The sequence below is a fragment of the Molossus molossus genome, unplaced genomic scaffold (genome assembly GCF_014108415.1).
Source record: "Molossus molossus isolate mMolMol1 unplaced genomic scaffold, mMolMol1.p scaffold_m16_p_7, whole genome shotgun sequence".
Taxonomy (NCBI): domain Eukaryota; kingdom Metazoa; phylum Chordata; class Mammalia; order Chiroptera; family Molossidae; genus Molossus; species Molossus molossus.
Genome location: NW_023425401.1, coordinates 13,648,443 through 13,936,800, shown reverse-complemented (window position 1 = coordinate 13,936,800; position 288,358 = coordinate 13,648,443). Strand labels below are relative to the sequence as shown.

Genomic DNA, 288,358 nt, shown 5'->3' with positions numbered 1-288,358 from the left:
TGTGCGTATGTTTTTCTGAAGTTCCTAAATCTATTTAATTTCTATGCTGACAGAGATATTAGACAGCTGTTTGAAAATCTGTCTCTCTTTCCTGAGCTATGCAAAAGAAATCTTTATGTTAAACCACGAAATGTCAGTGAGAGCTCTTCAGTGTACTAATCAGCCCGCGAAGGGATGTGCGCGGCTGGCGGCAATAACCTTCACTTGCGTTCTCAACAGTCACCACGGCTCTGCGTGCACCCCCTTCAGATACGGCTGATGAAGGCGACAGCTCCCGAGCGCTGCTGTGCAAGCCGGCGCTGGCCATTCGAGTCAGACGAGCTAGGAGACCATGTGTTCTCCGCAAATGGTTTCAGCAGTGACTCACTGTGCACCCCAGGGGGGTGTTCCTCTGCCTCTATTACCCTCTTACCCATCTCAGTCCCATCCACCCCTTTCAAATGGGCACCGGGTACAAGAAAAAAGAGAGCTAACTTCATTCCTAGAGTCATTTAAGGGCAGGCTGGTGAACTTAGTAATTGACATCATTTAGCATCCCTTAGCTTTTTTTGGAAAAATTTCCAAAGCTCAAACAAAGGGAAAGCAACAACAACCTTTATACAGAATTTTTTCTTTATAGTGTGATTTATAAAAATAGGGAAAAGGATTAAGTCTAGATGTCACAGAATAGGAAAATGGTTATGTAAACTATGCTAAAGTCATACAATGGATTATAACAGACCCATTAAAAATGAAGTTTACCCAAATCAGAAGTTCAACAAAAGGAAAGGTCTATATTGGTGAATTTTTCACAGTCTAAGCTTGGCCTTTTTCTCTTAAGATAAGAAACCTGATTTTGCCTTCACGTGGAGAGGGGAACTATTTCTCAGGAATGGACACGTTAACCACTTTTGTGAGATGGTTGCCCTAAGGCAGAATGCCAATGTCGCATTTTATATTCAGAAACCTGTTACGTGCTCTGGAATATTTAGATGGGCATAATCAGCATATTCTGTTCCTACAAATAAACTACATGGGAAGCAATCTCCTATTCACCACATCCATTTACCTGCTACGTTTTATTGTTGATGGTATGCCAGGTGCTATACAAGATTTACCAACATCTCCTTTACTGAAATCATGTTTGCAAAGCACCAGCACGTGCCTACCCCACAGTGAATGCTCCATATGTGTTAGCTGGCATTATTTCTAATACCACGTATCCTCCTCAACTCGTCACCCCCTTTCTGCAAACAAGAAAATGAAGACAGGGAACCTCCGTAACTGCCCAAGCCATTTGGTAAGTGGCAGAGTGACAATGAGAAATAAGATTGTCAGGAGAACCAGATACTCTGTCCCCCTCACCAAAGTGTTCTCTCGCTTGGCAGAGCCCGGGGAAGGTTGCTTTGTGAGTAGGGAATCACAACAAAGGGACTTAGAGGAATTAAGTTCTCAACAGCATCAGGCCCAAACAACCTGGCTTGTTCATCTCCTGGTAGGAGGGTCTTGCATTTGAGACCCATTGGCTAAGACTCCTTCTCCCCTAATAATAAAGGAAAGCTAACATTTACCAAGAATTTGTGTGATAAGTTCTCATTTAGTCTTCATGAAAACATCATGAAGTAGGTAGTTAAGGAACATTTCCCAACATGCCACAGTTAATAAGTAGAGTCTGGATTCAAACTCTAGACAGTCCAACTCCAAAGCCCTGTCTTTAACCTTGGAGCTCAGCCACCTCCCAACGACAGAGACGTAGGTGTGGTGTCCACATTTCAGAGATGACGAAATGGACAGACAAGTTAAATAACACGCCCCAAGACACTCAGTGACTAAACGACAGGGAAGAAATCCTAAGTTTATTTTAGTACACATTGCATTGTGTTAGTCATTTGTCAGCTTGGGCTCCATAATGAAGTGCCACAGGCTGGGTGGCTTCAACAACAACATTTATTTTCTCACAGTCTGGAGGCCGGAAGTCCTAGATCAAGGTGTTGGCAGGTTTGGCTTCTCCTGAGGTCTCTCTCTTTGGCTTGCAGATGGCAACCTCTTGCTGTGTCTTCACATGGTCACCCCTCAGCTTGTGCCTCTCTTTGTGTGCCTAGTGTCTCTCTGTGTGTACAAACTTCCTCTTTTTATAAAGACACCATTCATATTGGACTAGGACCAACCCTAGCGACCTCGTTTTAACTTAATTACCTCTTATGAGACCTTATCTCTAAATATGGTCACATACCATTGGTACTAGGGGTTAAGACTTCAACATATGAATTTTGGGGGCGACACAGTTCTGCCCATAGCATATATCTTCTTAACCAGTAAATAATATTGCTGCACATAAAATATATTGTTTTGTATTTTTATAATTTTTTTAAAAAATTATTTTTAGGCCATAGAGAGTCATGCTGAAAGGTATTTTCTTACTATAAGCTAGAGGATGACTTACTTACTTACTGATAGCTCCTTTGTTCATTCACTAATTTTAAATTCAAATACCAACTGGCAAAGGGAAATAATTAAGTAGAATCCAAGGAATTTCAAAATGGTTCACCTAATCCTCTTGTTTTGGGCACTCAATAAAATGTATTTTGTTATCCAACCAGAGCTTAAATCAAATAGAAATTTACTGAAATCAAATTAGTATGAAGAATATTCAGAAGTATAAACCCCTTCAAGGAACTTTAAATTTAGTTGAGGAGACAAAGGCATAAATTCATGAAACATTAATAACAATGCATGACAGTAATACAAGAAATGGCACAAGACAGAATAGGATGAATTGCCGAATGTGGAAGCCAGAAAGTAGATGCTGTGAGTTCAGAGAAAGGCCAGTGGCTGGGAAAGGTGATCCAGGAAGGCTTCCTGGAAGAGGAATAAGTTATCATGTTGAGTAATAGGGAAGAGAATTCCCTTAGAAGCATCTCTTGGGGATAGAAACACTGTCTTTCCCCATCTCACAGGTGTTATGAAATCCAGGACATGTTCAATGAAGGCATGTATAAGGGGAGGAACTGGTGGGTTGGATAAAAACCCCAGGAGCGAAAGAATGAGTGGGGAAGTGTTGGGCTAAACTTGAAGTGGGTGGAAACACAGAAAAGAAGTTTCTAGAATAACAGTAGTGACCAGAATGAATCTGGATGTGGCGCGGTGGCACTCCGGGCAAGTCAGCTGGAAAGGGAAGCAAGACAGAGCTGAAGTCTCAGGCAGTGGTCGAGGGAGATGCACCAGGAAGCCAAGGACAGGAAGGGCTGGGACCGGCTGCCTGCTGTCTCTCATTTCCAGAAGAGAGGACCGAAAACATCCCTGAGGCTTCTGTGAGGTTAAGGAGAATAAGAGGGATGATGTATGTTAAGAAGGCTCCTTACCCAAGAGGCAACCCTCCAATTAGGTGTTAGTTGGCATAAAACCAAGGATGTTCGCTGTCATTCATTCCCTGAACCTCATCAGCAGAGAAATTGGCTTTGTTTTCGAGGCCATCACAAGGAGAAAGAAATGTGTCAGGAAAGCTGCAAGACCTTCATCACTATTCCACTTAGCAGGCCAAGGCCAGTACTCTATTCGTTCCCTTCAAGAAGGAAGTAGTGGACACAGGTGACCCTGTGACAGGGAGGAGGTCAGGTGGTGATGCATCCAGGGGGCCAGCCGGTGGGTAGCGTCCATGTGTTCTGGAGTCAGGCTGCCTGGGTTCAAACCCGTTTTCACTGCCCAGCTGTTGACTTTGAGCAAGTTACCTTATCTTCTTGTGCCTCCGTTTCCTCATCTGTAAAATGGGTTTAACAATTTAAACTATTCCCAGGGTTATTTTAAGGATTAATTGGGACAACATCTGTCTGATATTTAGGTGACACTCAACAAATGTTGGCAAGAATGTTAGTATCAGTGAGAGGGGCAGGTCGTTTTGGGGAGTGTGCACGAGGTGTGTGGGGTGCGTGGGAGCTGAGGCCATGACTTTAAAGAGAGCAACATACTATGGCGGAGAGGATGGGGCTGAGGCTGCATTTCACCTGTGCTTGAAGGCACGGCAGTGCATGCCAAACCTGTAGGGCCTGTCCCCGGGACGGGAGGTGGCGGGCCTGGCAGCCTCCAGAGCCCGAGAGGCACGGCCGTGTGTCTGCAGCTCCGGGGACGCGGGCGAAGGAGAGGGTCAAGTCATAACCGGAGGCGAAGCTTCGAGGAAGCCGCGGGGACGCAGGGAAAGCGGCGCAGAGATGCAGCAGGTGAGGGCACAGCAGCCGGAGGGGCCCGCGGAGGGCGCACCAGGCGTTGGCAGGAGGCCCGCGCCGCTGGGAGGAGCTGGACTGGCCTCGGAAGACACAGTAGCTTGGTTCGAGGTCCATGGCACGTCACCTGAACTCGTCTACAAAGTGGGGGCCAGGGCTGTCCCAACACCTCACAGCCCTGCTGTGTACAGTAAGTAGCTGCACGTGGACACCTTTTTGTCAAGGTCACGCCACAACACGTAGGTAATGCCGAGGAATCTCTCTAGTAATAAGACCTCCTCCCAACAAACGCCCCCTTTCCCTTGTAAAATGTCAGAGACGTTGAGGCAACCCCCATGGTTATTTAATTATTGGACAGTACACTGGTGACAGAAACTAATTTCACAGGCCCTGGGAACACCCTGCTTTGTTAATGACAACACCCAACAACGCAGAGAGCGTGTGAGCGTGAGCCGCGTGGTGACTGTCACCACAACAGCAGCCGTTGAGCCCCAAAGCTTCCTCCACGAGGGTCTGTAATTAGCTTATGTCACAAAGGGGCCATAAACAGAAGCTCCTGTACATCACAGGGGCCATGAGGTAACAAGGTAAACAGAGGGCGGTGACTTCATTCCTCTCGCCCAAGAGATAAATAGGGTTCTGAGTGCTCTAATATCATCTATGCAGCCCGGTTGTCACCAAGGATGGCAGCGCTCAGAGCCTGCTGCTGTGGTTGTGCCTCGTTTGATGTGACCCCCAGGGTGTGACCGCGGAGTCTCCCCGATGCCTCCGTCCAGGACACTGGAAACAGGTGGCTTGGGGTTGGGATTAGGGTTGCAAAGGAGCCTGGGCTGAAGTTCATCATGTTTAACCTCAGAGAAGGATTTCAGTTTTTAAGAGGGTCTAGTTTAGCCTCCTTTCACATTTAAAACAAAAATCTGGGAAGAAAGGAAGAATCACAGAGCAAGGGATTATGCAGAGACCGGAAGCCTACCGTTCGCAGGAGGCCACCCAGCCTCACTGTGCAGGTCTGGTCTGGGCAGTCCTCATTCTCCCGAGCTTGCTTCGCTGTGCTCATGCCAGGCAGGCCACCTCCGTCCCCGAGGTGCTGGGCATGCCCCTCAGCATCAGCACCAGACGACCGTCGGCAGAGGAGTGCATAAACAAAATGTGGCAAGTATGTACAAGGGAATACTTTTCAGCTTTAAAAAGGGAGAAAATTCTGATACACGCTACAACATAAATGAACCTTGAAAACATTACGCTAAGTGAAATAAGCCAGTCACAAGAGAACAAATATTGTATGACTTCACATACACGAGGTACCTAGCGTAGTCAGTCATCGTGACAGAGTACACCAGAAGTTGTAAAGACTGTGGGGAGGGGATAATGGGAGTTGGGGTTTAACGGGTGCAGGGTTAATTTGGGAAGATGAAAAAGTTCTGAAGGTGGATGGATGATGGTGATGTTACACAACAGTGTGAATGGACTTCATGTTGCTGACTTGTACACTTGGAAATGACTAAAATGATACAGTTTAGGTTATGTATATTTCACTACAATTTTTAAAAAAAGTGTTTACAAAACAGGAAAAAAAAAAAAAAAAAACACCAACAAAAGTCAGAGAAGCATCCACATGTCCTAAGAAACTTACTCTGACGAGCCTGACATACAAATATCTCATGGACATGTTGTTCTGTGATACTTCAATTTATATCTCCTTTCCAAAATGTGAGATTTGTCACAAATTCTTTAGATATGAGATGGTTGAAACGAGGCAAGAATAAGTGTTTTGGGATGGGTTGTGCTTCTGTGTTTGAACCTATAAAAGCATTTTTTTTTTTTTTTGTAGAGTTTGATTGACTCTTCCAATGTTTTAAGCCATTTATAGGTAGTGTTAAATACTTGGTTAGAATCTTTCTAATGAGTCTGGTAATCATTTTAGCTGTTAAAGCATAATGTGAGTTCAGATATACAGTTACACTATAATCTCTCCCGCTTGCCTACCTCTCACTCAGATTACGGAGGGAAAGTGTTACAGACAATAAAATCTAAGGGGAAGAGAAACTGCCGTCCTGTTCCAGGGCTGCCATTAAACCCAACAATGGTGGCCATTGCTGCACAAACGGAAAAACAACAAGTTTACAGTTCCTCATTTCCCATGGTAAACAGATTGCTTATTTTAATTTTGACAATAAAGCGATGGAGGCTATGTAGGTCTGTAAATAAGAGTGTGCATCTCAATTTTCTGCAAATGCTTAAGTGGTTTACATCTGTTTCCTCCCAGTTGTATTTCTCAAACATGAATTTCCATTTTAAAAAGAGTCGTAAAATCACTACTGTTTCTCTGTGGATCTATTAGCAATAAAATAGCCTACAGAGGTTTGCACAGCCATGGAAAATGTACAGTGATAATGGGCTGTCCTGCTGTTACATGGCTTATGCAAACTTCACATTTATCACGGCAGAACCATCTATCCGCAGGGTTGTAGCACAGCAAACAACGGAATAAAAGAGACCAAGGGAAGGAAGATGAGACCGAAATCTCTGTGTACACATCATTAATCAGACAAGATGAATTCTCAAACTCGGAAGTGTGTTTCCTCAAAGCCACCTGGGAGAAGGGGCAGGAGGGAGACACTGTGTCAGGATGGTCACAGTCTGCGGTGAACAACTTGCCGTAAAAATGATCGCCCACAAACAAAGCATTTGCTCCTTTTTAAAAAATGGAAATTTCCTGGGGTACAGTGTACAGAATTTTCTCCTCTCGTTGGCACGTTGTGTGCTTTACTCTTCTTGTATTTTTTTTTAAGAACTAAAGTTTTCATTTGTTGAAAACTTTGAGTCCAGAGTAACGCAGTTATTCTTTTATTCCTTTAAGTAAAATGGCTCAAAATAGCCCACTGCTTTCTCACACATGGGTGGGCCTTCCTAGTCCTCTGCTCGCCCTGTCCTGGAAGCAGGTGGGTTCACAGAGCTCCTAAAAGTCTGTATCATAAATGGAACTGAGTGTTCACACTCTTCCAACCCCACTTTGCATCCCAGTGAAATTCTTCCATATACAGAGAAGGGGTTTTTGGGGGTGTTTCTTTCCCCCTCCTAAATCTAAATTCATTAAAGGTGTGGAATGATGGCGAGGAACGGGTTCCAAAATGGCCTCCTACCAGAACAGGACTCACGCACGCATGAGGGGCGCCCCATCCCATGTGTTTCTCAGGCTTCTGAGTTGTACTGTTTCCCTAAAATGCAATCAATAAAATATACTGATGGAATTTAAATTGCTTGGCATCTCACAGTCTGTTCTATTCAGTGGGGTAATTTTTATTGTTATTTTTAATTGACTTTTAGAGAGAGAGGAAGGGAGAGGGAGAGAGAGAGAAACATCGATCAGCTGCCTCCTGCACGTCCCCTACCAGGATGAAGCTGGAAACCCAGCATGTGTCCCAACCAGGAATCCAATCGGCGATCTTTCGGTGAACAGGACACTGCCCAGCCAACTGAGCCACACTGGCCAGGGCAGGTGGGGTATTTTTTGACTTTTTAAAAAGTGTTTTTTGTTTTGTTTGATTAATTCAACAGAGAAAAAAGTTTAAGAAATAATTCTTGAACTTTTAAGAGGGAAGATGGGAAAGATACATTTCGATTCATGCTCCAGTGAGTGACAACCTACCATACTCAGGCCTGGAAATTTTACCACGCCGAGAATAAACCAAGACAGGGATGGTTAAAAGGAAAACAGTAAGTGAGGGAAACAGATGAGGGGTTCAGTTTTCATAGCCAACAGCCCAGTAGTTTCTGCCACTCAAATACCATGGATATTATTCGGGGCGAAACTGTTCTTCTGAGTTAATTCATATTACTCCATTCCTTGGAGGGGGTGGGGATGTTTTTAAATACGTGTCCCTAACTCATCAGACCACTTCAAACAATTAGGTGGAAAACAACTACCAACCTCAACCAGATCCACCTCAACTGGATCAGGCAACGAACTACTGGGACAAGGCGATTTGAAATCTTGGTTTGAAAGCATGTACGCATCACCCAGTGTGTCACTGGGGGAGTGTTTGTTTGCATTTTAGACTGGATTTTCTCATTTTGTGTTGCCGTGTGATCTCCCAGGAGGCAGTGAAGCATCTCCTGACCGTCGGAACTGAAACAACTCTGAATCCAAACTCCAGGAGCACTGACTCTCCAGTCATTCCTCACGTTGCCTGTCCTCTTTCTCCGATGCTTGTCTTACCGCCTCTGTCATTAGTTCTGTGGCAGCACCAACAGGGATACTTCCTATCATAGACTCCTCTGGGCCAGCGAGGCCTGTGTAGTGACTGTAAACCACAGAGGTCACCCCAGCTGGTGAGGTGTGCGTGTTGAAGCTGAGATGGGAGGTGAAGTCTGGGCGAAGACCAGCCAACCCCACCTCTGCTCCTGGCGCCTTGGGGAGAAACCAAGTGCACAGTGTGCAGCCTGATTTCCAGAATCCTCTGCGGAGTCCCTGATGGGGAGACTGATGTGGGTTACTGATCTTATCTTCATTGACCAAGCATAACGGCTGCTCTTCTAGAAACACGCACCCAGAGTTCATTAGCAAGACAGCCACCTCTCAACACTATTTGTAAGTTGAATTGAGACCTCCCCTGCACTCAGTGGGGGTCCTGGGAAATTCAGGGAGGCATCCATTTGACCCCTGTTGGAGGTTCCCTGCAGGCTGTGGGTTCCCATTTCTCCTGGATCTCTTTGGTGAGCCCTCCCAGGAAACCTCGACTCTGTTAGAAAACAACGCTTTAGAGTGTGTCCTGACTTCTTTTGCAAATCGCTGATAACTAATAATAGCAGCAGTCATGGCAGTAATAATTGCTACAACCACTCAGAGCTTCTTATGTGCCGAGCACCACACGCCAAGGCCCAGACAGGCTCATCAGCTCAGCCAAAGCACACAGTTGTAAGTGCCGGAGTTGGGATTTAAATCCAGGCCCGTGCGAGCATCTTCATGGCGTCTTATGGTTGCTGAGTGGAAAGAAATACTCTCTTGTTTCCGGTCATGAGGTGTGTTGGGGGAGACCCCGCGCATGGGCGCCCAGTCCCAGCCACTCTTCACACATTTCATTCATGTTCTTCCCGCAGTCTCCACGTGTCTCCTCCTTCCCATCCAACATACATCTTCTACACAGCAGGGCAGGGTAATTCTCTGCATGCCAGGCAGTAACCACATAGTAATAACAATAATTCTTGGTACTTAGAGCTCCTCATCCGAGGACGGCACCCAAGCTTACAGAAGCTTAAGTATGTTCTGTTCACAGCCGCGTGGTGGGGGTGGTCGGGGTCTCCCTGTCAGGCCTGGAGAGAGACGTAAAGGAAGGAAACACCCGGCCTTCCCGACAAGACCCTCCTCACCAGACGGGGAACGAAGAAAGGGAACCGGCCAGGGGAAGGGCCGGGCCCAGGCAGGGCCTCCCATTTCTCTGACGTCCCTTTGCATCTGAAGCTTGGCAGGTCGGCCCCCTGCGGAAGTCCTGACGCTTCAGAGCCTTGATGAGAAAGGGCTGTTCTCAGCTGAGTCTCTGTGATGAAGTTAGCCCAGTGCCCTGGCATCCTCTCCTGGAGCTGTGCCCACGGTGAGAACTCTAGACTGTTCCCTGCCCTCTCTGCCTAGACCCTCAGCGATCCCCATTCCCTCTGCCCTGTGGGGTGGCCTCTCTCTCTGTGACAAGAGTGAATTCACACGCTGGCTTATCCCCCACCTCCCCGTAGTCCAACTGGGGGCCCAGGCAGCCTTGCCCCAGGGCAGTGAAGGTGAGGCGGGGGCCCTCTAGCTGAGGGGCACATCCCAGACCTTCCTTTTCTGCTCTGGCTCTTGGGCTGCTCCTTCCTCACCAGGTGAGCCTCTGGCCCTTTTGACCAAACCGACATGTCAACATCGGCACCCCATGTGACACACTGGAGAGGTGGAGCCACTTAAAGGGAAACACAGCTTGGGAGTTAAGTTCATCAGCTGGGGAGACGCTGTCGTCTCCTCGGGTTGAGAGCAAGTCACCGCTCTGATTCTCAGACCTGCCAAAGCGGGGCACCCAGCACAGGGCTGGTTCCCTGGAGACCACACCACTGGCAGAATAACAGCAACCCGCCTGGTGGCGACCCCTTCCCGGCAAATCAACCTTCTGGAGGTGGAAAGACTCGTAGAGAAGTGACAGACATTGTCCTTACTCTCCAGGAGCGCAGAGTCTTAGAGGGAAGACACAGAAACACACTCAAACACAAACACACTAACACTGTGGCATCTTGATTTTCAAGTATGCGCCAAATTCTTATTCCAATCATGTACCAGACTCTGGGACCGAAAGGTGGTTCCTATCTCAGATTCGGTCACAGTGAGAAACCCAGAAGAAAAAGATCAATTTAGCCCAGGTAGATGAGACACATTTCCCCCGTAAAATCACTCGAGCTTTTCCTTCTGACTCAAAGCAAACACATTTGTCAAACACACCATAAATATACATTTGCACTATTTATTACCTCTGCCTATAAAAGAAAATTGTATTAGGTGATTGTGCTGAAAATGTGTCAAAAATATAATTTGCATCTCTTTTATGTGGGTGTTTTTGTGGGTATTTGCTATATTTCAATTTGCTAATATACATATATATCTCTGCAGAGACATATATAAATGCTGTTTAGTTCTTCTGATCTTTGTTTTTATTTTCTTGGTATAAAAATTTCAATATAATTTGTGATTCTAAAAATATTGCTTTTGAAAAATACGGTATGGATCCTTTGTTCCCTTAATTCCCATAATCCAATACAATAAAACATTTACTAAAAATATATTAAAGAGAATGTCCTGACGGATTTGCTTGTCTTTGACAAACTGTCACTGGAGGATTGTGCAGACTGTTTTCGGTGTTGTCCTGAATTTCACAGAATCCATCTCTCTTCGGTTAGGCGGAGTCCCCACGCTTCCCCTCACCCCTGGATGGGGGACTCGTCTTCCCTCTCAGATCCTCGAAACCACAGGGAACAGCACTCCTGCTTTTGTCTGCTGATGTCGTGGGTTTTAAAAGGAGGCATTTCTTCGCATTATTTGTATTTACAGCACCTAAAAGCATCTTCATGTTTGCAAAATGGACTTTTACAATGATGTCTTCTGCTGGTTCCCCTCAACCCCCTCAGGAAGCAGGTAGTTAGCCCCCCTGTATGAGGGAAGAAGAGTATGTCACTTTAGGATCACAGAAAAAAATCATTAAAAGATTAAAACTCAGGCCTCTCAAATCTCAGGTGTTCCCCTTTGCTGTTAGAAATGCCATTAGCTTCTTTTTCTCATCTACAAGCCACACACATATCATTTTTCCTGAACCAGGTAACATTTAGGGACGAGAGAGGCCACTGTCCCTTCTACGCGGTTTTGAACTCTGGAAAGAGATCCCCTCTCAGAGTTGCCCTGGAACTTGGCCTCAGTGTGGCCGGGCACAGAGAGCAGGTGTAGATTGAATTGTACCCACCTCTCACCCCAGTTCACATGCTGAACCCTTAAATTTGCATGCGACTGCATTTTCAGGCTGATTTTAGGAGGTAATGAAGGTTAACTGAGGTAGTAAGGGCGGGGTCCTCATCTGATAGGATTGGTGACCTTCAAAGAAGGAAGAGAGAAAGTGGAGAGAGAGATAGAAGAGGGAGGGAGGGAGGGAGGGAGGGAGGGAGGGAGGGAGGGAGAGATCTCCACGTGCACACAGGGAGAAGGCCAACCAGGAAGCACATTCTCACCAGCAACCTTGATCTGGGACTTGCATCCTCCACAGCTGGGAGAAATATATGTCTGCTGTTTAAACCACCCAATGTATGGTATTATGTCATGTCAAGCACACTAAGACAGAGATCTTAAAGTTTGGCTTTCAAGCCATCTCTTGGGGTCCATGTGGCACAGGCAGGACCTAGAGGCTGCCCAGAGTCTGGCTGGGCAAAGCTTGCCAGAGGGGATCCCCGGGGATGAGGTGGCCCTCTAGCAAAGGCTGCAGAGTGGACCCCTGAGTCAGGGCCAGAGTCCTCCCCAAGCAGACTGGGAGTTCCACCAGCTTCAGACCCCAGCTGCCATTGCCCACAGGGCAGGCAGGTCCCAGGTGAACACAGGGCATCACCCAGGAGACCAGGAGGCCAAGGATCATGCCCCCGGATCTCCACTCTACCATGCTCAGTGTGACCTTGCTGGTCCCCCTCCCTCCACATATCTGAATACCCGCAGAGGGGAAGAAGGTGATGTTGGAGGGGTGTCTCTGAGATGTGGAACATTTTTATCTAAAAGAGTCTTGACACCACTTAAAGGACTTCTGAGTCATCTGGACCAGTGCGTCATTGGACAGTGCGTCATGTCCCTCCTCCTGGAGGAAGGACAGTTCAGTCACAGGCAAATAAAGGTGTAATCTTTTCTCTGCCCACACAAGCTGTTATTTAAATGGAATCTGTGACCAGCGACAGAGAAAAATGTGAGACGTGTGCCTCTCCCCTGAGAGAGGAGACATTGGGGGCCAGGCCCTCCACTTCCATGTTCTGTGAAAACAAGCTTCCTGGGGGTTTGCGTAAGTTACGTCTGCCCCGCTCTACCCTTTGTTCCACTTGCCACGTACTGACTACGTGTAGACTGTGCCGAGTGATTTAATACCATGGATGATGTTTGCATTAATTCACATGTATTTTTATCTTCCCAGCTACATCACAGATTCCTATTTAGCAGAAATCCAAACGGGTGCCAAGCACAGAGCTCTGACCGTTCACAGCTAAGTGCCGTTGCTGCCCTGCCCAGGAGGCACTGGACTGGGTCTGGACTTTGCAGCACGTTCCAAAGTCCTCGCTGAGGACTCCTGGGGTGGGTACCAAGCCTGACGTTAGCCGGGAAGCTTGCACATGTCAGTTCCGTCTTAGCACCCTAGCTGTTCCTCTCTGTAGAACAAAAGAGTTGAACTAAGGGTCCATTAAGAGTCCCTCTGAGACCAGTAGGTTGGCTTTGGGGAGATGGGAACTCGTATTTCCTTTGTTTGGAAACCTCCAAAGAGGTGCCTACAGCCAAGGCCCCCACTCAGCAGGCTCTTTTCCCCCACAAAAGACTGTCTTCTAAGTTGGTCATCTCACAAACATGTATTGAATGTCTGCCATTTGCCAGGCTGCCTTGGGTTTGGACAGGGATCTAAAGTGAGGGCCATTAAAAGGGGTGGGAGCAGGGGCGGTCGGAAAAAAGTGGGTTTCCAAGATGTTTTTTAGGGACTTGTATTCAAATTTATCATGCTCATTCCAGGAAACCTCATTGTATCTTCTGGAACGCTGCAGGAATTCTCCATGGGGCTATCGGCTGGGTCCCACCCAGCCTTAAATGGGCCCTTTCTACCCTGTGGTTTATACTCTTCCTAATGTCTAACTGCTTATTTGGCTTTTGCAGAGATGGCAGAGAAGTGGGAATAAATTGTCCTAGCAATGGATTTGCTTGTAATCCGCTTTAATTCCCTGCTGTGAAAAACTGTGCATTTATTCTTTTGAGCATGTGACTTTTTACATGAAACGGTAATTCCTTAAACAGCTGATGGGAGCTGAGCAGGCGGCAATGTCCTCTACTGAGGAAAGGACAGTGACAGTTACTTTTCCAAACAACACCATGGGCACACAGGAGAAGATCCCAACGAACTAGCACGTTTCAGCAGGCTGACCCTCCCCGGGAAGATAAAAATACATGTGAATTAATGCAAACCTGAATTAATGCAGCACCAGAGGGCAGACTGTCCTGCGTCTCAGATGGGCCCACTCTGCTGGGTCCCCCAGGACACCAAGGAGCTGCCCAGGTCACTGCGGAAAGTGTGTGGGTGGTGTTGCAGACGCTGCTGAGGTTTCTCCAACCAGGGTTGAGCGAGCAGACCCTTCTTACCCAGGTGCACCCACCCTTCCCCACCAGACATGCATGTGGCTGGGCCAGTGGCCACCGGTCCTGTAAAGACCTAGGGCATGAGGTACACTGGGGTCCGGAACGTGCTCTCGGCGGCTTCCTGTGCCCAGGGCCGAGGGCCAGCACAAGGGGCAGAGCAGCGAGCTGCGGGCGGGTGCATGCAGACCCCGTGACCCCTAACGTGTGCTGAGTCCACACCCGGAGAGAGCTGCTCAGAACCCCAGGAGGGTGTGGCCTCTTCTCAATCACAACAATATGTGGCGGGTTGGATAGAAAAGGCCAAAAATCACAGAGAGGACCTCTATGGAAACTGAAGTTTACTCAGCGCAGTGTGGTCTAGCAAGACCACCGAGACGCCTCAGATGGGACGCAGTGGGGGAAGGATGGTGTCCAGAGCACGAGAGGTTTGCACACACACACCCCTCCTCCCCCCAGGCCTTGAGCACTAGCTAGGGGGCGGGCCGGACTCGGAAAGGGAGGTGGTCTGCTCCGCCAGGGTTCCTTGGCAGGGCTCCAGTGGGAACATCAGTCTGGAAGACATCTGGACTTCGTGATTTCCTTAAAGCTGGCCGTGGCGGTGGCCTGGAGCCAGCAGCCCACCCACCCTCTCTCTGGAAGGAGGCCACTTTGTCTGCCTGGTGCTGCGCCAGCCGCCCCAGCCCGTGGCCTGCCGGGGAGGGCCCCAGCGGAGCTGCCCTGGGGAGCAGTCGCCTCTGCAGAAAACTGGCATCGGTGTGACTCTAGGACAAGCAAGCATGCTCCACTCGTCTACAGAGCTGTGCCTTTTCCTTCTAGAACATGGCTGCAGGTAGAGAAAGAGAGAGAAAAAAAGCAAGACACCAAGTGCAGAATAATGTCAAAGCATGTGAGCCCCCCCCCCCCTCCATTTTTCACTTTGTTCTCTCTTTCCAATAGCTCCTGGGTGCCAGAGAGGAAAGGCGCAACTTTAAAAAACAATTAGTGAGACATGTGGTGTTCATTCTTGGCTGGAACTATGCAGCCTCATCTGCCGGCAAATACTCTGCAGTCTTTCATGAAAAATGTTTTAGAACTAATGAGCTATATTTGCATTCCCCGTAGAATGGCTTCGGAATTTTTCATCTACGCCGCACCATGAAAAATGAATGTGTTTGGCATAGAAGTCATTTGAACATAAAGCCCAGCCTCAGTGGAAAGACAACCTTCAGAAAAACTTTTCGAGTAACTTAGCTCATTGCCATTTGCTTCCACTGAGGAAGGTCAGGCTCGTGTGAAAGATGGAAATTTCCTGCACAAACCTAGATGCTGATGAGATTTGTTTTTGTAGATAATCTGCAGCAGTGAAATTTTTCATAATGTCACTGCAAAATAAATTAAAATGTTCATCTTCATATGGCTGGTTCCATTGCATTAAAATAAATGTTGCAAGCTCATTTAATTAGTATAGTTAGGAATGTCTCTTCCCTGCTTCACTGACTCTCCAAATCACAAGTTAATTTGTCAAAATCAGACCATTGTTTTTCCTTCATTCTTCATTACTAGAGACAGCCCCATTTAAATAAATGTTTATGCTACAGAGAGCAGAGCAGTGAACAACCCCAAATATTTTCATAAGCCAGTGCTGGAAAGTTTAAAACACAAGAAGTGAAGATGTGTCTTTCCCCTCCCTTTGTAGTTATTGGATATTTGACTAGCTGGAAAGGGACGAAATTGAGTGGTCCGCGGTAACTGATGAGGCTGAGACCGCCACTGCTCACGTCGGGGGGCTGCATCCTTTGAAAGCCGTTTTCTTCCGTGTTCTCAAAGACAAATGATGACAAAAGATACCATCTCAATAAATTACTGTCATCAAGTCATTCTCTTCAAGAACTCTTGTTTAATCAATTAGTCAGTGTTAAGGGGAGGGCTCTGGTTTTCACAACCATTTGCTCACCATTACGGGCTGTGAGCAGCCAGGCATTCCTGCTGGAAGGTAAGAGATGACCAAACTCCACTTCTTCTTTTCTCCCTTACTTCCTGACCCTCCCAAACCTCCGAGAAAAATCAGAAGTAGAGTTCCTGGCAATAGAAGTAAGTGTGTTGGGGTTAATGGCCAAGATCAGGGGAAGGGGGTTCACGTAATTGGCTGAGGTGTTAGTCTGTGGAGGTCTTCTGAAGGCATCCATCAGTAATGAATGAAAGAACTTAGCAGACCATCACCAGCATCCCATACTAATGAGACGTAGCATCCCTGCATGGGAGAGACTCCGCACCGCTCAGCTCCAGATTCAGCCCCAATCAGGGGAAGGTCAACTTTCCTTCCTGAAGCTTTGTCTGTCACCATGATGGGGTGACCTGGCCCCCATCCTCCATGAAGAAACTAAAAGACAGGTTAGCCGTTTTCTTCTTACTGGAAAGAGTTTTCTTGTCTTGTCACCCATTTTCCTCTGCCTCTCTTGCTTTGTATGATTTTTCCCTAAGAGCCTACAGGCAAGCAAATGTGGGTTCGGATTGCTCACTACATGGTGAGTGTAAAGGCTTTCTAAGTTACCCTTGGTCTGACTCCTTTTTTCTTTTTATTGCACAAATAATTGGGACCAACTTTGGTTCGTTAGTAAATTATTTAATGAAAAGAAGATTCAATTACTATGTATTGTACAAATGTGCCTTCTTGACTTTCAAAAATCAGAACTCTTGTGAGTTGCCAAGACTCAGGCAGGAAGCAGCCTGATCTCATTGAGACTGGGGAGTTCTCTAAAGTAGCAGCAGAACATGATACTGAGCATTCATTCATTCATTTGTTCATTCACTCATTCATCTGATAAACGTGTGCTGGTGGCACTGAGTGTGGAGAACCAATCTTCTTTTCTTATATAAAAGAAGTGAGCCTTCTGCATAGAGCAGGGCCAATATGCCGTTAGCCCACTGTCTGCCCCCTGAACCGGGCCATCTTCTCCATGATGGTACAGTGTATTGAAACAACAGTTGTGTCTCTGGTTGGCCCTGGAGCAGCCTTGGTGAAACTGAGGAGCCAGCCACGCACATAAAATGTGAGTGAACTTACCTAGGGGCAGGTCAAGCTGTTGGCCTTGGTGCTAAAGGAAGCACGATTGTCACTTGGAGTCCCTTCTCCTGGGCTCAGCTCACTCTGCAGTGTGTTTCTCGGTGAGTGTGAGAAGGACTGATGCACCTGTGGGTGTAGCAAAGGCCAGAAGCAGAGGAATCCCGACAGGGAAGGAGCTAACTGGAGACCAGAGGAACAGTTTTCTTAGTGAAAAAACAAGCTGCCTTATAATGCCAGCCTGGTTCTCTGTCCCCAGATCAAAAGTGAGGCTGGAAGCATGGGGCCAGATTCAACACCCCAGGCAAATGGAGCAAGCAGACTGGAGACACACCTGGCTTAGCTCTGGGAGGCTTCTGCCACTGGGAGAGGGAGACCTCAGGTCGCATCCCAGACTGCACTCACCAGTTGTGACCTGGGCCAAATGATGCCTCCTGAGAGGCCTTTTCTCACACATAAAATGCTCATCATCATGATAATATACCGTTTGCATGGAGTTTGTGAAAATTAAATGAGACACTGTGTAGAGGTGACCTAGCACATATTAAGTGTTCGACATGTTAGTTCTCTTCCGGGTCTTTTAGAAGGAATAAGGTAGCAGAGGAGAGGAAAGGGTGATGGATCAGAATGACCATAGGTAAAAAAGGTGCCTCTTGAGAAAAGTCAGTCTTTTAAAGGAACTGACTTGTAGTTAAGTCTGGCTCTAAATGCTCTTGAGTGGGACACTAAGACCGAACCACACACATCTCTGGTTTATGCGGGTTGTAAAATGCATATCTTTGTACCTGGAATGAACTTAGTGATCATCTGGTCAAAACTCATTTATAATTTGCAGAAAGATTAGATGCCATCCAAGGCCATAGGCAAGTTAGTAGCTCCACTCTATGCTAACTCTCACCTCCCTTCAGATGAGAAAACTGCAGAGCACTCTGACCAGTAATGCTCAGACTGTCCAACCATTCCTTGAATGAGGAGGTTTCCCCATAATTTATCATCATTTCACCCTTCTTTACCCCATTCTAGTTTTACTATGTTACTTTTTCAATGTGATGCTCAAAACCAAGTCAAATATGCTAAATGCTTCTGACTACGGTAGGAAAAAAAAAAAAAGGAACCGTGACCTCTTTTGTTCTGGACAAGTCTATTATTTAAAGCAGTCTGCTGGCAGCCACACCATGTCACCTCTATAGCCAACTGCAGTCTCTAGGACCTTTTACACCTGAAGAAGTGCTAGTCAGCTTCTCTTGTCCTGTGGGTGTGTCATTAGTTATTTATCCTGATAATAGAACCTCATGTTTATCACCGTGAAATTCAGTGAGTTTGGGGCTACCACTTCAGACTGTCCGAATCTTTTTGTGTCATAATTTTGTCATCTGGTGGGTTAGCTTTACTTCTCAGTTCAGTGCCAGGTTGTTACTCTGCCAGTTGCACGCTTCTCTGTCTGGGCCTCAAGAATAATGTGATACAAGAATACACTCAAAATGGATAAAAGACTTAAATATGACCCGTGAATCCATAAAAATCCTAGAAGAAAATGTAGGCAACAAAATTTCGGACATCGTACTCAGCAGAATTTTCATGGACACATCACCTAAGGCAACAGAAACAAAAGAAAAAATGAACACAATGGACTACATCAAACTAAAAAGCTTCTGCACAGCAAAAGAAACAACCACCAAAATGGAAAGGCAACCTACTCTATGGGAGAGCATAATTATCAATGATATATCAGATAAGGAGTTAATTTCCAAAATATATAGAGTACTCATACAACTCAACAAAAGGAAGACAACCCAATTAAAAAAAATGGGCAGAGGAGCTAAATAGACACCTCTCCAAACAGGACATACAAATGGCCAAGAGACATATGAAGACATGCTCAACATCACTAATCATCAAAGAGATGCAAATTAAAACAACAATGAGTATCACCTCACACCTGTCAGAATGGCCACCATCAACAAATCATCAAACAAGTGTTGGTGAGGTTGTGGAGAAAAGGGAACTCTAGTACACTGCTGGTGGGAATGCAGACTGGTGCAGCCACTATGGAAAACAATATGGTATTACTTCAAAAAATTGAAAATTGAATTGCCATTTGACCCAGTGATCCCACTTCTAAGAATATACCCTAAGAAGCCTGAAACACCAATCAGAAAGAATATATGTACCCTCATTTTTATAGCAACACTATTTACAATAGCTAAGATCTGGAAACAGCCCAAGTGTCCATCAGTAGACAAATGGATAAAAAAGCAGTGGTACATATACACAATGGAGTACTATGCAGCTGTAAGAAAGAAAGATCTCTTATCCTTTGAGACAACATGGAGGGACCTGGAGAATATTATCCTAAGCGAAACAAGCCAAACAGAGAAAGACAAATATCACATGGTCTCACTTATTTGTGGGATGTAATGAACATAACAGTCTGAGGAACTGGGTAGTCCCAGAGACATGGAAGTAGGGTACAGACTGACAACCCTCAGAAAAGAGGGTGGTGGGGGAAGGAAAGAGATAAACCACAGAACTTATATGCATGCATGTATAACCGATGGACACGGACAACAAAGCTGGGGATGGAGTGGGGGGGATGGGGAGGAGGGTATCAATGGGGAACAAAAGAATAACTATCTGTAACAAAATAAATTAATAAAAAATTATATTAAAAAAAGAATAATGTGATAGACTTCATCAAAAGGTTTGCTGAATTCAGAATCCTCATTTCTCTGAGCTCCCAGTTCTCATGATACCCTGGCTCACAGCCACAGAATCTCAAATTGCAGCGTCTCCTGAGCATTTAAGACCTTTCAAATATTGAGAAATCCAGGTGAAAATGGTCAGCAATTGTGATTGGACATGTCCATTGTCAGTTAACATTATAGATAAAAGATGAGAACTAGAACTAGGGAAGAATCTCCTGAAGACTCAATGCTTGTGTTCCCTCCAAAATTCAATGTTGAAACCTAATCCCCAATGTGATGGTATTGGGAAGTGGGGCCTTTGGGAGGTGATTATGTCATGAGCGTGGAGACTTCATGGATTGATTAGTGTCCTTATAAAATAGAACTTAGAAAGCTCCCTTGTCCCTGTACCATGTGAGGACCCAGTGGGAAGACCATCATTTGTCTATGAACTAGAAAGCAAACCCTCACTAGACACCAAATCTGTTGGCTTTTAGATCTTGGACTTCCTGCCTCCAGAACTGTGAGAACTAAGTGTGTTCAGTGTGTGGCCATCCAGTCTATGAAACTTTGGTTATAGTAGCCCAAACAGACTAAGACAAGGTCCTTGAGAAAAACAAAAAAGATAAAGGAAGAAAAATCCAAGGTAGAAGGAGGTAGATAAACGTTGCCTACTTCACACTTTCTGTGCTTGGATATTAAGCAATATAAGGAATAATCATTAAAATGTAAGAAAGCATGACAGAATTATTTCTTAATTCATTGTGCTCAGATGAAATGGGGGTTGCATCTCTGTCCTTTACATTATTTCAGTCTTTGCTGCTTAGGATCTAAAGATGGTATGTCATGCATATCCTTATTATAAGACTGAAAAGTGTGCTTTCATTCTTATTTTGAAAATGTCATGAGTATAAAAGGAATATCCATTTATGTAAAGTTCAAAATCACCTGTGGTCAGAATAGTGGCTGCCATTGGAGAAAAAGGTGGGATATTGACCATGAGAACTCAAGAGGGATCTGGGGGCCTGGTTGATCGTGGTTTTTGTTCTGGCTGGCACACAGGTGTACTTACTTTGTGACTACCCATCAAACAATGCAATGTGAATTCTGTGTTTCTCTATATGTAAAGGAAGTCAGGATGCCTTTTATAAAAGTCTCTTGTTTTTTTCTTACTGAGCACAAAGAGAAGAAGAGAATATAATTTAATTCATTCATCTAACGTTTGTTTGCTGAGTGAACTCTAGGTAAAGGCATTGTGTTGGGACTCTAGAGATAAGGATGAAGCAGATGCTGCCTATGCCCACAAAGAGTCTACAGCCCAGGGAAGGATAAACTCATACTGGATATGGCTGTGCTCCAAGGGGACATGTCTGGGTCCGAGGAGGGGTCAGATGACTGGTCTTCATGGAAAGCCCTTTGAACAGCATTTCATATAGTCAATGTAATCTTTAAATTGGCATTTATATTTTGTGAATGACATCATTAAGGTCTTTAAGAAATTTATACAAAATCAGTAAGAGATATGTGATTGTTATCATTGAAGACGTTAAAATAACATACTTTATAGCATTTTTTCCAAAGATCTACCTTTTAAAAATATTCCAAACAGGAGAAATGCATGGGGAATGAATGGCATGGCAACTTTCAAACATATAGATAAAAAATTTTTAATGTTTTTATTGATTTAATTTTTAGAGAGAGAGATAGAAACATCGATGTGAGAGAGAAACATCAATTGGCTGCCTCCTGCACGCCCCCTACTGGGGATTGAGCCCAAAACACGGGCATTTGCCCTGACTGGGAATCAACCCGGGACCTCTTAGTCCATGGGACAATGTTCATTCCATGGTGCCACATTGCCAGGCTAGATGAAATTTTTTAAATGAAAAATCTATCCATCGGATAAACAAAATGTGGTGCATCCATATAATGGGATATTATTCAGCCACAAAATGGATGAAGCTTAGAAACATGCTAAATAAAAGAAGTCATATACAAAAGGCCACATATTGCATGATTCCAATTATATTAAGTGTCCAGAACAGGCAAATCCACAGAGACAGAGGGTGGATTAGTGGTTGCCAGGGGCTGGGGAAAGGAGGAATAGTAAGTGGTTGTTACCAGATACTGGAAGTTTCTTTTTGGGGTGATGAAAATGTTCTGATATAAGATAGTGGTGATGGTTGCACAACCTTATGAATATACTAAAAACCACTTAACTGTCCACTTTAAAATGGCAAATTTTACAGTATGTAAATGATATCTCAATAAAAAACATATAAAGCAATTTTCAAACATATAAATAAAAATGTTTAAATAAAAAACTTTTTTTTTGTTTTGTTCAGATAGAGTGGGAGGGAGAGAGAAAGAGAAACATCGACGTGAAAGGGACACATCGAGTGGCTGCCACCCACACGACCCAACCTGGGCCGGGGACAAACTGCAACCGAGGTACGTGCCCTTAGCGGGAACCGAACCCGGGTCTCTCTGTACCGCAGGCCGACGCTCTAACCGCTGAGCCAAACCGGCCAGGGCTAAATAAAAAACTTTTTAACTGAGAAATTCTCAGTGCAATTTTGCAATACCTCTAATAAATGAGTACCAAAAAACATATACATAGAGTTGGAAAATTATAAAGATCACAATGGGGAAACGGGCTCTGCCTTTGTGAAAATACATCAGGGTCTGAAGCAAGCCTCCCACGCAGGGCTACGGGGGTCAGGCCAGGACGGCTGTGCCTCTGGCTCTCCTGCTCATTCCAGAACGGAGTTCCTTCGGACTGAGTCACCCCCAACAAAACGCCCGTGGTTGACTTCTCTGATAAGCAGCCCTTTCTCTGATCCCATTGGTGGAAATTAGAGAACAATTTGTGCAAATCAGCGTTCACAGGTGAGATGAGTTTTCCATGAGGGAGAAGAACAGGATTCACAGCAGCCAAGCAAAGGGATCCGTGTCGGAACCCAGGTAGCCCCCAGTAATAAATACATTTATTGCTTGGACAGTAAAAAGTACTGGAGAGTTTAAAATAAATTCAGAGTTATTTAAACTTAATTTATGACCAGGAAAATAAACCCTCTCTTCCACCATTAATGTTTTTTATCTGGCCCATCAAATGTCACAGGCTGCTGATTTTGGATGTAAGGTCACCGGAAACAACATATCAGAGGTGTCAGCACCACAAATCAAGCGAAATTCCCTTAAAAATAAAAATGTCAGGAGTAAAATAATAGGCAATAGTTATTTCATGCTATGAAAGACTTGCAATATATCAAAGGGTTCACCTTTCTCTACCTTTATGATGTATCGCTTTGAACACGAAATATACTCTGCTTAACAGATAAAGAAAATGGGCACCAGAATGCTGATGATAATAAGAGTGATGACATACAATCAAACTACTGGAGGCGCATAAACATGAGAAGGCCGACTGCTGCATAGATCAAGGCAAACATTGACCCTGCATGTCTGGAGGTCTGCTGTCTAGCCGGTCAGTTATTTTCAGGGGTCATCGTAAAGGTGCCCTCAAATCGTATCTTTGAAATCAGAAGACCAAATTATATTGGATTTTGGTAAGAAGAAAAAAAAAGAATGTCTTAGGGCTTGCAAAGCTAATGTGGTTTTACACAGAAGTCCGAATTCTGAAGCAATCCTCTGGTCTTTATCCAAGGACCGCAAAGACCAGAAGCCAGCGCCAGTGGGCGGGGAGGAGCTGACAGGTAAAGGTGACTCAGGGCAGACGGGTTCTTTCCAACCCTGATGTGCAGCGACTGACAGGCAGTGGCGTTGGCGACCATGCGGTGTTGTCAACGCATTAACTCCGGGCAGAGGAAATCCACCCCGGATTATACTTTATGCAAAGGCATCTGACTAAAGGGTTATCAAAGCCTCGGTGAAAATGACTTTGTTTCATCCTTGTGACAGATCTTACAGCAATTTCTAGGACGCGGAAGGTAAAATCTCGCTTCCTGATTCAAGAACTCATAATCCGGTGGATGAAATGGCTCCAGGGAAGGATAAACGAATATGGAGCCATTCAAGTAGAAGCACAAATTTCGCCCAAGATGGCAGTGAGCAGTTAGAGAAAAGCCATAATACTTCAGTTTAAGCCTCCCAAAGTCCTTATATCATTGGCGGGGGCTGGGGGCGTTGGGGGTGGTGGAGAGGAGGTCAGGCTGGCCCATTGGCAGGTAATCAGGGCTGGGATGCAGGACCAGTGTCTCACACGTTCATCTGTCCAGCAGGGTCACACTGCAGCCCTGCACCCCAGAAAGGTGATGCGTGGTTGACTCCACAGTGGAGCATCCTTGGCTGTGGTGGCTATAGAACTTTAGTGATACAATTGAACTCGAAAGACTTGATACTGTATCTTTCTTCATATGACATAAAAGGAAACTGGGGCCCAAGCCCAGGAGAGAAGCGCATGGGGATAGAGCCAAGATGGGAGCCTCCACTGTGGTCCCTGGGCTCCAGCTGGGCCACCGTGTGAACGTCACGCTCAAGCTCCACGTGTTCCAGTTGGCAGAGAGGCTCCTTGAAACAACCTCCAATCTGCCCTTGACTTAATATGTTTTTGATCCTAGTAAGTCACTGAATTCTCTGCACCTCAGTTTCCCCAGGAGGCTATTTGATAGTTATGCCCATCAACTTTTCAGAGTACCTCTACCATGCTGGGTACCTCAGGGGAAGATCCATGTGCCTGTATAGTCTAGCAGTTAAAAAACCAGATGTCCACATTGAAGTCTGCCTCTGCCATGGGTTAGCAGTGGGACAGGGCGTGAGATGCTAATTCTTCCTGAATCCTCATGTCTTTGTCTGCGGAATGGGGATAGTGATAATAAAACTCACCGGGGCCGGTGTTGTGGGGATGAAATGGAAAACTCAGGACCACAAAGTGTGTGTTTAAACAACAGGGAAGAGGAGTCCCTTGAAGTAGAAAGCTCCTGGCCTCAGGGGTCCCAGCCCCCCACTGTCCTTTGACTTGGCACACTAGTCCTCGCCTGTAGACAGCGGACCTGAATTTACCGTGAGAGTGGGACTGAATGACGTGATTTGGAGGGTGGGATGCAAACCCCATAACAGCCCAGGGCATCCCTACTCCGGGCTGCTGCTATGCACGGAGCAATCTGCTCAAAGGATGGATGGTTCCTCTGGTCAAGATGGGTTTTGATTCCAAGTCACATCGTGAGAAACAAGAACCTCAGTGCCAGCCAGCACCCTATTTATTTGTGGATTTGGCTTATCAAAGACAAATGATGCGCAGGCAGTTCTACAAGCAGCAAATGAATTATTTATACATTCGATTAAATTGTTTTATTGGAGAATTCAAACCGGTTTAATTCTTGAGTCTTCAGCCTGGTATGGAGGAATTCTATTGAGTACTTTCTAATCACTTTCCAAATTTTACTGTGGGGTGCCACCCTGAAAATTCATGGGCATTAGGACTACACAGCAAAGAGATGTCCATACTTAAGGCTTAAAAAAAAAAAATCAAAACCAAACTTAGATTTGCGAAAACCATCAGTTTCTACAAAATGTTTATTGGAGAATCTGTTTTTGAACTGATTAGAACTTGGAAAAATCTAGAATGAAAGAGCCCCGGTCAGTGTGGCTCAGTGGTTGAGTGTGGACCCACGCACCAATAGGTCGCCGGTTCGATTCCTGGTCAGGGCACATGCCCTGGTTGTGGGCCCGATCCCCAGTGGGGGTCATGCAGGAGGTGGCCAATCGATGTCCTCTCTCATCAATGTTTCTATCTCTCCCTTCCTCTCTCTCTAAAATCAATAAAGAAAAAAATATTTTTAAAAAATGATTTAAAAAAGAAAATCTAGAGCAAAAGATATTTAGAATCAAATGTAGTGATACAGCACTTTTATCTACTTTTCCTAACTTTAAAGAGAGATTTCTCTTCCTTCAGGCACGCAATTTCACTCAAAAGTAATTGCTAGCTCTGCTTCATTCTATTACTTGTGAATTCAATATAATTAGAGACATATTCAGTTCATTACCAGCTCGAAGTTTTGCCCAGCTCTTTTTTTTCAGCCGATTGCCTTTTCAAAACACTTTATTAAAAACTTGTTTTAGTATCACATTCTTTAAAGGAAAATAATAACTCCCAAGTACATTTTATAGGAATCGCTCAAAAATACAGGTCTCAATGCCAGAAACTAATAAACTCAAATCACAGAACTTAAATCAGAAAGTCTGCCATAAACTGCTGCGGAGCGGCCTGGCCACGTCGGACCTGGAAATTGAAACCCGTGTGCTCTCTAATACACAGTTTCAGTGCGAAACTGTCCCCGGGTCTTGCAATTTAAAAACCGTGTTCTTACTCCATTGACTGCAATGCAATTTAGCCCCTAGATATCCTTTTTTCTCTGAAGAACTCCAAACACTTTTCCATTGTATTACCGGGAGTGTCAGCCTCGTGGGCCGGCATGTTCTAGGCCTGGTTCATGGCGTGAGATGCTTCGATGGGCAATGGTTTTAGGCCAGACCCTTGGGACGAGGGCTTTTGACCTTGCTGCTTCAAGGACGTGCTTTCGTCCTGGGGAGAGGGAATTTCAGGGGTGAACGCCACACCTAAAACCCAGAGGTGAGTCATCCGGTGTCACGCCCATGTGTTCGATGGCTGAAGGTTGAAAGCTTGAGCAAATGAGCCTGTGGATACACACGGAACACAGCGCTGGTGATCGTCAAGGCCAACTCCTCAGACAGCACTGCAAAGAAGAGCCAGTGGAGGGAGGCTGGCCTCATGGAGAAGGGGTGCTGATGGAAAAGACAGAGATGCCACCTTTTTACCTGGTGAGCTGTGTACCCGCCAGGGGGAGAAGCAGAGTTGACATCACAGCCTAGACAGGGCCATTCCTGGGGACTCATTTCTTAAGTCTGTTATTGCAAATGCTACATCTGGAGGGGAGTGGTTTAAGTAGTTCATTTTTGAAAACCCACCCATAATGAATCAAGGCATGAACACTGCCTGCTGAAATCTGGAAGGTGTTTCTTTGATTGTTGTTTCACTTGTCTGGTCTACAGTATGGGGACTGGGGGTCTTAGCACATTGGCTCTTGCTAGGTCCAAAGCATTTAAGGTGACTCTTCAGCAGAGAAACTGAAGCTAAGATGTGTGGCTGGACACTTTCTTAATTTCCAATTAAAATAGCTGGCCATTATCATAATTTCAAATAAAATACAGAAATTCGAGCCTCACAAACCAGTTTCCTGTTGTAAGATCCAAGGCTTCTTCCTGGCCAGGAAGGGAAGGGTCTATCACAAAGAGACAAGCATTTCTTATTGTTCTGAATTTTATCAGCGAAAGGTCTGGGATCCAGTACCCAGTGAAATATTCTGATCTGAATAGTGCATTTTATTTTTGATAATAAATTAAAATTCTAATTCAACTTCTATTCAATTTTATGGACCTCTGATCTCATGAACATGCAAATAATCAAAAGTAGAATGTAGTTGATAATTATGCTATATGAACAGAATCATTAGGTATAAATAAGAAAAACTGACAACTTGAGTGTATTTCCACTTCTCCAAACCACTTTGACTTAATTTGTAAAACTAGTAGAAGAATCAGCCAAGTTGTTTTAAAAAACAATAACTCAGTTCAACTTATTTTTTAAAACTGATTTGGTTCACATAAGCACCAAAAAATGAACTACTTAGGTATAAGTCTAACAAAATATGTATATAATATACACGAAGAAAACTACAAAACTCTGATGAAAGAAGTAAAAGGAAGTCTAGGTGAATGGAGACGTATTCTGTGTTCATAGGTAGAAAGACTCTATGTGGTCGAGGTCTGAGTTAGTTTCAACTTGATGTATAGATCAAACTCAATTCCAATCTAAATCTCAACAAGTCACTTTGTAGATAGTAACAAACTGACTGCAAAGTTTCGATGGAAAGGCAAAGGGCCCCAAATAGCCAACGCAATATTGAAGACAAACGAAGTCGGAGGACTGACACTTCCTCAAGACTTTCTATAAAGTTACAGTAATCAAGACGGTAGGTATTGGCAAAAATAAATAAATAGACAAATGGGTCAATATAACAGAGTACAGAACCCAGAAATATAGTCAGCAATATAGTACACAAATATAGGCAACTCATCTTTGACAAAGAAGCAAAGGCAATTAAATAGAGAAAGAATAATCTTTCCAACCAACAATAACAAAAAAATCTAAGAACTGACCTTACATCCTTCACAAAAATTAACTTAAATGGATCATAGACCTAAGTATAAAATGCAAAACTATAAAACTTTTAGAAGATAACCTGGGGGCGGGATAGAAATCTAGGCGATCGTGTGTTTGGCTTGGAGCTTTTAGATTAAAAAAAATCAAGCGTGATCCATGAAAAAAAAAAACTTGATAAATTAAACTTCATTAAAGTTTAAAATTTCTGCTTGTAAAAGACACAGTAATGAGAACGAAAAGACAAGCCACCGACTGGGAGAAAAAAATCTTTGCAAAACACATACCTGTTAAAAGACTAGTATCCAAAATATCTGAAGAACTCCTCAAGTGCAACAGTAGAGACTTACTAGCCCAGTGGGTCTCAGACTTGTACTGGGCATCCCTGCTGCCATTCTTTGCCTGTCATCCTTCTCTGATATAGAAACTGGAGGTTCTGATGAGAATTCATTTTTATCCTCTACCTGGTGTTCTGTGTGGGGAAAGCACGACAGCCCATGTAAATTACTCTCAGGCCCGAAGATGCCAGTGGAGATGAGAGGGCAGGAGAGATTACACCGCTGGTTCAGTTCAGATCAGCTAACACGTGCCGAGTGACACCGCTGGGTGCTCAAGACCAGTGCTCAGCATCGCGCTGTCTGCAGTGGGTCTGTAGTATGTACGCGTGTGCATGTGTGTGTGTTGTGTTGTATGTGTGTGTGCATGTGTGTGCATGCACGCATGGGAAGAGGCAGGTAAATGTTTAAAAAGACAATGTTTCTGTCTCAAGGAGTTTACAATCTAATTGAGAGGCTAAGACAAGTAGCCAAAAAGTTTAACGTAGTTCAGACCATGAAACGTGAAAAGGCAGGAACAAATGAAGTGCAAGGAACATTCGATCCTGGTGGATAGTATTAAAGAAGGAGTCCTGGTGGAGGACATGCCTGAGACAGAACCTTAAATGGCAGGAAGGAGTATAACCTGTGCACACTAACTCATTCAAAAAATGAGTGAGCATCTACTATGTGTCAGGAATGTGCTGGGCCCTGGGGAGGCAATGCAAATAAAGACAGGCACGGTTCTTGGTGAGCGTGGAGAAGAACATTTGGGACAACGTAAATGAAAAGGACAAAGGTGCAAAGAACAAGAAAAGGCAAATCATCGCATGGCCGTGATGTCGGGGAGGAAGCAGCTGCTGGGAAGGCAGTTGGAGGCAAAGGTGGGAGGGTTCGAACATCAGACTGTAAGCTTGAACTTCCTTCAGGGGCCGTGTGGATACAGAGGGCTGTCTGTAGAGACTTGGGGAAGTCAAGAGAGGGTGCTGAGGGCAGAGCGGGGGCTGAACGAGCCTGATCTGGTAGCAGTGAGCAGAGAAAGGACCAGAGAGGGGTGACCGGAGGGGACAGAATTAGAGCAGCCCTGACCCAGTGCTCCTGGACCAGGTGACGCTGAGGGGGCCTCAACAAGGTACGTGATGAATGAGAAAGGAGCGGAAGCTGCTGGTTAAGAGGTGGGCTGCTGTCAGACACACCAGCCTGCCTTTCATGGGCTGTGTTGACCAGGCTGTCGCTTCACCTCTGGGCCTCTGTTTCTCCATCAGCAAAGCCAACACCACCAGTAGAGCTTTGAGAAGTAAAAATAAACTGCACAGAGTTCTAGGCACTGGATAAATAGCAATTACTGTGCAATACACTCATTTAACTTTTTTTTTTTTACTTATTTGCCTATGGAGGTACTGTACCAGGTCCTGCAGGCAGATAGGGAAGCTGGACCTCCGCCCGTGGTGGGTGGACATCGTGGCTGAGGGGTCAAACATGTCTTTATGGACAGTTTCAGTCGCAAGATGCAAAGTGCTGGAGGTGGATGTGGGTGATGATTGGCAATAGTTTGAATGTCTGTAACACTACTGCGCCGCACACGTCATGGTTGAGATGGTCACATTATGTTATAAATATATTTAATCACAATTAAAATTAAAATAAACAAATAAGAGCAAATTTAAGAGGAGAAACTATAGTTTTAAGTCTTTGTGAATCATCCAAAGAAATGGGACCATCTAGAGGATTCCACTGGGGGTGGATGGGGAGCTGAGTTGGTTGGGACACTGTGTTGAGGTGCCCTGCCACCAGGAGCTGGGAGAGAGGCGGTGGGGGCTGGGCGCTGGCACTGCGTGGGGTACTGGGCGCTGGCACTGCGTGGGGTGACATAGAGGAATGGACACTCAGCGAAGAGAGAGGGTGACAGGACAGGGGCTTTCTTGGTGACAAATAAGGGGGATACCCAGGAAAAAGCAAGCAGAACAGTGGTCACAGTAAAGCCAGTCCTCGTGGGGAAGGGGGTGACAAGGACAAGCAGAGGGCAGGGGAGGGGCGTGGCTCTGCGGAGTGCAGCGGGTCTCAGCTCTGTCACCCACGTGTCCCAGCTCGCACTATGTCTGCCTGTCTCCTCGCCTGGCTCTGACATTCTTTCGAGCCACCGATTTGTGGAACCACCGAAGTGGCAGTTGTTGAAGCTGATTGTGGAAGAAAGGAAATGTCTCCATGCATGTTTCACGGCAGATTCAACCAGGACGGGCCTTGGAGCCAAATGGGCCTGATTTCAGATCCAAACTCTGCAACTTTCTACCCCACGACCTTGGGCAAGATGACTTTCCCTGCCGAGTCTCAAGTCCCTCATTTATAAGGGAGGGAAAAGAACTCGTCTCCTTTGACTGTTGTGAGGATGACAGGAAGAAACACGACGGTGCCTGGCCCACGCACGATGCAAGGTGCTCGGTGAAAGTGGGCTCTCCGTCCCCTCCTGTTTTAAATCTGTTTCCATGCTGCGTGCAATTAAAAGTTTATGATGTTCTAAGACTGATTTTCCAATTTAGGAGCAATAAATTGTAAGCTGCTGCTATTTTCCTGAAATGACAGTCTTTAGATTGGAGTCTGTTAGATTTCTTTTCAATTGCATTCAATTCTATTTGCCGTGCTTCTAAGACCCCGCTGCATCCGGGCAGAGCAGGGCGGTGCTCCTGTTCGGGAGCTGCCTGCGGGAAGGGTCACACCCCGACCTCCAGCTCTCACTGTCCCCAAGCACTCAGATCGTCGACACCTTGGAGTCTAACACCACTGTGCTCACTGATGCCAGTACCCTGGTCTTGTAGAACCTCCCAGACACTGAAACTGGGCACGTTTGGGTTACATTGTGAGGGGGTGTGCTGACTGCTTTGTAGGATCCCCGCTTACCTGCCCCTCCCCCAAGGGGGAAGTGCCCTCTCTGGGCTCCTCTGTGATCAGCCGCCAGCCTCCTCCGCAAGCCAGGCGCCATCCCATTAACCCCAGGTCCCATCTGCAGACCCGGAGGGAGCAAGCAGGCTCGTGAACTTCAGGCGACGAAAAGGACTGTTTTCTCCAGACTGGGTTTGGAGCCCACCAGGTGAGGAAGAGCCCTGTCCAGGCCCTGACCCCTGAGACCTGGGATGATCCCAGCCCAGCCACATGTCCCACCTCTGAACACTGGCTGTCTGGCAGACTTTTCTGGACTGCATCCTTGTTCTCTGCTACAGCTTTGAGTCAGTGTAAAGCCAGTTGCTGCAGGGAAGGTAAATAATCCCCAAGCACCTGCTGAATTTAGATTCTTTTTCCATATACGCAAATTAAATCGGAGGAAGCCTGCATTTCACAACTGACTTCTTTGCATCACTTTCCTCAAACCCTTACTTGAAAGCCTCTATGTCCTCTGAAGGCCCTGGCATCCTGCCTTTGAAGGCCAGAAGGTGGCACAGGGCCCACCTTGGCCCTTTAATCTTGCGGGCACGAGAGAGAAGTAGGCACAAACAGGCATGAAGCAACCAAGTTGCTCAGCCAACCAAGCCGGACAGAGAAAGAGAAGCCTCGCTGAACAAACTGGAAATAAGCCCCCGGTTTGGCTCAGCAGTTAGAGCATCGGCCCGCAGAGCAGAGAGTCCTGGGTTCGGTTCCTGCTAAGGGCACATGCCTCGGTTGCAATTTGTCCCTGGCCCCAGTTGGGGTTGTGTGGGTGGCGGCCACTCAATGTGACACATCGATGTTCCTCTCTTTTTTTCTCTCTCTCTCCCTACCACTCTATCTGAAGATAGATGCGAAAATGTCCTCCGGTGAGGATTTAAAAAAAAAAATCTCACTTAGTATTTTTATATTTCTTTGGATAAATACTCAGAAGTGGAATCACTAGGTCATATGGTAGTTTTTTGGTTTTTTTTTTGAGGAAACTCCATACTGTTTTCCGCAGCAGCTGCACCAATTGGCATTCCCACCAACAGTGCACAAGGGTTCCCTTTTCCCCACATCCTCACCAGCACTTGTTTGTTGATTTATTGATGATAGTCATTCTGACAGGTGTGAGGTGATAGTTCATTGTGCTTTTAATTTGCATCTCTCTGATGATTGGTGACTTTGAGCATCTTTTGATGCGTCTGTTGGCCATCTGTATGTTCTCTTTGGAGAAGTGTCTATTCAGGCCCTCTGCTCATTTTTTTCAATCGGGTTGTTTGGGTTTCTTTTATTGAGAAAGATACATACACCCCCTATATTTGTTGCAGCATTATTTACAATAGCTAAGCTATGGAAGCAACCTAAGTGTCCATCACTAGACGAATGGATAAAGACGTGGGACCTATATACAATGGAATATTACGCATTATTTCTCACACAGAGAAAGACAAATACCATATGATTTCACTTATATGTGGAATATTAAAAGCAAAATAAATGAAAAAACAAAACGGAAACAAATTTATTGATATAGAGAACAAACTGATGGTCTCCAGATGGGAGAGGGGTTACGGGGATGGGTGAAAAAGATGAAAGAGATTAAGATGTACAAATTGGAAGTTATAAAAACAGTCACAGGGATGTAAGTATAGCCTAGGGAATATAGTCAATAATATTGTAATAACTGTGTATGGTGTCAGAAGGGTACTTGACTTATTGGAAGATCACTTCATAAGGTATTAAAAGTCTAATCATGTCCTGGCCAGTGTGGCTCAGTGCTTAGAATGTCAGCCCAAGCACCAAAGGGTCAAAGGTTTGATTCCCGGTCAAGGGCATGTGCCTGGGTTGCAGGTTCGATCTCCAGCCCTGGTTGGGGCGAGTTCAGGAGGCAACAGATCAACGCGTCTCTCTCACATGAATGTTTCTCCCCGACCCCTTTCCATTCACTCTACAAATCAAGGGGAAAAGTATCCTCAGGTGAGGATTAACAACAAAAAAAGGCTAATCACTGCATTGTACATCCGAAGCTAATATAATATTGTATGTCAACTGTACTGAAAATAAATTAATGTATATACATCAGGAAAACATGTCCATTTTGGAAAAGGCAGGTATGACAGAAACAGCACAGTTCGGCTCGCACAAGAGCAAAGTGGGTTCTCTGATGTCCTGTAGATTCCAGGGTCTCTGAACATTCCGCTGGGTGGGGCCCCATGAAGGGTAAATGCAGGGCATTCTCGAAGGGGCCCGGTGATTTTCACTGAATGGAGATGCCCTTTCTCAAGAGGGTGACAGGTGTCAAAGGGGACTTCAGACACGTTTCCTGCCCAGAGCAGAACCGACTCCAGGTGGCGGCAGCTTGGCTGGCGGTGGAAGTTTCTGGATGTCTGCCCACCTGGCCCTCACAGCATTCCCAACATGTGTGGACAGTTATGCAAAATTCTCCCTTTTTCTTGGCAAGAGCAAAGAAATACTAAGAGTAATTTCCTACGAGTAGAAAGGACTGTGCACCTGACCATTTTATTCAGAAACCAGGAGAATTTACCAACCACCGAACTTAGTGCACCACAGAGCAGGCTGGCTTAAGTCATGCGGTTGGATAGAAAGAACTGGGGTTCAGAGTCAGATTAGACTGGGATCAAACCTGATGTCGCCCAGGATGAGGGGTGAGCTTGGGCACCGTCCAACCTCTCTGGACCTCTGTGACCTCCCCTGCGCCAGGTAAGTAAGGTCTGAGCCGGCGGGAGATCACATCCACAATGCAAGGCCAAGGTAGAGCAAAACGGCTTTATTGCAAGCACCTGGGTGCAGGCGGGCTGAGCCGGAAAGGGTTCAGCCTTGAACAATGGTTGGGTTGTCAGTTATATACTCTACTTTTAGCTTCCAGCAGTTTCTACTGATGTGCTCTGCCTGGCCCATTGTCCACTCTGCAGTTGGACTGGTCTGGTATCTCACCCCGCCTCTGCTGGGTGATTCATTGCCTTGTGCATAATCCAGATAACCCTTATCCATACTCAACGGAAGGCTTAGCAGAGGTCATGAAAGCAACACAATTTTTCACAGTTTCCACCTTTTGCAAGCCTGTACTTTTACCCTATAAAACATTACTAACCCTTTTAAGTAGTAGCAGCTCTTACAATGAGAGCACCTGAGCAATGGCTCCGAACTTCTCTGCGCACCAGTCACAGCACCTGAGGTTCTTCAAGCCACCGAGGCCCAGACGTTCTGATTCTGCTGGTCTGTGGTCTGGCCCGAGCAGCGAGGATTTTAATGGCTCCCCAGGTGATTCGAATGTGCAGCAAAGTTTGGGAGCCATTAGCCTAGAAAGTAGTAAGCGTGTGCTTGACAAATGTTTGTTCTCTGCAGGATCAGCTACATAATTTGTGGGGTCCTTTATTGAAACATTTTTCAGAATTTCAAGATGATGACCTCAGAGCAATAAACCACGTTCAGGGCCCCTCTAAGCAGGACCGATCTTCACTTTCTCCCTTCCTCTCATGTCTGGTGGAACGATTCCCCGCAGGGAGTTATAAAGGAAAAGAAACCACGCCATGGGCAAAAGGACCAGAAATGAGGTGGCCCAAGGTCATCCCGGCGGGGTCTTACTGCTGGCTGGGTTTGCAGCAGCATTTTTATCTAAGAGTCTGGGACGCCTGCAGAAGAAAAACCTTGGGTTGTGAGGCTCCGAGGGTGGGTTCCCAGGGGCTTTGCACAAACCTCAGTGCAGAACTCATGCCCACCTCCCTCCCCTCCACATCAGCTCATGCGTGTGCCCATGTGGAAGTACGAGACACAGCACACGCCGCGCACCGCAGCAGGGTCCTCTGCAGGAAGAGCCCTACACGTGGGAGACGCTGCGATACCAACACTCAGGTCTTACAGGAAGGCAGTGCAGCGATGGAAAGAAATTCTGCCAAGGATGGAAAACCCTGCATCTCTAGACAGGAGCCAGGCAAAAATGATGACCTGGGAAATTCCATCCTTTGGTGCAGCCATCCATATGCCCTTTGGGGTGGCCTCTCATTTCAGGAGGGGTACAGGTGGGAGTGATGCTGTTTCCCTCCTCAACCTTCTCCATGGGGCCCAGGACTCCTTTAGGGACCCTCGATACTTTAATGATGCTTTGCTTGAACAGGGGGGAGGGAGGAGAGAGGGGAGGAGAAAAGGAAGGCTGCTGAGTGATCACTTCCGTAGACAGGAAGCCCCGGATCTCGGGGCTGTTGCTCCCCAAACCCTGAGCTGTGGTGATGCAGTGAGGAGGCTTTGGGCAACAAGTCACAGTGACCTTGCACAGAATTTACAGCTCTCTGGTCCCCACCCTACAGTCTGGTCCCCACACTTAGGCAGGTTCACACAAAGGGCTGGGGGCTTGAGCCTGGCCCTAGGCCGTCAATTCCAGAGTTGGGGGAAACCATGTGGGAAGAATTGGTTTAAAAAAGTCAGGGACGCTGAGAAGTCTGGGAATTCTTCCTCCTTTCAAAATGGGAAGAGGAACGTGCTTGGCTCTGAGGACGTTCTGTGGACATTTTATCTGCCACGGGAACCCAGCTTCAGCTCTGTGGATTCTGCCCTCAGGATCCAGCTTCTACCCCTAGTCTGGAACTTTTAGATTTGGCAGAGAACAAAGGGACGTTTTCCCCAGCCCTGGCCCGGGCCCCACGCACTGTGCAGCCCTCCCTGCGGTTAACCTCTGGTCGCCTTTGCCTTTGTAAAGGGGACAATCCGGGGTTGCAACAGGAACAAATGAGATGGTGGCTTGTCTCAGCCCATCCTCAGGGCACAGGGAGAGAGCTCAGTTAACATCAGTTCTTTAGGTATCTAAGGAGCATCCGCGCAGAAACACGAGGCCAGGACTATTATTCTTCCCATTGAAAAATTAGAAAAGTATGGCTTTCAAGGGGTTCAGTAACTTAGGTCAGTTAGTGGAACTTCTAAGATCAGGTTCCAGGTTCGTCCCAGCCTTGGGGTGCAGGTGTCTCCTCTCGCATGACACGTCCACTGGCTCTGATTTGCACCCGCGGCTGCCCCACCCAATCCCAAGGTTTCGTTATGTACTTGAAGGTGTAAGGACTCTGCAGGGCCGAGGGAGGAAGAGGAATAGAAAGGAAAGAAGAAGATACCTCACAGGGATCATCTTACTATTTGGAAAACCAAAACCATACAAAACAAAAAACCAGACAATTGTGCTATCTACAGGGCGATGGAGACCATGGGGACAGGTTGGCAGAGAGTGTGGCAGAGGAGTCATCACCTGTCAGCTTCCAGGGGGTGCTGGACTCCGAGGCCAGAGCTGGCCTGGCACAGCCTTTCCAGAGCTGATGAAGGCAGGCCCCAGATTCTGTCCTTGGCCTGGGGGCAGAAACACAGACCCCGGCAGAAAGGTCACGTGCAGGCGTCCAGCCGCCCAGGCCAGCGAAGGAGAGAGGAGCGACGTTTCACCTGCGGACACACGACACCCAGCTCATCACTCCAGCCAGGAAGGCGGCCCAGCACAGTGGCCCGGGAATGATGGAGTGGCCTTTAATTGTTTACAATCCGAAACCTGGGAAGTGTTGGCAACAAAACGGGATAGAGAGGCTGCTGGCAGCTGAATGACAAGCTGGAGAGAAAGCCTCCGCCCACCTAAACGGTTAAATGGCCAGTTTGCCAAGGCCACTGAGCAAAGTGTTACCTCGCTGCGGGGCAGATTAAAATATGCATTTTCTCCTAATTGAGCACAGTGAAATTAGCCGGTGGTCCTGTCACAAGAGCAGGAATGAATTGTCACAGCATGAAACACGCTACTCGACAGAGCATCTATTATTCAGGAGAAAAGAGCCACATAAACTTCCTGCACATTGGAATTTCCATGTATCTGCTGTCCAGGGGGCTTGGAGAAGGCCGAGTGACTTGGTCCCCCGGTCACCCCCGTTTCCTGAAAGGCCAGCTCATGCCCAATCATAGCATACTATGTGGCAAGGTCTGGTCTAGAAACCTGGCAAGAGAGCTATAAGCTTTTGTGTACCGATTGACCTTTGTTGTTTTGAAATGTTTTATATACTTATATGTTTAAATGTACATTAGGGCAGCCCTGGCCGGTTTGGCTCAGCGGTTAGAGCATCGGCCCATTGACCAATAAGTTGCGGGTTTGATTCTGGCCAAGGGCATGTACCTCAGTTGCAGTTCATACCTGGCCCTGGTTGGGGTCGTGTGGGAGTCAGTCAGTCGATGTGTCACTTTCACATCAATGTTTCTCTCTCTCTCCCCCCTCCCCAAATATATATTAGGGCAAATGTATGGAATGTTAATCCTATTTTTCATTTTTAAATGTAAAGAGTGTCCTTACAAGAAAATCCCACGGCAGAGTAGGTCATCCTATTCACAGACCTGCTGTAGACTGGGGAGCATCTAGGGCAAGGGCCTGGGCAAAGCCCTCCCCCGTACATAGATACCAGGGGTGCTGATGCTGCTCAGCGAGATGCTTCCATCGCTGCTCATTCCGGTTCCTTTCTCTCTGCCACCACCCGATGGCGCTAGTTCTGAGACATGTCATGCTAAGTTGACAGCAACGCTCTGGAACAGACAGAACCTGTATTCTTCATTTTTAACTTGACAGTCCTTGACATTTTGAAGACATCTATAGTACTTTGGGTCATTTCTTTTTCTGTTTAAATATTCCTCATTTCAGTTTACAGACACATCACCATCTTAATTCCCCTCAATTTCTCTCTTCAACAGAGACATCCATTTGAACTGAATGACAGGGTCCTTGTGGCCCAATACTGCCATTTGAAGGGAAGCAAACACCCATGTGGTTGGCACACTCTGAGCTCACACCAACGGAAACCCAAGGTCATTGTCTCGTGAACCACTGAGACCGCATCTGTGTGCAGGACTTTGCATACATTTTTTAGCTTCCTTGCTGTGGTTTCAGCTCACTGGGGACACTTTGAATCCTGATCGTGTCCCCTCTGAAGTAGCTGTTTCTCCACTGGTGTACCTAAACCTGATCAGCACTTGTTCTTTGTGTTTGACCGATCAATGACCACAGTATTCACTGAGCCCAGCAGGCCCTGTGAGGTCTTCTGGAAGCCTCTCTCTGTGCGCCAGGGTTCTCCTGAGTTACCCAGTCAGCTGTTCGCCAGAACCCCTTACCAAACCTTAGCGTCTTCGGGGCAGGGACTGTGGCCACCAAATAAATACTGGTGAATGAATGCAGAGGAAAATTTGAGTTCTGTTTATTCTTTTATTAAGAAGGACAACAAGCATGCGTTAGCGTAAATAAGACTGAGGCCTAATTACAGGTAACTGTGTAAGAAATCTTGTGTCTAGGACCCTGGTAAAATGCGCAACACAGAAAATGTAGCCCCGGGGACACAACGGGCTGTAATGACTGCTCGGGTTCCAAGAAATGATTGGAGATAGAAATAGAAGGCGGATTAGCTGTAATGAACACATTTGCTTATTACTTCTCCCTGCTGGTGGTATTAGCTTGTGCTCAGCATTTGGTAGAACACACACCTTGTCCTTGGAGTTTAAAGTCAAGGCCCCAAGAGCACATGTGGGTAAACAGCCCAACGTCTGCTGATCGGCTCGGGGTCCCTCTGCCATCGGGTTGTGAAGGGCTGGGGGCTGCTGGTCTGAGTCAGCAGAGGGGGAGGCAGCAGGGGGCCCTCAGCGGGGAGTCTTCTTCCAGCCACTGACTCCAATCCTAGCATATTGGATTTCCAGCCATTTCTTCCTTGTCCAGTCCTGTAGTTAAGCCGCAGTAAATACTGCTGTGGCGCTGGCAGGCTGGCTGCATAAATAATAACAATAGCGACAATTAATAACAGCTCACAGTTATCGGCTGTTTACAATGTGCGTACACATTATCTCGTCCAATCCTCCCAAGAGCCTGGAGGCCCTCCCTCTAGGGGAGGCTGTTACCATGCCCTCCGTGGGTGGGAACTGAAGCCTAGGGCGGGGGGTGGCAGGGAGGGAGGCACAGTGGGGGCCCCCAGGGCCCTGCTCGCTGCCGTCCCTGCCCCGCACCTGACACTGGAAGCGGGCCAATTACATTTAATTCCACTAGTGATTTCTGAGTTCCCATCACATGTAGCACTGTTAGATGTCACAGACGTCTCTCGTCAAAGGCAAAATTCCTAGCTGCGTGGAACTTAGAGCCCGCGGGACTAGGTTTTACTGTGGCAACAGCCTCAAAACCTCAATGACTTGAAATAGCCAGAGTTTATTTGTCACTCGTGCTACGTGTCCATTGCAGGTCAGCTGGGGTCTCTGCTCACCATGGCCACTCAAGGGCCCAGGCTGACAAAGCAGCCACCACCTTGGACATGGAAGGTCTCCCAGGAGCGGGGAGTGGGGAGACATGGAGGGCGGGCTCCCTCCAGCAGCAAATGCTCATCCCAGAAGGGGCGCACACCGCTTCCATTCCCTACACGTTGTCCATGGCAAGTCCGCGGCCCTACCCACCCAGGAAGGTCCTGGCAGTGTAATCCCGCTGGGAGGGCACCTCGTGGAGACAGCAAGACGACACCTCATGGTGCACCACAAGCTGAGCACGCAGGCGGACGTGGAGATCATGTCCCTCTGGGGGACCAGGAGAGGCTTGGTGGGGAAGGTGGGTTTTGAGGGATAAGTGAGACTGCAGAAGGCAAAGACCGGGGGTTGGGGGGATGAGAACCCAGGTTGAGAGAAGAGTAAGATAGTTGCTCAAAGTGGGGCGGGGTCACTGAGGGAGTAAATGACACGACCTGGAGCACAGAGTCCAGGTGGTGCTTGGGAGGGGCAAGAGGGAAGGCTGGACCGGGGCCACGTGGAGGCATCTCTGTCGATTCGGTGGCCATGGACGGCACTGGTAGGGGCAGCTGTGAAGTGTCAAAGCTGTGCTTTAGGAACTTCCTCTGGCAGCAGCACAGAGGGGCGGGAAGTGACAGCTTCAGGGGCAGGTGGGAGGCTGACGCGACACCTTAGGTGAGAGAGGAGGAGGACCTGGGCTGGGACCAATGAGGGTGGAAAGCAGAGGAAGGACTTGAGACACAATGTGGACATAGAACTCCAGAACCACAGAATCAGACATGCCAGCAGCCTAGATAATCAAGCGTGATCAGAGGAAGTAGGTGAGGAAGGAAATGCCCTGGTGCCAAGCGTGCATGAGGTTCTTGGATGACACTGATGGTCCATGGATGGTCTCTAACACGGGCACAAGGCAAGTCTTGCTTTTGGAGGAAACAGTATGCCCCTGGTCCCATAGACGTCTGACCGAGCAAACGTTTGCTGCTAGCCCTATAAAATATTTCTTCTCCTGGGAACACTTGAGTCAGTTCACTCTTTATTTACTGAGTGTGCTATAGAAATGGTGGGCTAATCTTACACAGTGACATTGACCAGGGGAAATTCTTTTACAGCATTTACTTGCTTAGGATAGTGTCCTGAAGCTGGTATGAAAACATGTCTCCTGTCTTCCTTGGACTTTGAAGCATGCATATTATATAAAAACATTTTTAGAGACATTAAGGAGTAGCAGTGTGACAATGAGTTTATTCTATATGCATGAATGGGAATTCAATTCAGAAAACCTGCTATGGGTCCTAGGGGTTTTACAGAGTCAATACTGTGTTACGTACACACTGATCGCTCTCATGAAGATATCCGAGGTAAATTAACCCTCCTTTGGTGGAAATAAAACCAAAATCCACTGAGGCTGAGGTGACTTTCGCTTCAACCCAGCCTCGCACACTTCAGAGAAGCTGGGCAAATCCCCTCACTAATCTTCCTTGTACGAAGGTTTGGGCTCTGCTTTTCAGGAAATGTAAGGTTTTTGTTTGACAATGAATCCAACGCACCAGTAAACATAGTTTAATGTTTTTATGTTGTTGTCTTATAATTAGATCTGAAATTAGACAGTTTGGTAAACAGAATGCAGAGCCTGGAATCTGTCAGCTTTTTCTTGGGGTTTTTTGCATGTCACAGTCAAGCATGTTGATTCCACATCAAAGGAACAGGTTCTTGGATCTTGAGTCACAGGTACCACATAAGGTTTTGTTGCTTGGAGCGTGGTCAGCAGTATTGGCAGGACCTGGTTGCTTGTTAGAAATTCGGAACCTCAGGCCCCACCTCAGAGCCACTGACCTGGGGTGGAGGTTGTACACCCTTAAGTCTGAGAAGCGCTGACACAAAGGACCCAACACAGAGAGTGGACTAAAGAAAGTTAAATGACACATGATCTACAACCCTCACCCTAACCCAACAGTCCTTGAATTTCCGTTCCATTGATTAAACACAGGAGACCACATATGTCTTTCACTTGCTTTTAGTAGGAAAAAATATTGCCTAGAAGAATCTCCTCCCTGGGACTTCGCTGGACAATGGAGGGAGGTGCACCCTCCCCAGGCTTCCAAAGCAATAGGGATCCAGAGGGAACATCGATCTTTTCTCCACAGAATCTTCTCTTCTATTCTGGAAGCTCCTGAGGGCTGGGATAAGAAGATGAGGAGGGGGCCCCCACCTCCACAGAGACGGGGGTACTCCAGGATTCTGTGCCTGTCCCATTAGACATGCTCCTTCCATTAGAGACCAGAGGATCTGACACCCACAGGCATGTGGCTAGATTGAGGGGGGGGGAGCTTGGACTGGGGTGGGGTCAGTGAAGACTGCACTGGGAGCACTGGTCCCCAGAAGCACCCCACTGTCCCAGCCCTGTGAAAGGCACGAAAACATTAACTGCCCGTAATTTTGACATGTCAGATATTTAATAAGGAACAAATTAGCACTTGGGTCTTTTTTTTTTTTTTTTCCCCTTGAGACAATCCAATTTCTATGCCAGGCACCAACTTCTATATTTCAAAATGCATTTTTGAAGGTTAATTAGAGAAGCAACGAAGACAACGTTTTCCAAGAGGGATTTTTCTGGTTCCTTCCAGGTCTATGGATGACAGAAAAAATAACTTTCAGACACTGTAAATTGAGTACGTGAAGCTGTGAGAATAACCCCGTCTCATTAGTCATCATGTCAATTACAGTATCTAAGGAACAATTTTGTAGCGATAGCATATTTATTTGATGTTGCCAAAGCTACCTGGACGCACTGTTAGGATGGTATTTGTTCTTAATGCTCAGAGTACCTCTTTAACAAAATGGCACTCCATAAAAATTTAGTGTGTTCCTACTGTAATTAAATGGCCCTAGTCATTTTTGCATTTATGATATAAACTATAATGGCTGTAAAATCCCGCAATTAACTTTCCTTGCGCCAACATTTCATACTTGAGAAATTCTCATTACAAATTTCATTACTGATTCACTTATCTGTAATTTGTCCTATGTAACCTAAAGAATATGAACAAATTTAGAGTCACTTTTGCTCTATTAAAAGCTAAATATAAAAGTCTTTTGCCTAGCAAGTCAGTCTTGATATTTCAGAGGGCCCCGCCCCGCAACGGGCAAGCGTGGTGGAGAGGGCGGGAAGGGGCATCGTTGGAGTGGAACAAAGGAGTGAGTGTCAGTGGGTGTCACTGAGCTCCCTGCCATCCCTGTGAGAGTCACAGTGCACTTGGCCACATCCAGGGGACAGGGGACAGCACTTGCGGGGAAGTGACGGAAGGTAAATGGACTGAGTCTCACATCGGGAGCCTGGGGCTTTTCTCCACTTTTGCTTCGGTTTCTTTTCTCTCTTGGGGGTCGGGCTGGCTGGAGGGACCCCCTCAGGGTTATACCTGGCTCTTCAGCTGCTTTTGTTTGGTAGAAAGTCCATCAAAGGACCTTTGCTGCTGCCAGTGACAGATGGAGGAGAGTTCAACAGCAGAAGGAAAGACGGCGAGAAGCGAGAAGGTCCCCACTGGAGGGACACTTGTCCGAGGCACCAATGGGCTCGTGATGAAATCTGGAGAAACTGCCTCCTCTAAACCCCGGGCCCCACCTTTTAAGGCAGACTCGAACGTCCGTGCACCTAAAGGGACGTGGAAATTGATTGGCCTGGTGTCAGAAGACCTGACTCTGCACCTTTCTGTCCCCGTTCTGGGGAAGGAAGGACCTGCACTGGAAGGACCGCCCGGATGCCCTCTGCTCCTCCCAGGAGAGAAACCGAGAGCTTTCCTCCCACGGCGGGTGCCGTGGGGGCCAAGAGCCCGCGAGCCACGGGTTTCTGTGACAATGATCGCTGAGTAAATATCTCCCCCCGAAACATCCTATCTCAGCATTCTGCCGCCTTCCATAACTGCCTTCATTTTATTCTAATTTGTAATTAACTTTTACAAAATTAAATTGGAGATAGAAAATTACTATCCCGACATAAATAATCCTGTTGCTGGATGTGGCCGTGTTAACACAATCAACAATACGATTCATAAATGAAAGAAATGTTGTCCTACTTATTACTTCTGCGCGCTCCATCTTTTATAGAATATTACGGTGTAAATTGAAATTTTATACGATTTAATAAACCTCAAAAAGATATTATGGCCAAGTAACCACATAACTGTGACAAATTGTCCTCCCCCCTCATTACGGAGCTTTCTCGGCGCCCGGGCTCAGCCTCATCATCAGAGCGGTGTCTCTGAACCCCGAGCCCCTTGAAAGCACCCTGAAGGAAGGGTACCCGCCACCATGGAGCTTCAAAACCCACCGGGGGCTGGAACCCTTGAGGTCGGCGCCATAAATGAGAGGATGGTTCCTTTCATTTCTCATCCCAGGAATCAGGCAACAAACGTGCCACGTGGCCCATAAGCCAGCCCTCCAGGCCCTGTGTGACCCAGGCCAAGCTCCTCACGGCCACAGACACCGCGTCAAGTCGCCGGAGCGGCAGCACAGGTGGGGTTTATTAGCCCTGCAAATCTTTAGCCGGTTTTATAGGGTCACTAGATGAGATTTAAAGTTTCTTTGTTTGCAGAGCGCCAGAGCTCCCATTTGTCACCGACTGCCATTTCTCAAAGGTTTCTGGCTCACCCAGGAATTCATTAGGGTGGTAGCAGAAACAGCGGATGATAGAACAGACCAGCAATGAAACCCACCCCCGTTTTTGTTGGTCTCTCATGCTGTGTCCTAGCCACAGCCATGCCCGTGTCCCGTGCGGGGCGGGCGGGCAGGAAGCCCCGCGCCCGTCGCACGCGCAGGACTTGTGGGGCCTGGCGTGTCTGCAGCTTCCAGCAACGTGTGGGACACACTTGCACCGGGGAATTTAATGACTTGTTTTACTGCTGCCTGCCATCAATATTTATCTATAGTAACTGAAGAAAGGCATTACTCCAAATGGCGTTTCACACCTCTGAGCATTATACAGTAATTCTCAAGTTGTAAGTGGTACCAAATTCTACGGGCAAACACAGAGATACGGTAGGAATGGAAATAACCCAACTCAAAGTTTTTAAACTTGAATCGTCTGCAACAATCTGGAAAAACCAAAGTAAAAATTATTGCGGTTGCTGTAGCTGCAAATGATGGAATGAAAAGCCATGGAAACCATCTTTTCTCTGCTTGGCTTTTCTTCAACTTACAGGAGCCCCTTGTAAGTATATGTCACAGAAAAGAAGCCCGGAGACAAGGTGATGAGACCACACAGGTGAGAGCCTTCATCCCCGCCCCTCCGGGCCACTGTTCTCACTCCCGGGTTTCCCCTGCCAGGGAGCCTTCCTGGTCCCTTTTTTTTTTTTTAATTAATTAATTTATTTTTGTTACAGATGTTTCTCCTTTTTCCCCCACTGACTCCCCCACCCTCTCCCTCCCCGCCCTGTCCCCAGCTTTGTTGTCCATGTCCACTGTTCATGCATACATGCATATAAGTTCTGTGGTTTATCTCTCCCCACCTCCTCTTCTGGGGATTGTCAGTCTGTACCCCACTTCCACGTCTCTGGGACTACCCCATTCTTCAGACTGTTATGTTCATTATATTCCACAAATGAGTGAGATCATATGATACTTGTCTTTCTCTGCTTGGCTTGTTTCGCTTAGGATAATACTTTCCATGTCCCTCCATGTCGTCTCAAAGGATAAGAGATCTTTCTTTCTTACAGCTGCGTAGTACTCCATTATGTATATGTACCACAGCTTTTTTATCCATTCGTCTACTGATGGACACTTGGGCTGTTTCCAGATCTTAGCTATTGTAAATAGTGCTGCTATAAACATGGGGGTACATATATTCTTCCTGATCAGTGTTTCAGGCTTCTTAGGGTATATTCCTGGTCCCATTCTTATCATGCACACATTTCCTGGTTTGCATCTCTCGATGCACTTTTCAAAGGACTAACTTACTTCTGTGGTGGCTCGTGCCCCTGCTTGCTTACTGCCTGCCTCCCAGCAGTGTGTAAGCTCCTCGAAGGGCAGAGAAAAGCCAGGACTCGCTCTTCCATCTCCAGCACAGAGCACAGGGCTTGGCACGTGGCGGGCCCGCTTTGCACTGGCAGCATGCATTATCCATCCTGGGCGATCGTGGCCACGAAGCACAGTGGGTATTTCTAGTACTGTACTGGACCACTTCATTTTAATCCCACAGCTTTAAAAGGATCATTTAAATATCTCACGCTTGGGTTTTCCTCAAAGACCAGCAAGGGTGAAAAGATGTGCGAGATCACTTGGGCCAATCCTTCCCCTGAGAGAGGAGAGACTTAGTCCCAGAGGGGGTGAGGGACTGGCCAGGTCCTTGGGCGCTGCAGGGCAGAAGTCGCCCAGAGCTGGGCTCCCGGCAGCCTGCTGGCTGTCTCCAAGGGCAAACTTTCTGGCCAACGGCTCCTAGAACAGCTTGACTTTCCCATTCTGGGCAGAAAATGTTCTCCCTGTAATTCTCCCACCGCTAGAGATGATGTTTATGGGACAGCTGGAGAGGAGACTTAGTCCTTAATTCATAATAGATAAGGTTTACGTTTTAAATGATGGAAAGAGAACGCCGGAGACCTTTACAAGGGCACCATCAGCCCACCGCTCCCAGGATTTCTGATGGTCCACGATGACTCACCCGGGGACTTGACACGCTCTGGAGGGAACACAGACCTGGAAATGGAGCTCGAACAGAAGGACAGATGCTCAGTGGGAGCCTGGGTCAGGCTTTCGGAAGCCAGGAGACCTGCTGTTACTGGGCGAATTCTGTGAAGCAGGACGGATGGATTGCACATTTTCTCTAAAAAAAAAAAAAATAACAAAGTGGAATTAATTTCTTTTCATGTTAAGGCTTGAGAGCGCTCCTTGAGCAAACCAGAGATGCCCTGGAGAATGAGCAGCGAGACTGAGAAAGATCACTGAAGTAAGACGCTGAAAACCAGGAGGTAAGACCTTGTGCATACCAATCCATATGCAGCAGGACTGTTAGTATGGCTTACAAAGTGAGTTCTGTCCCTAAGAAAGTAGACAGGCATAGATTCCAGACGGGTTGGGGGGAAAGTTATTCAGAAAACACTGCTGCAGCCTGGTGTTGACAGAGAACCAGGGAAGACCGAGGGCATTAGTGTTCCCGGTGAGCAACACTGTCTACTAAAATAGGTGTCTTGTCTCTAAATGCCATCTGCTTCTCTACAGTTCTGCATAAAGTTCATAGCAAAGGTAAAGAAAAGTGTAGTTCATAATATGGGGCAGAACTGTTGAAAAGGGGGAGATACATAAAGCTTTCTCTCAACATCAAATCAATATCCCATTTTCTTAGTGATTAATCCAAACGAGCATCCAGCTCTTAACGTGCTGATGGATGTATCATCTCAATGTTTTATTTACTCTCCATACTTGCACACCAGCATAATTTGCATGTCAGTTGATCATCTTATTAATATTCCCTATACTGGGTCAGTGGAACAGGCGAAAACAAAAACAAGACAGGATTAGGTATCTGGAAATCAGAGTCCAGAAATGTTTCCTTCCCTCCTTTGGGCTAACGAGCAGTGACAGGTATCCACAGCCTCACACTGTCAACACTGTGACCGCCGTCGTCTGCATCATAATCTGTTTCTTAGTAACACTTGGTCTGAGCGGCAGTAATAGAATTAATTATACTTCATTTTGCTGCCTTTAACAGTATTGACCAAATTTAAGAACAAATGAGAAGTGCTTATCAAGCTTGAAGAAAATAATCCATCAGTGGCACAATTTAAATTCTCTGCAGTTCTCTTATTAATCAAAGTAACACTTACTATCCTATCTCCACTTCCCATTAACAGTCATTAAGCCCTGCTGCTGATTGAAGCAATTTCTTTAGGGACCTCAACCTCATTTTTAAGAGAACCTTCTTTAGTGGAAAACAATATCATATAAGCGCGACGATTTAAAAGAGAGGAAGAGCTTCTTCAATCATGTTCTGACCTTGATATTTTTCAACAGTGTAAGTTCAGAAAAGTACACAACTGTGCGATTGGAGCCTTCGAGAGGGACGGGCTGCCCTGCCCTCCGCACCGGAAGGAGGCATGAGTCCTACAAGCCAGGCCGAGACTTGGGTCAAACACCTTAGCAGCCTCTCTGAACCACTGTGGCCCTCATAGTCGTTCAAGGACAACGTCAGGTGCATCTCAGAAACAGGGCACACACGGAGCTTTCCCAGGAACACCTGTGTCTGGGCTTGTGGTCCTGAGGAGGCGCCTGGTGGAGAGGTCGGAGAGAGAGTTGGTGTCTTAAGATCTGGGCTTGAGGTACCACTCCACACTCTAACCCATGACCTTGAGCAACTGGCTTAGTCTTTCTGGTCTCCATTTTCCTCTGAAATGGAACTAATAGTATCATCTGCCAGGCTTACCTCTTCAAATTGCCATGGAAAGCACAAGAGAAAATGTATGTGGAAGTCCCTTGAAATTGTCCAACACCACAGTACACGTGTTAACTATTCAAGCCCTGGAGGCCACAGACAGTGTTTCCTTCAACTCCATCCCCAGGTCCTTGCCTCATGTTGATGCACAGCAGGTGCCCAATAAGGGGTAATTTAATGCTAAAGAAGCCCTATTTCTAAAAATGAGAATGATTAAAATGGAATTATGGTCTTTTTGAAAACACCTGCAATGCCTGTGGAGCGGAAGGAGCCAAAGCATGATTCTAGGGCACTGAGAAAAAAAACCCCAAAATATTCCTACAATCGAGGGAATTGGGGGGGCAAGGTCTGGGGGGCTAAAGAGTTCTGTGATGAGGAAATGTGGATCTTATGAGGAATGGCCCAGAAAATGGCGATTGGCGAGGCAAAGCAACGCCACCTGCCAGTTTGGTCATGCCAGGAGAGGTGGGAGCACTGGTACGTTCCCTCGAGGGTTCCCACTCCTTCTGCCCCTGGGCACTCAATGCCAGTAGTCAAGTCACCACGTTGAAGGCAAAGCAAGTGCGATCAGGATGGGGGCGTGGACTTGGGAATGAGGCTGGGCCGTCTTCCCTGCATCACCTGTGTGTTGTCGAGGCATCCAACAATCTGGAGCCTCCCCTCATCTGCGCTAGTCCCTTGTTTCCTGTGTTATTGTCATTCACCCTAAGCCCAATATTTATAAAAGCCCAATACAACATAGCACTGGTTATAAAATTTCAAGATGGCAAAACACTCAATATTTATCCTGCTCCATCTCACGGATGAGAAAACAGGCTGAGAGAGGGCCAGTGGCTGCTGGGCGCACCCTGCTGGGCACAGCTGGACCTCCTCGGCTCGTTCAGAAGCCACCTCGCGCCTCTAAGCAGCCATCTGAGAGCCGCTGGGAAGTTCTCCTCCTCCCCCGGAGGTTGTCTACCCATGGAGGAGACCCGAAGAGCTTTTGCATGCTTGTCCCCTTGTTACTCCTATGCTTTCAACACGGAACCCGTTTGCTTTGGGTTTGGCTCAAAGATCAGGGTTTCACAGAGTGGACAGGTGAGAAAGATCCATTCTTTTCCTTTAATGGTCCCAGTCCCAGGAGAAATCAATCAAGACCTGGGTCTGAATTTGCTTGCCCAGCATAGACATGAAGACGCCTTTCAATAGGCTATTGGGCCTGATGCATAAAGACGATCATATAATCAATGAAGAGATGGAACTCCCTCAGATTCTGATGACCACGATGTTTCCAACTGCCAACCATACCCTGCTCCTGAGATGTTCCCAGAGGCCAGAAGAGAGCAGAGTTCAGTGGGGAGTGGATTTTCTTCCATTGAAGAGTTGAAGGGCACCACCCACCACTTAATTTCTGATAAGACATTAAATGTATGATTCTTGTCTGAGACATGAAACGCTGAGCTGAATTTTTGGATCAATGAAATACCTACGCCTGTTAAAGCACTTAAAAAGGAAAACATCTACAAAATGTCCCATTAGGCTGACAAATTTATAACACAGTGAAAAGTGTGCCAGTAGTTTCAAAGCCGAATAGAGCGCTGTGTTTCAAGAGTATGAATGGATTTGAGTTTGGCAATATGTCATCGACAGGAACAAGTTTAGCAATCACATCTCTTCCCAATATTTCCCACATTCACTTTTCACTAGGCATCTGAATGCCCCGAAAGAATGTGAACATCATCTTAAAAAATAGGTTGCAAAATGAATGATATCAAATGGACTTTCACAGCGGGAAGACACGGAAATACATTCTCATCTTGATGTGTGGGGCTGTACAGACATAAATGCCATTAACATTAATGGTGATTATGTGCGTAAATCCCCACGCTCAGGATAAGACTATGCCCCTTAGTTTGCAAGTACAATGACGGGCTCACTATTGAAACTAGAAACAGCTGAGATGTTTTTCGCCCTCTAACTGGGAGAGATCGACAGAGTGGCTTGGAGCATAAAATCTGATCACCGCGTTCAGAAAACATGCAATAGCAGCACTTTCCAACTCTTTTACCTCGGAAAAGATGAAGACGCAGGAAAAAGTCTCAGTGCGCTCCGAGTATTCCGGCAATGTATGCTTTATCATTCATAGTTCCCTGTCACCTGCTAGGGCGGTGACACTATCTGAGCCATGCACTCTCATAATGAACTCGTTTTATTATGGTCTGATAGCCAGCGAGAAGCATATTTTTCAGTCAACCCAGAAAGGGCTGTTTAGCTACAATGAAAATTTGCCGCAAGTAAGCAAATTTAGCATCCTGTTCGCCAAAGCCCATATATTCCAATCTCATTAAAACAGGCAGGCAGATGACAGTGCCAAGGAAAAGGTTCGTCTTCTCTTTTTAATTCTTAAATGAATAAGGCAGTGGACTCACGTGTTTGGTTAGGCCTCACCTTGCACAGTAGGGGGGGAAGGACTCTTTGCCCAAAAGTCAGACGGCATTGCCACGGAGGGCCGCCTGCTTTGTAACTTGACGAACACTTCATCAGGGTACAACGGGGCAGAGAGACACATGTAATTAAAATATACTAAAAAAAATCAAGCCACTGTGGCTTTCAATTACAATGGAACTAAGAAGCAACCATATTATTTCTACAAACTATTTTCACTTAGCACAGTTCAGATGGAATTATTGCCATGACCTTTTAAAAATGTGAAAGAGTGAATCAATACCCTTTCAGAGCAAGATTGCAGGAGCAGAATTGGCCGTGCTGTAATGGTGTGGATTTCTGCATCAGGAGGCAGTTGAAACCTAATTATCGTCAATCACATACAAGGTACCTCCACGTTCTGATGAGCCCGGGCAGGCAGTGGTGTGCACGCGAAGGTCCGTGCAAGTGGGTCTTTGAGAGGGAGGAGCAAGTGAGCTGAAGGGGCCAGGGACCTGGGAATCCCTGGGCCAGAGGAGTAAGGCTCACTGGTGAGTTATAGGGACTGTCACTCATTAACAATAACTAACACTGGCCTGTCAGAAATAGCCACCTGTAAATGATATATGAGTGGCTGGCAGCCTGCCACCCCCCAGTAGACCTTGCAGCCAAGAATCACATTTTATTGTCGAGGTCATAGGAATGCTTACTTGGATACATGCCAGATATTATTAAAAAATAACAAACAGCCAATCAGCAACATTTCTTAAGGCTCAAGGGCAAAACAGCCAGCCTGCTTTTAGAAAATAGGAAACAAGCATCCAAGATGCATTTAGCAGGTCATTTTTAATTGCTTGTCTCCTGATATGAAGAAGCACACGCTATGGCGGGGCCTGAGGTCGGTGATACAATGTCAGATGGAGAGATTACAGATGGATTTCCACTTTTCCCGAGCTGGTTCATCCATGGTGGCAGCAAAACAAAAAAGAGCAAACTTCTCTTCATCAGCGACGGTCCCAGTTGCTAGACCGTGTGCTGGCGGTTAGCTCCCAGGTTGTGAAAGCCACAGAAACCAGTTGGCAAGGCAAGGAAATCAAGGTCTCAGGTTTGATTTTTCCATTCAACGCCATCTTTTTAGAATTTGCCTGAACAAATTTACATGATTCTATGTACCGTGACCAATTTTGGGGAGTGCAATCCATCTTTTTATGTACAATCAGAAGGCCTTATCATGTTTTTAATTTTATTCATAAGCCTACATGTGGGTAGAATTTTCAACATTTCGACATAAGAAACACAACATTATCAAATGTTATGGATATTAAGCCATGAAGAAGAAATGTTTGCACAACCCCTTGAACCTCTTCTTCAAAACCAAACAATCTCTTGTATAACCATACAATGTCAGTGTGCCATGGAGCTTGGTGGGGACAATCATCTTGCACAGCCCTGTTCTACTTCACTCCCACAGAGATGAGGGTTCTGCAGGCTTGTTAGCATTGCATAGTAGTTGGACAACCTTTTGTTCAATGCTCTTAATGTGCCTAGAATAAAAACATAAAAAGTGCACTTAAAAAAATACAAGACTCATTACACACAAGCAATAGTTTTTAATTTAGAAAAAGAGTTAAATTGAAATTACATTTGTTATGCAGAGTCTACCAATAATTATTGTGGCTTTAAATATGCAAACACATAGATTCCTTTTGAATTGATGACTCTTTTCTGAAGTGGCTACTACTAGCTGAGTTCAGTGATCCAGGGACTGGTCTGGTAAAGCAGGTGGTCCCTGGGTGTACCAGATGGCCTTCCAGAGCTGCTAGAACGCATGCCAATTTAGCGACTGGAGGGTTCTGTGAGATTCCTGCCCTAGCAGTGAGTCACAGTGCTTGTCCCAGTCGTCCCACGGAGTTCTTTTGAATGAGGGAAATGCTCTCCCCACAAAGTGGTGACACACTGTCATTTTAGCCTCTAATCTCCTAACATCATCATGGAAATTGAGAGAACCAAGGGACATGACGAAACAAAAAAGGAAAGTTGTAATCCTGCCCTTGCTGTTAAGTCAGAGATTTTGAAAAGCAGACGACAATTGCTAAAAGCAGTGCCTTTCTGGTAAGGAGGGGCTCTTCCAGGATTCTATAAGTCACTTGTTGGGCTCAAAAATGGCACCAGGAGCCTCTCTCTTAAATAGCTCATGGCCAAAGACAATTTTAACACCTCTTCTGTATGATGTATCACATTATTGCAATTTATGTGACACCAGTATCTACTGTACTGTAACCACTCCAAGACCTCTTAACAAGAGGTTCGCAACATGCTGAATTCTGATGTCCCACGAGTGCTATAAAGTGACTGCTGTTGACCATTGTCTTGTTTTAATGTCCCCTAAATAATAATAAACTTTAATGCTTAAAAAAAAATCCATTCTCATTCAGGAATACATTTTGTCTAAACTACCATATGATGTAAAACAAATACATTTCCCTCTTGGTGACTTAATTTGTAGATAACGGAGGTTGTTTTTAGATCAGTGTCTTACATTGAATTTGGAATCTATGTGATTGTTTAATATCATTAAGGGAATATTGTCTTGGTTACAATGGCTCAATAAAGTAACTGGTTTCCATGTGGTTCTATCAATCTATTTCTGTAACACTGTACACTAGTTTTCCCCCTAGAGTCCTCCCTGTAATGCTGAGAAAGTGTCAGAAATAATGACTGTCTACCTATATCTGCAATAAAACGTAGAGCATGGATATTATAGTTGTAAGTATCAAAGATTTATTTCATGACTGCAGGTAATGATGAATCTTTTAGCACAACTAATGTCTGGAGGAAACCTCTCTTCTTCTCTGAGCTGTCACATGGAGACTATTTATAGGGCCCTTAGCACTGTGGGGTTTTAGCATAAAGAGGCAATGTGTCTACAGTGCCACTGGATGGAAATGTTAGCAAGGGCTTCCTCTCATTGAAGATCTTTTAGTAGATGGCATTAGATTCCCTCTTTGTGTGTTTACGTCCCCCCAAAGACAGGGGACAGATGTTTAACATCAGCCCATTAATCCCTTAGCCCAGGTTCCTGTGACAGCACAAACCCAACAGAATGAGCCCTTTGCCTTTGCTCGGTGTAAATGCCGCATTTACTGCTGATTTACAGAACGGGGTCAGGCCATTAGGAGCTTGGCAATCTTCAGTACAGCTGGAAAACAATATGCATGATAAGCTAAAATTCAATACCTCCTTGCACTAATTAAATGGGTTCCCACCAGGACAAAAACACAAATTACAATACAGGGCTTTTCTGCATCCCTCTGCATTTTCTACAGCTGTGACCAAGCTTTATTTGTCGACTTCTCCAGATAGTAGGTTTTAATTCACTTCCACGATTTTAAAGATTGTGCGCACACCATAGTCATTCTCCACATCATTCCACTTAATACTGCTTCCCAATTGGTTGATGACTCCTTTTCCCTTGGTGTAGGCAGACAGGTGTGTAAACAAAAACACCAGCGAAGTCCTAGAGCCGGACTCGAGATTCCCTCCCTGGCGTGAGCAGGTAGGTAACGGCTCGTCTCTTAGACCAAGAGACTCTTTAAAATAGTATAAAAACCCCAAAGAACGTGTTCTGGGCTCCAGACCATCCCTTTCACAGCAGCACACGGAGGGAAAGGCTCGGGCAACCGGATTGGGGACGGGCATTGCTTTCCCAGAGCGGAGCTCACAGAGATGCTCCACTCCAAGGGTTAACGCGCTGAAATAACTTATTTCCTATGGTTTCCCTGACGGAATGTTCCCCCAGCCCTGCTGGAAGGAGGTAAAAAAGAGCTCGCACAGAAGCAGGCACCTACATCCCCAGAAACATGGGTCTGCGGGCTGCCCGGCACTTTCCTGAGAAGTGAACAATATTTAGATCATCTGTGTGTTGCCTCCAGCTCACCCACTGCGAAGCCGACGCGAGATGCTGAACAGCTGGAGGTTTAAGTAAAAAACAAGAATAGCTATAGGCTTTATCCGAGCTCCAAACGGTATGAATAATAATAATAATCATAAAAAATACCTGGTAACTATAAATCTCATCAACCAATGTAAAAGAACATTCTAAATCTATTAATATTTTCAAAGACATTATCTCTCCGCCACCCCACTGCTCTGCGACTTGTTGTATCAGCTACATTATTTGCCTTAAAGCACCATCTAAGTGTTTTTCTTCCCCTGTGAGGGGAATCTTCCAGAACCTTGGCCAGACACAGCCCACTGCCCCCCTGCAGGAGGACCGGGTGTCATTAACAACCAAAGACACTTCAGGCACCAGCTGAAACTCCGGTGTTTCCAAACCTTCCTGCCTCCCATCAAAATTCACATCCTGTCACCGTCCTAGGAGCAGAAAGGCTTCTCATTATAGCGTCATCCCCTCTTGCAGAAGCACTGATTGCTGCACTGGTGGCTTTGGAAGGCAAAGATGTAATTTAGCAAAATAATGTACCATGCTGATTAATTTAATGTAGCCCATGACTAATTATGGTAATTCATTACATCTACAATTAGGCTAAGTAATTTATTGCACTGCAGTCTCATAAAGCCGAGGATTTATATCGAGTTTTGAATGTCACCCAAAGGACATTTCTGTACCTTGTCTTTACTGAAGCGGAATAAGGCTGCCAGCTGAGATGAGCCAAAAAAAAAAAAAAAAAGAAACCCTCCCTCTCAGGCGCTCACACTCGCGCACTGACACGCTCTTTGCCATTTGTGATGTTTGTATTTTGGAATTAAATTCAAGTGCAAGGAGAGTTTCCCGGTCATCTCCTCTCCCTCCTCCCCCGAGTGTGCCTTTGTGGCCACGTGGTGTGGTTTCCATGTGTGTTTTGATATGGGGTTCTGTTTTCTTCTCTGGACACCCCAGAGCCCTTGCACAGGGGAGCAGACAACGTACCCAGGCTGCGGGGTCTCCCCGAGTGCTCCCTGCGCGTTGGGTGGCGATCAGAGGACACAGGCCCTGGTGCTACCGAGTGCTGTTGCTTGCTCCGCACCTAACACCGCGGTCGACTTCAACAAAGACCTCGTCTTCCCTTTGCCGCATGAAAAGGGGACATCTCCCCTCACTTAGGGAAGACGCAAACATGGCATTATTTTGAAATACAGCCTCACTTGTACCCTGCAGCGGGTTTGCTCCAGCGCCGGGGTACTTCGGAGACCAATTTGTTTAGCTGATCACTGTCTCTTTGACGTGGCTGCAAATGTTACCTTTCTTTTTCAATCAAAAACACAGCAGGGGGTGCCATCTGTTTGGCACAGGCCCGCGCTCACTTCCCCAATGCCTTTTTGTGCAGATCATTTTACGTGGCAATTTGCTAAAATCTTTCATTCCTTGGTTTTGCTAAGTATAACTACCCAAAATGGGCTGTTTTCCCCGAGTATCAGCAAGACTCACAAATGGATGCAGTTTTCCTGAACAGCCAATATCAGATCAAATGGAGCATTTTTCAGATTTTTTTTTTTTAATGAACAAATCCCTCAGTGTCATCTCATTGTTTACTTAAAAGCGACATGTTTACCGAGGTTGGTAAAATCCCATCCACCCCACCGAATTGGCCCCCGTTTTCTTTGTTTGCCATCTACAGAGGTGTGCGGGCGCCAACGTAGCCCCACAGTTTTGAAGCTCCTCGAAGAGAACAGGTAAAGCCAATACATACACAGAGCAACCACATTAAATAGTCATTAGGAGACAACAGCTCGCAGGAAAGTGGTTAACTATCTTGCCCAGCTCAGATGCTGTTCGAAGCGGTGACTCCCCCCACCCCCTCCCCTCCCCCAGCAGGAACAGATGATCAGCACCACGCGCTGAAGCCACAGGGATGCGCGTGGATTTCTGAGCGCTTTGTAGAATACAAATGAACGATCCTCATTCTTTTCCTAGCGGAGCATATAGGCCAGACCTCATTAGAATTCAATATCATTCTGCTTTTCTAATGTTAATGTACCAGTTATATAAGAAATACGGGGTGTGGGGGTTATTCCACAATTATGTTCAACATGATATCATAATTCTGAAAACTGGATGTAATCTTTGTTAAAGGAAATGATTGCATTTGACCATTTTATCTTTTGCTTCTAATATAACTTAAAGTCCCATTCTAATGGTGGATTATAAGAGGCCTTAATTCTTTGTGTCCGTCTTAAAGCTGCAGCGACTACAATCCCGGCTTTACGGCTTTTTTTTAATGCCGTGACTAAAGATCAGACTGTGAAGGCTCCGAGGCCGACCCTCGGTGAAAGGAAACACTGCTAAACAACTGTGGGAGTTTTCCTCACCAGGAACAACTCTGGGCATTAAGGCCTGGGGTCTTTTGTCTGGAGTGCAGCAAGAAGTGTAATGAAAACAAAAACATCAACACATAAAAATACAATTTATGCTCTTTTATCAAGCCAGGAAAAAGTTGGTTAACGTTTGAAAAGGGAGCAGTAATGTAAATTTATTGACAATTTTATTGTAATAATTAGATGTTTACACAGTCTGGACATTGTGGCTAAATCACTTCTAGCGTGTTTATTTGCAGGGGCTGCTTGCTGGACTGCAGCAGGTTCATTAAGAAGACATACTGTATGCAAAGAAACAGCAGCTCTGTTCTCTCCTTCGGCGTTTTATATTTACAAAAACAAAGAGAAAACCAACCCTACAAATAATGAAGTCAAATACAGAATTCCCTTCATAAGAAAAACACCTTCCCTTGAGGCCCCAAAAAAGCTTGAGAAGAAATCTTATATTGAGTGTCTTAATACACAGCCTTAAAGAGACCACCTTTAATGACTAGAACTAGCTTTTAATACAGAGTGTGTAAATGGCGATCTGTTTTTGACTAACAATAAATTATAGCCCAGTATTAGGGAAGCTCTTGCTTTACCCTTTTCTTAAAAAAAGAAAAGTACTTATTTTAGATGAGAGGTTTCTCTTTTCAGTATATCTTGAAAGAGAAAAACCTCGTTTAGAGAGAAATATTTCTCTTAAGCAGTCTCAAACCCGATTGATGGATCAAAATTGCACACTTGAATAATTTGACTACATTTAAACTCTCTACATGGCTCTCTTCCATTAATTTTTTGTGCTTCTATACTAATCTTTAACGTGTTGCTCTGACATGGTTTTCATATTTCTAAACTGAGCTAAAATGGAAATGACAGATTTTCAGTTATGCAAAAACAGCCATGAAAAATATGTGAACAAAATAATCTTCAAAAAAAGATATGAAATGAGAATAATTTTATAGCATGATATGGGTCCAATCACAGAAGCTTATTTGGGGCGATTACATCAATTTTTAAAATTTAAAAACTGTTTAAAAATTAAGGCACTAAATGCTAAGCTATAATGAGTTCCCAGCTTTAGTATACTTCCATTAGAATGAAGTAGTAATCAATATAGAGTATTGCTATAAAACACAGCACCAGAGGAAGTCAAAATTCTCTACCGTAGTTGTTTAGAAAGAGAGAAGAAAGTTTTAGAAATGGACTGATTCTTACTTTAATCACATTTACCATGGGTAATTGTATTCCTAACTACGTTCCTTTACCAAAAGGGTATAGTAATGAAAATACATTATGAAAGTAATAATTTCCCCATAGAGCTTAAGATGGTAAGAGAAGCTTTTATATTATTTTAGAAAGCAAATAACAGGTACACGATATGACTATTTTAAAAAGTTAATCTAATTAATTAATGGCTCGACCTCAACCAAGAACCACATTACAGAGCACTAGTTTAAAGAGAAGTGTTCAAAGTGAACTCCATACGGTAATAATATTATCAGGCGTGTTACTGGAATTACATGTTGCATAACATTATAGATTATACTTGCTAGGCTAAAAAAAACGGAATCTTCAGTGATGCTGTATAATAACAAATACAGTTGATAATCTTAAATAAACTCAAACTTACTTCAATATCTGCACTTTTAAGTTATTCAAGACATGAGAAATGACTTTAAAAAAAGTCAGATCATGAAAGCCATTATTATTTGAAGGAATATGCTCAATTTTTTAGATAATTTAAATTATTTAAGAGTCCTCTGCATTTTTTATTAGCTTTGCCTAAAGTTATAACATTAAAGTGTTAAGGTTACATGTAATGATGTTCTGCTTTGCCCTTAATTTTAGTTCCACGTTTTTACAAACTACAACCTGAGATCAGTGCTGTGTTACAAGGCTAATTCGATCAAATAAAACTGTCCTAGTCCTAGACGTGATTCAGAAGAAAATGTTTAACTACAAAGTCTGTATTCACACGCAAATAACCACAGAAACCCTTTGGAAGAAACAGTTCACAGAGGGAGCAGACATTGGCCAAAGGGAGTCTGTACCACGTTTTTTCTTTGTATTTGTTCCAAAAAGAAATTCTCTGCTGAGTCCAACCAAGTACAACATACACCTAAAGTCTATTATTCAGACTGATGCATTTAAATATCAAAGGAAAAGTTCTTTTTGAAATTTTACAGATAGAAGTAACATCTGTTATTGAACTCTCCATGAACAGAATGACCACAGCTTGGAAACCAATGGCTTGATTCACAAATGCGTTTAAGATCATAGGAGAATTCCATCCCAAACTCCTCTAGGACAACTTGCATCAGTTCTCATGATAAAATATCGAAACCAACAGCTCACTGACATCATTCTAAGCAGTATCACAGCTAGTACTGAGTGTTAACATTGTTTTCCCTTGCTTGCTTCTGAGGTGAAGCAGAAATGTTCATTTTGGCGCATTGTGTCATTTCAGTTCTCATACCTTCCGATGCAGAAAAGCCAGACTTAACATTGTCACTGATTTTACAAGTCACCTCCACATGTAACCCCAACCACACCTGTAAGTGGAGCGAACAGGTCTGGTATTTTGCAGGGAAGGAAACTTTCTCGAGGTCAGGCACGACGCACTGGAGAGCTGAAATTAGACTTGTGATTGACTGCAGGTCCGGTGGAGTAGTGCTGGTGCGCCTCCGTTCCCAACTGAAGGAAAAGAGATCTAAAGGGGTAGGGGTCAGTCTCGGCTTCCAGAATTGTGCTTTACCATATTGGCAGCAACTCTGCAAAAGATGTTCACGTGTTATTCACACACACAGCAATTTGGTTCCCCTCACACTTAATTCAGATGCTACAAGCATTTCGGAAATTTTCCCCAAATCAATCCTTTCATCTGAACCAACACTGACCACCCCCCCCACCCTGTACATTCAAATGTATATAAGAAAGGATTGTTTCCAGACTAGTCTGCTAGGTTCAGATGTAACAAAATTGGAGAACCTTTCTGTCCTGTCTTAGCACATGCTCGTGATTAAACCTGCTAGGAACTGCACCAAGGCAAGCTACCTGGGGCTGCTCTCCTTCCCTGAGCTAATGTTCTGTCTGTTTTACTTAGACTGGAGTCTGCTTAGGAAAGACTGTGTCGAATTCTATGTTTGAGATGCCCCTAGCACACTGTTGGCACTTAAATGTAATTATTCAAAATGAAATCAATTAATTAGATAGGAAGAAAAATAGCAAGCCCTGAGACAATAATAAAGAATAACACAAATATGCCAACCGACTGGAGCAAAGCAACAGATAACAGCACACACTCACGGGACAGCCCTCTCCAACTCCGGATGCACGGAACAGGGTAAACACAGTGACACACCTCGCTTGTGCTGGGTTCCCAGAAAGCAGAGAGCAAGACTGATGTTGATAACTCGGTAGAGTAACAAGGATTTCATGTTTCGTGCTTCGTGCGACTGAGCTCCTCGGGAAAGCCCAAGGAAGAGGAGGGAAGTAGAGGAAGATGAAAGCTGGGAGTGATGGGCTCCATGGCCCACAAGGGCTTGAACCGGGAATTAGGAATGTGTTGTGTACCCATCTGGACGGGACAGTCATTGTACACCGAGATCTACTTGGTGGGCAGCGGGAGATCAGGACAATGCCAAGCCCCTGGCCCCCTGTCCTCCAGCAGCATGAGCTCCAGGCATGGAAACACGGCAGAGCACGCCAGGGCACGGGAGACGCCAGGACACGGGAGACGCCAGGGCACGGGAGACGCCAGGACACGGGAGACGCCAGGACACGGGAGACGCCAGGGCACGGGAGACACCAGGACACGGGAGACGCCAGGGCACGGGACACGCCCTGGAAACGGCTTCAGGACCCCGCTGCTTGGGGCTATAAGACAGCCAGCGCTTCAGGGCGCACTGCAGACCAGAGAGGGTTCGCTCTGCCCCTCCCCTGGCTACATTCCAGAGCCTCATACCGAATGTGAATTCCTAACCACCTCCTACCCCACCCGCCAGCCTCCAATCACTGATGAAAAAAAGATTCTTTTTAAAAGATTTGTTCAAAAAACACAACAAAAGTCTTGTTATGGAGCCCTGTACAAGACACCATGTAGGTTCCAAGGATAAGACCTTGTATTTAAATGCTTGATATTCCAATAAAAGTTATCCGTCATTGAATTCCTCTCTCAACAAGTAAGTCTAATGCCATCACTCAGTTACAAAATTATACAAGTTTTATAATGAAGTTTGCTCATTGATTGTAAGGCCTGATAACAACAACAACAACAACAATCTTTTAAACTGGTAAAGAAAGCAAAGAAAAACCATAAACCCCAATCAATTTAAACCCTACCCCCGCCCCCCAAAAGCAACTACGTAATTGAAAACTGTTTGAGACCCAGGCAGCCAGCTTTAACGCCCGCCCAAGCCTCCCCTGGTTGCTCTCTGGGTTTGACTTTTGAGGACGTGGGGAGGATAGGAAAAGGTGACTTGGAAAGGGTCCCTTTGGTCGTATCCTCTCTCGATTCTCTGCCGCCGTGACGGACGTCCCATTTTCAGCCGCACTGGAAGCTCACGGAGAGATATCTTCCTGCATTAGAAGTTTCTTCTCGCCCTGGCCAGTTTGGCTCAGCGGCTGGAGTGTCGGCCTGCAGACCAGAGAGTCCCGGGTTCGGTTCCCGCTGGGGGCACGTACCTCGGTTGCGGTGGTTCATCCCCGGCCCTGGTTGGGGTCATGTAGGTGGCAGCCACTCGATGTGTCCCTCTCACATCAGTGTTTCTCTCTCTGTCTTCCTCCCTTTCTCCCTCTCGCTCTATTTGAACATAAATGCAAAAATGTCCTCTGGTGACGATTAAAAAAAAGAAAGAAAGAAAAGTTTCTTCTCCACATGGACTATTCACTGCTTTGGATCTGACAGTCACATGGTGCACTTGAACTACCAACTGAGGCAAATTCAGCTGTCCGTCTGCCCATTCGTGAACTTTCTTTTCACATGCTCCCGACTATTTTATAAGAATGCTCAATAAGTAAGTGTTTACTGAGTGCTGACTATATGGAACGACCAGAATTCAGTCTTTGGTTTGAACTCGTCACACTACTGGGAAGCAGAATGGTGCTGAATTCAAGGGAGGGAGGCTGGGTAGCGGACCCCTCCTGGGCCTTGGGATAAGTTACTACCCCGCCCCATTTCCTAAACAAGAAAACGGGGAGAAACAGCGGAGCTTGCCTCGGCCGCTGGAGGGCTGGAAGGAGGCAGCACCGCCGGCGGTAACAGTGAACGTTAGTCGCTGCTGTTCTGCTGTTCTGCTGCTGAGTCTGATGTAAACTGTTATGGCCGTTTGACATGAGAGTTAGAGAACACAGCGTTTTCTGGACGGACTCCCCGGCGGGGAGGCTGAGTATGGGGATTTGCTTAGTCGTTGGAACTCGCTCATCCTCTGAAGCAGTCATTTTAATTGGCAGGTGCCGGTGTCCTTAATCTCCTCCTTGGAGAGTACCTGTGACCCTTTCCTCAAATAAGAGGCAAATTGCAGCTCCAGCTACCGATGGCACCTGCTTTTACTCTGGCAGCAGAGACATTCTTCTTACAAAGCCGAGGCCCAGAAACAGAAAACAGACACGTGCTGTTTGTTCTGTGTTACCTCTCTGAGTGATGGTGAATAGCAAAGGAAACCGTGGAAACAAAGAGAGAGACAGAGGGAGACGTTCCAAGGTTCCAACGTCAAGAAAAGCACTTAAGAGATGGGTGTTTGGGGCAACTCTGTACTCACAAGTCTGTGGGCCTTTTGGTGTGCTCGACCTCCTGCCCCTTTTCCAATGTGCCAGACCTGAGCTGAGCACTGGTGGGACAGGCTACTTTCCCCACATACGGTCCCTGCCATCTTGGGGACTCAAAGCACTCAAGTCATTATAAGCATACAATTGGAAAGAAATAGAGAGTAAAGGTTAAAAAAAGACAAAAGTTGGATTATGGTTGGATTTGCAACAACCGTGAAACTTCCCACTTTTGGACATTCTATTTTGACCCATCCGAGGTGACCGCTTCCAAGCTGGGAAACACCCGCTGGGCCAGGGGTGCGGGCCCGCAGTGACCAGGCATGCACTGGGAAGTGAAACCAGATGGCCCCCCAGGCTGCCTGCGTGGCCTGCGCCTTCTGTGACAGAGTGACAACACTCTCAGGAAAGGGAGGGAAGAGACGCCTAGAAACTAACTGCCACTTTGTCATTCACAATCCCACTCAGTTCAGTCACCAGCAATCCGATCTAATCCACTTGTTGATGGCATTATGGGGACAATGAAACTGCTTTTAAAGGCTCAGTAAAAAGGACTGGTTTTTTGATGAAGAGAATGTTGCCTGTCAGAAAGCCAGTGAGACAACTGATAAAGGCATTTGCCCTGTCAGGTATAGAAGTCAAGCTCTTCTTTAATCTCAGGTCCTGAGATACTGTGGTCGGGGAGACCAAGTCAGTTGATTAAAGAATATTCATTGGATACACCCCATATACTCTGAAGTACCATAATGGTAATAAATCATGTATCTGTGACCAAGTAATGATAGAGCACATTTTACTAGGGAAAACCAGAAAAAGCCCCTTCAACACAGTATTAGTAAAATGTCATTCTGTGTGATTGCGATCATATAATCTTTAACGGTCTTCAGAAGAATTCAGCCACAAGGCTGTGGAAGGTAAGGCTGGCTGAAGCTGAGGGTGCCCAAAATTCCTCGTTCCCGATGCAGATGATCAACTGGTTCACTTATTCGGGAGTGTAGGTCAAGTTTGTAGAAAGACACTTTAATAATATACTACTTATTTACTTCTCTGTATTTCAGAACACTCAGGATTTTACTAACAAACTAGGCTATTTTAGCAAATGGTCTTATGTTGTATATATTATGTTCCTACAACCTGGGTGAAGCTGTATTTTCTAAGGTTTAATCCTGTTGGTTAAAAAAAATTTTTTTCTTTATTGATTTTTAGAGAGAGAAGAAGGCAGAGGGAGAGAGAGATAGAAACATCAATGAGAGAGAACATCCATTGGGTTTAATCCCGTTTTGATCTTCACCACACCTCCTTCTTTACCATATGAATTGCTTTTCCATATTCTTGAATCTATGGAACTCAAGAGAAGTAAACATGGTCTCCATAGAGTTTGTATCTATTATTTCCATCCAACAACTGAGATACAGACAACTGACGTACCTGAAGTTTAGAAGTACTTTACTGGATTTAAAAACTCTCGCAATGCTTCACTCAGCCTCAGTGATGAAGTCCAAGCTGGTAAATAACACATGTGTTAAGGTCAGTGGCTGGACTGCTGACCTGGATCACTAATATATAACTGGGTTCTCGGTTCTGTTTTTAGTCATGACCCTGACGGTACCAGACTCTATGCAGTGAGGAGGAATAGATCAGACTGGAGAAAGCATAGAAAAGTAGAAATCATAAGAACTGTGAGCAAGCTTTGAATAGAAACACTTTAGAAACAACTGAATGAAATCTCTGCTCTTTCTGAAAGGCTACATTCAGTGAGTTTGTAAACTGCTAGCAAAACCCCCCACATATATAGATGTCACCTACAGATGGGTGAAAAGTGATTTTCTATGATCCTATAATACTTTATGTAATTAAATTAGTGCAAGGTAAAAATAATCAACTTAAAATAATATAAAGTACTGAAAACAATTGCTACGCTAAACAGCATTCTTTTTCATAAAAGAGAGTGTGGCAAAAACAGAAGGAGTGAGCTGTGGTTAAGTGTAAACCCTTATAGCAATGAAAGTCATTTGTATTATCCCTACTTCTCTGAATAAATTCAGATGACAGCCCTATTTCATTTCTTCATTCACTTTGGAGGCCAGATGGCATTAGAATCATTTACTTCACCTTGTTGTGCTTAATTACTACAATCAACACACTATTTTCCAAATTAATCATAACAAAGTAATTTCATTAGTAACACAGCAGGCTGTTGAATTATTAGCATCATAACAGTTTGCAAACAATTAAACTTTATTTGAACCTTAAAAATTTGCAGAGTGGAACATTATTGTAAGATCTAATGGCAATAGAGTACAAATTCAGTACAGAGCAAATAATCAAGCAAAATGCTATATAAAATATGACTTACAATCACCTTTGAAAAAAATTAGCTCTCTAACTGTTCATAGAAAAACAAATAAAAGCTAAGCAAACATAATGAGAACATAGCAATTAGCAGATTTTCTAACAAGCCATGTTGTTTAGATTCACATTAATTATATTATTATGATTTTGAAGAGTGTGTGATATATTGTCAAGGGTGTAAAGAAAACTTTCTCCCTGGTAGTAGACAAATGATTTCACCAAATGAATATCAAGTTGTCATGAATTGAAAGTGATGATTATTTTCCTGTCACTCCAATTTTAAATCTTTTTTTTTCTTTCCTATCTCCTGCCTGGATTCAAGTTTAAAAAGAACAAAGGCCAGAGGAGCTCGGGACAGAAGTAACACTTTATTTCTGTATTGCCACCATTCACGGAGAGACTATCTGGCTTGAAATAGTTGGTCATCAGTTGGCAAAGGACTCCCTCTCCTGGATTAACTGTAAAAGGAGGCAGAAAGGTTCTTAAATGCTTTACATTCTGCAGGAGTTTGGGTCTGAGAGGGGGAGGGGTTCCAAGTGGCTTGGTATGCAATGAAAAGCTGCTGCCACCTACTGGCCCAGAGCTAAAACCGTCGTGTAAGCCCTAAGCAAATCCACCTTTTCAATGGAAACCCACCATTGTTTTTGCTTTTCAACCTCTTCAGCTTTGAAAACCAGTCCACTAGTTTCATCTCCTTTGTCTTACTTTTTCCAAGATACTTCTGACCTACTGGAATGGCTCTTTGTTAGGACAAGATTAACGAGTGCACAAATTAATTTCTGACAGCTTTAGCTCAACAATGTCTAATTTACAGAAACCAGAGTTTACCCACAATCCCTAAAATTAATATTTTTTAACATTTGAAATAACATGATCATGGGATTGAGGAAATAATGGTAAATATATACTCAGAAATAGTGCTTGTAAAAAGTTTTATGTAAATAATGAAGGTTTTAAGATATTATCAGCTTGTTTGCAAGGTCAGAATCTTTATCTTCATAAAGCAGAGACCTGAAAAGTTCAACAAAGGTAATATGTACTAATCAATGATTCAATATGAGGACATTATATCTACTCTAAATAATCATCCATTCAGCAGTACCTTTTGATCTCTATGAAGACAGACTAGTACCTTGTAGGTATTTACATCGCTTTGATTTCAAATACACGTGAAAAGGAACTGATATAACTTTGCGAATCTTGCTCAGGTAGCAGAATACAACTCCCAGGTCAGACTGACACCTTCCACGTGCCCGCAGCGGCGCCCGCTCTGACCCTACACTCTCCTCCGAGCGGCCCTGTCTCTTCACTGCTCTGACGTGTGTAAAGGAGACTCACACCTGGAGTTGCACTGGTTTGGGTTTGTGGTGGGACCTAAACATCACAGCCATGATCAGGCAGGATAAGAGAGTGCTGGGTTACACCTTCTGACTTTTGGAGTATGTTGAGATTCTTTCTGCCATTGTATTAGCGGAGAATGGGGTTTCTTATGAATTTTTTATTTTATTAAATTTAAACAAAGCTATGGCAGAAAATATTGGCAAGCCCGTCATCCAACCAGGATATCTGTTACTGATCCAGGACTTTGCACGAACCATGGTGCCAGTCTGCGCGTGTTGTAGAAGGTGACCACACACTGCCATCTGCAATTTGATCCCTTTTTCTTTCTCGTGGCTCTACGTAACACAAAGTAAGTTGGCCAATTGGTAAAAATTCTTTCATAAAAGCATGTTACTATTGTGTGAAAAATAAATACTAACATAAATCATCTCCAAAGTTTCAATAAAACCTTATTCTTTAACTACCATTTCCCCAAAACTTGCATGATATATTCAATTTCAATTGCTGAAGCTACATATTAGTCTTAAAAAAATAACTGACATCCAATATTGAGAGAAGTTGCAACTCATCCCCGAAGCAGCAGCGCCTATATGGAGCACAGACAATGTGCTAAATGCTTCACACAAATCAAAGGAGGAAGTAAAAACTACAATTATTTTTTTGCAGACGAGCAACAGGTCTAACTTTACAGCTTGTGTCTAATCTGCACTAATCCCCTTCCCTGAGTTGCACATCAGAGGGACGGTCCGAAGCAGAAGGACGGGCAGAGGCCGCCAGGAGCCATCGCTCACGGAGTCCCAGGCGTTGGCAAAGCGGCGGGAGAGTCTTCCTTTTCTGCAGGCAGAAAGGGAGAGTTGCATTGTCATTTTTTTCTTCAATCAAAATGTTGGTTTTTCCTGCTTAGAAAAAAATTACATTTTTTTTTAGCCAAGGGAAAAAAAATGAATGTTTACTCAACCTTTTGTCAGTTCGGTTCCTCAGAAAGGCCATAAAAAGAGGTATTTTACTAAAGCGGAGGAGGTTTGGAAAAGCAGCTGGCAATTATCAAAGGGACCTTCTCTTAATAATGTTTCCAAAGTAAATTCTATGAAGTGATTTTTTAAATTGAACCAGATATTTTTTTTAAAAGAAGATAATGATTTGGGAGCACAGTCTCTGTGTTATCAGAAAACTACCAAGACTTTAAAAAAGGCAAAGACTCATAAGGCAGAGACCAAGAGAACATATGAGCTATTATAGAATATTGGATTAAAATGTACTTACCCAGGACTCTCAAATATCATACATCTCCATTATGTAGGCTTTCGGCACCAAGCCAATGGCTCCCTTCATTTCTCCTACCCACCAGCCATATCTATTGTATTCCTAATTGAAAACAATATGCAATATTAACCTTTAGACTGGAGGAAGTACAATGTCGTTTGTGTGCAACTTCTTAGAAATGTTATTTCTTTTTATAAAGTTACAAGAGCTTGAGCTGAAAATTGAAACATTTTAATCTTTTTGTTTGTTTGTTTCTGGACACTTTAAAAATGCTGTTAGGCAAAGATTTAAATGAACGTCTAAGGCAAAGCTTGTCTGTTACTGGATGCAGAACACAGAAACAGTCTCTAGCAAGTGCAACTCTCTCTCTCTCAGCCTGGACCCTTAAGATACTATTTTTTGCCTTCAAGAAGCTTATCATCCAGCAAGGATAGATTTTTTTTTTCACAATAAACTATTTCATTCCTACTTAAACTCAAGACTGAAAATGATTTAGAATATAGAGCTATGCCCCTTCTTAAGAAAATCTAGTATATGAGTACAGATATATTAAACAGATAAATTACAGAAAATAAGGAAACACTAATAATACCCCTAAAAAATTATTTATAAAACCATTCACAAAAGGGCTCTTTTATAAAAGCTTCCTTAAGGCATTTATTGTTCTTTTTACTTATCACAGACTACAACAGATAAGGAATGGGCAGAAGGAATGTAAAGGTGGTGTTCGCTTCACCCTTACAGAAGATCAATAGAAAATAAAAGTATACCAAGTTATAAAGGCAAAATGTTCACTCAGCTGTTAAAAAGAGTGACTGACGGGTGGCTTCTGCCTCCACTTCGCAATGTGAGAGAAACCTGTCCCTCCACTTGGCCCCTCTGCCTCCACCCACGGGCATGCCACTGCTCCAGGCATCAGGGACGCTGCAGCCGGTCTCATATGCCTGCCAGATTGACTAATGTATTTTTATCTCAAACTTATTTATGTTTAGTGAGAGACAAACAAAGTAAAATGAATTATAAGTTTCAAGAAGTAATACTCTACAAAAGCACTGGAGGATCCAAATTTAATTTTTCATATAGATAAATTTTTAAAATCAATCCCCAAAGTAATTCAATAGGCTATGACTTTCCGACGTCTGAGTCACAGATAAATGTGCACAGGTGCGTGAAGTTCCATGTGGGGAGGGAATGTTAACACAGGACAGGCTTAACACTGTATTGATCAGTATGCTATTGACAACGGAAAGGAAAATCATCCAGTTCCTCAATACGAATGTAGCAACATTAATGTGTGTATTGATATGTAGCCTATCAATAGAGAAATGATTGGGTTAAATCTACACGTGCTCTTTTTAACTGGGACATATCAGAATGAGGTTTCCTGGAAGAACGGGGTGGGAGGAAAGGGGACAAAGGCTAACCCTGCACTTCTGATGCTGACGAGGGCACATCTGGCTTATGAGGCAGTGGACTCAAGATTGTAAGTTTCCAAGTTCTCGGACAGTGTGAACTTAGTGGACAAAACTCTTAAGGAACAAAACTAGTCTGGTGCCCAGGGCTCAATGATGATGACTATAATGTATGTAGGATATATTTATCAGAAGAAAAAACCAACTTACTGAAAGCTAAGATTAGCAACCATTATATCCTAATAGGTACCTAATAAAACTGCCCTTTTCAATTTTTAAGGCAATGAATACAATTAGAGCCTAATGCTTAACAAAACAAACGTATTTAACCTTTCAGAGGCCACAGGCTTTCATTGTAAAATTTCTTTCTTTTTTTTTTATCCTCACCCAAGGACATTTTTCCATTTTTTGTTCAGATAGAGTGGGAGAGAGAGAGAGGAAGAGAGAGAGAGAGAAACATCGACGCGAAAGGGACACATAAAGCGGCTGCCACCAGCACGACCAACCAAGGCCGGGGACAAACTGCAACCGAGGTACGTGCCCTTAGCGGAACCAAACCCGGGTCTCTCTGGACCACAGGCCGATGCTCTAACCGCTGAGCCAAACTGGCCAGGGCTCATTGTAAAATTTCAAACTGGATAGTTAACAGGGTAAGTGTGAAGATGTGAGTGCTCTTTCCCAATAACGATCTAAGATTTTTCCAATTGATTATCTGGAAGGAGTAATGAAACGAAGGCCTCCAAGGGGCAGACGCAGAACACATTCAGTGAGAGGCATACTATGGTCCAAAGCCACTTTCAGAGAAGAGCCCATAATCTGGGTCTCAATGTTCAGCTTCCAATTAGAAAGCAGAAAGTTCCTATTACTCTATAATATTCTGCTGCAGTGATAACCTCTCGATTAAGGATATATTATTGTTCTCAAAAAGCTGACTCACATCCACACTTAAGAAATTGATTTCAACAAATCACTTCAACAAAGGTCCAATGACATACTTCACACGGGAGAGAATTCTGCCTGACAGTAACTGGGAAGATTCATTAAGTAGCAAACACTGTAATAAACAGCAGGGAGGAGCTTATCCAGCTGTAAACAAATCCCTTAAAAGTAACGTTCTAGGAAAAAGAATTAAAGTTTTAGACTGATATCATCTTAAATGCTTCACTTAATTAATTTAAAATAATTGAAAAGCATATGAAATACATACCTCATGAAAGTACTTTAAAAAATATCACAGGTTTAAATCAGAAAAGGGTACAAATAAAAAACCACAATGTTTATTACTTTACATCCGTAAAGGATTCCGTATAATACTCCTGTGTGGAATTAAGAGGCAAGATAAAATATAGTGAGGTAAAAGTCTAGTAGGCAAATTTACGGATTTACACCGCCGCCGCTAGGGTAGTCGACACGGCAAACACAGAGGCTGTTACTTTTATCATTACCATCCTCCGGATGAGCCTCCAGAGCAACATGAATCCCAATTAAACCATTTGCAGCCTATAAATTGGAATGTAGATGCTTCTTGGAGTATAGTATTCTAAACTTCAGCCTGAAGATTCAATATCATACCAGGTTGCCTTTGAAGAAGAAAATCTGCCTTTTTTTTTGCCTTCCCCCCAACAAATGTGATTACGAATGATAGATTACTTACACTGGAAAATAATACAATCCATACAATGTTGTCTTGCGGTCCACATACTGATTATAGTATTGTTCTAAAAGTCACAGGTGGGTCATTAAAAAACAACAACTCTCAAACCTGATCTTGTTAATAAACAAAAAATAAAAAGACAAAACCATAGCAGGCTGCCATCTAAATCTTTGAAAGGTTAGGAAGCATCATGTCATCTTTATGGCACACGCGCGCTCAGGTACAAGAAGATCTGCCATCTGGTATCCCTCACCCTATTCGGCTCTTAACATCAGCTGAAATGCTAACATAGGCAAGTGACTGCACTTCAGCAGGACTGATAAAATAATGAAGAGTCCTTTAATCTACAGGAAACCATTCTAGTCAATTTATAAGAAATATTGCATCCCTTTGTAGGACGTGTAATTATTTTCTATTAATCATGCACTATAAAGCTACATTATGCGGTTATTCTGTTATCACTAGAAAGAGGCCTGCAGTCAGCTTCTGACAATGTTAGGTAATTACTAACACAAAGCTTCTTTCTCTTCCTGTAGTAATGCTATCAAGATCCAGAGGTGTAGGGATGCTTATTGTATAAAAATAGTACTCAAACGGAATTCAATATCTGCAAAATGGATGGCTTCAAGGCAAAATGTGATGTGGCAGTCGAAGGAGAAAAAAACCAAACTTGCCCAATAAGCCAAGAAAATAATCATAAAGCAACACTGAACAGTTCTAATCTAACTCCTGTTTTCAATTTCTATACCATTAAAATCGCTTTTATTAGTTTTATTTTGTAGGTAAAATTTTAGGCCTCTATTAATAGGTATTAAGTAATAAATTAAAGTGATTGAGTAATAAGGCAGGAAAAAAGGACTAGTTTTGATAAAGTGAGATGGGCTTTATCCAACACGATAGTAAACATATGTCCATGTTTACTCACTAACTAAATCTCTCTCTGTGAGGTGTATTATTTTACGCTTAAATAAGGCCCCAACACTCACTACCTCAATCCTTTCGGCACCATGATTCTTGGTTTTCAAGTATGTTAATCCACTTTCTGCCAGCCATATGGTAAAAGAATGCTGCCCTAACAGAAACCTGAAACACTAATAAGATTTTGTGATGTGCTACCCCTTTCAGAAATTAGTTACCAATCTGTTTGAAAGCAACAGGTGTTAGAAAGGTCCTTTCTTCAAACATGTATCTTTTTTTCTGACTATTTACTGTGTGATACTTTCAATTTTTCAAATTATTCATTAACATTGTAATAGTAGAAAACTAGATAACTTTTAAATACAGAAATACTTTCTTTAAGGCTACCTCTTCAATCTCTTCCTTTTTAATATCTCCAATTAGAACCTTTATAAGAAGCCTTTCATTTCTCATACATCCATCATCTCAAAGGGTCTCTTAAAATGCACAACAGGCCCTGGCTGGTTTGGCTCAGCGGTTGGAGCGTCGGCCTGCGGTCCAGAGAGTCCTGGGTTCGGTTCCGCTAAGGGCATGTGCCTCGGTTGTGGTTTGTCCCCGGCCCAGGTATGTCATGGGGGTGGCAGCTGCTCGATGTGTCCCTTTCACATCGATGTTTCTCTCTCTCTCTCTCTCTCTTCCTCTCTCTCCCTCCCACTCTATCTGAACAAAAAATGGAAAAATGTCCTCGGGTGAGGATAAAAAAATAAAAAAAAAATGCACAACAGGAACTTGACAACCTCAGTGTTTTACTATGTCTATCTACACATTAACTGCTCAACTCAGTCCCCTAACCTGTCAAATGAGGAAACTGACACCAACAGTCTCTCTGACGTCCTCCGTGATGTCTGAGCATCGCCATTCACGCACCTGCTTGAAGACAGTCTCACGGCTTATGAAAACCAACCTTATTACTTTTTAATTTCTATGCAAGTGTGACTCTGAGTTACTCTAACTCAAAGAATTACTGTTTTTTTCTCCTGTGTAAGGACAAGTAAGCAAACTGATTGTAAGAATTTCATTCTTAAAACAGATTTTAATTTATATTCCAGAGTAAAGACACTTAATTCGAACATCTACCCAGTCAACATTTACAATGCTGTAAAGTAAAAACTGACGATTCAGACGGTGACTCGCACATACCGTTAGGCAAAGAAAGATGAAATCAGGTGCAGTGGAAGGTGGCCTCGGGGCTCAGCGATCCACCTGCCAACACGTGGCTCTGGGAGCCGCGGGCTCACCCAGTCCTCCCTTCCGGCGGCCACCGCACGGGCCCAGCCTCACCTGGCCCAGGCCTCACCTGGCCCAGGCCTCACCTGGCCCAGGCCTCACCAGGCCCAGGCCTCACCTGACCTAGGCCTCACCTGGCCCAGCCTCACCTGGCCCAGGCTCACCTGGCCCAGCCTCACCTGGCCTAGGCCTCACCTGGCCCGGCCTCACCTGGCCCAGCCTCACCTGGCCTAGGCCTCACCTGGCCCAGCCTCACCTGGCCTAGGCCTCACCTGGCCCGGCTTCACCTGGCCCGGCCTCACCTGGCCCAGGCCTCACCTGGCCCGGCCTCACCTGGCCCAGCCTCACCTGGCCCAGCCTCACCTGGCCTGGATTACTGCGCCGCCGGCCCCTCCGTTCATCCCGGGAACACCACCCGTTCACTCTGCTGCTTAAAAACTCGCGCTAGCTCCTCAAAGCATTTACTGTGAGCTCTTCGGCGTGGCTTTCCCCACCCGCAGCAACATTCCTCCCCCACTCTCTGGCCCTCCCATTCCAACCCTCCCCGCCACACTCATTCCTACCGCTGCACGTGGTGGTCCCTCGGCAGGGGAGCTCCCTCCCTCACCCAGATCCTGACCAGAGACTACCCATCTGTCACAAATATTCCTGTGAGCTATCTAATCCATACTCACATCTCTCATTTCAAGCGGAGCATTTATTCCTGAGCGGATTTTATGTACATTAGTTTTGTTTCTTCAACTAGAAGTACAGACTCAAAGGACTCAAGGTGGCGGCAGAGTAGGTGGGAGATACACTCACCCCCTCCCAGCCCAACTGGAATTACAACTAAAATATAGAGCAATCAACCTGAATAAGCAACTGGAGACTAGCTGCAGAGAAGTCTCATAGTCAAGGGTTAACAGGAGCAACACTGAGACTGGCAGGGAGGGCAGAGACATGGAAGGGCTGGCTCGGCCCCATGGGCACGGCTCAGGTCCCAGAGGCCCTCTCAGCTGCACAGGTCCCCCTGAGAGTGCGGGGTCCCAGCCCCAGGCTGGGCTGTCCAGCCAGAGCCAGGAAGAAGTGCTCATATAATACCTGGCTGCGCGAGCCCGACTGCACCCCCCCTCACGAGCTCCTCTCCCCGCTCTCTGGGTTCCTGGCAGCCCAACCCTCTTGACTTCTGGTGGCTCCGCCCTGATGAGGGGCAGACTGAACTGTGTCACTCTGGGGTGGGCACCATGCCCTCCACCTTCCCCCAAGCCTGACTGGCACCTCCCCTCATGGTAGATCCAGTAGCCCCATCCTCCCAACTCCCGGTGGCTCGACCCTGCTGAGATTGAGCTCCTGGCAGAAACTTGGACAGACTGAGTTTTGTGGCTCTAGGACGAGGACCATTTTTCCCTAGCATGGCTGACCGGTGCAAAGCCCTCTCCCTTCACACGGCCAAGTCTTGGTCTGTTGAGACCTGACGAACTCTGCTGGCCTCACCCTGATGAATCCTTGAGCCCCATCCCACGACAAAGGTGTACGAGCACCCAGCGGGTGGCAGCAAGACCCATATATATGCTATCTACAAGTGGCATATGTCAGAACAAAAGATACACATAGACTAAGCATAAAGGAATGGAAAAATATATTACACTCAAATGAAAATTTTAAAAAACACAAAAACCTGGGGTAGCAATACTTATATCAAACAAAATTGACCTCAAAACAAAGAGACCAAAAAGGACACCACATAATTATAAAGGAAGCAATCCTACAAGAGCATATAACCCTTGTAAACATTTATGCACCCAATGTAGGAGCACCTAAATATATAAAGCATATCTTGATGGCTATAAAGAGAGAGATCAACAATAATACAGTCATAGTAAAAGATTTTAACACCTTGTTGACATAGATCTTCCAGATAGAAAATTAACAAGGACACAGTAACCTTAAATGACACACTAGATCAGATAGATTTAATTTATAACCTCAGAGCATTTCATCCCAAAGCAACAGAATACACATTATTATCAAGTACACATGGAATATTTCCTAGGATGAATCACATGTTAGGACATAAAACAAGTATCAATTATTTAAGAAGACTGAAATCATATTAAGCATCTCCTCTGACTATAATGGTATGAAACTCTAAATGAATCACAAGAAAAATACATAAAGACATGGAGGCTAAATAACATGTTACTAAACAATGAGATCAAGAAAGAAATCAAAAGATACCTTGAAACAAATGAAAATGATGACACAACAATCCCAAATCTATGAGATACAGAGAAAGTAGTCCTAAGAGGGAAATTCATAGCATTATAGATAGACCTCAAGAAATAATAAAAATCTTAAATAAACAATCTAATTTTACACTTAAAAGAACTTGAAAAAGAACAACAAACAAAGCCCAAAGTGAGTGGAAGAAAGGAAATAATAAAGATCAGAGCAGAAATAAACAAAATAGAGTCTAAAAAATAATGTAAAAGATCAATGAAACAAAGAGTTGATTCTTTGAAAAGATGAACAAAATTGAAAAACCTTGAAGCAGACTCATCAAGAAAAAAAGAGAGAGGACCCAAATAAATAAATCAGAAATGAAAGAGGAGAAGTAACAACTGACACCAAAGAAATACAAAGGATTGTCAGAAAATATAATGAACAACTTTGTGCCAACAAATGGGACAATCTGGAAGAAATAAATAAATTCTTGAAAACATATCATCTTGCAAACTGAATCAGGAAGAGTCAGAGAATCTGAATAGACAGATTGCAACTAGTGAAATGTAAGCAATAATAAAAAAAACTCTCAACAAACAAAAGTCCTGGACTGGATGGCTTCACAGGTGAATTTTACCAAACATTCAAAAAAGAACTAACACCTGTCCTAAAACTGTTCCAAAAAATTAAGAGGAAGGAAGACTCCCAAGCTCATTTTACGAGACCAGCATTATCCTAATTCCAAAATCATATAAAGACACTTCAAAGAAAGAAAACTAACGGCCAATACTCTTGATGAACATAGATGCTAAAGTTCTCAGCAAAATATTAGCAAACTGGATCCAGCAATACATTAGAATATCCAAAATTTATAAAGAACTTATACAACTCAACACCAAACAAACAATCCCATTTAAAAATGGGCAAAGGACCTGAATTGACACATCTCCATAGAGGACATACTGACAGCCAATAGACAAATGAAAAGATACTCAACAGCACTAATCATCAGAGAAATGCAAATTAAAACCACAATGAGCTATCACCTCACACCTGTCAGAATGGCTATCATCAATAAATCAACAAACAACAAGTGCTGGTGAGGATGTGGAGGAAAGGGAACCCTTGTGCACTGTTGGTGGGAATGCAGATTGGTGCAATCACAGTGGAAAACAGTATGGATTTTCCTCAAAAAATTAAAAATGGAACTAACTGCCTTTGACTCAGTGATTCCACTTCTGAAAATATATCTGAAGAGAACCAAAACACTGATTTGAAAGAATATATGCACCCTTATGTTCATTGCAGGGTTATTTACAGTAACCAAGATTTGGAAGTAGCTCTACTGCTCATCCGTAGAATAGTGGATAAAAAGCTGTGGTACATTTACACAATGGAATACTAGTCGACTGTAAAAAAGAAGGAAATCTTACCTTTTGTGACAGCATGGATAGGCCTGAAGAGTATTGTGCTAAGTGAAATAAGCCAGTCAGCCCTGGCCTGTTTGGCTCAGCGGTTAGAGCATTAGCCCACGGACAAAAGAGTCATGGGTTCGATTCTGGTCAAGGGCATGTATCTCAGTTGTGGTTTGGTCCCAGGCCCTGGTTGGGGTATTGCAGGAGGCAATCAATTGATGTGTCTCTCTCACATCAATGTCTCTCTCTCTCTCTCTGATCCCCTCCCTCCCACTCTATCTACAGATAAATAAAAAAATATCCTCATGTGAGGATAAAAAAAAGAAAGAAAGAAGCCAGTCAGAGAAAGACAAGTATCATATGATTTCACCTGTATGTGGAATCTAATGAGCAAAATAAGCTAACAAAGAAAACAGAAGCATACTCATAGATACAGATTGCGACTGACAGCTCTCAAAGCGGAGGAGGGTTTGGGGGATGAAGAGATTAAGCAAACAAAACAAAACATAAACAAAAACAAACTCAGAGACACAGATAATATAGGATGATGACCAGAGGGAAAGGGGGTGGGGGGTAGAAGAGAGTAATGTGGGGATAAATGGGGGGAAAGAGACTTGACTTGCGGTGAACACATAACACAATATACAGATGATGTATTGTAGAACTGTACACCTGAAACCTCTATAATTTTATTAACCAATGTCACCCCAATAAATTCAATAAAAAAATTACAAATAAATTTTTTAAATGCTAAAAGTACAAACTCCCTGAGACCAGGGCAGTGTCTTACACTAAATCTGCATGGCCCACATGCGGTATGTATGAAAGGTGTTCAATAAATACAGACAGGATGACGAAACATGCTCTGTCTTCACTTTGATGATGCACTGGTTGACTATCCTAAATATTTTCTAAAGCAATGTAATTTCGAATAGAAGTATCCTTTTTTAGACATACTTGAATAATTGTAGTAGTGACGAAACATTTGTTCTGAAGTATGTTTAGCTTCGCAATACCAAGTGTGTCACTCCTACTGGTGGCTGGTTGTGGCCCACCACATGTTCCCATGCACTGGACACAACACCTTGTCTAAAGAGCTTCAATTCCACCAGCAGAAATAAAGATATCTGTCTCCTGCAAAGCTGGGACCAAATTATGCCAACTCCTTGAAGAAATGAGTTCAGCTGAATGTACTGGAAGTACTGAAGAAGTGAACACAGAACCCTTCAATGGGAGAAACAGAGTAGCAGGTAAAGGGACAATCTGCTGAGTTTTCAGCTCCTTCTTCTTATTTTTGTGATTATTTTTTCAGAAGACCCAGAGTCTCATCCCAGCTCTGCTGCTAGCTAGGTATGCAACCTTGGGCAAGCCCCAGTTCTTGAGGGATGATGTTTTGTTTTGTTTACCTCGCTCCTCAGGACTCCGCAATAATCCAGTGAGTGCTTCACGTAACTCAGTGAGCCCCATTGCAGCTCAGGGCTGAGTTGGAAGCTCAAGTGCAGAAACTCCGTTGTGTTTTAAGGTCTCTGCAAGGGTAGTTCTTTTTCCTTTAGCTTTTTATTTATTTCCCCCCATTACCTTGAGCTTTGAGGCTTCCTCCCCTCTATAGTGAAGAGCTAGCACCAAGGTTCTCCTAACTCTCTGATTCTAATTATTTTAATAAGCTCATTATTATTTCCTATTTTTAACAGTATGTTCATAACACATATTGAACATCTATCTGCCATAGTGTTAGGTATTGGAGATGCAAAAAACAAACAGGAAAACTTAAGACACACTGCTGATTTCAAGGAGCTGAGGGCTGAGAAAGAGAAAAGGATGTTCCTGGGCACAGCCCACTTAGGGAGCAAAGCAGAAAGAGAAAAGGCTTTAGGTTCAGATCTGCCTTGATTCCAGGAGAAGGGACTTGCTAGCTGGTATCCTCAGGTAATTTACATAATAACCTTACTGAGCATCAGTTTCCTCATCTGCAAAATTACAAAGCCGTGTCCTTCACAGGGTTAGCTCAGGAAACAGATGAGTGAAAGCATACTGCATACCTAGAACAGGATATTGTATGCAACAAATTTTCTTTTTCTTTTTCAAAATGTTCATTATTGATGGTATTAGAGATGTCCCCCATTTTCCTCCCCTTTGCCCCCTTCCACCCAACCCCTGCCCCACCCCAGGCTTCATCACACTACTGTCTGTGTCCATCGGCTATGCATATATGCATATATGTTCTTTGGTTAATCTCTTCCCGTCCCCCCACCCTCCTCCTCTCTGAGATCTGCAGGTCTGCTCCATGCTTCCATGTCTCTGGACTTATTTTGATGGTCAGTTTATTTTGTTCATTAGATTCCACATATAAATGAGATCATGTGATATCTGTCATTCTCTGACTGGCTTATTTCGCTTAGCATAATAGTCTCTCATTTCTCCCCTCTCCCTTCCTATTAATTGGCATAGCAAAATACCAGGGCAACAAAAAGGAGTATTTTGGAGTACAGTCCAAGGCAATGTGATTATTATGAGCAGCTCCCTACCCTGCTCAGCTGAAGGGAAGCTGACCTTGAAAGGGACGAGGAAGGGGACATCTCAGAGGAGTGGAGTGCCCTGTATACACTGAGGGAGCTCCTAATTTGGGGTGGGGGGAGGGGAGGGCATAAGAGATGGTGGATTTTACAATTTAGAATTTAAAAAAATGATCAGCATAGTGTTTTTCTTTAAGGTGCTTTTGTTGTTGTTGCTTTTTTGTTGTTTTTTGCTTCTGGCAAACGCCTGCTCGTTCTGTAGAATGCAATCACGCAGGCCCTGCGGCCAGTAGCTCACCAGGCCTCTCTGACACCACCTTCGGGTTTCTCCTCTGCCTCCCCGGCCACCGCAGGGGCTCAGCCTGCCACCAGCCTCCGCGAGCACCTTCCCCTCCTCCGTCGGCATTTTCCTGGACGCTCCCCCATTGTACGTAAGAGAAACAGGGGCACTCGGGCGCGTTCTTCACGAGTACACAAGAAGAGGAATCCCGTGAGTGGAAGCAGGACATCTGCCGTGGTGCTGTCTCCGTAAACTGCTGTCACTAATAGTGGGTCTGCCTGGTTCCTGCTCCCGCGGCCCAGGCCACAACACCTCCACACGGAGAGCACAGGAACTAAATGCCACCAGACCCCAACGAGCACAGTTACAAGTACAATTACTCCTAATGCTCCTTCTCCTTCCCAAAGGCTGGAAGATATGACAACATTTTGGGAACCAGCCGAGAGCCAACAATGTGTCCTGCACTGAGATGTCCTAGTTATTCCTCAGCAGTTGGTTTTCTATTTGTGGCACAATGGGTCAGATGGCCACAAAGGAAAAACTAAGAGCTAAAATGACTGTATTCTCCTCTGCCCAGAGAGCTCAGCAAGACTTTCACTTCGTTTTCTTTTTCTAGTAGGTTTGACGCCAAAAAAGGCTCTAGCAACCGAGTCTTTACATTTTCACAATGAGAAGCAAATGACTGGTGACAGTCACAATTCACAATCCCTGGAAAAAGTCACAAACAGAAAGAGTGTAAATGTTGGAATTCTAACCAATACACACTAAAAAAAAAAGCCCTTTACTGCATATTAGTGAACACTGTCAAATTATGTTTCCTGTTTCTGACTTAATAAAAAATATTTCTAAAGCTGTAAAGCTGAAGTCACATATGCCCTAGACTAGATGAAATATTCCAGGATTCTGAACTCTCTTACTTTTCTGTTAATACCAGACAGAGTAGCATGCCTCCTTCCTGCTGAAGCATAGCTCTTCTGTCAGGAAGTCTCTAAAAATAATTTATTGCTTTAAAAGTAAGAATAGGAATGTGGTTAGCAATTTACCGATGAGTAGAGATTGAAAGATAAACTAAGATAGGATGTAAATCCAGAACGGCAAGTAGAATGACATACCGAAGAGGTATGCGGGCCCACGGAACACGCCTATAGCTATGTAGCCTGGGTCCTGCTATTAAAATCATACAATTTCACAAACATAGTTCTAGGAAAATACTACTGATGATGATAAGCTGTCCATGTTTAAGGTGGTAATAAAATTGAAATGCAAACTAGTAAAAAATTTAACATGATTTTAAACAACCTGATTTCTAAATTAAAACGAAAAAAATTTTTTTCTTACCTCAAATATGATATTTTTCCCTATCAAATTAATCTGAAAACAGGCCTTGTGTTTCAGTTAATTTACTAATAACACAGTCGTCATGAAAATTACATATCCCAGTTTTATTCACCCCTGAAAATGCGATCCATTGTGGGGGTTGGGGGGTGGGCTTTCTAAATCCCACTGAACTACTAAAGTAAATAAAGTATTTAATTTTAACACACAAAAAAGCCACAACCCTATATGAAAAGAACTGTAAGCCAAACATCACTACTGGCTCGCCTTTTTAGCCAAGCAATATTTAGATTTATTATTAGTGAGGTTCAAAGGTTAAAACCAAGAAAAGGTGGGACACTTTGGAGGAGGGGCTACCTCAGCCCAGGGTCACGTGACAACTGCTAATTGGAAAATGTTAACAGACAAGAGGGAAGGGCAGGGTATCTGCCTACTCTTTTTTCTTTACTGCAACATTTGATTCTCACTAAAAATATTAAAAGAAGGGCTAAGATTTATATAACTCTCAAAAGAGGTCTCAAATAAATAAATCACACCAGGCTGACCCAGTGAGCACAGCTGACATCCCATCAAGGCTTCCTTGCAAAAATAGAAGAAGACTAGATTTAAAAATAAAAATATATTTCTATGACCACAGCCTAATCCTCAAACCAGTTAAATCTCTTGGTCACTACAATTACAAAATTAAAACACTCTTTATTATAACGTATGCCATATTATTTCATGATTTGTTTAAATGTTTATCTATACTGAAAGAATAGTACATCTTTTCTTAAACTATCTTCTGTTGCCTTTTTTTTTTTTTAAATTCTCACCAGAGGATATGTTTCCATTTATCTTCAGATATAGTGGGAGGGAAGAAGGGAGAGAGAGGGGGAGGGGGGGAGGGAGGGAGGGAGGGAGGGAGAGAGAGAGAGAGAAAGAGAGAGAGAGAGAGACATCAACGTGAGAGACACATTGATTGGTTGCCTCCCGCACGACCCTGGGGAGTGAACCACAACGTACGTGCCCTTGACCAGAATCGAAAGTGATACTCTTTGGTCTGAAAGCCGATGCTCTAACCGCTGAGCCAAACTGGCCAGGATGCCTTTTTTAAAAGAGTATTTTCAGAACTGACAGCCTCCTATAAGAAGGTAAGGCAGCCCAACCGGTGTGGCTCAGTGGTTGAGCATCGTCCCATGCACCCAGAGGTTGCTGGTTTGATTCCCGGTCAGGACACATGCCCGGGTTGTGGGCCTGATCCCCAGTGGGGGGCATGCAGGAGGCAGCCAATCAATGTTCTCTCTCATCAATGTTTCTATCTCTCTCTCTTTCTCCCTTCCTCTCTCTCTAAAATCAATAAAGAAAAATAATGTTGAAAAAAAAGGAAGGCAAGACAGTGAATATTGCAAGTTGTAGATAAGTTAATTATTAAAAGCAAGTCATAGTTCTTTAAAATCTTTTAAATGGTGTTATTAAAAAAGTTGTGGCATTACTTTCTTTACAAAATACACATTTTCTATGTCTCCATAAACATTGTTAGGCTCCTTAAAATGTATTCTTCCTTATGTACACAATTTTACATTTCATTCAAAATGATGAAAACATTTTTGTGATTAATGTTAATATTTTATTGACATGAGATAGGAAAGTAATAGCCCATAGCTGGATTTAAAGTTGGATTTATGACATCATTTTGATTCTGCACATTAGCTGCAATTACCTGCACCACTCATTCTGAGCCACTAGATGGTGTAACAAATAAATTAAAACTGGTACATTTTCATTCCATCACAACGCAGTCTAAATATAACTGAGAAAGATTAAACAAATTTCTAGGCATACAACAATGCTAGTGATTTCTATTCTAACTGTACTTAAAAAAATAATCTATCAACATAGAAGACCAACTCTACTTTGATCTACAAACAAGCCCTTTTGAGCAATTTTTCACTTTCTTCTACTAAGGGTCTTGAGTTCTGAATTTACCGTCATGCCAAGTATTCAAATTGCAGTCATCATTCATATATTAAGTGAACTTATGATATTAACTTATAGTCTATGTGTGCAGAATTTTTTATAAAAACTGGAAGGCCAACCCAAGTAAAAATTTTGTCTCCAGAGATTCCAATCTGAACTCCCGCAAAGCAAAGTGGAGAAGTCAGTCTTCACAAACATATACTAACCCCTAAAACAACCAACAGCCAAAACACCCATTAATGGCCCAGAATTAGTACAAATTCCATGGAGGGAGAGCTAGGTGTCCTTTATTTTCACCCTCACTGAGAGTTGCCTGGTTGATCCCGCTAGGTCCACAGGTGGGTAAATATTCAGCCAACGGTGATAATGTGTTTACAGCATTTAGCAATTTTAGCAATTTTAGCTGGTGGTATGCTCCTCCTCCAAGCTGGACCACCATGAACCCTGGCTCTGTGATCAGGCTTCACATACAAAGTTACAATTTCCACACACCAGTTTGGGGAGTCACAGAAGTGCCTCCCCTGGACTCCTAGAAGTATAATACACAGATATTTTGATTTCATGTTAACAGAAAATGATTTAGAAGGCAATGTAGGCGCAGGGCCTGCCTACGGGCGTGCCGCTCACTTCACAGTCTCTCCTGGAGGCTGGTACTCCCGGGCCTTCGGCAAGAAAGACGACGTGGCGCGGAAAGAAGGCTCTAAGAACAGACCCACCTGGGCTTCATGCGCTTCGTATTTACCACAGGGATACACTGGCGGTCTGCTGTTTATCCCTACAATCTGAAACTCCACGTGGAAGCCAATCCACCATTTAATTTTATACACAACCACAGCTACATTGGTGAAAGCAACTGTGAGGTAAGTAAATTTGAGGAATGATACTAAGGGAGTTTGTCAAGAACTGAAATTAATCAGTTTGGTTCCTATATTAAGTAATTAACTAAAGAAAAAAAACTGCTGTCTTAACCCAGGCAATTAAATGCTCAATAATAGGCTTAATGCAAGAGTTGTGATATGGCTATCTATAACTTCTAAGAACTAAAAGTGTCTTTCTAAAAAGAAAAAAATCCCACACTAATGAGCTGGGGACAGACATAAAAGACAAGCCTTTGCTTTGGGGACCTCAACTGGCAATGATCACGGTTGGCTATACGTATTTACTTACTAAACATTTCCCCCAATAATCTACAAGTGGTTATATCTTATTTCTTTTGCATTCCTGGTGCTTAGAATGGGAGTTGGCACATTATAAGTACTTTATGATGGTTTCGAATTAAACACTAGGAAGACAAGAAGAGAGAGAGAGAGGGACGGAGGAGAGAGGGAAAGAGAAGAAAGAACAGAAGCAGGAAAGAAGATACAAGCACAAGAAAGAAACAGAGCAGAAAGCCTTGGTTGAAGTTAAGATGCCTCGTTAAATATAGGCTCTGGCACTTTCTTGACCCATGTTTTCTTACCTGTAAAAACCATGAATAGATAGATGATCCCTAAGAGCCCTCACTCAATCCTATGATTCTCTGTTATGATTTTAAGCACTAGTCAATGAATGTTAAAATTCAGTAACTGACCTTATTTCCAAATTCTCTTTGTATCTAACAATCATATTATCTTTCTGAAAAGTCCAAAATATTTCTCTAATCAAGAAATCACACTAAATTCCTAGACTTATTATTTTTTTCATTTTTCTTTTTTTAAAATTGATTTTAGAGAGAGAGGAAGTGAAATGGAGAGAGAGAGAGAAACATCGAGGAGAGGGAACATCTATTGGCCGCCTCCCGCTTGTCCCCCACTGGGGATCAGGCCCACAACCTGGGCATGTGTCCTGGCCGGGAATCGAACTGGGGACCTCTTGGTGCACGGGTCAACGCTCAACCACTGAGCCACACCGGCCGGACTAGACTTATGATTTATGTAACATTGCCATGCTTTTAATAGTTTCCATATATCACTTGTTTCTAAAATAGCCTCATAAAGGAGACTAAAGAAGGTATTTTTTTTTTAATACCCATATTACAGTAGGGAAAGTATAAATGTGAAGAGTAAGGGAGCTCACACATCAGAAGTGTAATCACAAAAAGAAACTTTTAGATTAAAGGACAGAAAGATTTTGAAAAATCCAGTATCTTAAAGAGGCAGAAGCATGATTTTTTATATATAAAGATGAGTTCATAGCAACATACTTTGCTATTCTGTTTACAAATACAATTATGTTAAACATAAAAAAATTACCTAAACTTGTCTGAATAGAAAAGCATTGCTCTTAAATTGTCGGAACACCCAATGTATTTACATAAAGATGAAAAGCTTGTTCTATAAACACGGTGTTTCCAGTAGTGAATGGCAGACAAAATCAGAATAAGCACACAGAAGAATAAAAAGGAAGAGGAAAGAAACATAATAAATAACCTAATACCTTACAATGTTAACTTTCACATAAGTATATTGTTTCTGGAGAAGGCAGTGTGTGGATGGGAGCCAAAGGCTAAAGTGATAGGTAAACACACTGTTAAGTTGAATCCTGTTATCTGATTGTGTTTAAATTTTGATTATATTTCACTTGACAAAATAATTAATTATTTTGAACTCCCGATTGTTAACAAGGACTTAGAAGAATTCCAATTGGCATTTTCCCCAGTGTTGTAATCCAAATGCATAAAAATCTAGTTTTGTATTCACCCTTTACAGTAGTCATTTTGGGGTACCTTCTTACCTTGCTAAGAATGTAAATCACGTCACCTCTTTTAAATGACAGCTCATCAGAAACAGCACCTGTGCAGTCCCACAAACCCTGGTAGAAATTAGCATAATCAGTGCTTTTGTCGCCTAGAAAGAAGAAAGAGAAAACATGAATTACTCATGGAATAGACCCTCATTTTAAAATGAACCAAGAGAAAGTAAGGAGCCACCGAAAACCACCAAAATAGTCTTTAAAAATTCACTCCTAACTCAAAGAAAAATTTTATTACATCCTCACAAGAATCCTGTTTCTTACTATCATCTAATTAGGGACCATTTTCAAAAAGAACTGATTTCCAATGTCTGTTTTTTCTCTTTCTCTCTTTATTGTTCATCTAAAACCTGTAATTGCAGTGTTTTCTCATCAAACCAGCACCTAAAAGTTACTTCCCACTTGTTTTATATAGGAACCTAAGCCCATGGCAACGTGCTTTGAAGATGAGACCCACTCTGCACAGTGTGTGATAGCCAGAGATGTGATCAGCATACTGCGAAATAACCACCTTACAGAATTGGGGCACTTCATAAAAATGATCATAATAAAGGAGCTAAGGTACAAGTCTAACCCAAACTAGGGGAACCACTTTTTTTTATTTTATTTTTTTATTCTAAAACCTAAAGCTAGTTTAAGAAAGAGGATAAAGTGGAAATAATACAAAGGGTAATTCTAGCGCTTATCTTTGGGGATTTTTGTATCTGAAGCCTCTCAAAGTTATTTCAAAAATATTTTAACAACTTAGAAATTGTCAATGCTGAAGCTGCATTTTTTCCCAACATTTCTGTCAGCCCGAGTTTAGGACATTAGGCTCTGAATAAACATGCAACATACACTGGAGTTATCAGCTCATCCTTCTAACAGCATAAGCACAATGGATGTGATGTGCTCAAACTGCCATACAGACCATTAACTGATTGATTATTTAGCGCTCTCTGCTCTGTAATACCACAATAAACCGGGTAATAAATGCTTTGTCACTTATACAATGTGGCTCTCCTGAAACACAGCACAGAGTTAAATACACTGGATGCTTTTGTTACACTGAGAACTGTTTCCTGTTTTTAATTTCATGATAATTGAGTTTTGATGAGTTAATGCAAAAAGAATGCAAGTAGTATCAGTGAGATGTCCATGTATTCACTAACCAGGCAGAACATATATGCGCTGACAACTTCCATCATTGAATGTCATCTTTGAATTCTGAGGGGATAACGGTGGAGACACATGCTGGATCGGGGTTGTCATCTGAGTTTTGTTGTATGGCTCTCACACAGCAGGCTCGTTGGCAATTCCAACACAACCAGTCACATTAGCATGTCATTAGAATGTTCATCTTATTACACATGGTTTGTGATATGTACAAAGTGTTATGTTCATTAGAAATTTTAGAAATTCTCTTTAATGTTGGAAACATTTTTTAAAGTCAAAAAGAAAATCCCAATAATGGGGAGTCTGAATAATAGCAAGTAAGATGCTACTTATGTAGGACTAGAATACCACAATCTAGCAAAATCCTATTAATATTTTTTCTTTCATTTCTAAGAATTAAAACAAAGAGAGGGAGGGAATGAGGGAAATGGGAAGAGGGGGGAGGGACGGAGGAAGGGAGGGGCAGAGAGACAAACACCTTATTGACCTCTCCACTCTAGCATGTGAACACCCATCACTGACATCAGCAGGGATGTGCACGAGTCTGGGAATCCAACCAAGAACTAACAATGCCTGTGGCCGCCCTTCCGTACGTTTTTTCCCCCCAAAGCACATATTAAGTATATTCTATAAATGGACACTAGAGGGCACTCTGGCTGGACAGATCACTCCAAACATTGTCAAATTTTTTTTAGAAAAAAATTACTTAATAATAAAGTGACTGATTTCCTTTAAAAACCACTTATTTAGACAAATAGAGATTTAGAAGTTGAAACATCCTAGTCAGATTAAATCAACTGCTAAATGGGTCAAATGTTGAGCCCCATGTAGTCTGTCAGTGTCAGTTCGAAAGTCCAGGAATTAGAGCAGAGAGAGGATGACATCATTGCAGTGCACGGCCCTTCTCCACAGTCCCTGGCCAGGAGGTAAAAGAATCTCAGGAGTTGAGGCTCCTGTGTGCTCCCCATGCTGCTCAGCCTTAGGCTTGATTCAGAGAGGCTGAAGAAACAAAACTTGTGCCAGATACTAGAGAAGAAGTTGTGGCTTGGCCAGGGCATCCCAGCAGCTTATCCAGCTTCCAGCCTGCTGCCTGCTCTTCCCTTTTTCAGCCTCTCGCACGACGCTTTCTCAATCAATAGATTTTCAAAAGGTGGGGGGAAGGAAGGAAGGAAAAGAAAAGCATATGATGATTTCTAATGCATAATAATCCTTATCACTTTGGGGTCTCTCTTCCCTTCGATGCGCTTGGTGAAACTCCCATTAACACTAATGGGAGTTCCAGGAGCACGTGAGGGGCACAGAGACCCCCACCGCGAGCAAGATGCATCTCTCCCTGGATGTGCGTCATGAGCATTTCATTAAGTCTCACCGCCCTGAGAGGCAAGGGAGCTGGCGATGTGGCAGTACTGGGGAAAGATGCATTTCCACTGTGCCTTCTATAACCTTGATGGTGATGTAACCCAAAGACCAAGCTCATTGCTGGGTCCCATATGTGAGCTGTTAGAAATAGTCAGTGTGTGTGTCACGGGCCGCATGGACCTACAAGGCACTGCTGTCCATGTCAGCGTCCGTACTAGTTACGAGGCGCGATCACAGCTGGGGAGAAGGCCGGGCAGCAGACGTTTCCTAGCCTTAGTCTCCCCAGGAAGTGATGTTCAGGTTCTTGGAGAAAATCCTAGTCATAAAATTAGGGATTCTCCCGTTCCTTAGAGAGCAGCAAGCTCCTCTGGTTTACTTTTAAAAATTTTAATTGTGGCTGAGCAGACACCGAAAGCCTATGCCTAGATGTAGTCTCAAAAGCACAGTGGGTTCACAAAAGTTAACACTGTTCACCCACACACCGAAAAATAACTCATGCGAAGGGTGTTTTTTAAAAACAACAACAAAACGTGGGATGAAGCCTAATGCTATAAACCACAGAGAAGCATGCATTCTGAATACAAACGAAGACTGTTTAGTTGTCTGTTTAGAAGTCTCTTTACTGCAAGGGTTAACTTTTCCACTCTATCCACATCATTATCAATATTTTCAAAATTACAAATATAAAAAAAAAAATCATCTCATTATTTGTTTCTTGTCCTGAGAGGCATGGATGGTTAAAAAAGAAGGAAAAGAATTCTAAATTAGCCAGCCTGTGACAGATTTAAACAATATATACTTGCTCCTGCTTTTTCAAAAATACAAAAACAGATCATTGGGCAATAATAACAAAATTATTATAAAAGTATAAACTAAACATTGGGGGTACATTTGCATAAATGTAAAGGTTTTAAAAATGATGACAATGGATGAAAAATATGCTAATAAAATACTGGAGGTTTTCTCCTTGAGTAGTATTATATGTTTAAAAAATAAATTTGTTTTAGAGAGGTAAGCATATTGTACAATGTTAAAAAATCCAATGGAATCTTAATTATAAATATAATAAACATAAGCAAGAAATATAAGCTTGAACATGAAAGAACTTGTAAGGTAGCCAAGATTAATTTTGTTTTTGCTTACATATTTTACATTAGCCTTTTTTTTTTTTTTTTTAGTAATATCAGTCAATGTGAAAAATATATAACATTCTTGAGTAAGGTTAGAAGTTCACATCATGTGATGCTCAGCAAGATAGTAATGCCCTTGTCAACTCGCTGCCCTGCACAGCAAACAAACTTCTAGTGTTACATCTTCGACAGCCTCGGGAGAGCAAAGGTCACTGCTATGCAAAAGCATTAAAACTGTTGCTTGAAAAGAATTTCATGTCACGAAAGATAAGAATTATTGCAGTGCTAATTTATAGCTATTGCATGAAAAGCTAGATCTATTTAATGCATTCCTCTGAAGAAAACCTGATTTTTTTTCCTTCCCTCAAAGGCAAAAATTTGGGAGATAGTTACTATAAAAGGGTTTTTGAAAAATACAAGTGCTTTAAGCCAAAATACTTTTTTTGTGGGAAAAAATATCTCTATGTGTCTTCCTTCCACACCTGCACTGAAATTTTTAAAAAGCGACATGCTTTGGGCAGAAGCTTTATGACACATAATAAAACATATATACTTAAATTACTACTGAACATGGTCCTCAAGGTCTCACTCCGCCTCGTGTTTTATGGCTGCATTTTACAGGACCTGAGTGCTAACAGCTAATGACTTCGTCCTCACTTCCTTTCCGAAAAAAGCAAGCCCAAACCTCCTGCAGCAACCCGCTCCTGCTTTCCTGCCCAGGTCCGGAAACCAGGCCTCTGTTTCCTTTCCACATGTCACAGTAGGAAGGACCCTGGAAAGCTACTTCCTGAACACACACTTCTTGTCCACCCTGCCTCTGACAGCTCGGAAGAGTGATGTATGGACATATCAGAGAAGGGAAGGTGACCCCGGCTGCAGCTCTTTGCAGGACATGGGATGATAGGGCAGACCTCGCCCCAGCTGACATGTGGCGGCGAGAGGGTGACGTCCTGGTAAGAGGGCGGTCCTCCTCTTCTTTCCGCGTAAAATTGCTGCTGGTTTATCAAAACCCACCTCATGCCTGCACAACAGATACGGTTTATCTCCTGCTACTTGGAAATAACAACCAGCAAGGAAAGCTGCCCATGTCGTGTGATTCTGTACACAGCATGTGTAGTTATTGTTCCAGTCTCAGTCCTAATTAGTACGTGGGGCCATGTGGCAAGTGGAAATGGATAAGGGGACTCTCCTTCCTAGACTTCTAGGCCACAGTGTCCTTTTCCGTTTTCAAGCTGCTGTCACTGGACCCTGGCATTTCTTACCCAATTCATTTGCTTTCTGTGTTAATCATATGCAATGAAGATATGCATGGCCAACATTTAAACAGGCTGCAGATCAATTAGTGGTCTTAAGTTTATCTGATTTTTATCAAAGAAGACAGAGCTGTGGGTCGATTGTCAGAGCCTGTGTCAAGTTGACCTTTTCAGAGATGTCTACATTGCCAGTCCCCAGGGCAACTTGTTGTCCCCTGTTAGTCTCTGAATGGCAGAAGTCTGTTCTGCTCAAGCACAAAGTACACACAGATGTCTATATTACATTCTTATAGGTTTGACAGCGAATGCGTGTTGTATCTATAAACTGTCCTTTAGCAGTGACACTTCCTCAATGATGATAAGCTAATTTATGCAACTAAATCTCCTCTGTGCAGAAATGAAAGCTAATTGAGTCATTACAAAGTAATTCAGGAAGGAATACCTTGTATAAATTGGCTTACTTTATAAATCCTTCTCAAGTGGTTTTCATGCATCCTAAATGGGGCTAAGCAGCTTATCAGCCACGAGATAGCCGGGCTGAAGGAGCCAACTTTGGGGAGCTGTGTACATGTCTTTCGAGCAGCAAGAAAGTGAACAAACCAAAGTAATTTCCCAGGAAGCTACGCAGTTCCTTACCTGTGGTGTGATGACCACTGTCCTGACTCGTCCTCCTTTGTTCCTCCACTTTCCCGGGAGCGCCGTCCTCTTCCTCGTCTGTAAATAAACAACACAAATGGCACACTGAAGGGTTTCCTCGGGGTAACAATAGAGGACTCACCCCATCTTAAGAGCAAAACTAAAAGTTTATAACATAAAGATTCCTTTTCAAAGAAGGAAACCACTCGACATTCACATCCCTTTTTCAGTAATCTAAAGCTGAACAAATAATCCTCTAGCTATTTCCAAATAGCAATCTTACCAGTTGGCTTTAAGATACGTACTAGTGCTTCGCATGGGTCATGTTAAATACTTCTAGAAACTCATCTGGGACAATTTTAGACCCAGAAAAGCCCTAACATCTAGTAAAATGACACCCAGCACTACACAGATAGACCACATTATACTGTGGCAGGAGTACCCGGATAAAATCACGGACCCTAAAACATCAATGTAGCAAGGAGAAAATGTGTGCTATAAAATACAGTCATGTACTGAGTATCCGAGACTTCATAGGTTTTCTCACTTGATCTTCACAGGAGAATGTTAGAAGGATCCTTATCCTTCAAGGTACCCCCCCAATCATACTGAGAACCTACTATGTATGCATCATACACCATAGCAGCAGATGTAAAGATTTCTTAGATAAACAATTTTTAAATTCCCATTTACAGGCAAGTAAAATGAGACCCGAAACAGTAAATTGCTAACTTTTGTTATTCAAATGTAGGTTTGTGATGATAAAGTCCATGTTCTTTATCCTGCACATATTATGTGCCTTACCTATTTCCACTCTCCCATCACATTCCCTCTCCAAGTTACAGGAGGAAATGGTAAGATTCAATAAGAACAGTTTGTAACAGAGTCAACCAACTAATTCTTTTACATCCAAGAAACATTTATTACACTACCACTTTGCTCACCTAAGGACTTATGTACAACTTAGAACTATTTAAAGCAGGGCCTATGAATGAAATGGCATGCCAAAGAAAAAGTGGGTTCAAAAAGAATCGTAATTTCAAGAAAAATCTAAAACTTAAAAAAATGCAAAATACATCATGTCACTATTGACTATTAAATAATTCAACCAATAACTCTTCATTGAGTATTAATTATGTGCAAGAGAGAGAGTCCACCAGGGAGGCAAGGGCAGCAAGGAGCCCCTGCCTTCAGGCAGCTGACAAGCTGGAGGGACAAAAGGCAGAATCTGAGGAAAACTGGGATGGGACCTGAAACCGACCTGTGAGGTCCAGGCATGAGGGCGCAGAGAAACCACCGGGCGGGCATGCCGCGCGGGCTCTGAGAGCAGAGAGGAGTGAATACGGAGACATGGGGAGGAGAACCTTCCCAGACAGAGGAGACCATACACAAAGGAACAAGGCACCGCCGTGTTCATCTTAGCTACAGAACGTGGCACTCGGAGGGAAGGAGCGGGATGGAGGGTGATGCTGGTGGTTTGGGCCAATGGCTGAAGGGCCATGAACACCCTGCTGTGGACTGTAGACTTTGACTTGGTGGGCGATACGAACCCCAGAAGATTTTTAAGCAGAGAAAGGGCAGGAGTGAACTGATGACAGAGGAGTGGTCATCTGATCCCACGGTCAGATCCGGAGGAGGCTGGGGAGAGAGACAGGCAGATCTGGTACCGGGGAAGGAAGTCCTGCCTGAACGGGCAGAGGAAATGGGAAGGAGGTGGTCACGAGAGGTGAAGGAACTAGAACTGATAAACTTTGTGCCTGAATGGATGTGGAGGCCAGGGAGGGGGGAAAGAGCAACCAAGGATGGCTGAGCTTTGAGCTTAGTTAACTGAGAAATGGGAACATCATTCCTACAAAGGGAATAACCCAGATAAGCTCTCTGAGGAAACACAAGGAGAGATGGAAAGAGCAGTGGGCGACCCAGAGGGCATGGTCAGCGGGCACCTGGAGAGCTTGGGAGAGCCCAGCACTGCACAGGTACACTTAGAAGGCGCGTGCACATTTTAAAGTGGTGATCAGCAAACATCAACAATTAAATCAAGCTTGGGAGTTATTGTACTTGAACAAATACAGTTGTTTAGAATTTTTGTAACTCAAAAACAAAATAATGAAAGCTCCAACATAAGGATCAGCTGAAAATATTTAGTACTTTACACATATTAAGTTGAACCTAACATTGGCAATGTAATACAGTTCAAATAGTAATTAATATGTAAAAGACCTAATACATTGTCGGATACTAAATCCTGTCTCTGTTCTATTCAACAACAGTTACCTCACTTGTGCTGAGTGTCAAGGACTAGTTATGGGGTAACAGGGTGTTTTCATCAAACTTCAGAGGTATCAGGCACATTTACAGTCATTTACAGATAGTATTTTAGAAGATGAGGGAGTAAACAACCCTTACTGTTCACAGTTGCTCTTTCCCCAGCACTCTCTCTCTTACAATTTGGTCACAAATACAATCACGGGAACTAAATTCAAAAACAGGTAAGGGCACTGTCCTCAAGTCAAAAGCCATAACCCCATCAATATAAGAAGCAGTATTCTTGGTTCTTAAGAAGAGACTGTGGGATTTAGACTTACCACCCAAAGTCGGTGGCAAGATATCACAAAAACTAATTATAACAATTAAATGAAACAACCTGGCTCTTGGCAAAGTTAACAAATTAGAGTTTATTACTATATGCTTATTCTTATTTTATAAAATGTACATGCCTATAACATGCAGTGTATTCTTAAATTACCAGAATGATAGTAAAAATATTTACTTAAGTATAAGTATTTACTATAAGTATTCACATTGAAATCTGTGTGAGCTGCTTAATAAGCAGTATTTTAGAGGATGAGATGCTCATTAAAAACACTTCGTTTCTCCATTTCAAACCTAGTACTGATATTTTTAGGTCAAAGCCTTCTGAATTTCATACATCAACTTTTTCCCTAACAATACAAACAGCTTCCATATAAAAGACAACAAAATCAAATCTGGGGTGTGTGTGTGTGTGTGTGTGTGTGTGTGTGTGTGTGTGTTTTAATCTTAGGGATTAAAAAAAAACTCAGACTGAATCTTAGATAGAATATGATACAAGGGAGATATTCAATAAATACTGAGTGAACAAATAGATTCAAAAATCATAAAAATAAATTCTACTATATTCATTTATTAACAGAGCACACCTCTCCACACCACTGAAAAAATATATATAAGGACAAGTGACTAAAACTCTAGGTAATAACCACCTTCACAGTATATTAGACATAGAAACACATGTTGTATTATTTAGGTTTATTATTAAACATATTTTATTTTGGTGTTGAGGCACGATGTCATTTTACAATACTAATTAATACCTCAAATAGTCAACGTTTGTGGGTTAATATACTCCATTCAACATTTTAATAACAGTAAACAAAAACAGCTCAGCTATGCAGTAAAATCCATCAAACCACACAGATGGTTATAAGGTTTTCATTATGTGGTTTCCATAGCAATCATATTGCAAATCTGGAAGCTTCTTGCAAATAAGCAGCTTGTATTTACATGCCTCTCAGCTGCAGCACAAACTCTTCAATGTGTGAAGTTATTATTCCAATCACACATTGTTCGAGGGATCATCAGAAGATTTTTTTTTATCAGACAATATGAAAATAAGAGTAAGGTGAAATTGCAGGATATAATTCAAATATAGTTATATATTTATTCAACTAATCAATGAATATCAGAAATGTTCTAGGTAGTCACTGAAAGGTTTTAACATTAAACCCTGTCAAAAATATAAAATTTCCAGGATCAATCAGACCCAACAGAATCCAAAAGAATGAACTCCATCCTCTCTCGTCTTCTCAATACACATCGAGCCCTTCTTTCCAAGTTGAGTGAAGAGGGGAAGAATAGCCAAGACCCGAACCGTCCCAAATCTTTTTAGGATGACAACCATTTGAGAAAATGCTTACTGTGGGAAAAGTCAAAACCTTTTTTTCTCCTGCTAGATTAATCAATTTAATTTACAAATTGATCCAGTTCCATAACAGATGGATTATTACCCTAATAAAGATCACAAATATGTCTAGCTATGCAGGTTTTACAAAATGGCTATTTCTGGTTTATTACTGTGCTTTTTTTTTTTTTTTAAAGAATAAATAACAAAACAACAACAATAAAAAACTAAGTGAATTACACATGTACTGACATTGCTTAAAAAAGACTAAGGACAATTTGCTAAGACCAACCAGGGTATGTGATGAATTTATTGGGATGACATTGGTTAATAAAATTATATAGGGTTCAGGTGTTCAATTCCATAATACATCATCTGTATATTGTATTATGTGTTCACCAACCCAAATCAAGTCTTCTTCATCACCATTTATCCCCCTTTTACCCTCTACCTCCCCAAGACCCCTTTCCCTCTGGAAATCATCATACTATTGTCTGTGTCCATTACGTTTTTTTTTGTTGTTGTTATTTTTTTGCTTAATCCCTTCACTGTTTTTACCCAGCCTCCCAGCCCCCTCCCCTAGGACAGTGTCAGTCTGTTCTCTGTGTCTATGAGTCTGTTTCTATCTTATCATGTCTTCCAGGGAGAAGAGGAGACAACATAAGAAAGTCTCTGACACACACGATAACCACCTTTCTCACTAAATACCTTCAGAAAAGAGCTCTACTGAATTATAATGTATTTTAAAAGACATAAAACATAGAACCAAAGTTATGCTCTGAGATAAAGCTTGGGTTTAGATCTCAACCTGTGACCACAGAGCTGTCTCAAGAAGTTAATATTTATTGCTTAAATGTTCATACTAGATGCATTTGTATCCATTATGTAACTAAAGCCTCACAAGGATTCTATAAGGTAATAATAGGTACCTTTACCATCACTTTATGGATGCCAAAATGACATTTACAGAGCGTGGCTACCTTGTCCAGCTTCACATACCCAGGGAGACAGAGCTGGGACCTCAGGTTGAGCACATGCCTCTAAGCCCCAGCTCTAAGTCACGGTGCCCCTTCCTTGATTCCAGGAATATCGTCAGTATAGAGGGACTGTGTTCTAAAATTTCATTAGAATATTGACTATTTGTGAACTTGGGAAACATTTACACATAAGTGGATAAATTCTATCTCCCACGGCATTGTACTTGAAGTACATCTTCGGTTTCTTAGGTTAAGTGATTCTTTCAAGGATGAGTGAGAAACAGAATCTCAAGTTGGGACGCTCTGCATCCCTTCCTAGTCCAGCTCTCCCTTCCCGCCGCCAAGGCCGCGCAGGCGCCAATGCCCCTGAAGCCAGCACACAGCATTTGATGTTTTGTAAATGTCTCTGATGCAGACTCATAGTTGAAAATGGATTTATTTCTAGGCCAGCTAGCTTTGTTTTCTCACTTAATTTCAATATGGAAAACATGGTTAAATATACAGGGTAAAGTTTAGTCTTTCTACAAACAAAAATCTGAAGGAAGTTCACCTCCATTTCAGAACAACAGGCTACTGTGCACGTTTCATCAAGGGTTCAGGCCCAGGGTGTTGCACGCAAGGTGTCCCCGAGCGGGAGAAGATGGGACACATGGATGAGGAACCAAAGACACCTCTGGCCAGTCCTAGCAGGACAGTGTGAAAGAGAGAGAAATGCAGGAAGGATTTACACCAATGGTACCTCCCCCTCTTCTCTCTCAGGACCTGGGCCAAGCTGTGCAGCTGGTGGAGGGTTAGGAAAGGGGAAGAGTAGAGTCACAGGGGTACAACAAGGGAATTAAAAATCATGACAATGCAGAAAAGTGAGTTCCGAAGGGCCTATAAACCCTGCACTACTGGTCATTTCAAATACGACACTTCTGAAGATTTTTCCTATCTATTAATAGACTGACATATCATTTATAGCAATAATAAATAGACTTTTATAAAGTTAAAAGCATGTAACTTTTAGTATTATCAAAACGTCAGAATCAACAGAAAGATAAAGATGACTGAAATGGCAAAGTTAGAGTCATGTTTACTCTCCTGGAAATGAGGCAAACTGCGGCCTATTGTGAAGGTTCCAGTTTTGCATGTAACCTTGACACTGTTTCTAATTGTCAGTGTTATCTTTGTAAAGTGGAAAGAATGTCTATCCCATAGTACTTTGAACAGAATTTGGGGAGGAGCTAGGTGTTTTGCAACCATTTATTAATTTAGCAACCAAGAAAGTTAATGTGATATAAAAGGCAACAAAATAAGCAATAGTTATATAATCATACAATCTAATTTTCAACTTTAACAGTCATTCTTGTAGGGTTTACCATTGCATTTCAAAAGCAAAAAAGAATGCCATTAGATTATAGTACATTTCTGCACTATATTAAAATTAATAATTTGTACATAACTCTAGAAGAAGTACAAAAATAATGATTTTTTTTTTTACAGACAAACTTATTTACATCAAGCTAGGATGTTGGGAAAAATCTCAAATTAAAGCAAGGATCTCATTTGACAGAATTGGGGGGGGAAACTTAAAGGAAACCTTCGATACGATCACTTCTTTCATTGAAGGGGAACCGGACTGGGGTGCTGAGTGACCAGACCAAGGTCATGCAACTTGCAACCTGCTCTCCTGTCCCTGCACTGCCTTCCGTGCAACACGCTGCAGACGTTTCTGAGCAAGCCTGCCGCTGTTCTAGAGGGGCCTGTCTATTCAGGAGCAGTCTTACACAGACTCCATCACCCACACGCGACTACGACAGGCAAAGAAAGCACACAGGTTACAAGTAAGGTTTTCACAGGCCAGATTCCATCAGAAGCAACTGTGAGGCAGAAAATGATCCTCCTCCTACAGAGAACTGGACAAGGGACAGTTATGACACGTGGCTCCTTCTTGCCCAGTATATTCTATTCACTATCTGCTAGAATATAAAATTCTTCTAGCTATTCTTTAAAGCTCAAATTCTTAGCTTTTTAATTAAAATTTATAATAAATTTTGCATATTAAAATTCTTTTAACCCAAGGAAGTCCAAATTAAATTACTACTCAGTTATAAAGCTACTGGCTTTTTGGTACAATTATAGTTTGCCACGTGTAAAATCTCTTTCTAAAATTTAAATTAACCTTTTTCATACTATTCTTGTTATAAAAACAGTATCTGTTAATTGCTGAAAGTCAGAAAATAGAGATAAGCAAAACTAAACATTTTTCAAAATCATCCAAGACCTATCTATCCATTACCACAACGAACATCTTTCTAGACCCTTTATTCAGTTTCTGGGTTTTCTTTACACTCATTTTAAATAAGAATATCCCAAATGTATATGTATTTCATTATAAACTATGTTGAATCCCTTTTTAGAAAGTAAAATATTTCATCTCAACTTAGATTTTGGTTTGTTTTAAATTGTGATCTGTAAAAACATACCATGTAATGATAAATAGGTTGGTGTTAGGATCACCTCATTGTAACGTGGCTGCTTCGCGCGGACCTACGACTGTCTGCTAACCTTAGGGGAACGCGGGTCTACAGACGCAGAGCTCAGTTGTTTCAGGCTTTGGCTGTTTCCTCCATCTGCTTATGCAAACACACTCACCCCTTCACGGGCAGTGTGCCTTAACCTCATTTTCAACAACCCAGAAAGCAAAAACACAGACCCATGAGAGGAACCATCACCCACTACTGGTTCCTTATCCCTGGCACCAGCACTGGTTACTTTTGGGGGGAATGGAGGGTCTAGGAGGTCAAAACTATTTCCATAATAAAGTTAAGATATTTGCCTTTTTCATTGTGTTAACATTTGCTCTGATGCTGCAATGCAATGATGGGTAAACTGCTGACACCTCAGCATAAATCAACGCAGTGGCACCAAACTGTCACTGTGTTCTTCGCTGCCTTGCACTAGCACTAAAAACAAACAAACAAGCCAGTTTCACCTAAGAATGTCCTTGATAAAGTAGCAAAAATTATTTTAATTTAATAGCAACCTTGAGTCCATGCCTTTTAAATGTTCTGTGTGATAAAACAGGAGGAACGCATAAAACCTTTCTGCTGCATCTCCAGATGTGCAAGAGGATGAGCAGCGAGCTGAGCAGCGGCCTCTCCCACCGTTCTTCCTCCAAAGAATAACTGACACGCTACACTCGCTCAGACATGGGAATCTGGCAGATACTTCTCAAAAAATGAACTAAACGAGCTTCTTATTTCAAAGAAAACAACAGACAGTTTATGGCCAATGATCAAATTTGAGGTTTCAAGTAAAAATCAGAATTTTAAGAACTGACATCTGCCACTGAGAGCTTAACAGCTCCCCAGGGAGACAGAAACACCGATGAGGGAGAACACTGACTGACCACCTCTTGCACGCCCCCTACTGGAGATTTGGCCCACAACCTGGGCATGTGCCCTGACCGGGAATCGAACTGGTGACCTCTTGGTGCATGGGTCAACGCTCAACCACTGAGCGACATGAGCCGGGCAACAGCTCCCCAGTATGTAAAGACTTTTCTGATGAGATTGGTGAAGCTATTAATGAATGTGGTTTTTTAATTGTATCACAGTTGTGTCAATATTTGGAAGCTCTGTACAATGTAGTGAACCAATATTTTTCAACTGACCAATGATGTTACAAAAACACACAGGGTTACCCAAGTACAAGACAGGCCCAAGAATGTCAGTGTAACAGAGTATGAAAAATTCACTGATGCGGCTTTGGATTCAACATTGCAACTAATCTTGAACTACCCCTTGTCAAGTTTTGAGTACAGTATCAATGAAGAATATGCACAATTACCTGCAAAAACTATTTAAATACTTTCCTTTTCCTACTACACATCTGTGTGAGGCTGGATTTTTTTCATACGCTGACTGTACTTAAACTAAAGCAACATACCCCATCAGGGAGTATGTTTGCAGAAGCAAATACGAGAGTCTCGGTGTCTTCTGTAAGGTAGACATCCAAGAGATCTGCAAACACGGAAACCATGCCACTCTGCTTACTGACATTTTTAAAAAAATGTAGATCTTTTTCTTAAAGATACATTATTTATGTTCATATATAATGCATTTATCATTGTAATTTTAATTCATTCATAAACATTTTAAATATTTCTCAGTTTTAATTTCTAACAGTAAATACTGAGAGGTATAATCCACATAAACAAAAGCTTTTTGGGGTTCTCAGTAATTTTTAAGATTGTACAGGGCTTCTAAGAACACAAAGTTTGAGAATCATTGCCCTGTACTTTCTAGGGTAGTGTTGTTAAATATCTAAACATTGTTGATCCATGGCATGAAAAAACTGATACCCTGCTAACCCATAACACCGATAATTATCTTATATTCCCAAAGCACACAAACTCAGGAATGAATTACATTACATTGTTGACTCATATTGAGCTGTTGACCAAAATCCTTATGTGTTTTCCCATTTGCTGAGCCAAGTCTTTTCTTTCTTATACTTGTGCAACCAGATTTTTGGAGCAAGTGTGATATCCTATTATATTTCACCTTGTTAGATTCGATCCATGATTTAGGTCTACTGAGAGCATTGCCTGTGTATCTTCATCCAAGGCATTGATTAATATAATGATATGAGAATATTGCGAATTAAACCCTAAGGCATTCATAAAATCAATTAATCAACACTCTCAGGGCACAGTTGTATGATCAGTTATCCAATGTCTTTATATCTACAAAGCTTTTGTGAGAATCCTGGCCAAATGACTTACTAAAGTCCAATTACAGGTCATTTCTTTGAACCTGTGTTGGTTTCTGGTAATTATTATTTCTTACTCTAGGTTGCATAAAGGACTCCTTGACGTCTTATTTGGTAGCTTCTCTGGAGTCCACTTCAAAGTCCCCAAACTGTCTAGAAATTGCAGAATCCACCTGTAGTGGATAACGCAGGGCTCCTCCCAGGTGCCCGTTCAGGGCCAGCACGACCGTCCTCCACCTGCGGGAACTCAGATCGCTGCTGGCTCACAGCTGTGTCCCTCACAAGACCTTGCCCTTGGCTGTAGGAAATTGCCTCACTCAAGGTCACACCCTCCCAGAGGACAGCCTGGAGCCAATGACTAGCTGGCGTGGGGAAATGAAGACAGGCCCCTTTGCCTCAATTTGGCACAACTGCAGCCATCCAGCCCCATGGCTCCCTGAAGGAAGGTTCAGCCGAGGCCTAGGTCACAGCTGCATCGTGGGTCAGCTTCTCTAGTTCAGTCGGCCTCCCTCGCTTTCACACAAGGGTGTCTCCCAGGATCACTCACCAATAAATCTACAAACCACTGTCTCAGAGTCTGCTTCAGGGAACCCAACATAAGAAACGGAAACTTTCTATTCTTTCTAAAAAGTTTACAATTGAATTGCCAGACTCCATACTCCAACATCTTTTTCGGCCTCCGTGTTTCCCTCAAAATCAGTGACAGCAGTTCAATGACTTCATTCACAAGTTGTCCTATGATGCAGTCTTATCTGAGCCAGCGGACAAACGTAATTCCTATTCACCTTTAAGACACAGCTCAAGTGTCCCCCAGGGTAGGACGTTTCCCCAAAGCCCCCCAGACGGCTGAGCACTCCCGGCCTCCCGCCCTCGCACCCTGGCACAGGCCTCCCTCCTTCCTCACGAGCACTCTGAGCATCTGTCTACCAGTCAGGGCGCTTTCCCTCCGAGTGTGAGCTCCCCAAGGGCACATTTACATTACACAACACGTGGGGGAACAAAAGCGTGTTTTCCGTGAGTGTTTGTTGAGTGAAAAGTGGATGATTTTGGCATTCTATTAGAATCTCTTTGACCATCCGAGGCTTCTGTTACCTCTTACCAACCCAAACAGCTGAAGGATAATTCTTTTTTTTTTTTAATCCTCACCCGAGGACATTTTTCCATTTTTTGTTCAGGTAGAGTGGGAGGGAGAGAGAGGAACAGAGAGAGAGAAACATTGATGTGAAAGGGACACATCGAGTGGCTGCCACCCGCACGACTGACCAGAGCTGGGGACAAACTGCAACCGAGGTACGCGCCCTTAGCGGGAACCGAACCCGGGTCTCTCAGGACCGCAGGCCGATGCTTTAACCGCTGAGCCAAACCGGCCAGGGCTGAAGGATAATTCTTGACAGAAAAGGAGCAAATAAAGTAGAAACTGAATTGTTTTATTTGAATTATTGCCCCTCGTGAATTTCAAAAACAAGCAAAACCTCATAGCAATCATATACCTTTTGTACTCAGTATAATTTACAAATCTCAGCTATTTTCAAATGTTCTTTGGTTATCTGGCCATTTCAGTGGTTAACACATGTCTCTTTAAAGTTACACTCATTGGACAGATTCTAGCACAAAGGCATTGATATCTTTTAGTTTATCTCCCTTTTTTCCTCATTGGGATAACTTGGCATTAAATGGTATTTTTAAATACTTGCTTGTCTTTAATATCATACATTTGTGCCTATTCTTTCTCTGAATTTTCTGAAACGTGCCTTCCTAAAGCTCGGCAAATATGTCTGGGTGATGGCCAGTTTTTTCCTCACTGGCTATGATGAATTCTAAGATAACAACTGCTTTTGTCTAATGCTTTCCACAATTAAATCTGGATGTAGCAGCAGTTTCCCTATTTACTTCCTATATCCTTCGGCCTCACTCACTTTTTAATATGCTACTTCCACGTTTAAAGTGTATCTGAAGAAAGAAAACGATGCAATGGTAATGAGTGTTTATTGCTTTTTCTTTCTCCCTATATTCTTACGGTCAATTCCTCTTAGTTGAAGATTCTTAGTTGCTAACTACTAGAAAAGCTAACCACCCCGGCCCCCCGCTGTGTGTCCCAGCCATAGGAAGCTGAGGGTCAGGAGTGCCTCGCTGTGACTCAGTGTCTGTACTCGCTTGGCTGTGCCTGAAAGCAGTACTCTACCGCCTGCTTAGAAGCCCTCACTCCAAGGAATGGAAGGGACTGAGTACACAGTATTGAATATTGAATATTTATAGGGCAATTATCAAGTAACAGCCCCCCTTGTAGTTTTCTATTACCATCATCACATGCTTCCTCTGCGATATGTAACTTCCAGTTTGGGACTAGATATTATGAGCTGCATCAATATCCCGGGCATAACCCCATGACATGTTGTTTACCTAAAGTAGAGGTGTTTGGACATTAGTAGGCATCAGGATCACCTGGAGGGCTGGTTCAAGCCCAGACTGCTGGGCCCCACCCACAGAGTTCCTCAGTCAGTGGATTTAGGATGGGCACAAGAAGGTGCATTTCCAACAAGTTCCCACCCATGCTGCTGGTCCTGGGGCTACACCTGCAGAAGGACTGACCTAAAGCTATATCTTCTGAGGATTTCTTTTCCACAGGTTTTAAATGGTTTGTGTTCTATCACTGTTTGAATGTAAATTAATTAGAACATTGTATCTTCAAATGTCACTTGCCTTTGAAGTGTCAAAATATAGCTATACCTCCCTAAATAATACTAATGGAAATTTAATTATAATGAAATTAGTAAAGCAGAAATTAATCTCCTATAGAAATGTAAATAAAATCATACCCTCTTTTACTACCTGTACAAATACAGACAAGCCAATTAAACTCTCTGAATATCAATTTTCAATCTGGAAAACAGAAATACAAAATCTACTTTAGAGAATTATCGTGAGCATAAAATGAGGTGAAGTAGCCAATACAATGCCCGCTGCATTGAAGATTTATAGTAATAGTGATTATAATAATAATAATCTGAAGATTTATTCTGCAGTAAACACCATGCTAGCCACTATGCACATAAATCTCACTCCCTCCTCAAAACCCTGTGAGGAAGGTATTGCGGTTACTCCCATTTTGCAGATGAAGAAATGGAGGCACAGACACACTTCAGGAACCTGCTCAGCATAACACAGCTATGAGAAGTGGTGTCAGGGTTTGAAGCCAGGCACTCTGCCTCCAGAGCCCAAGTTCGACCCTGACAGCTTCTTCCATGAAAGACCTTGCACAGATCTCTTGCTCCTGTGTTTGTTAATTAATTAAACAGCACTTGAATCTACTGCCATAACACACACCTTATGAGAAAGTTAATACTCATGATGTCACACTGACATATATTCTGATTTTTAACAATCTTCAATGACAAAATAACTTAGCTAACTGTGACAGTGTAAAAAAAAAAAATAGCTCCCTTGAAAAACAGTGTACACGCACAAAAACGGGAGAGGCGTGTTCGTAATGGCCACAGAAGTGAAAAGCTTGGCACTTGCCCCTCCATTTTTCTTTCGGTTGGAAGGCAGCTTGCAAATGGAAAAATCATCTCCCGTCTCCTCCCTCTCGGAGAGTGAATATGATGAGAAAACAGAGGAAGGCCAGCCCCTGAAGCAAGCAGAGCCGAGAGCAGCTTCCGTCCGAGCCAGGAGCCCAAGAAGATTGATTAATCCTGAAGAAGACAGCTCTAGTTCCTCACCAGATCTGACTGCAGTGAGACATGAAAAATGCAGCAAATTAAAGCACTTATATGACACCGAAGAATGGCACTCTCAAAATACAAGTTTCCATGTACCTATGAGGGGCTGTGCACAGACTTTCAAAATTATGATTTTAAGACCTTTTCAGTTCTAAGGTGATATGCACTTTTTGACATGCAGGAAAATTTATGATAAAATATGTGATAGTTATAGAAAATGAGAGGTGAAAATGTGGTACAGAAAGGGAAAGATCTTGTAGAATGAGCATTTCTGTAGAAAGGACCTGAGTCTGCAGGGGCAAGGGGGGGCTAGACATCGAAGTGCGTGTGAGGGAGGTCTCGGGAGTCATTCCTGCAAAATAGCATTTGATGTTCTTCAAAGTACATCAGAATAAAAACCTGAGCTTAAAAAACAACACACTTGCTCAGTTTTGGCCCCCTAAAGGGATAGGCTGAACCCTCATTTGTAAAGTGTCTCTTACTTGGATTCTAGAAAGAAAGCCAACATAAACAAAATGTCTGCTCTTACGTGCAAGAGCCAGGGTATTTTCAGTGCACAGGGTGGGTAAGCAGGTCTTACTTTTTCAAGGTCTAACCCACAGTGTCCCAGGATAGCAGATGGAGTAATCGTATTTGTTCTGGAAAGACAAATCCCTGCCACCCTAGGGTCCTAGAGACTAGGCAGAGTCTATGCTCCAAGGCTAACCCCTAGCCTATTTTCCAGTGTGACAAAGTGTCCTTGTTTTCTGATCCCAAACTACAACTATTCAGATTTTTAAAAATTAAATATGGCATTTTATAAACTTTTTCTGGCATTTTTAGTTAACATAAATGTTACTCTATAATTGCATATATTAAAATGCAATTTAGGGTTTATTTCCATCTAATTAAATAATGCAATCACACATGTAAATTTGATGGCACACCCAACTATAGTACTTAATTAAAGGGTCATTCGGCGTTTATTGTCCTTCCTTAGACTAAATCATTGACTTAAAGAGAATACATGAAATGACATAAGAACTTTCTTGAACAGTCTAATTAGAAGAACGATGTTAATTATCTGAATGTAGTTTAATTGTATGACTTCTTTACACTTACTCTAGCTAAATAAAAGTAATTCTCAACCAGTTATTATAGAATTCAGGTAGTTAGAAACAATTTTACCAGATGATCCTCCCTAGCTTTGGAAAATAATTTCTGGATTAAAATAACTCAAGAAGAAAAATTATCTCAATATAGTTCACTTTAGTGAGGAAATATAATATACTACTTGGCATGTGTCCACAGGAAAAGTCTGGCTCCCAGATGCTTCTTGTCGGCCCACAGTGGATTCAACAATGTTTAAACAACTGACAATGTGCACTCACAGCACTGATGACATAGTGACCAGAAATTCAGCAGGAGCCCGCCTCGTGGGTATTGAAAAGTAATATCAAAACAAAACAAATCATAGACATACTTCCCAAACCCAAGAGATTCCACGCAATTCAGTTAGGCCTTTTTAAAGTAGTATCACCAAAGTTAGGTAAAAATTTACAAATAAGACTTGTTATACCACTGCAAGAAACACAAATAAAACAATGTTCTAGAAAATAAAAATTATAAACTCTAATTTGATTTCTATATCAAACATCCAACTATAGATTAACTGTTTCTGTAGTTCATTCATTATAATCATACAATTATATTAATATCCATGATTTCCTAAAGGCCATACTTGTTGCTAACAACTGTTTCTATTAGTTTGAACCAAGTGAAATTCCCAACATATTACCACTTTGACATCCAAAAACAGTAACTTTATAAGATTCAAGGGTAATGTGAAACTTCAACATTTTGACACCAAGGTGGCAGCCTAATATTCTTAGATACATAAGGTCTATGTTCTTCGTAACTAGCCTGCAAGTGTACCATTTAACTAGAATGCTACCCTTTCTAACCAGGAAGGTTCTGAGTAAAATCTACATCCTACTATAGCACATTCAAGCACAAACAAAAACTGTTAATATTTAATATAAAATCAGCTGTCACAAATGTAGCCAACAGTGAAAAAGTCATGATACAAATAAAATTACTTGGTGTGATTTTTCCTGTTTCCAGATGACAAGTTTCTTGGAGATGATATTCTCTCTTAATAACAAACAACTTCTGTCACATACTGTTTATGTCATGTAAGTTTTGCAAATCGATAGTGCAAAAACTGGTTTGACTTTCTGCGAGAGAAAATGACTGATTGGCATGGAGAATAAAATACATTATGTAAATGAGAAGAACTCCATTTGATTGGAATGTCAACCCTATTTTTAAGATATATTCTCATGTACCACATAGACCTCATTTGACATGACCTCAAATGCAAATATGTTTTATTCTTAGCTTAGAAAACCAAGGTACACATTTGGATCTGGATGGATCTCTACCTTGATATAACTTCTGAGTGATTCTTTGTATATACAAATGTCATTTCCCCCTAAATAGTAATAAGCAGCAATTTAGGACCATTTACTTCATAAATTCAGTATCCATAAGTTCAACAAAAATCTCTTCTTGTCAAGAAGTAATTCATGTTAAGAGTATAAAGCCCATCAACCCTCGAGACGAGATAGCAACCTAGCTCAGAGTCTCGCCTATAGTATATACCCAAATTTTTGTTTCATTTGAATTAAAGTTTATAAATCAAGCACTTATAATCAAGCTAAGTATTGTAGTGTTTTTGCAAATCATTTATTACTTATGGCCAGAAATTCAACCTCCAGCAATAGGGTCAACCAAGCTGAAAAAGAAATGTTTCTCCCCACTGACCATCTGTAGGGTGGGGTTGCGGCTGGAGTTTTAACATCTTCATGGATACAGGAGATGTGGCCTTGGGCCAATGAGAAGCAGAGAGTTAGAAATAAGACCCCAACCAGTCCATGGGATACATGAGAAAGCTTTCTGTCTTTCCAGGGCTCTGGACGATGGTGGCCAGAGGGGGAGGGAAAGGGTTTCCTGTGAGAAATCAAAACCTCAAGCCTGAACAATGTGAGATCCAAATTTATACTATCTTCAAGTGTGATATTCCCAAGCCAAGAAATTTAACATGAAAATTGTGAAACTCCTGGGGCTCTGGCAGGAGCAAATGCAAAACCATTGTGCAGAAGTATTTCCAGAACCCAGGGCACACAGCACTCCCACAGGGGCAGGGAGAAAACGTGCTAAGCTCACAATACTTGGAGCTAGCAGAAGAGACGCCCAAGTAAACAGGCAATTCCTGTGGCCAGCCCTACCAGAAGTCAGCACAGAATGCTGGAAGGGCACAGAGGAGAGCTGAGAAATTCAAGGAAAGTCCAAGGAAATGTACATTTTATTTTTATAGCGCTGCTAAGCTAGAGATTCAAAACACACACTGCACTAGTCTGGTCCCTTTGCTTCCACCCAGTGAAGGATTGATCCCGCGTGAATATTTTCTGGGGTTTGGGGCCATCTGGTTTTGAAGCCTCAAGCAATGGGGTTTCTTCTGCCACTTCCTCTGGAAGGTCTTTTTTACTGTTGTTTTTGGGGCAAAAAAATATAAAATAGGTTTAAATGTTGAGAGGACTTGGCAGTTGTCTTTTCCTTTCTGATTAGCTCTTAAGTCTCTTCATGAATATAAATTCCCTCTTTCCCTATGGCACGAATATGCTATAATCTGGCCTCTTCCAAATAGACCAATAGTTTGGTTTACCTAAACATTTCTTAAAGGATCTTCATCTAGTAAACTCCCTGACCTTAACCCTTTACTGTCATCTTCAGAACGCACTTCAGGTGGTGTTCAGGGCCACGTTTTGCTCATGGGATATGAGTAACATTGAAGGACTAGGTCCTTTCCGGCATTTCATCTACTGGCATAGACTTGGCTTAGATCTTTGTTTCTTGTCAGTCTCTGATAACTATTTAAAAACTATTTTTTATTAAGAATTTGTTCTATTTAAAAAAATTTTTTTCCTTTACTGATTTTAGAGAGAGAGATAAGTGAGAGGGAGAGAGAAATAGAAACACTGATGAGAGAAAACATCAACTGGCCGCCTCCTGCACACCCCCTACCGGGAATCGGGCCCACAACCTGGGCATGTGCCCTGACCGGGAATCCAACCAGCGACCTCCTGGTGCAGGGGTCGACGCTCACCCACTGAGCCACACCGGCCAAACAAGAATTTGTTATAGTTTATATTTCTATTTAACAAACTCTGAGTTATACTGGTCAACATTGCATCCCCCCGTGCCTAGCACAGTGCCTGACATGAATAATCGATACTAATTTGTTGCATGAATAATGAATCATTGAATTCCTTATATAAATGTAGGGCTTTTCTTTTTTCTTTTCTCATTTCATTCGTTTCATTTCCTTCACCCTTCCTTTTCAGTTTATGTGTTATAATATTAAATAATCTCTTCAGAATACCTCTCAATTCATGCTGGACTCTTAGAAAATATTAATAAACAACCAGGCTCAACACTCACCTATTCTAAAGTGTCTAGACATGTACTTACATACTTTGAGATCACTGTCTCTCACGGTTTTGTCTTAGGCAATACAGGGAGAGGCTGTATTTCATTATGGGTGCAACGACCTTTACTGTGGCCCCACAGCGGAGCTAGGTTTCCAGGGAGGACTGAGGTGTAAGGCAGCTTCTGAAAGGAAACAGGCTGAGCAGGGAGGAGATGAGGTGTGCAGAACAGGAGAGGGAAGTGAACTGTGCTGAGAACAGGAGCCTCCTTGCGGGGAAGGGTGCGGAGGGAGAAGGAAATAAAGGGCCTGCGGTAAGGCGTGCTGGCACAGGAGCGAGCAGACTGAATGCGGACCGCAGCCCTCCTGTTTCCTAGACCCCGCTGGCTCTGCACGCCCACCGGCTCAAAGTAGTGGCTGGAAAGATCATTTTTAAACCCTTTCCCCCAGCATCTATCTAATCATTGATTCTTAGCCTTTGTCTCACCACCCCGAGAGCTGCTTCTGCAACCTTCCATATCTGAGTTTACTTTGAAACATGAAGCTCGTTATTTTCTTCCTAGTTACATTAAGTGCTCTGATTTTGCAGATGTCAGCTTTTAAAAATCATAGTTATGATCCCGTGCTCTTTAAACCTACATTACCCGTGGTCTTTTATAAATGAGTGGAAGTGAAGGAGGATGTCATTTCCTGGAAAGTGTCTTGCTTGAGATGACTAACCTACCATAGGGAACCTACCCCAAGTCGCCCTGCTGTTCACAGTAGATGATCTATCCTTAACGGTACAAAAGATTGATGTATTAGAGCTTTTCATCACTCAATGTATTTCATTTCAAAAGTTTATTTATTTGAGACTATGCTGACGGGAATAGTAAAGTTAGATTTTAACAAGGTTTTGGGAGACCAACCATACTTCAATGTACCACTAATAGTACACATTTCAGTATCTCATTCTTTTAGGATTCTGCAACAATTGGTGCTATTAGGAAAAGAATCATTATAGAGAAAGGATTTCTCCTAATTTAACTAACAGGCCGCTCTAACTAAAGACTACATTTTTCAGGTATTATTTATTAACTTCTCATGAGGAAGTTACTGGTCTAAGTACTCTAGGGGAATGCCGAAAAATACAGGGTTTGGTTCCTGCAGGTATAATAAAGATAAGTTATAAAGATCCATCCATTTGCTTGTTTCCCAAATAATCACATGAAAAGTAAAACATTAATATACGATTTACAGGGCAGTAGATAACAACATAAAAATGTCACATAGTTGTGTGTGATTACTTCTCAAATGAACAGTGCCACAGAAGGTCAGAGAGGCAGAGGTCGCTTCTGCTGGTGTGGGGAGAAGATGCTTTTCTGGGGAGACAGGATTTGATCTGGGCCTAGAAAGCAGAGGATCTGGTTAGAATCTGAGCTGAGGAAACAGCGTTCCAGATGGGAGTGTGAGAACAAGAATGTGAGACTGGGAAAGAATGAGTGCCTGGGAGACGGAGAGGAGGGTAGTGCTTGAAACTGGAGGGCTGGTGCAGTGTGACCGGGATTGGACCTGGGTGTGAAGTTTCGATCCGCCTGGGGAAGACCTCTGAAGGCCCAGGTGAGGAGTATGGGCTTCATCGTCTGACCAGGGGAGAGCTAGCCAACATTTTGGAGCAATAAAAATATATGCCTTAAGAAATTCCTGACTTATGTTTTTCTTGAAAATATTTTCTCCGTTAAATGAAAAAGTATTAATCTGTTTATAAAGGAGGTTTTGAATTTTTCTTTTATCCTCACCTGAGGACATTTTTACATTTATCTTCAGAAAGAGCAGGAGAGAGGGAGGAGGAAAGAGAGAGAGAAACATCAATGTGAGAGAGACACATCAACTGGTTGCCACCTACACGACCCCAACCGGGGCTGGGGACAAACCGCAACCAAGGTATGTGCCCTTAGCGGGAACCCGGGACTCTGGTCTGCGTTCTGACGCTCTAACCACTGAGCCAGACCAGCCAGGGCTTGAACTTTTTTGTATATGTTGTCTCCTAGCATCAGATGAGACTTTTTGTTGTTGTTGTTGTTGCTGTTAATCCTCACTCGAGGATATTTTCCCATTGATATTTAGATAGAGTGGAAGGGAGAGAAGGAGCAAAAAAAAACAAAACACATCGATGTGAGAGAGACACATCCATTGGTTGTCTCCAGCACGACCAGGGCCAGGGATCAAACGTGCCCGGTACATTCCCTCGACTGGGAATCAAGCCTACAACCCTTTGGTCCATTGGCTGACACTCTAACCACTGCGCGTACCAGCCAGGGTGAGACATTCTTAATAAAAGGGTTATTGCCCAGAATGGTAGAGGATATATTATAATATTGTATTTAGTATTATGCCATAATACTACACTGTATTCAGTATAATACCATTTTATACTTTAAAAAAATACTATACAGTCCTGGCCAGTTTAGCTCAGTGGTTAGAGCGTCGGCCCACGGGCCAGAGAGATCTGGGTTCAGTTCGCACTAGGGGCACATGCCTCGGCTGCAGTTTGTACCCGGCTCCAGTTGGGGTTGTGTGGGTGGCAGCCACTCAATGTATCTCTCTCAATGTGTCTCTCTCACATCGATGTTTCTCTCTCTCTCTTCTTTCCTCTCTCCCTCCTGCTCTGTCTGAAAATGAATGTAAGAATGTCCTAGGATGAGGATTAAAAAAAAATACTGTACTATGCCCAATAAATATAAAATTTAATTGTTTCTAATCAAATGACCACAAAATTTCCACCTAAGTGGATTTAGAGAAAGTATCATATTTATACCAATAGTACACAATGGTGTAATAAATATACAGAATGGTATTTTCATTGTTTCTTACGGGTAACTATAAAGGTTCTTTATATATAAAGGGTGACTATAATAGGTATGGATAGGAAAAATATGGTCAAGGTGTAGAATAAAACTATCAGACTTTGGAATTGGTAAGAGTGTGATTTATTTATTTTATTTTATTTTATCCTCACCCGAGGATATTTTTCCATTTTTTTGTTCAGATAGAGTGGGAGGGGGGGAGAGAGAGAGAGAGAAACATCGACATTAAAGGGACACATTGAGTGCCTGCTACCCGCACGACCATCCAGGGCAGGGGACAAACTGCAACCGAGGTATGTGCCCTTGGCGGGAACCGAACCCGGGTCTCTCTGGACCACAGGCGACGCTCTAACCGCTGAGCCAAACCAGCCAGGGCAGTAAGAGTGTGATTTAGATAGATAGATAGATATTGATAGATATCTATATATGTCTAGTTTTATTGTTTTTTTCTTTTTCTTTTTTTTTTTTAATCCTCACCTGAGGACATTTTTCCATTTTTTGTTCAGATAGAGTGGGAGGGAGGGAGGGAGGGAGGGGGGAGAGAGAGAGAGAGAGAGGGAGAGAGAAAGAGAAACATTGACATGAAAGGGACACATCGAGTGGCTGCCACCCGCACGACCAACCAGGGCCGGGGACAAACTGCAACCAAGGTATGTGCCCTTAGCGGGAAGCGAACCCGGGTCTCTCTGGACCGCAGGCCAACGCTCTAACCGCTGAGCCAAACCGGCCAGGGCTATTGTTTTTTTCTATAGTTAGGTATTCCTATACTTATTTCTCTAAATAAATTATAGCATATTTGAGGACAGGGCTATTTATTCATTATCTTAGCATCCATTCTATATCTGGTACATAGTGAGATATATTAGAAAATATGATAGAGTTGATTGTGTAGTGTATAGATGGAAAAATGGAACCCTTAACCAACTAAAAGTTTTATCAATATTCTAGTTGAATAAATTTTGCCCTTTAACTATTTAATTAACTCAACATGTCGGCTTCGCACAAGGCCCCTAGTGCCGTGCAGGTGGTGATGGCACTGAGATGAAGCACAGGACAGGAATGAGCAGAGGTGACAAGTTCAGCCTGTCTGGGCTACAGGGGTCTAAGCAGCAGAATGGGGCTGGAAAGGCAGACGTGAGCCAGGTTGTGGAAGGGGTTCGGGCCTGGCCAGTGACTTCAAACTTGATTCACTAGGAACTTGGGACCTATAAAGTTTATTGAACAAGAGATTAATTTGACCATGTTATATTTTAGGGAGATCAGTTGTTGGCAGCATGTGGAACAGATTCTTAGCTTGGCTAGTGAAGAGACACACACCAGTGGCGTGAGCACTTAGGAGCACTTCTAATGATCCCGGTGAAAAACCACTGGAGCCTGAGTGATTGGAGAGCTGGGCACGGGTAACGCTTTAGAGGCAGAGTCAGCAGCGATAGGCGACCGATCGGACTGGGGGAGGGAATCAAGGAAGGAGTCAAGCATAGATCTGAGTCTTGTTTTATCTTTTTAAACAGAAAAGAAAGAAGAGCAGTATTAGCAAGAAGAATGATAAATTTGATCGTAGGTACCAGTTTGACATGATAGCCAAAAGTTACTTGAAATGTGAGGCCAAAGCTCAGAGGAGAGGCCTGATGTGGAAAATGTTGATGTATTATGCTATCTGGTGTCTTTTGTACATGTGTGCCACTAAATAGTACTTGATGGTTAAAGACAAAGTGATTCTTACACATTTGTGTTGAAGAGACAGTTATTGGCTAACAGCTTGGCCTCCCGAATCATAATGCCCAAGTTCAAATCCCAACTCCACCACTTTCTAGCTTGTGACTCTAAACAAGTTACTGCATCTTCCTTCGCCTTTGTTTCCTTACCTGTGAGATACAGAAAGTAATAGCACCTAATATGTAAGCGTATTAAATGAGAGAATACTTAGGAAAGTACCTACCTGGCACATGCTAAGTGTTAACCATTATTGTTATAATTACCATCCTATCATCTCTTACATTCTTCTGATGAACTATCTACTCAGTGAAGATGTCTTACTTTGTTACACCGCTTTAATCATATGCACGTACACGTAGTCATACTTGAAGGTATAAAGTTGCCCAGGGGGAGAGTAAAGCGAGAAAGAGCTCTTCAAATCCAATTTTTTCATCACATAGGACCATTAAACAGCATTTGATGTACTTGGGCAACCTCATGTAATTATACATGTCAGTCTCACTTTAGTAATTCAGCACAAATTTTTCAAGTGTCATTTATGCACATAAGAATGCATTAAAGATCAATTCTGTCCTATAAAGATCCTGCTTGACCTGGCTTTTACCTATCTCTCCAAGCTCATTCTAACCTCTCTCTGCATGGCTACCCGTGGTCCCCCTTCTGATTCCTGAAACCTCAGCATTCTCCAGCCTCAGGGCCTTTGCAACACGTAATGTCCCCTGTGCCTAGAAGGTACTTCATTTAGGTTGTTGGCATTTGCCAGTTTTACCCAAGAGGTTTCAGTTTAAATGTTACCTCATCCTTGACCATAAAATATAAAATAGTTACTCCTTTCACATCATCCTATTACCTTTGTAACACTTACTAAAATCTGTCATTATCTTGAGACCACCAGGTCTGCCTTTTTAATGCCTAAACCTCCAACAGGCATGTAAGGGACTCTCAATAAGCATTTGTTGAATCAATTAATTAAATGCATAATAATAAGAATCAATGATGAGAAGACAAGAAGAGACAAAGTAGAAACACAAAGCTTCACTATTAAAGAAATAAAGGATAAATAAGAAAACCATCTGAAACAATCAGCAAGCACCAGGCAATGAGGAAATCTAGAAGAGTGTCCTGTCTGGCCAGTGTGGCTCAGCTGGTTGGAGTGCCATCCTCTACTGAAAGGTTGCAGGATCGATTCCCGATCAAGGCGTGTATGGGCGGCAACTGATTGATGTTTCTCTCTCCTCCCTCCCTCTCTCTCTCTTTCCTGCTTTCCTCTCCCCCTGGGAACTTTATACCTTCAGGTATGACTACGTGTACGTGCATATGATTAAAGCAATGTGACAAAGTAAGACATCTTCCTCTCTGAACTCCATAAAAATAAATATAATTTAAAAAATAATAAAATAAAAGAGTGCCAAGTCTTTATTTATAAATATTATCTGTAACAAGAAAACAAAATGGGAAAGAAAGGCCAAAGGAGGAAACAGTTTCACAAAGAAAGGGGTGGCGAGTAAAATACAATTTCCCGAGATGAATTTGAGGACAGAGACTGATGACTGGGAGAGTAGTGGGGACGTGGAGGAAGCTGTTTCAGTTGCGGGATAAGTATGGAAAACTGAAGTGCTGGGGTGAAGGAGTGAGCAGGTGAAGGGACGCAATGGAGACAGGCACTGAACTGAGGTCCCCAAAACCTGAATGCTGAAGAGAAACAGAATTAGCTTGTAGGATTATGGAAAGAGGGCCAGGCAAGGATGCAGGAGATCTGGGATCTGGTTCCAAAGAGAGCTCAAAAATGTAACTGCATCTGAATCTCCTTGTTCACCTACAAGAAAACTGTTCTGCCGATCTCAGCTCCTGTAATAAGGGACAGAGGGGCTAACGGATAAGTCGACATTGGAGTTGCTATTTCTTAGTAAGAGTTCCAATGAAGTTCTGATGAGGAGGAACAAATCTGTAGAAGAATGTCTTATCTGAAAGAAAATCAAGGTACAATTTCACTTAAGCTTAATTAAGTTGGCCTGATTCCCCCCACCCAACTTTATTGAGGGCTTTGTACTTGCTCAGCTATAGCACTTGCTGAGGCCAGATATGAAGAGTGCTTATATTTATCACTGACATTTTGTTGAACTTGTCCATTCTTATTAATCACCGCTTTAAAGTAAGCAGCTGAGCACTCTTAGGAAGTTGATATTCCCAGCTGACCTCTCTGTGGAAACAGTGGAGCCTGATGCTCTCCTGCTGCATTCCGTCTCTGAAGATGTGTGCTCGTGGGTGTGTGTGTATGTGTGCGTGTGTGCGCACGCTGAAAGCTAAAGAAGAAAATATACTTTTGTGAAGCTACAACAAACTTGATCATATTCCATCTTCTGAAAGCATGGAGGAGTTGAAAACACAAGCAGTCTCTGATCTATTTATATTCTACATGAAAGGCAAATCATATCTGCGAAAGAAGACTCCAGTTAAAATGTCTGATACAAAGGTGATTAGAAGCGATGCCTTGAAACTAATTGTTGAGATTTCTGGTGCTTAGAGATAAAGTACTCAACTACATACAGATACAAAACCTACAGTGTGAATAACTGACCTCTGGCACAGTTTTAAAATTCTTCAGCTAAAGTTCACGGAAAAATCTTAATAGCCCGGCCCCATCAGTGTAATTTTTCTTCCTGCTTTATAAATGTTAGTATTTTGGTCTAATTAGAGTGGTTGACATTTGCTTACCTTTTGGTTCACAATTTTTAATATACATTCTAATGGTACCCTAGGTAATGTAAACATAAATATGTGAGTCCCAAAATTTAGAATTTGGTGGCTAAATAAACAATAATTTCTAGTGATTCTATTTGGTTCTTTAAAAAAAAAATCTGATATTTTTGCATCCAGTCCTTTTTTCTTGTTAAAGTTTCTATTTTTTTGTGTGTCTCTTTAATAATTTTAAACACACTTATTTTAGAGCTTTTTGTTTTGTTTTGTTTTCCAGATTGTTCCTTCATCTCCAGTTATTTAGGAATTAATTCTCTCATTTGTCTTATTCATCACCATATCCCTCAAAATATGGGTAAAGCACCAGGCCACAAGTTTTTATCTGTACTGTTTTCATTGTCTTTCAGAACTACATATATTGTAATTTCCACTTTAAACTCAAGAGTTCTTTTTTTTTCCTTTATTGATGTTTGAGGGAGAGAGAGGGAGAAAGAGAGGAAGTGAGAGGGAGAGAGAGATAGAAACAGTGATGAGAAACAACATCGACTGGCCGCCTCCTGCACGCCCTGCACTGGGGACCGGGCCCACAACCTGGGCTTGTGCCCTGACCAGGAATTGAACTGGCGACCTTTTGGTACATGGGTCGATGCTCAACCACTGAGCCACACCAGCCGGACTCAAGAGATCTTTAGAAGAATTTTTTTCAGCCTCCGAACGTAGGGGCTAGAGTATTTTTAACTATCTTTTTTAGTGTTGATTTCTAATTAAATTTCATTGTAGTTAAAGAATATATAGTCTGTATGATACAGATTCATTAAAATTTGTTGAGATTTCAATTGTGAACTTACATATCATCAATTTCCATGAATATTCTATGTGTACTGAAGAGAACACACATCTTTTTTATCTTTCTAGATAAATTAGATGTTTGTTCAATTTTTTTTGGTTCATATCTTCCATATCCTTACTAATTTTTTGCATCCTTGGTCTACCAGTTGCTAAAAGTGGTATGTTAAAATCTCCCACTATGATTGAAGATTTGTCCAATTTGTCTCATAAGTTTTTGCTTTATAAATTTCAAGGTTATGTGACCAGATGCATTTACTATTATTATATAATGTCATTCTGTAGCCCTATTATTGCCTTATGCCTTAAATTTATATTGTCTGATGATAATATAGTTGCTACACTTGCTTTTTTTGGATAAAATTGCCTAGTGTATTTATTTCCATTCCCTTACTTTGAAAATTTCTTTGTGGTTTTGTTTCAAGTACATCACCTCTAAGAAAAATGTTGCTAGATTAAAAAATATATATTCAATGTGATCATTTCTGTCTTTTTACAGATTGATTTAATCAACTTACACTTATTGTAACTACTTTTGTATTGAGGCTTATTTTTACCATATCTCCTCTTTGCTCCTTCTTCCTGCCTTCTTTTGGATTTAAATTTCTTTTATGTGTTCACCTTTTATTTCCCCTCTGCTGCTTTGGGAACCGCCATATATTTAGTACTTAACTTCAAAATTTTAACATGCATTTTGTAACAAAGACTAAAGTTACTCAGCATTTCTTTCCTCCCTCCTCCTGACCAAGACAACACTTAGCCTGCTTTCACTACCCCACATCTCCATCTTGCCCCAGCTAATCTTTTGTTAGATAAATTTAGTTTTATCTTTTTAAATTAAAAAAATTATTTAAAATAAGCTTTAGTTTACACCCTTCACCTTTTCTCCCCAGCCCCCACACCCCCCCCCCTTCTGACAGCTGTCAGTCTATTCTGTTTCTGTGAGTCTGTTTCTATTTTGTTTGTTAGTTTACTTTGTTCATTAGATTCTCTATATAAGTGAGATCACGTGATACTCGTCTTTCTCTGATTGGCTCATTTCATTTGGCATAATACTCTCCAGGTCCACCCATGCTCTTTCAAAAGGTAAGATTTCTTTCCTTCTTTTTACAGCTCAATAGTATTCCACTGTGCAAATGTACCACAGCTTTTTTATTCACTCATCTACTAAAGAGATTACACAAAAACAAACACAAAAACTCATGGACACAGACAACAGTATGGTGATTACCAGAGGGAAAGGGGGTGGGGGAGGTAGAAGAGGTAAAGAGGGGATAAATGGTGATGGAAGGAGACTTGACTTGGGGTGGTGAACACACAACACAATATACAGACGGCATATTATAGAATTTTACACCTGAAACCTATATAATTTTATTAACCAATGTCACCCCAATACATTCAATAAAAAATAAGCTTTAGTTAAAATAATCAATAAAGTTACTGGCATATTTTACCTATGCCCACTATTGTTTCTTGCATCCTTCACCTTTCCTCTGTGGTAAGGGGCGGGGCTGGGATTCAAAGCAACGTGTGCTTGCCTCCAAAGCCCTCGCTCTCAGCCTCTACAGTCTGCTGGTCACAGACACACAGGAAGGTATTCTATGTGTAGGGGCGGGGGCGGAGCCAGCAGATAAGAGGCAGAGGAGAGGAGGAGAGGTAGAGGATGGCCAGAGAGAAGGTGTCATTATAGTTGTCATGACAGCTTTGACACAAGGCTAGTTTTGACACTATGGGCTAGAAGACAGGGTTCCGATATCAGAAAAGCAAAACCAACTCATGACAAGAATACAGTAAAAATATATGACATAAATAAACATGGGGAGTAAGTGTGTAGAAGTAAGTCAAGGTTTGGGCCAGAAAGGGCAGAGGTCGCTGCACCTTCGAGGTCTGTGTAGAACAGCAGAGGGATTCATTCCTAGCATCTAGGTACAGTACTTGGCTCATAGTAGGTGCTCAAGAATATTTATGAAATGAAGGGTAAAAGTAAGAAAGAAAAAAAGAATGGGAAAGGAAAATTGGAGGGAGGAAAATAAAAGAATGAGAAATGGAGGCAGCTAATAAGAAAGTAGGACGAAAATGTAAGGAAATAAAAGAAAGGTCAGAAGACACTAAATAAAAAGAAAGGTCTCATTTAAAAGTTTTACATGCATTTGCTTATATGTAAATGAGAAAAAAAAAAAAAAGACAAAAAGAGCCCTAGCTGGTTTGACTCAGCAGTTAGAGCATTGGCCTGCGGTCCGGAGCGACCCGGGTTCGGTTTCCACTAAAGGCGTGCACCTCGGTTGCAGTTTGTCCCTGGCCCTGGATGGGTCGTGCAGGTGGCAGCCACTAGATACGTCCCTTTCATGTTGATGTTTCTCTCTCTCTCTCTTCCTCTCTCTCCCTCCCGCTCTATCTGAACAAAAAATGGAAAAATGTCCTTGGGTGAGGATTTCAAAAAAAGACAAAAAGCTTCATATCAAACTGTTAACAATGTTTACTCAGGGTAGGGAGTGGATGACTTCCATTTGTCTATTTTATGTACATTAACTATATTTAAAGTTTTTCCAGTGAGCATGTATTATTTGTAAATAAAGATTTAAAAATTAAGACTTAGCCCTCAGTGTTGTGGCTCAGTTGGCTGGAGTATCATCCTGTAAACTGATTCCTGGTCAGGGCACACACCTAGGTTGCGGGTTCAGACCCCGATTGGGGTACTTACAAGAGGCAACCGGTCAATGTTTCTCCCTCACTCTCTTAAGTGAGGGAAAAGACTTAGCAAGAGCAAGAAGGAAATGAATAGAGAATAATAAAGACCCACCAATGTGACTCGTTGGGACGTACACCCAGGTGAGGCCGTCTTCACTGAGCCCCTCTTGGGCTGCCTCAGTGACTCCCTGTCGACCTCCAGGGACAGAGAACATTTTCCCTGCCATCTGCCCTTAAGCTCTTCAAAATCCAGTCCCAGGAAGGGGCAGAAGTCCTGTAAGAGGGCTTCCTCCCCTCTGAAAGGTGCTTGTCGAATGGCAAGTGGCCCGAGCATTGCGGAGCCCACCTTCTCCCTGGGCTGACTCCTTTCACAGAAGAGCCAATCCCCGGGCACAGCTGTTCCAGTTCAGCCTCAGAAGGTCACTCTATCAGGATATTATAAACCAAGTATCTACATAAGAAAGACATATTTACAATATAAAAAAGACTCTTCCTTCACATATTGTGGCTCGTGAAAATAGAGGAAATACTTTCCTTCTTTTTTTGTCTGTCATGGTTTTCTCATTTGAAGATTAATATAACTTCAACCCCCTGAAGGAAACGGTGACAGACAGTCCACGTGGTCCCTTATGACCTAGAACCATTCTATGTAATCCTAGCTTTAGGGATATAAGAAAACCTATGTTGTGTCCATAAAAGTATACTTTTATACAGAGTGTAGGTTATGGGTTTTTATAACTCAATGAATACAGATAAAAAAAAGGTGATAAAGCCAAAGCTGTCCGGTATATCCCTGTGCCAGGGTTTCTCAATCTCAGTACTACTGACATTTTGGGCCATTCTTCATTATTGGGGGGGCTTTCCTGTGTATTATAGAATGTTTAGCAGCAGCATCCCTGGCCCCTACCCACTAGATGCCTGTAATACACACCACACCACACACACACACACACACACACACACCGATTGTGGCAACAAAAATGTCTACAGGCATTAAATCATTAAATGTACCCTGGGGGCCAAAATCTCCCTTGGTTGAAAACCACTGTTGTAGCTCCATGGTACAAAAATGGGTTAGTTTTATCTTTCTATCAACAAAAATCTGTTTTGCATGCACACAGGTATTTTGGGTTTTAATATATAAACCATCTCTTGCGGTGGAAATAATTCATTTCCAATGCCAATGGCAAAGTAGAGAAAAGCTACATGATAGGCAAAGCCTCAGGCCATATTATGAAAGAGGCATCTCTATAAAGAACACTGATACCACATTATACTCCACAAAGATAAAAATATAAACTATTTAGACATGTGTAGTGACCCTAATTTATGAATGGTTCCCTTGTATTCTATAACATCAGATAACCCTCTCAGTAGAGTTCAGAGCTAACACCATCCAAAAAATTGACTGTAATCTAGTTATCTACTTGGGGAAAAAATGTACCATACAATATTGTAGGACACAAGATCACTAGTACCATAGTTTAAGAAAAAAGAATGCCAACAGACTGCCTGGATTAACAATATTACAATAATGAATATATGTGGTTCTGTGAAAGTCAACTGGTATCTTTCCATTGCATTCTAAAGAAGGAATGAGAAAATTTCTTTGGTGAAAACAGAACTTACCATCACTGACAGACTCTAAAAACCCCTATTATCTTGATAATAACTTGGTAATATGAGTGATAATCATTCAGCAAGAAAATAAAGCTAAAATGTATTTTGGGTGATTGTAACCACTTACTGATGAAGTTAGCATTTGTATCCACTTGCTGGAGAACACTCGAAATTTAAATACCCAAACACTCTTCTTTTTTATATATACATAGTAAGTTCCCTGAAAAAAATATTAACAGCTGCATTTTGCTTCATATTTCATTTTCAATACAGATAGTAGGACTAAATAAATTTAAAATGAAATTGAATGAACAAAGGATAAAAACACCCTTTTCAGGCTCAAAATAGTTCAGTCTGTCATTAAATTTTTAAAAAGGAATAAATTAACACTTAAAAAAAACAGGTTAATAGAGTTGAGAATTTGTCTTCCTGTTTTATGTTGCCTTCTTTCCTCTAGCTCACTTGCCAAAAGAATTTCAAATACAATTTCCCTGAAAGGTGCAGATTTATTTATTTTTATTAATTTATTTTTGTTACAGATGTTTCTCTCTTTTTCAGCATTGACACCCTCCTCCCCAACCACACCCCTACCCCATCCCCAGCTTTGTTGTCCATCGGTTATGCGTACATGCATAGAAGTTCTGTGGTTTATCTCCCTGACCCCTTCTGAGGGTTATCAGTCTGTACCCTACTTCCACATCTCTGGTTCCACCCTGTTCCTCAGTTATATTCATTATATTCCACAAATAAGTGAGATCATATGATATTTGTCTTTCTCTGCTTGGCTTGTTTTGCTTAGGATGATACTCTCCAGATCCTTCCATGTCGTCTCAAAGGACAAGCAATCTTTCTTTCTTACAGCTGCATAGTACTCCATTGTGTATATGCACCACGGCTTTTTTATCCATTCGCCTATTGATGGACACTTGGGCTGTTTCTAGATCTTAGCTATTGTAAATAGTGCTGCTATGAACATGGGGGTACATATATTCTTTCTGATTGGTGTTTCAGGTTTCTTAGGGTATATTCCTAGGAGAGGGATTACTGGATCAAATGGAAGATCAATTTTTAATTTTTTGAGGTAACACCATATTGTTTTCCATAGTGGCTGCACCAGTCTGCATTCCCACCAGCAGTGTATTAGAGTCCCCTTTTCTCCATACCCATGCCAACACTTGTTGTTTGATGATTTGGTGATGGTGGCCATTCTGACAGGTGTGAGGTGATACCTCATTATTGCATTAATTTGCATCTCTCTGCTGATTAGTGATGTTGAGCATTTCTTCATATATCTTTTGGCCATATGTATGTCCTATTTGGAGAGGTGTCTATTTAGTTCCTCTACCCATTTTTTTAATTGAGTTGTCTTCCTTTTGTTGAGTTGTATGAGCACTCTATATATATTGGAAATTAACCCCTTATCTGATGTATCATTGGCAATGATGTTCTCCCATACAGTGGGTTCCCTTTCCATTTTGATGGTTGTTTCTTTTGCTGTAAAGCTTTTTAGTTTGAAGTAGTCCCATGTGTTCATTTTTTCCGTTGTTTCTGTTGCCTTAGGTGATGTATCAGTGAAAATTGTGCTGCATATGATGTCCGAAATTGTGTTGCCTACATTTTTTTCTAGGATTTTTATGAATTCATGAGTCACATTTAAGTCTTTTATCTATTTTGAGTTTATTCATGTGTACAGTGTAAGATGATGGTCTAGTTTCATTTTTTTGCATGTAGCTTTCCAATTTTCCCAAGACCATTTATTAAAAAGGCTGTCTTTACTCCATTGCATGCTCTTGCCACCTTTGTCAAATATTAATTGAGCATAATGTCTAGGGTCCATTTCTGAGTTCTCTATTCTGTTCCACTGGTCTATATGCCTGTTCTTGTGCCAGTACCAGGCTGTTTTTATTACAGTAGCTTTGTAGTATAACCTGATATCTGGTATTGTGATCCCACCTACTTTGTCCTTCTTTTTCAAGATTGCTGTGGCTATTCGGGGTCTTTTTTTATTCCATAAGAACTTTTGACATATTTGTTCCAGTTCTGTGAAATATGTCATTGGTATTTTGATGGGGATTGCACTGAATCTATAGATTGCTTTGGGTAATATGGACATTTTAATGATGTTAATTCTTCCAATCCATGAACAAGGTACGTGCTTCCACTTTTTATATCTTCTATTTCTTTTTTCAATGTCCTGTAGTTTTCCACAAATAGATCTTTTACTTCTTTGGTTAAGTTTATTCCTAGGTATCTTAATTTTTTTTGCCGCGATGGTAAATGAGACTGGTTTTTTTAGTTTCACTTTCTGTGAGTTCATTACTGATGTATAAGAATACCATCAATTTCTTGATGTTAATTTTGTATCCTGCTACCTTGCCAAATTCATTTATTAAGTCTAATAGATTTTTGATAGAGTGTTTAGGGTTTTCTATGTATAATATCATGTCATTTGTGAATAATGACAGTTTCACTTCCTCCTTTCCAATTTGGATCCCTTTTATTTTTTCTTCATATCTGATTGCTGTGTCTAAGACTTCCAGTACTATGTTAAATAAGAGTGGTGAAAGTGGGCATCCCTGTCTTGTTCCTGTTCTTAAGGAAAATGCTTTTAGTGTTTGCCCATTGAGATTGATGTTAGCTGTAGGTCTTTCATAGATGGTCTTTCTTATGTCGAGATATGATCCCTTCACAGTGCTGAGCATTTTAATCAGAAATGGGTACTGGCCCTGGCCGGTTTGGCTCAGCGGTTAGAGCGTCGGCCTGCGGTACAGAGAGACCCGGGTTTGGTTCCCGCTAAGGGCACGTACCTTGGCTGCAGTTTGTCCCCGGCCCTGGTCGGTTGTGCGGGTGGCAGCCACTCGATGTGTTCCTTTCACATCGATGTTTCTCTCTCTCTCTCTGTTCCTCTCTCTCCCTCCCACTCTACCTGAACAAAAAATGGAAAAATGTCCTCGGGTGAGGATAAAAAAAAAAAAAAAAAGAAATGGGTACTGGATTTTGTCGAATGCTTTTTCAGCATCTATTGATATGATCATGTGGTTTTTATCTTTCATTTTGTTTATGTGGTGTATCACATTTATTGATTTGTGAATATTGTACCAGCCTTGCATATCTGCGATGAATCCCACTTGGTCATGGTGAATAATTTATTGTTGGATCTGATTTGCTAGTATTTTGTTAAGGATTTTGGCATCTATGTTCAACAGGGATATTGGCCTGTAGTTTTCTTTCTTTGTAGTGTCTTTTTCTGGTTTGGGGATTAGAATTATGCTCGCCTCATAAAACAAGTTTGGAAATCTTCCTTCTTCTTGAATTATTTAAAATAGTTTAAGGTGAAGAATAGTTAGTTCTTCTTTGAATGTTCAGTAAAACTCCCCCGTGAAGCCGCCTGGGCCTGGGCTTTTGTTTGCTTGGAGATTCTTGATTACATCTTCAATTTCCTTAGTTGTTATTGGTCTGTTCAAGTTTTCTCTCTTCCTGGTTCAGTTTTGGGAGACTATGTGTTTTTAGAAATTTGTCCATTTCATATAGATTGTTGAATTTGTTGCCATATAATTGTTCATAGTATTTGTTAACAATCCTTTATATTTCTGTGGTGTCAGCTGTTACTTCTCCTCTTTCATTTCTGATTTTGTGTATTTGGGTTCTCCCTCTTTGTTTCTTGGTGAGTCTAGCTAAGGGTCCATCAATCTTGTTTATCTTTTCGAAGAACCAGCTCTTTGTTTTATTGATCCTTTGAATTGTTTTTTTGGTCTCCATGTCATTTATTTCTGCTCTGATCTTTACTTTGTTCTTCCTTCTACTTGCTCTGGGGTTTTCTTTTTGTTTGCTTTCTAGTTCTTTAAGTTGTGAGGTTAGTCTATTAGAAATTTTTCTTGTTTCTTGAGGTAGGCTTGTAGTTCTATGAACATCCCTCTTAGAACTGCTTTCGCTGCATCCCATAGATTTTGTGTCGTTGTGTGTTCATTTTCATTGGTTTCCAGGAAGTTTTTAATTTCTTCCTTGATCTCCTCAGTAACCCATTCACTGTTTAAAAACATGCTATTTAGCGTCCATGTGTTCCAATGTCTTTGCATGTTCTTGTTGCAACTGATTTCTAGTTTCATGCCATTGTGATCTGAGAAGATGCTTGATATGATTTCAATCTTCTTGAACTTGTAGAGGCTTAGTTTGTGTCCTAACATGTGGTCTTTGAGAATGTCCCATGTGCACTTGAAAATACTGTGAATTCTGTAGTTTTGGGGTGTAATTCTCTGTAGATATCTATTAAATCCATTTGGTCTAGTGCTTCATTTAGAGTGTCTGTTCCCTTGTTAATTTTTTGTCTAGAGGATCTACCCAGTGATGTCAGCAGGGTGTTGAAGTCCCCTACTATGATTGTATTGCTGTCAATTTCTCCTTTGAAGTCCTCCAGAAGATTTTTAATATATTTTGGTGCTTCTATATTGGGTGCATATATGTTTACCAAGGTTATATCTTCCTGTTGGATAGATCCTTTGAATATTATGTAGCAACCTTCTTTGTCTCTAGTTATGGCCTTCATTCTGAAATCTATTTGATCAGATATGAGTATTGCTACCCCAGCTTTTTTTTTTCCTTTCTATTTGCTTGGACGATTTTTTTCCATCCCTTCACTTTCAATCTATGTGAGTCTCTTGTTATGAGGTGGGTCTCTTGTAAACATCATATACATGAGTCATGCTTTCTTATCCAATCAGCTATTCTGTGTCTTTTTATCAGAGCATTCAATTCATTTGAATTGAAGGTGATTACTGATATGTACTTATTTATTGCCATTTTTGTGTAGTGTGTTATATTTTTCTTCCTATTTCTTCTACTAATTACAGTAGTCCTTTTAACATTTCTTGCACTGCTGGTTTGGTGCTAATGTACTCCCTTAGCCCCCTCCCCCCCCTTTTTTTTTTCCTGGGAAGGCCTTTATTTGACCTTCTATTTTGAATAATAGCCTTGCTGGATAGAGTAGCCTTGGATTCAGAGTCTTGTTTTTCATGACCTTGATTACTTCATGCCATTCCCTTCTGGCCTGCAGTGTTTCTGTTGAGAAGTCAGCTGATAGCCTTTTGGGGGTTCCTTTGTAAGTAACTTGTTGCTTATTTCTTGCTGCCTTTAGGATTCTCAATTTGTCTTTAATTTTTGGCATTTTAATTACTGTGTCTTGGTGTGGGCCTGTTTGGGTTCTTCTTACTTGGGGCTCTCTGTGCTTCTTGAACTTGAATGCCTTCTTCCTTCACCAAATTAAGAAAGTTTTCTGTCACTATTTCTTCAAATATATTCTCTAACCCTTGTTCATCATCTTCTTCTTCAGGAACTCCTATGAGTTACTATATTTCCAGTTGTCCCACGGTTCTCTTTAGCTGTCTTCCTGTTACTTAATTGTTGTTTCCTTTTGGTTTTCTGATTGGTTAATTTTTTCTACCCTGTCTTCTAATTCACTTATCCGGTCCTCAGCTTCCTCTAGTCTGCTGTTTAGTCCTTCCAATATGTTTTTATTTCTGCTATGTCATTCTTCATTTCTTCTTGGTGGTTTTTCATTTCCAATTGGTTGATTTTCAATGTTTCTATGTCTTTACTCATGGTGTTGATGTCCTTACTCATGCTGTTGAGCTTTCTCAAGATCATGGCTCTGAATTCTACCTCTGATAACTTGCTTAACTGTATTTCATTTATCTCATCTTCAGTAGAGGTATCTTGTTCACCATTTTGGCTATCTCAGTGGGTTTTGGAGCCTGCCAAATTTTCCCTGTGGGTGTTGGTATTCTGCTGTTTGTGGCTCCTTCTACTGGGTTTGGATGAGCGTGGGAGGACCCCCATTAAACATGACTGTCAAGTCTTACCTTCCCGGGTAGATTTGCAAACCCAGGAACAGTTCAGTTATCCTCTAGCTTTTTGCCTGAAGGCTATTAATTGTGGTTACTTGAAGAGCCTTGGGTTCTCAGTTGAATAAAAAACTCCCTCAGGTGTTCTGCATAAGAGGATTTCCCGAGGGTGGGGCAGATGCTGGTTGTTAATAAGCCTCAGTTTGCATTTCCATGGCCCACCTGGGTGGGGAGCCCTGGGCAGGAATAAGATGGCCACTGTCCTGCGTGGCCGAAACTCAGCAAAAGCTCTAGTGCCCTCCAAATCCCGAGTGTCCCCACACAGTTACAGTCCAGTCTGCTCTCCCTCTGCCAGAACCCAACGTGATTGGCTGTGGCTATTTTAGTGCTCTGTCCTGGCTCTGCACTGTGGAGTGGGCTTGGGAGTTTAACCCCAAGGGCACTGCTCACAGCTAAGACCACTGCTGTTTGTGGGCTCCCAGCCCCCATCTCACATCTCCGCCATCCTACAAGGATCAATTCAGTGTCCCCGGTTATATGGTCCTTGCAAGCTGCTTCTGTTGCTTTCCCCCCAATGATTTGTCTTTATTTTAGTTGTAATTCCAGTTTGGTCCTGGGAGATGGTCTGCGTAGCTTCCATTCACTCCACTGCCATTTTCGCAATCGAAACAGGCTAACGGGCTAATGGGTGGTTACCATTCTTGTTACTGGGCTAATTCTATTCAGTCTATATCTAGAAACATCATTTTGTTTCTGTTGCTTCTGCATAATTTCCTGACATTAAAAAAAATAATTAAAAAGCAAGTGGCATGGTAACTAGAAGAGATGAGCAAGTTGGGTCGATTTCTGTGGCAATTCCCCAAGTACTGTTGTTGTTGTTTTTTTCAAGATTCAAAATCAAATAAAAATGCTCCTCTGCATTTCTAATTTAAAAGTGAGCAATAACTTCTGAAATTTGTGCTAAGCCAAATGAACTCATTACTGTGTTATGAAACAGTTTAACGCACTTTGATCAATATGTTAGCTCTGCAAACACAAATATGCCATAGTAACATTATAATATAAGCAAACCTGACTTGCCCTGTGTTAATAGGTCCTAAGACATAAAAGGTGTCAAAGCATTAGGGTATTTGAAGAAAAGGCAAATACTTTTAATACTCCCCAGAAATAGTACTCTCTCAACTCTTCCGTACATTTGTATAAATCCCCTAAAAACAAAGAAATCTTACAAATTTATTCTTACTCTTTTATGAAGTTAGTTAAAAATTAATGAACAAAAAATTAAAGAGAAGCTGCTGTAATAAAGTTAGAATATTCTAACTGAAAAACAATTACAATGAAACTACTTATACTCCCATAGAATTGTAAATATTTTTCAAGGGATATTTTGCAATACAATTTTTTAAACAATGTTTTCTTCTTCTTACTCTTGAGACTTAAACACTGCAGGTTTACTTTACATTAACAAATACATTTATTAAAATAAGAGCTTTACTTTCTCAGAAGAACTCTGTGATTTAAAGTAACGCTGAATGCTTAGATTTTTCTTCAAACACATTTATACGCTTCATCTTTCAACTAAGAGGATTAGTTTTCAACTATATGTAATTGACAGAAAATTGTGTTGAAATTGCCGTATTTATTAATTCTGGGAATTTAACTGGTCAGATTTCTGAGAAATGCAGTTCTTTGTACAGAACTGGAAAACACCAACAGTTTGTAAGTAAGTGCACTGTTTTCACTTCCTCTCAGAATTATATTCTTATTTCACCAAAGTAAAAGCAGTTAGCTTCATTTTTATCCTGAAAGGGGGATCATTTTCTTTAAAAGGAAAAAAGTTACCTTTCTAGTTTTAGATGTTTAATCAAACAAAAGCTCTAACTCTAAGAGACAACTTTAGGGCTTGTATCAAGAAAAATCCCCTCTGTAGCAACTGGCTCAAACTTGACAAACTTGAACTGAGCAGATGTTGAAGGGGTCTTGGTTGAACTGGGGAGAAAGAAGAACTAGACATTCCACAGCTGCCTCACCAGCCTCCTTCCCAGGGGCACAGTTGCAGGCTCTATCAAGCTCAATCACTTTGTACAGCAACTGGGATCCCAGCAGGGGCCACGGAATCCCAGAGCAGCTTAGATTTCGTCCAGTACTGCAGCAAGAAATAAAACTACTTAAAGAGTAACCAGTTTTTTCCAACAGTCATATGGCTCCAGGCCAAGAAAAGGGAAGAAAACATCTGTAGTGAGAAAAAATAAAAGATGTTTCATATTTTTAAGATTTCAAGCTACTTACAGGAGATTTTCTTTGGGTCTTTATTATGAAAATAATATGAATATTTGATCTTTATTCTTTACCAATATTTTATTGGTGGGGCAGGGAAAGAATGATCAAGTTGAAGAAACACAGAACTTAATTAACAGTTAATTCAACAACTGTAACGTAATGCAATCACGGCAGGGTTTTAAAGGAATAAAATGTATATGGCAGTAATATGCTGAAGGGATTATGCTCTTGCATTTTACATCAGTCTACATTCTCACAAGCTCTTAAGAACATTTTAAAACTGAAATAACTGTATTAATGATATGGTGTGACTAAAAGCAAGCAGTAAGAGAATGTTCTTGAGGATAACTGATGCTATGGCTGATAGCCATTTCCTTAGGATACATCAAAAAGGAAGGAGTTATAAACATATTGCTCGTTAAAATAACAAAATGTACATACTAATATTCTCCACAAAATTATGCTTGTATACTAATCATCATCTTCTAGTGTAGTGAGAGGCAATATGTAGATGCATATTTTGAGAGGTTTTTATAATATCTTAAATGTATAAATACCATTAAAATCATTCATTCTTGTTCAGAAAATTATTATTATACCTTATATAAGCACTGGTAAGAATCTACCAGATACAATCATGAAAACAATAGCGATGTACAATTTATTGTGGACTTTCTGTGATTCGAGCATGGTGTTAAGAGCTTTCGATACATTAGTTCATATCCACTCCATGATATAGATGAAGAAACTGATTTTTAAAGTCACTGAACTAGATGGTACAAGCAGAATTTAAACTTTTGATTCTAAAGTCCATGTGCTAGTTATTATACTCTACTGACTTCATTGCAAATGATATTTGTACATTAATTTGGAACATTTTAAGTATTTTAAAAATCAAATTTAAGTTTTATACTATGTCATTAAATTGTGTAGTCAGAGAAAAGTAGCCTCTCTAGATGATGTTAGTTAAATCTCACTTACACTACTCATAATTCTTTTTATTGTCTGCAGATTTTTTAATAGCCAGAAAAAAGCTCATTTTAATCTAGAGTAATGCAACAACCCCATGAATGTTTTCATATTCTAAGCATCCTAAGTTCCACATGCCAATTTTTCCATTTTAAAACTACATGTGAAATAAGCTAATAATTAATTTTATGTTATGTAACAGGTACTGAGGCATAGAAATACTAAAGCATGCTTAAAAAGGTAGAATAAGAAAACATTCCTATCAATAAAATATCAAATAAGAAAAATCCAATAAAATAAATCCTTTGTTTATTCAACAATATTCCTCTAAGACAATGCCATACACTACAGCAAGGATGAATAGATGAGGCAGAAGTTGTTGACATATGGGGTGTGCATAGAACTTCTGGTTAATGGAACTTCCAAGATGTATAAATAAAAAATGATGTGTGAGTTGGTGGAAAAAACTGTAAGGCAAGTCAATTTTTTAATTAAAAAATTATGTAGCATAAACAATGCTAATGAGCCAAAAGTCTCATGAGATTAGGACTGTATCTGCTTCATTTTAACATTCCGTTCACTTTTCATAAGTGTACATCCACTCACTTGAAATATCTCAAGCAGAACCTCTTCGTAAAATAGAATTTTAAAGATTTTCTTTGTCCTTGTTCTTAATAGCTCACCATTTTCTATTTATATTGTCAACTTGATGACATTAAAAATTAAAAAATTAAAGTCCCCAAATCTTTAAATGAATCATCAGATAATAAATACCTGGAAGTTCTTCATAGATTTCATCATCAATTGGTTGCCTGCTGGCTGGTGAACTGCTGGTTGGTAGAGGATGATCAACATCATCATATAAGTCTCCTCCTTCATCCTCCTCCTCAGGAATAACATCAGATCCCATATCTATAAGACATGTTTGGGGAAGTAAACATCTTGACTGTATAATACCATTGAAATAATTAATTCTTACTTGTTCATGAATTTTTAAAAATGCAAAAGAGATTTTCAAAACCCTATTTTCTAAATTAACGCAAAGTCACAATATCATTATATGCTATTATCCTTAAATTAAAACATTAAAAAAATTGATTGTTGCACAAATATGTAAATTTCAAATTTGCCAATTGGACTTACAGAATACTTTTATAAATCTAAAGTCAATGGTCTGTATTAATACCAGTCACGTTCCCTTGGTCATTCTCACAGAAATTCAATAAGCTTTTGATACATGAAAATCTACATCATTCAGTTATTTAGTATTTAAAGGCTGTAATAGCTTGTTCAATGTATTGCTCTTACCTTGTAATACAAATTTCAGCTGCTGTACCCATTCTTCGGCATCTTTGGGAGAAGCTGCTGTGAACTAATAAAAAAACAAACAATAACAAGAAAAATCACCACAGTAGAAATAAAAGGTATGTCACATTCTTATCATTTCTTTAAGACCATTAGTAATTCTTTTCATGTCTAGTACTACTTTTCTTGCAAGGATGCTTCTTATAATGTACAGTTAATTTTGACAAATTTACGTAATTGAAGCAGAGGATGATGGATTTGAAACTCTGATCAGCAGCTGGCAGCTGTGCAGGAAAAAAAGCTGCTTCTCTTCATCAATGTCAAAGACAGAACTGATGAACAAAATTTGCCCTTGACAATTAGAAGACACCCGTGAATTTCTTTAGACTGCTGGGTACAGTTTTCTTAAAAATGTTCTTGTCAGATTCCAACACACTATCTGACAACTTAATTAACTGGCTTTCAACTGCAATCTCAGATATTTAAAACTTATTAAACACACATTCCATATTGATGCTCACTGATAGCTCTTGAATTGCAGAGCTGATAACGTGCCTTTACCTTCCTTTTCTCCCACAACCCTAAGCAATACAATACGCATTAACACGCTGATATTTTTCTTTTGATAATTTTACTCTTTCTGCTATGTGATTCTTTTAAAAAATCACACAGTTCTATTAAAATAGACATGAAATGCAACATATGAAGTAACTCATAAATTACATATTCACTTGTTCTCTTTCAAGAAGATATCACTTGAACTAATCTGAATTTTTTTTTTAAATGTATTACCTCTTATATGAATGTTCAATATATAAAAGCCAGTATTTTTTATTATTAACATGTCAGGGAGAGTTGTTTTAACAAAATGTTAATGTCTTTATAAATGAAATCAGAACATTTTATCAACTTAATTTCAAAACAACATTAAAAACTCCAACCTGATAAGCACGTTTATCAGGAGCAGAGATTTCAAAGCAGCAATCTTTCTTTCCATCCTTCCTAAGCGTGTTATTTATTCTGATGTTGTAGCCATCTATTGCAAATTCACCTTTCTGTTGTTTGTCTGTTGAAGATAAAATGAAAGTCAGAATTTCATTTTTTACAGTTGAGTACAAATGCCCAGTCAATTATCTTTTACGTATTTAGATTTTCTTTGTCAAGTCTTGGAAAGAGTCATTTTTAGTCATTCTGCTTTCATCATATAATGTTCAAATAATGCTTCTAGATATTGTTTTTAATTCTAAAAGTACAGAAGTGTTTGGGATGAGCTGGTTTACAAGAGATGTACTAGTGAACCCAAGGAACAGTCTGAAGACAGCGACCTTATTCAGAAGAAGTGTAAAAATAAGATACTTTCATGTGAAAAAATTCAAGAACTGGAACTCAGATCTTGCTGGACAAACCCTCCACAAATCTGTGGTTCTCTCAGATCTGGTAAGCCGGTGGGAACACCTGACTGGAGAAAACTGCTGGGCTTTATTCACCACTCTCTCTTCTCATCACCACCCTCCTACACACCACCCCCAAAGCCTCTAAAATGCAACTTTTCTATTAAAATATTCCAAAATTCATAGTAATTAAATTTAAAAAGCAAAGCAGAACAAAGCAAAATTAATCCTGAAAAGTCGTGAGGGAAGCATTTGCATGGAGAGGAGTGGCAAAGCAAGCAGAGAAGCATCAGCTACCAAACCAAACCGAAAGAGGGTGTTTCTTAACCAGCGAACAATGAAACTAGTAAAGCGCTTGAATCCCATATGTTGAAGTATCAAAAGAAAAGATGACTTGAGCGTTAGTCAGATATTAAAGAAAAATAATGCAGGAATACAAAAATGGATTTGATACTCTGAAACTGAAAATAAAATTAGCTTTCCTATTTCACCCAGTTATGCCATTTTGACAGAAAAGTTATACAGCTATAGGTTTATTTCCTAGATTAACACATAATATTAAATTAAGGACAGCTGTCGTTTTTACTGAGCTTAGGGGAAATACAGAAATGCTTTCATATCGTGGGGTGATGGACTCTCTCAGCTCAATGCATCAAATAATATTTATCTCCTTTTCTTAAATATACTAGTTTAATGCCTGAAGTAACGTACATTTTTAAAAGGTCATTGGGATCACATCTTGTTCAAAATATCAAATGAAAAAGAAATCTGAGTTAGCAATTCCTGACTTAAATCTGGACATTCTAATTATACTTAATCATAATTTACATCTCTTTGGATGATTGTATAAACAATTCAGATTCAAAAATTTGAAGTATGCTTTGTGGAAACAGTCTACAATGAGCTCTATGAGGTTCAGAAAAATTATAAAAATTAGCACAGCATTTCCTAAAGTGTGCTTTATGGGATACGAATAGGTTTCTATGATCAAATATGTTTGGGAAATTCTGAATTAAATAAAGTTAAACAGGTTTTGTTAGTGCAGGCCTTCTTGAGGCCCTTAATATATTTACATATTAATTGACTTTCTATGAGAAAGATTTAGTATGCAGTATTTCCCAAAATTACTTGTCCACAGAACCCTTTTTCACAGAACATCTTATGGAATGCACTGCCAGGAAATATTTGGCAAAATACCTAACTAGAACAATAATTTTGGGGAACAACTTAACAATAATAATAATAATAATAAATGGTTAAGCACAGTTGGTTCTTCTAAAATTCTCAAAGAAGACTAAGTCATTCATTCATTCAGTCAACAAATTTATACCAAGGACTTGAAACAAGTGAGGGAGCATCACAGGTATGGTGAGACAAAAGCTAGTAACACTTTACCAGACTTTTCCTAACTTCTCATTGAAACACACACACAACACAAATTTAAGTGCTCCTGAAACATCAGTCAATGATCCACTAGGGAGCAAAAGGACTGAATTTTCACTACAAGATATGGAAGTAGTCGGAAGCAACATAGCAAAGCCATACAGGACAATTTTGAGAGATTTCCTTAAATTCACTAGGAAATCGGGGTCACCAAGGACCAGATGGAGGAAGTGGCTCTCTTGCTGCACAAGTGCTCAATCACTCCACTAACGTGGTCCATCTGATCTAAAGCCTATGCTTTCTACCTCTAATCTGGGTCTAAATTCTTAGCAATGTAACATGAGCAGGGATAGAAATGTGTAAGGCCTGGGAGTTTGTGTCTGGATAGGTAAACTCAGCACTCTGCGGGGAGCAGGTACTTCCCGTGCTGGACTAATTAGGAATAAGATAACCACCTAGACAGCCAAAGTAGGTGATCCCTCCTTAGTCTAGCAGATCCACTTTAGATAAAAAAAAATCCCTAGATCTAGGCTATGGGACCATGTATCAGATATTCTGTTAGTATCTAAGGCAAGGACAAGAGCAGCCGCTAGTCAGATGAACTAGAGAGAAACCACTAATAAAATCTAAAAGTAAGCATCCCAGATTACTGAGATAAGGATCCTTGTTCAAGGATAAGAGGAAAAGCAAGCAAACAAGCACAGGTGCCATAAAAATATTATATAATACAAAAACATAACACAGCACTCAAGATGTAGAAAGCAGGAGCAAACTACAAAAAAAAAAAAAAAAAAACAGAAATAAACATTAAATTGCTTTGCGTCTTTAAAAAATAATTCTGAAAGAGATGAAAGATGAAACAATATAATATAAAATAATGACTGAGACAGAAATTGTAATGGAGCTGCTAAAATAATGGGAAAATACTGTATAAGAAAATGGAGAATGGAGCAGCAAAATAAATGATGTATTTAAATGATAAAAAGTTGAACATTGTGAACATTATTGCAAAATCAGATCAGATATACTTAAAAAACTCCCTTGATAGGTAGAAAAAAGAGTAAGAAGAAAGAGAGACTAAAGGGAATATGATCTATATGGAAGACTAACAAAAATACCAAAGAAAAAAACGGGTGTTCTGGAAGAAGAGTAACAAAAAAGCGAAATAATCAGAGATATAACAGAAGAAAATCTCATTCCACCAAAAAAAACCAAAGTCTACAAAACAAAAGGTGTTGTTTAACCTAGTAAAAATAATAAAATGAAACTAATAGCTAGACCTATTCAGCTGATTATTGAGTATTAGAGGATACATAATCATATAAACATCCAAGTTGGGGTAGGAGTATGGTACCAGAAAGGCTGAAGAAAATGGAGGGACATTCATAACTCTTTCTTAATGCTTTTGTAAATCCATAACCAAAAAGTAGCCATATTTCCAATTAGCCCGTGTGAGATCAGAAGCTCATGATATGAAATGGGCAAAATATGGTTATGATAAGACTCTGCTCTTCTCCCCTCACATTAGCATCTCTTCTAGACAGAGAAAAAGAAGAAAACCCTAGCATTTGATGGCAATTCATAACAATTTACATATAGCTTAGTTCCATAGTGCCGTCAGGGATAGTTTCAAGGTCACCTGTTGACTTGAGACAGATTGCTAAAAACAGTAACATGCCAATCACATGAGAAATAAGGTCATAACTTCATCTACCCAGAACTGTAAAAGATGAACAGAATATTTTATTTAAGTGAACTTCCAAATAGCAGAAGCTCATTTCTTTAAGTGCCCAAACTCTAAAATATTAGTAATTATAATGGAAATCTTTCGAAATATATACTTCCCTGACTTCTCAGACAATTCTTTTAAACATACTTTAACAATTCCTTGCTTATCTAGTAGTATTAATTTGAGTATTCTTTTTTTTTTTTTAATTCCTCACCTGAGGATATTTTTTCCATTTATCATCAGACAGAGTGGGAGGGAGGGAGAGACAGAGAGAAACATCGATGTGAGAGAGCCAGCACAACCTGACCAGGGCCAGGGATGAACCGCAACTGAGGTACGTGCCCTTGACCAGAATCAAGCCTGCGACTCATTGGTCCATGGGATGATGCTCTAACCACTGAGCCAAATCAGCCAGGGTGAGTATTATTTTTCATATTGTTAAAACACATTGATGCCCTCAAGATTTCTGAGGTGTTTGTCCCTCTATTAAATTTCCTTCCACTTCTATTTTACACTTTAACCTTGCCTATATCATGCTGTTCGAATTTAAATGTCTATAGAACTGAAGGCTGCCAGGAGAAACCTAGATAATGAAATCTATTAAATCAGTAACTTAATTTTACACAATTCTAATTCAGTAGGCTCAAGGTAAAAAGCAAGTGGCTCTGATCTCTTACAAAACAAAATGCATGAGGTTAATGATAGCTATTTCTTTCTCTTTTTCACTGGCTTTTAGGTTTACAGCTGTGTTCTGGGTTTTCCAAGTGCCAAAAAGACAGTGACATTTACTGAACTCCTTCTATATGCCAGGAATTTAATGTAGCATATCTCATATATATCTCGTAATAATTCTGAGAGAGCGAAGGTATTTACTGTATCCCCAGCACTGATGGGAAAACAAACCTGAAAATAACCAATTTCCTCATGGCCGCACCACCAGTAAGTGGTAAAAACCAGGACCCTAACCTAAATCTGATTCCAAAGTCTTACTTATTCAACCATTTCACATTGTTTTCTAGAAAGGTCTTTTTCAAGGTACATTTCATGTTAGAATCATCTTGGACGCCTGTTAAAAAGTCAGAAATGGCTACCACTCTGCACTTGCTATAAAGGAATCTCTGGAGGTGAGTCCAAGAAACTATATTTTTAGTAAGTACCCCAGGTGATTCTGATATACATTTAATGTTTAAAAAGCGACTGTTCTAGAACATGTAATTTATGAAGTCTCAGCAGAGAAGATAAACGTTATCTTGCATTTCCTCCTGCAACTTGGGTCCACTTTCTCAGACTGCCTTACGGGCTCCTCCTCATTCGCCTCTTCCACAGCCGTGAAGGTTATGCTCTGAATCCCGGCCTTTCCCACTGTAGTTTTCCCTGGACAACCACACCCAGTGTCAAGGATTAGGTTCCTATCAATATGCTTGTGACTCATCATTCCCACTTTAGCCCACCTTTAGAACTGCACATCCAAATCTCCATCTGCTCACTATACGTTTCATCTCTTAAAATGACCTATGGGCCCACAGTGGCGACCACCTGAAGAAAGAACACTTGTGATCTTTCTTTTCTGTCCTCCTTCTCAACAAGTGGCACCGCCATTAACTGAGCCCCCCAAATAAAAACTAAAAATCATTCTTCATCAACTGTCCCCATGTTTTCTCCCTCCACCCCACTACCACTACCAAAACCCAACCAGTCCTACTTTATTGCAAATGTGCTCACTTTTTCTCTTCTTTATGGGCTCTCAGAAAATGTGCTTAAAACACCAACTACTTTCCTACCATTTTAAATACAGTATAAACAGCCCTGGCTGGTTTGGGTCAGCAGTTAGAGCGTCGGCCCTCAGACCAAAGAGTCACGGGTCCCATTCCGGTCAAGGACATGTGCCTCGGTTGCGGTTTGTCCCCGGCACTGGTCGGGGTTGTGCAGGAGGCAGCCAGTCGATGACTCTCTCTCACACTGATGTTCCCCCCTCTCCCCCGCCATCTGAAAATACTTGAAAAAACATCCTCAGGTGAGTATTAAAATAAATAAATAAATAAACACAGCAACTAAATAACTCTAAATCATTTAGCATCCCAATAAGTGGTGGGCACTCATCATTCTGGATCCCCAGAATCCACGCATCTTTCCTATTTTACTCCCGGAACTGTCAGGGGCACAGCCAACTTCCCATCACAGATGCCGGAGGAGGGGGATTTTCCCTGATCCCGATCAGCCAAGCAGATATTCCGGCCTGGGACCTACAGCTGAACTGAGTAACAAAAGAATCAGGGAGAGCTCAGTCAGTGCACAGCGGCAGAGTCCCAGCAGTGTCTCCCTAGGCGATGTGTGGGGCTGAAGTCCTAGCGTCTCGCCCTCAGTCCTTGCCTGCTTTCTGAGCCCGGCTGTTCAGCCTTCCCATCAGTTCTGTCTGAAAGCGATATTCTCCCAATAGTCTCCTTTTCTATGAGGTTAAACAAAGTTGGTTTCTGTTGTTTATACCAAGAATGCTAACTTGGTACCAACGGCTAGTGAACAGAAAGATATGCAATGTGTTCTGAAATGTCTGACGTCTGCTTCTTGTATTTAAAGCCTTTTCCCCTACTGAAAAACTCACGTTATCTCTGTAAGTATTATTGCTCATCTAATTAGCAGGTGAGAGGATAATACGCACCTTAATACTAAACCCTTCTAATAAACTTTATCAAAATGATTAACAAGTTGTTCTAGGCCCTCAATTAAAGATATCTGAACATTTTCCTTGTTTATACAGCACACAGAAATACAGCTGCTAATGCTAATTCAGAAATATACTTCTGGTGTTTTGAGTTATACTGTGAGGAAATATCAAATTATATATATTTTTACTTAAGGGCCCCAAATGGCTCTGCATAATAAACAAAGGCAGTATGTATGGGTCCAGAGGGAAGCATGTTAGTTAGGGTTGAAAGTTTGGCTCATATAATCTGGTACAAGAAATTTTAGGAATTTTCAAAACCTTTTTTTCTTTAAAACAAAAATCAAGTGTTTTTTTGCACAGCCAGACATTTTCAACCGCAGGTATAAACATGATTACAAACAAGGTAGTATGCACACAGACAACAGCGCGGTGAAGGCAGGGGTGGGGAGGTGGGAGGAGGGTGTCAATGGGGGTAAAAGAGAGACATCTGTAATACTTGCAACAATTAAGATTTAAAAAAAAAAAAAAAAATAAGGTAGTATGAGGTAGCTGTGTATGGAGAACAAATAAATTACAGGCATTTTTGTAAAATGGGAAGTTAAAGTCGTGTTTCTACTTTTTAAACTATACCTATTGTTTTTCTCTACAACTAAAATTCAGATACTAATTATGATATGGTCTATTAGATGATCATACATTTAGCTTCTGTTAAGATACACATTGCACAGAGACCAGCTTCATATCCTCCTACGATAACTGGGGAATAAAGGACATGGCTAACATGTCTCAGATAAATAACCTGCAGCTCCTTCATGCACTTCAGGTGGTAAACAACCTCTCTGAACTCTCAGTTACTCTCAGCTTCAGAACACAGCTTGCCTTCAGTTTCACATTCTCCTGACAGCTGTCAATGTGATCTTTGCAACATCCAATCAGAGGTTCTCATGCCATCTACTTACCTTCATGATTACGATCTTTAACTGTCCCTTAGACAGGAAAGGCCACACTCCTGACATGTAACAACTTGACCCCATCCCTTCCTGAATCACAGCCCTTACTCACCTACTGCCCCAGTGAGCCAGCTTCTACATATCATACTGTTTTATGGATCCTCTGTGCCCACTCCTCTGAGCCAATGTATTATATCGCTTTGTATTAATAATAGCTTGACACATAGATGTTCAAAGAAAGTCTATTGGTATAGATGTTGCTGTATCTATCTTTCTATATACACAGATAGATACAGCAACATCCATATATCTATATTTATATAATAGTCATAGCAGTGCACAGTGTGATTTAAAATATATCTGCCTTCAATCTCTATATATCTTCAATCTATATATGGATGTAGATATAGTTTAAATCAAACTGTGTCCTGTTTTATTGCAAACAACATGACTTGTCATCATCAGACCCTTTATAGGACTTAGTCTGTACCTGAATATTTCTACATGTTTATAAAAGTCTATGAAACAACAGATGTACATTTTAATGTCTCTATACTGTTACAAGGTCTCTTAACTATATATAAAGGCAGAAATAAAGGCCTTTTATTTCACATTTATTGTGATAAACTGTAAAGTTAATAATTGCATATCAAAGGCCCCAAAGTCTATAAAATTACAATAATTTTGATTAAAAGTAGAATTAACTATTTATTCTCCTTTCTTAAAGAATAACAAAAGTATTATCTTTCTTTACATGAAAATTATAACATAAACTTTTAAAATTTGAGTTCACTCACACATTTTATACATATTCTCACCCAATTATAAAATGCTGATGCCTCTATCAAATGAATCAGAAAAAAAAGGTAAGCTTTTACGACTATTACTAAAGTTGTTGTTATAAAACAACAGACAATTGTACACTCTGTCCTTTAACAATATTTTTAAAATATGCACAGAGAACTTTGAGGCTATTTCAACATCAAAAGATGCTTTATAATTTTCATCCAAACTCAACAGATTTATCCTATTTTTATCAGTGGTGAGGTTGTGGCGGGAGTGAGAGAGCAGAGAGGTCAATTTCAATTAAACATTTTATTTCCTTGCCAACCTAAAGGTCTTATTTTAAATTATCTGCATTAAGCCCAATGTGCTAATGAATTTTATTCTACATTGAAAAGATAGAACACAGAAAAAGTTACAACTCCCTGAGTAATAAATAACTTTTGATATACATTTAGGATGACCTCGTGGGACCCAGGCTACTTGCAGCTGCCACATGCTGGATGGAGCTAAGGTTTGCTTTAATTGGAGAGTGGGGATAGGGGCAATAAAACCTCTTAAGTGAGAAAAAAAAATACTACAAACTACTCCCCTTTCGAAAGTGATAAGAGGTAAGTAACATTCATAATGCTGATTCAAGATCATATGGAGGCTAAAAAGAAAAATGGAAAAACAACATAAAACATGAGTTTGCAACAGGTCCCTCAATGAGCCATCATTTACAGGCATGTTGAAGGGGCTGGTAACAACCAAGCTGTGGGAAGAGCATGAATTTAGAGCCAGGGGGGTCTGCACTGATCTTCAATCCGCCTCTCAGCAGCCTCTCTTGCCTACACTGTGTTCAGTCTCCTCCTAAATGATTCTGTTGACCCAGTCTCTCTCCATTCCAATCCATCCTCCACAATACTATTACAATTACTTCCTAAAAACTAAATCTCATCATAAAGCCCTATGCTTCATCAGATCCTGACCCAGCCTTTTAGCTTTATGTGTCCCTCCCTTCACTCTCTCTAGGCTCTGCCTTGATTCCAGCTTTGATCTCATCCAAGGCTTTTTCAACTCAGACTCTCTGCTATCCCCCTGCCTGGAATGCCCATTGTACCCTTTGTCACCTGACAAACTCCTACTCATTATTTAAGGCCAGACATCGTCTCCACTAGAAAGTATTCCCTTGCTCCCCTGGGCAGTTAGCCACTCCTCCTTTGTGATCCAGACATTTTATTTAAATCACTTATTATAGTTCCGCCTGTGTGGCTCAGTGGTTGAGCATCAACCCATGCACCAAAAGGTCGCCAGCTCAATCCCCAGTCAGGGCACATGCCCAGGTTGTGGGCCTGATCCCCGTGGGGGGGATGCAGGAGGCGGCCAATCGATGTTCTCTCTCATCAATGTTTCTATCTCTCTCTCTCACTTCCTCTCTCTCTAAAATCAATAAAGGGAAAAAAATTTTTTTAAATCACTTATTATACCTGGTTGAAATGATCAGTTTATCCATCCAGCCCCCACTTCCAATCCCACAACTTCCTCTCCCTTAAACTGTGAGTACCTTGCCCTGGCCGGTTTGGCTCAGCGGTTGGAGCGTCGGCCTGCGGTACAGAGAGACCCGGGTTCGGTTCCCGCTAAGGGCACGTACCTCGGTTGCAGTTTGTCCCGACCCTGGTCGGTTGTGCGGGTGGCAGCCACTCGATGTGTTCCTTTCACATCGATGTTTCTCTCTCTCTCTCTGTTCTTCTCTCTCCCTCCCACTCTACCTGAACAAAAAATGGAAAAATGTCCTCGGGTGAGGATAAAAAAACAACAACTGTGAGTACCTTTAAGGCAGGATTATTTTTGGATTCCCAGTGCCTCGTAACCACCAAGTAGCCAATAGATATTTATCAAATAACAAATAAATAAATGAGTCAATGAATGATTACTGTGATGGCAGTCTCAGCATCTAGGATCAAACAAATTCGATGAATGAGATTCGAACAATCAAAGGACGAGAAAGGAGATGAAAGGGTGGATGCAATTTTATGAAGTGATGAAATATGTACTCTCTCTCTCTCTCTCTCTCTCTCTCTCTCTCTCTCTATATATATATATATATATATATATATATATATATTTATTTATTACTTATGGGCCCCAAATGGCCATGAATAATAAATACAGATAATATTTATGGATACAAAGGTAAGTGCATTATTTACCCTGGAGGCTGGCACTGCTCTTTCTAAGCCATTACTATCTTGATGGGTCAAAATGGTTTTGGCGCACACAGTATGTTAGAAAATATGAACTATGTATCTGTCAAACAGTAACAAAGTGCAGTTTAACCTAGTAAGTGGTATCAACTCCTTCTATGTCTTTATAATCCATTTATCTAAATCCTGCTTAGTTGGAGGATTATAGTTCTCATATATCTAAATAGCTCTTTCCAAAGTTTAGGTAAATGGTTCACACGGTAAACAAGACTATATAAATCAGTTATCCAATTTCACAAAAGAAAATAAAAATTTCATGTGACACATAAATTTTTCTGGAAAGAAAAAGATACAAAGGAAGGAAATTAGGATCATAACAAACAAGCAATTAAAATTGTTAAAGATAGATTTTTTTTCCCCTTCAAATCCCTAAAAGGAGATGAACTGGCTACGAATTCCAAAGAAAGCAGCTACAAAGAAAAAAAACCACTAAGTACAGATCTGAAATCTCCATGGAAACAGGAGGCTTCATAGTAACAGACAGGGAAGAATTTAAGGAAATATAAACCAGATCTTCAAATATCTACATAAAAAAGGAATGCTAGAATAGTAAATTTTTTAGAACAGTGGTGGTGGAGCTGGCTAAATAGATCACAAAGTGGTTAAAATACAAATTACAAAATGTTGTTACCAAAAGGTCTCATCAAATAAAACTAAACATGGGAATTTAACTAATACCTCCCATCCCCCAAAAAGCCCCTCGAAATTATTTATTGAATATTAACCTTTGAAATGAATATAAACACTCCTTAGATTTTTGGAAACTTGCAAATATTTGATCTAACAGTTGGTATAGACCAGTTAGGACTGAGCATGGGGGAAACAGACATTAGTATTCGTTGATTGTCAAAGAAATTAGAAGTGAGAAGCCTAACTGACCAAAGTCATAAGGTTATGAAACCTCTTTCTTTTGGCCTTATAAAATCAAGGATATTTCTTTACAGAAAAGTAAAAGCTTGATCTCAATTCACAGTACTATTCAACATTATATTTCTATAATAAGTAATGCACATTAATGACATATGATAATCATAACTGAACTTGGACTCTAAATTTTCAGACAAAATCACTTACCCTTAGCAGAAGAAAGAAGACTGCCTGTTAACAGTTATTTGTAGTTTATACTTCATTGATGCCATTATTACAGTTGAACATATTGTAAATTAGTGACAGAATACAAACTACCAACTAAATTAATTCTTAAATTGTTAATTCAATTAGCAAAAGGTGAGATCAACTTCTAGCATCATGTATGTATTTCAAATTTATCTGAAATAGACTCATCCATTATATCTACCCAATTTTATAATAAGAAAAAAATGCTAAAATCTGCAAATAATGTCAAATAAAGCATAAATTTACAGACAACACTGATAAGAATTCCATAGGAAAGCTTAAATTCAGTGATAATAAACTTTTATGTCTTTTCACTCCTTAAGTATTCTTTATGGAAATGAATGTTAGTTATTTCTATATGACCTTTACTTTATAATATTCAATTTCTGACCTTCTTTTCCTAGGAAATATCAAAACTAAAAAAGCTTACACTCTTTAAATTTCAATATTTTGTGACTTTATTTGTTCAAATAATGAACTTAAAATGATATGAACTATGACTAAGAGATTTGTTAATTAGCAAATGAAGTTACAAAATGTTTCTTGTTATTTCTAAATTAATATAGTGACAATAGGGGTTAACAGTACGAACTCTAACCATTATGCTTGGTTCAAAGCCTAGATCTGCCATTTACCAGCTCTGTGGCCATGACCTCTTTCTGTTTTCCAAATAGTAGAATAAATGGGGCTAATAATAGTACCTTACCTAACAGTTGCAGTTAGACAAGTTAACATAGCTAAAGTGCTTAGATAGCTAAACTCTCACAATCCTAATGGTCTTAACTTTTCCAGAGATTCTCTAACTGTAGCCTGGATGATAAATATTTCCTAAGGTGAAAGGCTACATAGATGAAAGTTATTTTACTCTCTTTGCTAATTCAATAAAACATAATTGTATTAACTTTTAGGGCATTCTGGAATTTGGAGAATTTGTCAAATAATGAAATAAAATTATAAATCAGTCTTAGACTATAATTATTAAAGTTCTCAGTTATTCTTTCTCCATCTGTTTTCAGTTTACTCTGTACCAAAAAAGGGGGTGTGTGTGAAAAATGGCTCCCAAGCCCTCACGCAGTAGAAGTTGAGATAACCGAAACCAATACTACCTTTGTCACTTCCATAATAATAGAATACTCCTTTACTGAGAGCACACCACCGTTTTTGCCATTCAAATCCCAGAAAGCTGTGATCTACAATAAAGGGGGAAAGGAAACAGTTTAGACAATATACATAACATATATAAACATAATATCATTTCTTTATTGTAAAAGGATAAATGAGTTAATATGATTTCTAAGGTTCCTTTTTAGCTCTAAAATTCTAGGACTAATTCATTTGTATCTTCTTTTCAAGAGAGAAAAACAAAGCGAAAATAACGTGAAGCAGAGATAGAGCTGCTACGTTTATGGTATCAACAGCACAGCGCGGCTAACACATTTTCCTGACAGGGTTGGTCAAAAAGCATTTGACTGTACAGCCTGGAGATAACTGATTCATCTGGGTCTCGTTTTCTCATCTGCTATAAAAAGAAGGGGGAGGAGTTGACCTAGATTATTTCTATTATCTCTTTCAGCTTTAAAAGTCAGCTAAGAGAGCTAAGAAAAGCAAATGGAATATAAATAGAAAGGCACAAAGGGACTCCCTGAGAGATAAGCAGCATAGTAATAAAGAGACTTTCTGCTTTTCATTTCCCATATCATAACACCACCTCCATAGTTCATTTCCATTATATATTGGTGTTGAAAGAGTGAGACCATATGGTCAACTCCCAATTATCATAGCCAACAGAGAGGAACACTGAATGAATCATAGAAAATGCTGGAAAATGGGCCAGGCTTGACCTGGACCACAGCAGACACGGTGTACGTAGGTCAAGTGCAGGAGAACCAGTTATTTGGTGAGGGGATAATGGTGAGAAATCCCATCCCTGGGATTACAATCGTGGCCCTCACCTCCCTCTAAGGGGCAGAAAACAGCTCCTGAATCATTTACAAACAACTGAGGTTGATAACTAAAAGCCTGATCAAATGTTTTATTATAAAAATTATTTAGAGCTACAAGCTCTATTTTTTTTGGTTTGGATAATGTTCTCCAGATCTTAGAGTCTGAGAACTCTTCAATCATCTAAAGAGAATATTGACTCCACATGTATAGTGCAAGCATCTTTTATCCAAGGATAAAACCATTTTGAGCTTTTTCATTAGAATCTTTCAGTCTACCTTTTCTGCGTTTTTCAAGGTAGCCAGCCTTTAAAACACAAGGGAGGTCCTGTGCTGCAATCGGAGGACACTGGGTTCCTGTGGGAAGTAGAGGAGAAAAGGAGTGAATAATCCTTTTTAGAAAAACCAAGTACCAGGTCTCATTAGAGTCAGTGTACTTTTAATTACCCAAATTAATTAAGCCCAAGTTTATTAGATTTGTTTCAGATCCATTCCATAGACTAGTCCCTTTCCGCCTCCTGTAAATCTCAAGAGCAAAAGAAGAAATGTTCTGTACTCCTATATCTTAATAATTATGTCCCTAAATATAGCAATTTTATGTAACTGAATGATTTCTAAAGGGCAAGACTTTTCGATCTACATTCTAAGGAAAGGATTAGGAAACCATTATAAATAAATGAAATAAAACCACGAAAGAGAAGTTGGCGATTTCAAATAAGTCATGTAAGTTTGTTTATTTATGTTGGATTAACTCTTCAAGAATTTTGATACATGTTGACTCTTACTTGTATGTCCCTCTTCCTATCAAGTAAAACATAAAGTGATTTTTCCCTCAAAACAAATGCTAAAATTTGTTTCTCTGAGTCCATAGCCAATATTCTCTTCTCTCTTCCTGGTTGTACTCACAGAGAAATTCATTTGTCTAAACTTTTTTGCTATTTGTCCAGTATCTAGGATTTGTTTAATACACTTGTAAATTTTTTATAAACAAAAATTTATTAATAGCAATCCATTTAGATACTTTATATTTTTTAATTAAATTTATTGGAGCAACATTTGTTAACAACATTATGTAAGTTTCAAGTGTACTAGTTTATAATACATCATCTGTATACTCCACGTGTGCTCACCACCCAAAGTCTAGTCTCCTTCCATCACCATATACTTGACCCCCTTTACCCTCTTCATCCTCCCCACAATCCCCCAGATTTTAAGATCTTAAAAGAACGATTTGATTTGTATAGCACCATAAACATATAAACACAATACTTTTGATGACAGAAATTGAAATTTTGTAACAAGATATAAAAAGCAGTAACTGCTCTTTAAAAAACATAAATTGCCGCATCACTTAGACTTCCTATCACTATACCTACAATGATCAGTAGTGTGCCGCCATTTAAGAAGATGCACTGACAAAGACTAGTTTCCTTTTATAACATGAACATGTATTGCTTATATAACAGTCCTACTTTTCTGAAGCAGCTCGACATATTAAACACTGAAAATAACACCCTACAAGAGCAAGCAAGGAACAGGTCTTCTTCCAACTTGCAATTAGGGAATCTGAAACGCGCAATGGCAACAAGGTCCCGGTTGATTCAAATACACGCGTATCAAGTGCCTACTGTATTCCTAGCAACTCAGGGGAAAGGCAGTAGTGGAATCCAAATTTTCTTATAGTTAAGTTGGTGTTTTATTCACAAGGCTACTGTTTTTAAAAGATAACTCAAGAGTTCTAAAATGTCTTGAAACATTTGCCATAAAAACAAACTGTGTATATAGGGGATGTGTTCCACCAACAAGCTAAAGGAATAAATTGTAGAAACTGAAAAATGGAGACGAGTTCAATTATTTCCAATATTTCATGCATTATAATTTTGCATAAAGTCAGAAAATGCTGTGTTTTATTTCCTATATATTTCCAGATGATGTCCAGGATCTTGCAGACATTTCTGGCTGAAGAGTATATTGGGTACTTAGCTTTAGAAAACAGTCTATAAATGAACTTCAGTTCCCAGAGCTACTCCTGGCTCAGAACTCATTATTCCACAAGTGCGATTTAATTACACTTTCTTCACAAACTTTCATGCCTATTTCTAGAGACTGTAATAGGTACAAAGACACAGAGTTGCTGACACTTTTTTTCTTATTATTCTATAAAGGTTTTAAGTGCAAAAATTCACTCGTATGCCTGGAAAACAAAACAGAAAAACTATGCCCTAACAAGGGAGAGAAACCTAAACTTAATTAATAGAAATATTAAATAAAATGATTTCATGATATAGCAGATACCCAGAATAATCTTAGTTTTACATTAATACTGACTTCAAGATGCATGGAATAGGTTAAAGAGGTCTGTAATAAAACTCCGGTTCTACACATTTATGACTGTCAGCAGGTCACTAAGCCTCTCTGGGTATCAGTTTCCTCATCTAAAACAGGAAAAAATTAGGTTAGATAGTCTCTAAGGCCCTCCTAATTCTAGGATTCCATGAACTATACCTGTACTAATATTTTTTCTTGTGCTTTCATTAACAAATGGCCCAGATCTGAGATGGATTCAACTTTCAAAGATATCAAATGTGGAAACTGTTTACATATCTTTTTTGTAGAGCAACTGATAACTCTCTTTAGATCTAGCATAGAATTAATTGTTTTATGTCATTTTAAAGGTTTAATTTCCAGCCAAAATCTTGGTCTATAATAAATTAAATATTTTTCATATTATGTTAATTCTCCCCTCCACATAGAAATTTAGAATTTCAAATCTTTTTATAAGTTTTTTAGTGGCAAAAAGAAAATAATTATTTTCAATGGATATATGAAACAATAACCCATAAGAAAATAACCACTAAGGCGGTAAAAGATTACTAATTATGTTACTTCAGCATAGTCCTTTCAAAGACCTTATTTTCTCACTTATCACTATTACTCTCTTCAGAAAGATTAACCAATGCATATACTAATTAGTTTTGATGATGTCTAAGGCTATCATAAAATGTCCTTTAAAAAAAATAAAAGGCTCATAGCATGCTTAGACACAAAGATGGTCAACTTCTAATTAGTATGATCACAGAATTCCCAGGGGTTAAGCCTTAGGGACAAGGCTTTAAACACTAATACAATGACCCATGTAATGACGCTGGGGGCAAAAGCAGAGGTTGCAGCTCACAGGTTTGCCATCTGTTAGTCTCTCCCCACTCTGTAAAGTGGCAAGTCACTTTGAAAGCTACTAAGCAAAAATTGAATAACTATTAGGGTAATTCAAGTTTGCCTTTATTAGCTCTACTTCTTGAAATGGAAATTACTATAGCCTCATGGGAGTTCCAATGTATCTTCAAACAGGACTATCTGAAACCAAAGAAGACACTAGCTATTAATATTATAGCTGTATACATGCAGGAAATGCTTCATGAAAATGATCCAAGATATATTAAGGGTCTATTCACAGTCTAATCAAAAGCTTCTAATTTATATAAAAATACATACATATATAATTGTGGCTGCTACCAATTTTCATTCAAATGGCAATAATAATTAAGAGTCAAAATTAAGACAAACCTGAAATCAAGTGTGTTCATCAATATTCACTAAAATAATAGTAAAAAAGCCATAGATCAAAAGTATGTGTGGGTTAGATTATCCATAGAGTTACATTTGTCCTTCTTATTCACTTAAAATGCTTCTTTTACTTTAGAGTACACTTAAGTGTATGACCAGAACTTGAACTACCTAATACATACCTGAATATTGTTTTTTAGATACATTTTAAATATAGGACTACTGTCTTAGCTCATAAAATTAGATATACAAAAAAGTATCTTTAAGATTTCTGATTCTTTGGTCTAATGATAGTACACAAGGTATCACATTTTTATAATACATAAAAATTATCCTTATAGAATTAAAGGATGCTTCGTATCTAAAAATTCCAGAGTTACTGATTTGTAGAAACCTCTGTAATACTCTCTCAATTATTTACAGAGATGGAATAGGAATATACTGAATATACTGAATCAGTCATTTAAAAATATGGTTCACTATGAGAAATTTCACTCTAAAGACAAGACTACTACCTTCATATATTTAGAATCCAGGGTACCCTTTACACTTTTATGTTTTGGTAAAGGCTACTTTTAAACGATAGATCATTAGATTTCACAGAAAGAATGTAAATCAAATTTTATCTCCTATATAGAGTAACTTCTCAGTTACTTTGTATCTGCCTATATCTTTTTTATAAAGTGGCTTAAACAATGCAAAGTTATTATCTTAGTTTGGGAGGTCAGAAGTCCAAAAACAGGTCTCCCTGGGCTAAAACCAAAGTGTCAGCAGTGCTGTTTTCCTTCTGGAGGCTCTAGGGGAGAATCTATTTTCTTGCCTGTCCAGTTCCCAGAGGCCTACCTATTTCACTGGCTATTGGCCCCCTTCCATCTCCCAAGCCAGCAACAGCCAGTTGAGTTTTTCTCACAATAATCTCTCTCTGGTTCTGATTCTTCTTTCTCCTTCTTCCCCATTTAAGACTTTTGTATGCGCATTGGGCCCACCTGACTCACCTCCTTATTTTAAGGTCAGCTGATTAGCAACCTTATTTCATCTACAAACTTCATATTCCCTTACCATGGAACAACGCATTTACAGGTTCCAAGGACTAGGATGTGGACTTCTTTAGGGGACTGTTATTGTGCCTACTGTACCCCTTATTATATATAACAATTGAATACTAATTTTTCTATATATACATGTACGTATGTATCTGCCTATTATCTTAATCATCTTCTCTAAAGCAAGAAAAAATTAATTTAACTCAGAAAAACAATAGGCTTTTTTTTCTAAAAATCCTATGATAAACACTTTGACAAAATGAGATATAAACTTAAAATGGAATAGTTTTCTCTTTAAAGTAAAATTCTAAATATATAAAAATTTTCACTGATGCTCTAAATAATATAAAATTAAATATATACAATTATAAACTGTGTTTTAATTTAATATTTTTCTTTAGCACAATAAAGGTGCCCCAATCTGTTTTGCATCTTAGAATTGTGGTTAAAACCCTGGATCTTGGATTCAAAGTGAGGCTTGACCACTAGCTGTGACTTAGACAAGTTACTTGATTCAACTTTAGTTTTCAAATATATTTTAAAATGTTTACTTATTTATTTTTATTGATTTTAGAGAGAGAGGAAGGGAGAGGGAGACAGAGAGATAGAAAAACATCGATTGGCTGCCTCTTGTACAGTCCAACTGGGAATTGAACTCATAACCTGGGTATCGAACTCATAACCTGGGTATGTGCCCTGACCAGGAATCAATCCCACAACCCTTACAACACTTCAACCAACTGAGTCATACTGGTCAGGACATTACATCCTTACTTCTTCTTATTATTATTTTAGTAGTATACTGCTTCATTCCTCCCAAAAAGCATTTCACAGGCATTTGTACAGGTACATTTGGTAAGGAAATTAAAAGCAAATAGGAGAAAAGTGTGTATATAGAGAGAAAGCAAATACCTGTGTAGAACAATATTCATTAATGTTAAGGGAATCTGAGTGAAGGGTATAATGGGCATTCTTTGTATTATTCTCGCAACTTTTCTATAAATGACATATTTCAAATGTAAAAATACATGTAAGTGAAAAAATTCAAGGCAAGACTAGAAGTCAGGGTAAAGCACAAAACAAGTTGAAACTACAAAGTCATTTACACACAGTGGGGTGGGCCAAGAATTGTTATAAGCTTTATAACAACCAACATGAAACAAAAATAATAAATTGTGTGATTCATTGCCTATAAGATAAATACAGATCATTGCTCAGGGAGGAAAATACAATTGTTCCTGGTTCCTGGTACTGAAATGAGAAAGAAATTCCTCCCATGTGTTCTCAAGGTCTGCAATAATATTTTTACAGCAAGTAAAATCAAAGTTTATAGGGCTTCTTTGTATAGCATCACTCACATGAAGCCAACAGCATAATGCCAAAGCAAAATTCAGTAAAAGCAGTTCTAAGAGCATAAAACCAGAGAGCCAAGTACTGTCCATAGTTCCCAAACAGCGTCGTGAAACTCAAGGATAAGAGTACCTATAGGAATAGAAACCCTACATATTTTCCAGGCAATCCTTCTAAAACACTATTTGTCTTGATCAAACTTTGGGTAAATATTCAATCCCAAGCAGAAGGGGAATCCCTGTAAGAAACTAACACAGCTCTTTTGTTTTACTGCAGAAGCCACATCCCTTAAAAGAACCCAAGCTGGGTTAATGTTGATATGCTCTTATTTATAAATTTTCATAAACATTTATAAAAGTCTAATAGCCTTTTAGGAATATATGACTAGATGAAGATCACCTTAACAGAAAAACAATCAGCAATTGCTCCTAAAGTTCAAACTGAGTGCCAGAATGATTCTAGCTTGCAAAAGGTTTAAGCATGTGCCTACTTGACATAAACAAAACCACCACAGGACATGTTACTGAGAATGATAAAATGCTGGTGTCTACTCTTCAGCATGAACTGGTAATAATATATATACCTGGATAACTAACTGAAAGAATCAGAAAGTATTGTTACCTATGTAACTAAGTAAACGGCTAGAGAACCCGTATTAGAACTTCAATATTAGAACAGTAAATGCATAGCCTTCTCCCCCAGTACCTGAAAACAAAAGCATACCCCAGGCTTCATTCTCTCTCTGATCCTTAGTTTCAGAGGGGAATGACTGCTAACAGCCCTATGTGAGAATGGCCAGGGGAAGCGACATCCATGTGGTACCCACAACATTAGGCTAAAGCTGTGTGCTCACAAGTTTGTCTTTTTTCACCAGATTTTGAGCAAGGGATCATAAGACAGAGAGTCCCAAACTTTAAGAACCCCGAGGGTACTTATTTAAAACTGTAGAGGTACAATGTTGAAGTAAACTCTCTACATTGTTCTTAGTGGTATATATATTTTTTCAAAACCTCATGTCATACTTGTTTATAGGGTTTATAAAATATGCTCTAAGATAATGTTTAATACAAAATCAAAAGGACATCAATAAGTAGATAAAGTCCAGTTTTACAATCAGCACACACTGAAAGAAGGGAAATGCTGAGCACATAAATGGTCAAGAGGATGATAACTTTTATTTATAGAGTATCTAACTGTTGAGTCACTAAAATAATTTTATAAAAATGTAATACACTTTTCACTGTGGCGGGGGTAGTCTTCCACTGATGAATTGTAGGCAAAGAAGAAATTGATGAGTAAACACAATGGTGAGAGACAAGACAGCAAGAAAGCGTTATCACAGGTGAAGAACAAAGAGGTCATCCTTTTATCCCTGTCCCTCCGTAATACCTACTTTCAAATTAATAACGCTCCAATTCAGTTCTAAACTTTATAACCACCAACACAGAGTAAGAAATACAATAAAAAGAAAAACAAGAAACTGTGTCTGAACACATAATATATAAAAAGTACCTATTTTTAGCTGTGTGATTTTAGCCTGTTTTTCAAAAATTAGTATCTATGATAAAAAAAAAAATCAAGAACTACAGAAAGCGATATTTACTATGAGTTAGACATCATAAGGCAACCCCATAACTGGCACACTGTGTGGACTCTCCCAGCCTTGAGTTCACAGAGCTGACTCGGTCCAACCACCCATGGTCTCCTTTCCTCCCAGCTAAGGATTGGCATTACCATTACCAGAACAATTTCACCACTAACGTTTGTTTTTTATTCAAATTTAAAAAGTCAAAATTAAAACTTCAAAAAAAAGCTCATAGAATATTAAATGGAATGAAATGATTGCCAGCAACACACAACAACTGATGCAACTTCATGTAAACAAACAGGACTATTCGGCCACATATGAACATCACACCAAAGGCAGGACAGTGCAATCTCTCATCACGATGTAAGGGGCTGGCAGCTACCTTAGGGGAGTGTAAAGCAGTAAAACAGTCTGAACTCTGACTGTCATGTGCTCATGAATATCTGAAATACACAATGACCTCTTAAAAACATGGAAAAGACTTAAAATTTAAAAGATGTACATCTCACTTGAGTTCTATATGAATATATATGATACAACTTATTCAAAATCAATGCAGGTATGGTAAACTCTTATGAGAAAATATTCCATTACATGTTTTTCTACCAATTCAGCCTGTAATTAAACTATGTATGAATAGATCATGGTGTATATTCTCACAGAAAAAACAATTTGTATATATTTAATGTTATATCTATCTTCCTAATAACAAGATAATAGTTATTAGAGTTAAGTCAATAAATTCAATTAAGTTCCCTTCATCTGGACAGCTTGAAGTCTCATGCAATGGCCAAGTTCTAATGCACTTTTAAAAGTATCAAAACAGCCCTGGCCGGTTTGGCTCAGAGGTTGGAGCGTCGGTCTGCAGACCAGAGCATCCTGGGTTCAGTTCCCGCTAGGGGCACGTACCGCCCCCCTCCAAAAGTATCAAAACACATTAGAGTAAAGAAATAACACATAAATTCCTCAAAGGATGGGAAATTATGGAAATTGTAACCCATGGTCCAATGATCTCTTACCAACCAAGGAAATCAGATATGGTATTATAATTCCATACATGGATAAAAATTAGTACAATCATTAACCTAACAAATGGTGACTTTTTCAAGGAATGGATGAAAAAATTTTTGCGTAGATGTCACAACAGACAATGAACTTCTGAAAATCAATAAGAAAAAGATAAACAGCTTAACAGAAAAACAAGGTAAAGAATATGAACCAGGCAATTCATAGAATAAGTACAAAAGGTAATCAATATGAGAAAAGATGAGTATTTACTGCTTAACTGTCTTTCCCCCAACTCTCCTCACTTTTACTAGGTAAGGACACATAAATTCCATGAGCTTGGAGATCACAATAGTCTTGTCCATTGTGTATTCCTAGTGCCTAGATTAGTGCCTAGGACACAGTAAGTACTCACTAAATTTTGCTGAGTTAATAAAAAAAAAACTTTACAAAAACTAAAGAAACAAGCTAAAACAGGATACGACTTTTTAACTTATGAGACTGGCAAAAACTACAAATAATAGCATCAAATAGCAGGGAGGACAGAAACAGTACTCTTCTTCATTGCTTTTGGGGAGTGTAACTTCCTACATCTCAGTGGATAAGAATTTGACTCTAAGAATTCACCTCCTAAGACTGTATGTAGCCTACAAACTAAAGCACAGGTTTGTCTCTGGTCAGGTGGCTCCATTGGTTAGACCATTGCTAAGGTTGTGAGTTCGGTCCTCGGTTAGGGCACATACAAGAATCAAACAAATAATGCATAAACAAGTGGAACAACAAATGGATGTTTCTCTCTAAAAAAAAATCAATCATATATATATATGTGTATATATATAAATAAAGCACAGGTTCATAATTGTGTATGTGCCAGAATAGTCACTTAAATACTACTTGTGACAGCAGAAAATGGAAAATGTCCAGCAAGAGGGACATTATGAAACCATTTTAAATAATGTGTATTATGTGGAAAGTTATGTACTCATGCAGAAAGATGTTCACAATATTTAGGTAAAAAACAAACTGTTGAATAACATGTATAGTCATATTCCATTTTTTAAATATATATATGATTCCATATTTATTCTTGTATTTGTATAATTCGGGGGGGAGTCTGGAAGAACACATTCAGAACTATTAACTTCTGGGGAGTTATTTTTGGTGAAGAAATTTTTTTATTTGTTATAAGCATGTATTACATAATAGAATATTTAAGTGAAAAAGAAAAACAATGTATACAGGTTTTTAAGTAATTTAAATGAAATATTTTATATTATTTATATCACATCCAGGAAAGCTTCAACCACTAATCCAGAAGATTTCATTTAATCAATATAAGTGTAGTTGTATGATAACATCATACAGCTGAAAACAATCCTCTGGACGCATATGGAGGTCTGGCCTCGAGAATGCTCACATGCCTAGCTGGTCTTCAGACGGGCTGAGTCTCATGTGTCCACACAGCCTCCGCTCTGCCCGGAACGTGCTGCCTCTCACCTCTCTCCTGGGCATCCCGCCCTCTCGCTGTCTAGAGCTTCCCGCTCACCCTCAAGACACAGCTCAGCTCTCCAGAAAGCCTTCCCATCGTGACATAATGAAAACATCTGCAGGAAAACTAAATTCTTTAAAAGACTAAAGGAAAATATTTTCTCTGAAATAGATAATTCTTACTACTGATTTTTAGTGTTCTAACAAGTCACTTAAATGAAACAAAATCGTCACTGATTTTTCATTATCAGGATAGTCTATATTTTCTAAAAATGTCCACCTGATAATAGAAACAACCACAGGCTTCCAGGCAAACTCTGTTCTGGAAAAAATACTGATGGATTTTTAGAAGTCCACAAGGGCTAGACATGTTCTTGGTTAGAAAACAAGCATTGACGATTAATTTAAATTTTAAAAAATAAAATAAATGTAATTTTTTACATTACAAAAATAACACAATATTGTATTTTTGTTCTACTTCAACTTAAGTGCCTTGAGACTGATTCATGTAAAAATATGCATAAAAATAATTGTGCCAGGCTATAACTGGTATTCCAAAATCCACTTGGGGAATGAATTTTATGGCTAGACTATAAACTTCTAAAATCCTGAAGTTTTAATAGATATGCTGACACAACCTGGACCATAATAGTTTTAGCAACTGCTGCTATAATAAATCTGTCAGTTTCTATAATGCCTATGACAAATCCATTAATATGAGTGATGTACACTTCCCATAGCACACGACGCAGCAACTGCACAAGTTATGTCATCTCCATTCGGAGTAGCAAATCAGTAATCAATATTTGTAAAAGCAGCAGCTAATCCTTTGTAAAATCACTGGTTCAGTGATTGAAGAGTTTGCTCAATCCACACAGTTAATCCCTCTTCATCTGCTTGAGCCCTCTATTTATCCCAGCCTCTTAGAGTGCTAGCTATGGAAGATTAATACATCTGCACACGTTAAACATGACCTGACAATCGACATAGGATACTGCTGACAGGATAAGCTCTACAAACACTGGCCTTTTAAAAGGAAGCTTGAAATTAACATTCAGAATCCCAAAGTTTACAAACAGGCTCACCACTATCCCTTCCTAACTCCAGCCACCTGATTTACTGAGCTCACACTCCTTAGGAAATGTATCCCTATTTTTGCTTTGAAAAGTCTTCTGGCTGATTCTGGAATGCTTCTTCATAAAGCTTGTTTTGTTATTAATTTTTTAAGTCAAGGTAAACAGAAGTTTTCTGGCCAAGAAAAGAGGCTCATGCATACAGAACCATTTTGAGAATCTTCATGTATGAAGTGAAGGTCCCTGTTCTCAGCTAATAGTACTTGAAAGTTCCATTAAAATGGGAGAAAGTAGAATCAGGTAAAGATAATTGGTCTTTTAAAAAACTCAGTAGTGAATGGGGTGGGAAAGACAAGGAACAATAGCCAAGGAGAAAAGCATTTCCAGTTTACTTTCAAATTTAATATTTGTAGCAATACCCCCTTTTCCATATCAAATTCCACTTTAATGCATCACTTAGTCTTCAAAATAACCAAAAGCCAATACAGCAATTTTTTAAATCTGATAACTTTGACCTTATTTAGTAATAATATATTCATGTATGATGTTAAAAATGAATAATAGGTTAAAAAGAATAACTAGCATTGAAAATTTAGAGTAACATCTGTAAAGTAATGCAAAAAATGTCTTTTATGGTATGTTACATATTTTTAAGACTGATCTTAAAATAAAATTGCTTTTCAGATATTAAGCATAATAATTTGCTACTCACTTGAATTTCCTCTAAGAAGAACTGTACGTGAACATCACTATCACCAAATCTTACAAAACAACTGGTTCTAATCAGCCTTAGTGAAAGAAGCTAATACACAGACTGAATAAAAAGACAGCAATGTTAATTTGATATTGTTGGTGATTTGTCTATGTCAAGAATATGGTACATTAGATAAGTAGAAAAGTTAGCCAACAGCTAAGAAATATATATTTCAAATCTCTTTCAAACTGTAAAATTACTTTAGAGGTTATAGTCACCGATGATATTCATATCATCTTGAAAAAGTGATATTCCTTTGGTATATTTAAATTATATTACAAAGTTTAATTTATACATAACTTTTAAAAATCTATTGTTCAAACTACATATTTACTTATATTGAAATATTTTAGATCTACTGTTGCCTTTGAACCTCCTAATGAAATCCCTTAAGACTCTGGACATACTGAATTTAATGTTCGCTCTCATGTAAAATGTATGTATATAGGTATGTGTGAAATGCACACAAGCAATGCTGCCCAGTAAATAATAAAGGAGCTAATGTTTGACTTATTTTTCAAATCATAGTGATTTTCATAAATAGCTTATACTTTTAAATACAACTAAAAACAATTTGCTAAGAAACAGTAAGTATTAAAACAATTTTTTTTCTTTATTGATTTTAGAGAGAGAGGAAGGGAGAGACAGAAACATCAATGAGAGAGAACTTCAATTGCCTCCTGCACGCCCCCCACTGGAGATTGGGCCCACAACCTGGGCATGTGCCCTGACTGGGAATCGAATTGGCGACCTCTTGGTGCATGGGTCAGTGCTCAACCACTGAGCCACACTGGCCAGGCCAGTAAGTATTTAAGGTGAGGTAATCGAATGATCAAAAGATGGCGATTTATAACTTCTTTCAAAAACTTTTCACATTCTTAGTTCAGACACCCAAGTAACCAAAATCATAGACTTGCAAGCCAATTTGCCAATGTTACATGCACAGCCAGAGAACAAAGTAACACCCATATAAGATCAAACGTGTAACAGTGGCCTCCTTCACAATACATTTTAACTGAACCAACATGTAGTGCAGCATCAGTTTCTTCTTTAGGATACAGCGAGGAGCAGCATTGTGTGCCACTGACCAACTGAAGTTACATGTTCTGAAGAAAATGTTATCTTCAGGTCTGAGACTTCAGATTACTATAAATATTGTCATTTAATTTTTAATAATACCAAATGTTTACTTTCTGGAGTATCATTTTCTTGTGTTTTTAGTCATATTAATAAATCACCTTATCAAGATTTTCCATATAAGAAAATCTCAAATTAGGAAAATCAGTGGTCATACTGAAAATGACCTAGTAACACCATATATTTCTTTGTAGATTTAAACCTAAGAACATAACATCTGAATTTTTTATTTTAAGGAATCTCAAAAATACAAAGGCAACAACTTTCTATTTAAAAATTCGTACCATTATTATGGCATGACACACCATATCAGGAGGCACAAGATGTCATTTTGCCCCATCACAAATGATGCTAATTTTCATACCTATGTAAGGTGGTATCTGCCAATTTCTCTACTGTCCCATTACTGTTTTACACTTTAAAGTTAATAAAAGTGTAGATTTTTACACTTTTTTTACACAAGTGTAGGGGAGATTCTTTGAGATAATGTAAATATCTTGGTTCTTTTTCAAACTTTCTTCCACTAAGTTTTAGCATTCATTGATGACTCTTGCCTAAATTAATTATTTCTACCATGATTGCAAATAGCAATGTTTCCAACTTAAAAAAAAAAAAAAAAAAAAAATAGACATCAGATATTCTTTATGTGGAGAAAGCCAAAAGCTAGACAAATGATGACAATTTGGGAACTGAATATTTAGGAAAGAAAAATAGCTGATTCTTGCCCTGGTAGACTCTGCCAAAATGACTTTGTGTGTGTATGTATATATGTGGGTTTGTGTTAATATTTTAGAACTACATAGCAACCAGGTATAGCACCTCATATATTGAGAAAAATTATGGAATAAAAAATAGCAATAGCATAGTCATTCTTGAGAGAAGAAAAAGAAAAAAATAATTAGGAATCAAAAGTCTACTGTCAGCCCCTATACTTCATTGTGGGTCCCCAGATGATCCAATCTTTCCAGACTTCATGTGTAAAATAACAGATTGGATAATTTGTAAGCTTCCTCCCAACTCTAGTATTCTACATTCTAACAACACTAAAATACGTTGATTTATGCAAAGATGTTTTTAAAAATTTTATCTTTATTACACACCATTTACACCCATCCCCCCCAAAAACAAAACATTAAAACTGGAGGAAAGTACAATAATTGTTTAAGTAAAGCTTACCCAATGATATTCTAAAGGAAATCAAATCATAACTCCCCTCAGGAACCTTCTGGTTATGATTTATAACACAGTAGTCATTATTCTATTGTTTACAGTAGATGGTATAAATTTCCTCCAACGAAGAAAAAGAAAGCATTGCTTCTGCAAGATAAGTGTTATAATGCCAACATACTCCTAGGTATAGCTAGTGATAATAAGGTTTTTAAATAATACTCAGTCTGGGACCTGAGGATTCGAACCAATAGGTAGACCAGCCTACTGTAATCAAAAAGCCCGTTTTCTGAAGCACTTCTCGCAGACTCAACAGAGAAAACAAATCTGAACGCTTCCCCAAACTCGCCTCAGTGGTTCAAAGGAAAGAAAGTCAACCAGTAGAGTTCAAGAATATACCAGAATACTGATAGTATGTCTAATAACAAGGTGGTGGTGTAATTGATATTCACAAAGTTATAGTGAACTTGTAATACCAGGGGATAGGTATTACAAAGCCTATCTGGAGTTGGCTGTGCATATGTGCATTTTATAGAAAATATACAGAAATATGCATGCTTATGTGTATAATTAATAGAAAATATACAAATATTTATAGAATATTTATATAGTTACTAAAATGGAATAAATACTTATGCAGCCAGCTTTCTTTATATTTGTGACTTAACATTTACTTCTTTCACCTATAAAATGAGAATTAACAAGCTGTTTGTCAATAAATGTACAAACCTGACAAAACAGACTTAGTAGATTCTGAAAACAATGAAATAAGTACTATGCATAAAAGCAAATATTAATATTTTATCAAGATAATTTAAACGATCAAAGTAAAAGCTGAAGCACTTTTATTCAGGTCATTCTTTCAATATGTGGATATAAGATGACACCAGAAAAGCAGCAAATAGAAAGTTATATTTGATAACAAACAGGTTTGGGGAGATGCTGGTTTGGGCATGAGCTACTCGAGGTCTGAACCACTGGTTTTATTCACCTTCCTGTTCCCATTGCACAGTGCCTGGAACAAAATCATTTCATACATGCATGTTGAATAAATAAGGGTTATTAAATAAAGATATATAATATAGGGATCATCCTTTACACTGCAGGATTATTTTTCCTATTTATGTGAAATTAGAGTAACCATGGTGAACCATAAAGTCATATAATGGCCTCCGAAGGAAATAAAACTCTCACTGAAGTCCATGAACACTATGTAAATATCGGGAAAACCAAGGCCTATTGAATTTTTTCTATGCAGCACTTTACAAAGCACTTGGCACACATTCAGCCAGGCAGAGGAAATTCCAAGTGAAACTCAATCCATGTGTGTGTTTGTTTTGTGGGAGCCAATTATTTTTACGGCATGTAACTTTAATTGGTGGCAGATATAAAATATCACTTTATAGTTATGGTGGCAGACATAAAGTATCACTTTATAGTTACACTATGTGTTCATTTAGCTCTGCATAGAGTCTAGAATAATTAATAAACTTTTAACACTAATGGGAAATTTCACATTCTTAGGCTAATGCTGGGCCCAGTGATAACACGGAGCCTGCTCTACCCAGCCTTCATGCGGTTTCACTCAGTCCACTGATGGCCTTGACAACTCCGTCTGTCGTCTACAAAACACATCCCCCTATGGGATGAGAATGATACTCTCCAGAAAAACACTTTGTATGACTTGAAGTTTAGACTCATTTTAAACTCCCCCTTAAACAAAGGGGGCTAATTCAGCTATATAATTCTGTAGACCCACAACCAGCAGCCACACACACCATGTCCTGCCCCCTTGCCATGGGTGTTCCTCGAAGACTGGCAGAGGGCGCCAGAAGAATGGACCGAGATGCCAGCTTACATTTTTTTCTTCCTGTCTCCTGACTAAGGATAGAAAAGTGAAAACCCTCTCTTCCTTCCTCCCCCCATTGCAGGTTACATGAATTTAAATTTATTGCCCTCCTGAGGATGAAGGCGAGATAACTTGTATTAAGTTAGCATTCTCCTTAGGTATTTCTTGGCATGCTAGAGGCTTTTCTTAGTTACATTTGCTCTGCATCTTCTGGCTAATACATTTCCAAAGGAGATTAACGAACACCAGATTAATACAGTGAGTCTGCACTTGGGCAGCAGGATACAGTGATGGGCATCTCCCAGCAATTTCTCCCTTCTCCATCTAAACCTCATAACTTCACTATGAACTTTATTTCAGAATAAAATATAATCTTTTTCACACAGTCTCTATCCCATGTCAACAAGGGGTGACAGTCATTATTCAAGGAGTAATAACATTTATTACGAACCTGGTATAGATCAAGAACCCTGCTAGACCCTGGCGAGACAATGACAAAGACAACACAGGTTCCGCCTTTAAAGGGCTCATATCTTACACCTGAAAAGCAACAGCAGGTTGAACAGTAGCTGTTACGCTAGAGTAGGTAAAGCCAAGAAGCAAACTATCGATTTGGAATATAAGGAAGCAAAACACACCCAATCAGAACAGCAAAAAGAAAAAAGAATCCAGTGTAAGGAGCTTCTGGGGCAATTTCAAGCATACCGACATTCAAATCATAGGGGTGCCAGAAGGAGAAGAGAGAGAGTAAGAAATTGAAAACCTATTTGAAAATATAATGACAGAAAACTTCCCTAACTTGGTGAAGGAAACAGACATACAAGTCCAGGAAGCACAGAGAGTCCCAAACAAGATGAACCCAAAGAGGTCCACACCAAGACACATCATCATCAAAATGCCAAAGGTCAAATACAAAGAGAGAATCTTAAAAGCAGCAAGAGAAAAGCAGTTTGTTGCCTACAAAGGAGCTCCCATAAGATTGTCAGCTGATTTCTCAAAAGAAACTTTGCAGGCTAGAAAGGAGTGACAAGAGATATTGAAAATGATGAAAAACAACTACCTAAAACCAAGATCACTCTACCCTGCAAAGCTATCATTTAGAATCGATGGACACATAAAAAGTTTCCCAGACAAGAAAAAGCTAAAGGAGTTCATCACCAAACCAGTATTATATGAAATGTTGAAGGGTCTTCTTGAAAAAGAACAAAAATATGAACAATAAAATGGCTGTAAATACATATCTATCAACAACTGAATCTACAAACAAAATGAGCAAGCGCAACAGAAACAGACCCAAAGATACAGAGAACTTTTTATTGGTTGCCAGATGGGAAGGGGTTGGGGGTATGGGTGAAAAATATGAAGGAATTAAGAAGTACAAATTGGTTGTTAGACTGATGAACCTCAAAGGGAAGGGGGGAGGGAGGGTGGGAAGAGTTAAACCAAATAACTTCTATGCATATATGCACAACAAATGGATACAGACAATAGTGTGGGGAAGGCAGGAGGGGGTCAATGGGGGGACATCTGTAATACATTCAACAATTAAGTTAGAAAATAAATAAATAAAGACTGAACAGTTCCAATGCCACAAGGATCTCTCATGCCAGCCTATGACTATACCTACCCCTTCCCTAAATTCTGGTAGTCACCACTCTGTCCTCCATTTCTATAATTTTATCATTTCAAAAATGTTATATAAATAGAATGATACTGTCCATAACCTTTAGAGATTGGCTTTTATACTTGCCTAGAGAGTCATCTAAAATGTCATGTGTATCAGTAGTTCATTCCTTTGTATTGCCGAGTATTCCAAACTACCTATAGTTCCCAAATGTTCTGTCTCAAAAACCAACGATTCAGGTCTCCTAGTGTGGAATCCAGCGTACTCTATGAGGGAACCAGTGGTGGCTGGGCCTTCTAGTAGGTAAAAAGAGTTAAAAATCACTAATTGATTTCATATCCAGAGGAAAAAAATTTTTAATTGCTTAAAAATATTCTAAATTCTAATAAAAGAACACATATTTCAAACTTTAATGTAAAATATATCTTGTCTGGAGATGATAGCATTCAGTTCCTTTCACTCCAAAGGATAAAATTCAAATACTCTCTAAACAGGCCAGAAAAAAGAATTGAGGTGCTTGTTATCACCTTTGTAGACGTTTAAATATAACACAAAATAGTCTAAAATATGGATTTTTTCCCCGAGGTAAGCCTCTCTCCCTTTCCCTGATTTTCTTTATTTAAATTTGTTTTCAATTACATTTGACATATTAGTTTAGGTGTACACCCCAGTGATTAGACATTATATAAAATTTTCAGAGATACTATGAGATCTTTAGCTCTCTAAATAAACTAAATAACAGAAAAAAATAAATAAAAGTTGGTTGCTTCTGATGAAACTTTATAAATATTAAATAATACAGTTAATAGTTATTTGGATGTGTGGCATTCCCTCAGTGTGCAGGACATCCAATGATTTAGCTTTAAGCTTCTTGCATTATTCTTGCTATGCCTTTAAGCACTGATAATAGACTAATCAATCCACACGCTCAGGCAGTATATTCTTCTGCTTATCCACAGGGTAGCAGTGTGTTTCAAAATAACATCACCAATCACCACTATGGGAATATAAATGAGTACCCAAACTGTCTGCAGAAAGTAGCAGGTCCTTTTGGTACACATGCAAATGTAAAAATACTAGGGTAACAGACTGTAATAAAAGTCCAGAGAATGGTGTCAAGATTAACAAACAACAAAATACTTGTAATAAGAAAATATGTCAAAAGAAGCGTGAATGGTATCTTGAGGTAAAAACAGAATAACAGACTAAATTCCTGGTAAAATATTACATACCCATTGTTTTACAACTCCACATCTATAAATGAACTAATTTGCATGTATTTAAACTAATAAAATACTGGAAGTATATAATTCTATGAGCTGTACATTTTGACATGGCAATATCATTAACTACATTTTACATACGTTCTACCACAAGGAAAGGTAGTACGGAAGCCTTTTGATGACCCTGAATTTATTTCTGACCACTGAGATCTAGGTTAGAAGCCTGCCGTGCTATAAGAATTATAGAGACAAGTCTAAAAGTTGTTAGTTACAGGAAAATCATTATTTGTGAATAAGAAAGCCCTTACTTTTAAGAGCTGGGGGAAAAAATTCAGGAGGAAGAATTTAGAATATTTAAAAGTATAGAGCTGGGCTTAGCATAGGCTCACTTGGAAACATAAGTTATTTAACCTCTATTTAGCCTGGGTTTCCCCAGCTGCAGAAATAACTAATAAGAGTATAAATCTCATAGGATTGTTTTGAAGATTAAATGAAATAATTTATGTAAAGCACTTAGAACAATATTTGACAGTTTTCCAGGCCCTTCTCGTTCCATATTCTGTGACCCTACACACATACTCAGACCTTTAAGTTTACAAAGAGGACATTAAGGACAACAAAGAACTTTGAGTGGATGAGCATATTTCTTTCACTGCATTCATTATTTTGCGTTGTGATCATCTATATGTCTGTGATGAGCCTAGCACATTGGTCAAAGTCATAGGCTCAAGAGCCAGACAGGGCTGGATTTCCCAGTTCAAGTTCACTCAGTGGGGCTGAATGACCTCAAAGAAGTTACTTTTCTGGGAAAGAAAGTAACACTTATATTAAACACATATATTTCTGAATAGGTCTAAAAGGAATATATTTTGTAATTAAGTAAACATAATTCAAGTATTATATATACTACAGTATATATAAATTTAAAGCAAAAGTAAATTTTTGTCCTTCCTTTCAAATATTTGATACAATACCAAAAGAAAGCAAGTGAATGAATCACAATGATCTGCCTTACCAACATCAAAGGAGCTAAAAAGATAACTTTTTTCTAACTATATAATGTCAGCCTTAATAGCTGAGACATTCTAAACTTAAGTTTTGAATTTCAAAGGACTCAGGAAGCTAAATCCTCTAACTGAAATAAACTAGGAGGCAATAAATTTGAATGAGTAAAAACCGAATTTAAAAAACTTCTATAAAACACCATGATATTAAGTATTCTTAATTTTATTGTGAATAGAAATATGAATCTATCAATATTTCTAAATAAAGTTCTGATGCGGGGGAACTCTTGCTTTTAAAAGCTCACTAAGGATTATCTATAATGCTGTCATTAAATACCTGTTTATAAAATACAAGAATAATTCTAAGAAGATATTTTCTCTACAATCTTGTTTTGCACAGTGAATAAACCCATTTTTTCTTATAGAGAGAACAACCTCCTGCCCTAAGACCACAAATTCCATTAATTTTATATGCAGTTCTCTACATGCCATAGATCAGAAAAACCTGAAGCCTAGCTATACTCAATGAAATTTAATAAAGATAAAATGCAACTTTGTTCATTGATATCAAATATCCCAATTAATATCCAAGACAGAAATGATATTTTTAATCTTTCTCTAATCCCCAAATTGACAACCATATGACAAAATACCTCCATTCATATCATTCTATAAAATATATTGTGCTGAAGTTAGGATTAGCTTCTCATTAGATTCTGAGGCAAAACTATCATGATGGATGTTCAATACCATTGTACAAACAAGGTTTATATTGGAGAACCTATTCAAGTACATGATCAAGATCTAAGTTCTAAGTGTGGGTCAAGCAATAGTTACAATGGAAATTTACAGATGAAGGGTTGAATTTAATGGAGAAAGCATAGAAGCTGAAGGAATTCTTATAAGTGTTGGAAGATAGCAAGCATAAAGGACATAGGCTGATGGCTTGTGAAAGAGGCTAGCCTAATGAAAGCAAAGGGTTATGTGAAAGAGAAATAGATTGTGGAGAGTCTTAAAACACAAGCAAAGGAGTTTGGACTTGACTTGGTAGGCAATCTTGAACTGCTATAGGATCTTGAGAAAGAAAATGATGCTTTCACGTGACCACTCGCCCAGCCCACGAGACTCCCAAGTGCTTTCACGTGACCACTCGCCGAGCCCACGTGACTCCCAAGTGCTTTCACGTGACCACAACTCCAGTCCCCCCAGAAACTCCCAAGTGTTTTCACCTTACCACACCTCCAGCTGCCCCCTTGCCTCCCACCTGCTTTCCTGGGACCACACCTCCAACCCCCTGCACCCCCAGCCTCCCAACTCTTTTCACGTGACCACACCTCCAGCCTTCCCCCCCCACGTGACTCCCAAGTGCTTTCACGTGACCACACCCCCTGCCCACGTGACTCCCAAGTGCTATCACGTGACCACACCCCCTGCCCACGTGACTCCCAAGTGCTTTCACGTGACCACACCCCCTGCCCACGTGACTCCCAAGTGCTATCACGTGACCACACCCCCTGCCCCACGTGACTCCCAAGGGCTATCACGTGATCACAACCCCTCCCCACGTGACTCCCAAGTGCTTTCACGTGACCACACCCCCTGCCCACGTGACTCCCAAGTGCTATCACGTGACCACACCCCCTGCCCCACGTGACTCCCAAGTGCTATCACGTGATCACACCCCCTGCCCACGTGACTCCCAAGTGCTTTCACGTGACTACACCCCCTGCCCACGTGACTCCCAAGTGCTTTCACGTGACCACACCCCCTACCCACGTGACTCCCAAGTGCTTTCGCCAGACCACACCCCCTGCCCACGTAACTCCCAAGTGCTTTCACGTGACCACAACTCCAGTCCCCCCCGGAACTCCCAAGTGTTTTCACCTTACCACACCTCCAGCTGCCTCCCACCTGCTTTCCTGGGACCACACCTCCAACCCCCTGCACCCCCAGCCTCCCAACTCTTTTAACGTGACCATACCTCCAGCCCTCCCCCCCCCCGGCCTCCCAAGTACTTTCACGTGACCACCCCCCCTGCCCACGTGACTCCCAAGTGCTTTCACGTGACCACACCGCCTGCCCACGTGACTCCCAAGTGCTATCACGTGATCACACCCCCTGCCCACGTGACTCCCAAGTGCTTTCACGTGACCACACCCCCTGCCCACGTGACTCCCAAGTGCTTTCACGTGACCACACCCCCTGCCCACGTGACTCCCAAGTGCTTTCACGTGACCCCACCCCCTGCCCACGTGACTCCCAACTGCTATCACGTGACCACACCCCTTCCCCAAGTGACTCCCAAGTGATATCACGTGATCACACCCCTGCCCACGCGACTCCCAAGTGCTATCACGTGATCACACCCCCTGCCCACGTGACTCCCAAGTGCTTTCACGTGCCCACTCGCCCAGCCCACGTGACTCCCAAGTGCTTTCACGTGACCACAACTCCAGTCCCCCCCGGAACTCCCAAGTGTTTTCACCTTACCACACCTCCAGCTGCCTCCCACCTACTTTCCTGGGACAACAACTCCAACCCCCTGCACCCCCAGCCTCCCAACTCTTTTAACGTGACCACACCTCCAGCCCTCCCCCCCCCCCGGCCTCCCAAGTGCTTTCACGTGACCACAACCCCTGCCCACGTGACTCCCAAGTGCTTTCACGTGACCACACCCCCTGCCCAAGTGACTACCAAGTGCTTTCACGTGACCACACCCCCTGCCCACGTGAATCCCAAGTGCTTTCACGAGACCACACCCCCTGCCCACGTGACTCCCAAGTGCTTTCACGTGACCACACCCCCTGCCCACGTGAATCTCAAGTGCTTTCACGTGACCACACCCCCTGCCCACGTGAATCCCAAGTGCTTTCACGAGACCACACCCCCTGCCTACGTGACTCCCAAGTGCTTTCACGTGACCACAACTCCAGTCCCCCCCGGAACTCCCAAGTGTTTTCACCTTACCACACCTCCAGCTGCCTCCCACCTGCTTTCCTGGGACCACACCTCCAACCCCCTGCACCCCCAGCCTCCCAACTCTTTTAACGTGACCACACCTCCAGCCCTCCCCCCCCCCGGCCTCCCAAGTGCTTTCACGTGACCACAACCCCTGCCCACGTGACTCCCAAGTGCTTTCACGTGACCACACCCCCTGCCCACGTGACTCCCAAGTGCTTTCACGTGACCACAACTCCAGTCGCCCCAGGAACTCCCAAGTGTTTTCACCTTACCACACCTCCAGCTGCCCCCTTGCCTCCCACCTGCTTTCCTGGGACCACACCTCCAACCCCCTGCAACCCCAGCCTCCCAACTCTTTTAACGTGACCACACCTCCAGCCCTCCCCCCTGGCCTCCCAAGTGCTTTCACGTGACCACACCCCCTGCCCACGTGACTCCCAAGTGCTTTCACGTGACCACACCCCCTGCTCACGTGACTCCCAAGTGCTATCACGTGACCACACCCCCTGCCCACGTGACTCCCAAGTGCTTTCACGTGACCACCCCCCCTGCCCACGTGACTCCCAAGTGCTATCACGTGATCACACCCCCTGCCCACGTGACGCCCAAGTGCTATCACGTGATCACACCCCCTGCCCACGTGACTCCCAAGTGCTTTCACGTGACCACTCGCCCAGCCCACGTGACTCTCAAGTGCTTTCACGTGACTACACCACCTGCCCATGTGACTCCCAAGTGCTTTCACGTGACCACACCCCCTTCCCACGTGACTCCCAAGTGCTTTCACGAGACCACACCCCCTGCCCACGTGACTCCCAAGTGCTTTCACGTGACCACAACTCCAGTCCCCCCCGGAACTCCCAAGTGTTTTCACCTTACCACACCTCCAGCTGCCCCCTTGCCTCCCACCTGCTTTCCTGGGACCACAGCTCCAACCCCCTGCACCCCCAGCCTCCCAACTCTTTTAACGTGACCACACCTCCAGCCCTCCCCCCCCGGCCTCCCAAGTGCTTTCACGTGACCACAACCCCTGCCCACGTGACTCCCAAGTGCTTTCACGTGACCACACCCCCTGCCCACGTGACTCCCAAGTGCTTTCACGTGACCACACCCCCTGCCCACGTGACCCCAAGTGCTTTCACGTGACCACACCCCCTGCCCACGTGACTCCCAAGTGCTATCACGTGATTACACCCCCTCTGCCCACGTGACTCCCAAGTGCTATCACGTGATCACACCCCCTGCCCACGCGACTCCCAAGTGCTATCACGTGATCACACCCCCTGCCCACGTGACTCCCAAGTGCTTTCACGTGACCACTCGCCCAGCCCACGTGACTCCCAAGTGCTTTCACGTGACCACAACTCCAGTCCCCCCCGGAACTCCCAAGTGTTTTCACCTTACCACACCTCCAGCTGCCCCCTTGCCTCCCACCTGCTTTCCTGGGACCACACCTCCAACCCCCTGCACCCCAGCCTCCCAACTCTTTTAACGTGACCACACCTCCAGCCCTCCCCCCCCCCGGCCTCCCAAGTGCTTTCACGTGACCACATCCCATGCCCACGTGACTCCCAAGTGCTATCACGTGATCACACCCCCTGCCCACGTGACTCCCAAGTGCTTTCACGTGACCACACCCCCTGCCCACGTGACTCCCAAGTGCTTTCACGTGACCACACCCCATGCCCACGTGACTCCCAAGTGCTTTCACGTTACCACCCCCCCGCCCACGTGACTCCCAAGTGCTTTCACGTGACCACCCCCCTGCCCACGTGACTCCCAAGTGCTATCACGTGACCACACCCCTGCCCACGTGACTCCCAAGTGCTATCACGTGATCACACCCCCTGCCCACGTGACTCCCAAGTGCTATCACGTGATCACACCCCCTGCCCAAGTGACTCCCAAGTGCTTTAACGTGACTACACCCCCTGCCCACGTGACTCCCAAGTGCTTTCACGTGACCACACCCTTGCCCACGTGCCTCCCAAGTGCTTTCACGTGACCACACCCCCTGCCCACGTGACTCCCAAGTGCTTTCACGTGACCACACCCCCTGCCCACGTGAATCCCAAGTGCTTTCACGAGACCACACCCCCTGCCCACGTGACTCCCAAGTGCTTTCACGTGACCACAACTGCAGTCCCCCCCGGAACTCCCAAGTGTTTTCACCTTACCACACCTCCAGCTGCCTCCCACCTGCTTTCCTGGGACCACACCTCCAACCCCCTGCACCCCCAGCCTCCCAACTCTTTTAACGTGACCACACCTCCAGCCCTCCCCCCCCCCGGCCTCCCAAGTGCTTTCACGTGACCACAACCCCTGCCTACGTGACTCCCAAGTGCTTTCACGGGACCACACCCCCTGCCCACGTGACTCCCAAGTGCTTTCACGTGACCACAACTCCAGTCCCCCCCGGAACTCCCAAGTGTTTTCACCTTACCACACCTCCAGCTGCCCCCTTGCCTCCCACCTGCTTTCCTGGGACCACACCTCCAACCTCCTGCAACCCCAGCCTCCCAACTCTTTTAACGTGACCACACCTCCAGCCCTCCCCCACCCCCGGCCTCCCAAGTGCTTTCACGTGACCACACCCCCTGCCCACGTGACTCCCAAGTGCTTTCACGTGACCACCCCCCTGCCCACGTGACTCCCAAGTGCTATCACGTGATCACACCCCCTGCCCACGTGACTCCCAAGTGCTTTCACGTGACCACTCGCCCAGCCCACGTGACTCCCAAGTGCTTTCACGTGACCACACCCCCTGCCCACGTGACTCCCAAGTGCTTTCACGTGACCACACCCCCTGCCCACGTGACTCCCAAGTGCTTTCACGTGACCACACCCTCTGCCCCCCCCGGGAACTCCCAAGTGTTTTCACCTTACCACACCTCCAGCCCACGTGACTCCCAAGTGCTTTCACGTGACCACAACTCCAGCCCCTGCCCCCGGAACTCGCCAGTTTGATTCCCGTCAGGGCACATGCCCAGGTTGTGGGCCCGATCCCCCGTGAGGGGCATGCAGGAGGTGGCCAATCGATATTCTCTCTCATCAATGTTTCTATCTCTCTTTCCCTCTCCCTTCTTCTCTCTCTCTCTAAAATCAATAAAATTAAATAAATAAATAAAAATAAACTGGAACTTGATAAGTGCAATGGGAAACCACTGGAGGATTTTGATCAGGGAAGTGACATAAAATGTATATTTAAGAAAAGAAAAAAAAACAATTGGATTGGTCATAAATTACATATGAAGAATGAGAAAACACTTGAAGTTCATTTTTAAAAAAACAAGTAATTTGTGTTTTAAGACTACAGAGCTTGTTGCATAATACTGCAATCTAATGAAACCATCACTAAAAACAGGTTGAAATTGAAGTTAGATGAATTGCACTGATTGAGCTCTTACTAATACAAACATGTTCGACCCAGGAGTTCTCTAAGTGAGAACAAGCAATTGGAAAATACCTTTACTTCCTACTCAAGAAATGTAATACCAAGGAAAGTACTTATAAGATACATACTTGTGAGAAACCACAGGGATAAATTTCAAAGTTAGCTCAAAAGTGTGTTTTCAGCCTTTAGACAATTTACTTAACCTCTCTGTGTTGTTTTCTGTAAAATGAGACAAAGCAATAACTCAGAGTTCTTGTATGAATTAAATGAGTCAAATGTATAAAGTATCTAAGAGAATATTTGGCACAAAACAAATGCCTGCCCAATAAACTTTAGCTGCTGCTATTATTACCGTGGTAGAGATGTTTTTCTCTTAGTTCAATTCATATTTGAGTCACCCTTCTTTCAAAATCATGCAATTGGTTTTGAATGGCCTAAATAATTTCCATTTTGGCACAGGGGAAATCTAGACCACTGGTGGATAGTAAACAGCTTTGTTTTTTAGGCGAGACAGACTCTGTCACAACCACTCAGTCTAGCACTGTAGCTCAAAGTAGGCATAAGATAATACATAAATTAATGAGCATGGTTGTGTCCCACAAACTGGGCACTGAAATTTAAATTTCATATTATTTCTGAGTCAACAAACATTATTCTTTTGATTTTTGTTCAATCATTTAAAAAATTAAAAATCACTGGCAGGCCATAGTTTGCCAATCTAGACACTTTTAGATACATGACCCTTTCTGTCATATTTTTCTCTTTATAAAACCAAAGTGAATGTAATTAGCTCTCCTAACTTCTACATGTTCAAATAGCAAATTTTATTTTCATATAAGGAATAATATCTAGCTCATGGGCCATTTTTTCCCCTTCCAATTTGCTCTAGTGAAACATACCACATAAAAAATCATGGTTAAAATAGTGCAAAAGGCCATTACACTAAGTTTCTTTGGGGTCTGAAGTTGTACTGTGTTAAGTATATGGTTACATAACTGAAAGCTTACAGAAATCACTAGCAAAAAGTAACAAAAATGTCCAATATGATGCTAACTTTATTTACCAATGCTTATTTTACAAGATAACTAGAGCTGTTGCCAGTTTTCATTAACACAATAAAAGAAGGTATTTATCCAGACTCACTAAATCCCTGCCAACAGACACACTTTTAATAAAAGAGGAAGATGGAAGCTTATCCTTCAGCAATACACAATCAATACAAATGTGATCCTCTTACAGCCTGGAAACAGTGTGTCATACATAACATTAGCTCTGAACAGAACAGGGTGCATCTAAAACCCAATGGAAAAATAATGTTTTGTGGAGATTTTTCTCTAGTAAAAAAAGATCAAGTCTTTCTGGGGGGAAAAAAAAGATATATTTGCTCACTTTGCATATAATTACAATTTATATCAGTAAAAATTCTATATACCTGTCAAAGAAGATGGAACTGCAAATGCCAACCTGGGTTTTATTGCTCCTGGCAGAGATATTTGCATATTTACCTGCTACTAAAATCGTCAATGAATGAATTGTGCAACAAAGTCTTAGGTGAAAAGGAAACTCATTAATGGAGATCTTTTAAAAGGAAGCTGGGAATTATGCCTAGGCCTTGTGTAGCTGCTTTTTTTTTTTTTTCATTTTAATACTGAACAGTGACAACAAAGATTTTAAATTAAAAGCTAACACTCAGCTTTTGACAACTCCCTCTCTGCTCTTCCATCACCAAGTCCCATGATTTGGATCTCCACCACTGCTGTCCTGGTCATCACCTCCTTCACTTCCCGAAATGGAGCTCCTGTCATTTCGTCCCCAGACTTCTGAAACAGCCCCTTAGCAGCATCCCCTCTATCCAGTCTCCTGCACACTGTCCTTCACACCGCAGCCACTGTTTCCTTCTCAGGGAAGCCTTCCCGACCTCCCTGGCCAGGTCAGATTCCTCTGTCAGCATCATACACCTCTCCTTTGTGGCACACGAACTTGTAGATGACTGCTTCTGTATGACTCTATCCTTGCGTGATTAATGTCTGTTTAATCCACTAGACATTCTTTCACAGGGGCAGCACTCATGGAATCCCAATACCTGGCATAATCCTGGCACATAACAGGAATTTGATGATTTTACTGATTGCTATACATGCTATAAGACATTAAATCACTTGTACACATGTTGAGGAAATTTTTTATTGGCACTTTCACCTAAAATGGTAGTTATGTAACTGATGATAAAAGGTAGTGGCAAGTCTCAAGTCGGGTTTACCAGAACAAAGTCAGATGCATATCACCATATGCTACGTCAAATTACAATAAGTGAATATTATCTTTGGCATTTTCTGAAGAGGTTGGCTAAAGTTGGTCTTTGTTTTTACAAAAAAAAAAAAAAAAAAAGTTAACTAAAATCCAATGTTACCCAGCCCTTCTCCCACCCTTCATCATCTAACTCACACTCATCCTTCCAGAAGTCTCCCTCTGGACTGGGGAGCCCTTCCACGGACTCCCCTCTACTGTAGCACTTCAGGGGTTGGCTGAGCAGGAGCTCAATCCCCAACCCAGCTATCAGCACTCTTCCCAACTCTGCGGCATCTACTGGTGGCTTGGAACTGGCTGAAGGGACCAAAAGCCCAACAGCAGCCGGAGAGAGAAATCTTATCTAAACTCCCCTTATCTGACTAAAACAGCTTTACAAGAGTCCACTGCCATAACACCCCACCCCACTCCCCTCCAGGGGTCTCTTCAGGGGGTGACTAACCTTGGGTACTTGACATCTCAAAAAGTTGGTGTAAACAATCCTTAGCAAGAACATCCCTCCTCTGAAGCCCTAAACCCCCTCCTTTTGTTAGGTTGGTATATAAACCTGTACCTCTGGTTTTTGAGGGAGTTACTTATTATACTGAGTGCTCCCACACAAGTGTGGAGAAACCTCATCTTTTCTCCTGTTAATCTGTCTACTGTCAGTGAATTCACAACCCACCGCCACTACCATTCAGACCTAAATTGATAAAGGAAATGTTTTTCCTCCCAAATGGCCATGGTGGAAATATTTATATGATGAAAATCAGCAAATGCTCGAAATCAGAGTTTCTTTCTCCCAAGAGCCAGCAGTTAAACATTTACCAAAATATCACTATTCATCACTCTGCATTCGAGTTCTTCATGTGGCTATCTGTGACCCCCACACAGGACAGAATTTCTTTCTGAAGGACATGAGCAATTCAAATTCATCTTTGCGCCCTCAAAGTCTGATTAACCCAGACAAAATCAGGTGCAAATCACCACATGCTGAATCAAGTTACAATAAATAGTTACCAACATAGGCATCTTCGTAAGAAGACTGACATATGGTGGGAGCTCAAAGGCACTGTTGCAGAGTGAGAACAACACAGTTTATCAAATTAAAGGGAATTCTACTTTAAAAACATTAAGCTTCTAGGGTGAGGTTTTTAGTCTCCTATTAAAAATGAATTCTCATATTGAAGTTATTTAGGGGAAGTATACCGGTGTCTGTGATTTACTTTGAAATGCACCGAAAGATAAGAGGAATTGAATGAATGAATAGAGGGGGTGGGAAGCTGATATGTGATAAAGCAAGGATAGGAAATTGTTAATGATAAATCTAAGTGATAGATATACAGGCATTCACTGTAAACTTTTTTTAATTCTATGCAGTATGTTTGGAAATTTTCATAATAAAATGTTGGAGCAAAACTGACTTGTCATTTTCTTTGTTCATAAGGCATGCAAATGGTTTTCGCTTTTTTTTTTTTTTAATTTTTTCTTTATTGATTTTAGAGAGAGATAGGGAGAGGGAGAGAGAGAGAGAAACATCGATGAGAAAGAACATCAATTGGCCACCTCCTGCATGCCTCCCACTGGGGATCAGGCCCACAACCTGGGCATGTGCCCTGACTGGAAATTGAACTGGAGACCTCTTGGTGTATGGATCAATGCTCAACCACCTAGCTACACCAGCCAGGCAGTTTTCACCTTCATTAAAAACCTGTTACACCTTTTTAATATACCCAACTTCTGGGAAAAGGCCCATGCCTTTAGGATCCCGAGGAAGATAAGTTTCAGGTACAACACTCAAACCTCAGTTTTGGAGTACAGATGGAGGCCCATACAGCATACATCTAAATATTAAGATGCTATATATCAAGCTAATAAAAGTATTAACTGAAACATGGTCTGTCCTTCAACCATGACGAATACACATCATCATGATAATGTGGAAGACAAGGGTTAAATTTAGAATCTTGATTCCTGAGAGTCCCACATCTCTTTACTTCCCACCTCTGGCTGCATCGCACACCCCCAAGGAGCCTTGTGCACATGTCCACCTTTCCCACTCTGTCCACATGCGCCTGCACAAAACCCACAGCCACTCCCCATGCCCGTGGTGTATACATCAATACTGTGGTCCACCTACCACATGACAGACCCAAGGAAGAGGCCCACGCAGGCTCTGGGAGCGAGCTTGGGGTCATCTGGGAAGAGTTTTCAGGGACCCTGGGAACCCAGAGCATGGTACAGAAGTTAAGGTGGGTTGAAGTGAGGTGTATGCATGAGTTGGGCACCTGCCCTTGACCTCAATGACTGGACCCAGGGAGATGGACACTAGAGAAGGGCCCAATCAGGGCTCTCTAAGGTGTGGAATCCAAAGCGGGGCCCCTGCATGTCTGGGTCTAAAGGCTATCCTAGCAATACTATATATACAAACTGTTTAGCAATCATGACAGGAGAAATTAGGACCCAGGGGAAAATTTGTTTTAAGTAAGATTAGAATTCAATCCTCTCCAAGAGATAAACATAACACTACTTTAGAAAGGGTGGTCCAGGATGGCCTCTCCACAAAGGTGACCACTGAACTGAGAATCGTAAAAGAGCCAGTCAGGTCAAGTTGGGGGAAAGTGGAAGGGAGTGGGGGGGACACTCCAGGCAAAGCACCCGGCTGGGCATCAACCCAAGGCAGAAGTGAACCCGGCACCTTCACAGGGTGTGTGTGCAGGTGTGTGCATGTGTGTGCACAGGTGAAGGAGAAGTCCTTCATTATAATAAACAAGGGCCCTAGCTAGAGTAGGGTTGTGGCCTGATTAGTATATAAATTACTTGTCTCTATCTAAACAAATACTTTTCCCAAAGTGACAGTTCTAGAATATACTGTTTCTGTGAGCATGTGATTCTTTGACTTTATTGTACCTATGGAGTTTCTCCAGTTCTTTTTAGGTTAAGAAAATCTTTTCTCTCTCCTCCTTCTACAGATCTTTTTTTTTTAATCAAGCCATTATCTAATATGTAAGTAATATTTTGCATCTCTTTTCCCCATAACAAGTTATAATTTTTAATCACGTGAACACTTATATATCAATATGGGTCAGGATATGAAGTAAAAGTAGATTCCAAATCTTCAATTAAGCTCACTTTCAGTTTTCACGTACTCAGTGTCCAGCTGTCTCAGATGAGCACACAGGTAAGAATAAAGCCAACTTCCTTGGTTTGAGCTCAGAATTCTACTCGAATTCACAGCCATAAATAACTTTTAACCACCTCTTTTCCAATTCCCACCAACTTAGAATTTATATTGGTCAAGAGACAATATTATGTGTGGACAGATAAGAACAGACTCACCATAGGCTCAAGGAACAACAACAAAAAAATTGGTCTAAATACTTATAAAATACTATTCAAGATGTTTCATTAGATTTCATGAAAGCTGACAGTGACCATTTTATATTGTTACAAAGCTACACTAACCGAAGAATAGGTAGATCATTAGAAACAAGCTTTGCTTTCTTATAATAGCAGTGTCACTGGCTGTGATCTTGAATAAGCCACAGAAACTTTATACCCTGTACCTTGCCAGTGCTTAAGAGAAAAAAGAAAAAGACTTTATAGAAGAAATCAGAAAACACTCAGAATTCTTAGGGGGAAAAAGCTAGTATATAAATCCAGGTAATAATTAACATACCTTTCTTACACTATAAATTAAGAAATGTAGACATGTCATTAAATTAAATGATTAACCTCAAACTGCCAGAATTTATTTGGCCCCTTTATTTATACGTCCCTTTATTTCTAGTTAGAAATAAAAAGGCACATAAATACCAAACAGCACATTAGTCCTACATCCCTTTTCAATGATTTAGAAGAAAAATCATGTAAGAAAACTGACTTTTTGTTACCATGAGTATAAAATGCAACTCTAATCAAGTGTGTAAGTTGGAAAACTAAAATTCTACTCACATTAATTTATCAGTTTCTTGGTGTTTCTTCCAAATACTAAATTCTCATATCCCTGAAAGCATATGCTTAAACCACACACACACATATATATGCAGATATTTTTTAAATGATTAAGTTACATGGTATACATTGCAGACCTTGAAAACTTTCTGAATGTAGCCTCTGAAGTACTTACGACTCAGAACATCCAGCATGGGTGCAGAAATAGTAAAATACATTGTGAACTAAATGCCAACACTCCAAATGCAATATGAACCACGATTTGTCAAGTTTTATCAAGACCAAACACCACAGGGTCTATGTTTTACTCTAATATGTTGATATAATTAACATAAGGAAGCTTAATTTACATATCTAAAGATTTCAAGGTAAAAGTTTTCTTTTTTTTTTTATTTTAACTCACATATTTTTAATATACATATAGTTAAGTTCTTTACAGTATTTCATGTCCAGCAAACCTTCTATTCTAACAGGGTTTATAAGTGGCACCAAAAGTAACCAGAGGCCCAACATCCATCATAAAATAAGACCATATCATATTAAAGCAGCTCTCATATAACCCAACTTTGTCTTAACCAGGATCTGCTTTAAGTGGCTGTACATGGTGTTAATAATAAGCATCATTCACACACAGATAGTAAATTGTTTGTGTTACAGATATTTATAGAGTTGTCACACTGAATAGTCTAACATTCTGGTGTATTTTCAATGTGCATTTTGCATCATGTCATCTAATCTTTTTTTTTTTTAAGTAGCCACTGTTCACTTTTAAGCTTTTTCATTTTCTCAGCAAAATAATAACTCTTGGTCATCATAAGCAGCCAAATATCAGGTCTTAACCATCTGTCAACTGGCTTGAATTCAGCAAGCATGCTCCTGTAGTTTTAGTTCTAATTGTGTTTAATGCTGCACTAATTATTTCAATGGGGAATAATTTTGTACAGTCAAAGTTGACTCATTTTATAAACTGGAAGCTCCTCAGCTATAAATTGGCAGGTCTCATCCTTCATTCCTCCTAAGCGTTGTGCCAAAGGGGAATAAGTATATGGTTGCTCTGTGACCAAATGTCATGTGCTGGGCAGAAACATTGATCCTGGCTATTAATCACTCTGCAAGCCCTCCCAGTAATCAAAGGGCACAGCTGCAATGATATATGACCAGTGTCAGAGCAGAAAGCCTTTACAAGACTGCATGCTTACCAGCTGATGGCCAGTATGTACTACTGCATGCACAGTGGCCAGCCCAAAGTGCCCGGGCTAATTAATCATCACCTCTAACGGTTCATTCTATCATTAAACACCTTTATTGGCTGAATTATCGGAGGATTCTTACCCCCCTAATTACTTAGCTCTGGAAGCAAAGAATCTTCTCACCTGGATACAAAAAGCTGCCTATTACCTGTTTCAGACCAGCCTGCCCTTTCATTCTCTTCTCCAGAAAAGTTTGCTGACCTAGCAATGAACTGGAGACTAGGAGAAAATTGGATGTTGTTGCAACTGATTTTAGTAAGGTTCACATCAAATAATTGATAGAAGAGCTATGTAACATGAAATCATCCAAATGTAATAAGGTGAACTCTTTAGAAATTTTACGTGTGAATTGTACTACAGGAGTTATGAAATATTTTGATACAGCAAACTATGAGGTACAGTTAAGAACAAACTAGATTTCAGAAGAAATACTAAGAAAAAGCTATACCAGTTATAATTCAATTACTGATATGATTTAATATATTGTTCTATTTGCTGCTATCTTCTACCTCAATAAGAGCCATCATATATTAGTTATTTTAATACAATATTTTATACTTCGTATTTGCTTTCATAGCAATATCCTAGCACTTCTGGTTGTGTTTTTTAAAGTATTCAGTAAAAATAATTAATGTTGATTGCAAAAAAATCTTAGGACAGCATTCACTCACCCTTAATTTTTGTGCAAATAATTATCCCTCTTTCAAAACAGTGCTAATCCAAAAAGAAAATCACATATCAGCAGGACTTCAAAATTATTACTAAATAGTCATGTTATATAAAAGGCCTTGGGCATAGCAACATTTTCTATTATGCTAAGATACCAAATGACTTCAACGTAGAAGACTATCAAGATTTTAATGATCAAATATGGTGAAATGTCTTCCTTAAAGAAATACATTTGAAAAGAATGGTATAACTCTGTAATATCAACTTGAGACTTTAAAAATTATTGTCTCTTCTTATTTTTTTTTTTTACCATATATACAGTTGCCAAGGAAATTCAATAAAATATTTCTTAACAGGGAAAACTCTAAGAGATGAAGAATAGTGTGTTGCTTCAACCATGTCATATATTTAGGAACGTGTCATATATTTAGAAACATGAACAATATATCTGAAGATAATGGCTTTATCCCTATAGTAACAAAAGTGATTAGAATGCAAAGTTCAATGCAAAATTTGTTTAACTGGGATAATTACAATTGATTTTGGAATCATAAACCAAACCAATCTAGAATCTTTTTTTTTTTGTTACAGATATTTTACCTTTTTACCCCATTGGCACCCCCACCCCACCCCCCCTCCACCCTTTCCCCAGCTTAGTTGTCCATGTCCATTGGTCATGCATACATGCATATAAGTTCTGTGGTTTATCTCTTCCCACCCCCCCACCCCCCATCCCCTCTTCTGAGGGATGTCAGTCTGTGCCCTACTTCCATGTGTCTGGGTCTACTGTATTCCTCAGACTGTTATGTTCATTATATTCCGTATATAAGTGAGATCATGTGGTATTTGTCTTTTTCTGCTTGGCTTCTTTCACTTAGGATAATACTTTCCAGGTCCCTCCATGTCATCTCAAAGGATAAGAGATCTTTCTTTCTTACCGCTGCATAGTACTCCATTGTGTATATGTACCACAGCTTTTTGATCCATTCGTCTACTGGTGGATACTTGGGCTGTTTCCAGATCTTAGCTATTGTAAATAGTGCTGCTATGAACATGGGGGTACATATATTCTTCCTGATTGGTGTTTCAGGCTTCTTAGGGTATACTCCCAGCAGTGGGATCACTGGGTCAAATGGAAGTTCAATTTTTAATTTTTTGAGGTAGCACCATATTGTTTTCCATAGCGGCTGCACCAGTCTGCATTCCCACCAGCAGTGTATTAGAGTCCCCTTTTCTCCACACCCTCGCCAACACTTGTTGTTTGATGATTTGTTGATGGCAGCCATTCTGACAGGTGTGAGGTGATACCTCGTTGTTGTTTTAATTTGCATCTCTCTGATGATTAGTGATGTTGAGCATTTCTTCATATGTCTCTTGGCCATTTGTATGTCCTGTTTGGAGAGGTGTCTATTCAGCTCCTCTGCCCATTTTTTAATTGGGTTCTTTGTCTTCCTTTTGTGGAGTTGTATGAGCACTCTATATATATTGGAAATTAACCCCTTATCTGATACATCATTGGCAATGATATTCTCCCATACAGTGGGTTGCCTTTCCATTTTGATGATTGTTTCTTTTGCTGTGCAGAAGCTTTTTAGTTTGATGTAGTCCCATGTGTTCATTTTCTCCTTTATTTCTGTTGCCTTAGGTGATGTATCAGTGGAAATTCTGCTCCGTATGATGTCCGAAATTTTGTTGCCTACATTTTCTTCTAGAATTTTTATGGATTCACGGGTCACATTTAAGTCTTTTATCCATCTTGAGTTTATTTTTGTGTATGGTGTAAGTTGATGGTCTAGTTTCATTTTTTTGCATGTAGCTGTCCAATTTTCCCAACACCATTTATTAAAGAGGCTGTCTTTACTCCACCGTATGCTCTTGCCGCCTTTGTCAAATATTAATTGAGCGTATTGCCTTGGGTCCATTTCTGGGTTTTCAGTTCTGTTCTTGTGCCAGTACCAGGCTGTTTTGGTTACAGTCGCTTTGTAGGATAACCTGATATCTGGTATTGTGATCCCACCTACTTTGTTCTTCTTTTTCAAGATTGCTGTGGCTATTCGGGGTCTTTTTTGGTTCCATATGAACTTTTGAAGTATTTGTTCTAGTTCTATGAAATATGTCGTTGGTATTTTGATGGGGATTGCATTGAATCTATAGATTGCTTTGGGTAGTATGGACATTTTAATTATGTTAATTCTTCCAATCCATGAACAGGGTATGTGCTTCCACTTTTTTATATCTTCCTCTATTTCTTTTTTCAATGATCTGTAGTTTTCTGCAAATAGGTCCTTTACTTCTTTGGTTAAGTTTATTCCTAGGTATCGTAATTTTTTTGGAGCGATTGTAAATGGGATTGTTTTTTCAGTTTCTCTTTCTGTGAGTTCATCATTGATGTACAAGAATGCCGTCGATTTCTTGACGTTGTATCCTGCTACTTTGCCAAATTCATTTATTAAGTCTAATAGATTTTTGATGGAGTCTTTAGGGTTTTCTATGTACAATATCATGTCATCTGCAAATAATGACAGTTTCACTTCCTCCTTTCCAATTTGGATCCCTTTTATTTTTTCTTCATGTCTGATTGCTGTGGCTAAGACTTCCAGTACAATGTTAAATAAGAGTGGCGAAAGTGGACATCCCTGTCTTGTTCCTGTTCTTAATGGAAATGTTTTTAGTTTCTGTCCATTGAGTATGATGTTGGCTCTAGGTCTTTCATATATGGCCTTTATTATGTCGAGATATGATCCCTCTATTCCCACATTGCTGAGCGTTTTTATCAGAAATGGATGCTGGATTTTGTCGAATGCTTTTTCAGCATCTATTGATATGATCATGTGGTTTTTATTCTTCATTTTGTTTATGTGGTGTATCACGTTTATTGATTTGCGAATATTGCACCAGCCTTGCATCCCTGGAATGAATCCCACCTGGTCATGGTGAATAACTTTTTTGATGTATTTCTGGATCCGATTTGCTAATATTTTGTTCAGGATTTTGGCGTCTATGTTCATCAGGGATATTGGCCTGTAGTTTTCTTTCTTCGTAGTGTCTTTTTCTGGTTTTGGAATTAGAATTATGCTGGCCTCATAGAACGTGTTTGGAAGTCTTCCTTCTTCTTGAATTTTTTGAAATAGTTTGAGGATAATGGGTGTTAGTTTTTTTTGAATGTTCGGTAAAACTCCCCCGTGAAACCATCTGGGCCTGGGCTTTTGTTTGCTGGGAGAGTCTTGATTACCTCTTCAATTTCCTTAGTTGTTATTGGTCTGTTCAAGTTTTCTATCTCTTCCAGGAATAGTTTTGGGAGACTGTGTGTTTCTAGAAATTTGTCCATTTCGCTGAGATTGTTGAATTTGTTGCCATATAGTTGTTCATAGTAGTTGTTAATGATCTTTTGTATTTCCGTGGTGTTGGTTGTTACTTCTCCTCTTTCATTTCTGATTTTGTGTATTTGGGTTCTCTCTCTTTGTTTCTTGGTGAGTCTAGCTAAGGGTCCATCTATCTTGTTTATCTTTTCGAAAAACCAGCTCTTTGTTTCATTGATCCTTTGAATTGTTTTTTTGGTCTCTATGTCATTTATTTCTTCTCTGATCTTTACTATTTCCTTCCTTCTACTTGCTCTGGGGTTTTCTTTTTGTTTGCTTTCTAATTCTTTAAGTTGTGAGGTTAGACAGTCATTTAGAAATTTTTCTTGTTTTTTGAGGTAGGCCTGTAGTGATATGAACTTCCCTCTCAGAACTGCTTTCGCTGAATCCCATAGATTTTGTGTTGTTGTGTGTTCATTTTCATTGGTTTCCAGGAAGTTCTTAATTTCTTCCTTGATCTCCTCGGTGACCCATTCATTGTTTAATAACATGCTATTTAGCCTCCATGTGTTGAAATGTCTTTGCATGTTCTTGTTGCAATTGATTTCTAGTTTCATGCCACTGTGATCTGAGAAGATGCTTGATATGATTTCAATCTTCTTGAACTTGTAGAGATTTAGTTTGTGTCCTATCATGTGGTCTATCTTTGAGAATGTCCCATGTGCACTTGAGAAGAATGTGTATTCTGTAGTTTTGGGGTGTAATTCTCTGTAGATATCTATTAAATCCATTTGGTCTAGTGCTTCATTTAGAGTCTCTGTTTCCTTGCTAATTTTTTGCCTAGAGGATCTATCCAGTGCTGTCAATGGGGTGTTGAAGTCCCCTGCTATGATTGTATTGTTGTCGATTTCTCCTTGGAAGTCCTCCAGAAGATTTTTAATATATTTTGGTGCTCCTATATTGGGTGCATAAATGTTTATCAAGGTTATATCTTCCTGTTGGATAGATCCTTTCAATATTATGTAGTGGCCGTCTTTGTCTCTAGTTATGGTCTTCATTTTGAAATCTATTTTATCAGATATGAGAATTGCTACCCCAGCTTTTTTTTGCTTTCCATTTGCTTGGAAAATGTTTTTCCATCCCTTCACTTTCAACCGATGTGAGTCTTTTGTTGAGAGGTGGGTCTCTTGTAAACAACATATAGATGAGTCATGCTTTCTTATCCAATCAGCTACTCTGTGTCTCTTTATGGTAGCATTCAATCCATTAACGTTTAAGGTGATTATTGATATGTACTTATTTATTGCCAGTTTTGTTTAGTGTGGTTCTATTTTTCTTCCCATTTCTACTGCTATTTACAGCAGTCCTTTTAACATATCTTGCAGTGCTGGTTTGGTGCTAATGTATTCCCTTAGCCTTTTTTTTTGTCTGGGAAGCTCTTTATTTGACCTTCTATTTTGAATGATAGCCTTGCTGGGTAGAGTAGTCTTGGATTCAGATTCTTGTTTTTCATGACTTTGATTACTTCATGCCATTCTCTTCTGGCCTGTAGTGTTTCTTGTGAGAAGTCAGCTGAGAGCCTTATGGGGTTCCCTTTGTAGGTAACCTGTTGCTTATCTCTTGCTGCTTTTAGGATTCTCTCTTTGTCTTTAATGTGTGGCATTTTAATTACTATGTGTCTTGGTGTGGGCCTGTTTGGGTTCTTCTTACTTGGGACTCTCTGTGCTTCTTGAACTTGAATGCCTTCTTCCTTCACCAAATTAGGGAAGTTTTCTCTCACTATTTTTTTGAATATATTCTCTATCCCTTGCTCCTTTTCTTCTTCTTCGGGGACTCCTATGATGCGAATATTATTACGTTTCCAGTTGTCCCATAGTTCTCTTAAGCTGTCTTCCTGTTTTTTAATAGTTTTTTCCTTTTGTTTTTCTGATTGGTTGATTTTTTCTACCCTGTCTTCTAATTCACTGATCCAGTCCTCAGCTTCCCCTACTCTGCTTTTTAAACCTTCCAATGTGTTTTTCATTTCGGATATGTCATTTTTTATCTCTTCTTGTTGGTTTTTAATTTCCATTTGGCTTATTTTCAGTGTCTCTATGTCCTTACTCATGCTGTTCAGCTTCCTCAAGATCATGGCTCTGAATTCTAGCTCTGTTAACATGCCTAATTGCTCCACATTGATCTCATCTTCGGTGGAGGTGTCTTGCTCTTTCATTTGGCTTCTGTTTCTGTGTTTTACCATTTTAGCTATCACTGTGGGCTTTGGAGCCTGTCAAGTTCTCCCTGTGGGTGTTGGTGTTCTGCTGTTTGTGGCTCCCTCTCCTGTGTTTAGATGAGCGAGGGAGGACCCGCGTTGAACACCACTGTCAAGTCTTACTTTCCTGGTTAAAGTTGCCAGCCCAGGAAAGGTACTGTTATCCTCTAGCTTTTTGCCTGGAGGCTAGCAGTCTAGGTTAATTGATGGTTTTGGGTTGTCAGTTGATTGAAAAACTCCCTCTGGTGCTCAGCCAAGGGGCTTTCACGAGGGTGGGGCAGATGCTGGTCATTAGTGAGCCTCAATTAACACTTCAATGGCCCACAGGGTGGGGTTGGATCTCCGAGGGAGGGGCTGCTGCCTCTCCCCAGAGCCCTGGGAAGGAGCAATGTGGCCACCGTCCTGTGTGGCTGCACTCAGCCAAAGCTCTGAGCGCCCTCCAAACCCCGAGTGTCCAGACTCAGTTCCAGTCCAGTCCGCCCTCCCTCCGCCGGAGCCCAAGGTGAGTGGCTGTGGCTGTTTCAGCCTCTGTCCCGGCTGCGCTGTGGGGCCGCCTGGGAGTGTGACCCGAGGGCGCCGCTCCCAGCTGAGGCCGCTGCCGAGCTGCCGACCGTGGGCTCCCAGCCCCGTCTCGCGCCTTCGCAAGCCTACCGGGATGGAGTCAGTGTTCCTCGTTGTATGGTCCTCGCAAGCTGCTTTTCTGTTGCTTTTTCCCGTCGATTTGTCTGTGTTATAGTTGTAATTCCAGTTTGATTCTGGGAGACGGTCTGTGTAGCTCCATTCACTCCGCTGCCATTTTTCGGTTCTCGGCCTGTAGTTTTCTTTCTTCGTAGTGTCTTTTTCTGGTTTTGGAATTAGAATTATGCTGGCCTCATAGAACGTGTTTGGAAGTCTTCTTTCTTCTTGAATTTTTTGAAATAGTTTGAGGAGAATGGGTGTTAGTTCTTTTTTGAATGTTCGGTAAAACTCCCCCGTGAAACCATCTGGGCCTGGGCTTTTGTTTGCTGGGAGAGTCTTGATTACCTCTTCAATTTCCTTAGTTGTTATTGGTCTGTTCAAGTTTTCTATCTCTTCCGGGAATAGTTTTGGGAGACTGTGTGTTTCTAGAAATTTGTCCACCAATCTAGAATCTTTAAAACAGACTCAACTAATAAGCAGAGAGATGTTATGTTTTGGTTGTTTGCCAACTTTAAATTTGTAGGATTCAAGGACTAAAATAAAGATAAGTAGGTAGTAGAGTTAAAAGGTAGTACAATCATTAGCACACCTTCTTGAAGGACTAAAATAAAAAGACAGACAATACCAAGTGCTGATGAAGATCCAAAGAAACTGCCACTGTCATTGTTAGTGGGAATACAAAATGGCATGGCAACTTTGGAAAAACAGTTTGCAGTTTCTTATAAATTTATCATATGATGCAGCAATCCCACTCCTAAAAGAAATGAAAACATACACCCTCACAAAAACTTGACATATGCATTTATAGTTTTATTAATATTAGCTAAAATTGAAAAGAACCAAAATATCTATCATTAGTGAATGGATAAACAAGTTGTGGTACATCCATACAATAGGATACCACTCAGCAATAAAAAGGGATAAATTACAGATACATGCAGCAATACTGACAAACTATAAAAGTGTTATGCTAAGCATTAGAAGTCAAACTTCCCTGGCTACCCACTGTATCATTCATTCCACATATATGATATTCTGGATGAGGCAAAACTATGGAGCTGAAATTAGATCAACTGTTGCCAGGAACTGAGAATGAAGGCATAGGATTGGCTACAAAGGGGCATGAGGGAACTCTCTGCAGTGATAAAAATAGTCTGTATCTTGCCCTGGCTGGTGTGGATCAGTTGGTTGAGCTTTGCCCCATGCACAGAGAGATCGATGATTAGATTTCCAGTCAGGGCACATGCCCAGGGGCAGGCTTGATCCCTAGCAGGGGGCGTATAGGAGGCAGCTGATCAATGTTTCTCATTGATGTTTCTCTCTCTCTCTCCCTCTCCCTTTCTAAAAGCAATAAAAACATATTTTTAAAAATATTCTGTATCTTATCTCAATTGTGATGGTGGTAGTAGTTACCCAGCTCTATACATCTGTCATAATTCATCAAACTATGCACTTAAAAAAATGGATGTTATTGTATGCAATTTATACCTCAATAAACCTGACTTAAAATAAAAACAAAAAACAGTAAAAGTGGGAAAAGGTCTCAAGAGCAAAATTGGTTGACTCATTTCTATAGAAGTCACAAATATTTTGAGACCATTGATGTGTATAACCCCAATGCATTAATAATTTAGTCTAATAAACTATAACAATTTTTATCTGAAAATAAGACTTTAGTTCACATTTTAAGAACCATCAATTCTAACTCTGATATAAATGGAAAACTATGAAACACCAAAATACCTTAAAAGGAAGATTACTTTTCTTAACATTTTATCATTCATAGAGTTGAAAAAATTATCTGATATAAATTATCTAATCTGAAGATAAGAGTGAGTGAGCTGCTCCAAGATCTACAGAAATAAGGCACTTTAGTCCAATTAAATGATTTCCCCGCAGGCAATGTCTTTTCAATCTGAGCTAATGACATCATTTAAGGAGGATGGTCCATTTAACTAAAAGGATCTTTTACAAGGCAGACAGACAGAAGGCAATCTAAGAATATTTGCAAGAACTTTCCATATTTCAAAATCATAATGGTGAAATGCCTACATAAAATTCTTCAAGTTAGATATTAATCAATTGTTGCAGAAATAATTTCATGAAAAAGAATGTAATAAAGCTCTTAAGAAGTTTTCCCCATTATTTTTCCCTTTTAAGAAACCAATTCTTTCCTAATGGCAATTAGGCTACTCCAGACTAGCAGTGACACAGTCTTTGCTAGATATTAGGACCTTATTTCGGAAATGTTAAACTACTTTACCTACCTGCTGTTTCCAGGATAACCCTCCCCAGGTCCTACAGGCTTACTTTTACCTGACTTGAAACTTATGCATGTGAAATAGGCAAAAGCCCATCTGCCAATTATCCTTAACGAAACTAGGTTGACCAGAAATTAAGCTGTTCATTCTCCAAGATGAGAAAAAGTTTCAGGAGTCCTCCAGAGGGCTCTTTCCTTAACCCTGTGCCCTAGAATCAGAAATGGAAAGTGTTAAGTGAACTAGCCTTACATAAAATTACTCACAGCTCAGTATCCAAACAAGAGAAGCCACTGGGGACAACAATGACAACTCTTAAATCACAGTAGATGAAATCACACCAAATTCTCTAGGAAAGGCTTCCTAATTCTGAGTATTGAAATTATTATCTTTTTCTTTAGCAGTATAAACAATGATTACTATTATGTATGACCTGGCAAGAGATAGAAGGCCTTAACCCAAAATGAGAGACATATAATCTAAATTATAGAAGTATTTCTGCCACTAACAGGTTGTGTGACCTTGGATGAGTCATTAACACAATGGTACTCCAGTTTCCTCATCTGTAAAATAATCTCTGAGGCCACTTTCAAGTTTCACCAGTGATGTTTCTCTCATATATCAGAATAAAAATGACTCACTTTTAAAAAGCAGATGAATGAAACATAAAGCTACCATTATATGAGTCAAATTTTACACTTGCTAATATTGAGACTTTTAAAGCAGCAAGATCCAGGCTATAAAATAATTAATTTACCTGGCTGTCAGGAAATGAGTCTGTCTTAGGAAATTAGAGCTCAAAAGAAACCAAGGCCAGAATAAGAGATTGGTTACGTATCTATGAAGAATTTGATATATTAGTTGAAAATGCTTTATCAAATCCTTCTATTTGGAAATGGTCATCATAAGTTAAAAGCAAAGAAGAAAATTCCCTAAAGTCATCTGGTTCTATAAGCAATAGAACTGCTATCTCCAGCAGGAGCCCAATTTTTAAAAGTTGCCCCCTCCCGTTTTTGAAATAATATATGTTCTCTTATATTTTTAAGTGCAGGGATTATTAAAATTTGAATTTTCATTTATAGAAATTGCAAAGCCAATATATATCATCTATAAGAATTTGCTTCATATAATCCTCAGAGCAGGGAGGAGTGGGTAAAGGAGCAGACAAAACAAGCTATTTCACCGCATAAACAGAAAAGTCTTAAAGGTAGCTAAGAGCCACAGAAGTCCAATATCCCTCTTGCTAGACAGAATTTGCTTCAGTTTATACAAAGGTCCCCATCTCTGAAACACGGGCCCATTTTCTTATCACTTGTGATAGTTACACTTTAGTAATTATGTACAGCCAAAGAGGGATGTTGTAAAAGAGTCTGATGTTGGTCCTTTCCAGTAAATAATTTATTCCTTTCGATGAATAGTCTAATATTAAGTCATCTCACTTTTTCCCAACAGAAAGCTCTAAGCTTTTTAATAAGATTAAATTATCTAAGTATTAAATAGTTTAACCTTTTCTTAGATCATAGAATGGATAAACTCATAAGCCGATTTTTTAATTTTTCTTCTTAGTAATAAATACCTTATTTTGATAACTTTAAAAGTAGTGTGAATTTATTCAATTAACATATGTTAGCAAGGTACAGTTCTCAGCACTGTAAGTGAAATAACAATTTCAGTCACCTAAATCCATTTGGAAAGAGATGACGTATTTAAAAATGTTGTGTCATTTATGCCCCCAGGTTCTGTTTAGATTTACTGGGCAACAAATAACTGTATGATCAAGATACAGTCTTGCCGGCTGGTGTGGCTCAGTGAACTGAGCATCATTCTATGGACTGAAAGGTCCTGGTTCGACTCCCGGTCAGGAAACCTGTCTGGGTTGCGAGCATGATCCCCAGTGCGGGGCGCACAGGAGGCAGCTGAACAATGTTTCTCTCCCACATCAATGTTTCTATCTCTCTCTCCCTTCCTCTCTCTCTAAAAAAAAAAAAAAACACAAAAAACAAATCAATTAAAAAATATATATATATACAGTCTTATGAAACAGTGAAGGAAGTAGCCACCAATAGAGTACCATTGGAGAAACCTATAGGAAGTTGCTTAACTTAAAAAAAAAAAAAAATCTCTCCTACTAGCTTGTGGCTCTTACCTAATACATCATTAGTGGTTAATTATTTGGGGTTATTAAGAAATCCCAATTTGTTAAATGCAAATAGCAACTAATGAATCAGCTCCTTTACTCCCTTTACCATGAGCAGAGCACAGATTACCTGGACAAGTGAGTGTAACAGGTTCAGATTTTGTGGGACAAGGGCAGAAAGAGATCTTGAGGAAGAAGACAGAATAAGGCATCTTCATCTATGAGTAAGACATGTTGGACTAGATTTCCTTTGCTATCCTTCTACCTCTAAACATTTCACCATTTATTTTTCTTAAATCAATGCAAATTATAAGTAAGGAATATTTACAACCTACATAATAATGTTTTAGATTTTTTAACATATAATGCATGCTTGATAAAGAAAAAGAATGTGCCGATTTTTAAAATGAGCAAATACATAAAAAAGGCAATTCACAAAAAATACAAATAATTAATAAAAGTCTGAAAAGAATTCACCATCACTAGCAATAAAAAAAAAAGCAACAACGTTATATGTCAATTATATCTCAATCTAACTAGGAAAAATGCAAATTAAAACAACAATGAAATACCGCTTTGGGCAAATACTTCAAAAATTTACAAGCAGTGTACAGAAAAACACAGTATCATGAAAAGATGTTTCCAGTATATAATATGGATAACCAGATTATAAAACAGTATGTAGAATGTGAGGTCATATATGCACAGAAAATGTCCTGAGACTGATTATACCATAATTTTAGCAGATATTAATTATTTCTATTACTTCTGATTATTTTCTTCTTTATGCTTACCAGTTGTGGTGATTTTAAAATATGTTCACAAATTCCTTGACATTCCTCCCTTCAAAAGATAGAGACTAATCTTCCCTCTGAGTCAATGTCAATGATTCACTTCTAGAGAACAGAAGGAAGAGGAATTGATGCTATGTGACTTCTGAGAACAGGTCATAAGAAGGATGCAGCTTCCCCTTGGCTCTTTCTGGGATCATTCGCTCTGGGGAAAACAGGCCACCACGTTCCGAGGACACTGAAACAGCCAGTGGAAGGCCCGTGTGAGGAGGAACTGGGGCCCCCTGACAACAGTCAGCACCAACTTGAAGCCCTGTGAGTAAGTCACCTTGAAAGTGGATTCGCCAACTCCAGCAAACTTTCAGATGACTGGCCCCAGCTAACATTCTGATGGCAATCTCATGAGACACCCCAAGTCAGAACCACACTCTTACATTGTTCCCAAATCCCTGACCACAGGAAATGTGAGAATAATAGAATGTTTATTATTTAATAATAAATAAATAATAAAGTAATATATAGGCTTTAGGTTCATTGCTATGCAGCAGTAAATAATTACACATCTGTATAGGGTTGTGGTAAAAAGTACAGGGTATGCATTATTCATAAAGAGCCAAAAGGTGGAAAAACCCAAGTGTCCATCCACAAATGAATGAATAAACAAACTGCAGCATATATACATGTGTGTGTGTATAATTCAGTCTTTAAAAAAAATTGAAATTCTGATATATGCTTCAAAATGGATAAGATATTGTGCTAAATAAAATAACCCAGACACGAAAAGACAAATATTATATAATTCCACTTATAATGGAATAAACAAATTTAGAGATAGAAAATAGAATAGAGGAACAGAGGTTCCCAGGTGCTGGGGGAAGGGAAATGTTATTAAATGGGTCCAGAGTTTGTAATTGGGATGATAAAAAAGTTCTGGAAATAGACAGTGGTGATGGTTTCCCAACACTGTGAATGTACTGAATACCACTGAATTATATACTTAAAAGTGGTTAAAATGGTATACTTATGTTATGTGTATTTTATCATCAAACAGTGATAAGTCATAATGATAGTATGTAACTTGATACAGCAGATGCAAACAGCACTTTACTTCTATGGTCTTCCTCCCAAACACCCAAAACCCTGGTCTAAGCCTGAGAAAAATATCAGACAAATCCCAACTGAGGGACAGTCTACAAAATAACTGTCTAGGCCATTAAAAACAAAGCAAGTCTGAGAAACTGTTCCAGCTAAGAGGAGCCTAATAAGACAGTTTGACGAAATACAATGTGGTATCTTGGTTCAGTAGGCTACCTTTTCATTTTGCTGATGGGTTCCTTTGCTGTGCAGAAGCTTTTTAGTTTAATGTCATCTCCCTTGTTTATTTTTTTATTGTGTTGCTTGTGAACAGTCCACTTTTTTAAAAAAGACTAGAGCATCTTCCCACATCCTCTCATCTGCATGTACTCTAAACAGGGTCTAGAATTTGAAGTTATCCACTGATGACTGGCTAATCCATGTTGGCATCACCTTATATCTTAAACTCTATTGATCCCCTTAATTGCAGCCCCATCATACTATACTCATAGGCCACGCTCAGCTTTTGCTCACGCTGTTGTTACCTCCATGCAGAGTTTACCAGCACTGTGTGTTTTTGTATGTCTAGATCTTACAGTGCCTCCAGTCCTGATTATAAATACAAATATTGTATTAAATTATGCTTTCAAGATGAAAGGTCTTAGCTATTGAGCTGAGTATACAGAAATTGCAGGTCAGAAGACCAAACAGAGATCTTTTTTTTTTTAATCCTCACCTGAGGACATTTTTCCATTTTTTGTTCAGATAGAGCGAAAAGGAGAGAGAGGAAGAGAGAGAGAGAGAAACATCGAAGTGAAAGGGACACATCGAGTGGCTGCCACCCGCACGACCCAACCAGGGCCGGGGACAAACTGCAACCGAGGTACATGCCCTTAGCGGGAACCGAACCCGGGTCTCTCTGGACCGCAGGCCGAGGCTCTAACCGCTGGCCAAACCTGCCAGGGCCAGAGCTCTTTTTTTAAAAATATACTCATATGAATGTATTTGTCTTTTCACCTAAAAGTAGTATTGAAAAGAGAAACTGATTAATTGACTCCTGGTTAAACAAAGTCTCTTCACATATGTTATAGTATATATTATATTGCCATTAGTTTTTATTCTACAGTTTTTAATGTATATGGCTACAGGCAAAGGACCTTGTCTAACTTTGTGTTTCCCTAACAGGATAATTATTAATTCTTATTAGTATCCTCATCTATTCTGAGAGTATTTTTCTCAAAATATTCGCATATTCTAGGTGTCTTATATTTTTCTTAATTTATCTCAAAATTTTGTTCATTAAAAATTATACTATAAAATAATATCTATTATAAAATGACTATTTAATATACCAAATATATAGTAGTCTATCCTTATTGAAGCAATATTAGCTATAAAGTAAAACTCATTCATTAGAGGGTAGATGATGTTAGGCACCAGAAACAAAAATTTAGTTGCTGAAGCAACAAAAGAACATCCTTGTAATGTGATCTAATTATAAGGCAGCCCCATTCTAGAGATCCCTAAAAATGCATTATCATAAGTTACCACACAATTATTTCTAAAGGAGAAATTATAATGCCACTTTGGAAAAAAATGAATCAGCCCACAATTAAGTGTTTCTTGTTTTACTCATTTTTAAAAATATTTTACTGACCAGTTTCTTCCAGCGCACCAAATAGCATGAAGTTGCCACCACCTACTCCCTAGGCATTTTGCAATTTTGGAGTACAAACTAATTTCACTATTAATCCAAGCAAAAATATATTAAGAAGATAAATCTTCCATGGAGAAAATAAAAATCATCGACTTCAAAAGCACATACTACTAGTTTTCAAACAGTCTACTATATAGATTGCCACTACTTCTCTTCTTTAAAAAAAAATAATAATAATTAGCCCTGGCCGGTTTTGCTCAGCGGTTAGAGTGTCGGCCTGCGGTCCAGAGAGACCCGGGTTTGGTTCCTGCTAAGGGCACGTACCTCAGTTGCAGTTTGTCCCCGGCCCTGGTTGGGAAGTGCGGGAGGCAGCCACTCGATGTGTCCCTTTCACGTTGATATTTCTCTCTCTCTCTCTTCCTCTCTCTCCCTCCCACTCTATCTGAATAAAAAATAGAAAAATGTCCTCGGGGGGGATAAAAATAATAATAATAATAATAATTAGATGACTGTAGCTTTAAAAAGAGAATTCCATCTAAAACACCAACATAGGATTCCTATCATCTTAGAATTCTCTCATATATCTGGTAAAAAGAAAGATTCTTTTTTTTTTAATTATCTCCTTTTACTTTTTTCTTTTCATTTTTTAAATTAATTTATTTTTGTTACAGATGTTTCTCCTTTTTCCCCCACTAACACCCTCCTCCCGGTTCCAGCCCTGCCCCACCTTCACAGTACTGTTGTCTACATTCATTGGTTATGCTTATAGGCATGTAGGTTCTTTGGTTTATCTCTTCCCTCCTCTCCCCGCTTTGAGATTTGTCAGTCTGATCCCTACTTCCATATCTCTGAGTCTATTTTGTTTACCAGCTTATTTTGTTCATTATATTCCACAAATAAGTGAGATCGTGTGGTATTTGTCTTTCTCTGACTGCTTATTTCACTTCGCATAATACCCTTCGGCCAGTAGGTTTGGTCCCTGGTCAAGGTCACGTACCTGGGCTGCAGGTATATCCCCAGTCCCAGTCAGGTTCATGCGGTGAGAGGTAACCAGTGGATGTGTCTCTCTCACATCGATGTTTCTTTCTTTCTTTCCTTCTCTCTCCCCGCCCCCCTGCCACCCTTCCAGTGTATCTAAAAATCAATGAAAAAATATCCTCAGGTGAATATTACCCCCAAAAAAAAGATGAATAAAAGGCTACTTAAATGATTCAAATTTTACACTTGCTATTACTAACAGATTCTGTAACACAAATGTAGGTGTAGTGTGAGGAGATCATGTTTCACTAAATTAGAGGCAGGAGGCTGAAGTTTGGGACCTGGTATTCAAGGGAAGCAGACTACATTGTACTAGAAACACTGTAGTAATTCAGGTTCTGGTTCGAATCCTCACTTCTCACATCCTAGTAGTGTGATCATCCTAAATTTCAGTTTCTTTATCAACAAAATGAGTATACTCCCTACATAAAGATGTTAAGAGGATTTGAAATAAAACATTAGAAATATCCAGCACAGTGCCTGGCACATAAAGTCCAATACATGGCCCTGGCCCATTTTGCTCAGTGATTAGAGCATCGGCCCGCAGACTAAAGAGTCACAGGTTCGATTCCGGTCAAGGGCACGTGCCTCAGTTGCGGTTAGTCCCCGGCCTTGATCAGGGTATTGCGGGAGGCAACCAATCAGTGTGTCTCTCTCAAATCGATGTTTCTCCTTCTCTCTCTCTCTTCCTCCCGCTCTATATGAAGATAAATGAAAAAATATCCTCAGGGGAGGAATTAAAAAAATAAAATCCAATACATGGTGCTAGAAGTGGTAGTGATGCCATTAGATAGATATGTGATCTTGAGAAGCCAACTAACCATTCTAAGTCTTACATGTTCACCTGTAAGATGAGGAAGTAGCATATCAAATTACTTTCTAAGTTCCTTCCAGAACTAAAAAGACTATATAATTTCCATGGTTAGAAATCAAGACTTTAGATGCACCATTAAAGTAGGAAAACAATAATCCTTTACTATAAAAAAAAAATCTGTAATATCCACAAAGAAATGTGCATAGATTATCTCATTTGGGCCTCAAATAACCTCATGCAATAGATATTATTATCTTTAATCTAACAAGAAAATGAAATTTTAAAAAGCCAAATTATTTGGCCAGGTCCAAAGCTAGTATCAGAGATTTCATTTCCCATTTGATAATGTCCAAAACACATATTCCTAAACACTACAGTCCAAAGGGCAGGTATTAGTGCTCTACAGAAGACATGATCATAGGCTTTGGAGGGGGGAAAAAATGACCTAAATTTCCACCTCAGCTCCGCCATCACTTGCTGTGTGGCTTTGGACCAATCACCCAATCTCTCTGGGCCATAGCTTCTTCAATAACAAAATGATAATTCATTGAGTCAAAAACATCACCAAAGTGGTGGGCAAAGTGACAGTTCTTAAAAAATAGCATTTCTATTTTTGGTGATTAAAAAAAAACAAAACAATAAGTCACAATGAAATTTATTCTGATATATTTCTCTAGAGACTTTACCTTAACGACCTAAGGAAGTCACCTGAGCACTAAAATCCCATCATCTCCCTCAACCTCACCACCTTGCTCCTTCCCTAACCCTGTATCTGCCTTACCTAGAAGAGCACCAGAACTCTCCATTTGTCCCTGTTCATCTTCTCCCCAAACAAAAGGCCTGTGTGTAAAAACTGAAGTCCAAAAGAACATCACTTGGTACGTTACTCTGTACTTCTTACAGTCACAGTGGGAAATGGAGGGAAGAACCTAGTTAATAATGAAACAGATTTCCCTATCTACAGGTGAGAATTGTAGTAACGTCCCGCTAAAACAAACTGCCTTTCACTATGTACCCCCAAATAAGAAATCAGGGACACTTAGCAATAAATGCCACCAAATGATATTGTCTAATAAACACAAGTAATTTTAATACAGTAGATTAGAGCTTTAAAAATGCCATTTTTGCAAGTATTTTCAAGAAAGTTTAGCCCTGGCCAGTTTGGCTCAGCAGCTGGAGCATCGGCCTGTGGACCAGAGAGTCCAGGGTTTGGTTCCCACTAGGGGCACATACAAAACGAACAAACAAACAAACAAGAAAAGTTTAGTAATTTAAAGAACATTTTCCTTATTAAATCAAACCCACAATTTACCTTATAAATAAAATGTTTGTGAAAACTATAATCTTAATTTATATAACACAAACTCATTCTAACTTTGGCAATTTACTAGCAGGCATGTTAATTTTTAAACAAATTAAAACTATTTTTAAAAGTATTTTCTATTTCCTCCTAGAGCTCCAATTTGTTTTTAAAGGACTGTTTCTAAGATGTTAACTGAAATTGCAAAGGGACAGCTGCTTGATAGGATGGGGCATATTACTGCCTTGCAATAGCAAATCACTCAACTTCACTCCTTTTCCTGTTTTGGGGCCTCTAGGTTGCCACTAAAGTGGCTATTTATTAGCAAGTAAATACAGTGATGGTCATATTATGCACACTGATATGCCCTAAGGTCCTTTTATTGGGAAATGAGAGTATTTGCCCATATACACTTTATGTCTATGTTAATGTCTGCACTTGCTTTAACTTTCCCTAAATCCCAAAACACGTTTCAAGATTTGTTAACTGGAAAATTTCACACCAGTGCACTTTTTTGTTGCTTATTTTAAATTGTGAAAACTCTCATATCTGTCATGAATCTTAGGAGATAAAAATAGAAAAAAGTCCTTTAAGTTGGGAGAAAAAGTGATATATTCTAAATATAAAATCACAGAACATAAAAAATTTAACCTTATATTAATCTTATATATGGAATTTCTTTTAACCATGAATTTTATCAACAATTTATACAAAATAATGAATTTAAATTATGTATATCAAAATATATAGGCTCAAATAATTTTTGCATTATTCTTTTGAAGTATGGAAGGCATGTATTTTTATTATCAAAAATAATGCAAAAGTAAAATTAACATCATCTATAGTCATATCACTTTTTATACCATCTTCCTTAAAATCTTGAAACTCAAGTCTTAACCATAAAGTTTGAGTGAGAAAAGCCATAAAACCATGTTAAACTCACTCTCTCTCTCTCTCTCTCTCTCCCTCTCTCTCTCTCTCTCTCTCACACACACACACACACACACACACCCCAAAAACCTGTTTTTTCGGTCCTGGTTTCCCAGGATCATAAAACTCAGACTGCCCTTCCCAAATTTATCTTTTCTCACTTTTTTCTTAACTGCTGGGTTATAAATACCTTTGTCTTCTATTAAAGACACATGTTTTTTTTCTGCAAATTGACTCCTATGAGAAATATGTTTCAAATTCTATATTCACATTGTATAAGATTTCAAATTTGACTTATTATCTTATGTAAAGACTAGTTTTAAATTTGACAAAACCATATAAAACCTCCACTAACAGTTTTTCTTTCAACATTATTAGTTAAATTTTCTCTACCATTAATTCTAGTTGGAAGATACACCCAGAATATGAATCTATGTACATACATACACTAGGGTCAGAATTGATTTCCTATCATTGAACCTGCGGGGAAAAACTGTAACAGTATGCAATCGTATTCATGTTGTACTAACCTTCTGCTAACATGCATATTAAAATTCTAACACATTGCGATTTTGTCCATGCCTATTAACATTATACATTTATTCTATGCTTTTTCAAAAAATGTTCTGTGTAGGTGAAATTTTTAAAGCCAACAACAACAAAAATGGTTATAAGCCTGCCTCGTATTAGAACTTCTTTTGTACGTCAATCAACAATAAAGTATTATTCTACCATCACAAAAGGAAAACCTTTGGAGGCAGTAGAGGACTATGGGTTGTGCAAATGTGCAGTTGCTAAGAAGCAAATATGCCTCTCTTCTAATCAAATAGCCCAGCTCAGCAATGCTGCTGGCTTGGGGCAAGAAGCAAATTCCACCAGCCACAAACTTAGAAACAGTCTTGAATTATTTGTTGCTGACCGCTGGCTGAACCCTTCCTGATGAGCACCATCACCATTAGCCACTACTCAGTGTATTCCATCAACCAATGGCAATAGCAGCATGCTACAGCTCAGGCTACAAGAAATTGATCAAACAGGGTAATGAGACTATTTCTTCACCGAGGTTATTTTAAATGAATATAAATATTTTCTTTCTACATAATTTGCCACAAAAAGGTCACTGAACTCTCTGTGATTCCAAAGAAAAATGCTCTACTGTCCCTTTACATATTTGAGTTAAGATAAAGCTAACAGACAATTCAGGGCATTTTTTGATATTAGGGACAAATTCTAATGAGCTAGCATTTCAGACAGCAGATGAACTGCAAGATTTTAGCTTCACATTTTAGGTTATAGCTAAAAATGGATCAAATGATGTTACTCTATAAAGATAAAACTAATCATGATTTACCAATTAAAAACATTTATAAGAGTACATTTTTGTTTAAGGAAAGCACAATTAATCTCTAATATAGGTGATTGTGAGAACATGAATCATATGTATGCCTTCTTAGCTGAAGTTATTAAAATTTGATATAATTGTTATAAATTATTTAGTGAAGAATTCATTTTTCTATAGCCCACCTCCTCCTGTTAGACAGTAGAATAAAATGCATGTTAACTATTCCAGTTAGCACATGAATCATTTCACTGACATATAATTTAGTTCTTTTTACAGTGACATTTATTACTCCTTTTTTCTATATACTTTAAACCAAAACAATTATAAACAACTGGATTGAACATCACAACATGACCAAATTACAGCAGTTTAGCTGTATATTTGATCTTACATACAATTAAAATGTTCTGCAAAGTCCAGTTTTTAGTTAGTAGGCTTCTAAAATGGTGGCATTAAAATAATCACAGCAAAATCACCGTTTGAGAAACTCAAACACCTACATACCAGCAACAATAAGGATTTGAAGTAAATCTTTCTAACATATCAGTATCCTGTCATGACTATAATCAACATTGATGACATTATACCTAGTTAGTTTAAACTCAGGAAAAACACTTGGATATAAATAAACACCTCTAAAAACTTTCTAAAAGATATATCTTGTTCCATTAAAAATGAATGAAATCTAGTATGATAAAGTAAATACATGTCAAAATGAACTACTTTATATGTAATTCTGTAAGAGTTTAAGAAATAATTTATTTTTGTTTATGACCTTTATTTTAGAAACAAATGGGTCAAGTAATTCTTTGCCCTTATCAAAACTGTATAGTTTACTATATAATATTAAAAAACTGCTTAAGTGTGTAGAAATGTGTGCTCAGAAAATTTTTTTTAATTACTGAAACTCAGAGGTGCTTTTAACTACTATCCTTTTAAACTGCTCATGGATGTTATTAGGCATGACAGCAAAACCACCTCATCTACAAAATAAAACACAAGACATACACAAATGGCCATTTTTAAGGGGATAAAGTATAGCTGTATGTTAAAAGGTTATCTGTGCCACTGACAGGATTTCTAAATATTCATTATTGGGAAATGACAGCAGTCAAAACAGGATTTTAAGTACACATTATATAATTTTTAAATAGAGATATAAGTTTTTGAATGAAACAGAAAACCTCCGCAATTAATTTTAAATTAATCTCTCTTGAAAGGGAGGGCTACTAAAGAACTAGATCGAATACAAAACAGAGATGAGAATCTCAGGCTGACACATAGTATTTGTTCAGGTGCATTCTATTCTTTTCACAGTAAAATTCTGCCATGTTCTCAGAAATGGCTAAAGAAGATTCTCTAAATAAAAATCAATAATTAGTTAAAAGAAAATTAGGATCAAATAGCAAGAAGCATCCTATCAGCTGTCTAACAACATGACAAATTCAGCAGCAACCACAAAGAACCAATATAACTTCTGGTGCCAAGGAGCCAGATGGTACTGCTGGAAAAAATTAAGTCTACAGATTGGCAGCTCGACCCTGTGATTATTGCCCAAGGGAGGACAAAGTGGAAGAAGAGCGGGAGGTTCAGTATGATGGGGATAAATCAATTATACCACTCACTACATCCTTCCTATCATACCCTAATAACGGAGTCTAAATGCCATACCAGTGAACTGTTCAAGGTCTAGAGTCCCAATATTAGTTGAGAATGATAAACTAAAATATAGTAAAATGTACAAAATAATCCCACCTTTTCATCATAGGCCCTAGCAAAGTACACTGATAACCTGACCAACTGCACAAGGTCCACAAGCAACAAAAATGAAAGTGTTTTAGTTACAGTTTTGTTGTGAAAAATAAAGCCATGTATTTTTTTATATTTCTTTTTATTTATATTCAATGAGAGCATTTGTTAAAATTCTGTATAGTTTCCAAAAAGAGAATTATGGACACATAATAGTTAAATATGATAGTCTTGTGACTAAATAACTAACTTACATATTTTATTTAAAAGGTTTCATTTATTTTTATTCACACACAAAAAAGCACTTCCCACTTTGTAATATCCAAAGCATGCTAAAAGAAACAGTAACATCGAAAGATATGTTCAAAATCAAATCATGGTAAGAAAAGATAATATACATTGTGAATTTATGCAATTATGAAACATTTAGTATCAGTTTTAGTCATACTTTTAAAATGTAAGGTGGTTATACATTCAGAAGCGACTGACAAAGCTTACCCTGAGGGAGTTTTTTGTTTACTTTATTACCAACCTTTCCTTGGCCTACCATTACCTATGAATGTTTACAGTTGATTTGTATTACTGTAGCTTAAATAGGTCAGATAACAAGGTAAGTAAATTAAGAATATTAAAGTATCAGGGAGAAAAAAACAGACTACTGATTTTTAAATCCTAAGAATATATCACCACACAATATAAATATGTGTTGATTCACTAAATATATTAGCAATTATGCAGACAGATGGCCTTTGGATTTAGTCTCAAAAACCAATCAGTGACAGATCAATTAGATTTCATTAATCAATAAATTTGATAAGGCAAAAGAGTTTTTTGGTTAATTAGTTTGTAAGTATAAAAGCAAGGACTGAATTTACAAATCTTCTAGAAAAGGATTAATCAAATCACAGGTACACATAATTTGATAGATGTTTATTGAAATATTTTCTAATATTTTTCCAGCACATTGCAGAAGGATAGATATGAACTGCTAACGTGAATTGTTCATTGCACTATCTGAATCCATGTTGTTGACACTGACAACCACAGTGATAGAAAATTAATCTGAGAGGATATGCTTTATCTAAACCAGTGATTTTCAACCAGTGGACCACAGCACACTGGTGTGCTGCAAGCATGTTTAAAACATGCAATACCTGACTATTGACACAGGGGAACCGACCTCTTTTCCATCGGATTGTCAAATAAAAAATGACAACGGCCAACACAATAGTAGCTGTCTAATGTGAATGAATCAAAATTACACCTACTTTTTTGTCAGCTAAAATATATTTTTCGGTGTGCCACAGAATTTTAGTAATTAGTGTATGTGTGCCATGAGATAAAAAAGGTTGAAAATCGCTGTTCTAAATTGGACCTAACTCACTTTGCTTTCTCTAACTAAAACTGTATATATATTCTTCAAATGGCTTGTTTACAACACTTTCATAAAATTTAAAATGGACATCAACATTTCAACTTCTTAGGTAGGACACATTCCTTCGCCATAATTTTCGGATAAATAGCTGTTGAACCTTCATATTTCTGGCCTAAATAACAGTAGTAATGTTTTTATAGTCTCAAAGGAATACAGCTAGTTCTCAGAAGTGTCTATATTCTCACAGGTCAATAGGCTCCTATTTCCATAAAGATCCACAGAACGCATTAGATGCATTCTAATGTTACATGAAAATCAGAACAGAAAGAGTAGAGGAGCTAAAATAATGTCAACAGAGAAGAAATAGCTTGTGATAACAAACACCTTATTAAAGCTCAATGGGTAGTACAACAGTGTAAGAAAAAATATACTGGGGAACAATTTTAAACAAAAGGAGCTACTATTATGTAAAATGCAAATATTATGTATATAAAGAACAACACTAACTTATATTTCATATATTTTTATCATCCAAAGGACAACTTTGCAAAATTCCAGTAGATAAAGTTAAAGACAACAATATTAAGACTAATTTTTATTTAACTATGAAACATACAGTAGAATGATACAGGTTTACTTCTTTAAAAAAAATAAAATGTTTAAAAGCATGATTTTAAAAATAGGGAATAATTGTAACAAAAAATAATCCTTCCTTTTATAAAACAGGATTCACTAACAAGTTCTCTTAAAAGTGACCTCCTGGTACATATAAAATGTAACTTGGTTTATAAAATTTTTTTTTTCTTTGTTGGCTTTTTAGAGAGAGGAAGAAAGAGGGAGAGAGAGATGGAAACATCGATGAGAAAGAACATCAATTGGCCATCTCCTGCACGCCCCCCACATTGGAGATTTGGCCCACAACCTGGGCATGTGCCCTGACAGGGAATCGAACCGGCGACCTCTTGGTGCTGGGTCAATGCTCAACCACTGAGCCACACAGACCAGGCTAAAATGTTTTCTTAATATAATTCTATAATACCTATATACCTTGGTTTTTTGCTCATCAGGTATAAAATTACCCAACCAAAGAATACAGCCATTAGTATTTCAAAATTATTCACATTTTCATTATACTGACATCTTTCTGACAAAACAATCCTGTTAATGGTTCTCAGGGTTTAAGGCTCATTTTGATCAAATTCATATTCTATTATTTCATTGCTTTCCAATTTTCAGAGACAGGGATGTAAATACAATTCACCCAAATAAAAAGAAACGGATCACTAAAATTTAACATAGGTTATGACATGTGTGAACCGCCACATTAAACGGCTTGCTATATTTATAGTAAAAAGTTGACTATTAAATCATACTAGAATTACCAACTCACGATATGACATGATTAAATGAAAGAGCATCTAACACAACTTAAACTACCTCGATTCAAACATATGTTAAACTTCCAGAGAAAATATATACTAAAACTAAGTTAATCATCCAATCCCTTAGTCATCTTGTAGCATTACAAGAGCCAAGAGATAACAATGGACAGGCATTTTTCCTTACAACTATCCTATGTGGCACGAGATTTAAAGGGAAAATAACTTTTCCAAAGTCACAGTGTCAAAAGGATTGACCCTAGATATATGTGATACCATCATCTGTGTACTTAACCACAACAATAAAATTTGATCCTTGATATTATGAAGTACAAAATGTATCCACTTTAAAGCCCCTAAAATTTTAGTTTTCAGATACTAGAAGTACATATGATCTGCTTTGAAGACTGCTTAAATTGCTTAAGTTGCCAGGACAAACATAATTAATAAACATGATACCTGAACTACAAGGAGGAAAATAATTAAATAGTAAAACAGAGAAAAGAAAAACCTAAAAACATACCAGGATTCAAATGAATGCCAAAGAAAACTATCAAGATAAAATGTTTTTCCATATCTATATAATCATACTAGAGGAACAAAAGTAATTAATGGCTTCTAAAATTGTGTAAATTAGGATCACATGGTTAGAAGCAAAAGCAGCAAATCTGGTTTACCTGTGAGGAAAGTTGGGCAGATGTCTCTATTCTGAACCTCCTAATCTATCTCCTTCTACAATATCTGGCAAGTCTTATCTTTCTCATGACATTCAACATGTTTAGGCAAATAAATCAATGATTCTCCATATCTCTATTCCATATCTCAGACTCCCTCTTAAATATCTTTGGCTGAATTTCTTAATACTCCTTCAAGTTCAACAGACTTGATCTTTCTTATTCACTTTCCCAGTTGCTTTATAGATGGTATCACGTCCTGGAGAAAGGAATCTAAGTGTCAGGGTTTACCGCAGGCACACTCTTGAAATCAAGTTGGTTCATCCTCATATTCCCTCTAAGTACTTATTCATTCTCCTTTGTTCCTACCCATCAAGGTGACCAATGGGCCTTCAGTCAGATCTTCTCGGACCTGTGTTCCCCAGAAGTACACCAATCTCTGTCCCTCTTCACTTCCAGCTCCTCTCCCACAATAAACTAAATTTTTACTTGTCTTATGATGCATTCCTTACAACCCTTATTTCTACTTGCTTAATCTGATAATATTTATCAAGTAATTAATAATTAATCTGATATTTTCTTTGCCATATCTGATCCTGATTCTTTATTTCTAAGGTGATAGCTTACCCATTATTACCTTTATTAAATATGACAACTGATGAGCCAAAGTAATAAATACAAGAGTTATGTCATTTAGTTCTCAACTACCCAATTGTCTTTATACCGGGATAGAACTAGAATTATTTTGAGAAAAATTTGGTCTGCCTCTGGGCCAAATCCCTTCTCCCACTTTCATATACAGGTGTGTTGGTCTTCCCTGTAGGCACATAACCTTGATAAGCTTCATCTTCTTAGGAAAATAGCAACTCTATCTCCAACTGTGCTGGCTAAATAGATAGGACTGTAAGTAGTCACAGATGTGTGTGTGTATGAAGAATGTATAGTTTGGCTATTCTTCTAATTCATAGGCTAAAATCTAAATCTCTCCAGTCACCAAAAAAGTATGCGAAGGAGAACCGGACCGGGAGGTGACAGAGTAGTGTGGGACGTGAAGTGGACAGAGACAGCGCATCTAAGGGGATGACAAACACAGTGCAAGCCCAGTGATGCCAGATCAGCCCATTTTCCCAGAGAAAGTAGAAATCTGAATTTTTCTGTGTTGGTGTAAATTCTCAAAAGATAAATACTAATTTGGCCAAAATATACCTAGAGGCCAAATTTGTAACTTGTGACCTCCGCTCTCCACACTTCGCTTGCTGTCTTAATTTTAAACCAATTCATCAGAGAGTTGTGTACCTAAACCAGGGGTTTCTCAGTGAAGGGTCAGAGAGAAAATATTCCAGGCTTTGCTGGTGGGACACTCGGTTTCTGTCACAACTACATACTGCTGCTGTTGTAGCAAAAAAAAAACAACAGCCATAGACAATGTGTAAACAGTATGTGGCTGTGCTGATAATTTTTATTTAAAAAAACAAAACAAAACAGTATTGGTTTGTGGGCCGGCTATAGATTGCCAACCCCTGATCTAGACTGTCATTTTGGCCCCACATTAAATGACTTGCCCTAAACTGTGTTTTGGTATTATGCTACATACCTATGCTGATGGATCTTCTAAGGAAGAACTCCAAAGGGTTACTGAATGTACTCTTGAGGGTTTTATTTATGTCACATGATATCCTTTTTTTTAGCCTCCTTGAAAGAAATTTTCCTAGGTTCTACTACTACCAAGAGCTATGCTTCTCTTGAGTACCGTATTTATTTGATATCAAAGACATTATAAATCATGCACCTGATCAGTTTTCCCCTTTGCACTGGCTGATAGAAAGCTCAGGCCAAATAAGTGGTTGATTTCAAGCAAAAGTCTAGAATACTTATGGTACACATTTGAGACAATATTAATACACTGCTAAAGAAGAGATAAAAATAGGATAGCCAAACAGCAAACAGATTAAAAAACAAAATAAAAACCTCACTAACTGCAAAATCAGCCTTTAAGAAAGGTTTGAAGCCCTGGCCGGTTTGGCTCAGCGGTCAGAGCGTCAGCCTGCGGTCCGGAGAGACCCGGGTTCGGTTCCCGCTAAGGGCACGTACTTCGGTTGCAGTTTGTCCCTGGCCCTGGTTGGTCGTGCGGGTGGCAGCCATTCGATGTGTCCCTTTCACATCGATGTTTCTGTCTCTCTCTCCCTTCCTCTCTCTCCCTCCCACTCTATCTGAACAAAAAATGGAAAAATATCCTCGGGTGAGGATTAAAAAAAAAAAAAGAAGAAAGGTTTGAAGATTTTTTTAAAAGTTATCAGTCTAGCCCTGGCCGGTTTGGCTCAGCGGTTCGAGCGTCGGCCTGCGGTCCTGAGAGACCCGGGTTCGGTTCCCGCTAAGGGCACGTACCTCGGTTGCAGTTTGTCCCCGGCCCTGGTCGGTTGTGCGGGTGGCAGCCACTCGATGTGTTCCTTTCACATCGATGTTTCTCTCTCTCTCTCTGTTCCTCTCTCTCCCTCCCACTCTACCTGAACAAAAAAATGGGAAAATGTCCTCGGGTGAGGATAAAAAAAAAACAAAAAACAAAACAAAAAAAAAAACAAAAGTTATCAGTCTAGACAGAGCCTTCTTAACAACATTTTTTTTTGCCTTCAGATCTTCTTTATATAAATCAATTCAAAATTTAGTAAGCTAAGTAATGATTTTAACCTACTTCTTTAGCGACATTGCTCTCCTTTAATCAGCTTGAAAACCCTCTGCTGACTGTATACCTGAAAATATTATCTACCCCAGCCCTTTATTTTCCTAGCTTCTTATACATGCTTTTATAATGTCCAAGCTTAATCATACTTTTATAATATTCTACTTTGTAGTATATATCTGTTTTTGTCTGCCCTGAACTGCTTCTTTGTGTCAATAAGAGTACCTCAATTTTCCTTTGGAGAATAATACCTCTCCCAATCTCCAGGTGGATTCAGGTGGGGCTGACCTCACCCCTCACCCTTGCCCAATCATTTTTGGGCATATGACCCAGTCCTGGCCAATTGGAATACCACTACCTCCAGCCCCCTAAACCCCTTTCCCTTCCCAAACCATGGTAATTGACTCAGAATAAGCATATGATCAAGTCAAGGACTTTTACTACAACTCTCGAGAGAGATCTTTCCATTGGGGTTGCTAAGCTGGTAGAACCTACCAAGAAGCTGCAGGTGGCTGCTGGCCATCTTAAAGGAAGCTACACATAGGAGAGCTGGATGTGAGTGCAGCTACTCATTACAGTTTGAACACCCACCTGCCTCCAGCTGGGCATGAAGCAAGACTCCAACTCTCACAGGCAAACCAATAAATTCCTCTTTGTGCTTTTTGCTTGAAGCACAAAGCTTTTCTGTCCCAAGCACTAGAAGAGTCCTAACCAAAACATCCCTTTACCAGACTGTTCTACAAATATGAAATGCTTTTACCTCTGTGACTCACATATCAGAAGCTTTCCATTCTCCCAGACCCAGCTCAAATGCCACCTCCACTATCAAGACTGTCTAAATCACAATCACAATTACCATCTTCTTTTCCCTTTATCTGTCTTACAGTAGTGATTATACCAACCTGCTTTGAATTAGAGTTGATATTTACATCTCTTTTTCCTCTACTAATCTATAAGATCCTTAAAGATAGTGATATGTCTTATTAGTCATTTTATTCCCCCCAGTCCAAATAAAATCTGTTGCAATAAACTATTATTTCATCTAGCACTTTGCCTAAAACATCAACATTTTTACCCTTTCCCACTACGCATATTTTTAAAAAATCAATTCCTCACCTCCTACACATTTTCTTTTAGCAAAGAAATCCTATTCTAAGCATATTTGAGGTTTATAGCACATATATATTCCAGGACACAGATCTCAGGGTACCAATACCAAAACAAGTCCTAGTCAATGAAAGAAATATGTGTGCATTTCTTTTTCTCCATGATAAAACATTTTATTATTTTTATATTAAAATATTATTTTCACTAACCTTTTGTGTTAAAGAAAGTGATGGGTATGTTTAAAATAGTAAAGCTTACAGGTGGGGAGAAGCTTTTGAGACATTTAAACAAAATCACAGAAAAGCATATCTCTGAGATAAAATTACTTTTCTGATAGTTTTTAAGTATAACATTATCTGTTTCTGTTTTTAGACATGAAAAATAACTAGATGGCATTCAAATTACATTAACCTTTTCTCTAGATCAGTGATTTTCAACCTTTTTCATCTCATGGCACACATAAACTAATTACTAAAATTGTGAGGCACGTCAAAAAACATATTTCTTGTCAATTTGACAACAAAAATAGGTTTAATTTTAATTAATTTACACAAAATAATAATAGTAATTACCTACCCTTTGTGCTCCAAAGTGACTTTTTAAAAAATTAGGTGCCTATACTTGTATATAGGATTTCTAGTACCAAGAATTAACCAATCAGATGCAACCTTCTTATACGATGTGACCAATAAGATGCAATTCTATTATACGACCTATATATTTATAGTTCAAGACAGTACGTTCACACCAGATGGCTATTATGTTGGCTGCTGTAATTTTTTTATTTGACAATCCAAGGAAAAAGAGGTCAGTGCCCCTGACTAAATAGTCAGATATTGCATGTTTTAAAAATTCTTGCAGTTGCCCTGGCCAGTTTGGCTCAGCGGTTGAGCATCAGCCTATGGACCAGAGAGTCCCAGGTTCGGTTCCTGCTAGGGGCACATACCACACACGCATAAAAAAAATTCTTATAGCATATCGGTTTAAAATTGCTGCTCTAAATATTCTGAATGAAGAGCTTTTAGGCTGCACCACTGCTTCATAGCAACCAGACTCAGAGAATGTCATATGAAAATATAATTAAATAGCTGATAATGACATTGGAACCTAAACGTATATTTGATAAGAAATATGGATTAAGAATTGTTAAAATTTCTCCATAGTGAAAATAAACTTAATATTTAAATTAAAACATGACTATCATCACTATGACTGATGATACAGAGAAAACTACAGGACTCCTCAAAAAAATCAAACCAAAAATCAGAAGTTAAGAATTCTAAGACTACAGTAATCAGTTCTTACTCTAACCCTAGATCAATGTTTCCAGCTGTGGCAAAAGACCAGTTTTTGCCCCAGACACCACAAATGAGTACGTTTATATTAAATATATTGCATATTTGGGTAGTGCAACCATAACAAAGTGCTATAAACATTTCTAAGTGCTTATTCTCAATTTCTGTACCTATGTTGTTGCAGACCAGTAACAAATAGATGCAGACCTGGACCAGTCTGCAGACTACATATTTGAGTAGCAATGCTTAGATATTTCACATGGTTTCCTTGTGTCTCAGTTCCTTTATCTGACAAGACTGCTCGGTTTAGTGACTGACACATAGCAAACAAACACCCTTACAAAGAAAAGACAACTCAAAGAAACCAACTTTTTTTTGAAAACTAAGAATAGTAACCTTTTTCTAAAGTGAACATCCCAGTCCCCGTAATCCCACCACCATAATTATACATAGGCAGAACTTAGCCCCAAAAAAGCCAGGAAATCAACAAAATAATCTACTTAGGCTATATGTTCTCTGAAATAATTTGTTAAAGTAAAACTGACACGAAGAAGATACACTTATATTTGTAACGCAGCAAACCTTACTGCATTTACATTTCAAAAGGCATGGATGATACTGCTAGAAATGAGAGGAGTGATATCATATGCAACAACACAAAGCAAGAATTTCTTTTTTCAATTAAGGCTACAGAACTTGAGAGTTCACTGAGCTGAAAAAGCACAGCAAGAAAATTACTTTTTTCCATTTGCATAATTTTTTTAAATGAAGTAAGCAACAATAACACTAAAGGTGGGCTAGGGCTAGAATATGTCCCTGTTTTAATTAGTATATTAATCTCAATTCTTTAGAGTAAAAGCACTCAGTATTTTGAGAAGTAACTTAGCCTCAAGTTAAGAACACCTTAAGACTCTTAGTTAGGTAATGAGTCTTTAGACATGACACCAAAAGTACAAGCAACAAAAGAAAAAACAGACATACTAGACTTTATCAAAATTAAAAACTTTTGTGCTTCAAAGGACACCATCAAGAAAGTGAAATGATTTATTTCACTTAGCATAATACTCTCCAGGTCCACCCATGCTATTGCAAAAGGTAAAATTCCCTTCTTTTTTTACAGCCAAGTAGTATTCCATTGTGTAAATATACCACAGCTTTTTTTATCCACTCATCTACTGATGGGCACTTGGCTGCTCCCAAATCTTGGCTATAGTAAATAACGCTGCAATAAATATAGAGGTGCATATATTCTTTCAAATTAGTGTTTCAAGTTTCTTCACAACTATTACCAGAAGTGGAAATGCTGGGTCACAAGGCAGTTCCATTTTTTAACTTTTTTTGAGAAAACGCCATACACACAATACCATATACAGATGATGTATTATAGAACTGTATACTTGAAACCTATATAATTTTATTAACCAATGTTACCCAAATAAGCTCAATAAAATATATATACAGTATATTTTTTTATCCTCACCCGAGGACATTTTTCCATTTTTTGTTCAGATTGAGTGGGAGGGAGAGAGAGGAAGAGAGAGAGAGAGAGAAACATCGATGTGAAGGGACACATCGAGTGGCTGCCACCCGCACAACCAACCAGGGCCGGGGACAAACTGCAACCGAGGTACGTGCCGTTAGCGGGAACCGAACCCGGGTCTCTCTGTACCGCAGGCCGACGCTCGAACCGCTGAGCCAAACCGGCCAGGGCTCAATAAAATATTTTTATAAGAAAGTGAAATGACTATCCATGGAACTAGAAAAAAATATTAACAAATCATATATCTGATAAGTGACTGGTAACTAAATATATAAAGAACTCTTAAAACTTAACAATAAAAATAAATCCCAATTGAAAAATGAGAAAAGGATTTAAATAGGCATTCTCCAAAGAAGATATACAAAAGGCCAATAAGCACATGAAAAGATGATCACCATCATTTAGTCATTAGAAAAATGCAAATCAAAACCACAATGAAATACCACTGAACACTCACTAGGATGGCTAAATAATGACAGACCGTAACAAGTACTGAAGAGGATGTGGGGAAAGGGAAACCTTCACACACTGCTGGTAGATACATAAAACGATTGTAGTACTTTGGGAAACAGTTTGACAATGACTCAACAAGTTAAACTTAGAATTACCACATGAGTCAGCAATTCCACTCCTAGGTACATACCTAGGAGAAATGAAAACATTGTACCTTGTATACACATGTTCATAGCAGCATTTTAATGATAGCCAAAAAGAAAAGATAATACAAAAATCCATGAACTGATGAATAAACATACAAAATGTGGTGTATCCATTCAACTGAAGCACTACTGGACTATTGAAAAAAAAAAGGGAATGAACCAGTGTGGCTCAGTGGTTGAGCATCAACCCATGCACCAAAAGGTCACCAGTTCAACTCCCAGTCAGGGCACATGCCCAGATTGTGGGCCAAATCCCTAGTGGGGGGCATGTAGGAAGTGGCCAATCGATGTTCTCTCTCATGGATGTTTCCATCTCTCCCTCTCCCTTCTCTCTCTAAAATCAATAAAGAAAAAAAGGGAACGGGGGGAATGATGTACTTACTGATACCTGCTACAACATGGATGAACCTTGAAGACATTATGCTAAGTAAAAGAAGCCAGACACAAAAGGTTGCATATTGCATGATTCCATTTCTATAAAATGTCCAGATTAGGCAAATCTACAGAGACCAAAAGCAGTTTCATGGTTGCCTAGGCTCATGAGGGAAAGAGGGGAGGGGGCAGAGTTGGGAAAATGGGGGAGTGACTTTTCATGGGACAGGGTTTCTTTTTGCAATAAAATGTTCTAAAGTTGATTGGGGTAATGCTTGCACAACTCTGTGAATATATTAAAAACTACCTAACTGTATACTTTAAATGGGTAAATTCTATGGTTATGTTAATTATTCCTCAAAGCTATTATTAAGAAAAAGAATAAGTATCTAAGTATCCTAGATTTTACCCCCAAACTGTCAATGAACTCTGTAAAATCAAAGTCATCCTTTAACTCAATAAATGTATATGTTCTCAAAAGTCATAATTTGAAAAGGTTTAATAAAGAAATTGCTTTAATCTTAGCCCCGATTCTATATTGCAAGTTGCTCCTCGCGTGTAGAGAAAAAGCTCGTCAAGAAAATTATTTACTCAAGTTGATTCTTACACCTTCCCTGCAGAGACATTTTCTTCTATGATATCTACATTATTTTAAAATCTATATCATGCTGTATCCAATTTTCCCTCAAGTATTGAAGAAGGACTCATAGCAATTCTCAGTTTTGAAAAAACAAAACAAAAACACTTTGGTAAGCAGATACTAAAGACTGTATTCCATGTTAAATTCTTGTACATATAAAAATTTTGCCTTAATCCACTTTGGGTTTATTTATTAACAGAGCATTTATTTGTTACTAATGACTTTCCAGCTCTGAATTTTAAGTTGTGTGTACTACTCTCTGTTTGGACCTGTTTAGTCTTCAACATCCCATTTGGCTCTTGGATAAGACTAATGAGACATTAATTGGTATCCTCATTTCCTAATACATTTTGGGCCACTTTTTCTCCCCCCCCCCCCTATATATAGTTTTATGAATCTTTTAATATACTTCAAACTCTCTCAAAAACTCTCCAAAGTCTGCAAATATTTTAGTCACGGGCTATTGAGCTCATGTATAAAATGAGTGACTCCTTCCATGGGCTCATACCAATCCACAAAATTTTTCCAGGTATAAAGTATATTTATTCTCATTATATGCATTATTTACTCAACAGAGAAAAGCTAAGGCACATATAGGTAGTATGGTTCTGAGAAAAGGCATGATAAATTTGCTACCGAAAATTTAACCACTAACAGTTTTCAATACAGAATAGTCCATTTTAAAATTATCAATTCATATAAATGGAATTTATACAACTATTCATTTGAATTTCTAAAACTTCCAGCTGAAAGTCCTATAAAATTCAATTCAGCCATTGAAACAGAAGAGCTATATAGAATAGAAGAGAGACAATACCCCAAGCACATAGCTGGATCAAACACAGAAACATTTATTTAAGGCAATCTCCAAAAAGGCTAGATATCGATCATAACATTAATGTGTCCTCTCTATGGGCCAGGAAATAGTCTAAGCTCTTTTTATGCTTTGTTCTGTTTGATCCTCATAATAAGCATAGGATATGGATAGTCTATGTATCCTTATTTGATAGAGAAGGAAACTCAAATAGGTTAAGCATCTTGCTGGAGGTCACAGAGATCAGTAATGAAAAAGCAATGTAAGAATTTAGGCAGTATGACTCTAGAAACTGTTCTCAACTACAGTGTTACATTTTTAGAGTGACTGAAGTAGGTCTCACCCCATATCTGCCTCCAAAGGAATAAAACCAGAAAGAGAAGGAAAAGCTAAGAATCACTAAAGCTCTGTTGCTGTATTTCCAGATAATCACTAGGCAGTTGGATGTCTACAGTTACCACAAACTCATCATCATTTCCATCTTCCTCCAACCTGTTCTCTTCCACATTTTCACATTTCAGTCAGTTCTCCCAGTCATCCAAATTCAGAATTTTGTAATTACCTTTGGTTGCTTTTTTAACATTCCACACATACCCACTTACCACATCCTGTCCATTCTTCCTCACATGTACCTTTTCCTTTTCAGTTTCATTGTCCTCATCCTGGTCCAATCTGGATGTTGATCACTCCACATCTGACTTAATGGAATGGTTGCTACCTCACAAACTAAAGGTTCCCACCCACTTCAATCCATCTATATCTCACAACTAGCTAAATTTAATTTCTAAAATACTTTTCATCATAACATTCTTTTGCTCAAAAGTCTAAAATGAATACTCTTTTGCTTACTAAATCAACTTCTTATAACACAATTTCAAGTTTTCAATACTTAAATTCTACCTTGCCTAAAATAATTAAACTTTTTAAAAATGTTTTTATTGATTTTTATTGGAGAGAGAGAGAGATAAAAACATCTATGTGGGAGAGAAACATTGATTGGCTGCCCCCTGTACGCCCCCTACTGGGGATCAAGCCCACAACCTGGAATCAAACTGGGACCTCTCAGTCCATGGGACAATGCTCAATCCATTGAGCCACACGGACTGGGCTGAAACTCTTTTTATTTTATTTTTTTCCTTTATTGATTTTAGAGAGAGAGGAATGGAGAGGGAGACAGAAATTTTCTATCAGTGAGAGAGAACATTGATTGGCCGCCACTTGCATGCCCCCACTGGGGATCGGGCCCACAACCTGGTCATGTGCCCTGACTGGGAAGTGAACCAGCAATCTCTTGGTGCATGGGTGGTCGCTCAACCACTGAGCCACACCAGCCAGACTGGAACTCTTTTTAAAAAATAGAAACCAATCAATAAGGCCAGAACCAGGACCTGAAGCTGGAGCCAGTGCTTTCTACATGCTACTCTTGTCCATCTTTATCTCCCAGTCTTCCTCGCTCTTTTTCAGTCTTTAGTCTTTTCACAGTTCCTCAAACTATGCCCATTTCCAGTTCCAGTACCCTTTCTCCAGTTCCCTCAGTTTATCTGAAGAGCATTCTCCCGTCCATGCTTACTAATTAAAATTCTAACCATCCTTGTTAAGTTCTAGTTCAAACTCCAATTTCTTCCATAAAACATTCAGTAACACCAGTTTGCAATAGGTTGTCCCTTTTCTGGCCTCCTACAGTATTTAGTGTCAACGCTACACATTTTGTATTTGAACAAAGTTTACATGGCTTCCTACTATTATGTATGCATATCGTGTACCCACAATAAGACTGTGATACTTTTAGGGCACGGAATCATTGTTTTCTATTGCTTAGCATCTGGGTTCTTCTAGAAAGTCAGCACTCACTCTAAGTGACTATATCTAAGGCTTGATTAATATATTTATTTGGACTACCTCTGACCTGTAGCCAGGTTGCATAGTTATTCCCCAAGGATGATTCCAACAGATCACTGGAACAGTTGTAAAATAGTTGTGAAAATGCATTGGGATAAAGCAGTCCCTTTGTGTTATTAAAAAGGGAACATTAGAGTACCAATTTTTCCTCCTAAAAGCCCCCTGGAAATTAATTTTGTTTGTTTTTAAAGAATAAAATCTTAACACTGTTAATCAAAAATGATTATCTTCAGTGGCTGGTAGATGAAACTGGAGTGATGTAGACACAGCAGAGAACACCAAAGCCCAGAACAGCAAGCAGAATCCGTGTCAGTTTCCCCAAAGGAGCCTCAGAAATGCTACGAGCAGGCTCACAGGATTGTGAGGAGGGGCCCTCATTGAAGAACTGTAATCAAAGCAGCTAGAACTGTTGGGTCCATCCCCCAAAGCAGCTGGCAGTGAGGGCATCTGTGCTCCAACTGAATCCCCAACTCCACTCTCTAAACAAAGTGCACTAGGCACTCTGATGAGGGCTCCGAGGTTGAGATCTAAGCAGAGCTTCAGATAGTTCTAGACCACCCCCACCTCAACGCCCCCAAAAGACGGAAGGGGTTAAAAACCTGTATCTAGGAATGAAGCCTCTGAGTGACGTCCTACTTATTTTGACAACTGTGGAGGTCCAGTCTGCCTGTGTGCTCCTGCGTTTGGAGGCAGGCTGCCTCTAAGCAAGCCTTGCCCACGTCACCCACAACCCCCAATCAGACCTCCCATTCAAAGGAAAAGCCTTTCGGGATAATGGGCATTCAAATGCAAAGAAACCCCACATAAGCTACCTACACACACTATCTAACTGGGTCCTTCACTCATAAACACGAATCAACAGCCGAGGTTCTTCAGACATTTCAGGAAAACCAATAAACAAGAATGAAAAGGGCCAATGTTTAAAATTCAACTTGTAGACAAGGCATAGTCAACTTAGAGTCAGAGAATCAAATATAAGTATTATAGACCTTAACAATGCAAAAATAATTTGACAAATTTAGAAATGAGGAGAGGGAAGAGAGAGAGAAGAAACGTTAGGTGCACTAATTTATACATATTTTTTGTTGTTGCTAATCCTCACCCAAGGATACTCTTCCATTGATGTTTAGATAAGAGTAGAAGGGAGGGAGGGAGAGAGAGGAAAAAAAAAACATATTGATGTGAGAGAAACACATGACTGGTTGCCTCCCACACGACCCCGACCAGGGCCGGGGATCAAGCATGCAACCCAGGTACATGCCCTTGACCAGAACTGAACCCTTGACCCTTTGATCCGCAGGCCAAGCTCTAACTGCTGAACCAAAAGGGGTAGGGCACACATATTTTATAACAAAGAGTCCTAGGTACTGCCTGAGGTTGGTACATTACAAAATAAGAAGAATCTTATTTAAGTCCAAAGCAAACACAAAAGAACTAAAAATAAAATAACAAGCCCTGGTCGGTTTGGCTCAGCAGTTGGAGCATCGGCCTACGGACCAGAGAGTTCCAGGTTCGGTTCCCATTAGGGGCACGTACCTAAATAAATAAATAAATAAATAGATAGATAGATAGATAGATAGATAGATAGATAGATAGATAAACAAACAAAAATTGGGAGGCAGATGTGGGAGAGGAGGTGTTAGAAATCATCCATACATCACAGAGGAAGTCAACAGAGTCTATTCAAGGTTGATCAAACAGGAACTAAAAAGTAGTGTCCAAAGTTGTTATGGTAACTACAGAAGAAACTGACAAGTGGCTGCCTCTGGGAAGTAGACCGAGGGGTTAAGATAGGGTGAAAAATAGGCTTTTATTTTTACTGAGTATTTTATGTTCTTTTAAATTTTGTAGCCATATGCATGTCTCTTGTAGTCAGAAAGAAAAACGAGCCTAAGTTTGAAGTAGCATGGCAGGAAAGGACCAAGGAGGTAAAGTCTGCTACTTAGAATTGGATATTCTGGTCAAGATACCGACACTTTTCCGAGGCTCCATTCCACAACAGCAAAATAGGAAAAATGTCTCCCTCACAGAGTAGTTTTGAGCCAGTTAAAGGAAACAATCTGATTCTGAAAGAATCGGGCTAAGTGCCAGACTTATTTCTCAATAAATATTAATTAAAGATTGTTTAATCCCTTAAAGGTGCTACCCCACCCACAGCACAGCCACCTCTTGGGTATTTGTCTTGGGAAGGAAGCTCTCTTTGGAATCCTGTGCCAGGCTAGCATGCATTCCTCTAAAATCAAATGGGTCCATCCACTGTCTTGAAGAACCTTTGGTTTTCAATTTTCAAACTCTAAATTTGCACTTTGGTTCAAACAGGATAGAGGTTGCAAAGAGGAGACACAACTGAAAACAGGAAGTTACACACTGCAGTTTTTCCAAAGACTGGGATCCATATATACCCAGCAAGAAAGATAAGGCTGTTATGTGTCTAAATCTTATGAGACACAGTGCTCTGTGACAGCCAAAAGCATCTCCCCACTGGCCTGGGGCTGACACCTAAAGATCTGTGAGCGGGGCTTGAACCCCCTTGGGTTAAGGAGTAATTTATCAGAGCCTTTTCAATGTACTTGACCTAGAGTTCGATTTGAGTGGGAAGAGGCTCTGAAAACAGGTTCAAAAAGGGACAACTCCCCACAGAGAGCAGTGTCAGGAAGGGGCCCTGTGCAGCTGAGGAAGTCACAGTGTTAGGGTGCTGAGGGACCACAGGAGAGTGCTGGAAGTGAAGGCAGGTGTACACATAGAAGGATTTCTTAAAAATATGTTTTTATTGATTTTTTTTTTTTAGAGAGAGAGATAGAAACATCAATGTGAGAGAGATAAACATCAATCAGTTGCCTCCTGCATGCCCCCCATTAGGGATCGAGCCCACAACCTAATCAGGAATCAAACCAGGACCTCTCAGTCCATGGGACAGATGCTCAATCCACTGAGCCACACCAGACTGGGACATAGATTTTTTTTTTTTACCTACTTCAAGACACTGCCTAATGCCATGCCTGGTCACACATTTGCATATGCAGCCCAAGGGCAACAGCATGTCCTGGTTACCCTTCTTTTAAGCTGCAAGGCCAATAGGATAACCGCCTCCAGAACAGAGCTTCTCAAACTTTAATGTGTATCTGGGGATCTTGTTAAAATGCTAATTCAGACTCAGTAGGTCTTGGGTGGGGACAGAGATCCAGCATTTCTAACAAGCTCCCAGGTGACACTGATGGCATTGGTCTGCCAACCACACTTGGAGTAAAAGTGGGGAAGCAAATCCCTCCCTTTTCAATGCAATGTCCTCTCGTGAACACTTCTGAACCAAAATCACAGTATCCTAGCTGGGGAAGAGGCAACTTATAATGGTTTTCAAAGTACAGCATGACCCTTGGAGTCAGACAGACATGATTTAAAATTTCAGTTCTGCCATTTAGTAGCTACATGACCTTGGGCAAATCCTTTAAACCTCTCTGTCCCTGAGATTTCCTAATTGTCAAGTAGAGATAATATCTACCTCACAGAAAGGATGTCAAGATTAAAAATAAATAATATAGCAAAGCATTTAGCTTGCTGCCTCCACTAAATGGTCTTTTTGCCTTGATTCATCCTCTCTTTAAACTACCAGGATAATTTCCCTCAAATTTGCATTCATCACATCAGTATATTGCTTCAGGAATATATTTTTTTTTAATCCTCACCCGAGGATACTTTTACATTTATCTTCAGATAGAGCGGGAAGGAGAGAGGGAGGAAGAGAGAGAAACATCAATGTGAGAGAGACACACTGAGTGGTTGCCACCCACATGACCCCAGCCGGGGCCGGGGACAAACTGCAACCAAGGTACATGCCCTTAGTAGGAACCGAACCTGGGACTCTCCAGTCCGTAGGCTGATGCTCTAACCGCTGAGCCAAACTGGCCAAGCCCAGGAATATTTTAATGACTCAAAATAAAAGGTCAACTCCTCAACTTCACTAGGCTCCTACTGCCCACCATGCACTTACCTCTAAGACCCCTTTTTCTCTTTCCTGTTCAACATCACTTCCGGTTATTACCTTCTCCAGGCAAATCACCTCTGTTGCCACCATTAAGTTTACTAATTGTGAAATGTGGACACAATTATTTAGAAATCTAGTGAACTTCTAAGCAATCACCTGGTCCAAACTCTTCATTTCACAAACCAGAAGATAAAAATCCAGAGAGGCTAAGTGTCTCAGCCTCGACAACAAAATTATTAATTATCAGTATGAAAACCTAGTTTTCAGACTTCACCTCCAAAAGTTTTTTTCTGTATTTTTTTCCCATTTTCTCTCCAGCAAAATCGGAACCATGGAAAATCCAATTAAATAAAAGGCCCTCTCAGAATGCAGCATAAAGTTCATGATTTGGTTTATGCAACATGATGCCAAAACATACAATTGACTCAGTAGACAAATTAAGGAATAAAATGAATGAAAACAATTATTTGCCTTGGTATAGATCAAATCAGTTAAATATTATAATTCATACTAGTTACTATTTTTGGAATTCCCCTTACTTAGAACTCAGATTTTATGCTAATTACCTTATTTTAGGTGACTGTCTTCTCTTTCTATCTAGATGACATTTCTCTTGAAAATAAGAACTTTGTTGTATTCATCTTTGAACTTCCCATTGCCCAGTGTTGCTCCTTTCTTCATGTACTGTGTAAATAACTACTAATTTACTGTATTAAAGATATATTATTTTTCATAATGTTGTTTTATTATCTTTGCAATATTTTTTTTATCTAATCCACTTTGTGGTAATCTTATTTGCCCACATTGTTTTATTCTGATGTATTTTCCCATTCAGCAAAATAAAAGTTAGAAAGATGATTCTCAATAGCTATGTGTTATTTATTCATATATACCTTTATATCATAAAAACATTTCACATCTGTGTATTTTATATCTCCAATCACATATATCTTTAGTGTTAAAAACATGTCTTCTACTTTTATCATTTCCTCAAACTATAACTCCTCACTTTTACCAAAGTACTTGAAGTTATGCTATGCACATTACGGAAGGATTCAAATAATCTTTGTTCTTATATTGCTGTAACACACATAAGCTAGCAATTAATATATTGAAATAAAAAAATAAAAAAAACAAAAACACAAGTGCAACAATTATATATGCTATATACACAAAGACGTTCAAGTTGCAAACTAATCTAAGTTATCAGAAAAAAATACAAATATATGATTTTAATTATCAACAATCACATGGTACTATAGCAGAAAAACACATACCCTAAATGGTAAGTTACTGAAAGAACCTTTTTTCCCTGGTTTTAAACATTGTTTCATATTCTGCTGGAACCCAGAGAAAAGTAAAACATATCTATCACCTGGTTTTTAGTGCTACACCTAATTTTACACAAAAAATATCTTCCTCAAAAGTTTGATGTGTAACGTATAAAAATTTGCACATTAAATTTATGTGTGGATGGGTTTATAGCTGAACTTGTTTTAGATGCATTAAGTGAGTTATTTATAGGCATCATGGAGATAATTCTTTTTAAAGCACTCCTCTGAAATAAGTGATTTATATGTTTTATAAATTATAATTTTTATACACTGGATTTTCTTAAAGAAAAGTATACCAAAAAAGAAGAAAATCATTATTTACTGTTATAAATTATGATCAAAACACCTCTTTTTTCCCTTTAAACTCCAAGCTTTAAAAAATAGTTCTATTCCTAAACCAATATTTTTTCATATAAACCTATGTCCTTGCAATACCTCCAGTTTCAGTAACCTATGTAACTTGGGAATTTTTAGTTAGGAAGATACCAGGACAATAAATGACTGTTTTTCACCCCAATAAATGTAATAGAAATAAATAAATTTTTTAATAAATGACTGTTTTATCTCTTTAGCTTCATTTTAGCCTTCCTGTATTCACACCCTAGAGGTTCCAGATTCTTATCCACAAAGTGATTATGGTCTAGGACTGAATCAGATTTGTAACAAATGTCCACTGGGATCCTTCGACCTATCATCGATGGGCAGAGCCGATACGTCTTCTGGCTCACTAAACCCTTGCACTTCACCTCTGGGATTTTCCACAGTGCTTTATGGTTAGAAGCTTTCTTTCACAAATGATGAGAATGAATGAAAAATAATTTCAAAGTAGAAAAATGGATACCCAAGTCATTATACAGTGTCTATAGGCTATCCTGCATCTACCACGTTAGTGTCCAAGCAAATATTCTAATGTGTACGCTAAGAGATATTCTTTTTTAAGGTTTTGAGTTTCATTATCTCTAATTCTGTCTGATTACTGACATGCACCATTTATATTAAAACTTCGATATATCCAAATACATAATAGCATAAAACTTCTAACAGTGATCTATAATAGTCTAGAACCCATTGTGATTTCTTTTAAATTTTACAGAATAAAGCACAAAGCTAGTAAAATAAAATTTCTAATAAATATGATTTTTAATAAATATTACCATATCAAAATGAAACTAACAGCAGTGATGCAATCATTTGTAAATAAAATACAGACTCTTTTTCTTAAAAGGCAATTTAGCATGTCATTTTTTCATTTTTTGCTATTGGTCTTAAAATGTATTTTTCCTCAAAAAAATACAAATAAAAAGCATGTCCAAAGAGAGAGAAGAAAAAAATTGCAAAGTATGATATTTTTTAAGCTACAAGCTGTACAAAAATCTGTCACCATCTATGTTACAATTCTAGTCATCAATAAGGTACTTTTTTTCAATGCACCACTCAAAAATCAATTATATCAACTCTTTTGTATAGAGAAGCAGCACACCTTTCAGGCAACTAGTATTAATGAGTAGACATGACTATAGAATCTCCATCTGTTTCTCTGACAAAGCTGTGGCTACTCTAGTCTCTCATTGAAATTCCATTAATCTGGTGTACCAAGGTCCAATGCGAAAATCAAAACTCCATCTAACCCTTTATCAGCTCACAATAACCTACAAGTGAACTCTGCCTGTTAGCATGCAGCAAGTTATGATTTTGCTATCAATCAGGCAGTTGGCCAATAAAAAAAAAAAAAAAAAAAAAAAAAAAACGGCAGGCTGGAAACAGCGTGTCTGGCAGGGTTGAGAGACTTTGTTTTTGTTTTCTGTTTTCATCCTCTTTCAGTTTCTATAGGGTGTCTGGACCTTGTGAGATTATGCATTATTCTCCTTGGCTGTGATTTAATTGCTACCAGCAATCAAGTCGAAGCATCACTGAAGTGTGCTTGAATTTCATTAGAAGATATAACTTATGCTACTTTCCTACAGTACCTAATAAACCATAAAGAAACCAAAACACATATGGCTTGAGGGAATAACTGGAAAATTAGGTAGCCATTTGGGAACTGAGTGAACTTTTGAACCAGAGAAACAGAGAAAAAGAAATATTAAAGGAAAAGACAGACTTAGAATGCACACAGAGATGTGCAGGTTTGACCTTTTCAGTACCTTGAAAATTACATTAGCATTATGAAAAATACATATCATGTTTAGAGTTTATCATCCATCAAAGTTCAGATATTTTGTTAGTGCCTACCATAAGGTAAAAGTCAAAAGGACAAAACAACAATCTGATTTGACAAAAGGCCTTTTGGTGACCTGTGCTAATTTAGTTATACTTATTGTTAAATGCATTATCTTTTTATAATTAATATATCATTAGACTGAGATCACATAATGAAGGAAAAATTTATTCATCAATGGAAAGAGAACACATACAAATCTAAGTTGCAGAGAGAAAAACTGATATGGCCAGATGCTATTTTAAAGTAGAAATGAAAAGTCCAAATGGTAGCTTTAAAATTAATTTATAATATTCTCAGATGAAAATGTAAAATATAAAAATGGTATTATTTATATATCAAAAATAAATAATATTAAAAGTTAAATTTTCAATCTTCTTAAGAATTTCTTAAACACTAATGAAAATGTACCAATATTTAACAAAAAATTTAATGTTATACATAAATATGTTATTAAATAATATTGAAATATTAATAAAGTAACCCTTTCACAATAAATATTTTCATGCTATTAATGTATTTCCTGTATATTTGGTTATGAAATAATTTACTCATAAAAAAGAAAATACAATAATTATGTAAATGCTCTATAATAATAACAATTCACTTTTTCTAACAAAGCACTGGTTCTCATAGATATTTAATTGTTGGATTTCTTAGGTTGCAATATTGTTAAGAATGCATATAATGTGCCCTTGTACATCTAAATATTTATACTATTCTGAGAAATCCTTAGTATAGATATTCTATGAGTATATTCTGTGTGTGTGTGTATATGTTCTCCTGAGTATAAATATTCTGTGTCTGTATATGTGTGTATCTATCTACCAATATTTTACAGAGAAGCAAAACAAATCATTGTAATGTGTCTTTAAAATAGATCAACTCAAATAATAATTCATTGTTTTGCCTGAAAGTATTATTTTATGAATTATAAAACATTTTCTAGGAGAAGTGCTTTTGAAGATCAGGTTAGAAAGGGTAATGCTCTCTTTTGGATAGCAAGTGTGACCGAAGAAGACGTGTGCGTCTTTTTAAAAAATAGATAGAAAATATAAAGGAAAAAAATCCTTTCATTTAAAAATAAAAATTAAATGTTTACCAAAATGTAAAATTCAACATAAAATGAATATGGTTATTAATGCTACACATTGTACAAAGTTCTGAATATAAAAAGATTGTGTTGTTCTGAATCAGTGGTTAGAATGTTTATCACTTATGCATGTACTTGACTTATCCCTGTTCTGCAATAGACATAATTTTATACCTCATAAAAGCAATTTATGTTTCCAAAGGGAATAATCTGGATAACATAAAATGTGGAGTGCTCTGTTGCAGGAAGCATATTTCCATTCAGCAATTGTATTTAGAGATGGAACTGCACAGTTTGATCACCATGTAGTGGCAGAAGGCATTATTCATTTCTATGTCTATGCGAAACTTTGAGTGCCACAAATTAATATGCATGGCTAATTTATCGACATACATTCTTAATTTATAACTATTTCACCCTGACAAGGTCTCTATAACACAGACGCACTCAGCTGGCTATGACAGAGAAAGCACCCGCTACACGCAAAGCAAGTTTCATAACTTTGGCAAGTTTTTAAAAATTACTTAGAGATAAACAATCAACTTTATTGCTAATTCAATTATTACAAGTACTATAATATACTGCATAATGTGGGGCACTTTTAGGTGATAATCAGAAAAATGAAAATAAGTATTAAAAGAAGCATTTTGATGAAAACCTGTCTCAATGTGAGAAGGCAATGTAGGAATAATTAATTTAATATTTTATGAACTAATTATATATGAAGTTTTCAGGGGGAAAAAAGAGATCAAAAACCTTTTTCATTATTTATAAAATAAATAATACAATAAGCCATTAGCAGCATAATAAAATTAAGCAAGAATCTTATAATATTAAATTAACCAACAAACTTACTAATAATATGATGATGCGAGCACGCTTCTAAAAATTCTTGCAAAGAAAATTTCCTAGGAAGTGAAGGAACTACATACTTAGGAAAACCACTAGAGAGAGCTCTTCTGTTCCTTAAAAGGTCCGGGTAAAGATAAGTTAACTGAAGCCTCTGCATTTATCTGCTTTCAGACAGTACCACCACCTCTACACATTGCATTGTTTTGTGTTAGAGTGTCAAGAGGTATAGTCTATGGGAAAATATCACATACCATCAGAGAAAGCTTCATCATCTTTATCATATCTTTCTGAGGCTAATGAAATAGTGTCTGGAGGCCCAGAGAAAGGATCATCATATTCGTCCCCATCTTCTGCATCACCTGTAAAAGAATTAGAGAAAAGCCTTTTACAATTTGGCCATCTTTAAAAAATGTTACTTTGCCTGAAGAGGTAAATTTTCCTATCAAATTCAGTTGCTGTCATAAAAAAGAAAACTTTTTGAACTATAAAAACAGGTCCTATTTTTATGTATATCCACTGTCATTTAGATAAAGTAAGCGTTTTTGAAGGTCAGTATACAACTGTTTATTTCTGATACAAAAAGATTCAATTTCCAAAATTATGATGATCTCTACAAAGATGAATACAAAAAAGTAGAAGCAGGATAAAACAAAATGTTTATCCAAAATAAACAAATGAATAAAACCAAAATCATGATAACAATGACCAAAATAAATAAATAAATAAAAACATGCAAAGTACAACAGGGAAATTATTCCATTTACCTACTCAATATTTGAAAAATTATGAGAAATTGATAGTTCAAAGCCATATGAACATTGTATGCTTTCATTAAAAATCACATGATAATATTAGAGTAGATTTTAAAATGGTGAGATACCATTGGATGAAAATTGAAGGTATCTAGTTTGTAAATAACCTTATTCAAATCTAAAAGGTTTCTATGAGTTTTAAAGCAGCTTTCCTGTACAGGATACTGCTCTTAAAAATGCAATTATTTTTAATCTACTGTAAAATGTTCTAACCAGTTTTAATATTCTAGCCAGTTTCCTACATGATTTCCAAATCCTAGGTTGGTTGGTTGGTTGGTTTGAAGTTATTTAATCCCCACAATTAAATCTTGTGGTTTGGATTTTTTCCACAAACTCATTTAGAATGATTTAAGAAAAAAAATGTTTCAGATATTTGCTAGCCCAGTTATATATAAGCACTTATTTTTCACCCATACTCAAAAACAAAAAATATATACTTAATATCTTATCAATTATCTACCTGTTAACAATTCAAGAGAAAACCAGCCACCTTAGGGATTAGCCAAAAAGCATGGGTGAAAACGTTCACAGGAGCCCTAGAGCACCTACAGAATTACTTTTAGACCATGGTTGCCGAAAAGATCCAGATGAAAGCTACTAGTCACTCCAAAGGATATCTGTGTCCTCTGACATCCATTTGATGGGTAGCACTCCATTTTTCGTCAAATTTTTGGTAGGAAAAAATAGCCTTTTTTAACACAAAACCGTCAAAGTAACTTTAAAAATCAATATTCATCTATTTCCTTATAATGTTGATATTTCAACATTGATCATCCTGATCTCCAGAATAAAAACAGTAATATCGCCCATCAATACAATAAGAGCAGAATATAGAGATGACTACTTATTGTCCTTAGTGATTCCACCATCAGGTGCATCATACATGGTGATGTTTCTTCCCCAATTAAAAGTGCAGTAAGCACATACAAATCCTACTCATTCTTCAGATCTTAATTTCTCTTTCTTACAGGATGTTCAAAGTATCTTCAGGACATTCAGTGATCCCTTACAATATTCCTTTTATGGAAATATCAGTGCTCTAATTTTAAACATGAGGTAAGGGAGAACATAAAGTGCAGGTAAAAACATATTTGAACCTGGAATGACAGCTCATAGAACACGTGGTAGTAACAATCACAAAATTCTCAATTGCTCTTAGTTGCTAGAGTACTCTTATATTCTTAATAAAGTAAGAATTTTTATAATATAAATTTTCTAAATATTTCATATCATTATCTATAAAATAAATCTTGCTGTGAAAAAAAAAAAGTTTAGGATACTTCAAATACATCACCAGAACTTAGCACTTAGCATATTACACTGTTATGAATATTAAAATACAACAGTGAAACCAATGGAAAGAATTTTGAAAAATATTCATATGCTTGGGCTTAAGTCTATTAAACTCTATATGAAAATAAGATAAAAAAAAAATGAAACTTAAGTTTTGAAAATCAGGGCGGTGGGGGAGGTAGAAGAGTATATGGGGGGGATAAATGGTGCTGGAAGGAGATTTACATGGGGTGGTAAACACACAAAACAATATACATATGATATATTATTGAGTCGTATATGTGAAACCTACACAATTTCATCAACTAATATCACCCCAATAAATTCAATTAAAAAAAGAAAATCAGCCCTGGCCGGTTTGGCTCAGCGGTTGGAGCATCGGCCTGCGGTACAGAGAGATCCGGGTTCGGTTCCCGCTAAGGGCACGTGCCTCGGTTGCAGTTTGTCCCCGGCCCTGGTTGGTCGTGCGGGTGGCAGCCACTCGATGTGTCCCTTCACGTCGACGTTTCTCTCTCTCTCTCTTCCTCTCTCTCCCTCCCGCTCTATCTGAACAAAAAATGGAAAAATGTCCTCGGTTGAGGATTAAAAAAAAAAGAAAAAGAAAATCAGAATTTGTTATCCTTCAATAATATCCATTATATATTTTATGTGTATATCCATGCATATACATACATGCACACATGCACACACACAGCATAAAGGTCATTATTAAAGCTATAAAATCAATAATATTTAATATGAGTTATGAATATTCTACACACATTGGTCAATGACATGTTAAAGACTTTTGTGCTTTTTGTTTTATTCAAAAAATTGTTTGACCTGGCTGGTGTGGCTCAGTGCACTGAGCGTTGTCCCCTGGACTGAGAGGTCCGGGTTTGATTCCCAGTTAGGGCACATGCCCAGGTTGTGGGCTCAATTCCCAGTAGAGGGCGTGCAGGAGGCAGCCAAATGATTTCTCACATTGATGTTTTTAGCTCTTGCTCTCCCTTCCTCTCTCTCTAAAAAATCAATAAAAGCATATTTTTTAAAAAACAATTTTGGATTATATATATTAAAGTAAAATTGTCCAATAACTTCAGTTCATCTCAAATTGTTGTTTTTTGTCAGTGTGATATTTATATTAATCCAAGACAATATGAATTAAGTGCTGCTACTGAACTCGTGCTCCCCTCCTTGAATTAACTCATGCTTTCCTTGAATTAACTCAGAAAGTAAAGAATAAGAATCTCTGTGGTACCCGTACAGAGTTATTCCCTTTTTAACCTGCATTAAGTTGAAAGGACACATCATTTTTCAAAATGGTCTTCATTTTACTGTTGTTTCAGTGATGATCCATCCCTTTTCCCCCTTCCCCAATTATTTTTTCAACCCAATAAAGACCTCTGTATTACAAGGACCTTTAATTGAACACAGGGGTCGCTGTTGAGTAGTGCAATGTATTTTTTTTCTCCCCAGAGGTTGAGTATTTGCAGCTATACCTGCAAAGACTCCTATAAATTAAAAGGAAAATGTTCAACTTGTGTTTATGTAATAGAAAACTGAACTCCAAAGCAACGATGGGCATCAGGTAAACGTATCCAATACAATTTACAGACATAATTGAAAGCATTACAGCCTAATCAGACATCTAAAAGAAAAGCATGCTCAAATGAAATGTCTACAGAACCATTAGTTGGCAGCCATTCTATTACAATCACACATAATGTCAGTGGTGCCTTGAGCCTGTGCCAGTGACAACAGCATAAATTTTGCATCTCATTTCAGTGGTCATAAAATTAATGATCAGTTTAAAAATACTTCTTTGTAAAAGTTATTGCACAAAGAAAAGACATGAATGTGTCCCTGTTATGTACTCACAAGGATAATTATGGGGTTGTTGCTCATTAATACTGTTTCTTGTTTCCCCAGAAAAGCATGTGATTTATCCCACAACTTTCAAAAGTTTAATTAACGATACAAAGTTAACAGTCTAAAAGACAATGATCCGAGACTTCCCTTTCCATATTCATTGGCAACTAAAATATCACAGCAAAACTAAGGCTTAATCGTACCACAGCAACATAGTTCTCAGAAAAACATTTTAAATTTATAATAGTTGGGTTCAAATCACTATTCAACCTTCTATTTTATATGGCTCATCATCAATTAGCATTTTCCTAAATTCCTAGAGATGAAGCCCAACAGCAACTGAACAGTCATGATCTCTACCACCACTAAAGTTGATTTAACCAATTTACTGCTTGTTTTGTCTTATTTTAAACACAATCAGGTAAACCATAAACTAAATAATATACCTAATATTTAGATATAACTGCTTCCTCTTATAGAGCATGAAAGACAAACTTGGGGGTGGGGGAGAATTACTTGAGTGAAAACAAATTAATTTCTAATTCTCTACTCAGTTCATTTGCCCAAACCAATTTCAGAAGTAATAAAATACAGCTAAATAGACAGAACTACACATTTAACTTGTCATTTCTTAAGGGATTCTGTCGTTTAATTCTTAAAGCTTGGAAAGATTTAGGTCACCACAGGTAAGATTCTTTTCATAACTCTTCTACCATAGGAGTGCTAATTTATAGTGTGCAAATATGAGGCAGTTTTCAACTGAGAACAGCACTTCTCAAGCTCTGCCTCTGCAATATACTTCTCCTGTAGGGCCCAACCTCGAGCATGCTGAACACGTTTGTACAAAGCCAGAGACTGAGGGGTGGGGGAGAGCGACAACTCATCTGCTCAGATTTCATTGAGGAGCTAACTTTCAACAGAACATACACTGTTAGGAGAGGTAAAAGAAAAGGAATTAAATAGTACACAAACTTCTGACTTTTCTGCTATTCTTAAAGACTGCACCAGAACAAACTAAAATGGGTCCCTTCTTACCTACCAATCCTGCTATTTGAAAAAGTAGTTTAGTCCATTAATAAACTTAATAATACAAATGAGGTCAACAAAAATTGCTAAGTAAATCTACACATATTTAACAGTATCAATGGAGTCTTAAAGACACAATCTATTACATGTTTTTAATTAGTGGTAAATAGCCCTGGCCGGTTTGGCTCAGCGGTTAGAGCGTCGGCCTGCGGTCCTGAGAGACCTGGGTTCGGTTCCCGCTAAGGGCACGTACCTCGGTTGCAGTTTGTCCCCGGCCCTGGTCGGTCGTGCGGGTGGCAGCCACTCGATGCGTCCCTTTCACGTCGATGTTTCTCTCTCTCTCTCTCTGTTCCTCTCTCTCCCTCCTGCTCTAGCTGAACAAAAAAACAAAAAAATGTCCTCGGGTGAGGATTAAAAAAAAATAATAATAATAATAATAATTAGTGGTAAATATTTTAAAGGAGAATAGCTATGGCACCTAAAGGGAATTGAAAACAATAGATTCATGTTTTCTAAGGCACTAATATTTTATAAATTTGAAAAATATTCTCTTGAAATATTTGTCTCATGTGAATATATATGCCCTCCTTTTAATAATGTATGATTTCCTCAAAAACTATTTGAATTATAAATCAAGATTTACTTAAATCCTCTTGATAAATGAAGTTGAATCTGAGAATATAATATTTACTGAACACCTGCTATGTATGTTGCATAGGTATCTTCACATTAGCTTAATAATTCTATATAGAAAATAATTAGCCCAGCCGGTGTGGCTCAGTGGTTGAGCATCGACCCATGCACTAAGAGGTCGCCAGTTCGATTCCCGGTCAGGGCACATGCCCAGATTATGGGCCAAATCCCCAGTCAGGGCATAGAGGAGGCAGCCAATCAATGTTCCCTCTCATTGATGTGATGTTTCTATCTCTTTCTCCCTCTTTCTTCCTCTCTCTCTAATATTAAAAAGAAAAGAAAAGAATCATACCTAAATCATCACTAGAGTAGAACAAGACTAATGTAAGGGCAAGATACAACTACAAGTAAAGCATTTTTATCATGTACCTAATATATATTAAAAATTATATTTTATATTCAGTCAATAACAGTTTTTACTCAATTATTTTAAGTCATATTTAAGAGACCTATGACCTTGCTATGTGACACAGAACAAATTCTAAAATAATCATAATTCTAGTCTAAAATAACTCTAAATATAATCCTAGTGCATAAAGCTTATAATCAGATATACATTACATTACTAGGCTATGGCAACTAAAAATAGGAAACCAGGTTTAGCTAATAACTCTATGATGTACAATATTTAAAGGACACAAGGAAGGAACTCTCTTATTCTAGATAGAACAGGCAATATTTCAAATGAATAACAGGGACTAGGCTAGCAAGAGGGCTCTTAGTTGCTTAGATTTAATTCTTTCTTATGTACAAGCAAAATAAGAAATTTAGAAAACCAACTGATCATTTATTCTAAAGTCACAATCTGGCAAACTTCCTCAAAAGAAAGTAGACTTCAGGATATGAAGAGAGAAAAATGAGAACCTTAAGAAATTAAAGAAATAAAAAGGGAAGTGTTAAGAACACAGCTTGCTATGGAAATAAATATAAACTGCAAGTAAAAAATCTAATGGACAAGCTTCAATATCTAGGAGCCACTGTAATAAAATAAGTTTCTTATAATACAAACCATTCTCATCCCCCAAAAAAATGGAATTAAGACATTTTTAAATCTTCTGAGATCTATGAAGCTTAGTGTATCTATTCAAATAATTTTAAGAACTGAAATACTGCAAAATGCAAATTCTGTACTGTTCAGTCTCATGATGGGGCTTAGTATTTCTAGTGTGAGGGAGGAGGAAATGTGGAAGAGAAGGAAGGATATTAAACAGCTGTGTACCTTAGAGAAACTAATAGCTCACTCAATAGAAATGAATAAATCTGAATTAATTCATTCTATTTAAGAACTCACTACCTGGTCCTTTTCCCTCCCAGTAATGATATTAAGATGGTAATTAACTGTCATTTGAAAACCAAAAACAAAGTATGTAAAACCAATAGGAGTCTAAAGGTAAAAAGGAGGAAAACAGCCTCTGTTCATTTCATTGTGACCCCATACTGACCTGAGAGAGAGAGAGAGAGAGAGAGAGAGAGAGAGAGAGAGAGAGAGAGAACAAAAACAGCCAAAAGGAATCTGCCCAGGTCTCCTTGGATGAAGACAATCCAAAACCCCAAGGGGAAAATGAAAAAGAAAAGCAACACTTTCAAAACATTCAGGGATGTACTGAATTTACTCAATGTAGAATCTGATCATTAATAAATTCCTATTTTTGAATAAAAAAGTATCTTGAATAATTACTTTGCAACTATTAAGTGGGCACTACTTCTGTTTACTATTCCTAACAAACTACAGGAATGGTCCTTTTCTTATATTTCTCCAAGGTATACATCTAATTTATCCACAGACTCACCTCTGAAGAGGCACTCTTGGTGATCAGTTAACTCAACAGCAGTATTGAACTACAAATGACGTTTTCAAAGGCAAATGATTATGGGGAATCTCTGAATTCTGTGTTATTTGAACTCTTATTCTAGGCTCATTTTTCAGTTTCTATCAAATACCATATAAACTTCCATTCTCTTTGGAGACAAAGAACGCATCTCAGTAATGTAATTTTAATATCCACCTGAACAAGTCCTAAACCTGAATACCAAAGGGAAAGTTCTACCCTATTACTGAATCATATGCAATCATACAATGACTTCATATTACCATGCTTTCTTAGCTTAAACTTTTTAAATGTATAAATAAGTCACAATGAGAGTATGACAAATAATCTCTGGTACAAAATATGCCTTTTAAGAAGGGAAAATCTAAAATCCTCTATAATCAGTACACTACATAAAAAGTTATAATTAAAATGTATAAATGTATCGTTTCAATATTCGACTAAGCAAAATGCAACATTGTTAAGCCTATGGTTTAGGGTTTGTTGTAGACTGTTCAAAAGTGGTATTTGTGGGAAGAAGGAGTTTCCCCACTCTCCTCTTTAACAGTGTTAAAAATTCATATGGAAAAAATCTCATTCCTCCAATCACAACAATCTTAATGATTTAATGTGAAAAGTACTGTGGTTTCCTTTTAAGCTGTTTGATTTTAGGCTTGTCTGGCTAAGTACTTGGTTTATTGAAACTGTCACTACTCTCTCACTTATCAGTTGGCAGAGATATGAATTACTCTGTGGTATCTGCTAACCCCAGTTAGAAGATGTCATACTGTTTTCCTCCAGACACAGATCCTAGCTCCATATAGGTTAACTGACCTCATGTTGTGACCCTCATACCAGCATTCACAGGGTTCAGGTCATGACCTATGAATTAGCATCATGCAAGTAAGGGCCATACTCAGTTTCCCTTACAGAACTGAAGACATGAAAAAAAAGGAACTTCCTGTGCCTTTCCTGATTTGGTTTTCAGTGTGCTAAGCAGCTGTCTCTCAGATCTAAATGAAGACAATCAGGTTACCTGCACTCTCTCATATTTCAAATAAAAGAAAGAAGGAAAAGAAAATGAATTCCCTTCTATGAAAATTTATATGGCATACATTTATTCACATCAAAGGGATATTAAAAACCAGCATTTGAAAACAATTTTACTCATGTTCTCAACAAAAATTGATCCTGTTTTTAAAACAATTCTCCTTAAAAAACATTATCTATGCGTACCCACCCACAGGGCCTCCTGCTCCCATCATTACCAGGAAATCATCACTGTGGTGTCAAATGGGGTTGAGTTGGCATCTCACCTCTGCCTCACCAAACTATTCCATGGCTAATTGCAAGGATACACCTTTCTTAACCAATTTCTGCCACATCAAACCTAAGAACGTTAACTACAGGAGATTTCTTCATCAGAAAATTGTGCAGAGTAGATTCCGAATATGCTTTTTAATTTTTTTCTCAGCAGGGGGAGCTAGCACTCTCATCTTGAAAGTCTAAGTATACAAGTCAGATATTTAAATTTTGATTCCAACTATAACATTTCAGTATGTGTTAGATTATCCTATTGAAAATTTCCACAAGGAAAAAATAATTTCAACTTTGACAAACTTGAAAATTTACCTTTGTCTTGAAATTCCTGAAGATAGCTGCAAAATAAAAAAGAGCATTATATTTTAAAACAAGGACTGACAAATCAAAACAAGGTCTATAAGTGACAGTAATTCAAAACTATTTTAAAATGTATATTATAAACATATATTTAGAGGAAAAAAACTACCTCCTATCCTCAAATGACAATTCCAAAAGTTTTATGGATTTATACTAAAACTATGTTTAAAGACCTAAGTTACAGTAGTAAAATCAGAACATATCTATAATATCTATAATTTATATTTATTCATTTCAGTATCTGGAGGTTATTTTCCATATTTATATTAAAATTCTCAACCTATGTTTTATCATTTAAAACAAATATATCCTTGCCTAATAAAAAGTTTAATTTTGTATGTAGAATGCTTAGAAAAATACATATTCAAGAACCTTTACAAAAAAGGGGGGCATTACGATAACCATGTCCACTTCTAAAAGTTGTTATAGTGAAAATATATATTGTCCTTTAAAAATACTCAGCAGCAATTAAATTACATTAAAATTGTAATTCAATGATAATTATTTATTAAAACATTAATTACAAAGTTGAAGCTAAATAAAAAAAAATAGTAATAAAAGGCAAGTAAGTGACTTACATAGATTTTACATCTTTTATCTTCTTAATAAGAGATTCTCTCTTTTCCTTTGCTTTCTTGGATAAATTTTCCCCTCTCAGTATGTCTGCTACAAATGTTTCAACATCTAAACCATAAAATATAAGAAACAGGACACAAATTGTAAGAAAGAATCATTTTTTTGTGAAGACAAATAGGACAATGATTGTTTCTACCCATAAGTGTTAATATCTGTACAATCTGTTACAGTTATTTATCAATCCAAAGCATAACAGTTGAAGTATGTTTCAAATACTAAGTTGGACAAATTTGTTCACCACTTAGCTAATAAAATTTGTATGCTCTACTTATGCTTAGCACAGCAAATGCTCTTTGGATGTTTGGCATCATTAAACCAGGAAGAAGCACACAAGTTTTAATAAACTATGGTGCCCCATAAAACAAATTCTCTCATATAAAAGCAAGCACAGAGCTTTTATGCATGTGTTACTACCATTTTATAGTATTTTGTGAGTTCCTGTAGGAATAGGTCATTCACAATGTTATATAAGTATAAGCTAATGTCTCTGGCAAGGGCTGTTTGTCCCATTGTAATCTATTTTCAGGTGTTTATTGCCTTAAAAGAAAAATAAATAAATCCTCTTTTCTAGCCAAGATTCCCAATATTAAACCCTCCTCCTTCCCACCTGCCCCTCCCACTCTGGCTAGCCACTCTCAAATAAAAAGATAATCAATTGTGTGGTTTTGTGTGTTCCAGCTTCTTGCCTTGGTATTACCACCTGAAAATATTTCTTTAAATAAAGGAACAAGTAACAACAATAGATTCATCCACTATTTTAAAATATAGTAACTTACAGATAATATTTCTATGACCTCATATAACATTTCCAGATAGCCTCTTTTTTAAAAAGTTCAGTAACCCTTCTAAATTATTCTGCTATCTCGTTCTTTCTAATATAAAATCCCAACAAATCCTTACTGATATAATTTTATAATAGTTCCATTCTTATTGTTCATGAAATATTGTACAACTTTAATTTTATGTACAGAATTTCAAATCTCACTTTTAGATCTTTAATACAAAGGATACTATTAAAATTTGGCAAGTAGGTCTGACTGCAAACCATCCATATTTCATATGGAAGATGTGTGCATGTTTTCCTTTCTTTTTACTTAGCTACTTTATCTCCTAACTCACACTGATAAAAAGATAGTATCAAAGCATACATTATTACATGTATTAATTCAAAGCAGTACAAGAGTCTTTCAACTGTACTTACAATTAACAATTTAAAGCCTAGTATTTGAGATAGAATATAATTAATTTTAATTCCTGATTACAAAAGTATCTTGAGCCAATGAGCAAAGTTGATTAAACTGTTATTCTATACATTCACAATAAGAGTATAAAGGTAATTTTGCCCTAAATCAATATGTAAAATAGGTGACAAGTGAAAGAATTAAAATTTAATCTTGATACATATTTTTAAAATAGCCTTCTGGCTTTAATGTTAAGAGTAAGTATCAAAACAAAATGAAAGCAGTGTCACGGCTTCACTTTCTTTGAGCTGTCCATACTTTTGAAGAGGACACAGAGACATAGCCCAGTACCAGTGCAAATTAGACCCAGACTTCCAAAGTGAGTTCAAAACAATAAAACATTTTTTAAAGTGCTCTCCTCTAAACTCTTTAAATTTTGTATCCAGAGGAGCAAACAACCTTTGGACAGTCAGATATTACCTGAAATGGAAACCATCATTGGCTTCTCTGAGATGTTTACAATAAACCTACTACTAAGAAAGTGGAACAAGGGAAGGAGCAGCATCTCTACTGATTCTTCCAACCCGGCTCAGTACTTGGGAGAATCACAGGCACGATGATTGGTGAATAGTCTGCTTAATGTTACTTTCACTCAGTGTTTGTCTTTAATTCCCTCATCCACGAGTATTTAATTGCCTATTTTACATTTTCATTATACAATTCAAGTTTAAACAAACGGGATCTATTTTCTCTCTCCGGAAGCAATAACAGAACGAATTACAGCCCAAGAGTTATTTCTTTGAAAGGTCATTTCACTTCTATAAAAACAGAAAACATAAAAAGCTGAGATGCTCTATATAGTGTCTCCTAACACTCTCAAAAAATGTTTTTAAAATACCAATCCCTGCTACTACTTGAAGAGGAAATACTTGTTGAGAGAGTAGCCTGCAGGGGGGAAAAAAATCTATTTTGTTGTTTGTTTTTTTCTGGGGTGCTGGTGGGGGTGAGGGAGATTCAGAGATCGGGCAAGGGAGAAGATCTATATTTTTAAAGTAGTCTTAATGTATTTATTCCTAAACGTATCCCAGAAAAAGGGTTTAAGGCAACTAAAAAGGCTGATAAACATTAATCTTTTAAAATTACTTCTCAAAGGAGACGAGGAAAGCATAGAAACTGCTTTGCTGTTTTTCTTTTTTTAACAAATAAGAGCTTTAAAGTGGACGCGATTACTGTAGTAACCTTAAGTTTGTTGTTGCCCACTGATTGGTCAGGTTTTTAAGTCTTTGAAATCTGGGTGTTTTTTTCTTAAAAACCACACTGTGCCCACTTCTTCTGGAACCCAACGAAACCAGCCTCTCCGGGCAGAGGAGACTGGGCGCGGGGCCTGCGGCCGGTCCCAGGCTGAGAGCAGAGCGCCGCAAAGTTCCTGGGGCTTTTCTGGGAGATGCTTGGGCTCTGAGGCCCGCGACGTGCGACATTCGACACGCGGAGTGTTGAACCCCGGGGTCCCTGTCATCGGAGCTGTGAGAAGGCAGCCCTGGGCTTGGGGCAGCGCCTTCGCCAGACAAATGGGACTGGGTCTGCTGCGGCTTTGTGGTTCAGAGCCGGGGTAATATTTCAAAAGCGAGCTGTAAAGTCCTGGGCGAGTCAAGCGCTCCTCTGGCTGGTTGGAAGAGAGATCTGAAGCTTCTTATTGTGCTCGGAATAGCCCTGCAAACGGTAAACTGGGGAGCGCAGTGGCCCTCTTCGCCCTTCCTTCGGGATCGGGTCCCTGGGTTCATCTGCAGACTTCCCTGACTGCAGACTGCCTGTAATTCGGGGAACAGCCATAATTCGATTGCAAGAAAAGGTCAGCCTGCCTTCTCGCTCGCCTCTAGGCCTGGTGAGTTAGAATTCCTCTTCCTCGGAAGGAGGGGTCTCCCCTCGCGCGCACTGGCCGCCGCTGAACAGGAGAAACACGGTTCACCGAGGCATCCAACGCACCAGGTCTAACCCCCACCGTCCCCAGGCCCGCAGCCTGGTAGACTGCAGGTCAGTGCCCCGGACATCCCCAGAATTAGCCCCATCTCCATCAGCCTCTGCTCCCAAGTCATCACGGAGCAAAAAGTTATCCCAGGGAATGTAAATGTGGTGGTGATTTTTGTTCCTGTTACTCCTGGACACTGTCAAGAGTAAACCTTATCTCCCGGTAGCACTATAAAGATCTGGGGGAGAGGGCCTCTAAAAAGATCAGATTTACAGTCGCTCTGTAGATAAATGTTAAGGTCTGAAAACAAAACAGATGACATCATATCTTGGCTCAGCAATCCTTGAGAAGTGTAAGTTAGAAATCTCTCATCAGCCATCTCGACCCCTAAGAGGGAAACACTTAGCACACACCAAGTCACCAAATGGTACTCCAATTGTTCTTTTCCTTTTCTGCCACCTGAAGGGCTAGGACAGGTATCTAACATGCACACACAAGGGCTAACTGCTTTCTACCAACTTCTATACACAGTGGAAAGATGAAACCACACGAGGTTAAAACAGTCTTTAAATTCTTGCAAACAATAAAATAAACTGCAGGCTTCTTGAAGCTGAGAACACAGCAGTTTCCCACTCTTGAAGAAAGCTGATGTTTGACCACTTGCCTTTACCATCCTCTACCAGCAAACAGCCTGGAATATGACTTCTAGGCTAGAGGTTTTAAACTAGTCAAAAAGGTAATGCCTAGTGTCTTCTCTGGCCTGTCCCTCAATACCCAATACCTACCTGAGTAGACACACACACACACACACACACACACACACACACACAGCCTCTGTGATGATCTGAACTGTATGAGAGAGGGAGGCAAGAACTGAACTGAATCAACTACCATTTGCTCAGCCCCAGATCAATAAAATAAGTGTAAAACCAATCACACCACACCCCAAATGGCTTTACTACTTAATTCCACATCTTTCTCTATGAACTGGGCCAGGTTTCAGTTTGTATTCACTGAGGTGTTATCACTAAACTTAATGTGGTCAGGATTCCAGCCAAACTTTAAGCTGGCATCAGAACAAAAAGACATGCTTTTCTTCTCTGCTACAAGGGGATATGACTGACCAAACACACCTAAGGGTGAAAACATAAAAATTAAACTGGGCACATGTAGATCAATGGAGTCAAATGCCCAAAGTTGGAAAATGGTTAATTGAAAAGTTATTGATTGCTTTGATCAATGCCTTTCTCTTGATTACCTCGTACTTGTACAGGTTATAGTTGAACTGTGGACTTTTCTAACATGGAAGAAGAGGCATGAATAAGCACAGGAGTTCTCATAGAAAACATACCTGAGTCTTACAATCCTGTCATCTGATAACATTTTCAGAATTGGTTTTGGAGGCTAAATGATTGATTTTGATAGAAAACTGGGCTGTTGAAGGATAGAGATGAACATCTTCCACCTCTAAAAGATGACTCTTGATAAATAGCACCCTATAATAATCAAAATCTTTTTACCACGCATTTTCAAAGAAGCCACAGTGAATAACACATTAGTCTGAGATTTACACTATAGTCACTGTTAGGCAGCATCTATTATAGTGTGTTCAGTATGTGATTGAAAAAGAAATGTAAACTCAGTGGAATGAAAAAAATAGACTTGGCCTTAATTGAAAAAGACAAACTAAGTGAATAATGAGTATATAAAAACTAGCCTATGCCACTTTTATCACCCATATATGACACTTAATCTTAAATTTATGAGAGACAAAGGAACTGTGTTTCAAATCACTAGAGGCTTTTCCTACTCTGTTGTTTCTATCTTCTTTCTAGTAATGCGTTAGTGCTGATAATGTAGAGATAAACTCATTTGGAAATTTTTTATATACTTCTCATTTTTTAGTATATTAAGGTTGCCTTTTGTAAACAAGAAAGCCAGTGATAATTTGGATTGAGTAACTATAAAAACTGTGTCTTATTTAGTAACATGAAATGAAAATACTTCCAGTGGAATGCTATGTGGAAAACAAGCCAGCCCCAAAGATCCCACCACCCCAAGAAAAAGTAGGACATCATATGCTTAAGACAGGCAAATAATAACATCACATATTAATTTATCTGCTATTTGACTCATACAAGAAACTAAATTTCTGGTCCCTTGATTTACAAACACATTTTATTATTTCTAGAAGAGAATATCTTAGAGATGTTATAGACTGGTTTCATTTTGAGATAAAACATTCTCATATCAACTTTATGCTCGTTATTACAGCCAAAATGGGGCCAGCTTTTCTTGCTCTGTAGAAAAATCCAGGTGCTAAAGAAGTAGGTGACTATTGGTGACTCAGTAGGTGGCACTCTTCCCTTTACATACTCAGCCAATGCCCCGGAAGAAAGTTATGGAACACTAGATATACCATAAATAATTCTCATAAGAAAAATAAAGCCAAAATGTTGACCAAATTATAAACGGAACTTTGGAATGGTGGAAATCAAACCATACTATTTTCAGCGATGAAAAAAAATTCTGCCTCTATTTCAACTGAATTGCATTCCTTACTGAATGCCCCTAAAGGGATTATTGATTATAATTTGTGAAGGTTAAAAAAAAAAAAATGTTCTGGAGATCCCCAATAGGGGAAAATGCAGTATTTCAAGACTGCCAGATGAACAGAATCTCAAGGTCACTTTGCAGAAACCACATAGCCATTTTATTGTTTGCTTGGTTTAGTTTGGTTTTGATTTTTCAGGGTACTGATGACATCCACTATTTTCTTCTTTTAACATCAACATTGGTTTCATTTTCTAACTCAATATTAAGACACTAACATCTTCTTACAGCTTTCCTTTCTAAATGTGTTGTCCTAAAACATATGAATGAGACTTTCTGGTTGCAAACCACTAACACTCTAGTATTCAAAGGGTGATTAAACAAATGAAGGAGGTTGGGGGGCCAGTGGTTCCAGTTCCTCTCACTTTCCTGGCTGCCTGGAGGTAAAACTCACATAAATCAAGATTATTCTTGCTGTTAGTCCTAGTCAAAATATTTGGATGTAGGAGAAGATTAAATGGACAAGATTTGGGGTTATCCTTTGATTCTAATTATCCAGGCTAAACCTGTTCTTCCATTGTTGTGGGAAAAAATTACACACAATGCAATATACAGATCATGTATCATAGAAATGTACACCTGAAACCTATATAATCTTATTAACCAATGTCACCCAGTAAATTTAATTTTTAAAATTTTAATTTAATTTAAAAAAGAAAAAAATTTGAGATCACATGCATATGGCAGTTCAAAATTTGCTTTTAACAACAAAAATCTGTAAACATTTTTCCATTCATGAAACAAAAGAATAATAAAACACTTTTCTAAAAAGTATAGGATTTCAGGATTTAAATCATAGAAATATAAATAACTAACAATATAGCTACCTTTTCAAGAGTATCATTAAATGTGAGTTAAGAATGATAACATCTATGTGTTTTTGCATTTCCATAGAATTTTTTAAGGGGGAAGGAATGATAAGCGGGGGGGAGGGGAGCCTAAAACTGTTATAATCAAAAAGAAAAATAACAAGAAAGAAAATAATAAATTGATAAGAAAACATTTGAGCACCTACCTCTATCAAGCAGTTGAAATGTCAAACATTTAACACACATGACATATAATGATTTTAATAATAGACACATGAATACAAAGGAAAATGTCCAAACAATCTTATTTTGAAAGACATTATCTTTTGACTTTACATTCTTTTTTCTGAAGGCAAGGGATTTTAAACGCCTGAAAACTTTAGGTGCTTATTTTCTCTACCTTGGAATTCTAGCACAGTGCCTTGCATTCCAAGAGCTCTCAACTGTTAACTACAACCATCAATATCTCTGTTGTTAGTTTCAAATAATGAACTAATAAGCCAGTAATATCTCTACATTTCAAACCAATACCAAGTCTCCATCTACAGTTGTAGTAATTTTATATCTAACCATGTACTATTACCCAACACAAATCATCATGCACAATCCCAACAGACATTTTTTAGTGAAAAAACTGCTGAGAGCATTTATTCTTGAAAACTTCCCCAGCTCAAAAAAGATTTAAATTACAGTCAAATATAAAATGTTAAGTTTCTTTGAATAAGTTAAAAAAGAAAACAAAAACACTAGTTCACTTATTTCATTTCTTTAGAATATTTTTTTCCTCAGAGCCATGCATCTTCAAAAATATCTTCTGAAAAATAGTGTAAGCCATGTATAATCTCTGATTTTTAATGTTTTAATATTTCATGTGTTTTAATGTGTGATTTGCTTCAATAATATGAAATATTAGAAATGTCAATAAGATAACTTTTAAAATGCTGATTTCAGACTTTATGCAATTATATTATCTGACTAAAGAAAGAGATGACTAAAGTATACAGAAAGTTAGCATTGGCAGATAATTTAAATATTATGTAATTCTAAGCTTTTAATTAAATTACTCAAGTAAGGTCTACATGAGACACTTGTAATATATGGGGATCAGAGAATAGAGGGTCTCATAAACTATGTATCATACTATCTGCAAATGTATGATTATGGACCAAAATAGCAAACTGTCTATTGTGGGAGCTGTCAAGCTTTAAAACCATGCACCCAGAGGTCTGTACTTTATTGCTTAAATTAAAAAATTCATGCCTTTAAAAAGAAGGGAGGGGCTCAATTCTAGACCTGGAACATCCTGAAGATAGTAACATCTATTTTTTGGAGTAATCATAAATATTACTCTGATCTAGTTTTAAAATAAAACTCTAAACAATAATACTCTATACAATTCCAGCATTTTAACAAAAAATAATGTTAACTGTAATAATACAAAATAGTACTCCTATGAAAGTCTAATATATTGGAATAAAAGCTGTCTTTTCAGTTCTTTCAATATTTCCCTTAGTGGTACCTATTAATGACAACAAACATTTCTTAGAGTAAAATACTACCCCACCACAAATGCACTCATCACATTGTAATCATGTTCACACCAACTAAGTCTGCATCCATTGATTTTATTTTCTCTGTCATAGTCATGATGTGAACCACCAAAACAATATAACAGCACATCAGATTTGGTCTCATACTATAACTGTAGCTTCCTATTTTAAAAGTCACATTTTAGATATTGCTTTTTAAGAGTTAAAATAACCAACTTGTAACACAAGTATCGAAGAGAAATTCTTTTAATCCAGGATATTCATGACCAATATTGAAAGATAAATACTTAAGAGACAACTAAAGTAAAATGATCAAAATTCAATTTCCAGAATTCTGATGTATGCATGACAAAATGAATAAAGGTAAGGATTCCAGAGCATCAAGATAGGTAAGATTTGTGTTAGCCTAATATATTTTCTACCTTGTGCAGAGATATAAATTTTTCATTGGCCCTTAGTTACAATACACATCTTCATATTTAGTACACAGCCTTGAAGAACTGCATCTTTAACTTTAAGTAAGTTCCTATAAATGGTAAAACTGGAAAAGGGAAGATGAGGGTGCAAAGATGAAGTACTTTCATCGTGACACAGGAAGTTGGAGTTTAACACATCCTTCCTTTTTAATGTTACTCAAGCTGAAGACAAGTGGCCATTTGAGAATCAGGCCCTCTTTGAAAGTCTTAAATATGAGTGGACTGAATGTTCAAGTCCTCTTGGGAGTTAAAAAATGGGAGTTTTATAAATGACAAACCCTTCCATCCCATAATCCCTAACACCTGTAGCTCAGACATCTCTTTGTATCTTTACACCCTTCTGCTCCACTGACCAGGTCACCAAAGAACCAAAGAACAACTTCTTTGACTACTGATCCCTTCCCAGTTTTCACACTTGCATTTATATTCTTTCTCTTTCTCTTTCTTTCTCTCCTCTCTCTCCTCTCCCCTTCTCTCTCTCTCTCACACACACACATACACAGCGAATTTACGATGCATGCAGAATAAACTATCTATAAGGGCTTCCCCACCATCATAGCACCAAAATTCAACACACGCCCACTCCCTTTCTCAGCCCCACTCCCCACTCCCAGCCCCACTCCCACTGGCCAGGAGACGTGGGGAACCCGAGAAGGAGGGTAAAGACTGCAAGCTTCTGTCCCCGTCGGCTCGCCGTCCCCTCGCCCCCGCCCCGCAGAGTTATCCGCCCCCTTCCCGCTCTTTACCTGCCAACAGGTTCCTAATTTCCTCGGGGAGGGGATAGGGAGAGGAGGTGCTGTTGGGGTTGGGCATATTAGGGAGCGCGGGGCGTGCGGGGGAAGGATCTGTGCTGAAAGGGTAACCGACGGGCTGGGGTTGCGCAGCGACCTAGACTCTGGCTAGCGGTCCCGGTGAGCACAGCGGGGCTACGATTCCGGACACTGCCGGGCCGGGGCTCATAACAAGGAAGTCACTGAAGCCCAGCCAGCAGCTGCCGGACTCTCGGCCCAGCCCCGCCCGGCAGCTCAGGGCGGGGCGATAGGCGGGGCGGAGACCCGAAGGCCAGAGGTGTCCAACTGCGCATGTGTATCCCTCGGTTTTCCTAAGCTCCGAAAAGAGCCCCTGGACAGGCCACGCCCACCTCACGTCAGGGAGCGGGAGGAGGAGCGGCCGGTGGGAAGGGAGCGGACTAGGGCTGCATCACCTGATCCGGCGCCTGAAGCGGCTTGCCGCCATTTGTGTTACTGGTACTGCCAAAACTGCTGACCGTTTCCCCGGGGTCCCGAAAACCATGGTGTCCGTTGTGAGTCCAAGTTTCCCGATTGAGAAACCTTCTGGCCAACGGCCTGCGCCGTGGAGATTTAACACCTCGCCTAATAACGCGAAGGAATTTCCGACCGTCCAGAGCTGTTACGGCCTTCTTTGTCCGCTCGAGTGAAGGTAACGGTGTTCCCTCTTCCGCCAGTCCTCCCTGAGAAGCCAGTCCAGAGAGCTACCTGATTGGCTCTTACGTTACTTTTCTACCTGACTGGGATTCTCGGGGTGCCTGACTGCCCCTCCTGCGAACCAAGAGTGGGGGATTCTAGTCACTGTTCTTTTGAGTTAAAAAAAGAGAAAAGAAAGCTAAATAGACATAGATACCATTGTCCATTTACAAGCATTAAATTGCTGGTGATTAGAATTATAAAATCTATTCACTCCAACCTGATTTTTGGTCAACAAATATCTATTGAGTGTCTTCTATCTGTAAACCTTCTTTCAAGGTTTTCTCTAAGACCCCAGAAGACTCGTTCTGGTGCCGTGTGTGTGTGTGTGTGTGTGTGTGTGTGTGTGTGTGTGTAAAATACATATATATTTATATTTCTTCTGATAGGAACTGCCATGGCAAAGCCCTCTCCTAGATGATACTATTTTGAAAATGTATCGTGCCTCCAAGCACAACGTAAATTGTTTATTCCTCTAACATCTAACCCCTGACTAGATAATTGGCCCTTAAACTTTAGTTTGCATTGGAACCACAGAGAGAAACAATTACAATGCAGATTCTGAAGTCTCACTCCTACAGATTCTGATTCAGTCGGTTTGCACTAGGACCTGATTATTTGCATTTTTTAAACAAGCTTTCTAGGTGGTTCTAATGCTAGGCATCCTGAGATTGTATTTTGAGAATCATAGGGCACAAAATTTGTCATAACTCATCCCCACTTGGAACCCTAGACCTGACATAGAATACTAGCTCTACTAATATGTCATACAAAATGTTCTCAGACAGTAACAGTAAAAAAATTAAATAGTCAAATGCATTGACAGTTTGATATAATTTTCTAAGAGATATACCACTCACTAACTGTAAAATGAAAAATTAAGGACATTTTGGAGTCTTCTCAAAATAAAACAAAAAACAAGACCAAAAATTGAAGTAAAACATTCAAAATAACAACAAAAAAGACACCCCCAAAACAAACCCATTTTCTAAAATGGAAATCGAAATTCTACTCAGATTTAGACATGTGAAAAATTATAGAAAGAGTGCTGAAAATGAGAATTCTTTTTGGTGGAGGTAATGGTGAGTAAATCATTTTACAACACTGGTCCTCCAACTTTGAAGAATTAAGAATTCCTTTTTTTTTAAATGTTTTTATTGATTTTTTAGAGAGAAAGATAGAGACATTGATGTGAGAGAGTTACATCAAGCAGCTGCCTCCTGTATACCTCCCACTGGGGATCTAGCCTGCAACCCCGGCATGTGCCCTGATCAGGAATCAAACCGGTATCTCTCAGTCCAGGGGATGACACTTAATCCACTGAGCCACACTAGCCAGGCAAGAATTATTATTCTTAAACTACAAAATTACCTTTCTTCCTAAAGAAGGAAGAAACTATTTTATAGACATTTTATTTTAGTGAGGACTCTTCTTCCCTTTATAGTTATCCCACATAAATTTTTGTTTTGTCACATTTCTTTTATTAAACTAGGCCTCTAAATGTTCCTATCCTTTGTTTCCTTCTGATAGACCTGACCAGATTTTTTTTTTTAATTCTTGTGTCTCATTCATTTATTACTCAACTCATTCCACAAAGGAATTGAGGTGATTTACTCTTGTATCAAACAGACAGCTTTTGGGAGTGTATCAAATGGACAGTGTCTACACTGCTCATTATGACAAGTCATTCTTGTTACTGAGAGACAGGAAACTATTAAGATTGCCTTAAAATATATAGCATCTTGTAGTCCAAATAAAAAAGGCAATAACAGAAAATGGACTTTTTGTATGAAACACATTTCCCCTATTTAGGAAACCATTCTCAGACACAGCTTCGTGATGGATTCACTTGGGCAATGCTTTGTATACTCTATCATTTTTACTGTTTATTGTTAAAGTTACTGAAATTGATTATAAGACAGAAAGAGAAATAAACAGAGACTAGGAAAATATATTCTTATTTCTCTTGTTTCCATAACAAAATCTAGGAAGGAAATCAAATCATACTTTACATTTCTTAAACTAGTCATATTAGACAAAAATGAATAGTAAGTGGAACTTTAAATCTCAACCCAAGAGAAGCAGCAGCTGCCCTACCATTCTGCAAAGACTAGGCTCTAAGAAAATCTTATGATCTGTCTTCTGAAAAGTAAATCCTCCAGTTCAAAGAGGTATATATATATATATATATATATATATATATATATACACACACACACACACACACACACATATACACACACAGTCATGCATCACTTAACAGTGGGAATACGTTCTGAGAAATGTGTTTTTAGGCAATTTCATCGTGTGAACATCACAGAATACACTTACACAAACCTAGATGTTATAGCCTACTACACACCTAGAATACATGGTATACCACTGTCTGTGTAGTCCACTGTTGACCAAAATTTCATTATGTAGCACATGACTGTATATCTCCATATAACTAAAGCTAACCCCCTTCCTTACATCTTTCAGATTTAGCTTAGCTGCCCAGCTGGTGTGGCTCAGTGATTGAGCACCCATGCACCAAGAGATCGCCAGTTCGATTCCTGGTCAGGGCACATGCCTGGGTTGTGGGCCTGTTCCCCAGTGAGGGGCATGCAGGAGGTGGCCAATTGATGTTCTTTCTCATCGATGTTTCTCTCTCTCTCTCCCTCACCTTTCCTCTCTCTCTAAAAATCAATAAAGAAAAAAATATATTTTAATTTAGCTTAGCTGAATAAATATTTGCCCACAGGCCCAGGTTTAAAAGAAGCTTAATGAGCATTGAAAAAAAACAACAGTGAGCTAAAACACAATTTACTTTTCTCTGCTGCTCTTATCTTCCTTTTGTTTGGCTTTCATAGGCCTGTGGAAGAAACACTTAGGTATTGTATTCGTTATCTGCTGCTGCATAACAAAACTTAGCTTAAACCAAACAGTATCTCAGTTTCTGATGGTTAGGAATTCATGAGCAGTTTAGCTAAATGGCTCTGATTCTGAGTCTCCCATGAGGTTACAGTCAAACTGTAGGCTAGGTTGCAGTCTTCTGAAGACTTGACCATAGCTAAAGGATCAGCTTTTTTTTTTTTTTAATTAATTAATTTATTTTTGTTACAGATGTTTCTCCTTTTTCCCCCACTGATACCCCCCTGCCCACCCTCCCCACCCTGTCCCCAGCTTTGTTGTCCATGTCCATTGTTCATGCATACATACATATAAGTTCAGTGGTTTATCTCTCCCCCCCCCTCTTCTGGGGATTGTCAGTCTGTACCCCACTTCCATATCTCTAGGACTACCCCATTCCTCAGACTGTTATGTTCATTATATTCCACAAATAAGTGAGATCATGTGATATTTGTCTTTCTCTGCTTGTCTTGTTTCGCTTAGGATAATACTCTCCAGGTCCCTTCATGTGGTCTCAAAGGATAAAAGATCTTTCTTTCTTACCGTTGCATAGTACTCCATTGTGTATATGTACCACTGCTTTTTTATCCATTTGTCTACTGATGGACATTTGGGCTATTTCCAGATCATAGCTATTGTAAATAGTGCTGCTATGAACATGAAGGTACATATATTCTTTCTGATTGGTGTTTCAGGCTTCTTCGGATATATTTCTAGACGTGGGATCACTAGGTCAAATGGCAGTTCAATTTTTAATTTTTTGAGGTAACACCATATTGTTTTCCATTGTGGCTGCACCAGTCTGCATTCCCACCAGCAGTGTGCTAGAGTCCCCTTTTCTCCACACCCTCGCCAACACTTGTTGTTTGATGATGCTAAAGGATCAGCTTTAAAGAAAGCTCACCCACAAAACTGTTCCTCACTACATGAACTCCATAGGGCTGCCTGAGTGTCCTCTTAACATAACAACGGGCTTCCCCTAGTGCAAGTGATCCAAGAGAGACCATGACTAAGACAGAAGCTGCAAGGTCTTCATGACTTGATATCAAAAGTAGCATAACTTTACTTCTACCATATTCTATTGGTTACACAGACCTGGTACATAGAGGGAAAGAACTACACAGGTTATGAGTACCAGGAGGTAAGAATCACTAAGGCCATATTGAAAGCTGGCTACCATAATCTGCCCTCTGGCCCCTAATCATTCACATTTCTCCCAGTGAAAAATAAGACCATCTCCTCCAAAAACCACCCATGAAGTTTCATCTCGTTACAAAGTCTCATCAGCTCAAAGTACAGACATTTAAATCAAATCCAGATATGGATGATGCTTCTTTTTTTTTTTTTTTTTTTTTTTTTATCCTCACCCGAGGACATTTTTCCATTTTTTGTTCAGGTAGAGTGGGAGGGAGAGAGAGGAACAGAGAGAGAGAGAGAAACATCGATGTGAAAGGAACACATCGAGTGGCTGCCACCCGCACAACCGACCAGGGCCGGGGACAAACTGCAACCGAGGTACATGCCCTTAGCGGGAACCGAACCCGGGTCTCTCAGGACCGCAGGCCGACGCTCTAACCGCTGAACCAAACCGGCCGGGGCTGGATGATGCTTCTTAAATACAGCTCCTTGAGTATAGTTCTCTTGATCTAAAGACCTATGAAGTAAAAAGATAAGTTATCTGCTCCCTCATATAACATACAATGGTGGGACAGGCACAAGATAACCACTATAGACATTCCTGTTCAAAAGGGGTGGGGACAATAAGAAGTATACAAAGATCACTAGTTAATAGCAATTATACAATTCAACCAGGAAAATGTGGTAAGTTCCTTGGTTACAACAGTCTTACTCCCACCTGGAATAACCTCAAGGATCTTGGTTCTGCCCTCTCATTCATCCTCTCTTTTCCAAGAAAGGTAGCCTATGTTTTCAGTTGTATAATTTTCTCAACCTTCTTTTCATTTTATACTGTCACTATGCCAATCTGTATCTGAGTTAAATCAGAGAATTAAAACCCCTGGATGAAGATAGAAATAGGGACAGATATAATATAAAGGAACGTGTTACAGAGATTAGACCCAACACAGTTGTGGAAGGTGGTTAAACTGATGTTGGAGCTTCAAGTCCACAAAGCAGAGTCTGTAAGGGACAATGGCAAAGATTTGTGACAAGCTGGAACACAGAAGCACAGCATCCCAAGCCAGTGAGGTGAGCTAGTAGATAAGCAACAATGTGAATCACATGTGAGCTACAAAATATGACGTGAATCAAACGTAAACTGCAAAAGTGACTGCTGCTTCACTTCTGCAAATCTCACAAAATCTCTTTGTGGCCCACCCTAACCAGAAACAAAAAAGGGAAATCCTGGAAATATAAATTGACAACTTGCAAAGCCATGGAGCATACACACCTGTACTATGATAAGAGAGAGGGTTAGACAGAAGAAGCAATTCTTTCTCTTTTGCTCTCCATCTCATTTGCATATATACAAACATACCCAGGTATTCTGCTGCTCTGGCCAATCATTTACATATAAGAAAAATAAGCAATTTAAATTCTTAAATTTGAGTTCTTAAGATGCTGTATGTCTGTAGGATTCTACAAATTAGGACTAAGGTAAGGGGAAGCTGTTCATCCCATTTCAGACTTTTCAAAGCTACCTGGTTCTCTTTCCAGGTAACAGCCCTCTTTTACCTTTAACTGAAATTAATTTTCCCTATCCAGACTTGAAATGGTCAGAGACTGCACCATTGTAAGGTCAACCCTGATGATAACTTGGCCCTGACCTTATACCCTACTTCTAGCAACCGAGTTTCTCCTACCTGGGTTCTGAGACCAAGTCTTTTTACCTTGCCTACTTTTAGTAAAAGGACATATTTGTTTTTATTACTTCTAGCTCTCTTGGACTATGGCTCTGCCTTACTCTGGTAGGGTTGATTTATAGGCTGGTGTTATATTCTAGATGGAACTCCAGAGAATGGATGGACCCAAATCCTTGTCTTGCATCCTACTAATCAGGCTTGGTCCCAGAGTATGTGCACTAGAAACATGCCAGGAAAATTCTCATTCTTTATTTCTATATAAAATTGAATGCAGAAGATAGGAGAGGTGTAGGAGGGGGGAGGAAGGGATCAATGGGGGGAAATACTTGCAACAATACTTATAATAAAGATTAAAAATAAATAAATCAAATTGAATGCAGAGCCCCTCCCTCTCCATGTAAACGTTTTACTACTTTGTGGTTTGGTGAAGTTACCTTGAACTGGGAGGATGTACGTAAAAAGACAAGAACTTTTGATTCTCCACTTTTTTTTTTTTTTCCCATCAAAATCTCTACTTTCTACCTCAGAAGCCCAATTTAGTGACCTTGAAGATACCCTTTTATTCTTGGCTCATAACAGACTTCAAAAGAGTTATCCTTGAGTTTAACCTAATATGTAATGTGCAAGGTCACTGGTATAATTTAAGCCTCGCCAGTCCACCCAACTCCCAAGGATAAACATGACCTGTACTCCCTGAAATTCTGTCGGGAGACTTAGAAGAGTAGATGGGTAACTATCTCCCTTTGCACCTCAGTCTAGATTGGTTTGAGAAGTCAGGTCTTCTAATACCTGCATTAAGCCCATATGGATTTGGGTGAAAGATAACTGAGACAGTATTTTGGAATTCAGAACACCTTGAGAGAAGGCAGGCTATATGGACTTTTCAGTGAATGGTTTCAGGACTAGCCATGTAAAGCAAGCAAGATGTTCATGGGTATGTTTTATGCTCTGTGCCTTCATCTTTCTTTAGGATAGCTCTGGCCCCACAACATACTAACAACCTTTAATGAGAAGATAGTCTTCTAGAAGAATGAAATTGAATAGCATGACTGCCTTATTAATTAAACTTTGGAGGACTCATATTTGAGCTTTGAATCAAATGGCTCCATGTGAACTATTCACTCAATTTTCCCTATCCTTACCCATATTAATTATTTTTGTTACAGGAATTTTATTTTATTTTTGTTTTGTAGTTATTGTTAAAAACATGAATTTAGATGAGACAATTTTCTAATATACTTCTACAGATTGTTTTATAGCTAAAGTGGCAGAGGTGTTAGAGCATTAAATAATTAGAAACAGGCCTGGGTTTTTTCTCTATGTAAAGACAAAACAGAAAACTGTGACCAGTGTCTTCCTCTTATTATAATACAGCTATTCTCACAAGGCAATGTAAAATACCAAACTGTCTGCAGCAACAGTAATTCAGTGGGTTTGCCCCTAATATATTCATGAAGGGCTTTGATGGATTTGATAACCATAAGCAGCTGTTAACATTAAATTGCCATTTAATTTTTTTCAGTGACTTTCAAAGTTGTCAATATTAAACAGTAGTGTTTTACAAATGACTACTTTAAGACCAATAAGAGTAAAATTAAATAAAATTTAAAAGGGCCAACAAAATTCTTCCTTTTTTTCTATAGTGTCCCACTACTAAGCAAAGAAACAGAAAACATTTTTACGGGACTTTAAGCACTGCCTTGAATATTTGCCTATAATTTGCATTGTAATGTTATTATACTCAGAAATTCTTCCATTCCTTCCCCTTCCCATTCCCACCCCTATTTAATTTTTGTCCTTTTTTATATATCTCAGCTCTAGTTGGAAAAAAAAAAAAACTAATCTGGAAAACTGCTGGGTAGGTCCACTTAAGTATAAACAACCTTAACTAATGACAAAAAAAATTAAGTCCATTTGTCCTCATTCCTCTACAAGCAGCTGAGGCATGTGGTTTGTTTTATTTTTTTTATTTTATTGATTCTTCCAGTTTTAATGAGATGTAATTGACATAGAATATTGTATAGGTTTAAATTGTACAATGTTATGATTTGACATACATATATTATGCAGAATGTTTACCACAATAATGTTAGTTAACACATGGAGCCATGTGCTTCTTAATGATCTCGGCACACCAGAAAAAAAAGCAGTGGACCAAAATAAAGTCTTAGGTTCTGTGCTGATACTTTTCTCTTCAAGAATTAAATAAGCCCTGGCCGGTTTGGCTCAGCGGTTAGATCGTTGGCCTGCAGTCCAGAGAGACCTGGGTTCGGTTCCCGCTTAGGGCACGTACCTCGGTTGCAGTTTGTCCCCGGCCCTGGTTGGGTCGTGCGGATGGCAGCCACTCCATGTGTCCCTTTCACGTCAATGTTTCTCTCTCTCTCGCTCTGTCTGAATAAAAAATGGAAAAATGTCCTCAGGTGAGTATAAAAAAAAAAAAAGAATTAAATAAGAACACAGAAGTAGGGTTCAGACTGACAAGCCTCACAGGAGGAGGGCGGGGATGGGGGGAGGGAAGAGATAAACCAAAGAACTTATGCATATAAGCATAACCAGTGGACATAGACAACAATGCTGGCAGGGCAGGGATGGGAGAAGGGTGTCAATGGGGGGAAAAGGAGAAACATCTGTAACAAAAATAAATTGATTTTAAAAAGAATTAAATAAGAACTCTAGCTCTTATTTAATGTTATTTGCTCAGCTGAGGAAATAAACTTGATCTATTATATTTTATGTTTTTTAAAAAATCTTATTTTCTTTACTGATTTGAGACAGAGAGGAAGGGAGAGGGAGATAGAAACATTGATGAGAGAACATCGATTGGCCACTTCCTGCATGCCCCCCAACTGAGGATTGGGCCCACAACCTGAGCACGTGCCCTCACCGGGTATTGAACTGGCGACCGCTGAGCCACACTGGCTGGGCTACTCTTTATGTTTCAAAAAATGTAAATACAACACTGAACCAGTGAAATGTGCTTTTTGAAAATGGAAGTAAACATTTTCAAAAACTATATAATAATAAAATTTTTCAACATTTTTAATGTGGTCTGTTAATAATTGCTTATAGAATAGATGCAATTCAGCCAGGACTGAAGCAAGAGCCTGGACATGCAGTAATTCAATGCGTGATTAATAAAAGGTAAATATGCCCGGCTGGTGTGACTCAGTGGTTGAGCATCCACTCATGCACCAGGAAGTCACTGGTTCGATTCCTGGTCGGGGCACATGTCAAGGTTGTAGGCCAAATCCCCAATGTGGGGCATGCAGGAGGCAGCAAATTGATGTTCTCTCTCATTGATGTTTCTCTCTCTCTCTCTTCCTCTGTCTCTAAAATCAATAAAGAAGAAAAAAAGAAAAGTAAATATTAACTCAAAAGTTTAAATAGGAAAGACTGAGAAGATAGGAACATTATATATAGGGAGACTATTATTTATACTTATATAGATAAAATATATAGAGTATTATACATAAATGTGTATCAAATCTATGTTCAATCCCGTTTCATAATACAATTTTACCTTCATCCCCAACAGCATAATTTTATGACACTTTTCCTTGATAAACTAGATTTTAATTCTTCCCCTTTTGTTTTTTACATATTGAATGACTACTTTAATGTGATCTTATGGATTAAATTTTGCTAAGCAAAGGAAGTCAGTGCTGTTGACAAATTATGACAATTTCTGGACTGCCACAGACATGTCTATGGCACAATGAAGGACATCAAGAGTTACATAATTTACCATACTGATGAGCTCTGCTGTCCGTCAGTCGTTTGTTCAACATTCTGAAGACACATTACTGTCTGTTGGGACCTTGCTTCCTCATTTTAGCTCTAGGCTTTGATCTGAAAGCACTGTGCCTTCTCCAAGAACCACACATTAGAAGAAACAGCACTGGCAAACCTACTCCTTTCCAGCTAGCTTGCTTTATATTTCTATGAGTATTTGGTTTTATTTTTTTAGTAGCCTTTTTATTTTTTTCTTAGAGGTAAAAGAAGTATTATATTTGTATACAGTGGTCAAAATGCATACTTTTTTAAAATCTGGAAAAATTACTTTCACTTGGTGGAGCACAAAAAGGAAAATCCTGAAGCATCCCCAAAGTATATGCTTTTATTGTAGTACTTAACTACTACACAGTAGAAGAGGCTATGCCTCATTTTTATATTTTCAAATAAAATATAGCTGTGTACTTCCTGGGGAGCAATGTTCATATGAAACATTTTAAAGGGAAATATTTGTTTTTTTTCCAAAGTGAAAAGCACACTGCCCACATTAACTAACCTGAGGAAAATACTTTTGTTTAAGCTTTTCTATATAAAAAATACATTACATATCTGTAATACCTGTACTATCATGATATTACCTAAATAAATGAACACCTATTTAAGCCATACATCAACACGGCAAGATTACACATTTTCAAAGTCATTTGAATAATATTAAAAATTGTACTTGTCTAAAACAAAATGTATTCCTGTTAACAGTAAAACTATATTTATTTACAAATACAATATTTATAAAAAGAAAATATTGTGTAGCACTGTGATTGCAAAAGAGAATCATTTACATAGAACCAATGTTAGAGAAACTTAATAAAACAGATTCAGCATATAATTTACCAAAGGGCCAATCTTAGATATTATCTGAAATAATTTCCTCTGGCAGATAAAGTATCTTCTGCTTTTCTAGATATCTTTGTGGTTCACCTTTTTGTTGTGGTAGTGGTTTGGGGGGTTTTTTGGTTTTGTTTTGTTTTTCTCAATTGAAAATATTTGAAAACCATTTTCCACAATTTAAAGTTTCAGTCACTTTGAAATTTTTAGTCATTTCAGTCATTCAGTCATTTCAGTTTCAGTCATAAGACATCACATGTATGGTAAGATGTACCTGAATGAATTAATAGAAAGTACAGCCCATTTTCATTTTCATATACCATTTCTCTTTATAAAAAGTAAAAGCTAATATAAGGAAACAATAAATTTGACACATGGATTATTAGTAAAAGTCCTCAAATTTTGTGCAAATATATTCACACTGCTTTTCGTAAGAGACAGTATCATTGTTTCTCAGTACATCATCTATGGACAAGTGTCAGTCCACAAACTGTTACCAGTGAATGAAAAGATGGGCATCAAAAACACTGGTATAAATAACTAAAATCAACAGGCATTACGCAATCTTAAACTAATAGTTTCAAACTTTTTTCCTATTAAATTCTGTTTTTTAATTATTTCTTATGATAAATCACAATATCAGATGGGGCAGAATCAAAAGCTGAGCCAGAGCAGCAGATTATTTTTTTAATTATGTTTTTTAATTAGAGTTTTAATACCTGTTATGAATACACAATCAAATAGAACAGAAATATTTTATTAACTTAGTGTCAGTAATATAATTTCTATGATCTGTAACATAATTTCTAAATACTATTTGAACAGTCTGTATCTTCTTCTTGAATGTATCCCTAACACTTACCCCACTCACAAACAAGCTACTAAAAAAATCAGTTAATGGCACATCAATGTAGGTTGGCTGTGATGAATTTGGTCAATCAAATCTTGCTATCCAACTCAACCACAGAATGACCTCAAATTTTGTCTATTCCCTATGCCCTTCCCCTCCTTTGGGAATGTCTATGAGCTCTATGTGAATGGAGCATGGAGGTTTAGCTTTCAATTGTCTGTCTAGAACTTTGCCCAATACCTGGTACCTAGCTATTAAATAATTGTTGAATATGTTATGAATAAATGCTATCTAGCAGTAAAATAACAGAGTGGAGAATAAAATCAGAAAGGAAAATTGCTACAAAAATGAAGCACAACAAGCTATCTCTAAATTCACTGACTTAAAACAATAATTTATTCTCAGATATCTGTGGAGTTATTACCAGTGGTCAAACGAAGGTTAACTAATCCAGTCTGGTCTCAGCTAGGGCCATTCAGCTCTACTCCACAAGACTCTTGTCTTGGGCATATTCTTCTCATGGCAATGATAAGGGTGGAAGAGAGCATGCTCAGAGCCTTTGATTGCATCACAACTACTAAAATTTCATTGGCCAAACCAAATCAGCTGGTCAATCCTAGAGCTAAGGGGTTAGGGTAATATTCCTTAACCACAGTGAGAGGACACTGAAATTTTACTGCCAGAGATATGGATGTATAATTCTATTTCTGGGGAGGGAATGAGGAGTTGGAACAATAATACAGTCTATCACACTACAGTTGGCAAAATAATAACCCTCTCCTAAAGATATCTACACCCTAATCCCCAGAACCTGTGAATGTTACTTTACATAGCAAAAGGGACTTTGTAGAGGTGATTAAGTTCAGAATCTTGAAATAGAAGCCCAGCTGGTGTGGCTCAGTGGTTGTGCATTGACCCATGCACCAAGAGGTTGCTGGTTTGATTCCCAGTCAGGGCACATGCCTAGGTTGTGGGCCCAATCCCCAGTGGAGGGCATGCAGGAGGTGGCCAGTCGATGTTCTCTCTCATCAATGTTTCTCTCTTTCTCCCTCTCCCTTTATCTCTCTTTCAAATCAATAAAGAAAAAAAATTAACAAGAAAGAGAGAGAGAGAGAAGAAATGGGAGATTTTCTTGGATTATCCAGGTGTATCCAATATAATGTCAAGAGTAGTTAAAAGGGAGGCCGGAGGGTCAGAATAAGAGAAAGAGATGTGATGACAGAATCATAGAGATTTTAAGATGCTATGCTGCTGGTTTTGAAGATAGAGAAGGGGGCCATAAACCAGAGAATGTAGGCAACCTCTAGAAGCTAGAAAAGGCAAAGAAAAGGATTCTCCAGTGAAAGCCATTTCAGACTTCCAGAACTGTCAGATAATATATTTGTGTTATTTCAAGCACCTAACTTTGTGTTAATTTATTACATATGCAATTGGAAAATAATACACATACCTACAAAATCTATACACTGAATAAGCAATTTCTAAATAATCATAAGAACCAGCATATGTAATCATTACCAATTAAATATCATTTTAGTTAATAGATCTATTTGTAGAAAATATATTAATGCCTAGGATTTTAGTTTTCTTATTGTTGTATATAACTGTTAAGCAGTTTTATTCATACATCAAACACATATCCCCTCAACAAAAACTACTGAGACCATCATCCCTAAATCCCAGGCTTGAATAATAAATGTCATTTGGCAACATATTTACGAAATCAATAACAACTGCAATCTAGCCTGATAAACCTCCATGAGTTTCTTCCCATCTTCACATTCATGCCAGTCTGCCCTCCAGTGTGCTTTTTAGATCTCACCATCCACTCATTAAACTTTTTCCAGTGTAGTAGTATTCATATTTATCCTCTTACTAAGATTCTGAGGTAAGAGGGCACTATTTCATTTATTATTCATCAACAAATCTCCAAAGTTCTTCCTAACTGCCAAAATGGTTTAGTTTTTTTCTTACTTTATGCCTAGAGTAAAATTTCTGTAGGTGGAATTCAGAAATATTTCAAGTAAAATATATACATAATTTTAAAATTGAATTGCACAGTACTTTGGGAAACCTTCAAAATTATATTGTGGTTCTATAAAATGCATAGAAGTAACCCAAGCTTCAGTCTTTGAAAAAGCTTATCTTTTTATAAAGTGAATTTTCATTGAAAATTATTTTCAATTATTATTATTATTTTTTATATATTTTTTTTATCCTCACCCAAGGACATTTTTTCATTTTTTATTCAGGTAGAGTGGGAGGGAGAGAGGGGAAGAGAGAGAGAGAGAGAAACATCGACATGAAAGGGACACATCGAGTGGCTGCCACCTGCACGACCAACCAGGGCCGGAGACAAATCGCAACCGAAATACGTGCCCTTAGTGGGAACCGAACCCGGGTCTCTCAGGACCACAGGCCAATGCTCTAACTGCTGAGCAAAACTGGCCAGGGCTCAAGTTTTTATTTTTTAATGAGAGCCTTTGAAGGCAGTGCCTATACTATGCTGATTCTCGGGGGGGGGGGGGGTTATGCCACTTAGGAATCACCATGTGTAAGTTAAATGAAAGTCATCCAGTTTAATCATAGTGACCCTAAATACCTCATCACACACTCATAGGATTGTCTTTTATTATTCCTGCTCCTCATGAAGTTTCATCTGAAGGAACCATACTGGAATTTTTTAATACTACATTTTCTGATGTTTTGGGGATTTGCCCTTATGTGATTGCCTTACGTAGCAACAAATCAGAAAGCCATCATAATATTCAGATGAAGCAGCCATTCTTGCTGCCTGGGTTCAACATTGGTACTTGGGAACATGTAATTGAAAGCGTGCTCCTAAAATACATAAATAATCTTCTGATCACCTTGAATCAGAAGAATTTTTTTTTTTTTTCTCATTGTTTTAACATCTTTTCCATGTGGGTCAGACATTTAGTTTCTTTTCTCCAATGGACATAATCATAAAACACTTCAATAAATGCGAAGCTTTTATTGTTTCTCTACAAATATCCACTCCACTTTTATTAAATTTATTTTACCTTCCATTCTTTGGGGTCTATGTAAGTGACTAAATATGAATTTGTAAAATAGGAAATCTTGGTAAACTCTTGATGTAAATGCAAATTATTTTAATAAAGTCTATAAGAGTAACTTCATTTTTTTCAGTGGAATTGCTCAATTAACACTTCACTTCTTAGTGAGTTTTATATATGGAATTTGAAGACTACAAGACCAGGAAACAAAATCTGCTATTATCTGTAGCCAACACACAGTGCAAGCATGTACACTGATTTTGAGGAATTCATATAGTTAGGAAAATACTGTGGAAACTAGCACTATGTATTTTGTAATCACAGTAAGGTACTCTCTAGGAATAAGGAAATTGGGAACATAAGATTTCCCTCTGAGAATTCAACCAAGAATTCACATAAATGGGGCAGAAGCAGATATATGCAACCATTTAAAAAAGAGACAGAGCCCTGGCCAGTTTGGCTCAGTGGTTGAGCATCAGCCTGCGGACCAGAGAGTCCCGGGTTCGGGCCCTGCTAGGGGCATGTACCACAAAAAAAAAAAAGAGAGAGAGAGAGAGACAGAATACCTGTCTTCTCAGTCCAGAAGACTTGGCAGTAACCTGATTAAATCTGGGGACCTATTTCTCAGCCTTGAGATCAGTTATAAAAGCATAGAAAAGGGAGTCATGAAGGCAAGAATTGACAGTGTTCACCTAAATATTATCTAGGAAGGAGAGAAACTTAGGCAGGAAATGCTCATTTAATGGATGAAACAAGCTTGTTTAAAAGCAAATGGGGATAGTCCAGCTGAGAAGATATTTAAAATATTAAAAATTATTTTTCTTTATTGATTTTAGAGGAAGAGAGAGAGAGAAACATGGATGAGATTGGCTGCCTCCTGTATGCCCCCCACTGGGGATCAGGCCCACAGCCTGGGCATGTGCCCTGACCAGAATAGAACCGGCGACCTCTTGGTGCATGGGTCAACACTCAACCAGTGAGCCACAATGGCTGGGCGATATTTAAAATATTTAAATAGCACTTGTTTTCTGAGAAGGCAAGAGGTGTTTTGACTCAAAGCATGGACCTTGGGTAGGAAGAGAGAAGGAGGCCAGGATGAATATAAACATGGATCGGTTTGGAAGTCTGGTATTAGATAGTTGAGGGACTTCCTGTCTGAAGGCTTCTATTTTCTCTGAGAAGAGGTGAGAGCATCTACTGAGTGTGTGTGGAATGGAGGAGGGGGTGGCACGAAAGAGGAGGAATTGCAGGTTTGGTTTTTTCAATGTTTAATAAAGATTATTCTAGCAACAGCAACACCTTCCTCTTCAGGTAGCTTTTGGCTAGCATTCAATTTGATTCAAGAACTCTGAAATGGGAGTATTTTATATTTATATAAATAAAGGTAAATGTGCTCTATGACATCACACAACAAATTGACTATTCACACACAAGAGAACAAAGAATTGTATCTTATGATTTATTTATTAATTTTATTTCATTATACAGTGGTGGAAATTAGTAATACAACTGGGACAAAAACACGAGCCTCGCCACTTTATTTTTCAATTGTATTATAGAAAACGTTTTTCTACTATGATGTTTATTTCTGTTTTGCTTTTTTATCTTTGTTACCTATAACAACAACAAGAACAGTCCATGTTTTAATTGGATTTAACTAGATAGTGGTTTGCTCCCAACATGGATTTAGTGAACCTTAAAGCTGGTGTCTTCATTGGTTTAGGTTTGATGGAATGACAAGAAGGCCCAAGTACAGTGGCTTAAGCAGGATAAATGTTTATTTCTCTCATTTTAAAGTCCAGACAGGGCCAGTATGGTTGCTCCATGTGTAGAGATCCTGTATCTTTTTCTCTGTTTTCTTCAAAATGTGAAGTTTCAACTTATTGTCCAAGATGGCAGCACCTGTGTTCCAGGCAGGAAGATGGAAATGTCAAAGAAGAGTGACAAAAGGCATGTATTAGCCTTCTCTTCAGGCAGGTTTTCAAGCAGCCAAAGGACAGTTCCTCTTATGTCTCATTGGCCAGAACTTAATTTCATGACAACACTAGATCAAAGGGGTCTGAGAAGTATTCGGGGCATTCTCATGTCAATTAAAAACTGTTAGCCTAGACGAAGAAGAGAACATATTAGGGTATGACTAACCATATATCATAGATGGTGGGTATGTTTCTTCTTGCTGAATAACTGCAGAACAAAATCTATGACAGCAATAGCTTAGTGAATCCTTTTTGTTTTGTTTTAAAAGTTTTTGGGGAAGAGCTCTACTGGTTGAATGTTCTTGTGTGTTACAAAGTCTTTTCCCTTGTTTCTCTGTTTTGTTTTGATAAAACCTTTCTTTACAAATTTAATTGTGATATTTTCTGAACTTGGAAGATTAGAAATCTGTTTCAAGCTCTAGATAATGGGAAAGTTCATCTGCATCTTTTTTTGTTTATTGATTTGAGAGAGAGAGTAAAGGAGAAGTAGGGAGAGATAGAAACATCAATGAGAGAGAACATCGATAGGCCACCTCCTGCATGCCTCCCACTGGCTACCAGGTCCACAACCTGGGCATGTGCCCTGACCGGGAATTGAACTGGTGACCTCTTGGCGCATGGGTCGATGCTCAACCACTTAGCCACACCATCCAGGCTACATCTTTTTTTTTTTCTAATTATGCCAAGAGGCTCAGAAAATGGTTTGCAATATTTAAAAGCATTATCAGATCAACTGACTAACCAAAGAAAGTGTATTAATCATAAATTTAACTGAAATTGACTTGAACGTCACATATTCTCAATAAAATCTAATTGTATTTTGAATACATTGTGTAAAATAACTGGATGGGAGTGTCTGTACCTTTTTTTTTTTTTTTTTCAGGGCAATATAATTTATTTTCTCATAAAAGATGTACCAAAAATATATATTTTTTTTATGGGAAAGCAAAATTTGAGTTGTTATTCATTACATGTTTTACAAATAGCAGTGAAAGAAATCAACAGAATGGACTCAATTTATAAATATAAAAATGTTCATTTCAGAAGTTTGGCCTTGTCCTTTAGTAACTTAAAGGCGGGGTTCTTGCTGGCTTTCTTGTTGAAGATGACCAGGAGTTCCTCTTCAGACCTCTTTGATTTCTCATGGTGGTTTTCTAATTTTAGTTCTTTCTTTTCTTTTTTCCTATTCTTCTGCCACTCTTCCTTTCTTTCTCTCTTATTCTTCTTTGCCTCTGCTTGTCCTTTCGTGGTGTCATTTGCTTTGGAAGGCGCCACCTTGGTGGAGATTTCTGCAGGTGGCTTTGCCACTTGGTTGAGTGGCTGCCGATCCTGCCCTTCACTGACTGGTTCATTGCTAGAAGCTTCAGAAGAGATATTCCACACTTGCTCCAGAATCGATTCATTATGAACTTTTAAACTGTTCTTCATCTAATTCTGAAACTTTGCCTTTTTTCTAGGAATGTTGTCAAAATCACTAATTTGCTCTAAAAGTTCTCTCACTTTGGGGCTGACATGGTTTTTTGGGGGGTTTTTTGTTTTGTTTTGTTTTGTTTTGTTAATCCTCACCCGAGGACATTTTTCCATTTTTTGTACAGATAGAGTGGGAGGGAGAGAGAGGAAGAGAGAGAGAGAGAGAAACATCGACGTGAAAGAGACACATCAAGTGGCTGCCACCCGCACGACCAACCAGGGCTGGGGACAAACTGCAACCGAGGTACATGCCCTTAGCGGGAACCGAACCCGGGTCTCTCCGGACCGCAGGCCAACGCTCCAACCGCTAAGCCAAACTGGCCAGGGCCTGACATGGGTTTTTTAATTAATTCATTAATTTTCTGAATCTACGCCTGCTGTTTAATGTCGCCTTTGTGGGCTTTACCTTCATAACCTTTGCCACCATACTTCTGGTCTTCACTTACGCATTTCACATGGTTTTTATAGTCCTGGCCCTAGAAATCTTGACCACAGTCAATGCAGGAGAGGCATGCGCAGATAGCCACATGCTTTTCCACCCGTACCTTCACTGATTCACCGCATGCATTGCATGTAAAAAATGCCATTTTAGCTAAACGATTAAATATTCTCTATCCAAGATAGGCTTGAAGTCTTGTCCTCTCAGCTGGCGTCGCCAACGGTTTCAGCCGGCTGCAGGGAGCACGTGGAATCGCCGCGGCCCGCCCTCCACGGCTTCCCCGCGCTGAATTCACCTTGTTTTAAAATAGAAAAAAAGTTATAAAGTTTTTTTATATGAAAAATTAATTCAGTACTCCCCAATAAAAGATGATTTAGGCCTTTTGTATTCTCAAAGCAGAATTTTCCAGTATCTTCAGAGAACAAAACTGAAGCAGAGGTTTAAAACTTTTATTATTTCCATAGTGCTGAGGCTGGTCCTTTCTTAGGTTGGTTTTAGTTTTTTCTTTTTTTCCTCAAGATTTTCTCCAATAATTCCTGTAATGCTAAGGGTAGAAGTTTTAGGATATTTACTTATCACCTCATTAACAAAGATTTAGCAAAGATTTTGCTCTGGTTCTTGCTCGGCCTCGCATTAGTAGTGAGAGTACAACGTGAAATCCGAGAGGAAGACAGCCATTCGCCGGTTCTTCGCACATGCTTTAAGGCCCGCCACCAGCATTTGTATTTGAGCTATTATGTCCAATGCTCAAAATACAGAATATAGTAGTCTGTGTTGAAATTGTTGTCATGGACATTGAGCCATTAATATGTTACCATTCTAAATGAAAAATTAAGCCTGAATTATGTAACCAATTGGTCTTCAACTGCTCTAAGGAATAAAGACAGACATTAATGATTCACTTCCCTTGAAAGTATTCTTACTTTATTTTATTATTTTTTTAAAGAGTGATTGTTTTTTAAATGTTTTTATTGGTTTTTTTAGAGAGAGAGAGAAGAAGGGAGAAGAGAAGATAGAAACATCTATCAGCTGCCTCCTGCGTGCCCCCTACTGGGGACTGAGCCCAAAACCTGGGCATGTGCTCTGACTGAGAATCGAACCAGAACCTCTCAGTCTATGGGGCAATGCTCAGTCCACTGAGCCACACCGGCTGGATTGGAGTATTCCTGTTTTCAAAATGACACAGTATTCTTTATTTTAAATGATTTAATTGAAGTGATAATTCTCATGCAAAAAAAAAGCAAACTGGTATAAAGTGAAAAGTAAAAGTATCTTCCCCAATATTATTACTCTGAATTTTAATAAGTAGTTTCAAAATGCCTTCTGAAAGGTTTGTACTAATTTACATTCTAATATTCTTTAAACATAGTTTTAAGCAAATGTACTTAATAACTTGTTATTCATTTGCTCAGAGCCTTTCCATCTTTATTAGCTATTAATCTAATTTAGTTTCCAGCCTTCCTATGAGATCAAGGTATTAATCTTCCAGTTTTATAAATAAAAAAAAGTAAATAAATAAAGATACTTTAAATTTCTCAACAGTGACTCCATGGTGTGCTAGGAATTGAACTTAAACTTCCTACCTGTGGCAACATTATCTAGCCACTAACCTACACTCTCAGGCTAGTTGGGAAAGAAAAAAATAAAGCTTACAGAAAATTAATAGAAGATTTTTAAATATTGAGAACCTGGTAAGCATCTAATATCAGCCAACTATTCTGGTCACCTAACTTTTTCTCTTACTTAGAGCAAAGTCACATTTCTGACCAATTTGGTACCTTTTCTATATATGTGTCAGTTGGGACTCATTAGGCAACAGTACGGAGACTAATAAAGGTATTCACTAATGAAAGGCATAGCACACTGGAAACAGTGCGGTTCCTGTATTTTAGAGATTCTGGGAACTGCTTTCTCTTTAGTTTCACATCTCATCACAAAATCTCTCTGGTACCTGGGTAGCCACTGTGTCTAGTTTTGTATTATTACTTCAGAGACAATAAAGTCCCTCTGGTGTGAAGCAGTCTGACTCTGGAAGGCTCAATCCTGACCTCAACTGTGACAGTCATTCTATAGATTATCCAGAAACTGAAACTTACATGAGGATTCAAGTTACAGCTCTGCTCTACCATAACAATCTGATGGCCACAACGGTCTCTCCTAATGTTCCTTAGGCTGTCAAATCAAATCATGCCCATAGTTCTCACACAAATGTTTTAAAAGAGGCTCTTTTCCTGCTGCTGTTACCTCTTATGTTCACACTTAGCCTTCACAAGAGTGACTTAGGGCAGGAGTCTATAGCACAGGGGCACCTTTGAATAAGAAAAATGGATGTCCTCCTCTCTGTTATACTAAATAATAACCCTATTTTAGTAGCAGCTTTAGAAATAGATTGTCAAATTGCCATTACATTTAATTCTCTAGGTCTAAACCTACAGGACTGAAATTGTGTTTATTCAGCTGATGTTTATAGTTTCCTGCAAGGTTGTCTCTGGATAAGAAGTGGAAATGTTAGGTAAACATCTTGAAGACTGAAAACAAATCTGATTATTTGGGGAATATCTAGGTAACAAACTCAAATTCAAATCCACTTTGAAACTGAACGTTTGAGGTCATGTAGGCATAACCTCTATGTCCTGATATGAATATGTAAGAAACAAGAAAGCAACTGAACTTTCATGTCAATTTTGTTTACCCCATGAAATTTCATCTCTCCTTAACAGCTCTGTATTCTCTCATTTTGATGCTTCTCAATCTCTATTATTAAGTCCTAATGGTTTCTGATGGTTTCTGCAGGATTGGGTTGGGCTGGATTCAAGGTATCTAATGCAGATTTGGCTTTTCTTTGTTTAATTATGTTTGGATGAGAAGTAGCTTTTCTAGGAGAACTGGGAATACCATCAGAATAGACTGATGTATGAATGAGCAGATGGGAACCTGACCTTGTCTGGATGAGCTGAGAAAAAAAGAAAAAGAAAAATCAGTAGCCTGATATCTAGCCTCCATTTCTATTTTCAGCTTTAACCCTGTCTGTCCTGTATGGTTTTGGAAAGGGATACAGTAAGTCTGGAATTTCAGTTCTGTTAATTTGTGAAGGAACTTAGGCAAGTTACTTACCCTGAGTACCAGTTTAATTCATCTGAAAGATAAGGACAAGATGATTGTTGTGGGGATTATAAAATACATTTGTATGCCTGCCACACAACAGGCATACAGTCAAAGTAACCATAGAACTAGTCAGAAAATAGTAAACATCACCAAGCTGCCAGCTGAGACATAGACATTTTTATCACCAGTCCTTCCTACTAAACTCTGGAACGATAGAAACATGCAGAACTAAAGTTCATAAGGAAAAGACACTGGAAAAATTCATCTCTCCATTCAGAAATATAAGCAAAGAGGATGCAAAGATGTCAGCTCATAAGGTAAGTCATGTACACACATCACCACATTGCACAGTAGAACAGGGTATATGCCACAAGTATTATGGAACTTTGAGAAAGAAAGAGTTAAAGTATTATGGAACTTTGAGAAAGAAATTTTTTTTTTCAGCTGAATTATCAGAAAATGTTATATGGAAAAGGTAGTTTAAGCAGGAGTTAATTGGAAAAGTATGACAGTGACTAATTCAATTTGACTAAAGCATGGAGTGAATGAAAGGGTCAAGTGTGAGCTAAGACAAAAAAAAAGAAGAAGATTTGGATCATGCTGTTGAGTCACTTGAAGGCCAAAATAAAGAATGTGAGATTTTTCAGCACAGGAATAATACGATTGATATGATAATAGCTTTACTAAGAGATAGTTCATCTGGAAGCTTTGAGAAAGAAAGAGTGGAGGGAAAAAATGGCAAATCAGGAGATTGCACAGATGAAAGACTATAATGTGCAGATTTAAGGTAAGAGCAACAGAATTAGAGGGGAAAGAGCAGATTCAAGAGTTGGGGAAAAGAATGTATGGAGATTAGCAAATATGCTGTTAATTAGCAAAGAAAGGAGGGTAACATGGTATAGGTTTTCTAGCTTCTTTTGTTATCACCATAAAAATATGTTCTGTCTGATTCTGCCTTTATTTTCATGAGAATAATAGACTATTTAAAGTTTTATATTAACTGTTTAATAAATGTGGGATGTTTACTATCATTATTTCACTAGGAATTAAAAGAAAAGTTAATCATATGTATAACTTCTCTGATTTAGTCTTCCTAAGAGTACTGGACTTTTTTCATTCCTAGAAGATGGCTCTTTTTTTTTTTTTATCCTCACCTGAGGACATTTTTCCATTTTTTGTTCAGGTAGAGTGGGAGGGAGAGAGAGGAACAGAGAGAGAGAGAAACATCGATGTGAAAGGAACACATCAAGTGGCTGCCACCCGCACAACCCAACCAGGGCCGGGGACAAACTGCAACCGAGGTACGTGCCCTTAGCGGGAACCGAACCCGGGTCTCTCCGGACCGCAGGCGGACGCTCTAACCGCTGAGCCAAACCGGCCAGGGCTAGAAGATGGCTCTTAATCCTTGCTACTCATTGTCCAGCCCTGGACAGAAGCATCAGAATCTCTGGGAACTGGACTCCAGCATCAGTATTTCCCGTTTTACGCTCCCCAGTGATTCTAATGTGGTTTCAGTTGAGAACTACTGACCTTGAACTAGATACACTGTAGTCTCTAAATAAGCACACTTGCCCACATTGCTGTTTGTCCATTAATTGTAAAACTCACCGAGCACATTCATGGTGGTTCATTTCTAAGTCACAAGTGAAGGGCAGTTCCCTGGAATTCCTTGATGTTCAGCATTCCTCGATGGTCTTTCCCCACTCCATACCACTTCACCCTGGGAAAGTGAATGATCTCCCAAATCCTACTGGAAGTACAGATATGAGAAAAATCAACCTGAAGATAAAAAGTAGACACCACTGATAACGGAACAAAGACGGAAAGAACATGGGTCCTTGGTGAATTAACTATTATATCAATCAGTCCAGAAACCTAATCTACCACTGGACTTCAGGTTATATGAACCAATAAATTTTACTTATTATTCAGGACATGCTGAGTTGGAGTTTCTGTTACAGTCAAAGGAATATTTTATTATATTATCATTCCTTAATGCTCTTGAAATAGATGGTTTTAGATCTTATCTGTTGATATCTGACATCAGAAATGACAAACTGCAAACCTGAAATGTGACATCTTTTACACGGTACCCAGCAATAATAATTTTGTCTTAGTGGCATAAATACTTTGGGCTGTAAGGGCTGCACAGCTGTGAAAACCTAGACTTTGAAATCTGACACATTTTCCAGCTGTATCCTGACCATCTGACTGTGTTCTTTTTTGTTTTCAGCAGCAAAAACTACATTACATGAAATTTCCTTCTAGTGTTATTTCAATGAATTTTCAAAGAAGATAAATTCCAAATTTTAGTCCCTGAATATGCCCTTGATATTTAACCATACCTGTAATATTACCAGAAACTACTATTAGCTATTAAACACTATTTGTTGAACAGTGTGAAAAGTGAAAATAATGTACATACATAATATGTATACTATATATATAAATGTAGATTATTATTTATACATATATTATGTATGTATGAGGAAACTATGAAAGGAAAAAAGTATGAACAATAGTTAATTTCAAGGGGAGTAGGAGGACTGGGCAGATGACAATGTTGGGAGGAGACATATTACTGTAAACTTTTTATACTTTCTGGTCTTTGAAATAATGTGATTATATTACCTATACATAATTATAATTAAAATATTACTTTAATAAAAATAAATTTAATTAAAATTTTTGAAATATACTTTTTACCAGAAATATCCTCTAATTAATTGATTATTCTACCAGAAACCTACCAACATGAGAAACCCCTACCATCTTTACTAAGTGCCATATTAGACTTTTCAGGTAAAACAATACTAAATGTGAAATTCAAATCCTTTCTATGGAATGCTATTCTTAGTGATCCAGTTCTATTAGGACATTCAGAACATTAAGCAAGCTACCAATGACCTTGAAACCATATAAAGGAAACAATGAATGTCCAAGATGGGGTACAGCGATCAGAGTAAAGGGAGAGGAGATGTGGTTAAAGATGAACAGAGGAGGCTGAGTTGTCTTTCCAGCCCAGAACATCTGAAAAAATAAGTACAACTAACAACTAGGTGTCTTACAAACAGCACACAAGTATTGATTGGTTACTTGAAGGGTTGTTTGCATCACTGTTCTCCAACTTGCCCCAGCTGCCATTTTAAACAAGATCCTGTTCTTTACTTTCCCAAATCTAGGGACAGACAATGGAGTCCAATCTTAATAATAATACCAGTTAACATTTATTAATTGTTTATTATATTCATCTCCTACTGGGTATATATTTCAGACTTAAGCTAAGCATTTAAGAGGCACTAGTAAACATAACCAGATCACTAATAAAACTAGTTTTTAAAAATTTCTGCCTTGAATAGATTTGTCTATTATACTATAGCAACACTTTATAATGGTATAAAGCTGCTAAACTAACATTGGCAACTATGTTAAAACAGGAAAATACATAACATTACATCTAAAAAAGCAGAATGTCAAACTGTATGTAAATTCATTATAATTATGTAAAAATGTGCATGTGGATGAAGCTCAGAAGATAGTATACAAATTTTAAGATAGTTGTATTAGAAAAGTGGGATTTCAGGTGGCCTTTTCTTTTTCTCAAAATTTCTTTCAGTCTTATTTTTACCCCATGCATTATTTTCACTTATATCAGTCAGCATATAAATTCAGCTGCATAAGAAGATCTAACATATTGGCAAATTAAACAAGATTGCAGTTTATTTCTGTCACATTACAGTTTAATATAAGCCCTGCAGAACTGATTTGGTGGTTCTAAACTATGTGCTACCAGAGATTCTGTTACTAAGAATGAGACGGGATGTGGGGAGTCATCTAGAATATTTTTGCCTCACTACTCCTTCCTTTTTCTAAGGGCATAGAAACCAGTTTGCAGTTGTTTTCACACCCATGTTAACTGCAAGCTCTCCACCCATCCTTATAGTAACTAGTTCCTTAAATCAGTGATGCTCTACCAAGCACATACAACTACTGCTCTTGTCACCAGATTAAATTTTATGTTTTCCCAGATCCTCGTATAAGTGACTCCTTCTTATTCAAGTCTCTGCTCAAATGTTGCCTCCTCAGATATGCCATTCCTGAACTCCCCTATTTAAAGGAGCCTCTCATACAGGCACTATTTCTTACCTTGTTTTGTTTTGCTTTTTTTTTTCATAGTCTATCATTATTTGAAATTAGTTATTTGTCTTTATGATTTGACTTTCACCAATAAAAAAAATTTTTTTTCTTTAGAGAGAGAGGAACGGAGAGGGAGAGAGCGATAGAAACATTGATGAGCCCGGCCGGTGCGGCTCAGTGGTTGAGCATCAACCCATACACCAAGAGGTCGCTGGTTTGATTCCCGGTCAGGGCACATGCCCAGGTTGTGGGCACAATCCCCAGTGTGGGGCATGCAGAAGGCAGCCAATTCATGTTCTCTCTCATAGATGTTTCTATCTCTATCTCTCTCTCGCTTTTTCTCTCTCTAGAATCAATAAAGAGAAAAAAGAAAAGAAACATTGATGAGAGAGAACATCGATTGGCCACCTCCTGCATGCCCCGTACTGGGGATTGGGTCCACAACTTAGGCATGTGCCCTGACCGGAAATCCAACTGGCAACCTCTTGGTGCATGGGTCAGTGCTCAACCACTGAGCCACACCAGCTGGGCACCTTCCCCCAATTTTAAGTTCCATGAGACAGAGACCTTATTTACTTCTGTATCTTCAGTAGCTGTTGTATAGCACCAAAGACACTGTCTGACACTCAGGAAAAAGACAGAAAATGTTGAATGAATAAATGAATGACCAACCCTGCAGTAACTAGTGTTGAAAGAGCCCAGCAGGGAAATAATATAAGATACTTGACAATGACCAGATATAGGCCTCTGATGTTTTCTCATTGACCTTAAAAATATTGAGGAGTGGGGGAGTAAGATATTTTGCAAACTAGTGGGAAAATATCTGATTATTATCTAAACTCATTTAATCTGGGAGGACAGATCCAAGATGCAGGCATAAGTATCTCAAAAGCAATGGTGTACCACTCAGTTCCATTAAACCCCTTCATGCAAACTCCTGGCCAGCTCATCTTACAACCTTCAGAGTTCAAGGTCAAAGTTGGTGTCATTAACAGAAATTACCCTAATTAGAACTGTAATAATGAATATCAAAAAGTATAAGCGAGGCATGTACAGTACCCACTGCATTCAAGGGTACATCCCAGGGCCAATCAGTCTGTGGGTGAGGTGAGTAAAAGCGCTGCCATCTAAAAGAGAGATCATGTTCTAAATTCAATGTGCTGACTTTTCAACCAAATTTATAATTATGTTAATGTTTAATAACAGTTCTTAATACATGCCTTATAGATAAGCCAGTAACAAATTCTCTATGCATAGGAGATAATTTGAAGAAATGCATAGCTAAATAAACACAAATGTGAAGAGAGAAGCTTCCTTTAATTATTACTAATCATACCTTAGATACTACACTTTCTGCTAAGGTGTGAGGGGATGTTGAGGGTTTTAGAGAGTGTCTGGCATGTTAATATTGCTAATGGATTCTTGTGCTGAAAGCATATAACATAATTCATTACATATTATATGACTTCCTGGCATGACACATAGGAGGCCACTTGAAAGTCAAATTATTCATGTTATTGCCTCTGGAGCAACACAAAACTTAAGCTTTCCTATAATCATTGATTTAAAGGATCTGTTCTTCAGAAAATAATTTTTTAATAAGCTTGAGAACTAAAATAATCACCAGCTTCCCTAACAGAAGTCATTACTTTCCTTATAAACCAGACCTTCCTCTTGGGTTCCATGTTTGTTAATGGTGACACAATCTTCCTAGGCACCCAGTGATATCTACTGTTTTTCCCACATTTCCAATGTCCACAGAAAAACTCTCAAGTGCCCTCTTCATCTACTTGTAATTAGGTAACAACTAACAGCTTCTTAACTTTTCTCTCTACCAACAGCATAAATTTGAGTTCCTTTCCTGTGGCATTCCAGGTGCATTCCAACTTGGATCCATTTCATTTTCCAGCATTACCTCTCACTACAGACTCCTCCAAGCATATTAAAAACATTCATATCTCTGTGCTATCATTCATACCATTCCCTGAGTCTGAATTGCTAAAATACTATCCCTTTTCCTCTATTCCTTCTTCCTGTTCATTTAGTGCTCAGCTCATTTGGCACTCCTTAGTTACCTTTATCCCAGTACCTTGCTCCCATGACATTTTGGTTGTTTATAATAAAATTTTTACATTATTATTATTATCATCATCATTATTATTATTATTGCCTTACTGTGTGCCAGACACTTTGCTAAGCAAGCATTTACTTCCTTAATCATCACCGTTATTATTCCATTTTATAGAGGCCTATACAAAATTAACCCATTTAAAGCCATGCAGTTGGGAAGTGGGGAATTGAAATCCAGATCCTCAGACTCCAGAGAGCATTCTGCCTGATACTATAATTAATATTCAAAACTCTTTCTCCCCATCAAAACTGTGAACTCCTTGAGATGTTGAGTTGTGCCTTCTTCTAGCTCTGCATCTCTCTGGTGTCCATCCAGCACAGTATTTTGTGCATAATAGCTGCACAGATTCTTTAATGAATAAACAAAAGGGATGTGGAAGTTTGAAAATTCTAATATAGTTTTCTTACACCACCCTCTTTCCTACCATTCAGCTCCCCAGCTCGTTTGTACAGACTACAATCTGCATATAGCCCATAAAGCAGACGCTGCAGCTATCACAGAGCTCTGAGACCTGCATTCGCTGAACTATCCGAGAAGTGAGGCAGTAGAGGTACCACATGATAAGAAGCCTACCACAGGCTCAACACTTGAGAGTCAGCTAGAAATATGACCACGGTTTGAGCTAATTTCCACACAACTGGCAACAGTTTTGTCAACGCTGCAAGCATCCCAGCACTCCAAACATTACTGCCATAATATTTATTGAGCAATAACAATTGCTAGATGTAATTCAGAATGTTGAATTGGACATCGTCTTTACCCGGGAGACTGGTTATTTAAATTCAACAGACTGACAGAAATATAAGAAGTACCCCTGGATACTGAATTAGGTACTCAGCAAAGATTCATTAACTTATTCAGGCTGAGATGATAGCATTTGGTGTGTTGGAGTAGTGACTTGCCATATAGACTTTAGTGTCCCATACAAGTTAGTACAGCTTCTAAATGTGATTAATGCTCTAACATAGCTTATGATGTGAGATCAAAGATGTAGCCAAAATTGGCCCTAGAAAAAAGTTGTAACCAAGCTAGAAATATAAATCTCACCTCTCCTAATAGCATCACCTTCTGCTCTCTGGTATGTGCCCCTTTATTCCACCAGGCTCCATCCCATTTCTAATTTCAACTAATCTCTGCTAAACATTTAACTGGCAAGGGGCCAATTAATGCATTACATTTTAAAGTTAATTTTAATTTTGATCAAAGTAATACATGCACATCATTTAAGAAGTAAAACATGACAAAAAGCAGTCCTCTGGCTCACCCTTTCCCAACCCCTGGTCCTGTTTCCCTGAGTTGTCTACTTTTAATTCTTTTAGCTCTTTCTTTTGATGTTTATATCCATTTTATAAATAGTGTGTTTATACTTTTATTTCTTAATTTTTGAATTTTAAACATTATTTATTTCCTTCTATTGAACATGAGAAACCACTTCTCTTAACACATCCCCCCCAAAAAACATGCATACATTTCCCCTTCTCCATCTTCCCAACAAAACTATCACAACTTTTAGATTAAATCCATAATTGAAGTTTATCAATTTGTTAATATTGTTTACAGCTCAATCCTGCATTATAATTATATCTTTTGTATAACTTATTTTTTAAGAGTTTTACCTTTTTTTCTTTTTTGGTTGCTTGATTTTCTATATGCCTATCATCAACTCATTCTCAAACTCTCCATTAGAACTGAAAACCCCTTTCACTGTAGTCAAACACCTCACGTGATCTGTCAGTGTAATTTGTTTCTTGATTCCATCCCTATGGACTCCTCTGTCTGTCTATTATAATCTGGGCTAATTGTCTTCTAGGCTGCTAGACACCTACTTTTGTGGAGCTTCCCTTTGCCATCATCCTGAGAACTCCCTTTGCCTCCCTCCTGTGTTAGGTCCTTAATCTTTTTTACTTCGTGCCTTCCTCTTCTCATTTCCTTATTCATTTCATGGAGCATATCCTTTTTTTTTTTTTTTAAGAGCATGGGGCAATAACTGTTGAGATCTCACATATCTGAAAACACATTTACCCTAATGTATAGATACACACACTCATTTACCATCATGTTTAGATAGAATTTTAGTTTGATAAGCATTTTCTCTCTAAATTTTTATAGCATTTCTCTATTGTTTTCTAGTGTTTAATATTTAATAGACAGAGACATGGAGGGCTAGTATAGTCAGTGGCAAAACCAGGCCTGAAGATCACGTCTCTCTAATTTCAAACTCAGAAATATCCTTCCTATAATACCCAACCTCTAGTTACTAAAGTATGGAGGGATAAAATGAAATTACTCCCAGCACTATTTGTACTTAGAGAAAGGGCTCATTTGTAGATCTTTCTTGGAGTCAAAGGAATGAAGTTATAATGGTAAAGTGATGATATGTGCTTAATTTAAGGGAGAGGATCCCTCAGATTATGGGACATAACTTCTAGTTCTACTCAATATGTCAAGCTGGTAGTATGCCCTAAAGTTTCTTGAGACCCCATAAAATGAGTGTTGGGAGACAATTCTGCATGGGTCTCTCACATTTCTGCACATCTTATAAGCAGAAGCACTCTGAACTCTCATTTTTAGGAATTATGTGTAGCAAACGGCTGTAGGAGATATAGATAACTTCTTGCTCTAAAGCAAAGAGCAGGTTTTGCTTTCAGCCCTGGAAGATAGTGTCTCCTTTTGGAGAAAAAGGCAGACACGATTACTGCCCATTATGAACAATTTGGGCTCCCTAAACTCAGGGTTGCTCAACTAAAATACACCTCATTGTATGCGCAGTTATCACCTGATCCTCTTCATATTGCCCCGCAAGAACTGAGGGCAGGGGACTAGAACAAACATGGGTACTAGCTGGACTATGAGTAATAAACTATCCTTGGTTTCTTCCCCTTTTACCACAGCTCTAGCCAGATTTCATCATAGGACCATTTTGATCTATCCTGGAACCTTTAATGGGCAGTAATCGTGTCCGCCTTTTTCTCCAAAAGGAGTGTCATGTCTCCTGCTAGCACTGAAACTGTGGCAGGCTAACTTCTTGGCTTGCAAGTAGGATAAAATTTCAGACCCTTTTAAGTACTTGAAAGAGATATATCCAAAAATATTTTAAATATAAATTTTGGTGGATATACAAATTAAAAACAGTTTCCTATTTTTTAAAAAAAAATTTTTGGGGGGCTTGGGAATACAGAATTCAAACCCAACCACAGTCTTGGAGTCTAGAAATTAAATATGCTTGAAATTTGGCTTCAACAACTTAATTTTGCATTGTACCTAAAGTGCCTATGTATTTCTTACTAGTATTCAGTATTTCTATCATCAAGCATTCTCTATTTCCCCAGAGCTCTTCACAAAATATCTATCCTCTAAAATATGACCATTTGAGAGGCCGCAGGAAGAAGGATCCCTTGCAATTAACTAAAAACCTCAAGGACTATTTCAATGATTTCTGTAAGCCCAAAATACAATAAAATCTCTCAAATTTCTGAGAAACCCTGGCTTACACTAAACCATAATACCTGGAATGTCTTTTGAATACGTTCATTCCTGCTTTTGGCAACACTGGCAATACCATCGAATGCATCAAAAGCTGTGAACTCTCACCTTGTAAACTGCTTTATGTTCAGTATTACTGCAGGTCAGTCATCATCACATCATGCTTTAAACATCTAGAATAAAACATGCTGGCAAGAAGAAAACACCTGTTTGCCATCATGCAACCCAATGAGGACAAAAAACAGTTCAGAGCCTAGCATATATGAGAGTAAGTCCCTGGGATGCTGTAATTCTAAAAAGTTCATTTATTGTGCTTTCACCTCCCAAAGTCATCCGGTGTAGAGGTCACCTGAGAAAACCATACAAAGGGTCCAGGACAGGTCAAAATGGTCCTCTGATGAAATCCGGCCAGCGCTGTGGTAAAAGGGGAAGCACACAGATTATGGATGCGGGAGAATGCTACTCAAGTGCTGGCTCCACTCTGACCAGTCATGAGGATTTGGGCTTTTTTTTTTTTCTTTTACCTTTTCTGAGCTCAACTTCCTTGTCTGAAAACTGGCTGTGGTAACACCCAACAAGTTTGTTTTGAGGATCACAAGATAATGTTACGTGAAAATGTCTGGCACATAAAGAACTACTAGTAAATACTATTTGTTGAATCCCAATTACTAATAGTAGTAGGCCTGGAGCAGCAATAGGCCTTCTAGATTAAAATAATACAGACTCTTTCTATCCATTCAAAACCTGATGTCTCTGTCTCCTTAAAATAAGAGATCATTTTTTTTCTTATGGAAAGTGCTTTTTCTTTCTTTTTTTGTCCTCACCAGAGGACATTTTTTCCATTTTTTGTTCAGATAGAGTGGGAGGGGGAGAGAGAGAGAGAGAGAGAGAAAGAGAGAGAGAGAGAGAGAGAGAGATATCAACATCCATGTGAAGGGAACACATCAAGTGGTTGCCACCCTCATGACTCAACCAGGGCCAGGGACAAACTGCAACCAAGGTACGTGCCCTTAGCGGGAACCAACCCGGGTCTCTCTGGAACGCAGGTCGAAGCTCTAACCGCTGAGCCAAACTGGCCAGGGTGGAAAGTGCTTTTTCTTAAGTTAAGAAAAGTTAACTTCTTTTCCAAGATTACTACTGTATTCAGATAAAAGAGGAAAATAGATGTGATACCTGCTAATAGAAAGCCTTAAATGCTAATTAGGGAATTGGGACTTTATTCTATAGGCTATTAGGAAACAGTTAATGTTTCTAAACTGGAGAATGACAGCTTAAGGAAAAATACCCTGATAGCAATGAATAAAACGACTGGATGACTATTAAAGAGCACATCGAGTAGGAAAAAACAGTTAGGACACTATTTAAATTTTCCAGAGCAGAAGCAACAAGACATTCAAGTAATGGTGGTAGTACTAATGCAACTGATATGAAGTGAAACAAATCTCTTACTGGCTATAAACTGCTCCTGGAAAGTCAGTAAAGAGTTTACCCTGCAAATGATAGTGTATTTATCATACATTAGTCCCAGTATCCATTTCACAAAATAATTCATTCAGGTAGTTGATTTTTTTTAACTTTATTTTTATTGTTGGCCCTATTACAGATGTTCCCATTTTCCCCACCTTTGCCCACCTCCACAGAGTCCCCACCTTCCCCTGGCCTTCTCCACGCTGTCGTCCATGTCTAAGGGTTGTGTTCTTTGGCTTATCCCTCCACCTTCCTTCATCCAGTCCCCCGCTCCCTCTCCCCTCTATATTTATATACTATTCTTAATAACATGTACATATAAATGCATCTTGGTTAAAAACAGACACTTTTAAGTAAATTTTAACTATTCTAACACAATCTCTTCAGTTTTGAGGGAACAGGATAGAAAAATTACCTTAAAAGGACAAGATATCAATTTGAGAGTTCAGTGAACAACTCTCACGTAAACTTCCAGTTTGTAAACATGTTAATAAGGTTCTTATGCAATTAAAATAAGAAATAGGCTAAGCATAAGAACACACTGAGTTTTCTACTGCAGATCTGTGTGAAAGCAGAAGGCTCACTAGTTGCAGAGAGTTATGGCTAACATTCCAGGTTGTACAGAGCAGAAGTTGTCTCCTTATTTGTGTGCCATTTGTGACTGGAAACGCATCCTCTCAAATGTTGCCATGGTTTGCAGCAAGCAAGATCATTTAGGTTTGCCATCTCAGGGGTTCTTAAGTATTGCACGGACATTACTGGGTTCATGTGCTTGTTTACCTCTTTCATTGTTCTCTTTGCTGCCCAAAGGACATTACAGCCCTGGCTGTTTTGGCTCAGTGGTTAGAGCACTGGCCCACAGACCAGAGAGTCCCAGGTTCAGTTCCCGCTAAGGGCACGTACCTTGGTTGCAGTTTGTCCCTGGCCCCGGTGGGGGTCATGTGGGTGACAGTCAGTTGATGTGTCTCTCTTGCATCAATGTTTCTCTCTCTCTCTCTCTCCCCCCCCTTCCTCCTGCTCTATCTGAAGATAAATGCAAAAATGTCCTCATGTGAGGATAAAAAAAAGGACATTACAAACCATTATGTGAAATTGTGCCATCATTACAGATTTATGAGAGAAATAAATGACTCCTGTGATGGATTTAAGAATGCAGAACCTTAAATAGAGGTTTTCCTCAAAATATAATTCCATCTCCCACTCCCAAACCTGATCTCTCTCAAACTTCCTCCTCCTTTGAAAACTGAGACAGAGGAAACATTTTTTTAAGTTTCACATAACCTACTACTATAATATTCATCTTCAAACAATTTCATAATTGTCTTCAACATTCATCTTCTTAAAAGCAAGGCAAGTTTCATGGAAAATGTCAGTTCCCTAATGATAAAGAAAGCGATCTAAAAGCTCGCGAGGGGTAAACCACGCTCTCCCCCACCCCCAAAGTATAGATGGTTTTAATCAACTGCATCTCAGTTAGTGAGGAATACTGAATGTTTTTAGTATAGAGTTCTCAAATGGAAACTTAGAAGAGTTCAACTTGCCAAAAAGATCCAAAGACACACAGTTTAATCAGGTATTGAATTATGCCAAATGCATAGTTTTAGTACGTCTTCACATGGTCTTAACCAGGTAGCATAAGAATGCCAGTGATTGGTAAGGCAACCAATCAAGCTGCTAACAAAGCCAAGTCCTCTCAGTGCCTGAATCAAGAAGATGAAAGAAAATGAAGTGAAAAGAGAAGGGATGTGGTAGATTGTGAAAGGTGGCCTACAAACTGCCCCCCTTCCCGTACGTGTGGTCCTGTGCACTTTAACTTCATGTCGTGTGGATAAGCCCAGGCCAGACTAGAGGTGGTGACACACATGTGGTTACCACTCCAGGAAACACACAGCAACCACCAGATATGTATAGCGCCAATGTAGACCTTCCAGCCCCCGCTAAGCCAGTTTTTGCTTTTTTTTTTTTTTTTTTGAGAAATCTGATATGTAGCATTTTGTAAATTTAAGATGTACAGAGTGTTACTTTGATACATTTATATTTTGTAATATAATTGCCATTGAAGCAATATTCATCACATTACATCATTAGAGTACCATATTGTTTATATTCATTATATTGTGCATTAAATCTCTCTGGCTTATTTACTCCTCATTGCAAATTTGTACCCTTAAACACCATCTTAACCCCTAACCCCACCAGCTGAGCCAGTTTTGATGAGAAAAACACCCAGCCAACCCATAAAACTGTAAGACATATAGATATTGTTGTTTTCATTCATAGCTTCGGACAGTTTGTTACGGAGCAAAAGCTAACTGATACAAATGGTAGTTCTAGGACTGGAGTGCTGCTATAACACAGCTTTGGGGCCAGGTTGTGACAGAGACTGGAAAAGTGGCAAAAGAGTGTTCGCCAAAATTGGGGAAACAGTGAATAAACTGCTAGCAGAGGCTAGAAAGTTACTGAAGAAACTGCTACAACACTGGTAAAATGGGAATCTGTGGTATACATAGTGAAGCAATGGCAAAACTTGGAAATGATAACTTGGAAAACAGAAAATTTACCTAATAAATTTGTATGTTTGACAAAGGAGAATACCAGGCAAAATGTTGAAGGAGTAATTTTGTTTTTATTTGGACAAGATAAGGTAAAAAAAAAAAAAAGAAAGAAAGAAAGAAAGATGAGCTATGAGAGAACTGTGCTGTTTGCCAACAGAATTCATAAGCAATATAAAGAAACCAAGACTTGAGAGCTTAGAAAATAAAACTATTTCATATCTCTAGACTCTCTAGCCACTAAAAGATTATCAAAGTAAGAACTGACATCAGGATAAAGATCCAAATCTTGTTAAACCACTGACCAGGGTAAGGTAATGCTTAGAATCTTACAGATGTTGAGTCGCAGCAACCTGACATGCAACCCAAAGTTGAAAGTGGCCTCTGAAAAGGTGGTGATGTGGCCTTTAGGGCATAGTGTAGGCCCAAAATAGCTTCATAGGGGTCCACCAGTTTTTAAGAGAGCAGAACGAGTAAAATCCTGGCCAGCTTGGACTAAAATAGAATTCAAAATGAAGATTCCTCTGGGCCCCCAATTTTCTACATGCAAGAGTCAGGTTGAGAAAGCAAACCAGCCACAAACATGAGCTATTTTTGTTGAAAAGGAAGGGTGGGTGTCTCAGAGGGAAAGGAAAGAGACCAGAGGGCAATAAACCCCCTTCCTCTGAGAAGAATCTCAAAGGACAATAAGCCAGGGAGTCAATTCTAGGAAGAACTGGGCCCTGATTAAGAAACTAGGCCCTGATCTGTTTCTTGATTAGAGGAAACCTAGCAACACGTGCCAGGCTAAACTTCATAAATGCTATGGACAATTTTTTTAGGTGTTAGCCAAAGTTTGCTGTTCTGGTTGTTACTTCCGTAAGAGCTGTAGAATATAAAGTGTTCCAGGGGTGGGGCTTGATTCCCTCATGATTGAAGCTCCATTTTAAACAACAAAAATTTAATTAGATTGTCTCATTTCCCTGAGTCTTCCAATTAATCAAAAATATATTTTAATTAATAAATCACTTTCAACAAGCCTCAGGACCTTTCTACTTGCTCTTCTGTCTTTCTCTGGAACACTTTCCAAGCTTCAGATGTCACCCTTTTTTTGTTATTGTTAATCCTCACTCGAGGATATCTTTCCATTGGTTTTTAGATAGAGTGGAAAGGAGGGAGGGAGAGAGAAAGAGAAACATCAGTTGAGAGAGACACATCGATTGGTTGCCTCCTGCATGACTCTAACCTGGACTAGGGATCAAACCTGCAAACCAGGCACCTGCCCTTGACCAGGAATTGAACCCATAACCTTTGGTCCACAGGCTGACCCTCTAACCGCTAAGCCAAACAGCCTGGGGCACAAATGTCACCTTTTGATGATGCTCTCTTCCTGCCCACACTTTTAAAATTGTAAACTGCTTCCTGTCTCCCTTCCCTGACTTATTTCTCTCTGTGCTTAAAACCTTCTAACGTCCTGTGTAACTTACTTAATTGTTTGGCTTATTATCTCTCTCCCCTGACTAGTAGGTAAGTTTTATAAAAGCAGGGATTTTTCTCTGTTTTTCTCATCATTATATCTGAGACACCCAAAAGAGTGGTGGGCTTATGATAGGGCCTCAATAAATAGTCATTCAATAAAAGAATAAATTCTTTTGTCACTTCAGTTTTCTTTGGTACTGTATTAGCAGACACTGCGACAACAAAACAAAAACAATGTGACCTGAATGTGGTATCCTGTTCACAGCAAAATTCAGTGCTTCCCCCAGAAAGAGGGAAAGCGTCAATATGAACTGAGCCGTTTGCTCAGAGCCTCGTAGTGAAATAAGAGAACTCCTGCAAAGCCTCTAAAATGATCAGCTTGTGTGTGAAGCATGAGATTCTATTACCTCTTACTATTCATAACTCGGGTATTATAGTATTATGACTGGTCATAAAATTGCCTAGCCCTTTCTAATTTGTCCATTGACTAAATCTATAATGTCCTAGGGTAGTAAATTGCACAGGTTGGCCATACCTTGGGTGAGGAAATATTTTCCTTATGCTTTTTTATTCTAAATTTTTATCAGCCATTAATTTCACAGAAGGAGTGACCCTTGTCTTAATAGTTGAAAGACACAAAATTAAGTAAACTGAGCCTGCAATAAGGATGTCATATTAGTCATTTGGGTGGTCATGTTCCATTTATCATGTGAATATGTGGCTGTGTTAGAAGAGAATAAATAGCTAATTGTTTTCCTTTTAGGTTTTTCATGGGAGGATTTTTCATGGGAAATGTCAAGATAAAGATAAAGGGAAAAGGAAGAAAAACAAACAAACCAGAGTTAGGTGACTATCCGGATCGAGGACTATCATTCTACTTGGGGTTTGTTTTTTTTTTACTTGCTATAGTCTAAGATAATATGATAAAGAAAATTGATTCAATCAGTTTAAAGCTGACTTCTTCCCATGTGACCATAGCAAGCATTTGACTACTTCTATCCTTTAGGTTAGAAGCAAATGAAAGAAGAAGGATTTGCTCTTGACAGGATCTTGTTCTTCAGACTAAGGTTGTCTTTAAAACCTGGTAACAAAGTATTTTCTAATATAATTACTGCATGGTATTTGGGTGTGTGTGTCATTTTTCAGAAGCTGTAGTACATTTCATTGAAATGTGTAAGGCCAGCTAATAACAGGCAGTTTGCTGCCTGCTGCATGATGAATCAGGTCGGGGGCCTCCGTAGGATTAAGCTTTGGCATGAACAGGGATGGTTTGTCTGTCTGTTTGTTTAGCTTTGATAATTCAGAAGACTTTTCCTCACTGTACTAATTACAAATGTTTGTAAAAACACAAGATTCTCCATTATTTAAAATTAAACAATTTCCAATAAACTCTTTTAGGGGTAATATACAGTTTTAATATAAAACAAGAAATGGTGGACAGAAGAGTGCAGAACAGTGAAGCACCTTGCCACCTTAGGTGGTTTTTCGCCTTCTTTCTTTCTCTATTGATTTTAAAGACAGAGGAAGAGAGAGGGAGAGAGAGATAGAAATATCGATGAGAGAGAACATCAATTGGCCACCTACCGCATGCCCCCCACTGTGCCCTGACCGGACATCGAACCAGAGACTTCTTGGTGCGTGGGTCAATGCGCAACCACTGAGCCACACTGGCCGGGCCCACCTTAAGTTTTTTAGGGAATGAAATATGTGCACACTGATGAACACTTAATATTGCAAATTGTAATATACTGTTTATCATTATCTACATATGTTGGCAAACATGCATTAGAAAAAAATCATCATAGCTGGGAAGGATTTTGTAATCCTATAGTACAACTTGAACATTTTACAGAAGAAATGAGAGCCTGAGAAATGAAATGATGTGCTCAAGATAACAGAACTACTTAGTGGAAGGAAGAAAAGTGTGGCAATTGTGCTGGCTTTCATCAATAGTCTAGGATGCTGCCTGAGTCATACATCTTGAAAGAGGAGACCCTTCTCATATATGACCAAAGGCTGGTCAATTTAAGACTGCTCAAGCCCAGCCTGGCTGGTGTGGCTCAGTTAGTTGGTTGGAGCATCATCCTGTACACCAAAAGTGGTAGGTTTGATTCCTGGTCAAGGCACGTACCCAGGTTTTGGATTCAATCCCTAGTTGGGGTGCATGCAGGAGGCAACCCATAGATGTTTCTCTCTCTCTCTCTTTCTCTCTCTCTCTCTCCTTTCCTCTCTCTAAAACCAATTTTATTATTTTTTTATTAATTTTTTTCTTTATTGAGAGAGGTTTAGAGAGAGAGGAAGGGAGAGGGAGAGAGACATAGAAACATTGATTGGCCGCCTCCTGCATGCCCCCCACTGGGGATCAGGCCCACAACCTGGGCATGTGCCCTGACCAGGAATTGAACTGGCGACCTCTTGGTGCATGGGTCGATGCTCAACCAGTGAGCCACACCAGCCAGGCCTCTAAAACCAATTTTTTTACAAAGCCCCCAGATCTGGAGCACTAGAAAAACAATTTCACCCTGGACACTGTCAGTGGGAAACGTAACTTACAAATTAACAAGAAAAGAGTTGCAGTGCTGCTCCTTCCTCTGTGATGCCCCTGCTAAGAGGTGAGTAGAGTAACTGAAGTCTTTTCAGTAGTGTACTATTCAATGCATATGACAACACTGATCAGTACGTGGATCTAATGTATGAAAATACTATTTCCCAAAATATATGATTCCAGTTTTCTTTATATTATGGCACATAATTATAACTTTAGTTCACATATTATGGGTCTTGCCAGAGGCTTGAAATCATGCCACTATTGCTTCTACTATTACTAATTCTCTATTCTGTAGAGATATTTTTATGCTTTGTGTGTCATTCTGTCACATGGAGTATGTTGTAATGAGTATATTTATGCGTCCAGCCATTAGGAGTGGGAACTGATGTATTATGTAGCCTTGCACCTCATGTGCAGCTGAATTACAATGCAGACCTTAGCAGCCAAGAAGTCTGCGTTCAGAGAAAAAAGAATTTTAAAACATAAACCATGTTCTCGGCACTAGCCTGGAATACTGGACATTCATAACCCACAAATGCCCAGACTATAAATTCGCAAGTTGCATTGATATGGCAGTAAAAGTCACTCTTCTGAAAGCTGCACTTGTAAAATATTTATAAATTCACATGGTTGTTTCTGGCAAATAACTACATCTGTCAGTTCTGTCTTTTTGCTCCCAACGCAGCAGGGTTGGTATCCTGTGTAATTCACAATATGTTCATAAAATATTACTTTGGAAAAATCGAGACGGAAGATATTTTGTTCTAGGGGGAAATATATCTGCTCCTCCAATGGTTTGGTATTACTATTGATCTCCTGAGATTTTTTTCTCATCAAGGCTTTATCTCTGAACAAGTTTTCATTTTATGGGACTTATCTAGTTTCCAAATTAGCAAACTAACCCCTGTGGGGTTTTCTTTAAAATCCCACATTAATATGTACAACACAGTGTACTTTTTCAGTTCCAAGGTCAATATGTATCAATGTCACATGGCAATGGAATTTTCTATATATTATCTCCATGTAGTGCTTAGGAGACCCTATACATATAGGGGGCTCTCTAGATAGACCTGTCTAGATAGTTGTTTGTTTGTTTGTTTGTTTGTTTCTTTGTTTTTAAGATAGGAGAAAAATAAGAAAAGACAGAAGATTGCATTTTCATATAGATGTGTGCCATCTAGGGCTATTCCTTTTGTTGTTGTTGTTGTTAATCCTCACCCTGAGGATATTTTTTCCATTGATTTTTTTTAATTAATTAATTTTTTTATCCTCACCCAAGGACATTTTTTCATTTTTGTTCAGATAAAGTGGGAGGGGGAGAGAAGAACAGAGAGAGAGAGAGAGAGAGAAGCATCGACATGAAAGGGACACATTGAGTGGCTGCCTCCCACATGACCCCAACCAGAGCCAGGGACGAATCACAACCAAGGTACATGCCCTTGACCAGAATCGAACCCACGACTCATTGGTCCACGGGCTGACACTCTAATTGCTGAGCCAAACTGGCGAGGGCCCATTGATTTTTTTTTTTTAAGAGAGAGTGGAAAGTAAGGGAATAGGGGGATAGAGAGACAGAGAGAAACATCGATGTGAGATACACATCAATTGATTGCCTCCGGCGCCAGGGAATTGATCCTGCAACACAGGTGCATGTTCTTGACTGGTAATCAAACCCTCAACCTTTCAGTGCATGGGCTGACATTCTATTCACTGAGCCACACTGGTCAGGGCGAGGGCTATTCTTTTCAGTCCACTGTTTCTAGAAAACACAAACAATTAGAAAAATGTGCTCCAAAATCATACCTACTAATAGGCTGAGTACTTGACAGCAAAATGTGCTATTGTACTGATTTTTATATCATTTTTATCTAGCTTTTCCTTTCCTCTCCCTCCACACAAAAAAAAGGACTTATTTATAATTGAAATATATTTGTTATACAGACAAAGCAGTTAAAAGTGATAATCAAAGATGTAATACATCATATAGTGCTATGGGTAATGTATCTCTTTAAGAATCTGATGAAAATTTAAGGCCTTTTCCCCTGAAAAAAATCTGAATTTACATACACACACAACACAAACTTCTGCATTAAAATTCCAGTGTTTTGAGATCACCAATACCATTTCACAGGCCACCACAGAGAAAGGGGGAAAAAAGTATATATCAGGAAACTAGAGTAAAATTATCATTAAAATTGAGCTTGGAATTTAGCTATAATTGTTGCAGCCAGAGCAAAAGAGAGAATTTAATGAATATATAAATCTCAATGTTCAATAGAGGAACACACATCATGTTTTCAGGAAACATATTTTAAGAAGGAATTTCAGGTGGATGAATCTCTAATTAATTATTTAATAGTCAATGAACAATGTCTTTAACAGCAGTTTTGCAAAGGTGCAAAACTTTTTTTCACATGGTCATTTTTATATTGTCCCCTTAATAAATCCTGAGGCTATCTTTATTAAATAGTAATTTTTATGAGCAGCTACACCAACTGAGCCTAGGTAAACCGGCTTCAGTGTGTGACATGACACAGCAGTAAATGATTTTCCTCTAGACTAGAGAAAGCTCCAATATTCATAAGGCACAAGGTGCTGCACTAGCCTTCCGTGAACAACTAAGAAGCTGCAGCATCAGCGGGGCCGCCTAGGACGTTGTGCAGACTCACTGGCCCACACACCTCATGGGCAGAGCCTCATGTGGAACGAAGGTGACTCTAAGTAAGGCACCAAGAAATATATGAGTTTAAGAGACAGGACTGAAAACTCTAAATACTTTAGAGTAGGACTAAAGTCTTGCCTGATGATGTCTGCACACTGTGGAGAATCCTATAATGTTATGAGTTGAACTTTTGAATTTTTTTCAGCCATAAAGTTTATCAGTCAGGTATATCATCTAGTAATAAGAGGGAACTAAGTTCATACCAACTAGTCCATCACTGAGAGAAAAAAGAACTAGGTAGGGAAACTCAAAGGTAAGAAAGAGTATTAGAGGTCACTAGACAGAAATAGATTGCCTGATTATATTGACCTACCAAATGCTTTTCTGGTGATTAGCAGCCCAAATCATATACATATACTTAAAAAAAAAAAAAAAAAAAGTCATGTACGCGACCTAAAAGCATTATAGAAATGATGTCTTACCAAGCCAGAGGAGCAAAATTTCTTGTTAAGATGCCTAAGACAGAAAGACCTGAAATCATTTGTCTAAATAATGTCAAAATAGCCACCGTTTCCCTCCATAAATGGAGGAGTGGGATTGGGGATTTACTCTGTGGGATTCGGTTAATTTTGCACTTGGCATAGTATAATATAGTAAATGGGCTTGGAAGAACTGGGCTGCATATTCATACCATTGCCTGGGACACATTTGGTGGCTAGAACACTTTAAGAACAGTAACCTTTCTCCAGAACTTTCTTTTGAGTGACATCTGGGGTGAATTAAGTTTCTGTTCAGTCCCGGCTTTAGCTACAGATGTGAAGGTGTAAATGCGCTTTCCAGGACCTGTAGATTATATGGTCATGATGCAGACCACTTTTATTAGGGGCTCAAGTGCCACATTTCCAGAAATATGAAGAATGACAGCGAGGAAAAAAGCCTTTAGAGCTTAAATTACAACCACATCTAATGAACTCAGAGGTGTTTTTCACTTACTATGGTATTGCTTTTCAACTCCTGTAGCTTAAATGAATCTAGTGATCATAACAGTAAATATGGGTTCCAAAGGTATCCCAAGAGGTATCATTAGTCACATATTACATCCTTTTCTAATTTGTACACTTTCCATGTTTCAGGGTTTCACAGGACTGCTGAAACCTCCAGAATTTCATGTTTCCCTCAGCAGTCTACAATAACCCTTAGTCTGAATGACATGTATTATTTCCTCAGCAAACATGTGATGTGGGAAGCTTAGTAAAAGATTTATTATCAGAAACGGCTCGATGTTTTATTTCCTCCCTTAATTGAATACATTATTGCTCTGTGTTTAGAAATGCTGTGTTGATGTATTGCACCTCAGAACAACTATGCACATGCCATCTGCAGCAGGAAGGGTTATTAGACTACAAATCAGGATACAGATGTTGGAGGAAAAGCTATGTATGCTAAGTCATAATACATTACAGCACATTTTAAATCTATAAATCATGGTGGTCCAGCAGGTTTTTACTTTTAAAAAATTAGATATTGGTACTTATAAAAATGAAGAAACTAGAAGCTCTCTCTTTTATCATACATATGATAGGTAAAGTGATAAGCCACTGAGGTGGTTGCTATGTCCCTTAGATGGTGAAAAAGGACTAAGTAACTTCAGAAGAAAAATCTCACCTTCTTATTCCTTAATACTAGTGTAAAAGATCCATATTTAAAGTAATGCTCAAAAGTAAACAAGCAGATAAATCTTCTGGGAGTGCAAATGATCACACCTTTATCGATCTATTTCACAAATTTAAATCTCACCTTATTCCATAA

General features: G+C 39.6%; 1 protein-coding gene, 1 long non-coding RNA gene and 1 pseudogene across 2 annotated transcripts; 1 reads left to right on the top strand and 2 right to left on the bottom strand.

Annotated features, from left to right (window-relative positions):
• Positions 1 to 64,640: 64,640 nt before the first annotated feature.
• Positions 64,641 to 244,388, bottom strand: SKAP2 (src kinase associated phosphoprotein 2). The gene is made up of 13 exons (XM_036247317.1): positions 244,162 to 244,388; positions 234,763 to 234,868; positions 234,137 to 234,162; positions 225,273 to 225,380; positions 145,690 to 145,767; positions 144,577 to 144,660; positions 132,152 to 132,276; positions 131,214 to 131,277; positions 130,680 to 130,817; positions 90,542 to 90,619; positions 84,991 to 85,103; positions 67,325 to 67,426; positions 64,641 to 66,895 (listed from the first exon to the last, which is right to left on the bottom strand). The coding sequence occupies exons 1-12, from the start codon at positions 244,226 to 244,228 to the stop codon at positions 67,334 to 67,336; spliced, it is 1,080 nt and encodes a 359-aa protein (XP_036103210.1). The 5' UTR covers positions 244,229 to 244,388; the 3' UTR covers positions 64,641 to 66,895; positions 67,325 to 67,333.
• Positions 244,389 to 262,132: 17,744 nt separating this feature from the next.
• Positions 262,133 to 263,154, bottom strand: LOC118620339 (annotated as a pseudogene).
• An 18,952-nt stretch (positions 263,155 to 282,106) lies between these two features.
• LOC118619571 lies at positions 282,107 to 287,793 on the top strand. Its single transcript, XR_004957296.1, has 4 exons — positions 282,107 to 282,222; positions 282,346 to 282,406; positions 283,826 to 283,951; positions 287,683 to 287,793. It is a non-coding gene; the product is annotated as an uncharacterized LOC118619571 (long non-coding RNA).
• The last annotated feature ends 565 nt before the right edge of the window (positions 287,794 to 288,358 follow it).

Bases quoted from the DNA above. Each gene is read 5' to 3' on its own strand.
- SKAP2 (XM_036247317.1), bottom strand. From the start codon at position 244,228: ATGCCCAACCCCAACAGCACCTCCTCTCCCTATCCCCTCCCCGAGGAA. The intron at 132,277-144,576 runs GTAGTATTGGTT...TATCTTCAACAG, and splicing joins TTATTATGGAAGTGACAAAG to ACAAACAACAGAAAGGTGAA. The intron at 67,427-84,990 runs GTAAGAAGGTAC...GTTTTCAATTAG, and splicing joins TGATTTACATTCTTAGCAAG to GAATACAATAGATATGGCTG.